The following is a 264269-nucleotide window of genomic DNA, read 5'->3' on the forward strand; positions in this document are numbered from 1 at the left end:
TCAAATGAGCAATTGAATCTCCAAATACCTTTCCCCATTCCATGACAAGAGGAGACTGCCCCTTGCCACCTTACAGGAGATTGGACACTGACTCTCTGAAGAAGCTGTCCCAGAGTTTTCCTGGGACATTTAGCAAGGTGAACCAGAGATAAATCTTAACTATCTTAATATCTGCAAACTGAGATCCAAGATGGCAGACTAGAGGGAGGATGCATTCCTTATCGCTCCTTAACTTGGGATTCAAGCACAGGAACTATTGTTTCTCTGCAAGGCAGTTGTCACTGCCAACAAAACCCCTGCTGTTTATCCCATTTATTTGCTGCAATCATCCACAATCTGCCAGCATACCTCCTGCCTTTTGAATAGAGATCACTCACTGACCACTGCGTATCATCCACCATTTGCCCATGTACCCCCCTCTTACCTGCCCATCGCCCATCTCCCAACATCCACGTGCCCATCGTCTGCCTTTAGCCTGCAGACTGCCTGCAAACTGCCAGTGGATCACCTGCTGCCCACTGTTGCCTGGAAGTCCATTGTCACAGTACCCACAGATTTGGTTACACGCTGCTGCACCATCTTGGGACAACAGCCAGGGCGGGCAGGTTTGCTGCCCAGTTGCTGCCATCTCACGACATGGCCACCTCAGCCTGGGGACTTAGGCCAGGGCCTGGAGATATATTGGGGTAACTGCAGGTCTGGTTGCACCTAAGGTCTTTCTACTTGGTGTGGTAGTGGCTGCCATCTGGCTGCCTCTTTGCAGGGTCCTTTGTGTGAGCACATCCCTGGTGGTCTCTCTGCAGATTGAAAGGGCATTGAGATCTTGGAACTGCAGTGAGACAGAGCCAGGTGCATCATATTGCAGTTGGGTTTGTGTGGGCCAGCCTGGGTCTGACAAACCTGTGGAAAGAAGGAGACTAGGGACATTTCCCTGGGGGAAGCAGAGGTTGAAAAAAACTGGAGAAAACTGGCTCTCTCCAGCTCAGTGAGTCCCTGAAGTGTACAGGGATAGAAGGTGCTAGCTACAATGGATGGGAAGACTGTAAGAGGGTATGAGGGCATCTTGCTATTGGCTCACCCACCCAACTGCTCTGGCCACCCACTGGACTATAGCTAACACCAAACTTCAGACAACCCCACCTATCAAGAAGCTGAGAAAATTTTTGAAAGCCAGTGGAAGCAATCATTCAATTTTGTATTGAGACATTTCTCCTTTTCTCTCTCTTTTATTGACCCTTTTCTCACAGTTCTACCATCTTTGAGTTCACATGTTTTTCATGCATCAATTTCTTGAGGAATGGGATATCTGAATAGCATATGACAGTTTTTGTTGTATATTCTTATATTTTACTTTTTAAAAGAAAATCTGTACATATTTTTTTCTCTCCTCTACCTGTCTCTCTGGATTCTCTATCTCACTACTTTCATACTAACAGCCAACTTCTATTAATTCCTCCCTCAATCTTACTCTAAATTTTTACCTTTATTTTCTCATATTACACTACTTCTGTTCCCTTGTTGTCCATCATTTGAAATGGTAAACCATTTTAGCAAACTTACTGTTTATATTGTAGACAATAATTGAACACTTAATTTCTGTATACTGTGACAAAACTGTAAATGCCTTAAGATGAGCCATTTGGTTTAAGGTGGCATTAAACTCCCTTAAAGATGAGGTATTGGAAGCCTTCAGGGACATTATAAGACTACAGGGTAGAATCAGTACTGCCTCGGAGCCATACCACTAGATGAGAAGACACACAAACAGCATGACAAAACAAGGGAACAAAGTACTTCAAACAAACCAAGATGTCCCAATAATAGAATCCATAGATAACACAGTAGAAGAAATTTCAGAGAAGGAGTTTAGAAAATGCACAGTTAGATTGATCTTCAAAATAAAGGATAGTATTAGAGAGAAAATACAAGAAGTGAAAGATCACTTCAATAAAGAGGCAGAGATTATAAAAAGGAATCAAGCAGAAATCCTCAAAATGAAAGAAACAATAACCAATTAAAAATTCAATGGAAAGTATCACCAACAGACTAGACCACATGGAAGACAGAACCTAGACAATGAAGACAAATAATATAATCTTGAAATAAAGTCAATCACACAGAGAAGATGTTAACAAACCATGAACAAAATTTTCCAAGAAATATGTTATCCCATATTTATGATTATTGGAATAGACAAAAGCATGGAGATACAAATCAAGGAATGCACAATATTTTCAATGACATAATATCAGAAACTTCCCAAATCTACAGAATGAAATGGAAATCAATACAAGAGGCTTACAGGACCCCAAATGTACAAAATTACATAAGACTCACACCAAGGCACATTATAATGAGAAAGACTAACACAGAGAATAAGGACAGAATTTTAAAGGCTACAAGAGGAAAAAAAAATCAAATTATATATATAGGGATAAACCAATCAGATCTCAGCTGAATTCTCAATCCAGACCCTCACACCAGGAGGTCCTGGAACGACATATATCAAGCTCTAAAAGAGAATGGATGCCAACTGGGAAATTTATATCCAGCAAATTAAGCTTCATATTTGAAAGATGAAATAAAACCTTCCATGATAAACAAAAGTTAAAAGAATTCACAACTAGAAATCTGCACTGCAGAACATTCTCAGCAAAATATTCCATGAGGAGGAAATTAAAAAAAGCAATGAAAACCAGCAAAGGGAGGAACTATACTAAAGGAAGGTCAATCAAAGGAGAAACTGAGTCAAGTTAAAACCAAAAATAAAACCAAAAGGACCAGGACTACAAATCATATCTCAGTAATAACCCTGAATATTAACAAGGCCATAAACCCATCAATCAAAAGACATAGACTGGCAGATTGGATTTTTTAAAAAGTCCCCAAAATATGCTGTCTTCAAGAGACTCACCTCCTAGGAAAAGACATCCAAAGAGTGAAGGTGAAAGTTTGGGGGAAAAGCATATCACTCACATGGACTATGTAAACAAGCAGGGGTTTCCATCCTCTTATTAGACAAAGTGGACTTCAAACCAAAGTTAGTCAGAAGGGATAAGGAAGGACATTTCATACTGCTTAAGGAAATCATACACCAACAAGATATAAGAATTGTAAATATATATGCCCCAAACAATGGAGCATCTATGTACATCAAACCAATCTTTCTCAATTTCAAGAATCAAATAGACCACAACACAATAATACTGGGTGACGTTACCACACCTCTCTCACCACTGGATAGATATTTCAAACAAAAACTAAACAAACAAACTATAGAATTAAACAATACATTCAATGATTTAGACTTAATGGACATATATAGAGTATATCATCCATCATTCAGTAAATACACATTCTTCTCAGCAGCACATGGATCCTTCTCTAAAACAGACCATAGGTTATGCCTATGCAACAAAGCAACTCTGCAAATACAAAAAAATAGAAATACTACCCTGCCTTCTATCAGATCATGACAAAATGAAACTAGAAATCAATGATAAAATAAAAAATTGAAGCTACTCCAACACCTGGAGACTAAATAGCATACTATTGAATGATGAATGGATAAAAAAGATATCAAGGAGGAAATTAAAAGAATACTTAGAGGTAAATGAGAATACCAATACAACACATCAAAATCTCTGGAACACTATGAAGGCAGTGCTGAGGAGGAAAGTTCATTGCATTGTGCTGATACAGTAAAAGAATAAAAAGTCAACAAATAAATAATGGAACATTATGTCTCAAAACCCTAGAAATAGAAGAACAAATCAACACAAAAGCAGTAGAAGACAGGAATAATTAAAATCAGAGCTGAAATGAATGAAATTGAAGCAAAAGAAACAATTCAAAAACTTGACAAAACAAAAAGTTGGTTCTTTGAAAACATAATTAAATCTGACAAAAGAGAAAGAGAGAGAAAACTCAAATTGCTAAAATTTGTGATGAAAAAGGAAATAACACGATGGATACTACTGAAATACAGAAGATAATTAGAAACTATTTTGAAAATTTTTACACAAAATAGAAAAACTTGAAGACATAGTCAAATTTCTAGAGACATACGATCCACCCAAACTGAATCAGGAAAACATACACAATTTAAACAGATCAATTTCAAGCAATGAAATAGAAATTTTCATCAAAAGTTTACCAACCAAGAAAAGCCCAGGACCAGATGGATTCTCAGCCAAGTTCTACAAGACCTTCAAAGAAGAATTAACACAAAACTCCTCAAATTATTTCATGAAATAAAAAAGGAGGGAACCTTTCAAACTCATTCTCTGAGGCTAGTATTACCCTTATACCAAAACCAGACAAAGACACATCAAGGAAAGAAAACTTTAGATTAATACCCCTGATGAACACAGTTGCAAAAATTCTCAATAAAATTCAGGCAAATCACATACAAAAACATACACGAAAGATAGTGGACCATGATCAAGTGGTGTTCATCCCTGGAATGCAAGACTGGTTCAACATATGGAAATAAATACACATAATACATCACATCAATAGACTAAAAAACAAGAATCATATGATTATCATCAATAGATGCAGAAAAATCATTTGACAAAATACAGCACCTACCTCTTCATGTTCAAAACACTAGAAAAAATAGGGATAGTAGGAATATACCTCAACATTGTAAAAGCTGTCTATGCTAAGCCCATGACCAACATCATCCTAAATGGAGAAAACTTGAAAGCATTCCCTCTAAAAACTGGAACAAGACAGGGATGCCTTCTTTCACCACTTCAATTCAACATTGTTCTCAAAACTCTAGCCAGAGCAATCAGACAGACGAAGGAAATTAAAGGGAAATGAATAGGAAAAGAGATCCTCGAATTATCACTATTTACTGACAACTTGATTGTATATTTAGAAGATCCAAAAAATTCCACCAGATAACTTCTAGAACTCATAAATGAATCAGTAAAGTAGCAGGATATAAAATCAACACCCATAAATCATATGCACCTCTATACATAAACAACAAATCCACTGCAAGAGAAATCAGGAAAACTACCCCATTCACAATAGCCTCAAAAAATAACATACTTGGGAATCAACCTAAAAAAAGAGGTGAAAGACCTCTATAATGAAGGCTGCAGAACACTAAAGACAGAAATTGAAGAACACCTTAGAAGATGGAAAAATCTCCCATGCTCTTGAACAGGCAGAATTGATATTGTCAAAATGGCCATACTACCAAAATATTATGCAGATTCAATATAATTCCTATTAAAATCCCAATGATATTCTTCATAGAAATAGAGAAAGCAATCATGAAATTCATTCAGAAAAATAAGAGACCCAGAATAGCCAAAGCAATCCTTAGTAAGAAGAGTTAAGCAGGAGGCAGCACACTACCAGAACTTAAACTACACTACAGAGCAATAATAACAAAAACAGCATGGTATTGGCACTAAAATAGACATGTGGACCAATGGTACAAAATGGAAAACACAGAGACAAACCCACATAAACACAGTTATCTTATACTAGACAAAGGTGCCAAAAATATACATTGGAGAAAAGATAGCCTATTCAACAAATGGTGCTGGAAAAAAATGGAAAGCCACATGTAACAAAATGAAATTAAACTTCTATCTCTTACCCTGCACAAAAAATCAACTCAAAGACTTAGGCACTAGAACAGAGACCCTGTGCCTAATAGAAGAAAAATGAGGTCAAATCTTCATCATGTTGGCTTAGGACCTGACTCCTTAATAAGAAACATCCTAAAGTACAAAACAGTAAAACCAAGAATCAATAAATGGATAGATTCAAACTAAAAGCTTCTCAGCAAAGGAAGCAATCAATAACATGAAAACAGAGGCCTACAGAATGGGAGAAAATCTTACCACATGCACCTCAGACCCTATCTCCAGGATATATAAAGAACCTCAAAAAACTTAACACCAAAAATCAAATAACCCAATCAACTAATGGGTTAAGGACGAACAGACACTTCACAGGAGAAATATAATCAGTCAACAAACATATGAAAAAATGTTCATCATCTCTTGCAATTAGAGGAATGCAAATCAAAACTACTGTAAGATTTCATTTCACTTCAGGCAGAAGGACAATTATCAAGAATACAAGCAATTATAAGTGTGGCAAAGATTTTGGGGAAAAGGTACACTCAAACATTGTTGGTGAAACTGCAGATTGGTGCAATCACTTTTGGAAGGCAGTAAAGCAATCCTCAGAAAACCTGTAGTGAAACCACTATTTGACCCAACTATCCCACTCCTTGGTTATACCCAAAGGACTTAAAATCAACATACTACAGTGATGCACCCACATCAATGATATAGAAGTTCAATTCACAATAGCTAAACTATGGAACCAACCTAGATGCCCTTCAGCAGATGAATGGATAAAGAAAATGTGATACATATACATAATGGAATATTACTCAGCCTAAAGAAGAATGAAATTATGGCATTTGCAGGTAAATGGATGGAACTAGAGAACATCATGCTGAGTGAAATAAGCCAATCCCAAAAAAACAAAGACCAATATTTCTCCAATAAGTGGATGCTAATCCATAATTGGGGGTGAGTTGGAAAGAATGAAGGAACGTTGGATTTGTGCAGGGGAGTGAGGGGCGGGTGGGGTGGTGGGGATGAGAAGGAAGGTAGAGTGAAACAGACGGTATTACCCTATATACATGTATGAAAACAAATTGTTAAAAATTTAAAAAGGTATAAAGACTTTAAAAAAGTTAAAAAAGAATAAAATCTGCAAACTGAACAATGAAACTTTCTTAATCTCTTTTCTTGCTCAACTCCCATACTGCTGGCAGCCAAGCACAAACACTTCACACAGGAGTTGGAGAACATCCCTCTGGGGAAACTGATCAACCTAAGAGAAATTAGTACCAGCAACTGAACGCTTTTGGCAGTGTAATGGTGAAGTCCTCACCTAATTACCCTGTAGTAAAGGTCCCATCCAAGCAAGAGCTTTCCATTAGCATTTCAGTGCTTCATTTTTAATTATTAACAGACACCAGGCACTTCACCAGTAACTTCAGAAAGTGCTGTGATATGAGCACCAAAGAAAATAGGAAAAGGGAATTTGTAGGAAATACAAACTACTGGGAGAAGAAGAAAATGTGCTATAAATAGTAAATATTCTCATTCATCCAAAGATATGTATTGACACTTAATATATGAGGCAGATAAATAATGGACAAGGCAGATAAAGTCCATGGCTTTATGAAGCTCATTGTCTCAAAGACATAAAGAAGCTGCTAGACTATGAAATAAAAATTTGAAACTCTATATGAAAACTATCTAAAGAACAAGACAGAGCTTCTTAAAAATTAAGCCTATTCCCCCAATTTGATGATTACACATTGTGTATATGTATTGAATTATCACACTATACCCTAAATATATATATATTAAATTTAAAAACTATTTTAAATATAAAAGCAAAAATTGTGATAACAGAGTTTTTACCCACTAGAAGTGTTAAGTGATAAAGCTGTGAAACTCTCAAGAGATAGAATGTGGAGGAAAAAAATATCTTAACTGGAGAATTAGGCAAGGCAAATCAATACAAAAATAATAGAGATTCCAGAAATGAAAGAGAAAGTAAAGAAATTGCTTTTAAATACACACACACACACACACACACACACACACACACACACAAAATCAATAAATCCCCAGAAACAAAAGAATTTCCAGGGATGACACTAATGAATGAGAAAATATATCCACTCCAAGACACTGTACCTTGAAATTTTAGAATGCTGTGAATATAAAAGAATATTTTAAAATCTTCTCAAAAGAAAAAACAGATCCTATGAAAAAGGACCAGGAGTCCAGGTGGTAGCAGACTTCTGTGCAGAAACAATGAAACATTAGAGTGAAGAAGAGAGACCTTCAACATTCCCAGGGAAGAGGATTCTAACCCGGAAGTTAACATGCAGCCAGACTTTGAATAGTGTATGGGAGCAAAATAAAGATACTAAAGATTCATAAGGATTAAAATTTTCTCTTCCTACCCATTTTCTGAGGTTGACACTGGAGGCTTGCTCCAGTAAACAAGGAAGAACAGTTAATAAGGAGGATTCAGGAAACAGAAGCTTTCAACAAATGAATGGGGCCATGCAGCAGGCTTTGACAGGGGCCAGTTCACATGGCCACAGGGCAGTGCGGGCTCCTGGGGCAACATCTCCTAAGAAGGAAGCAAGAAACTGGGTGATGGACAGATGTGTGTTAGAACAACCAGGGGAAATAACAGTCCAGTCGGAGATTTTGGGGTGAATTAGTAGTCACTAGTATTGGGGTGAATTATGCAGCTTGACTTATGACTACATTTGCATAATTAAAAGAAGTAAGCAGTGAATATTAATTTATTCCAATGGTTAAGGATAGTGCCAAGATGAGGGCTTCAGGAGGAGAGGCAGGTTTTGCATCCCTCTTTCCATAACAGGAATTAAATAGTTAACATTTCAAATGGGAAAAATCAAGAGAGAACAAAATAACCCTACTACTTTGAAAATGGTGATAAATAACAGGAAACCAAAAAACTAAAAACTCAAAATAGTTACAAACTTAGAATATGGTACTTCTGTAGACCAGGAAGCAGGAATTATGGAGAAAAGAAATTGCAGTTTTCAACAGAAGCATGTAGTAATGTTTGGAGTATTTGAGGAGCTCGATATGCGTCACCTATCTTTCCATCTTGGTTTCCAACAAACTGAGAGACAGGCAGGAAGATAGGCAGGTAGAAGAGAAACTGTAACTATTGTTACCAGTGGAGGCTACTTGGGGACACCAACAGCCTCATGAACTGATCCCAAGGCTGGGTCAGGGGAGGCCTGCTCATGGGACCACCCACACCACACCCCACACAGATACAAACTATTAGGAGGGGCCGGAGGAAGACGGCTCCAATGTGTCACTTGACACTCTCCAGCTGGGAAACACGGTCAGGGACACACTTATTTATTTCATGAACTGAACAAAACTATTTTATTTCAGTAATCAAAAACCAAAGACACAGCAGCATCCTCCTGCTGGCTTGTCCTACGTTTGAGGCTCAAGGCGTGTGACTTTTCTTTCCCAGTATTGCAAATTTTATGCTGAAATTCTGAACCAGAATTAGGTAAAGGGAGAGGGTAGCCTGTGAAAGAAGGCAACAGAAGCACAGCTGTTTTAAGCTTCCTGAAGGAAGTGTTCCTTGTTTGCCTTCCTGTGGGCTGCTGGGACTCTGCCCTCCTCTCCTGCAAGTCCTCTGACTACTATTATTTATCCCTATTTCCATGCTGATGTGGCTGTCAGAGACAAAGGGCACGCTGGAGGTCACTCAGGAAGTCCCTGACAGCCAAGGTTTAAGTCTCCAAGTCCCTTGATGAAATCAATAACCCATGCTCCGCCCTTCTCTGAGCCCTCACCCTAGCACTGCGCCCCATCTTGGCACTCAGGAGCAATGAAGCTGAGCGGGTGTTGCAAGGAGGAGCTTAAGTTTTGTGCTTCCTGGGCATTTAAGCCCAGAGAAATTCCTGTTCCTAATGTAAAAATAATGTATATTCATTGCTTCTTGTCTCCTAGATAGTTAAGAAAAAGAAAAAAGCAATAATTTGTGTATGTGGCTTTAAGTGCTGTTGAAAAACCGCTGTCAAGAGCAAAAGAGCCTGGACTTATGTCCCTCAGCCCCACAGATTCTTTTTTTTCTGCTTTTATGGTTCTTATTGAACTGGAAGGGAAAAGCCACTGGCCAAAAAGAAGGAACCAAACGCAAAAGAAAATAAAGTCAGCTCAGCTTTAGAGGCTGAGAAGAACATTTTTAGAGAACACCAGAATTTTATTTTGATATTTCCACTTGGGGTTTTTAAGTAAGTGAAACAGTTGCTCTCAGGAAGTAGAGAGTTATCCTAGATGTAGACCAGCTATTGGTAGAAATCCATAGGAACCATATAAGGATGTAATCTCAACAGGAAAAATGCATCTATTAATTAGGTAGGGAATAAAATCCTCAAATTCAGTGAGGAATAATATAAAGAACCCAGGGTTTGGAACCAACACTAACTCTTCCAATGAGAACTATTTGATATTGGGCAAGCTACTTAACCTCTCAGAGCCTCAGTTCCTTATCTGTAAAATGGGAATAATAAAAATAATTGAGATAAAGCTCATGACATTGAAAAGAGAAAAAGTGAAGACTCGTTTTTCTTAGTGAAAAATCCTTTAGTTCCCCCCTCTCCCCCGGCTTTGGTTGCTCTTTGTGGTAGTCATCGGGTTGACCATCAGATCTTTCCATTGTTCTCCCAAGCACAAGAGCAGTTGCACTTTCTTGCTCCCTTAAATGTAGATGTGACCACGTGATTTGTTTCAGCCATAAATGTGATGCCTTGCTTCCAAACTGAAGTTTTAAAAGCAAGCACAAGATTTGCTCTGTGCTTGTATAATTTTATCAAAATGGATTGTAGTACCATGTATAACTAAGAACCAATAAAAAAACCAGATTAGATAAAAATATAATACCCAACTATATGTTGCATATAAGAAATACACCTAAAATGTAAGATATACTTAGATGAAAGCAAAAAATTGTAGACCATGCTAGCTTTACTCAAATTGAAACTGAAATAGCTATAAATAATATTAAAATTTTAAATTTTAGGTTAAATACCTTCCATCAATAATGTTTCAGGAATCACAATGCTAAATATGTGAATTCTTCATTTCTAACACAGGTTCAAATATTTAACTATCTCAGTGTCTTACAAATGCCTGTACCTTTACATTGTGATACATATGATATCTCTTTATGAAATTAATACATTTCTCTTTAAATTAAGTATATACCTATAGATGTCATTTCATTACAGAAATAGAGCAGGACAAAGTGTTGAACAAATGCCAAGCACTGTGCTAGATGCTTAAAATGCAATGTACTCCTTCTTGACCTCAAGGAGCTCATAAGGGGGAGAGTCAGGGTGTGGTCAGAACTCTTAAAAAAAATATCCCCAGTTGATTCTCATGTCTAGCTAGCATCAAGGTTGACAACTCATGCTTTCATGCATGCTGAATCCTTTGCATGTGTCCTGCTTGTCTGCACATTTTGATAACAGAGAAGCTACATTATAACGAAAGACAGAAGGAAAGGTGATACATGTGGAGAGAATGAAGAAAGAGGCGGTTAAACTGACAAAGTAAAATCTGAGCACTTCATCTGGTTCCTAGATTGCCCACAACTTCCCAGTTCAGTCATCTCCTTTTTACCTTCCCTTCATCATAATTTACTAGTTTGCTTTTTCTTTTAGACCAACTGTCAAGTCAAAAACAGTAAAAAATTACTAACCATTACTATAACTCCAGAGCCATTTGTTTTTTTAAAGAAATCTTGAAGTCGTAAATAAAAAGCCAAAGCAACTACTTTCCAAGGGTGGTATTAAAAGGCACAGTGCCACCCTGGGATGCCATTTTAGATACAGTCAGGAGAATCGTCTCAGCTCTATTTTAAATCATGCCATCCTAGATTCCTGTGTGAAAATGATAAAAGTACTTAGTAAAATTATTAACTAGTATCCCTTTGGCAGTTGTATGTGTCAACCCTTTATTAGCTTAAGTGTGATCCCATGGTTTGTAAAACTATTGAGTTTTGAAAATTCCTCTCCAGAATTACCGGACGAGCCCTCCATTCTTAACTGATAATTGCCAGTAACTCTCATAAACTCTAAGTTCAATCAAATCATCCAGTTTATAGAAGGGTAAGTATAATGCTACTAATATTCATACTTATACAGTTATCTCTATTATTAAAAAAACTAAAGAGGTGGCTCTTTAATAATAAGTCATACAAGAGGCCCATCACTTGCTCCACTGAAATCTTTTAAGGAGGAGTTGGTCAATGCTACTGTTTTAGTCATCAATGGTGGTAGCAAATTTTCTCATGAAGTTTCCTTTTCTTCATGATCAGGTCATAGGTTCTATGAATCTGAGAGACCGACATCTGCTACTAAGTTGTTCTTTCTTGGCAGGTGAGTTGGACAGATGCCAAGTCATATGTTTCTCCATTACTACAGGGGTGACAGTTCCAACCCTCCCAACAGTTATGGCAGTTGATTGTCCAGTTCTTAATCAATTGCAAAATCTTCAGGCCAGTGTAGATCTCACCGAGATGCTTTGAAACTGTATGAATAATATTAGTCGCTCATCCAATATTTATTTCTCCCTTCTCTATTATTAAGAGAACTTTGATTTTTCTAGAAGGTGACTATCAGTAGCCAAGTGCAAATTCCAACCAACACAACCTGCAGCCTCATGAGGTCTTTACTGGGTGTCTCATTCCCCAAAATGAAGACTCAGGGTCATCTCAGGGCTGTGACAGGAGTGAACTGAATGACATTTATAAAGATCTTGTAAGAGAAGGTATGATGTAGTTAGAAGACAAAGAACTGTGAAAATAAATGAGAGTTGTTTTCTTTTAAGCAGAACCTGGTACAAGATACCTGCCTTTCCCCTATGTATCCAGAAACATCAGTTACCTTGGAGGATTAGGATTGTTAAATCAGGAGAGACAGAGGCAGTGTAACTTAAGTAAAACCTAATTGGTTACCCTCAGGTCCAATTTGTATCGAAAAGGCAGAATAAATGCATGATTATTTTTTTCTGAAACCAATGAGTTCGTTCCCTTTCAACCATCAACAGTTATCAATCTATTGAGTTATTTTTAGAAAATTATGAACTTATAATATTTGATGTGTTCCAAACAATTCTAATTATCTATAATGCTTGAATTGGCCCATCTTAAGTCAATGGGAGCCTATTTGGATGGTTTCCTGAGTCTTTTTGACACACTGCTAATAGTGGTTGATAGCTCTGGTGCTTTGCCTAAATACTTGACGTCTTTCTGTGAAATAATGACGTCTGAGATTTGTTTCAAGGTGATGGCACAGGGATAGGTATAAAATACAGTTGACCGTGAGTTGGTAATTTTGCGGGATCATTGTGACCCCATAAAAGTTCACTATATTTTCTTACATTGAATAAGTTTGAAATTTTCCAAAATAAAGATAAAAAAGGATTTTGAAATCCATAGTAAAATAATAATCTTGAATGCCTGGTCTCAAGTTCTAAGTTCCTAAGGCTTCCCTCGATATAGTAAGAATAAACGCACAGGTCTGAGGATAGAGCTATACTCTAAATCAGGGGTAGTGAGTTTGGGGATTTTAACGATGTTACCCCCAACCCCCAGCTGAGATCCTGAAGAACCTGCTCTGATGGGCTGGAGAGTAAGAGAAGGACCCAGGGCAAAGAGAGTGGGCAGTGCACAGAAAGCCTCAAAATATTCAGGTAGTGAGGATTACTTTCCAGGGCTGGGTAAAAGGGGTTTCCTTCAGCATCGAGTTTGTATCATGTTCTCCCACTCTTTGATCCAAATTTCTGCCTTTAATGCCCAACAAGACTGACCCAATTTCTGATGGTCAAGAGGATCTTGCTGTCCAGACAGGGCAGGAAAGAGCACTAATTTGGGAGTCCAGAGGCAAAATCTGAACCCTCTCAGTGGCTCAAAATGACACCATTCTTGGGTCTTAGTCTCATCACGCACGTAATAAAGACCCTTCAGTGTCCCAACTATCCAAACCTAAGCCTCCAGAAAACCTGGACCCGAATAGCCTGTACTATAGCTTTTGTGCTTTTTCAATGGGCATCTTTCCCACAATTACATATTACATCGCCTCCTAAAGACTGACATGACTCCTATCATTTTTTTGCTGATAATTGGAGAGGAGGTGCCCAGCATAGATGACCCCAAAGTTGACAGCACTTTCAGGCTTTGGGAATCAGGCGCGCGTCACCGACCACACGATCTCTCCTCTCTGCCCTTGCTCGCCAGCTAATCCTGACCCCCGTCCCCACTGCGGAGAAATCTCCTAAGAGACGACTGCGGGCGTCGCCTCTGCGCCCAGGAGGCGTGGAGCAGGGACTCCGGAGGCAGCTGAGCGCGCTGCGGCCCGGCTCCCGCCGCACGGCCGGGAGGGAGGGGCCGCAGGGGGCAGGCAGTGCCAGACGCCGAGCGCCCGGCTCGCCGCGGCTCAGTCTCGTCGCGAGGCCAGCCCCGGCTACCAGAGAGAGCCGTAGCCCGGGCCTCGGAGCGGCGAGGCGGAGGGCCAGAGGAGGCGGCGGACCGGTGCGGCGGGCCGCGCTCTGCCCCGGGCTTGTGAGAGTCCTCCGAACCGATCCCGGTAAGTGCGGGCGGCAGCGCCCTGCCAGCCTCCAGCCGCGGTGGCCGCGGTGGTGGTTGTCTCCGTATCCCCATTGCGCGCATCCCGCTGCTGCGCCGCAGGCTCACAGGTGGCTCCGCGGTGGATGTGGGCGCCCCAGGCCCGGCTAGGAGTTAGCCAACTCTGCGCTCCGGGGCGTAGTTTCCGAGCCCCCCGCTTTTCCCACCCTTCTGGTTCCAGTTGGGGACACTGGGCAGGGCCTGACTTGGGGGGAAATGGGCAGAGGGACGCTCCCATTTCCCAGCCACCCACAAACAATCCGGGGAGATGCGGGCCAAGAGCCACTCCAAATGCATCCCAGCTCACAGTTTGCAGGTGGAGCGTCTGACCTTTAGTTTTATTTTCCTATTGACCCACCAGGGAAAGTTTGGGACCACGCAAGGCAAAGTTGGGGCGCGGCTAGGGCTCACTTCGCCTGTGGATAGATCCCAGGGAGCTGAGCAGTGGGTTTGCAGGGAAAGCCCAGATAGGCTGGAGCTGATCGTGCGCCCCTGGAGTTGAGTCAGTCTCTGCTGGTAGCCCGGGCCGGGTATTGTGACAATCCCTGGAGCGCTGTGAGTCGCTTAATCGTTGGTGCTAAGCGTCGACATCCGCAGCTAGCCTGGAATCTGACGGGTTCGGGTTATCTCAGGAGGAGCCGCAAGTCAACCTGGATTGACTTGTACTTTTGCTCTGCTTTAAAAATCTGAGCTCCAGTTAATCCCGGTGTTTAAGTGGCGTGTGTTTAATTATCTTATTTTACACCTGAGATGATCTCAGGGAATGCCTCTAAAATTAAATCGTTGATGAGGGGTGGGGGTGTGTGTGCTGCTTTTTAAAATAAGAGGAATCTTCAGTAGATTATTGATTGTTTACGGCTATTTTACCCATCTCTAGTGGAATAGAGAATACAAACTCTGCATCGGAAATCTAGCCTATTACAGGGTCGGTGTTGAACTATCTGAGGCAGATTTTGTGGACAGAGGTATTGCTGCAACTTGCATATTGTTTATGAAACACCCATTTGGTGTCTCAAAATAGCCTACTTGTTATTTCACTGCGTTCAGATTTGTTTGATTAAGCTATTTTAAATACCACTAAAGGTTGCTTATAAAAAAAAAGCTTTATCTGTAAACCATATCTAGACGTTTAAAAGGAAACAGCTTGTTCATGTCACCAGAACATTACTTACATTTTTAAAGGGCTACTTTTCTGTATCTGATATAGGAGAGACTTTTCATGAAAAACAGGATTCTGTGATCATTATGTGTGCAAGAAAAAGAGCATTACCTCCTCCCAAACACAATTCTTTCCAGATGATAGATTAAATCAGGAAAATGTACCTATAATAAGGAATTATGTAATTGGACTAGAAGAAAACACAACGAATAATTGTCAGTTGTCAAGAACCTAGGTAGTACTGAAAGAAGTGGGATCTTTTTACTATTAGAAGATGTTATTTATTGCATGATTTGAGGTGAATAAACTGACTTCTGTCTATAAAATCTTTGTACTTATGGCTCCATTTTATACTTAGGTCTCCTAACATCGAATTTACCAAAATGCTTATTTGGGTTTATGCATACATGATTGTAAGTGCCTACTATGTGACACTTACTATTCTAAGTGCTACATATGTTTTACTCATCTTAAAGAAATTCCATGGGGCTGGGGATGTAGCTCAGTGTTAGAGCAGTGGCCTAGCATATAGGAGGTCCTGGCTTTCATCCCAAGCACTATCAAAAAAAAAAAAAAAAAAAAGAGAGAGAGAGAATAAATAAATACATAAATAAAAATAAAAACCATTACTGAGTGATGGGGCTATAATCATAATGAAGAAACAGAGGCACAGAGGCATTAGTAACTTAGTAACTTATCCATGATGATATACTGCTGGACAGGGTTTTATCCTATCTGCAAAGTTCTTTTTTTTATTATTTTTTTAAGACAAGGTTTTATGATATACTTATCTTTTTTATTTTTTATTTAAGCATAAATGATGAAAACTTCTTGTGAAACCTGAGACTCCCTGACTGTGGAAGTGCCCCACAAGTACCGTTAACCATAAAAGTAAAGTATGACAAACATCTGGGTGAATTTAAAGTTTTGAAGACCACCACATCCATCAGAAGACCCAGGATGGATCTGCAGCAAAGCACCACTGTCACTCTGCTTGAGAAATGGTGTTCTGATGAATCACCATCTGGCTACAGGAGACATTATAATGTCAGGAAAAAACTAAAGTTAATTCGAATCATTGGCCTCCTCATGGGCCTGGTGGCCATTAGCACTGTCCCATTTTCAATCAGTGCCTTTTCTGAGACAGACATACAGAGCACAGGGGAACCCAGTGTTGTCAGTGGCCCTAGGGTAGCACACGGTTACCCTCAAAGAACTCTCTTAGATTTAAATGACAAGATTCGGGATTACACTCCACAGCCACCTCTTTCTCAGGAAGACACATCTGAGAATAGCACAGAAGAGGCCCAAGGAGACTACCCGAGAGACATCTTCTCCCTTGAGGAGCGGAGAAGAGGCGCCATCATCCTCCACATCATAGGAATGATCTACATGTTTGTAGCCTTAGCCATTGTCTGTGATGAGTTCTTTGTTCCTTCTTTGACCGTCATCACCGAAAAACTGGGCATCTCCGATGATGTGGCCGGAGCCACTTTTATGGCTGCAGGAGGGTCTGCCCCAGAACTTTTCACGTCTCTCATAGGGGTATTCATTGCTCACAGCAATGTTGGCATAGGCACAATCGTAGGTTCAGCAGTGTTCAATATCCTCTTCGTTATTGGCATGTGTGCTCTGTTTTCTAGAGAAATCCTAAACCTGACATGGTGGCCACTCTTCCGGGATGTGTCCTTCTACATCGTTGACCTGATCATGCTGATTATATTTTTTCTGGATAATTTTATCATGTGGTGGGAAAGCTTGCTCCTCTTGACAGCTTATTTTGGCTATGTGGTTTTCATGAAATTCAACGTCCAAGTGGAAAGATGGGTGAAGCAAACGATAAATCGCAATAAAGTCGTCAAGGTGACAGCACCAGAGGTCCAAGCAAAGGTTGGTAATGGGGTTTACTTTTTGCTTTTCTTGACCATATTTCTGAATTATTATGTCTTGAGATCTGCAGCTTTATAAACGTGATGGTGTTTGCGATTGCAGTGGATCACAGATTGTATTGTGCACTTTTGTGATATCCACACTACCATGGCATAAGAAAAATTAACCTGGCATTCTTCTAACCGTCTACCAAGTTCTTAGGCTACTTGCTTCACAGCAAAAGCATTTGTACATTTAGGTTACATAAGCATCTGAGAGCCACCTCAGCATTTACTCGTCTTCTATTTTTAAGAAATGAGGCTTAATGATTTTGTGATTCATTTTTCATAAGAAAGTGTATATGTTCCTAACAAATTGTAGGACTTTTGATTTTTAAATGGGCATGGGACATTTATCAAGAAACATTTCTTTGAATATGTTTAGGGCAGAAAGTTTGCTTCATCAAAGTTGTACCTTCAAGTCAGCAGCCTGAGGCCCAGCAAGTATAGTCATTAGAGAGATCATAGTTAGTTTTCTTTCCTTTTTAAATTTCATTTTATTTTGCAGTGCTGGGGACTGAAACCAGGGCCTTGAAGATGCTAGGCAAGCACTCTACCATTGAGCCCATCCCCAACCTCATGGTTATTTTTCTTGATCCATAGATAATATTTCAGATCACTTGACCAGGAACTGATCAACATTCACCATTTAATGAGCAAATGGCCAGCCCTGCCACCTGTGTCTGTATTGCAATGGCCCTTTTGTACAAGAAATGTGACTCAACATGTTTTTATAGAATTCGAGGAAGTTTTAATGACCATAGTGACAATCCTACTGTTCAGCTGGGGGAAGCAGATTGGTAAAGTTCTTATAGAAATTGATCATCAAAAATGTAAAATTTTTAAAAATAATGAATAAGCAGAGTCAATACATTTTTATGTAGTGTCATAATGCAGCTTTGATTCATATCTGAACAAAGAATGTCATCTCTGAACGTGACTTTAAACTGAAAACCCAGATATATACATAGATTATTCATACTAGCATTTGGAAAAATTCCTCTTTATGTACAAAACAGATATTTGAGTAGGGGGTAAGAGATTTTTCCAAAAGGAAAATTTAAAAAATACTTCATTACTTTAGCTAAATTTACATAACAGTCACTTTTATTGACTATCATTTTTGTAGCAGTCATGAAATGGAAACAGTGCAGGAAAACAAACAAACAAACAAAAGAAAATGTAGAGAGAAATAATATAGAAGTAATATTTCTGTTTATTACTTGCAAAGGAGAAATGTTTTGTACTACCTTTTTTTCTACATCTTAAGTATTCAGCAAAATATTTGGCAAACATGCATTTCAGTTGTGACAATTGAGTACATATCCTTCAAGGCATAAGACAGGGTCATCCCTGGAGACTCTTCCCTTTCTCTGTCTTGGTAACCAAAGGAAGATCCCTCAAACCCTCTCCTAAAGCCCATTTAACTAGTTTTCATGAGTAGTCTGGTTTTTTCCAATCAGAGTACTTAACAACTATCAAAGAAATGTATGTATTTTAGAGGCAAGGACATGATTTGGTGTCTTATGAATATCTTGGGCATATCAACAGTAGAAAGTCTTTTGGAGAACTCTACTTTTTTGCTTTGTTACACTACTGTGAAACTTATATTGGCAACATTTATGAGGAAGAAATCTGCAGAGCAATACAATGGTGTATACAAGATTGCAGGATTTTGTATGCTGAAGTGGGGGTGGAGAGAGTTTCATGCATTTGGGAAATAACTTTTTAAATACAGGTTACAGGCTGTATTTAATCAATTCTAAGTCATTCTTTAAAGTAGTACTGGCAAGACCTTTAACTATTCAATTAGGTGACTAGTGTTATTTTTTTGATAATTTACTCAGCAATTCAGGCTGACATTCCTTAGCAGTTATGCAATCCATAATTTTGCACTGTGCTTAATACTGTTTGTTTTTTAATTTGGGATTCTGGATCTACCTAATGAAAAAAGAAAGCATGATATACTCATAACTATTTCTCCTGTTTATGTTTCTCCCACCGCCACCACCAGATATGTTCACTATCTTATTTCTCTTTCAGCACCAAGTAGTTGTATAATGTTGTATGGTGGAGAAGCCCTTCAACTCAGGGAGGAAAGGATTTTAAGCCTAGACATGTAATTAAGCCCAGTGGCCTTGGAGAAGTCATTTCAACTCTGTGAGCCTCAGTCTCCTAATTTGGAAAATGAAAATAATAAGACCTACTTTATAAGTTTGGGGAAACTATTAAATGAAGACCTTAGTGTTAAGTGTTTAGCAAAGTCTTTGGCAAATATGGATTGTTTTATAAATATTAGTTCCTTTCATGTTCTGTTCTTAAATGGAAATGAATAAGAATCAATTACATCAAATTTGAAGATTATAAAGTATACCTTAAAGATTGAATTTACTGCAACAAATCATTGAGTTAATAAGCCGACTATTATACCCCATAGAGACATGAAATACCTGTCATATTACAATATTCACAAGCGATGAATATATACAGTTTAAATATTATTGTAAACTTCAAAGAAATAACCAAATGATTTTTTTTTTTTTGTCCTGAAATTATTTTGTAGAATTTTGCTTGAAATAAGGAGGCCATTGACTGGGGTTTAATAATGTCTGTACTAACAGACTTTTGTTTTCTGGGTATTTTTATAAATGACTAGGGTCCTCTTCTTAAAATCCATTTTAGCTGGGTAGGAATAAACTTGAATCCTGCAGGATGCAAAGCAGTTGAATTTCAGGACAGCCAAGCATATTTTGCTGAGTGCTTGGCCTGACTGCTGGGATCCCGTTGATCTGCTACCGTGCAAGTCTGTCATTGGCCTAGAAAGCAGCTGTCCATGGTATTTAACCTTGTAGACTTGGCACTGTAATCTGACAGCAAGTCAGCCAGGTTCTAATAAAGGGAATGATCTAAATAAAGATGCTAAAGCTGGATAGTTGGAGAGCCAGACTCCTTGGTAATTTAGGTGTACCTTTATTCAGTGTGTATGCTTGAAAAGTTATAAACAGTTTTTGCATTTTTAATTGTTATTAATATTCTTGAGAAAATCAAAATTACAACTAAATATTCTTCATACAATGAAGTATTTAAAGTACTACATCATAAATAATGTTATAAATACGCTTGTTATAAATTCAACTCTCCCCCACCAAGCCTAGTAAAATTATTAGTAAAATTAATGTTCAAACTTCAGGGAATGCAAGATTGTCCTTATACAAATAAAAGGATGTGTTTTTTGATAAATGTGGAGACTAATTTTCTGTCCTCAAAAGAAAGAATATTTAGGCATTAAAATTCTTCACTGACTAGATGCCTGTGAATGTGATGTTTTTTTACATAGAGAGGCAGCATGGTGATACTTTTCTTATTTTGTTTTCCTCTACTAACCCATTAGTTAACTACATGTGTCTCAGAGGGTGAGTGAAGCATTTTGAGACCCAAAAGAGCCCTGGAGTTTTCAGGACATCAAATTCAAATTGCCTCTGGCCATTCCCCTTATTGCTCAGGTTTCCTGAGGCAAGAGAGGACCTAAACTTGGTTAGTCCTTCAGGCAATGGGAAGAAGCAGTCACCAATCCTTCCTGACCTACTGGTGTGTGTGTGTGTGTGTGTGTGTGTGTGTGTGTGTGTGTGTGTGTGTTGTGCCTGGATGGAACAAAATAATTTGTATTTTAAATTTAGCAGAGAATGGGATTGTTATGTTAAGCTCCTCTCTGGTTGTTGGGACACACCTACATTTACAATGTGAATTCGGCAGGTTTAATTTTTTTTCATTTTTTAAAAATTTCCACCTTTTTTGGATAAATTTCTCGTGAACAGAATATACCTGAACTTTGTTTAAAATGTCAGATTGTCTCACAATCATTTTCTTTTAACTGGGTTGTTTAGTTTGCTGATTGTGATTACTGTTATATTTGGATTCTTTTCTATCATGCTCTTTCATGCTTTCGGTTTGTTCTGATCTTTCTGTTTCTTTTTATAGTTTTTTTCTTGTCTTTTTCTAATTGAATTTTTCCCTAAATCTGTTTCTTCCTATAATAGTTTTGAATTTATACATTCTATTCCTTTTTAAGTATTTGTGTTAGAAATTTTAATATGTATATTTAACTTAGCACAGTACAAAATTAATGTCTTTACTCGTTAGCTAAGCAACCTGGGACTTTTAAAACATTTTAACTCAACCCACCTCTTCCCTCTTATGTAAGATTCGAGATCCAGGATTTATGTTTTACCTTGATGTTTTGTGACAGTTCTATTGAGGTAGAGCTTTGATTTTTTTTTTAATCTATAAATCAGTCATTGACACTATATTGTCAATATTTTTAAATTTTCCCATAGTTTTTCCAGTTTCCCTCCTCATTCCTTTTTTGCATATCAGATCTTTTCCTAAATTTTTTCCCTCTACTCCTGATGCATATTCTTTATAAATTCCTTAATTGAGATTCTATTAATAGTAAATGCTCCTGATTTTTATTTCACTTTTGGTCTTGAAAGATAGTTTTAGTGGGTAAGAAAATGATGTTCCCTTCCCATTTTGAACAAAACATGTCACTGTGTCTGAATTCCTTTTTCACTGTTGAAAAAGACTTTTGTCAGTGTGAACAGTGGTTCCTGGTAAGACATCTTTTCCCTTTGTCTACACTTAATGTCACTTTGTTTTCATTGTTCAGCATTTTCCTTCAGGGGTATCAGATGTGTCTGCCTCATTTCTGTGTCCCCTACTTGTGACTCACTGGGCTTCCTGACTCTGAGGCTTAGTGCCTCTACACTCTTGTTCTCGCTATGTTACCTTCTAGAATTTCCATTAGGTGTGCCTGGGACCATCTAGACCTGTCTTCCATTCCTTTTCACTGTTCACCCTTTTCCTATCTGTGATCTTCATTCTGGTCATTTCTTTTTCTCTTCTAATTTCCCATTTTTCTCTTCAGTTTTGTCTAATCTGCTAAAGTTCATCTATTGATTTTCATTATTGCATTTTTCATTTCTACAAATTCTTAGTGGCTCTTTTCCAAATTAGCCAAATTGATTTTCATTGTTTTTTACTCCTTCATTGTGCTCTTAATGCCTTTTTCATTCCTCTAAACATGTTAATTACACTTATTTTCTATTTCGTGGTTGATAATTTTAGTGTCGGTATCCTCACGAGTCTAGTTTTTTGTTTTATTGAATCTTGACTGTGTGCTGTTGCTTCCTTATATTTAGTGATTTATTTTAAAAATTAGTGATTTAATTTGGGACAAAAGTTCCTTGCAACTTTACTTGCAGGAATTTATTGACAGTTGGGTTTTAAGTGCATTCCTTCAGAGGTATTGCTCTTCTGCTAAGAACCTGGGATTACTGCTAACCTGGAACCATTCTAACATAAATGTTTGATTTTTTTTTTTCCTACCCAGGTAGTAGGTGAAGTCAGATCTCAAACCCACACAAATAAATTGTGTCTACAGTTCTCAAGGAAGAGTTCTCTCTCTCTCTCTCTCTCTCTCTCTCTCTCTCTCTCTCTCCGTACCACTTAAAACCAAGACCAAAATAGGCACATCCCACCAAATAGGCAAATTCTACCTTTGCTAGGTAGATTTTTCCTTCTTATTCACCCAAAAAGAGTATAGCCATTCAGGATTCTCAGCTTCCAGGGAGAGGATATCTTTGAACTACCTCCCGGCATCAGGTCTTACCCTTGTAGCATCTAATAGCCTACTCTCTAGGTCACTGGGAAATGGCAAATACGTGGGAGCCAATACAACACAACAGATGCCTCTGGATTTATGCTTACTGGGTGTTCTGGAATTAGGGAATTAGATCCCTAATTCCTCACTAACGTAATTGGGTATTTAAAATATATATTAAAACTATAATATCCAACATTTCAGGGAGTAATATATTGAAAAGGGCTTCTCTTGAATGTTTAATTCATCATGTTGCCAAATATAAGTGTTTCAGACCATGGATTTGTCAAAAGGTAATACATAAAACAAATGGCACTGACCTAAAATTTTGCTATATGGTCAAAATGTTTAACACAGTCTGGCCATGATAGTAACACTCCTCATCAACAAAAACTCTACCAACAGCAAAAATTTTAGTGAAATCAATTCTGAGGCAATTCTAAGAAGAAATTCTATGGGGCCACTTTAAATTTTAGACTTGCCTTTTAAGTAATACTTTTTTATCCAGATATTAAAACAATATATTCATTGCCCAAGATTATAAAAACACATCAAAACTTTAAAAAGAAAATATTAAATAGCTTATAATCTCTCCATTGCTCCATCCAAAAATAACTATGCACCATTCAAAGATAACTTTTGCATGTATTCTTCCAAATTTCTCATATATGTGTACACATACACAATGCATATATACATGTATGTATACCTATATATTTAAATAAATTGAAGTAGTATTGGATATACACAATTTTAAAGTTATATAGAATATTTACAATTTTAAAAGAGTTTTAAAAAATCTTAGACTGTTATGAGCATGTCTTTATGTCATTAAGAATTCTACAATGTTGCAGGTTACGGTGGTGCATGCCTGTAATCTCAGAGACTCAGGAGGCTAAGGCAGGAGGATCGCTAGTTCAAAGCCTGTTTCAGCAGCTTAGCAAGGCCCTAAGCAACTCAGTGAGCCCTGTCTCTAAATAAAATACAAAATAGCTCTGGGGATGTGGCTCAATGTTTAAGTGTCTCTGAGCTCAATCCCTGATACCAAAAAAAAAAAATTCTAAAATGTTATTTGCTGTTTAGTATTATATTATAATATAGAAAGCCATTTTTGTGTTGTAATTTATTGTAATATTTCACTAGTGCCATAAGAAGTGCTACAACAAATAGCCGTATACAAGATTTTCTGATTTTGTAGAAGCAGAAATTCTAGATCAAAGTTTATGAGCCCTTTTAAGTTTCTGCCACATTGCTACATACTTGGTAGTGTTGAGTATTATAATTTTCAATGTTTTCCAATTTGAAAGGTGAAATGTAGCATTTTAATTAGTTTCAATTTACATTTCTGATTAATTTGGGGGTTGAGCTTTGAAACATATGTTAATAACAAATTAAGTTTTTCTTTTATAGATTGCCTGTTTCCTATGTGTCTTTTGTGTCAATTTTAAAGTTCACTGTGATGACTCATACAAAGATCTCTTACAAATATATACTGAGAATCACCACCTTTAGTTCTCATCCTTCCCCATATTTCCCACCTAAATAAAGCAGTTTTTGTTTTTGTTTTAATGGGTGAATTATGCTAAAGAGAAGGCCTGTCACAGAGGAGTTGGGAAATGAGGTTCCCAGGAACTGGGATATGCTCCCTGGCTATATGACCTTGGGAAATTTTCTACCTCCCAGGATCCCAGTATGTTCATTTGGAAAAGGGAGCTTTGACCTAGATGACCTAATAGATTAAGAAGATCTAATATATTTGAGATGACCTAATATATTGAGATTTCAGTTTATTTCTATACTCAGAAGCTCTAATACTTAATCTGCAGAATATTCTAATTGGGCCAAAATAGCAATCTAATATATTTACTCTAACAGAAGACCAGAGACTAGCCTTAACCATATTACTTCTTTTTCTTAACTGGTTTGCAGGTAATATTTTCACTAAGATGATTTAATTGACCTGATCAAGCTATAATTTTAGCTTAAGCATGCTGTGTGAAATAGCCCTTTCAGACAGATGGGAAAACAATGTGCATGGGGGAATGTCATTTAAAGTTTACTGCAGAACCTTAGACCTCCTCAGCATTTGTGGCTTCTGGCAGTGAAAACCCTCCTTGGGGCTACATGTGTGTCCCTAACCTGCTGGTGATTGTGAACCTGCTGGTCTTCCGGAAGTCAAGAGCAGAGAGGGATCTGAAAACTAGGCAGAGCTCTACACCAGGTACTTACTATGTCCACACTCTGAAAACAGATATTATCTCTACCTGCAGATCAGGAACCAAATGATTGCCCAAGGCCAAGATTTAGTGGCATTTATCTATTTTTAATTTTTTTTTGTAGTTGTAGATAGGCATCATGCCTTTATTTATTTATTTTTACACAGTGCTAGAGATCGAACCCAGTGCCTCACACATTCGAGGCAAGCACTCTGCCACTGAGCTACAGCCCAGCCCCAATTTAGTGGTATTTAAACTGCACTTGAACTTGGATCTGTCTGACCCCAAAATGCATACTAGTTTCTTATGCATTAGTGCTTCTTACTGGGCAGTTTGGAGTAAAAAACAAAGCAAGCCTTCAAATTAGACTCACTTTTCACATCAAACTCTCTTTAGTCAGTGGATTTCAAATATTTTTAACCACGATCCACACTAAGAAATACAGCCAGGTACGGTGACTCATGCCTGTAATCCCAGCAGCTTTGGAGGATTGTTATCGAGACCCTAAGCAACTCAGTGAAACCGTCTCTAAATAATATACAAAAAAAAAAAAAAGACTGGGGATGTGACTCCATTAAGCCCCCCTGGATTTAATCCCCAGTGCCAAAAAAAAAAAAAAAAAAAAAAAAAAGAAGAAGAAAGAAAGGAATATGTTTTATACTATTGTAGAAGGGAGACCAATAGAATAGAGGAAGGGGATCAAGAAGGAGGAAGAAGGAGAGGGCATGGGAAGTTCTGAGGAACAAAATCTACCAAATTATACTATGCTCATGTTTGAATATACCACAATGAATCAGCTATATATATGCATATTTATAATATATATACATGTATATATAATATATACATGTATGTAATGATGTGTAATGTAATAAATTCTGTACATTATATATAATGTATAAATATATATAACATGTATATTGTAACATAAAATTATAATTCACTAATTGAAATAATAATAATAATAGAAGGAAGATCAGGAGAGTACAGTAAGTGAATTGGGGGAGGGAAAGGGACAGCACTATGGAATGTGATTGAGCAAATTATGTTATATGAATTTATGAATATTGTATAATGAATCCCATTATTATGTATAATTATAATGCACCAGTTGAAACAAAGAAGTGTATTTTACATCTCAATCCAAAGTATGCATAGACTTATATATGTACATATTTAATATACATGTAAAAATAAAATCTAAGGGCAAGGCACATATATTTCTTATAATTAAAAATATTGGTTTGAGCCTTCTAAACTAATTTCGTGACCTCGCAATGGATCATGACCCTAGTTTTTGGAAGTACCAAGTTTCTTTTTTTTTCCATACTTCCTCTCATCAGGACTGCCCTGCCCAAGCTGTGCTAGGAATATACTGCTCAAGGGTATCTGTCTGATCAAAGGGATGAGTAGGGGCAGAAATGCAGACATCATCCTACTGGATGAACTGTGTACTCTGGGGTGGGACTGTGGCTACCCAGAGGAAGGACCACCTTTTCTTATTCAATTAAGGTGCTCTTTGGGCTAGTGCTACCCTTGTTTCTTATCTTCAACTTCTTTTTGTAGTTTATAGTTTCTGAACAATGAAACCCAAGGGACCTTTAAGCATGTAAATTGATGCTAATTTTCATAATTGGGACTCTTTCAGTTATTTAGAGCTGGATCCACATGTCATTGTAGCTTCCTCCCCAAGCATACACACCATCCATATCCAGTTGGGTAACTCTGACCCTCTGACCAATGTAGATACCTGTGGAGTCCTAAGATGCTGACACACACCAATTTTGTATTGCTCTCTTGCTCTGAAATAGACTGATTGCAAGGTAAGGAAAGTGTAGATTGCAGCAAGAGCTTGCTGAGTCTCAACATATCCTTGGTTCCCAGTGAGCTTGTCATCAGGTGGAAAATAAACGTGGGTGAAGAGAAAGGTTTTGAAATCAAAGAGCAGCAGAACCTCAACAAGAAGGCTGAAGCTGCATTTCAATTAGGTTGGTTTCCTTTTTATGAAGTACCCAATTTGTAAACCAAATGATACAGACATGGTTCTTGTACTGGTAAAATTGGTGGTTTTGGAAAGAGTCTGGGCATGAGGCCATATTTAATGCTGTGTTCACAGCTTTAAAGGATGCACTCAGAATCACGCATTGGCAGTGACTGAGCCTGGAGAAATGGAGTTCCTTTTATCCCACAAACTGGCTGCATATCCTTGTACCAAGCATATAAACCAGTTTATCTCTAAGGTTCCCAGCAACTCTGATAACTCTGTACTCTGTGAATGGAAATAGTCATCCCTCTGTATCCATGGAGGATTGGTTCCATTGACCCACAAGGGTACCAAAATCTGAGGATGCTCAAGTCCCCTACATAAAATGTCCTAGTGTTGCTTATAACCTACATACCTCCTCCTATATATTTTAAATTTTCTCTAGGTTATCTATACCTAATACAGCATATGCTGTATTGTTAGCTGTATTGTTTAGAAAACAATAACAAGAAAAAAACTATATGTGTTCAGTACTGACACAATTTCTTTTGGAATATTTTCACTCCACTGTTGGTTGAATCCATGGGTACAGAAGGACAACTGTATACTTGTGTGTAATGATGGATTGACAAGTCATTACCTAGTCAAGCCCTGAATTTGCCCTGTTAGAAGGGCTTTTTCCACTAAGAATTCCAATGAAATAAAGTAAGTTCCTTTGGAACGGTAATAGGGCTTCTTTACCACCCTGTATGACCTTCTTGGAAAGGGTCAATGAGTTGGTGGTGTTCTGCAAGTAGCTTTCTCTTTTACTGCTTGATGGACACGGACTTGGACAAGCACACTGCAGGTAGAAGTAGGTTTGTCTTAGGCAAAACTTGTCATCTATTGTGCCAGCTCTCAAGTAGGCTCATTTGAACTCAGGTTCATTTTTCCCTGTACCTGATAGCAGTCAGGTTATATGTTGTGCCACTCTATTATTTTTAACCTGTGGAGAACACTGAGCATTGGTATATTCTAGAAAACTGTTACTGTGTTTTCTGAGAGGTAGTGTGTTGGTTAAGGTTTCCCACCATGGAATTGTGTGTTATTGAGGCCTGCGATAGAATAGACCTTCCTGGTTGTGTGATCTTGGGCATGTTACTTAACCCTCTTTGGGCTTATATTAGCTGATCCTTAAGAAAATATAGAATTTTCTTCATAGGGAGGCTATGAATTTTGAATAAGATTGAATAGAAAAAATGTTTACCAGCCCACCACCCCACACCACCACCGCCATCACCATCCAGCCAAAGATGTTCTACTCCTAGTCTCTTTTGCTCTGATTCCCTTCCCTCTCTGCTGGTCTGCTCTCTCTCCCCACAGTGTTTTCCTTACTTTGTAGGCACCCCCTCTCTGTCCCACCCTTGCAGCCATATGAATATGTATTTCCCTCAACTAACCCCTAATAGTCAAACCCTCAATGTTTGGACCTCAGTTTGCTCTCCCTTTACTCTTGCAGAGGATTAAGAGAAAAGCAGTTTTCCTATCTGTGAAACGGAACCTCTCTCAACCATGAAATTATCTCAAGCCCTCCTATTGCTGCCCTAAAGTTGTATTTCCTTTTTTCTCATATATGTCATCAGTACTTAATTATTCACATGTCCATCTCATCACAGCTATCCTTTGTGTTGGTTTGCTAGCATCTGTGTTTTCTTTCTCAGATTGAACCTCCCCTTGATTTGGTAATGCACTGGGTCCATGCAGTAGCCCGTACCGAGCTCAGGGTCATGAGTAGAAGGGCAAAGGGCATTTAATGCTTCAAGAAGTCGATCATGGGAGTGACATGATAAGTATCTGGAGAGGTCAGTCATAAAATGTGGTGGCTTCTGTATGAAAGTCAAATGAAAATAATGAATTTCTACTTTAAAAATCAGGAGCAATTAGAAATCCTTCAGTGCCCTCAGGTTGCAAGTGTGGGTGTGAGGGAAGATAAGGGCCTTCTATTCCAAAAGTCAGATTATTCCAGCTGTGGTCCTAAATAGTTTTCCTTGTCTTCTAGCATCACATAGTGTTTCTCTATTAGCTTTTTTATAATAGCTCTTTTGAGATTTAATTCATGTACCATAGCATTCACCTTAGGTATACAATACAAAGCAGTTTTTTTTTAGTATATTCAGAATTATGTAACCATCATCACTAATTGTAGAACATTTTAATCTCCCTCCAAAAAAACCTGAGACCCACTAGAAGTCCCCCCTGCTCCCTCCCTCTCCCCACTCCCCAGCAGCCACTAATCGATGTTGTCACTACAGATCTATTCTGCACATTTCATCTAAATGAAACCTCATAATATTTGACTTTTTGTGTATGGCTTCTTTCATTTATCATAAAGTTTTTAAGGTTCACCCCTTACATGGATAGTATCAAATAGTATCCCATTACATGGATAACACCTTTTTTTTGTCCATTTATCAACTGATGGGTATTTTGATTGTTTACCATTTTGTATCATTATAAATAATGGTGCAATGAGGATTTGTTTAAAAGTTCTTGTGTGGATGTATATTTTCTTTTTTTTTTTTTTTTTTTTTTTGTGGTGCTGGGGATTGAACCCAGGGCCTTATGCTTGCAAGGCAAGCACTCTACCTACTGAGCTATCTCCCCAGCCCTTTATTTTTGATATTCTTTGTTATCTACTTAGGAACAGAATTGCTGGGCCATATGCTAACTCTGTGTTTAACATTTAAAGAACTGCTAAACTATTTTTTCAAAGTTCCAGTACCATTTTGCATTCCTCCCAATGATATGTGAGAGTTCCAATTTCTCCATGTCTTTGCCAACATTTCTTATTATCTTTTTTTGACTGCTCTCATTTATAGGTATGAAGTAGCATCTCAGTGTGATTTTGATTGGCATTTCCCTGATGGATGGATGATGTAAAGCATCTTTTTATGAACATTTGTATATCTTTGGAGAAAAGTCTATTCAAATCCTTTGACTATTTTTAAATCAGGCTATTTGCTTTAGTGTTGAGTTTAAGAATTCTTTATATATTCTGGTTACCAGTCCTTTATCAGATATATGACTTACTGGTACTTTCTGCCATTGTATGCTGTTAGGAGGGGTGCTCCACCGAGGGAGCAGCTCCTAAACTGGGAACCTCTAGGGATCCAAACTATTTCATATTGTTCTTGAGACATATCTAGAGAGTGGTTTTGAACCCTTGGATCAACTCTGAAGCTGCCTCCTCCCTGGGAGAATTGGGAAAACGTTGGCCTTGAGAATAGCTTGAACTCCTTGAAGCTAAGGACTGGGGGAGGATCCCAGAGTCATTTGGGGTCCAGGACTGCCTGATTAAGGAGAACCCAGAAATGCAAATCTACTTGCACACTAGACCCAGGATGTTGATCATCTGGTTGCTGTATCATCCTTCTTTGCCCTCTTTGTTTTTCTCTGCCTCATCTAAGAGAATTTTTTACCATCAAATCCCCTTCCCTGCTTCTTGTCCAGAAGCCCTCTCAGTAAAGCAGTGGGGCCACAGTCCCTCACTTCTCAGTGTGAACTTTGCCTAATTTGCTGTCTGACATTGGTATTTAACTTTGTACATCTGGGCCAATCTGTTCACCTACCCACTCTCCTGAGACATGCAACCCCTCCCATTCCAGGCCCTAGGCGCATTTGATTGGTCTTGGACAAAGCTTTGTAAATATATGGAGCTATATACTGTAAATAATAACAATACCAATAATGATCTACTCCATCACTGTCTGGTATGAACTCTAATTCCACGAACCTGATTAGTGTGCACATTCTGAGGGTAAAGAGATGATTATGCTTTTAATGCACAATTGGTTCAAAGTTCTGGTGGTTTCCAAGGGGCCCAGGAAACATCCTCTTCATTGCTTCTGGCTTGCATCAGCTGCATAGTAACTGGTGGCCTGGTGGATGGAATTTTGTGGCCCTGACCAAGAGGCTGATTTATTTAAATGGCATTCAGATGAGCTAGACTGCTTTTTTTATGCTTACGATGAAGGGCCATTACGAATCTACTATTTTCTGCTGCCTTTTATTTTAAGTCCAATTAAGTGGATATCCACAAATAGCTCTGACCTTGAAAGTCTAAGTGAAGGTGAGATGTGAGAACAGGCTTAGGAAACATATGTTTTGATGTGCTAATGCTCTGCAAGTCACACATACTTAAGGAAAATAAATAGAACAAGACAAGATAGTGTTGTGCTGTAGGAGGAAGAATTTAGTGCTTTGGGAAGTAGCACCACATGCTCTACTGGTGGAGAATCATAAACTGGGCTAAAAATTTATCCAACTCTATCTCCACTTCACTAAGTGGTTCTGGGAGACTAGCACCAAATAAGGGCTATTGCCAGCAACCTTCAGTCACCTTGGACCAGCACCTCTGTGACATAACATGACCGAGCCATGCCCCTTTCCTCTCAGTGGCCCCAGTACATGCTTTGGGCTATTTATTTTTGGTAAAACAGCACCTAGAGTACATACCACCATTTCAGTTCAGTCTCTTAAAAATGAAGATCACAGAATGAACCTTCAGTAGTTGAACAGCTTGTTTAAAAATATTATCAGCATGAGGTCTCTTATTAAAATTCTTAAAGTCCTCTAGTTGGGTTATACAGATTTAAAGAGCTATTTTCTTCACCATTTCAAAAAAATAACATTAAATATTTGTGATGTGCTATGAGCTATTCTTCTCTCTTTTAACCTAATGAGTCCTGGGAAATAAATGCCTGTCTGAGAATTGCACTGACTCACTGAATGGTCAGGTTTTTAGTTTCTTTATTCCATATTTTAAAATATTGTTACATTCTTCCTATTTCATTAAAATCTAAAAACAGTTCATGAGTTCTTTATTCATTGATCTGTCCCCAATTTTCTACATCAAGAAATGGGAGTGGATACTTTCCCCTTGCTTCTCAGGGTAGTGTGTTAATTGATGAGGCAACAGGAGTGAATCTCCAGCTCAGCCATGTTAGACCTAAACTGCAGACACAAAGACAGTGGCAAGGGCTAAGGGAAGATACTGGGAAATAGGATCAGATTGACTTTAAGAACATTTTAGTGTAGGGTTCAAAGAGTCTTTATAGAAAGGGTTGCTCTGATGTGAATATCCTTTTAAAAAGCTTGGGTAATGATCTTGAGAAATTAATATATATGGGTATGATTTTAATCTCATGAACTTCCATTTATCCAGAAATTTCTCATTCAGAATCAAGATCCTAAGCAGAGAAACCCTTGAAGAGTCAGAAACTGTCAGAAGATCAATGTTTGAGGCACTTATACCACTTTTTTTTTTTTTTTGTATCAGAGATTGAACCCAGAGATGCTTAACCACTGAGTTAAATCTCCAGACCTTTATTTTTTAAAAATATTTTTTTATTTTGAGGCAGGGTCTTACTAAGTTCCTTAGGACCTTGTTAAGTTGCTGTGACCAGCTTTGAATTTGGAATCCTCCTGCCTCAGCCTCCTGAGCCGCTGGGATTACAGGCGTGTGCACCCAGCAGTTACATCACTTCATAAGCCTTGTTGTTAGCGTCTGTTTACTTTCATCATATCCAGAATTCAAACAAGTCAGTCTGCTTGGCTTTCCAGCCAATAAGAAATCATAAGCAGCAAATGCAGTCTGTATGGGGTGGGAATTGGAAGGGTATTGAGTCAAGTAGACTTCCACATGCACAGCGAGAGCCAAGCCTGTTACTGAACTCTTCAATGTCTTGAAACAGACTTTAAAAGGCCCCCTGTTCTGAGCAGTCCTATTAGACACACCCACACACATAAGTGCAGGACATGGATGGGCAGCAGGCATATTTGTGCAAAGAAAAAGATGCCCTCTTCTCTGGATGGGCAGATGCAGTGTCCACAGTGGCTCACGACTTGGAGTGTGCAACATGGGGTTTGCTCCATCCTTAACCATATACCGTCTCACATATGCCGCGGCCCTGCAGATCACATCAGTAGGATAGCCCATGGCAACAAGAACAGAAGAACTTTAACAACACACAGGAATATATCTGTCTGTGATCAGAAAGTAGAAAGTCAAATCACAGTACTTCATCTTCTTATGGTACCTGTGGGTAAAAGAGTGATATGTAGTTATTAAGAAACTTTGAGAAAATCTGAATCATGTTCAGTGTGGTCTGTGTTAGAGGTAGTTAGACTGTTGAGACTGGTCATGGAGTTAAGGGCAGCAGCAGAGTGACTCTTTTATTCAGACATAGGTGCCATCTTCCAGGGGACTGATGATGGTGGCCTGGCCAAGGTGGTACCAACAGAGGCAAAGAGAAGTGATCAGATTCTGGACATATCTTGAAAGTAGAGCTAACGGCATTGCCAACGGGTTAGATGTGTTAGGTACAGAGGGCAATAGAGACAGAAATTAGGATGACACCAAGTTTTTTGGCCTCATGTAACTAGACAAATGGAGTTTCCATTAAATGAGATAGAGAAGACTTCAGGACAGGCAGGTTTCCATGGAAGATAAGCTAGTTCAAATTAGGCCTTAAGTTGGAATCTCAATGGTTAAACGTTTAAATGGAGATACAGTTGAATGTAAGTCTGAAATTCAAACCAGAAATACAACTTCAGAAATTATGAGATATTTTATAAATCTAGAAACCACAGATAGTCCATCAAGTCATGGACCTGAATAAACTCACCCAGGAGTGAGTAAAGAGGTTAAAGAGTGAGTTGTGAGGCTCATAGCACTGTGACAGGGAAATGAGGAGCCGGCAAAGGAGCTGGCAAAGGACAGCAGTCGATACTGAGGAAAGAGAAACCCAAGCGAATGAATGAGGAAGCTGAAGGAGGAAAGTAGCTCACAGAAAGGGAGTGATTGTGTCAGGTAGTGACTAAGTAGGATGAGGACAGAAAACTGTACATTGAATTTAGCAGTTGAATGAGGAGGTCATTGGTAGCTTGGCAAAAGCAGTATTGATGAAGTAATGATGAAGTGATGGGGTGAAACCCTGGTGAGGTGGGTTCAAGAATAGGAGGCATTTATAAAGGGGAACAAACAAATCCTAGAAGCTGGAAGGAAATGGAGGGTCAAGAGATATTTTTTAAGTGGAAAAAATAATAACACATCTGTGTGGAAATGGGAATGACAGAGCAGAAGGAGATTCAACCATGCAGAGAAGAGTGAATTGCTGGCACAGAATTCTTGAGTAAGTGAGGAACATACTTGTGTGTATTGTCCCATGCACAAGTGCAGGGGCTGGGCCTGGTGAGCGCCGCACAGGAGGAGGGAAGCCTGGTAACCACAGAGCTGCAGGTCAGGATCCTATTGGTAGGATTCATGGAGGTTCTTGTTTCTATTTTCTCATTAAAACAGGAAGCAACAGATTCCCAAAATCCGATTGAAAAATGCTTTGATGAATAACAAAAATCATCTGTCAATCACACCAACATTCATCAAAATAAAGTTGCATGGTTCAGATTGAGTTGCAAAAAATCTGAACATTTTGGGAAGCCAAGAAGCAGAGTGATGCTAACTTACCTTATTAAAAAAGACCACTGGATATAACAAAGCATTTATATGCAGGTTGATAACCTAAAGGATGATTTCCTCACTCCCTCAGGAACCTCAGTTAGGCAATACATGGTTTATAGTAGAAACATAGAAGTTAGTGAAGTAGAAGGGTCATTAGGGCAGAAATTTCTTTTGTTCACACATGAATCCCTAATGCCTAAGAGTATATGCAGAGTAATAGCTGCTCAGTGAATAATTATTGAATGATTGATTGATGTCAAAACCAAGGGAAACCAGAGTATGCTTCACTTAAAAGGATATAGCAATTATTTTAAATGATCTGTTTCTACATTCTCAATTTTTCATCATTTAAGGAAAAGTGTCCATATGGCCACAGTGCTGCCATTTTCCTCCAAACACTTTGTTCTTGTGAAGTGACTAAAGAATATTGCTTATAGCTCTGCTTTTATGGGATAATTTCAGAGGCTTCAATCCATAAATTTACTTTGTAGTTGAAAAGCTGGCAGAATCGCTGTGCAGAATCTAAATCGGCTCTCTAATCTTATCGGGTCCAATCTCGTTATTAAATGGTGATGGAGATCATAATGTTTAATGGGTAAAATGCCGGCCACCATCTGTGGGTGAGTTGGACGACTATACCGAGAGACCAGATATGGTTGTGGAAATTCAAAACAAGGTCCTCCAGTATTTAAGTTTTGCCAACTTGCTACCTACCATATGGCAATCAGAAGCTAAATAGGAGCCCTAAGCTTTGTATACCTGGTCCAGGGGCTTGTTTGTCATTGTCTTTTGTTTGATCTTCTTTGTAAACAGCAGGATCACGGAGTAAGCTAATTGTTCTTTATTTCCCTTTGCTTGGCAAGGAATGTCCTCGCATCGATCGATCGATTGGCTGCACACTGCTATGCTATCTTCCCACACAGGGCTGTGCAAGCACTTTTGCACCCTCCCAGAACCTCAGGAGAGGTGCATTGCAGTGTGTGTGGGGAAGCTCCTGAGTCAAGGAGGACAGATGATTTTCCTTAGAAGAACTACAGGGTGTGTTTCAGCTCCAGCTTCCTGTTTAGCAGGAGTTATTGACAGACACCAGTGATAAGCTGGGAGTAAAAGAACTTCCTTGATTAAGGTGTTGGATTTAATGCTGTTTAAAAGGAATTATCTTTTATTAAAAAAACAAGCCAAACTTAGCAAGGTCCTCCTCCTGCTGGATCCTCTCACCTGCACAAGCTAACCCCATTCAACAGCCTGTGAGATATATACTTCCCCCGTAGGACCTCCTAGTTCCATGGGCAAACAGAAGGAAACCGTGAACCCTTGTTCCTTAATAGCAAGAGGAATTTATTTTTGACATTCTATTCTAAATCTTATGTGTGCTTTTAAATTAAAGACCTAATGGAAGCAAACAAGGAAAGGTCAAAATTTCATATGGAGTAGTCCCAATTGTAAAGTACAGTGTAATTTTCTGACCCCACAAACAGGTTATTTATGGGTGTATCTCTCTCCCTCTTCCAGAGGAGGGCTGAAGACCTACTTATGCAAACCAGCAAAGAAGAGTGATAGGATGGGAATCTAGGGTCCTTGGGCCTTTTTGTGTTGGTCTTCACCAGATTAATCCAGACAGTCACAAGTTATTTTTTTTCATGCTCTGTAAGCTTATTGCTTGATATTAAAATTATCCTAACAAATTCAGTGAAATCTCTTCAATCTCTCTGTTGGTATGTTCAGATCTCTGTCAAGATGTTAACTGGATTGCATGTGATTTTCAAAATCTAGGAAATTCCAGTGATACATTGTGGGTATTTCAGAAGTTTCTTTATTTAATTCTGGTCCTAATCTTTTCCTTAAGCTACCTTATAACTATTGATGCAATATTTCTATTTCATATCTTTTTTGCTAACAAAGGAAAATAATAACCTCCTAGCGTTTTAGATTAACATTATTTAAAGCAAAAAGGAGAGAGGAGAAGAGGAGGAAAAGGGAAAACACACAATAAAATTTTTTCTTTCTTTTTCAAGTAAGCATGAACCAGTGACATTTTTAAATTATTGCCAATTGTTTTATTCAGTCATGTGTTTTACTGCCATGTTTATTTTTACCCATAATTCTCAAATATCTCACACATTCAGTGTGCTCAATACATTATATACCCCTGCTCGGCTCTTGAGGTCCAGAGATAAGCAAGATGTGTCCTTCCCTCAAGGAATTTATAATCTGTCATCATCCAGCCAGTCAAATGTTTCAATTATGAGTTGGAAAATTGAATGAAATGACTCCATAATTTTGAAATAGATATTTCTGTTTTTAAGAAGCTGTAGTAGAAGCCTGAAGCATGGATTCCAAGCTCTAGTTTTATACATTACAGATACCACATGCACCCCTTACTTCCTATAGTCTTTGCTGAATTTGGGCATTTGCTAGAAGGACTACAGAAATGTAATCATTTCCTGAGTGAAGTGAACAGACTTGAGACTTCTTTCAAAGAGTCTACTCAGAAACATAACCAGATAAAGTGTGGGATTTTCTTCCAGAATAATCTGGAACCTTAGGATAATCTTTAGAGCCTTCCAAGGCTGAATTAGTTGTCATATAATGTGTTTGCCCAAGCAGACATCCTGCTGAGCTGTGTTGTGCCTGGACCTCTTACCTATAGAAACTGTGAGAAAATAAATGGATGTTGTTATAAGCTTTGAGATTTGTAGTGATTTGTTAGAGTTGCAATAAAAAACTCATGCATCAATGATACTATTGTATAAAAAACTATCTAAAATGTTAGAATGTCAATAGCTAAGCTTTGAGTATTTTTCAAGAATCATCATAGAATATTTAAGCCTGTGATTCACCTCTTTTTGGAGTCCCTTTGGAATTGTTTTATTTTCCTCTTTGTTTCTACAGTTTTTTTTTTAAACTCCTCTGCAGAAGGACACATCCATTTGTTTATGGATTCCTTCATCAAATATTTATTACATATCAACTATGTATGTGTCTGGCACTCAGTTGGGCATTTGGAGGTAAAACCAGACTAAGAAATGCTCACTGCACATCAAGAACTCACAGACATAAAAGCAGATCATTGTATACAGTTTGGATACTCAAGTCTGAAGGTTAAAGCTGGCCACAGAGCACTGGAGGCAGGTAGCAGGTAACTTGGTAACTTTGCCATGGTCTCAGCCCAGTGAAATCAAAAGCCTGTGCTGTGACTCACTGCAAAGAGGTTCTCTTAGAGATGGACTTGTATTAACGAAGCTCATTATGACTGCTATTTATTAATACAAATCCAGTTAGGACCCATTAAAACACAATAATAGCTACATCTCTAAAACTGAATGGAAAACTCAAATCAGCTTCTTGTATGCCTGTAGGCAAGTATGTAGGAAGCAAAATTATAATAATCAGGATGACAATCTATTAATTTACAATAAGAAATTAAACTGTCAAGTTGACTGATCTGACCAGCACATTGGGTCTGGATGACAAAATGGGGAGCCAGATTTGGGCATTGTGGTGGGTGTTAGAAGTGTGACTTTGCTAAAATAGCTTGACAGATTCTCACCCGCAGCAGGGATGACCTTACTAAGGAAAAAGGAGCCATTTGCTCAGCCAAGGTTTCCTCTACCCCTGAGCAGGCTTGGCCAAGTCTGCCTCTTACTATAGTTCCACACCCAGCCACTATTTCACCCTGTATTTTCATAACAGAGTACAATGGAGATAATTATACTTTTATTGAATCATTACAATCATTTTTTAGTTTTCCTTTAAGGTTACTCCTGAGTCACTTTGGTTTAAATTTGGAATATTCCTACACTTTTTACTTGCACATTACAGACAGGGTTTGTGCTCTCAGTGGACTAATCGATACAATATGATGAAGTACTGTAACAGAAGTATTTGGAGTGTCTATGGGAACTCAGGGCAAGAAGAAACTAACATTTATTGAATTTATATTGGGAACCAACCATTGGGACGAAGATTCTACATGTATTATCTCATGTAATCCTGTAATAACCCCATCACGTAAGAACCAGAGATTAAAGAACTTACTCAGGGTTACAAAGCAAGAAAAAGCCAGGACCAGGATTTAAACCCAGTCCATCTGAGCCTAGAGCTTATGTTCTTAACTGCTCTGCTCTGCTGCCTTCCCTGAGTCTTTTGGTCCTTATACCCACGCTGAAGGATGGAGATGTGTATCAGTCTAGACTCAGTTTCAGAAAATAGAAAACACTCTTATTTTTAAAGAGAGAAAGAGGTTTAATAAGGAACTGGAAACTTACACATTCATTGGGAGGGTTGGAGGAGCCGGCTGGGGCTACAGGAATGATTCTGAGACCATTCAGAAGACTGGCCTGCCTGAAGAGCTACTGCTTCCACCTTCCTTCATAGTCAGGAAGGTTAGGAATCAGGAAGCTACCACTGAAACAGTTACATTCTGGAACAAACCACCAGTACCTTGCTTCTCAGTGTTTATGATCCTAGTTACTAAATACCCTAGATTAACAAACTTTTAAGAATAAAATAAAACTCTTCTCCTTGATTGTCAGGAGAAAGAGCATAAACAGTACCCTACCCTGATTCCTTCTTCTAAAACTACTTTGAGAGTATAAAATGAATAAACCTACATAACATCTTATGCCCTAGTTGCAAGGGAAGCTGGAAAATGTCATTGTAGATTTCTCAACTTCAGAAGTTTAGAAAATCACGTATAGTAGTTACTTTTCATCACTATAATGAAATACCTGACACAAGACACTTAAAAAGAAAAAAAAATTTTTACCTCAGTTTGGGAGGTTCAAGGGCATGACACTTAAACCAGATAAGTTCCAGTGAAAGTCCATGCCAGATGGTGGATGGTGGGGCACACATTGGAACAAGCAAGTGATTACAACTTGAGCCAGGAACAGAAAGAGACTGGAGTCCTACAGTCTCTTACAAGGGCACAGTTGAAGTGAAATAAATTTCTACTACCTCCAAATAGCACCACTTCGAGGACCAAGACTTTAATCACAGTAGACCCTTGAGAATCACAAACCATATTCAAATTATATTCATCTATTCAATGAATAGATGCTGGACACCAGTTTGTGTCACTGAAGAGGAGGTCAAAGTTCAGAGGTTGAAATGCCCAAGGTTAGGACTGACTGGGCTCTCACTGAATCCTTCACCCTCCAAGTCCTGTGTTCATCATGATCCTTCCTGAGGCTAACTCAACCTATTAGAGAAGGACATTTACAGAGATGACTTCATGGAGAAACTGACTCTTAGAAAAGTGATCTGTGATCCTGGAAAGACAATGAGTGGGGCAAGCCCCATGTCTACAGGTAGATTCTTTGTCCCATTCTGCCACTGGGGATGTGCCCCCTTATTCTGAACCTGAGGATTTAGTTGGGTGGCTTGCCTTGGTGAAAGGTAAGTCATGAACTTGCTGACCTTCATAACAGTTTAAATTGTTAATGTTGAGGAAAAATTGGAAGCTGTAATTTGGTTCCTCGTTTGATAGTTTTTAAGAGGACATCTTAATAAGCATGCATATTCAAATACATGACTTAATGATTCATTTTCATACTTTTGATGCTAGAAGACTTCTTAGTTTTCTTGAAGAAGGTCTATGATGGATGTAGGTGGGGGAAGATGCTGGCAGATGCTGACCATTGGAGCCAGATGTGCTAATAGGTACCATCTCCTACCACTTCAAGTGACAGAGAGAAGTCTGGGAAAACAGATTTGCTCTACCATCCAGTACATCCAGATGACACAGGACGTACCTCTGATCCTTGACTTTATTTTTTCACAAATACAAACCTCTGGTGGGACACTAGTTTTGAAGGAACGACTTCCCTAAAGAGATGGCCAAGGAGGTAAACACTGTGATTGGTCAAAAAAGAGGAGAAACACTAAAGCAATAAATTACAAAAGGGTACTTGAAACGTGGAGGTTCAGATACTACTGTTCACCGTAATTAATTAAATTCATTCCATAAAAAGTAGAGGTGAACACAACATTAAAGAAAGATGAAATTTTTAAAATAAAGATTGGTTTTGTGCCATTGTGAATGATAAATGCTCAGTGTATGAAAATAGACAAATTATTTGGGGATGTTAATAGTTTAGAGTCATTCATTTTTTTCCTGCAGTTTTAGCTCTACTTATCCACATTTCTCTCCCAAATAAGAGCCATCTGTATTCTTAAAAGCTTTATTGATTGCCAATGCCACGAAAATTCAGGGTTTCCAAAGGGGAGGGACTCGGGGATGTGAGAAATTAGGTGAGCTGACCTTGTGCAGCACCAGTTGAGTTGAGGGGCATGGTTAGATAAGAAATCATTCAGAAACCCCTTCTTATCCTCTCTGCCCGAGTCAGGTGTGTCGCTAGTGGTCCGAGGACTTTGAAAGCTGTCTTCAGTGTCTTCATACAAAGACTTTTCTCTACCCAGCCAGAGTATGCAAAGAAAAGGGGAGAATGGAACAAAAAGCAAATCAAGCTCTAAATTCTACTCTCAGCACCTCAGGGATTAGGAACCTCCTTTGAAAACTGTACCTTAGGATTGCTGACACTTCTGTTTTTCTTGCAATTGCCATTTGTCCTCATTTGATCTGCTAACCCATATAGAGAATTTTGAGCATAATATAGTAGTTAGAAGTCTAGACAGTGGTGTCAAATTACCTTGACAGGTCTGACCACCTATTATCTGTATGACCTTGGGAAATCACTCAGTTTCTCTGTTCCTTAGTCTCTTCATCTGTAAAATGGGCATGGTAGTAGGACCTACTGTCTAGGGTTGTTGAGCTATTAATTGAATGGATTGCACACATTTACACAGTCCTCTATAAGCATATCTATTATTATTGATGTGAATATTTAATTTCTACTTTGCCATAACATACAACATATGAGGAAGGAATTTCTTAAGACTATTTATATATGAGGAAACTGAGGCTAAATAGGTTTAAGAAGTTGCCCAAGTGACAGAGCATATAAGAGACTGAGCCTGTGCTGACTCCTCAGGATTGCTTGACTGCACAGCCTGTGCCGAATAGCATCTTCATTTGCCATGGTGATCTCTTTGACAGATTTAACTTTTAAAGGGACAGTACCTTCTTTTTTTCCAGTCATATAGAATCCCTGCCTGTTCTTATTGGAATCAGTTTCTGGGACAGAATTGATCTCTCTGTCCCTTCATGAATCCCCATCATTGTCCCAAATTTTATTCCTCCTACAACTTACTCCATAACGGCACCTTTCCTAGGTATTTTATATCTGCCAAGAAAAACACCCTCCCCATTTTTCCCCATCTGGGATCAAGTGCCTGTTCTCTCTGCATCTAGTCTTTCCAGTTTCTGTTCTTGCTTCTTATTGCCCCCCTGTAAAAGCAGCTAGCACTGCTGCCACATAGGCAAATGCCTGTCAGGCACTCATCAAGTGAGCATTTTTAAGGTCAAATGCTGGCATTTGACAACTTTTGGACTACATGATAAGTGGTTACTGTGCTATTCTTTCTAATTTGGGGGAGGAAATAGATGTTTTGCAAAGAAGCAGCTGGTGCACAGAGAGGAGCAGGACCTCTTCTGTCTTTGGAGAAGATTAGGCGGAAACAATCCATGTGCTCAGAAATATCTAATTCAGCCTGAGCCTCACTCTGCCTCCCAGGTTGAAAAAGAGCTGTCTCCATCTCCCTTCTCACACCTGGTCCTCCAGCCATGTGTGGGCTGGGGACAGCTCTGAGGTCCTATCTGCAGTGTTTACGAGGGATGCAGAGTGGCATGTCCTGAGTGCCTGGCACCTTGCTCATCTGTAGGGTCTCCTGCTTGATGGGACCTGTAGGGCCATGGTTGCAGAGCTCCTGAACTCAGCTGCCAGCATTTGGGTCCCTTTTAAATCTCCCACCCCACCCAAGTTCTCCTGATTCTTTTTTCTCTCCTGAACAATGGTGAAGTTTCTTAAGAGAAAGTAAGTAGACCAGTGGTTCTCAACACAGGGTGTGCATGAAAATGACCTGGGAAGTTTTCATAAGATCCTCCAGGTCCCATCCCATGAACGTTTCTTCTTCAGTGGTTCCTGAGTGGACTCGTGCATCCATATTTTTAAAAAGTATCCCTGGCACTTCTACTTTGTAGCTGAGTTGAAACCAGCAGTTTACTAGTGAGGTATTTACCCAGCCCTTCACATTTTTTCCCTCAGTGTTTTCTTCTGTCAAATGGAGCTAATAATAGCACTGTACTCATAAGGTTGTTGCCAGTATTAGAGAGTCAAAATGGAAAAAGGGCTGTAGAAAATTGCCCAGCACAGAAACATTTGACCGTATTTGCCATAATAATTTTTATTGCTATACTTATTGCAGTCAATACTTGTGTGAAGTCCTAAAGGCCAAAGGTGAGTAAATCATGGTCCCTGCCTCAAGCTCTTAATCCCATGGAGATACAGACTCAGTCTGAAGTGGTAAACCCCATTGTGGAGGCAGGGACAGTGTGCTGTGGGGATAAACCAGGGAGTGGCTGCATCTGCATTGGAGAAAGAAGTACAGAGCTGGTCTTTATTTATTTATTTTTTAAATTTTCAGTTGTAGATGGACAAAATACCTTTATTTATTTATTTTTATGTAGTGCCAAGGATCGAACCCAGTGCCTCACATGTGCTAGGTGAGCGCTCTACCACAGAGCTACAACCCCAGTCCCAGGGCTCTTGAAAGTGAGTTTTCCAGACACAACAGGGTGGGTGGAGGGCATCCCTGGTAAAGGAAAGGTCTGTACAAACTTATCGAGACCTGAGAGCATCAGATGGCAGACAACTGGCTTGTAGTTTGGCACCCTCTGTTGCTAGGAAAATTGATGGTCCAGAGGCTGGAAACAAAGACTAAAGTCAAACCTTGAAGGATCCGTGTGCATGCCCAGAGGCAATTTGGATTTTATCCTCTCAGCAAAAACTGCTTTGGTTTTTAATAAATGAAGAAACATTCTCAAAATTGCATTTTAGAAAGATATAGGGTAACAAAAAGAGTAATTAAGAAAGGAAATGACTGGGCAGTTGGGATTTTATACCAGATCCTCCTGCCACAGTAGAGGTCAAAGAGGTTGACACCTTCAGCTAAGAAAGGGGCAGGCTAAAAATTGGCATTTGATTGCCTGCCAGGATGACTGTAGGCTTCCAGCCTGGACTGTTGGAGTCTTAGTGTGTAACTGAGGCAGGGCTATGGGAGAAGAAGAGCAGTGGGGGAGATAAAAAGAATAAGTGAAGGGATGGACAGTTGAGTTTGAGATCCCTAATGACTTTGCAGGTGAAAGATGTTTAGGTTAAGGTGTTCCTCAGGCAGATGGAGAGGACAGAGAGCTGGCTGTGCCCCTAGGTCTTCCAATTGACTCTTCCTGCTTCTGGACCTTAGTTAAATATTATTCTTCAACCAGCCTCATAAGCAAGGAATCAGTTGCTGCTGCATAACCTTGAACCCCACAGCACCCTCCTGAATTAAGTTACTAGAAAAATACAGGATGCTGGAAAAGTTTGAATTTTCAGTAAACACTGAGTAATTTTTTAGTATGTTTCAAATATTGCATGGGACAAACATACTAAAACATGGTTCATTGGTTTTCCATAATGCAAATTTAACCAAGCATCTTGAATTTTTATGTACTAAATCTGGCTACCCTAAACCTCATCTTTCTTGAGTAATGCCTAGAATCTCTTCTAATAAGAAGTAAGTGACCCCTTTTGCACTAGGGGACCAACTGAATTTGTTCACTGAGTGATGTGGCTCTGGCAATCTTTCATCCCACCAGCAATAAACTCATCTTTGTTGGCTTTTTTCTTCTCTTTCTCCTTCTCCTTCTCCTTTTCTCTTTTTAAATCTCTGGTGGTATTTATTTTATCCTTTGAACATACAGATATACCTTTAAAAATGGATCTGTGTTAGCTTTCCATTGCTTGACAAATACCTGAGAAAAATAAAGGAGAAAAGTTGTATTTGGGCTCATGGTTTCAGTCCATGGTAGCTTGTTGCCTTTGGGCCTGTGGCAGCATAGTACATCATGGGAGGGAGCACGTGGGCTTGAAAGTACTCGCCTCATGGCAGTTGAGAAGCAAAGAGAGACAAGATGCAGCCAGAGGCCTGGTATTCCCCTCAAAGACACGACCCCAGTGACTTAATTTCCTTCTACTAGACCCCACCTCTTAAAGTTTCCACTACTTCCCAACAGGCTGGTACCCTTCAACACATGAGCCTTTTTTGGGGTGGGGGGCGCTTCCAAACCATAACAGAACACCTAACCCAATGTAAAAATGCAACTAACAAAGATTTTGGATGATTTCTTAACATTCATGTAGGGAAACAGGTAAAAAGACACGTGTCCTGTTTGTCTCTTTTAATAGGAATTAGTGAATACCTGTGGCTTGTTGAAGAGTTGAGGGGTCTGGAGTGTGAACCTTTTCACTATTTATTTTACCATTTCTCACTTAAGCAACCTGAGCTGAGAGCAAGGAAGAGAGGTGACTTGGGTCAATGTCTGTAAAGCACACATTGATTTTGCTGATTCATGGGAATTTAGGGGCTTATTGATGGCATCTGGAAATAGCTCTAGAAGCCGGTTGTGCTGATCAGATATGTCTTATCCTGTACTTCAAGGTCTCTAGAGAGAGGAACATTGCATAATCTGGTGCAGCAACCTGCCTGAGATAGGAGGAGGATCTTGTTATTTCTAATTTCACACAAACCCATTTCCTCCTGGGCTGTCTCTGCTGAAAATGGAGAAGGGTTGCTTATCATCCCCTCCTGAGGCTGAACTAAACCTGGTGATTCACCTCTCGTTCTGCACCTAGAGATAATTTGTCCCCTCTGGTCAGGCCAGTGCTGTCAGGAAGCTGGAAGGAATTCTTGAACTATGTTGTAAAAATCAAGTTAAAAAATGAACAACAAAAAATAATTGAACCTAGTCTAGCTAGATGAAAGTTGCTGCCCATTATGACTGAATGTTTATTATCTGGTTCAATAACAAAGATGGTAATTTTGACACTACCTGGCCACATTCTGCAAAATCCTTCCCTCATCATCTGTGACTACACAGAAGTTCAATTAAACCTGCTCACCAAGGTACCACAACAATTTTCTTCATCATTTACCCACTATATCAATGGAAAACCAGTCTTAAAACTTCTTGTGTTATTCCCTGCTATAATTTCAAAGGAAAGAGGTTGTTTTATTATTTTATCAAGCATGAAGAGCCTGGTGGTAAAGAGGGAAACAGACCTGCTAGCTTGGAGGTACTACTGGGACTCAGATAACCATAACCATGGATCTGCTCTCCTGCACGGTATGTTTATATCTGCTTCATCTGAGCTGAGTCTGAGCCACTGTCTGTTGCAAATGGATTTAGGCATTTGTTTTTAGTAAATTATTCAGTAAATGAATTGGGAAGCCAACATGATATTCACTGTCCTGTATCTCTTCTGTGAATTTGCAGCTTTTGCAAAACCAGAAAAGAGAAAAACCTGTGTAGGAAAAGAGGTTGAGAGGTAGCAAGCATCAGCCCTGGGTGTGGGCTCAGGAGCAAGATGGCTTGCACTGAGCATCCTGCTGGGGCACCCCTCACTAGCTTTGTGATCCTAGGCAATTTATTAGTTTCTTTGTGCTTCAACTTCCTCATCTATAAAATGGAAATAAAAATGCCCACCTCATACAATTGAATGAAATGGTTTAACACAACAGCTTTAGTCAGCTTCTAGTGCACAGCCTTTGTGTGTGGTGTGTACGTGTGTGTGTCTGTGCCATGGCAAGTGATTCTAATAGTCTATGTGCTGTACTCACATTTGGTAAGTATACCTGAACTTATCAGATAATCAAAGTGAAAGTGACTTCTAAATAAGGCAAGAAGAAATCTCTTGAAAGGCAGAGTGGTATGTCAGATGGTAACATTGTTGAAATTAACTTCTATCAAATGTCCATTACATGCTAGATACTGTGCTAAGTACTTTATATGGCATTATTTAATCCTTCTGTATGTAGGGTGATTATACCTGCTTTATCAATGAGGAAAGTGAGACTTTTGGAGGTGAAATTTCTGTGTATCAACCTGTCTAATGTAAGGGGGCAAAGAAAGCAAATGCATATGTATATTATTAATTCATTTATAGAAATGTTTTATACACACACACATATCCATATATGCGTATAACGGGAGAGATGAGAAGTAAAGGTATAAAAAGTTCATGAAAATAATAAATAGTAAATTCGGAGTGGCAAGGGAAAGGGAGAGCAGGAAATGGGATGGACAGGGAGCCACAAAGGAGTTTCAACTTTATCAATAATATTTCTTTCAAATAAGTGTGATTATGGGAAAAGTTAAAATTTGAAGATCAGGCCATAGTTTCCAAGTTAATTATTATATTATTCTCTTTATCTTTTTGAATGTTTAAAATATTTCATAATTTTTCAACCAGTGTGGTGGCTCACGCCTGTAATCCCAGCATCTTGGGAGGTTGAGTCAGGAGATTCACAAGTTCAAAGCCAGCCTTAGCAACTTAGAGAGGCCCTAAGCAGCTTAGCAAGACCTTGTCTCAAAATAAAAAATAAAAAGGACTGGGAAGGTGGCTCAGTGGTTAAATGCTCCTGGGTTCAGTCCCTGGTACCAAAATAAAATAAAATATTTCATAATTTTAGAAAGAGGTCATTTCATAGTGGTTTGGAGAGCCCCAACATGTACTCACACACAATTGACACTCAACAAAAAGAACTGTTCCCCCTCCAAACACTAGTGTAAAGTAAATGTGTCGATTTCAGTGTTGGAATTACATTTGAAGAGAAGATCTAGCAGATTACAAGGGGGAAAAAAAAGAACTCAGAACACCTTTGGAAATGGTCTTGCTAGCAGTCAGGTAAACCAACAAGACAGACAAGTGTGGCTAAAAGTAAGCATCAGTAAGTACACTCGAGGAATCTTGTTTGTCAGAAACAGCACTCAGCTGGGCCTTCCAATGAATTTTACTTAGGCTCTTCAGCCTTAGCTTTTTAAATATGTGAGTTAATGAAGTGAGAAAAGCAATACTGGGTTTTAGAATAATGCCAGAATCAAGGAAAAATAATTCTCTGGATCAATAAATAAAAGTCAAAAGCTTCCATTGCATGCCCTTGGGTGTATTTTATATTTTTTCTCTTATTCTGGAAGAAGTATCAGTTTTATTGACACATTAGACTATTATGGTAATGAAAGTTTATTATTATTATTATTGAATTCTATTACAATGAGTCATATTGAACATACACATGCTATCTACAGTTTTTTCAGGCATCCCTAGAAGTGTAAGAGATATTGAATATTTTCCTATCAGATTTAGCAATTTCTTTTGTCCATCATGGCTACCAGAAAAGTCAGCAAAGCTGATTTCACTTTATTTAGATTTTGCACCTACTTTTAGAATTACTTCAGACTTAGATGAACAAAAGATAAATATTTACATTTCCCATGTATGGTCTCATGGGGAAGTTGACAGAGGCTCTGAGAACAAGGAAGCTATTTACCTCCTGAAGATGTTGTGTTATGCAGTGGAAAAAAGGATTGCACCTATACTAGTATGCATTCCTGCATTTAAAAATAAAAAGGAAATGCATAATAATGAATGGTGGAATTTTGAAGGGTGATTTTAAAAATTTTCTTCCATAGTCTTGTCTTTATTTCCAGCTTAATTTGCAAATAATATAGTTGATTTCTACAAGTTGGAAAAATATTATTTCTAAAACAGAATGAAAAGGCTATGACTTATGTCAGGAAATTGGGTTGCTATTTATTCTGACACTTTTCTAACTACTTAACCTCTTATTGCTGATTTTCACATTTATAAGATGGTCAGATTGGGAGAAATGAACTTTTTACTGTTTGCCTAATCTTTGGATTCTTATATGCAAAAATTAGGTAATAAAATGTGAAAACCCTTTAACAAAAAAGTGCTACATGAATCCATCCTTTCTCTAGGATACAGGAGAGGTATTGAAGTTGTAGGGTGAGATCCAGAGAGGTAAACAGGCAGAAGTCCCACTTTCCCCGGCTTCTTGTGCAGGTTTTTTAAGGGCTGTGGTTCTCAGACTTGAAGCCATCGGAATTGCCTGGAGAGCTTGTAAATGCATAGCTTGCTGGGTTCACCCCAGGATGATTTGGTCGGCCTTGGGAGTGGCATAAGACTGTAAAGTTAGTGGGTTTCCAGGCTGCTGATCTTGTTTCTCCTGGGATCATTACCAGTGTGTGCCACCGTGCCTGGCTCTGAGCTTCATTTTTGTAGTGGTATATTTTAAAGGAGGGCAGCAGTTAAATAATTCACCTAAAAAATAATTCAAAATACTTTTATGTTATGCAAACAAGAGCATATTATGGAATGCAGAATCCCTTTGTCTCTGTTTATTACAAAACTAGGTAGAAAGAAATTATGCTTCCCAGCTACTGCTTTGGCCTGCTCTGCCCCCATGGCATGTCTACTCTGTCCTTTGCTCTACCTCAATAGTAATTTGAGAGGTGACGCTAAAGGAAGACATTTCATTTCTTCAAAGTTAAACTTATAGTGCAATAAAATGATCATTGTTTTCAAAATGCAGAAAATCAGGCAAGCTTTATTTCAAATGGTTTCTCTCAAAAGTAGCTTATTAAAATGCTGTATGATTTATAAGTTATAATTTATAAATGAGTGTATGATCAAGTTTGCTATTAACAGAAATGATAAATTGATTGACCCTCTAATGTAGCCTCAGCAGTAATTATCCAGCCCAGCCATAACTACTTTCTTAGCCTAACCTTTTAATGCTGATGCAGGAATGGGAAGTTGAAGTTGATTTCTACTTTTTAAATTTTTATAGGCTGATGTTTCATAAAATAGTTGTTTAGCACAAAATTCCTCTCTTGCTCAAGAGAATTTTTTTTCATACTTTAGGTAAAAAATCGAGACACTTAAATTGTTTAAGTCTTTCATTGAAGATTCCTATGTTAGTGAACATAAGAGTACTCTGATTTTAATGGGAAATTCCCATTTCCCTTTGAGATTTTCATCTGTTGGTAAATAGTCTCTGTTGTTTCCCTCCAAACTCAACGAGGTGGTTCCATCAGCTGTCATGTATTCCTAAGGCAGTGCCACTTCCTGACCACTTGAGGTATATTTGTAGCCCCTAGAGGTCAACAGATTCCTGAGACATCCTGAGGACAGGTGCGTGTGGGGAGGTGGGAGATAAGCTCATTGATTCCCTTCAGAGGTCCATTTTTAGTTGGCCTTGTTCCTGAAGGAGACATATTTTTATGCTGACCAGGCAGTCTTTATGGAAGAAGGTCCAGGTTACAAATCTGAAGACCAGAATCTAGCCCCTCTTTTGCCACTTATTATATACACTTGAACTTCCTATACTTAAAAAAAATCTAGAGAGCAGATACAAGGGAGGTAGTGTGGAGAAAGGTAGTGATAAAACCAGCTCTATTCCATACGAGTGATGTGAAAATTCAATGGGGTCAGGATAGTGAATGCTTCTTGGGAAGGAATCTTGCTGTATACAAATATCATCTATTATTGAATAGAATAACAAAAATGTCTATATTTAGACTTTTATTCAGAGATAATATTTTTAATATGACTACCCCAAGAGCTAATAAAAACAAAGAAATGGGTTTTCTTTCCTGAAGTTTCTAGGCTAGGGGAATAGCTATCCATTGGTTTAAGACTCCAGGATAATTCTTGTACTATAGGGGGATCATTTCCCATCTTCACGCCTTTGGAAAGGATGGGCCACTAAGAACAGTCTGCTAATATGAAAGAGATGAGCTGCCAATACCTTGTCTTTCATTCTTAGTCTAATCCAGGGGAATTCATTATCATTTATTGAATCTTTTCCTGAGGACAATAACTGTCCATCTTTCCACAGCACATTTTGGCTAAATTCCCAAGATGGAGCTCTTTGTTTTGGGCAGTATTCATTCATGTAATGTGAAACCTTCTGCTCATCTGCTTTTAAATTAAGCAGCTACCTCATAGCTTCTATATACTTAATGACATTTTCATGGAAATTGCTTCTGAGATGGTGTTATGGTTTGGATATGAGGTATCCCCATCCCAAAAGCTCCTGTGTTAATGCTTAAATATTCAGAAGCAAAATGATTGGATTATGGGAGCTATATAACCTGATCAGTCCTTCCTAGTTTGGACTGATTGGGTGATAACTGTAGGCAGGTGGGACATAGCTAGAGGAGATGGATCTCTAGGGGCAGGGGTACCCTGGAAGGGTGCATCTTCCTTGTGGTCCCTTTACCCTTCTTTCTCTCTCCCTTGCTCCCCCTCCCTCTGCTTCCTAACTGCTATGAAGGGAACAGGTTCCCTTTGCCATACCCTTTCCCCCATGATGTACTGTCTCACCTTGGTCCCAAAGCAATGGAGTCAGAAGTCTGTAGACTGAGACCTTTGAATCCATGAGCCTCCAATAAACTTTTCTTCCTTTAAGTTGTCCTTATCCAGTGTTTTGGTCACAGCAATGCAAAACTGACTTAAAACAGATGAAATCTGGCTTTTTGATCTCTGAATTTCAAATATTGCTCTATCAATCTTATTCCCAATGGGAAGCTTTAAGAGAAACAGTGTAAATGTGAAAGATGTGCAGCTTAGAGCTCAGATAACTTTGTCAAATTTCATCCCATTATATACCATGCCAACTACAGTATTGTTAAAGGAAAACTTAATGATTTAATTTTCAATGCATCATTTTTAAAAATACAAATTGAGATACCTGAATTTTCAAATAGATGAAATTGTTGTTCTCCTTGCCTGGGGTGAGTGTAGGAAGGAGACAGGCCATTGACTTTTTACCCAAATGTATGCCCAATATGAGAAAGTAATCAATAATTTGATGTGAAGTCACAGAAGTGGCAAGGACAGACTCTGAAGGTCCTTTCAGTCAGGATCCAATCAGGAAGGCAGAAATCACACCTAGTATTTGAACAGAACACTTTTAACAGAAAGAATTGTTAACTGGGTAGAAAGATGTTAATTACCTAAAGTAAGAGAACTTTCAGGTATCAAGGAAGTAGAATTGTAGGGGAACAGCTGCCACTCCAGGGATTGGGGAAACAAAGGGAAGAGGCTAGAATTATTAAAACTTAGAAATTTAGAGAAGGGAGCTTTTCAGCTGGTGCTTGGAGCAGAGATTGAAGGAGTAATTAGGAGTGTTGCAAAAGCTGCATTTGATTCGGCTGCTGTGAAGAGAAGGCACTGCTATCCCTGGGGTGGAACTCAAAGGATCTGGAAACAGAAAATGCACAAGCAGTGAAAAGGAAAATGTCAATCCCTTCTTCGCACCCCTTCTTGTCTCCCTCCAAATTCCCCTTGTCACAGAACCAGAAGACCAGGTAACAAGGAAACAAGGTTTGCTGAGTCCTCTCCAGTTTCCCAGACTGGAATATAGACGGACAAACCTAGGACTGAGAGGCCTTGGAGTGGCGGGTGGCACAGAGGATTTCAGACTCTGTTAACATGGCAGCAGCAGACACCAACCTGTGAGTGCCTGTGAGTGCCTACAGCGTTCTAGGTGCCAGGGAAGGCCTACGGAATGTGGCAGCATCTTAATCAGCGTCCTCACATGACATTCTATCTTCACAATATTTATTTACCTTCAAATAAAGTCAGTGTAACTGTGATTCAGTAAAAGAGGACAGTAAAAACCCTCACAAGGCTGTCATAGGTCTGTGTGAACAGGCTTTTGGGGGGACCGGGGGGAGGGGTCTGTTTTATAATGGAAATTTTCAAACGTACACAAAGTAGAAAGACTAGTACAGAGAACCCTCATGTTCTGTAACCCAGATGGAACAATCATAAGCATTTGGTCATTCTTGTTTTCCTTGTGTCCCCACATCCCCTCCCTATTCTCCCAGCTTCTCATTGAACTACATAATTTCACTCAAAAACAATTTGGTGTGTTTAATTATGGCTTGAATTTCCACAAAGCAAACATGCTCATGAAAGCCCTCCTAGATCAGGAAATATAATACTGCAAACACCTGGAGCCCCCTTTATAGAACTCTCTTAAGTCCACTGTAACTCTCCCAGAGGAGTAACCTCTTCCACAGCTGTGAACTTTGGATATATAGACTCACAGAGTATGTGCTTTCTTCACTTTGGTTTCATTTGCTCAGCATCATTGATGAGATTTATCCATGCTACGTGTAGCCATGATTCACTTCTTTCCATTGTTCTATAGTAGTCTAGTGTATGGATGTACTACAATTTATCATTCATTCTACTGTTGTCAGTTTGATTGTTTTCAGGGTTTTTTGGTTATCACGAAATATGCTTCTCTAAAAATTCTTATACAGGTCTTTTGGTACACAATTGTATGAATTTCTTTTGGGTATATTTCAAGAAAAGAATTACTGTGTGTGTTCAACTTTAATAAATACTGCAAGGTAGTTTCCATTTGTTCCATATGTATGTCAACACTTACGGAAAATACATTGTATTTTTCATTTTAACCATTCTAATAGGCGTGTCATGATTTCTCATTGACATGTTATTTTGCATTTCCTTGATGAGTACATTTATCTGATGCTTAATTTACTATTTGGATATATTTTGTAAAGTGTTCAAGTCTTTTGCATGTTTTTAGTATGCTGTCTTCTCTGACTGATATGTAGAAGTTCTTCATAGATTATGAATATTATTCCTTTTTCAGACATAAACATTGCAGATAGCTTCTTGCATACTAACTCATCTTTTTATTCTTTTAATGGATCTTTGATAAGAAAAGTTAGTAATTTTAATATAATCCAATTTGTCAGACCTTTTCTTTGTAGTTAGTGCTTTTGGAGTCTTGCTGAAGAAAATTTTGCCTACCCCAGTGTCATAATGATATGTTCCAGAAGCATTTTTTTTCAACCTTTCACATGTAGGTCTGTAATCTACCTGCAGTTGAACTTTATGGCATGATATAGGGATCAAGATTCTTTTTTTTTTTCCCATATGGATATTGATCTACTACCTGTATTAAAAAGACTATCATTTCCTCAGCACATTATAATTTTACCTCATCACAAATCAAGTGATGGTATGAGTCTCTTTCTGGTTTCTCTATTTGTACATTTTTGTTTGAACACGAGGTTATGTTAGTTGTAGTAAGAATTGAGATATCTGACAGTGTACATTCTTTGTTTGTTTGTTTGTTTGTTTGTTTGTTGTTTTTTAGTACTGCGGATTGAACCCAGAGGTGCTTAACCACTTAGCCACATCCCCGGACCTTTTTTACATCTTATTTAGACACATGGTCTCGATAAGTTGCTTAGGACCTTGCTAAGTTGCTGAGGCTGGCTCTGAGCTCACAATCCTCCTGAGTCACTGGAATTACAGGCGTGTGCCACCAGGTCTGACAGTGTACATTCTTAAGCTTTGTTTATCTTCAGAATTTACTTGACCTTTTTCATTTTCATCGGAATTTTAAATTAGCTTATCAATTTTCAAATTACCTATTAGAATTTCTTTCAACCTGTAATTTAAGTAGAAATGACTTCTTTGCAATATAGAATCATTTTGTCCATAATTTTTTTTATTTTTATTTTTTACTTGTTTTTCCACATTTTTATTGGTGCTTTATAGTTGTACATAATGGTGGGATTTGTTGTTACATAGTACATGCACACAATATAACAATATAATTTGGTCAACATTTGCCCCTACATCGATGTAGACTTCTTTATTTTCATTGAATAATGTAATTTTCTTTACAGAGATCACATAAAGAAATTCACTTGTAAATTGAGTTTATTTCTACATATGTAATTTTTATACTGTTTTAAATGGAATAACTTTAAATTTTTTGCTAGTATGGAAATATAATTTATTTGCTAAATTTAGTTATTAATTCAAATGATTTATTTGAAAATAAGTTTGGTTTTTTTTTCTGTATATACAATCACATTGTCTACAAAGTTTAACATTTTATATCTGCCTGTCCTATCCTTTTATCTTTCATTTCTTTTTCTTGCTTAATTGCACTGTTTAAAATCAATACCACTTTTAGACCAGCATATCACATACTGATCACAGTAAATTCATTAAAGAACATGTGAACACTCTCACTTGGGATTTATTATTCTAAATGCATATTTTTTACACAAACACCATCCAACCTCCAGAAAAAGAGTTTTCCATATCCGTCACCCTCCATCTTTGAAACAAAAGGTGACGGCATCCAGATTCCAAGATAGTGTGTGAGTTGTGTTCATGTTGGTAGTGGGGACAAACACTGCTTTTCAGTGAAGGGAGATCAGAAGACAGAAGCACTTAAATAAAAGACGAATTAACTTGATACCTGTTCTCCTAGACATAGCATGAATGCATACATTTCTTTCATCATGTCTACAACAACTTCTGACAGCTTTATTTCTGCCTTTCCAACCCTTATATTTTGCATTTCTTTTTCTTGTTTTACTGGACTGGTTAAAACCAATTGTTTCCCAGTAGATCTGAGGTTGTATTTTCTTACTTGTCCTTGTGACCTTGCTTTTATTTCAGGATCAGCACATTATTCATACATTAGAAATATATTTGCAGTTTTTATGCATTCCAGCTAAGGAACATTTTACAGTACTAAACAATTTATATTACTCTTAAATTTGCATATGTTTATGTCCAGACCTCTCATCTATGAAACTTCATACTAATTCTTTTCATCCCCATCTAGAGGGACATTGCATGTTAGAATTGAAAATGATTCATTTTTATAGACATATTAAATTGATTAAAGTTTCAAAAATTAAATTTAAAATGTAAGTTTTACTTAAACAATTTTGCTTTAAAGTTTTAAGACTCATTAATTCATTTGTATCTTGATTTTAATTTTATCATAATTATGAATCTCTTAGGAGAAAAATCATTTTAAAATCATAAAAAGTTTGTTTTGATATTTCACATTTTCTTACAAGAATAAATCAAAACTTGCTGGGCACAGTGGTGCACATCTGTACTCCTAGCTACTCAGGAGACTGATACAGGAGAATCACAAGTTCAAGGCCAGACATGGCAACTTTGTGAAACCCTGTCACAAAATAAAAAATAAAAAGGGCTGGAATATAGCTCATAGTATAGTGCCGGTCTAGTATGCACAAGGCCCTGGGTTCAACCCCAGCAACCACCCTGTCTTAGTGCAAAATGAAAATTTATACACTCTGAATGTGCATTTTACTTTTTTAATCCTTTAAATCACTATTGTCATCAGTTACAAAAAATATGAAAAGTTTTTAACATGAGAAATTTGCTAAAAAAATCATTAAAAATAATTTATGGAATAAATATATAATCATTGAATGATTCATTTCTTCATTTTGTGATTTATTCAAACATGGCTGGCCCATCAATAAAACACCCAGATGTCTAACATAATAATTATATGTAATCATGTTTGATATTTGCCAATTTTTAGTCATATATAAATGATAGTTTTGTACTTTAGTTTATCATAATAAAGGTATATTTATCAATGTAGGAGAGGAGAACATATTTTGACAGTTTCTTACCTTGATTTATTATGTTAACATAGTTAGATATGTAGAACACAGACCTCCATTCGTCTTCCCCTGTCCTCACAAATGAGGCTGGGTGAGTCTGGCAAAGACTTTGGTGCAGTGTTCTTCCAAGGAGAAAAAGATACGGGGCATCCTTGTTCATCGTGTTCTTCAAATGTTCAGTTAGCTCAATGATGATTCCTTTTTTCTTTTTTTGCCTGCTGTCAATTCCTGGGAGAAGTGTATTAAAATCTCCCATTAGAGTTATAGATGGTCTATTCCACCACTTAGTTTTGCTAATTTTCGCTTTGTGTATGTATGAATATATTTGTATATATGTGTATATCAAATATATGTATGCATATATGTACAAATATATACATACATATATTTAATTGCCATACTATTGATGATAATGATTTAAAGGATTAAGTAAAATACAGGCAATTGAAGGTATAAGTTTTCATATATGTATATGAAAACACACAAACACACACACATGCATATATATACACACATATAAAATGATGACATGGCCTCTGGGTTTACAGTAACTCTTCTGGCTTTAAAGTATACTTTAATATTGCTAAACCAGTCTTCTTTTTTTAACTTTATTTTATTTTATTATTTTTTTTTACAGACTGCATTTTGATTTACTGTACACAAATGGGGTACATCTTTTCATTTCTGTGGTTGTGCACGATGTAGATTCATACCGTTCATGTAATCATATGTGTACATAGGGTAATGACGTCTGTTTCATTCCACCATCTTTCATTTCCCCACCCCCTCCTCACAGTCTTCTTTTTGTTAATGTTTGTCTCAGATTTTCTACCCTTTATTTTCAACTTTTTCATGCCATTATGTGCAAACATTTTTTTATAAGCTTCATGTAAGTTTGGCTTACAGTCTTTTTCTTTTATTGACGTATTTATTCCTCTTACATTTGATGTAGTTATGGATATCTGTGGGGTTTGAATCCATTATCTTATTTGTTTTCTAGATGTTTACTGAGTCTATGTTTTCTCTTTCCCTGTATTTTTTGTATTAATCGAGTATTATTTCATTTTTTTCTCTCCGTATTTATTATTCCTCTATTAAAACTGTAGAGACTATGCAGTGCATGCTTAACTTTCTAAAGTCTAATACAAAGGACTTTACCACTTTCCAAGTAACAGGTACTAAAAACCCTAGGAGATTTCAATTCATTTAATCCCCTCCACTTTTTAATCTACTAGTATCACCTATTTTAATTCTAATAGCATCTTTGCATGGCTCAAACTGTTCTGTCTGGTTTCTGCTGATTGTTTCTTCCTCAGAGCGCCTTGCCTATACCATCCTAATTCAAATAACCTCACCTCTACCCCTTTCCCTTCTATCCCCTTATTCTGTTTTGTTTTCTTCCATGGATTTGTCACCTGAAATGGGAGTATTTTGTTTGTTTGCTTGCTTGTCTGTTTCCAGCTTTCCTTTAGAATATAAGCTTCATAAGGGCAGCTGTTTTTCTACTTTGTTCACAAGGGCTTGGCTCAGAGTAGGCGCCTGATAAATATCCATTAAATCACAAGTGTAGGTCAGAAGTGCCCAACAGAGAACACAACCACTGACTCTCAGGAATGAGGAAATCAGGGACCCATATGGCATTGGAGAACTGCTGCAAATCACAAGTGGGAGGATTTTTCTGTCAAGAAGACTTGGGAGGGATACTGGGATGACTCCAGAAATAACTAAGTGGGCAGATTTCCTCTATTCATGCCTTTGCATTTGTTCTACGTTTCCTGAACACCTGCACGGATCTGGGCTCTGAGTGAGCTGCTGGATGCCATGCTAGACTTCCTGCTGCATTCTCTGTAAGGGTCCCTCACAGATCACACTGGAAACAACACCTGGCTAACATGTGTGGTGTGAGGAGGCTTTGAGTTGGATGACTGAAGAGAACACTGTAATAAAAGGAATGGAGATCATCCTGCTGGTGAAGCATTCTTGAGCTAAAGGAAATCAAGATCTTTGATCCTGATGTCCTTTGGTCATCAGTGTTGGACAGTCTCAAAATAATTTCAAGGAGCATTTACACAGAAAGATGCTAAGGACTGATCTAAGAAAATTCCAAATCCAGAACCCTGGATCTATAGTGTGTGTGCTGTTCTCTTCATTGCTAAACCAAAGGCCACCCTCCTTGGAAACTTGAACCAGAGTACCATCCAAAGAGTAACTCAGATTCCTCCTGTTTTCTTGGAGCCATATTAGCCTTTAAAGGAAAAAGCAAAACAGTAACAACAAAAATAACAACAAAAAACCTTCCAGTCGCATCTTAAGACTTCCAAATGTTCCATCCTTATGTGAAATCACTATTTTCTTCCCTTGCAGCAGTTGACTCAGATACCTCCCTCTGGTTTTTGTCCATTTTTGAAACAATAAAACAAAAAGGCCATAGGTTAGTTCCTAGGTTCCATTTACAGAATAGCAATTGAAAATTTGGGATTTTTTAATTTTGTTGTTTTGTTTTGTTTGTTTTGTTTTGTTTTACAGTGGGGCTGCAGACAGATGGGAGGGCAGCTGGCTCTGCAATAAAAAGTAACCCTGGCAGCCAGTGTCTGTTTCTTGGTCTGCCCTGAGAGAGCCAGGCTTGGGTTCTGCACATGGACTATGATTGGCAGAGTGACAAGAAAAGAACCAGCAGGGCTGTGAGGAAGATGTAGCCCTCAGTTTGTAATGTGTGCATCGTATCATACACTGAATATGACATCATATATCATATACTGAAGAAGAATCGAGAGACTCCAACCCCGATGGGAGTGTATGGATGGTTATGCTCTTTTTGTGTAATAGCCAGTATTTCTCAAGGTACCATGTCATTTCAATCTGTAACTCTAAGTTGAAACTTGGAGTTTTCTCTGAAAGCTAATCAAACTCTGTGGAAGTTAATCTTACATCCTTTGCTTTTTCAATGTCAGCAAATGGGACTTCACCACTTGAAATGTTTAGGCAGTGCACATAAATAACTGAGTGTCCATGGGCTGAGTGTAGCCAAGAAACTACCAATGCCTGTCCTCTTTTGGATATATCTAGAAGAGAATCTTTCATTTTTCACCTAGCAAGGAACTCCTTAATGTTTTATATAAGAAATGTGATAATAGGTATTATTTTTGAGTACCTGCAATGTGCCAACACTACCTCAGTGATTTTCTTTCACGTTTTCAAATGCTCACAATCCTGGTAGACACTGTTCTACCCATTTCACAGACCAGAGAGATAATATCTGCTCAAATAGTTCAAGAAACTGATTTACATGATGTGGGTTGCAAAATTCAGGTTCTTGTCCAGCTCGTTTAGGGACATGATGGACCTTTGAAAACTCTGTGTAGGCGACAATATCCATCATAGTTAAGTTATGCTTACTATTAATTTATGTTGCTTTCTCAATAAACAGTTGTTCAATTAGGGTTTCCATATCTCTGGTCAGCTGAGGATGCAATTTGTACAAAGGGATCACACCCCCATCAGAACCTTCTGTCTCCTCTTTATATGTCATCACCCAAGCAATGTCAAGGTTAATGATGATCAGTTTTCTTCTCTTCAGGCAAGAAATATAGGGTGCTAAGACAATCACTTCAGTTAAGAGATGAATTTTCAATCCCATAGTTCCTCATTTTGAATATGCTCAGCAACCAGGGATTTTAGTGTCCATTTAAATCAAAAGCAGTTTCATTTGAATAGATTGATAGCAAAAATCCACAACCTTTTTGTTATCACCATTATTACTATTGTTTGGTAACATTTTTATTATTGTTATAAATTATATTAGCAATAAAATTATATTTCTTATAAATACATTTGAATAGACTAGTAAATATAGTTGTGATATATGAACATTACAATAGATACATGAATTCTAATCATACAGGCAGTAATCACTTTGTATTTTACTAAAGTAATTTCTAGGCAAAGTGAGGACACAGTTTCAATATGCACAAGGTTCCACAACAGGATGGTATGCAAAGTGCAGAATGCCCATACTCACTGTTTATTTAGTGTCAGCTATGTAACTGGTACTGTATGTGGTATGTGTCTTAGCTCATGCTGCTATAAGAAACATACCACAGACTGGGTAGCTTACACAACAGAAATTTCTCATAGTTCTGGAGGCTGGGAGTCCAAGATCAAGCTGCCAGTGATTCAATTTATTTTTGACTCACAAATGACCATCTTGCTGTGTCTTTATTGCAGCCGAGAGAAAGAGAGAGAGAGAGAGAATATCTCTGGTATTTCTTTATATATTTGTATTAGGGCTCACCATTATGATTTCATTCAACCTTAATCACTTCCTTATAGTTCTGTTTCCAAATACAGTCAGATTGTAGAGTAGGCTTCAACATGTGAATTTGGGGAGTACACATTCAATCCATAAACACTGTGTACACAATCCTTAAAGGAAACACATTTTACAGATGGAGAAACTGAGGTTCAGAGAATATAAATCATAGTGGTAGCTCCCGGCAGAGATGGGATTCTAACTGAGACCCAATGCCAAAATTTATACCTCTTCCACCAGCTAGACCACTTCCTAAACTGTACTTTGTGGCTTGATATCAAGACACTATATAAATGAGGATAATAGTTAAACTTGATTTGTCAGTTTAAGTACTCTGCTGGTTTGTTTTGTGCTGGCTTGTTTTGAAAGATGTACTCAATACAAATCAATATCACTTAGTATCCAAACAAAGAGACTATAAATCAAAATGAACTGGAGAATGTGACAGTTTTAAGTAAGATCAAGTGCTTCGAAAACGAGTATCTTTTTTTTCCATTGCAGAGACAAAGATAAAAATAACCTAAGAACTATAAAATTTAAATACAGAAAAGGAGTATGAGTGATGGTTTAAAACACTATTAAATGAGGGGAGCCAGGTGCAGAGTTGCACACCTGTAATGCCAGCTGAGGCAGGAGGATTGCAAGTTCAAAGCCAGCCTCAGCAACTTGGCGAGGTCCTGAGCAACTTAGTGAGACCCTGTCCAAATAAAAAATAAAAAAGGTCTGGGGATGTGACCCAGTGGTTAAGTGCCCCTGGGTTCAATCATTGGTATTAAAAAAAAAAAAAAAAAAAACACTACCAAGTGTGAAATTAAATGTACTCATGGATATTGAGAAAAGATATGCATCAAACAATATTTTATAAAAATCTTTAAGTGTACTTAAAATTTAAAGCAAAATTAATATATATTTAGCCAATTCAAGCAATATAATAAAACCCAACATCAATACATGTGTATTTTAAAACAAAAAGTCTTAAAATAGACATTAAATTTTGCAACTTGCTTTTTTTTCTTTAATATGTAACTTGGATATACTTTCATATTGCCTCTTTGTAAATATACCTCATTTTGTGAAACAGTGGTCCAGCATTCCACAGTAAAGTCATAATATCATTTGTTCAACTGTTCCCCTATCGATGGATATTTAGGGTTTCTTCTCCAGTTGCCAAAATGTGGCATTGAACATCTCTGTACTTCCATATTTATATACATAAACAGATAAATTCTGCAGTTTATACAATTGCATTTATACAGCTATATATCCTACCATGTAATGATATAACTTATCTGTGAAATAAATGTAGTTACTGCATCAAAAGCATGCACCTGCTAATGTTGATGGAGATTGCTAAATTACCTTCAAGTAAACTTTCACATTTACTATTTTCCAAAAACTTGTTCTACACTGAATGTGACAAGATGTAGCCATAGTCCTCACTGCATGCTTTGCCTTCTTATTGGTGACACTAAGAGAGGCCTGAAGGAAGTGAGAAAGACAGCCATCTAGCTATTGTATGTGCTAGCAAAACCAGTAGCCCACCAAATTTACCTGGAGCTGGTGTGAGGTGAACTGGCATTGACTTATGTAATGGAAGTACTTTCCACTTCTCATTCTTCCAGTTCACCCAGCAAACATGCACTGAGTCTTATTGTGTGGAAGTGAAGTGGTAGGCACTAAGATTGTTCCAGATGTAAGGCAAAGATGACCACCTCAGACTCTTGTGCTTTACTTTTCTGTTTTGGTATGTCATTATTTTATTTTATTTTTTTAACTTACAGATAGTAAAATTTACTCCTTTTATTGTACTTCCTTGCTTTTTAAGTCCAAACCTCAACTGAAACAAATAAAATTAACTGGTATTGAATATGCCCTTTGTCTTGTCAGTGAGTCAAATCAGCTAGCCTAGAGTACTTTAGGACTCTGGCTATACAACCATCAAGAAGCTTTCCAATATCTGGAGTATCCTAAAGCAAGAGTCTCTTTAACTGAACTTATATCATAAGTTTATTTTCTAATTAAAATGTTGGTGACAGCTGTTAATTTTATAGAAGCAAGCAATATATGGTCTTTGAAAATCATACCTGCCTGTTCTGACTCTTTTTCCCCATGGCGGAGAACATCCTATAATCATTTCATGTGTGACAACTTAAGATTTTTTTTTTCATTATTACAAAGCATGAAGAATAAAAGAGTTTTAATGAAAGGTGTACTCTCCTGAGCTGAATTCACAGGACTGAACTGAAGCCCTGGAAAATGCTAATACTCAATATATTAAAAGGACAGCCAGCTCAGCCCCCTTAATGCCCATTTGCCTGAATTTATGAGATATCATTCTTTTTCAGTTTGGCATGTTTTGAAATTATCCAGCTGGGAATGAGTCAATTTTTTTTTCTGTCACTAATTCATTAAAAATGCCAGTCACACAAAGCAACTCAGGAGAGACCAGCTGCTTTTCTAAAAACCTTAGCTACCCAGAGAACAAGAGGGACAGCGCGCCTCAGACCTAGGCTGGGATTGAGGTGCTTAGGGCACCGCCTCTGCACCCACACAACTATCCTGCTCACAGTTCCCCACTTCCTCACCTGGTCAACAGCTGAACCACTCTCAGCCTCAGCTGGTTCACTTGAAAAAAGCATTGACCCCACCCAACCAGCTATCACATCCTCACAACTAAGCTACTTGTTTTAAGAGGTCCTACTGGAGGTAGGCCATGAATACTGGAAGCAGCCCTTTAGCCTCTGAGAAAACAGATGGGAAGGAACTGGATTTCTTATTTTTCTTATTTTTAATAGTAAATTACCATGTTTTGAAGTCAGTGTAAAATGGATAAGACCTTTGCGTAGAGGGATATAAGTAAATTATTATGGGGTGTTTTTCCAGATAAAGTCTTTTTTTCAATACTTACAATGAATTGTTTTTTAAAAATTATTTCTTCTAGAAAAGAGTTTGCAGCAAAATTAATTGAATACCTAAAAAAATAGTTGGAGAAAGAGTGAGAGATGTAGAATCCATCCATCCAAAGAATAGGTCCAAGTGCAAACCATTGTTCTAGAGCTTGGGCTCCTGCTGGGAACACAAGTAGCCAACATCCCTGCACTCTTGAGCTCTCCTGCCTGTGGAGGACACAGACAACACAATATAAGCAAGGAAGAAGACGTGACATGCTGCAGAGAAAGGACAGGAGAAGATGGGGGAACTGTAATTCAAACTCTAATGCACAGTGATCATATACATAATGTGATGTAAGTTATTTAAGGCCACTTTTCAAAACTTGAATGATATCAAATGCATTCTTGTTTTGTTTTGTGAAGAATGACAGAAAAATGTCACTTGTATGAAGATCTCCCTTATTCTTCAGTTCTGAGTTAAAATTGTCTAGTACTTATACCAACCTAGGCTGAGACCACAGCATGAAATCTCAGCAGGTTTTCATGGTAAGAAGAACCCAAAATTGATACAGAATTACTGTTTTTACTTCCTTTATAAATGAGGTGACACAATTTTTCTTTATCAATGACAGATTTATACTCCAAATTATTTAGGTGCTTGAATGAAATGGGAATAAACAATAAATCTGAGATTGACTTCACAGTGGCATCCAGCACTATGATGATCTGCCACATACTACCGAGCAATAAATAAAAAGCCATCATTCTGACATGAAGGAAAAATGAAAATGTATCCAGGAGCATGTATTATAACTTTAAAGTTAGCTTAGAAACTTTTGATATATCACATCGAATTTGCCTTGGGGTAAACAGATCAATTCTAGGGTGCAAAAATATTCTATAGAACATTTGGTAAACTGCAGATGAATTTAGCTGTGATAACCGTATGTGAAGAATGTCATCCTGTAATGATCTGAAGTGAGTCATCTGCATGGCAAATAGAGGATATTTCATGCCAAATGGTTGTATTAACCAACAAGAATTTGGTCATATTTCTAAGAGAGAAAAGAAGTTTGCTCAGGTCTCTGAGGACCAAGCATAACCTTCACCTCTGTCCTCCCTGCTGTGGCTTCTGATTACTCTTTGGAACCACAGTGCAATTTCATTTGCTATTATATTAAAACAAAACAAGGTGAATAAAACAATATACACAAGAATTAGCACAAACACTAAGACACAAAGGAATATTGTACCCTTGGCTATGGAACTAGATTTTGCCTTTTTCTTCTACCTTTTTGGTTGGATATAACATATTTTTGAATTTATATTCTCTTCCAGGCAACTAGGGTATTGTTTCTTTAGCAAAGAGACTGTCTGTCGAGAGGAAGTGAAATCCTATGCAGTGTTTAATGGGAAATGTTCCTCTGCTAAGTAAAGGTCTCACCAAGGGGTGGAGGACTCCAGCAGGAGGGGAGTTTGAGGTGCAGTGACACGGGAGGCTAAAACCTTGATCAGGGTACAAGGTCTTAACTCTACTTTTGTTCTGTGGGGAGAATGTGGCTGAATTTCCTTCAAGAAATTGGTGATCACAGTGTTTGTAGGTATTCCTTGTATAGTGGAATCAAGAATTTTTCCCCAGTGCCCATCTCAGTCTGAATGAAGGGCCAGGACATAGCAGAAGTTGGACTTTTCTTTCAAGGCTGATACAGGGTAATATAGGCAGTGACTGTGTATCCTGGGGATAAGAGAAATCTGCTCTAGAATATGCTACATTAAATGTCGATTTGTGGACCCACGCTACCCCCATTCAGCTCTGCATTTAGGATTGCAAAAGCATACACGTAATCTTTTTCTGTGAAACTCTCACCCTTGTAATGCTATAGTCACAGTAGCCTTCATATGTATTTTTTAAATTATTTTTTTTTAAATTTTTACAGACTGCATTTTGAGTCATTGTACACAAATGGAGTGTACATTTTTTTCATTTCTATGGTTGTACATGATGTAGTTTTAATGCTACACACTTCATTCATAACCATCTCAACATATTTTTGTTTTTCTTTTAAAACAACAATAATACATGTGCACATAAAATAAAATGCTATAAAGAAAATAATAAAATAAAATTCTGTGGTATGTATAAATGAAGACCTGGGAAGATAGGTTATTTTGTAGACAGTTTACCTCCAAATCTGAGGTTTTTTTTTTTTTTTAATCAAAACATTCAACGGAGATTGTACATATTTCAACCTAAGCCAAAATAGAGTAAAAGGTAAATGTTGAGTTAAATTCTCTTACCTAAACTATTTACTCATTCAGAAGGAGTCATGTTTGGATTGGCATTAGCTCTTTTAGCTCCTGAAAAAAACAACTGATTGAGTTATGTAATTACAATGTCCAATATGAAATGAACTACTTACCAGATGTATGATGAACAAGATATACACCATGGTTTCTCAAGCTGGGCCCATTTCTCTGTTATGGGAAGCACTATGCTGAGTACCATAGGATACTTGGCAACATCCCTGGTCTCAACCCAGCAGATACTAAGAACTTACCCACCCTCCAGGTGGGACAGTGTCTCCAAACCTTGCCTCCTAGTGTGGACCAGTTCTGCAACAGTTGTAAGGCTGGACCATCTCCTCCAACAGGGAATCTTGGGCAGGCTACAGGAAGAGGTAAGGTGTGGCTGGCTCTCCAAGCACATATAGGATTTTGGATTAAATTGTAATTTGCTTATTTTGCTTCCTTTTAATCGTATCTAATCCAACTGGTGTTTGAAATGAGCCCTATTGGTTTCAAAGATGCTTAAATTTCTAACTATGCCCACATGATCATTTTGTACATGAATTAGAAGTTGGAAAATTTTAAATTGTTTTTATCTCCCTTTTTAAACTAAAAATGAAGTGTTTCTGAACTTGATATTGTGTGTCTTTGGGAATTAAAAGCATCTGGAAATAATTGGATTGGGCACAAACTCAATGTTCTCCATTTATAAATACCACAGAGACATTTGGCATTGTTTTACTGAAAAGGAAATAATATGTCCAATATTTCATTCATAATGTTACCTACTGGCAGGACCTCCTCCTAACCTCTATCCTACCCCTTAAAAAAATCCCCAATGCATATCATGCTGTTTAAATATTTTATCCTATTCCAAACTCATCTTTGACAGATCAAAACTGTGCACCGTTGTCTTTAGCACATTTACTAAATCTTAAATTTAATCTTAACTGTGAAGACATCACCTTTGTCAAAGGAAGGGACTTGCTCAAATTTTGTCTTGTTTAAAAATCAGATGTTGCTATGTAGGAGTGTCATCCTCTTCCTTCTAGCACAGTCAACCATGCATTTAACCACATGTGTGATATTAATTATGATTCCATGCCCCCCAAACTTTGTGGCTCTGAATTATTCAAAAGAGGGTCTTCTAGGAAGACTCACTCTTAAATTCTTCTTCAATGAGTTCTCATTTTCTCCCAGGTATGAAAATTATTTCAAGCACTAATGTGACTACCTAGCAAATTAAATGATAAGATTGTGGCAGAAATTGTTTTTGGATACTAACCTTACTATGGCTCTACCACAGATTATATTATATCACAAATTAAATAGAATTATAAATTTCAGTTATTTAAATATCAAATGCATCCAAATAACCATGAATTTGTGAATCGAGAATACTCAGTATGGGAAAAATACATCAGAGACATACCTCATAGAGGACCCAGGGTCTAGCGGACTTTTGAAAAATGTTTATTAAATTAAGCACTTTATATTAATATCCATCCTGAAATACAACATAGAGAACACTTTCTAAACTATGAATTTTACCACAATGGTTTGTTCTCTGTTTGACTCTGACCCTGGACTTCTATTATTAATTATTAACAGAAATTCCCTTGAAGTTAGGTTTCAAGGAAAATTCCATGAATAGAAGAGTAAATGGCTTGTCTCTGCCTGATTCAACTCTACTGGGAGATAAGATAATAGCCTCAAAGTTTTCTTGGGGTCCCTTCTAGTATTGTAACAGATCTTAAAGTCATATTGCAAAAATTTTTCTTATTTCAGAGAGACTATGTAAAAATCACTATGAGATGATGAAAGATGCAATTTATGGCATTACACAGGGCTGGAGGGGTACATCTTGACTGAATTAAATGCAAGGTGAGAGAATGTTTGAAATTAAAATACCTTTATTAAATATTATTTAAAATAATATTATTTTTAAATGAGCTCCAGGTGTTCTGTGGCTTACTCTTTTGCAGAGGGGTATTTTATTTTTCTGGGTTGTTAGCCAGAATATGAAGTAGATTAAAACTCCTTTGCTTCTATGCAACAAAAATAGAGGAAGAAAGCAAGTGACGTGGCTGCTAGATAAAGCACTACCTAAAATAATTGCATAAGCTATTTGGAGATTTATTATGAATTAGATTGCAGGGATGTACATGATAAAAGTGGCATCTGTCATTTTTAAAACAATATAATTTATTTAAAAATGAATCCTTGTGCACTGCTCGGATTGACAGGTCTTTAAATTTTGATGATAATTTTATCACTTCCACCCCCAAGCCCCAGTATTTTATGTGCCGTTTGCTTTGGGATTTTCCTTGAATTAAAAATTGAACAATCTTATTGCAGTGCAGAAAGGATTTCATTACTTTCAGAGGTGACCTTCCAGATTCTATTAGGACAAGAAAATAGCCTTTAACAACGTCACTCAAAACCTGTCTTCGCATTCTGGCTTCACCTGATTCTAGCACCTCCAAATGCTCTAGAAACTCTTCCTTTGACATTTCTCTTTTCCTTGCCCTTCCCAGCCTGATTCAAGACTAGTATGGAGGTTGTTGGGGAGTCATCTTCCCTTTTGGTCAGTTTGTTTGTATGATTCTGATACTTAATTTCTGTTACCCAGGCTCTTCAAGATGAGAGCTGGTCCCTTGAAGTACCTTAAAGATAGGAATTGAACATCCCATTTCTTTCATTACTTCTCAGAAATCCTATTCACTTTCCTGTACCTAACGGACATCTGGTAATGTTATTCACCAGTTCTTTCTGATGAAGTACCCCATGATTCCTTTAAAGACTATCTTGATTATCTGCATTTTTTAGGTATTTCCCAAGAAATACAAACTAAATATTAACAACTAGTTGCAACTTCAAAAGATGTACTAGTGTTCAAAAGATGTAATAGTGCCAAAGAAAGCAGGTATTTTTATTCACATTACTGTATAACAAGTAATAGTTTTTTATTTTAAAATACCAAAATATATATTGTACCCAGCATTCACAGCTCAGCACAGTTAGCTCCTATAAGGAATTCTGTGTTTTATTGCTTCAAAAAACAACAAATAAATATAAGAAATTATATTTTTTATGTTTCGATAGCGTTCCTAGTCTCGTAATCTTTGTCAGGGAACATTCTTACACCTGCTTCAAGATTCCTTAATGCAGATTTTAAAAAATTTTCAGCTAAAAAATCCACTCACACCTGCCTCCTGCTGTATGTGGAACACTGTTCTCTGTAATTTCCATTTCAATTTAAGAAGGACTATAAAAGTAACAAGTACAAAAGATATAATAGCAGTTGATAGGCAGTTTCTGGAAGTCTTTCTCCTCTCAGGAAATATTATGTCACCAAGGGGGGTGTGAGGAATTTGGAAAAGTAACAGGAAAAAATAACCTTCTATTAGAAGATGGAAAATAAAAGGTAGACAAAGTGAGCCTATTTATCTGAAAAAGAGCCATGAATCTCACAAACTGGTGACTGTTTTTAGTTACATGGAGACTAATGACCAATGTTTTCTCTATAAGTATGCAGACATCAAGGTGTAACAAAAATAAAATAAGTTTTATATAACAAAGATGAAGTTCAGATGGGATGAAAATGTCCTCAAAATGAAAGCTGTTTGGTGTTGGAATGATTCATTCAGGAGGACAGTGGGATCACTGCATTAGGAAATGAGAGGAATGAGGAAGACATGAGAATCTCAAATGATGGGGATTCAATGACATTTTAAAGGGCCTCCTATTTTAATTTTTTTAAAGATTTCTTCCATTTATTTTTTAATTTCTTTATTAACTTCCTTCATTTTGTCAGATTTATCATAATTTCGTTATTAGAGAGTTTTTAAACTTCATGTGAAAAAGGGAGATAACATTTATGTTTGGTTACTCTATTGGAACATATAATTTGGCCCCTTTTTTCTGTGTTCTTCTTTTGTTGCTGGTGCTACAATGAAGTCAGACACTAGCTACACACACACACACACACACACACATACCACTCTACATACATGCAAATGGTTTCAGAACTACAGAGAGGAAATCAAGAACATGAGTGTCTATCTAAGGGTTTGCTATTAAGTTGAGTCACATATATATTGGATCCTCTTGGGCCACACTGATTCCTTGGGAATACTTTTGCTAGTTTCTTCATGTTGCTGTTTTTAACACACATGTTCAGTGTACAGGATCCCCATAACACAGACTTTGAGAAGAGGCTCCAGCCCCAAGGAGGCCTTGAGTATCCCAGGTGTCCAGCACACTTATTTTCTGCAGTTCCATAGTTTCATAACACGCAGGGCCAGTTAAGGATTCGCTCAGTGTTCGTAGTTCATGTATTCTCTGTGAAATTCCACCCTTGAATTTTCCCGCAAGGCTCTCTCAAGTCAGCAGTTCATCTTCATCCCGTCATGGAACAGTTTGTGTACCATCTTCCCCAGGTCCTTTCACAGTACTGATGCTCCAAAAGCCCCTGGGTTTGGTTTTGTGTGGCACACCCAGAGGTTTTTAATATAGAAAATAATATAGGTTTAACATAGCAAAGAAAGGTGGCTTGTATTTCTGAGAATTCAATTATGGAAACCGTATTATAAAGCTCCAAGAGGATCCAGAGGGACTTTAGGGTTGTCTCAGATAAAGACCAAGACCCTAAAGGCTAATGTCGCTTGCTTGAAGTCACATAGCAGCGTAAATATTTCATGAATGTATTGCTAACACGGTTTCTAGGTGGGATCAACTCAATTAAATGCATTTATGGAACCCAAAAAGAATATAATCCAAAAAGATAGATAACAACACAAGAAAAAAAAATCTTAGTCATTGAGGTGGTTATAAGCAGTTTGTTTAGGTTTGAATTTACTTCATCACTGAACTTGCTGATATTCTTCTGCATACTCAAGATTTGACCTTAATTTAAAAAGGAAACTTTCCATTAATTGCTAAACTCTACCACTTGGTTCCTTCTCTCTCTGCTCTTCTTCTCATCTTCTGGACCCTTTCTCTTCTGCCATCAATGAGCGTTTTACATGCAAACCTTCAAGCAACCCAGTTTCTGTCATTTCTCAGCCTCAGCTCTCACTTTGAAGAACCAAGATCTAGAAAGCAAGATGGCTAAAAGCAGAACTCTCCCCATCTTCAAACATTGCAATGAACTCAGAAAAAAAAAAATAAATAATGTGGAACAGTCTAGGTGAGACATGAACCAGAATAAGAGTGCTAAAGAAACTAGTACTGGGTAGCTAATTGTCTACAGGATTTTAGGCTCTCAGATACACTTACTGATCCGTTTTTGGAGACAAGAATGTGGCAGCAAGCCTCTGAAAAAATCGGGAGACTCTCCTACCCAAAACTCCATGCCAGGAACCAGGGAAAAGAATGTCTTGTTAACTATGAGCAGCAGACTAGCAAACGATGCCCCTGAAAACTCCTTCAAATCATAAAATCTTACTAGTTCATGTCCAGAAGGAAGATGCATTAGGAGCCTTCTCATTTTGGGTGTTTTATGAAGTGTAGGCGGAAGAGAACTGGGCAAGGCCCACTTTGTGAAGGACTTTATTGCTTTCTGCCAATATTCAGTTTAACAGTTTATTGCAGATGGATCCCTCTTTCTCATATAGCTTGAAATATGTCATGGGAAATGTGTCCCACTTTCTCAAACCAACTCTAAAATTTCAAAAGGCTAGATGCCAGTATAAATTCAGAGAGTCATGGGGGAAATAAGCTGACACCATACTCTAAAGTTCTTGAAGTTGAAGAAGGGTGAAAATGGGTCACCTTTTGATGAACTAATAGAAAGACATTCCTGCAGTGGGAACTGTTGATCCAAGCTTTGGAACATGCATGTGATCCTTCACCAGGTCTAGTCACTCCATGTCCTGGCTGGCAGCAAGGGTCACAGGGACCTTCCCAAGAAACACAGTGATGCTGTAGCCATATGAGGTCATCCGACTGTCATCCTTGTCTTCATGTATCCCAATCTAGTTAGATCTTAGCACACACATGCATTTTCGTCTTGTAGCTAAAGTTCTGAGTGGAGTTTTCATTTAGTTGAGTCACTGAAAAACTAATCTTTTGATGATTCTTTTATGGAAAAGTCTATACCAGTGTAACCATTTCCAGGGCCTTCAGAAGTTCTTCATCATAGAAAAAGAGGTGAAGCTGTCTAGGACAACTAAGAAAATAATTTAACAGTCAAGTAAAGGATTCAGAATCTCAAGCAATATATTGGTCCAGATCAGGTGGACATTATATAACCTTTATATTGAGCCATCTAATATCCAAATGCTTGATATAGACACTTATTCTTCTAGAATCCAAACAAAAAAATCACACAAGTAGGCTTTTTTTATTGTTAAAATGTTCTTAATGACCTCTGAGACAAATATTTTGGCAGCAGTTTTTTATTAATAAATGCATTTTGTTCTCTTTATTTAAAAATTACTAATCTATATATAGGGTATAGTACAATTTTTAGTCAATCAAAGAATTAAATTCACCTAGCCATTTCATTGAACTTCCATATAGAAACAAAATGGAGTATACAGGGATACTTATGCAACATGTTTTTATCCCATGGAAGCTTAGCATATATCTCTTTGTGATTAACATTCCCATTTTCTTTTCTGAAACTGGAAAACCAGTGAGGCAGCATGAAAAGTTTAAGGTTTCAGAGAAATGTACTGAGAAGCTCAAAGCCCTTTGGCCTGTTTTCCAGGGTGCTAGTCATTAGCTCTTGCCTTCTAATTCTGCCTCTGCATTTTATAAAATGATGTGAGTCACCTGGTGTTTCAGGCAGTACTCTCACTGTCTCTGGCAAAGGGCACTGTAGTAGTTCATCCATCATCCGGAGCTCAGATGTCAGAGTACAACAACTTCAAGCATCTGGAATAGCATAAACCAAGTTTGACGTGAGGAAGAAGGAACAAGGGTGGGGATAATAAAAGTGGAGCATTTTGGTATAATTTTTTTTTTTTTTGAGATAGGATCTTGCTATGTTGCTCAAACTGGGCTCAAACTCTCAATCCTCCAGCTTCAGACTTCTAAGTAGCTTGAATTAGATGCATACCACCACTTTGGGTTAAATAAGTGTTTTAAGGACTGCACAGCCTTTGAGCAAACAAAAGTAACAATAGCAACTAGCAAGAACTGGGGACCCCGAGGTCATAGTAGGACCACCATCTGTCTGGATAGACTGAAAGCATGAAGAACGTCCAAGGCAAAAGAAGGAAGGCAATAGAAGCAGAGGGTATGTGACCAACAGAGGGCTGTGAACAGAGGCCATGAAAATGAGGACCGTGGTAGATGCTGACAGCCTGTGAGAAAGCAAGCACCAGGAAGGGGAGGTAGGTCCAGCTATTATAGAAATGAGCAATCTCTCAAGACAAGGTCAAAGGCAGAAATCAGACATCAGCCCTTAGATAACACTGCTGAGGTGGGGAGGGTTATATTTAATCTAAAAATAAATAAAATCACCCCTGGGACTTACTGAAGGCCTTTAGGCATGTAGTTAGTGAGTATAAGCCCCAGGAGGCCAAAGATCTTGTTCTATCACTGGGACCTACACATTTGCCTGCATGTAGTAGGCCCACAAGAACTGTCCTGGATGAAATGATAATTAAGCCATCATCGTTATCAGATGGTGGAGCCTTGGCTGTAGAATGACGTGTCCTATTGTGGGTAGGCATGCTGTACGTCTATCCTGCATTACGCGTTGAAAAAGGGATAGGAGACAAGTTGAAGGACAGGAAACCTAAGGGTGATATAAAATGGGCAAGCCTGGAAAACCCAGCCTGATAAGTATATTATTAATTTTCATATGTTCTGTAATAATTTGGCTAAAAATATTCTCTATTTGAAACACATCTGATTCTATAAGTTTGTCATACATTCTGTTGACATTGTAAATCTACTGTTTAGCTAAATGGGGTACCTCTTTTGTCTAATTCTCAATGAAAAGAGAGAATACATTTCCTTCTCCTTCCACCAATGACCTGCAACTCAAAACAACTTGAAAAGACAAATTTTAAAGAATGAATTAAAAGAGTAATTGATTCTTAGGAGTTGAATAATGCATAGATATTTTCTGCGAGGCAGTTCGACTGGTTTTAACTTTTGTAACTAGCCAGTATACAGTGCAGCTCTGTAAGCATTGTTAGTTGCTCTTTCCTTTCAGAGAATTCATTTATAAATTCTTTCCTACTCTCTGAGAAGTATATAATCGTGTGCCTTAGTCACATTTGCCCACTTCCCTGTGGTCTATGACTGGATTCAAACACAATGAGGGCAGATTGTACCAATGGGAACTGGTCATGTAGATTCCTGAAAAATAAATAAACCCTTTAACTTTTAGAAAAAAGATGCTTAGCACAGCTATCAGAGGAGTTGTGATGTTGAATGCAGAGGACAAGCTAATGCACAGAGGGGCGCAGTGTACTTCTTAGCACTTCCATCATCTTTGGGTACCTTCAGGGAAAGATTGTTGAAGACCTGAATCCTGTGAGAGGGATCTCAGCTTCTCTCCAGGTAGGTCATTACGGCTCTTACCTGGAAGAGACAGGAGTACTCTCTTTGATCATCTTCCTGCCTGTCGCTGTATCAACTGAGATTATTCAGAGAGCAAACTACAAGAGCAATTTGATATGTCCTTAAAATACTATATAACATAACCAAACTCATTATCCATTAAAATGCATTTCATAGATGTCTGAAATTCAGTTCAAAGCTAGATGTGGGAGGAAATGCTTTGAGAACAATATAGTCTGGGATCATGTATCTCGAAGTGATCATATTCTGATGATGGCGACGATGATGTTGTGGTGGTCATGGTACTTGGCAGAGGCATCTTGGAAGCAGAGTTTTCACACCTCTTCTCACATAAATTCTTGGACCACTTGGTACCCTTTGACCTCCATCTCCCCATTTCCTCCCTCTCCATCTCTCCATTTCCTCCCTCCCCACCTCACTCATAGCAATTTGTCTGTTTTCTGTCTCTGTACACTGTAGCAGATAGGTGGGATGAACAAATTTAAAGAGCTAATGTACAACATGGAAACCATAGTTAATAATAGTGCATTATATTTGGCTAAATGGATAGATTATTGATGTTCTTGCCATGGGGGAAAATGAGTAACTATGTGAGAGGATGGATATGTTGCTTTGTTTCACTATAGATACATTTCATTAGATATCATGCCTCATGAATTCTTGTCATAAACCTTAAACATATACAATAAAATTTGCTTTTTAAAAATCCTTGGAGCAATAATGAGAACAGTTTCTCTTCCATTCATACAGTAAAAGGGAAAGAGATGAATGGTGGAAGTTGCCCGAAGGACTGAGTATAAAAATCACAAGCAAGGTTTAGAGTTACTGAGAAGTTGATAAGACCAAAGAGAAGAAAAGAGAAGAAGTTGATATTTTTAAACTCAAGATAACACCAGAGGAAAAGGGCACTTTTCAACCTTTGACTCAGAAGTCAGTTTTGTTACAGGTGTCCTGTGGCACAGCCTCGGTGGCTGTGTGTGTGTTGCACAGCACATGTGAGAGGAAGCAAGTGTTAGGGTCACTCTTGGGGTCCTAATCCTGAGTCTACTCTTATCCTTAGTTGTGCTAATGTGCACAACTTTCACAGGATGATCATATGGCATTAGCACACTTTACACACACACACACACACACACACACACACACACACACACACAGAGTTCCAGATATTCTATTGAGAGAAAAAAAGAAGGAAGTATTGTGTTGCCACAGAAAGACTTTCACCAGTGAAAACTTGGAAAATGTGAAAACAGAGTTGCTTAATCTTCAAAAGTTCTATTTAATGTATTCAGAAGTTCTTTTTTCCCTGGAGATTCTCAGGAGCTGAGGTGTTATGAAACTTCCTTTAATAGCTGGCTACATTCAGGTTTTATGAGCGTACTCGGACCATTCACAACATCTGCCAACAGTTAAGAGATACCCTTAACTTCATTTCCAAAGTGTGCAATTTACTTGGCATTTGTAATTTCTCTTGAAGATTTGCAGTTCTTTCCAGAAAAAAAAATGTTACCATCTTAGAAATGAGACCAGTCTTAATGCATTCAGGAAGACTATATCCAATCTTCAAGGGGGAAAAAAAACCCTCAATCCTGGCAATTAAGTAAGGACTTCATTTCATGACAACATTTACGAGGACTGGAGTCCAGGTAATAGTTACTGAATTGGTAGGATTATACAGTAAGGCTAATAAAAACCCTTAGAAACACATTTTCAACATATAAGCATGAAGGAAAGTTGCAGATCTTTTATCAGATGCTTTTCTACTTATCAAAATGATTTTTGCTCAATGCAAGCAGTCATCAATGTTAATATTGGATGAGAACATCATTTCTTGATAGGAAATGATGGCAATTTTAGGTCTCAAAAGTGCATAGTGTTCATAAGAGTGCTTGGAAATGTGTTTAAAATTATAAATTATTTCTGCATTCAAAGCCTCATTTTAGAGAAGGTGAGTAAAGTGTGTCCATTATTAGAAAATGTCCTAAAACCTTGTCATCATTATATATAACCCCACTACAGTTAAATCCAGTGGAAGTCTTTCTGTTGGTGCCACATCTCCATCTCCCTAGAATGAGAACTTCCTGTCTCTCTCCTGATTTTCTGTAGAGTGGGTGCCTCATTCCTCTGTCCTTCCTTCCCCAAATATTTATAAGGCCTCTATCAACAGTCTAGGCACTAAACACTAGGATTATAGCTGTAAACAAAACAAATGAACACAAAATAAAAAGTCTCATATAATGTTGGCTAGTGATTAAAAGTATGAAGAAAAATAAGAGGAAAAGGGGACAGAGAGAGATGAGGTTTCTGTTTTAGACTGGGTTTTGAAAAAGTTTCCCTAGAGGTGACATTTGAGTACAGACCTAAATTAAGTGAAGGAGTGAATCATGCAGATATCTAGGGCAGTGATTCTTAACCGGGGGTTACTTTGCCTCTCAAGGGACATATGGCATCTGGAGACATTTTTAACTGTCATAACTGGGGGTGGGGGTGCTACTGGCATCTGGTGGTAGAGGCCAGGGATGCTGCTAAACATCTTAAGTATGCTGGATGAGCCCCTGCAACAAAGAATTATCCATCCCCAAATATCAATAGCATTGAAGGTAAGAAACTCGGGTCTAGGGACAGAGTGTTTCAGCTAAAAAGACAGAAAATACAGGACAGGCCCGAGGTGGAAGCTTGCGTGGCGTGTTCGAGGAGGACCTAAGAGGCTTATGTGGCGGGAACATAGTGACAAGGAGAACACATCAGGAAACGGATTTGAAAGATAGCTCAGGCCTAGGTCATGCCGGGTAACAGTCAGGACCTCTGCCTCTCTGCTCAGCTCAGCTTCCCACTTGAGTGAAGCTCCTACTCCACATCTCTAGTTGATTTGCCAGTGAATGTCCTAGGAAGCTGGCTCCAGGTTTTTGTGGGAGACAAGGTTTCACTTGCTGGTTTATATAAAGAGTGAATTCATACCCATCTTGCCCAAGGATGAGGATCTGAGTTGGCTCTGCAAAGATTAGGAAGATCATTTCACTGACGCTCTGGAATAGAGTTTTGCAATAGTCTTTTAACTATTTGAATTTAAATTAGCAAAATGAAATAGAATTTTAAAATTCTGTTCTTCAGATATAGTAACCACATTTTATTCCTAACAGCCATGAATCCTAGCCTTCAGAATTGAACATCACTGCCCTCCTTCTCTGGGACTGTGTTCTGTATTGTCCTTATTCTGACCTTTCTCAGACTTTTCATGCTGAGACATCTAGTGGCCTCTTGGCAGGGCAGACACCTGAGCGTCACCCGTGGGCATAATAAAGTTTCCTCTACTGTCTCCAGACCTTTTGGGATGGTGTGCTGGTGACTTCCAAGCTTGTGCTTGCTTAGCTAGCCTGCTGCCCGTAATTTTTTTTTTTAAAGAATGATTCACAAGGGATCCTATAGTCCTTCCAGGTTGAGAACTTGAGCTTAGGGCTCCTATTCCGAGTCTCGTTTACATCATTTCTCCTCACTGTGTTATTTTCCACTTGCCCACACTGCAGCTTCTATTTTGCTTTTCTGCCCACACAACAGAGATCTTTCTCCAAGCTATGCGTATTACTCAGTGCCTCTGTTTTCTAACTTTAAAAATAAATTTAAAGAACAAAGCATCTTCAGAATCACAGCTATAGATTTCATATTTGTACTTACTACGCTGTATGTATGTATGTGCTGTGATTCTTTAGTTAGATGTGATCGTCTATAAATGAAATTCCTAGCATTATCCTTGTACCATGCAGGCAACAGTTCTGATTTGAAAGGACAACAAAGAATTGGCCTCTTCCATCAGTTGCATTTACCCTCACACATTCTCTACCCTACTGGGAGTGGCTGCCTTCAAAAGGTCTTTAAATGTTCATGACCTTGGCACTCAAATTGTATGGTCTTGGGTTTACTCATACCCTTTAATATTGAGGACCCCAAAAAACTTTTGTTCCTCGGGGAAAAGCTTTCCATGTTTAACATATTCAAATTAAAACTGGGAAACTTTTAAAGTTCAAGAAAATCCAAGCACGGAGAGCATTAGGCATCAGAGCAATTGTGGCATCACATACCATGTGGCCTTTGGAAAATTCCACTGTGTGCTTGTGAAAGACTAAGAGCAAAACAGGCAAATACCGTTGTCCATTGGTATATGAAGGATGTTGAGTTCCAGGACCCCCAAGGATACCAAAATCCTCAGATGTTCAAATCTTTTATATACAGTGGTGTATGTAGTATTTGCATATACCTATGTACATTCTCCCATGTACTTTAAATCTCTATATTACTAAAATAGCTAATACAATGTAAATTCTATGTAAATATTTTGTAGACTGCATTGTTTGGGGAAGAATGACAAGAAAGAACTCTGTACATGTTCAGTACAGATGCAATTTTTTCCTGAATACTTTGGATCCTCATTTGGTTGAATCTTTAGATATAGACTATGGATATGGAAGGCCATAGTGTCTTAGTATTATGAAAATAGCTTTGACTTCACACACCTCTTACATGAAAGTGTAGTGACCCCCAAGGATCCCCAGACCCTACTTTGAGAAGTACCCAGGAGAGTTGGGTGTTTTCCACTACTTCTGGGTTAACCTTCCCTTGGCCTGAGATGGTCAATAAATGTCCATAGAGAGTAAAAGATGGAAATTAGCATGTGTTGAGCACATATGTGGTGCCTGTTCCATCATGCCCCTTCTTCCAGTCACTCCCCAGTCCCACTCCATTTACAGGATCATCTCTCACCTGTGTTTGTACAGCAGTCTCCTATCTTACCTCCAGTCCTTTCTCCACACTGTGGCCAGAGGACTCTTTCTAAAACCCCAAAATGAACACATCTGATGCCGACCTTCCCTTTGCTCTTTGGATGAAGTTAATGACCAGGCTCTCCTGACCCCTTCAAGTATTTTTCTTCTTTCTACTGCCCCCACCCTCTACCCCAAACTCATATCCAATTTTGAGTTTGCTGAGCCCTGAACATTTCTGTTCTTTCTCACATTTGAGCCTTTCATTCCCGCTAACTGGATGGAGCCTCCTAACCAGTCCTGAGCAACACCTGGCTCACCAGATTTCTGTTTAGAGGCTATTTTTTTTTTTTTTTATTACCACTACTACGCCAGTGGTGGTATCATTTGTCCCCAAGATACCTGGACCCCTCTCTGTTGTGGCGTTTGTTATGCTTCAGGGTACTCGTGTTTTCCTTGGTTTCACCTCCTTATCTGAAAGCATTCAATGGGAAGGAACTTGTTTGGCTTCATTTGCATCCATATTCTGGCATGAACACATGGCCACGGCTGTTGAACCATGAATGAATAAGCGGGTGAGTCAATTTCTTAACCACTTCCTTTTTGCTCCATTATAAATGCTATGTATGTGTTATTTCATTTAATCCTCTTAACTAAAGTAGATACCATTTCCCAAATTTAAAGGAGTGTGAGCCTTTTACTTCCATTGCCTAAACATTCCAGCAACCAGGAAATACTGAAGCTGGGATTCAAATCTCTTTTCTACCACCAGATGCTAAAAAAAAAGAAAAGAAAAGAAAAGAAAATTCACCAAAATGAGGGACAACTGAAAGAATAATGTTTAAGGTAAATTTTCAAGGGAGGATGCAGGGAAAGAATCATTCCAACAAAGCAGCTGGGTCCTCTTTTAAATTCTGAGTGACATTGCAGCAATACTCCCAACCAGCACTCAGAGTAAAGCCACTGAAAATACCTGTTAAGGGAAACTGAGCTGTTTCATCATAAAAGTACTTGCCCAGCTGGCAGTCTTGAAAATGTCTGGGCTCCAGGAGCTTTATAGCTTTGCTTAAAAAAAAAAAAGTTTGATGGAGATACACATACACACACACCACCCACATACTTCAAGAGCTCCAGGGACATGAAGGTTACACAGACTATTTCAGACCTAGGGGAAAATTCTCATAATAGTTTCTTGTTATACTGATAAAACCCCTCCCTGTGAGTTGTATCCTTCCAGTTTAGCTTGTTGGTTCATGTCTGTTTTCCAGAAAGATTTCAGTGAAGTTCAGAAAAATAGAAAAACAGTTTCAAATATGATTTTATTACCTTTATTTTTAAAAGAAGCATGTTCATAGTAGAAAAAACAGATAAGCAAACAGAAAAAAAATGGAAATAAGTTTGTATATTCCACCACTGTTGGCATTTTGGTATATATTCTCTCTCATTCTCTTTCTCTCATGAATGAGTTTATACAATTTTAAAATTTTACCAATATAGCGTCATAAAAAATAAGTGTTGTGAAAACAGCCCATTTCATTTAATTGCAAATATCTTTCCATGCAAATCTACTCATATATCTCTCAAAGTTAAACTTTAATGCATGTGTGAAGCACTGGGGACCTTGTTAGAGATGTAGAATGTCAGACCCTCTTCCAGACAACTGCATTAGAAATTGTATTTTAACAAGTTCCAGGTATAGGTAATGATCTTGACCCAAGGGCCATATTTAGTTTGGAAAGGTTGACATCTTTTATGATAAACACATGGTATCCTTGTGTTGATGCAGTTAAATGGGGAAACATTGGAGTTATTTCCAATTTCTATGTCAAGATGAGACACATTCCTTGCACACACCTATAACATTTCTTTAAAATCAAAAATCTTTAAGTAGTTTGCTAGATTATACATATTTTAAGGGAAATAATTTATTTGTAAAGAATCCAAGCAGTTATTAACTTCACTTCATAATATATAAGACTGTAAATGTAGCTGTGGCACTTCCTGTCCTACATCTATTTCTTCCTCTCTCTGCAGTCACCCATGAAAGAGTTTTCTTTGATATATTTGTTAATAATGATCAGTGTTGTTTTTACTCAAAATGCTTTCCCCTCTGTCTTCATTTCATCCATTTATCCACCCTGCAACATGCACTTTTAATCTTTCTTCCAGAAGGTCACCCTTCACAGTCCAATTTACAGTGAGCTCACTAGCTAAATATTCACCATTATTCTCTGAGCCAACCATCTCAAAACACACTTATGTACTTTCTCTTGATGCCATTAGATACATCACTTGGGCCCTCTCACCTCCTTGACCTGATTATAAGTGTTTGAGGGAGGGATGGATCTTTGGTGCTTCGTTCAGGTCCTCTGCAACACCACTCACTCTGCACGGGAGTCAGGCACAGCAGAAGAGTGCACAGTATGGAATGAAAAGCTCTTCTGTGTTTGAGGCCCAGCTTTGTCATTTACTATGTGTATGATCACAGAATAAGTCATATCACCTCTCAGAGCCCTGGTTTTATCATCTATAAACAGGAACAATATCAGCACAGCTTACTTAACAAAACACTTAACAAGCTTGTTGTGCAAATGAAGATTATAATCCATTATATCACTTCCCGGAGTCTATATAATTCACTAAAGTATCTCATATTGGAGCTGCTCTTAATTCTGTTGCATGCAAGTATCTCTCTGTCTGTTTCTCTGTCTCTCTCTTTGTCCTCTCTTACATACATATGACAGTATGTCTCAGAGTCAGGGTTCTTCATCCAACAGCAACATCTAGCAGGAACTAAGCAACATACATTTTTTTGTTTTCATTGCATTTATTTACATTCTTTTAAATTTATTATTTAGATTTTCATTAAGAAATAAAATATTTATGTTGTACAACATTTTGTTTTCGAATATGTATATTTTGTGGAATGATTAAATCAATGCACTTATTTACTTTCTATTAATGGCAAGCAATATTGGTTTTGGACTTATGATGGTGATATGAAGTTCACTTTTTAAATAAACTTACTTAAGTAGAAAGAAGCAGGACAGCAAAAAGCTTGGTAAACAGTAGAGCATAAATTATAAAATTATGGCAAATATCATACTGACGTTATTAAAACAACTGAAGTTAGAAAAATATTTGCCTATGGAAAGCCAACTGTAAAATGATATGCAGATATCAGTTGTCATTTTAGCTACTATTATGTGAACTACTGCAAGACCAGATCTGTTAGTTGTTCTCCAGCAGAGCCCTAGATATAATAGATTCTCAATAAAAATTACCCGAGTGTGATTAAAGATAGACCAAAAAGTCAAGAGTTCTGAGATTTGACAAGTGACTATCCATTATTTCACCTTGCAGAAATATCCAAAGTACATAGAGAAGATAGTTTGGTTTTGATGAAGAAGTTAGGCATGTAGTGAATGAAGCTCTTTATCAAAATAACTGGGGTGGCTCAACATATACTGGTTTCGATTGGGAGAAAGTGGTGAATAGATGAGTTTGGCAACAGGATGGTTCTTTTCATTACCAAAAACAACAATTATTTGAGGAGCACCAATTGTACAGAGGATTCTTTGCTGGGAAATATTTGACTAAAACTTACATTCATGGGAAAAACAAAAGGTTTACTGTGCTCCAAGTCAACACAATTACCACTGCTGTATTAGAACTCAAAGATGTTCACACAGAGTTTCTATTTAACCCTATGAAATCTCCCAAAGAAGGGGCATGTTCTATTACCTCCTCATGAAAAAATGAGGTCAGATTAAGTGATTAGTCTAAGATCACATGGATATTTATGCCAGAATGACCAACAAGAGATTCTTTTTCTATTTGACTTCCCCACAGCACAGGCTTCTGGAACTTTACCTCTTCCTATCAGGGAGTGTTAGAAGATTTGACTGCAGGGTTTTAGACATGGGATGTGTAAAAGTGGGATTAGATTAAATTGGGAGAATAAATTAAACTAAGTGGGATTACGATCATGCCTAATGTTGTTTGTTTGAAGGTAGTGGAAAGAAATGAGACTTTGCTTTAAAACTTGACTCAACTTCTAACACAAGTAGACCAAACTGTGAACAACTTGTTTTCATGAGACCTAAAGGAGCCTTCTTGAATTCCTCTTTTCTTCATGAACAAACCAAAGCAGAAAAAGGTGAGGGGTAAAATTTTCAGGCTCAGAGTTGAACCTGCTCAATTCTAAATCTGACTTCTACCATTGTCTACAGGATACTGGACAAGTTACTTAACCCCTCTAGATTTTTAGTTCTACTATTAAATGAGAATAGTAATACCCCATATGATTGTAATGAGGATTTGAAATAGTCAAACAAAGGATGTGTTTGGAACAGTGCTTGCCTATGATATATAAAGTGTTCATTCTCAAGATAAAAACTTTTTCTGAAGGGAAAACATGAACAAAGTTTTAGACATTTCAGGCTCCTGTAGAACTTACAGTCCTACCTGTGGAACAAAATTATTCTCCTTCCTTCAAATGATAGCAGTGTCCTTTATTTTTTTATTTTTAATTTTTGGTTCTTTTTAGTTATAAGTAGTGCCCTTTATATATCTTGTTTTTTTCATTAATAGCTACTATATTTTTTTAAAAAGAAGAGGTCTAAGTACAACCTTTTCCATCATGTCTCAGAGCCTCTGCCCATAGGAGACACTCTATCCTCTTAAGCACAATTTCCACTCTATTGCTCAGTGGCCTCCTCAAATAAAATGGAACTCAATGTCATCTTCTCACTACCAGATTCCCTCTTGGCCTCCCATTGTTTCCTTCTCCCATGATGACCCAACCGTATCTCTAGACTCTTCCCTCTCCCTATCATGGGCTTCTCCCTGCTACAATGCTTGTTTTATGGGGTTCCCCAGAAGCAGATACTGAGACAAGGTTTTGAGCCCAAGTGGTTTGCTCGGTAGGCCCAGAAAACACCAGCAGGAGAGCTGCGAAGTAAGCAAGGAGGAGAAAGCAGACAAATAAAGGTGAGATTCAAATCTACCACCACTGGGGATGATGAGAGCATATTCCTTGGGAGGAAACTCTAGGAAGCAGCATAAAGTACCTATTCACAGACCAAGGGAAGATATCCATGTCCTAATCCTTAGAGTCTGTGAACATGTTGCCTTGTAGACTTTGCCAATAGTATTAAATCAAGGATCTTGAGATGGGAAGATTATCTTGGGCTATCCAAGAACCCAATGTACTCTCAAGGGTCCTTAAAGGGAAAAGACAACAGGTCAGTCAGAGACATTACAAGGTACTGCATGTTTCCCTTTGATGATGGAGGAATGGCCAAGGAACAGAGGCAGCATCTAGATTCTGGAAAGGCAGAGGAAATAGATTCTCCCCAGAGTCTTCAAATGCAGGAGAGCACTATCAATGCCTTGACTTAAGCCCAGTAATACCCATTTCAAACTCATGCCCTCCAGAACTGTTAGACAATAAATTTGTTTCTTTTGCCCTCTGATTGATGGTCATTTCTTATAGCAGTGACAGGAAACTAATACAACACATATCAGAGTTCTTGTACTCAAAGGGCCAGGGAGCCAGCATGTTTATGTATTGACTCCTACCAGTCATTGGCTGAGAGCTGCTGGGCATGGGAGTGCCAATTCCTTTGCACTCAGCTGTTAGAAGCCAGCCAGAGCACGTTGAAGATCCAGGACCCTAGGGAAATGAACTGGGCTCCAACAGAATCTGCTGCAATGTGCCCTTCATCTGCTGCTGCTTTTTAAAATCTGTCTTCATAATCGCCTCACTTGCAGATCATCCTCTCCAGTCAACCACGGGCACTTACCAGGTTAATCTTCTCCAAACAGGGAGGGTCTTAAGTAGGTTGCTCCCTTTCTCAAAATTCCAATGCTCCTCCAGTTCTACAAAAGGTGTCCAGTCACTCAAGTGAGGGCTGAATCCCCTGACAAGCTGAATCTTGGTCTTTGAATATTTGACTTTGTGCATGCAAAAGGGACAGCGGATGTGCTGCAGTATCTATTTGTGTACGAAGTTCCAAGCTTGGCATATGAACCTTTGGAGCCTTGAAATGTTGGTCCCTTAGGTCTGCATTCCTTAGAATAGCAGTAACACCATGAGGAAGTGAGAAAATTGATTTGAAAATGAAGAAGGTTAATTAAAGGAAACATTTAAGACATGTGGTTGTCAATTGACACTAGAGAACAGAGCCTGAGAAATTCTGAGTTCTGCACATTTACAGAATGTCACATGTATATTTAGGAGATCTAATAGCTGAAATATCATCAGCATAGCAAAGCAAGGGTGTTCCCAGAGCAAGGGCCTTCACTTCCCACTCTACCCATCCTAATAGGAAGTACTTAACATTTCAGAGTCATCAAGTGGAAGATTTTTCAGCTTAAAGGACCCCTTCAAATTTGTCCACAGTCTTCACACTGATTTTCCCAAACTATGCTAACTTTGTGCTTGCTATTGGTCTGAACCATAAAAAAATAGAGAAATAAAAAAGAGAATCTGCATATTTTTTAATGTGTCAAAAATCAAAACAAATATGCTTAAGATTAAAACAGAAAGTGTGATGCTAGAGGGTTTTTTGTTTGTTCTGTCTGTTTTAATCCTTGTTTTGGAGTAAAGTGGGGCCTTAAAGGCAGAGCATAAGATAAGAAGAAAATGGATGTTTACCAACACTGCGTAAGGTGTTCAGTTATGCAGTAATGCAGTAATATACATAGACCCTCTGAAAAGCTCCTCTGCTTTACAAATTATGAGACTGAATTTCAAAGACGTAATTTGTCTGATGTCATAAAACTAAGTAGTCATCTGAGCCTCCATTTGTTGCAGGAGTTTGCATTCTCTTAACTATATCTTGTTTAAGATATGCCTTTTATAATAGTTTTCAAAGCATTCTTCTAATGCTCTTTTTATTTCATCTGGGGGGCAAATATCAATGGCCACATTTTGCAGATATAATTACAAAGGCTCAGAACTGTTTTGCCAAAGAGATACAATCAGTAAGCAGTGAGACAAGTCCAGGTCCTGGGGCTTAGATCTCATGACCTTTCCTGTCCACAGTAATGTCCAAACTAGAAGGGGCTGAGTCACCGGTGGCCAGCAACCAGTCAGTGGAAAGTAGTTCATTTGAAAAAATCATTCTGATCAGAAAAAAGTGAATAAAGATTCACTAGGTTGATTATTAAAGGAGCCTTCTTGCAAACAATTTGGAAAATATAGAAAGGGAGAAAATAAGAATCACCTGTACTATCCCACCCAATAATAATCACAAGTATTAATTTGATGCATTTCCTTCCAGTACTTGTAATAGAGATTTATATGCATATTGTATTTTTAGAAAAATAGGATCATGCTGTATGTAGTTTGATGTGTTGGTTTTCTAATAACATGAGGGGATGAGTGTTTTTGCAGGCCATTAAATCATCTTAAACTGCCTCACATCCCATAAGATTGCAGGGATGCAACCACAATTTATTGAGACATTCACTTAGTATTGAATATAGTCATTCCTGCTTGTGAGCTATTGTACGTGATGCTGCAATTCCGGTATCTGAACATAAGATTTGCATTTCCAACAGCAGCAGTTGAGAGGGCCAATTTCTCCATTCTAAACGATGTCATTTTAAAACCTTTGCAAGACTGAAAGGTGAAAACAAATTCTTTAAATTCACGTTTTATAATTGCAGTTTAACTGAATTCATTTCCCACATTTGCTTTCCCAGGTGTTCTGGTCCCCACATAATCCCAGACTTGTTTATGTGTTGCCAAAATCCTCAGAGACCCAGCAGTGGGTACCAAGAATATCAAATCTTACAATAATTCCCAGAACTCCCAAGCCAAACTACTGCCAGCACCAGAGCATAAGCATCTCTGGGCAGGAACCAGGTCATTCATTGTTCTCGTCACCATTCCTGGCTGTGAACCAGACACCTGGTAGGTCATCAGTACATTTGTTGAAAACATTACAATAGACCATATGTCCTGATTTTGGCCTTCTAACTTACTCTGTGACTTCCAACAAATTAGATCATCTCTCTGTGATTCCAGTCTTCAATTATAAATGAGTAGAAACTTAGAGAGCAAAGTGCTAAAAATAAAAAAAAGAGGGGGTACAACTTCCATACAGAAGGTCTTTTTTTAAAATTTATTTTTATTGTAAACAAATGGGATACATGTTGTTTCTCTGCACATGGAGTAAAGGCATACCATTTGTGTAATCATACATTTACATAGGGGAATGGTGTTTGATTCATTCTGTGCAGAAGGTCTTTATGTGTGTAAGTCACGCAGGCAGGATTTTTCCTTCCCCAATACAGAGAGGAGAACTCCATGTTTCTTGAAGATTGAGCTTTGTCCCTTCCCACTTTTCTTGCTGATGCCCTGTTCCTGGAGCAGATTCCCTTTTGTTTCTTTTTTGTTTCTTTTTTTTTTTTTTTTTTTTTTCTGGCACAGTTCATGTCCCATAGAAAGTTCTTATAAGGAATAAAGGAAGGAACAAAGTTGTTAATGACAAAAGGATAGGTAATTGATCAGAGAAGAGGGTGCTCTTACAGAACTCATTTTAGGGGTTATTTTCCTGGGTTACCCTTTCATTTTTGTAAACACGGTTATATTATTTGCATTTTCATCTTTTAAGTACTTGCTGGAATAAACTTGAATTACTTTAAATAAAATAAATTCAATAACTAGCCAGGGAATTTAATTTAAAAATGTATTTTAAAAAATCATTTTGTTCATTTTTGTTTTGCTTGTCTGTTATTGGCCATGGTCTTGATACATATTTATAGAGATTTAGAAATACAGAGTTTTCACTTTTAGAGGAAGCACACCATGTAGGAATGATTATATTACAAATTTATTTTTTCCTGATGAACTTGTAACCATATAAAAACAAATTGTAAAGTTACTTCAGTTTTCAAAACTAACTTATCTAGATTTGTACTTATAAAGCTAGTAGAAAATATAAAGTATAAATTGTGTCATCTCAGAATCTCTTTCTCTGACATAATGAGCATGTATATTTTAACCTACAATGTATGTGTACTTTTTAAAGTTTCATTAACTGGTATAATTATACAGTATTTCTAAATAGAAAAATGATAATTTTAGCTAAGCCAGTGTAAGGAGATTAAAATGTTTGCTTATATAACACAACTTTTTGCATAGTCCTGGTTTATACAATTTAAAATGACAGAACTTTTTGCTTTCCTCAAATCCCAAGTGAGTTCTCTAGTCAAAGCAAATAAGTGCCACAGAAAAAGGTACTTGTTAAATAATTGCAGAAGTAGCAATATTTTATCTCTCTGAAGATGTTAAAGAGAAAGTTTATTTAATATAATTTAAAACATATCAAAAATAAAAGAACACTGTAACAAGGACCAGTAAGCCCAAGATGCAGTGTAAGAAATAAAATATGTTTCAATTAAAGTTGTTCTCTTATACCTGTCCTTGTCACATTTCAGGTCAGAAGTAACTTCCTTCTTGACTTGCAGAAAGCAGGAATGCATTGCTTTGCAGATTTGGTAGATAGGTATGAATCCTTAAAGGATATGTAGTAAAGTTTCTGCACTATTCCTAAATTTCACAAAAATTTTATCTCAATCAATGTGGTCTTCTGTGATTTGCTTTTGCTGCTTTTCTCCTCCTCCTCCCCTTTCTTCTTCTTCTTCTCCTTCTATGTAGGGCAACAGTGTGACATTTCAATATGTATATACTTTTTAAATTCAACATCATATCTGTGAAGTATATCTGTATTGAAATACTTAGCTCCTAAGCCAAAAATTCAATGCTGTAGGCATCACAATACCTGACCATACTGCAGAGCTATAGTAATAAAAGCTGCATGGTACTGGCACAAAAACAGACACATAGACCAGTGGTACAGAACAGATGACACAGAGACAAACACACACAGAGACAGCCAACTGATACTTGACAAAGGTGCCAAAAACACACTGGAGAAAAGACAGATTTTTTTTTAACAAATGGTAATTCATATGTAGAAGAATGAGATTAGATCTTTAGCTCTCACCAAGAGTCAATTCAAACTGGATCAAAGATCTAGGAATTATACCAGAAACTTTGCAACTCCTAGAAGAAAACATAGGGTCAACACTTCAACACATAGGCACAGTCAATGACTTCCTCAGTAGAACTCCTAAAGCTCAGGAAATAATGCCAAGAGTTAATAAATGGGATGACTTCAAACTAAAAAGTTTCTGTACAGCAAAGAAAACAGGAATGTTAAGAGGGAACCTACAGAATGGGAGAAAATCTTTGCTAGCTACTCTTCTGACAGAGGTTTAATATCCAAAATATATAAAGAGCTTAAAAAAAAACACCCCAATTAATAAATAGGCAAAAGAATTAAACAGACCCTTCTCAAAAGAAGAAATACAAAAGGGCAACAAATATATGAAATAAATATTTAACATCATTAGCATGTAGGGAAATCCAAATTAAAACTACACTGAGGTTTCATCTCACTTAGTCAGAATGGCAGGCAGGCTTCAAGAATACAAATAATAATAACTGCTGAAGAGGATATGGAGAAAATGGAACACTTTTACACTGTTTAAGGGATCATAAATTAGTACAATCACCATGAAAATCAATATATAGTTTCCTCAGAAAACTAGGAATGGAACTATCATATGACCAAGCTATACCACTCCTTAGTATTTATACTAAAGAACTAAAGTTAACATACTATAGCAGTATGAACACACCCATGTTTATAGCAAAACAGTTCACAATAGCCAAATTATGGCACCAGACTTGGTGTCTATCAGTGGATGAATGAATAAAGAAAATGTGGTATATATACAGTCATAAAGAAAAGTGAGATTATGGCATTTGCAGGAAAATGGATGGTACTTGAGAACATTAAGTGAAATATGCTAAACTCAGAAAGTCAAGAGTTATATGTTGTCTGGAAGTGAGAAAGGAAAAAGGAAAAGAGAGGTGAGGGGTCTTATGAAAATCAAAGGGAGATCAGTAGAGTAGAAGAAAGGGACCAGGGGAGGGAAGAGAGGAGGGAAAGGAGAAACACTAGAGAATGATATTAACCAAATTATGTTGTTGTATTATGTGCACATAGAGATATGTGGCAACGTGTCTCACCATTATGTACAAACTATAATGCACCAAGAAAAATATGGGGGAAAGAGGTAGAGGGGTGGGAAAAAAGAGAAATACTTAGTTCTATGTTAAGTGATTTATGGGATTAATTATATGAGTAGACTGCAATTAATCTATGCATTCTATTTTTGGTGAACAATTAAATTGTTTCTAGGGGTTTTTTTTCCCTAGTAACAGTGCTGCTATGAATGACCTGTACGTGTCTCCTACTGTCATATGTATTAATTTGTCTGAGATGAATCCTTTCTCTAGAATGCTTGGGATATAGGTTTTGTTCAACTTTAAGTTTACTAGGCATTGCCAAATTACATTTCAGGTTTAGTTGTGCCAATTATGACTTCCTTTTAAGTTTTTTCATGATCACTGTTTTCTTCAGTCCTTTTTTTAAAGTTGTTGGTTTTAGTCTCTGACTCATTGTAATGGCTTTCCTCAAATATCTGGTGAAAGGCCAGGCATTCATACTTAAGGGTAGAGCCCCAAAAAGCCTTTTGAAGTCCTATGTGAGTGACGGGGCAGGGATAAATGTTGGCTGTGGGCTGCACAAAGTTTCTTACAGTGGCACTTTTGACTCGGGGACTGGATAATTCATTGTTGTGGGGGCTGTTTAGGAACCTACCTGGCCTCTGCCCACTGGATTCTGGTAGCACCTCTCCCCCCCTTGAATCATAGCAATCAAAAATATCCACAAGGGTCTTCTGGGACCACCCGACCCCTACTTCCACTTGAGAACCACTGCTCTAGGATAAGTCTGTGACTGGCTGACCATTTATTTGCCCCAATTGTAAGACTCCGGAAGCCTTCTTTTCAGATAAGTTCTTCCATCTCCTTTCCTTGGTGGAGGGAGAACAGGGATGTCAACCTGATGAAGGACCCGAGGTGGCTGTTCAGCCAGGTCTTGCGTTTGTACTCCGCACTCCATACTTGCCCTTGACTGTGTTTGGCATGCTGATTCCAAAGCCTCAGAGGTTATTTTTCCTCATTTGCCCAGTCTCCTGTCTCCATAGAAGAGTCTCCTGTGCCTGAATGGGGCAGGAAATATGGATAAGAAATTTTTTACGTGTATAACCAACATTGACATGTCCTTTTATAGTGTATCTTTATGCATATCTGAATTCTTGATGATAAATTCCTGATAGTGCAATTTAAAATGTATTTCTCCCCTGGTGCATACTGTGTGGGTTCTTCTAATCACAGCCCTTGTTCTTTCCTTTGATGGAGCACTGACTTTTACAGCCTTTAGCTTGTTTCCCTGTAGCCTTCTCTTTATCATAGAATAAAATTAAAATAAATTGTAAGTCCTTATAGAACAAGTATTAGAGAAAATGCATATCACCCCACAAACACAAATCTATTCTCTAAAGAGAAGAAATCAAAGTAGAAGGAAAATTCTCTACTGGTGAGGGGAACACATACTCATGTAAATGTAATATGTAAAAATGTGATGTAGCCCTTCCCTCATATATAACACCTCTTTTTGATATATTTAAATTGAGTGAAAGGGATTATAATCAATTGCTCAAATAACTTTCTGTAGAAATACCTTAAATTTCTCCATTGAAATTTCATTATATATTATTTTTCTTGTGAAGATAGGCCATTATTTTCCTAATGCTTTAAAAACTTCTTTAGAATGAATATTGCAATGATTCACATATATTTTTTAGACAATTCTGGTTAACCCTGTTTTAATTGGCACCTCTGTTATAATTTAGTCAGTTCATTTTGTCTTAGTGGCAAGAAGTTGAAAATTTTAATTTGAAGAGGAGTTAGTATGTATTCATCTTTTAAGAAAGTTTGTATTAACCATTTTTTCTTCTTTCAATCTACCTATTTTTATATATTTATCTTAAAGGAGAAAACAACAAAAGTATAATTTAATTCTAGTTAAAGCCACAAGAGGGAAAAAAAAGGAACAAAAGAAGGAAGGAAGAAGAGAGGGTGAGAAAGAAGAAGGGAGGTTAGTCTAAAAAAACAGGAGTGCATTGGAAATCACCTTTCTAAAAACTGAGTCCCTCCTCTCCCTTCTGTGCGTGGGAAGCATCTTAAAAACAGAACTGACCTTTCAGAAGGAACAAAAATGATGACTTTGGTGCTTATCCGTCTTGTCAATGTCCTATTCTTATTTTCGTCCTCTAAATGTACTTGACTAGTGAAAACACTGTGTTTTTAAACCTCTTCATTTTGTAGATATAGAAAGGGTAAGAGTTTAGATATATAAAGGCAATGTTTTCACTTATTGATTTCTAGTCCTTGGTTTCAGTCAGGGACATCAACAACTGGAAAACAACTAATTACATTCAGTACCAAAATTAGTGAGTAAAAAAATGAATGAAGGAATTAGCAGCCAGGGAGTGCCCACTATGGACTAGGTCTTTCATCAAAGGGTTTCATTCACACAAAGATCTACAGATTGGTAAATACCTGCTTGCTTCCATGGAAAGATCAACACCTGCATGAATGTTACCTCATTTTATTCTTACAAATGCCCTGTGAGTTGATGGTGTCCCCTGCCCGCATTTCCACAGGCAGAAACACAAACTGTTAAGAGCTTCTGTAATTAAACTACTTGTAACAAAGGTCAAATGACTAGTAGGTATGTCTTTAACAGATCTGGGAATCAGTGCAGAGAACTTGAAAAATGAGAGGATTTGCTCATTGTAAATGTGTAATTGTGGATAAACATTCATTCATTCAACAAGCTTTTATTGAGCACTGTGTACTAGGTATCTTGCTAGATTCAATGTGTTAGGTGATGCCCACCCACCATGAGGAGAGCCTATCTGCATTACTTAATCCACTAATCCAAATGCTAATCTCTTGCAGAAACACCCTCACAGACACCCAGAAATAATATTTAACCAAATATCTGATTGATACATAAAATTAACCAGCTCAAAAAGAACTTTCTAGACACTTGAGCTGCTGTTTCCAAAGACAGGAGGGGTGGATACTCCACAGGAGGAAGCATCAGACCCAGCATAGAGGAAGCGGATACGGCCAGAAATGGAAGCCATTGCTTATGGTGATTACGTTAGCTGTGCCACTCTGACAAGCCCTTCCCCCATCGGGTCACCTGACCTGCGGCATTTACTCCCTGAAAACCAGAATGAACATGATGCTCTACTCTGTGGTAGAATGAATATTCTGAGCATTAGTCAGATATGTTGAAGAAAGTACCCAGTAATCCTTTCATCTAAAATTCCTTCACTAGCTTTCCTTACTCCTGAGGATATCAAATCAATCATCAGAGCTGTTTCAAGCACACTGAAATTAAATAGAGAAAACTAAGTTGGCAAAATCATAGACTAAATCTCTGATTTCGTTGCTCTTCTTTCCTCTTTCGGGAGTCACTACTGCACTTCATTCTATGGAGAAGGGCATTGGCTAAGAAGCCAGGGAAGCTATGGCATTTGTGACTTAAGCCACTTAAGTAGGCTTCCCTTACCTCACCTGTAATGATCCATCATTGGCAGTAATGATTTTTTTTAAAGCAGATTGTTTTGAGTGTGACAAAGTGATCTAAGGAACCAGGAAAATAACTGATATCCATGTAGTGTTTATATGTCAGGTCTTTTTCTCATTTCAATAAGGTATCTTTCATTATAAATTTCAAGCTTTGATAAATGTACATTAATTTGTTTCATAGGATTTAAGGTCTCAAATTGATACAATATTTGTGCTGAATATACATATATATTTATTAAAATTCAGTGGTAGCAGCAACAATTTGAGCTTAATATTATGAGATTATGTATGGATTCAACTAACAGACCAAATGAATTTAAGTTCTGGAAGCTCAGGGCATGATTTGAGTGGATATACAAAATTAGAAATATTCCTCTGGCTTCGAGAAAGACATGCTTGTTGGGAACAGATAAGAAACCCAGAATCATTGAAACGATAAAAATTTCTACAGATGTATCCCTAGTGTAATTATTAAATGAAAGATATTCTCCAAGAACACATTCTGATATGTATCCTTAAGATGAAGATAAAAAACAAAACTCATTTTAAGGAAATTTGGTGCAATTCTTTTAGAAAAGGAAAAATTTCTACACTTCATTTACTACTTGAAATCATTTTAAGAACTGCTTTCAATTTAGATGAACAAAAATGTAATGTCTATCAAAGGGTGCCACACATTCTATCAGCAACATTTTCATGTATTCTCTCATTTTACTTTTGCCACAATATTGTGAGGCAGATGTCATTCTACCATTTTGCCATCAAAGAAACTGAGGTTCCAGAGAAGTTTTGTGATATATCTAAAACCATGCAGTCATTAATCCATGAAACCAGGATTACCAAGCCCTGATTTGCCCTACTCTATATCCAGAGCTCTTTTCACAGAGTATTAGTAGCATACCCTAAACTAATTTTTTTTTATTTTGCACATTCAATAGCACCTTTCTTCATCAAGATTTCTACAGCTGAACAAATTGATTTGCAAGTTATTTTTAGAAATCATTTCACCCATCACTGAGAGTAGTCTTCACAGAGCTTTTCAAAACCATACAAAAATATTGCCTGGAAGCTTAATGAAAGGAAGAAAGGAAAGAGAGAAATTCTTTGGAAACTATAGAGTGTTTATCCATAAACAGTTGAAGACACACAGGGGCCAGAAGGATGATTTCCCACTGGCTTGTCTTGGTTGAATTAATAACATTTAAGTAACATAAGCTCTTTGGTTACTGCCTGGGTCCTCTGGAGGAATCAGGGTGCTGACTGGAACATTTGACACCCAAGTTACAGGGTCCAAAATCAATCCTATAGTTTGGGATGCTATTCAAGACAGCTGGAAGTATTACTTGGTGGGAACCTAAGTCAGACTCAGTGAGAGAAGAAAAGTTCCAAGTCAGAGAGCAAGTATGAAAGTCAGGTGCAAGAGGTAAGGTAAAACCCCAAGCAGGAAAGCAAATTATGAGATCCAAAAGTTAGAAGCTCAGAAGAAGTTGAGAAGCATGGGCTGGAACAATTGTTTCAGAATGGAGAATCTGAACTGTTTAAGGAAGTCAAAAGACCTGTCGGTGACACCTACTGCCTGAGATGTAAGACCACCCAAGTGAACTAAAGGAACTTATTTTTCTATCTGTTCCTTAATCGATGCCACTTTCAAGTCTACCACATGAATTCTTAGTTTCATAATAGCTTATAAAACTTACATAACATCAGGACTATGCACATTAGCATAAATAACATACTGTTTTACACATTCTATGCCCAAAACACAATGAATTTGCTAACCACCCATCCAGGGACCAGGATAGAACTCTGGAATGCTGCCATCTTGTATTATTCTGCAATGGGTCAATCAGTTTCCAGGGTTCTTTTATACCTACTCTCCTCATAATTGGACTTTTACAGAAAGACCCATATTCCAGACATCAACAATCCTAGAAGAAATTCACCACCCTGAAATCCCCAAAATGTTTGAAGGTCACCTTCACCTGTCAAATAAATTAGGATGTCATATTTCTTGTTATGTGATGCAGCTATGCTCAGTTGTGGTGTGGGTTCACAAAGTACTATTGCTCCAGCTATGTACACTAACTGCTTCAGAAAAACACATCTCTCCTTGGCCATCATGGAAACTGTTTTTGATTATTTTGACCAAACTATTCTGCACAGGAGTTTGCTCTAAAAATGTTGCCCTGGTGCTAGAAGGAGAACCTCTTTGGGGAGGAGAGAGGATTCCTCCAGTGCAGTCTTCTGCTTTCTGTTGTGGGAAGGGCTCTCTGTCTCTTTTAACACAAACCACATAGTGCAAGGAAGAATCTGTGTCTCTCTCCTGAAGATGGAAATTTGAAGGAATTGATACCCAAAACAGGGAGAGATGATTGGAGCTGATTGAAAAGATTGCCCATCTGTTCCTGCTACCTGCATTTCCAGAGAATCCTATGCCTATTGCTTCAATTCAGAGAGTTCCCGCTTTCTTTCCAAAAGGTTCCCTTTTCCATGTCTAAGAGAACATTTCTCTTGCTTATAACCTTAAGGTTCTCATGGCTGCTCCCCAGGAGAGGAGATGGTAAGGAGCCAGAGACAGGAAGAAAAACTGCCAAAAAGGATGTTCCCCTATAGCATGGAGCCCCTGTGCCCAGGACTGGTGGCTCCAAACCTGGTGTCTTGGGCATCAGATCATGAAAGCTTTTTAACTCTCTCTCTCCCCTGCCCCCAGTTTTTTAAAAAATACCCACTCTAAACACAGTAAAGCTTCCTGGCTGTATAAAATGTCGGTTCTGTTTGTACTCCGCTAGATTTTCACCTCTCATTGGAGTGGTCCTGACTAAACCTGAAGCTTTGATTGAAGTCTCAGTTCAAAGAAGGAAGAAAATGAACTTAACTTTGTTTAATTAGTGAAGTTTGTTTGACCATATCTGTCATGAAAAAATAAACTGACATTTCTTGGTGATTAGAGAGAGAGAGAGAATAGTTTTCAGGCAGGACGTTGCTAAGTATGGAACGCAGGTCACTGGACTAGAGTGGCTGCCTGTGGTCAGAACAAGTGCCCATCACTTTCTTCAGACCCTGCCACTTCTAAAAGGACCATGAGTTCCTCTTCACCCTTCGAAATGCAGCTCACGTTCATGCCATCTATGCCAAGGCTACGACTCCTTGCCCTTGGCTCCAGCAGCTCTGCCAATGGAGCCCTATATTTCCGGTTGCCGCTTTTGTAATTGCTTGGGTTCACACATCTCTCCCACCAGACGGCCACCTCCTAGCCTGTGAGGGCTTTGCCTTCACTGTTTTACTGCAGTACTTATGCATGCATTGTGAGCACTCGGTAGTTACTGTCCTTTAAAAGGACTTTACAGTAAACCTTGCTCTCTCCTCTTTGGCAAAAGCCCTATACTAGAATTTTACATCAGCATAATGCTAGGAATGAAGTTTGGAGATGAATTTTCGTTATGGGTTCAGAGCTTTACTGCAATCTGAATGTGCACTTTTTTTTTTTTCTTTTTTTACTATAAACCTTTTTTCTTTTTTTTTTCTTAAACAGGTACTTCCAGTTTTTGCTTTTGTTTTCAATCTATCTCACTCCAAGACAGTACAGCCAATTAATGTGTAAAGTAAAAAGAATGTAAAGTGGATGTAAACCGTGCCTTTTCCCCCAGGGCCTTCTTCAAAACTCTTCCCCATCTTCCATCACTTGCTCAGAATAAGTACAAATTAGTTTTGACAATTACATATTTTCAGATCAGCTATAAATGCATGTTCGATCCCAAGTTAAAGATGCCATGATATTTCTTGTGGTGCATCCATGTGTTTAGAGGTGCTAAAGCTCATAATGTGCATCTCCTGCTCCCTGAATTGCTGTGTCACGCTATATAATGCAGTAGTTACACTTTGCCATGGAAACAGGCCTTCCTTTGGGGTTTTGTGCATTCCATGGCCACAGAGATTGAGTCTGTTCCACTTCTGCAGTTTGCTATGGAAGTCCCCCCCACACACACAAACACAAAATACCATTTTAGTTAAAATTTATAGGAGGGAAACATCTCTAAGGGAGATATTTTATTGCAGGAAACTGATATCTTTATTCCTGCTATTATTCATTAGCAACTTATTTCAGGTAAAATTTCTCCTAATTGGGTTTACAGAATGATACAGGTTTTGCACTCAGTTATCTCCATTCTGTATGCAATTATCTACTATCAGTACCAAAAAGATCAATTAAATATAATTTCAGGTGTGCTGCCTTAGACATTGAGAATCTGAGTCCTGGCCCAGTGAGCACTTCTGGATATTCATCACTGCAAGAAAGCATTGTTATAATTAGAATCTCACCCATGTTTGGTAAATGTTCACATAGAGCTCATCCATGATGCAGGATAATGAGTTTCAGAGGCCCCTATCTAAGTCCCAGTTCCAATTAACCTGTGACAGAGAGAACTGCATGAGAAATGTCAACAGCAAAATCAAGCTGGTGGATTTGGGCATAAGAAATGATGATAAATCACTCTGATGGAACCCATCAGTCAGCACCTATTTCCTTTCCATAAAGGAGTTGTTTTTGCAAACTCATATTTGTCACTCCTCTCTCAAGTATTCTGCAAATATAACATACTGTTTTCCAGATGAAGGTTGACTGAATGAGTCTCTAGAGAATAAAAAGTAAATCATCTCCCTACTCATTAATTTACAGAGCCTCAATATGTGTCTGAAATGCTCATGTTAACTGAGAACAAAGAAAACAGCCAACCCTGCTAATATTAGTGGGTTCTTTTATTGTCCATTGCTTGTTTGCTTTATTCATTTATTTGTTTGTTTATTTATTTATTTATTTAATGATTGTGCTACTTAGAAAGTATCTTGCCTCTAAAACTTTTTAGCTGAGCAATAAAAATCAGGGAAAACAAGATATGGAGATACCACAATTCCAGAGAGACCCAGCTTTACAGGAACACAGGTAGTTTGCTTTGTTCACTGCCCACTCTCAAACCTCAACTGGGTAAGCTAGGGGATGCAGCAGTGAACAAAATAGACAATAATCCCAGCTCCTGCAGAGATTATATTCTGGAAGAGGGAGTCAGACAAGAAGCAAAATAAACTAAGTGAATTAGAATGATGTCAGAAGATGAGAAGGGTTATGGAGAAGCATGAAGCAGAGAAGAAAAGGAAGAAGTGTATAAAACAGAGAGGTTATAATTTTAAATACAGTGATCAGGAAAAGCCATCATGGTGGGAGAGCTTTGTTATTCTCATTTTATAAATAAGGCAACTAAAGTAAATAGGGGCAAGGTAAAAAATATTTGAGCAAAAATTAGAAGACCGGGGCGGGGCGGGGGAGAGCTCTGAGATCTTTGTAAATACTTGGGGTAAGAAGCTTCTAGAGAGGAAGATCAAAGTCAAGACCTTGAGATATAGCTGGAAAGCTGTGAGCAATGCAGGTGGGAGAAAGAGGGGACTGGAGGGTTGGAGGACTGCAAAGGCTTCAGTTTCTGCTCTGAGGTAGGGGCCGCTTGGAAGGTTTTCAGCAGAGGAGGGCCATGTTCTGACATTTTGTACAGGACCACTCTGGCTTCCAGTTGAGAGTCTGTATCTGTTCATTATCAGGAGGTCCTTTAGATATCTTCTCAACCTTCTATAGTAGAGCCTCTAACTTCTAGAAATGAGGACAAGGAAGAGATCCTACAGTGCTTATTAGATAGAAATCAAGTGTCACGCAAGATCACTGGAGAGAAGTCAAAAGGTAGGTGCTTGATTCCCTGCCCAGGTTGCTTAAAAGGCATGGAACCCTGCAAATAGAGGTCTATGCACACTCCAATTTGGAAATCCTCCTGCTGGTGAGGTAGCTGCCAAATGGGATGCAAAGCTTCTTACTGGATATAGATGTAGAAGAGGGTACTGCGAGCTATGTAAATTACAGCCTTGGGTGGTGTGGCAGAAAGAACACAGAATCTGATGTCAGAATAACAAAGGAAAGCAACAGCCATGATCGGTGCCCATTACTGAGTACCTACTGTGTCCTAGGCTTGCTACTGACATCATCTCAGAAGACTTCCTGGAAGAGGTACTGTCAGAACTAGTGGTAGGTTTAAGGATCATTTTCCAGGGTGACAAGGTGGAGAAAAACATTTCCAGGCAGAGGGAGCTGCAAGATATGGTTGAGAGGCTGCAGGCAGCTTGGAACAGCTGGAATATCAAGTACAGGTTGGGGCAGGGAAATAGCTAAGTATGTGACTCTGCAAGATGATGAGATCATTCCGGCAGCCTGGCAGCCATTCCAAGGGGCTGACATTCTAGTCTGTAGGTTTTAGGACCAGAGTTTCACCCAGGGAGAAGAGAGCCATTTAGAAAGCCTTCTGGGGCCACAATGGAGAATTATGGAAGAACTCCAAGACTAGAGGCAAAAGACCTCTACAGGCTATTATGAAATCTCATGATTTTTGGTCCAGGAGCAAACATGGGGATAGAGGGAAGGAAGGAGGTGAAGCAATGTTCAGGAAGTGGAGCCACCAGGATATGGTGACCTATAGCACTTGGGTAGTGAGAATGAAGATATTCAGGATTCCAGGACTCAGGTCAGATCATAGAATCAGTGACCAAGATGGGAAATGTGGGAGGAAGAACAGACCTAGGTAGGAGAGTAGAAAGGATACATCACATTTCATGCACTTTGGAATATTTTGTTTGGGGACACCTGAGAAGAAAATAGGGGGAAATAACCAGGTTGAAACAGGAAGCGCTTTGGCAAGATTTGTGGTTGTTTTAGCAACTTCTTCCTCTTGTTTCAATTCTTAACTCAAGATTTTATTTCTCCTTTAATATGACAAATCATTTAGGTTATATTTTTAAATGACAAGGAAATTGAATTACTTCTAATACTGGCATCTAGATTTATTAGCATCTCAACTGAAAGAACAGACCCCAATTATCCAAATATAATAGTACCTGATCTTCATTAATTCATAGTGTTTTATCTTAAACATTTCAAGAGAAGAGTGAGAGTTATTATTTGTGTAGCTCTGAGAATGTGCACATAAATAGCACCTGTCACAATGGACACACTGTGCTTTAGAAAAGATTAAATGTCCTGGATAAAGAACAGAGTTCCACTCAGGGAGCAGTTTACTGTCTGAAACCATGAAAAACACCAAGTACTATAACCTCAGGGAACAGGACAAGATGTCCTGCATTGAACAAAACCTAATGATTTTAGTAGACCTTAAGAGGGGGGGTATTCTGGCTAGGAAAGAGAAAGTGCTATTTTATGCCTGGTACATGCTGTTCTCATGAATTGTTGGAAATAAAGAAATGTATACTCTACACTGCTGGCCTTCAATCCATTTACATTCCTTTTCTACTCAAAAATTTAAAACTCTGCTAAAAATGAGGGACACTGTACAGTTGGACAAACAGAGCTAGAAAATAATTTTTATTTTCTTCTAACATTACAGGAATCTAACCATGGTCCTTAACCACTATATGCCACAGTTTCCCACATTTTTCTCACATTTAATAGAGAAAAATAAAAACAAGTTCCTCTCTACTTCATTTGGAAATAAAAAGAATTAATAGATGCATCATCAAAGGTTCTAGGAAGAATTAGGTTAGTTATACAATATTTTATAGAAGCTAACCATCGATTATTTGCTCACCATGAGTTTTTTTTTTTTTTGAGTGTAATCTCTCGTTTTTTTGATTATACATATTGCAGGATCACATGGGTCATGCAGTCATACATGTACATGAGGTAATAATGTCCTTTTCACTCCACTATCGTTCCCTCCCCCGTACCCCTTCCTCTCCCTTCCCTCCTCTCTACCTAATATAAAGTAATTCTATTCTTCCCTACCCCCCTCCTTATTGTGAATTAGCATCTGCATATCAGAGAAAAACATTCAACCTTGGGTTTTTTGGATTTAGCTTATTTTACTTAGGATGATATTCTCTAACTCCATCCATTTACCAGCAAATGCCAGAATTTCATTCTTCTCACCATGTGCTCTTTACATCTATTAATTCATATTATCTTCACTTTTAAAGATGAAGACCCTAAAACCCTATGAGTTCAATGATTTGCCCAGTTACAATACAAGGGGTCATTCCTACTTTGGTCTAATTCTAAAGCCCTCGCCCTTAAAACTCTACAACTGAACCATTTAAATTAAAGTCTATCAGATTTAGATCAACCACGATAAACTGCTCTTATTCTCACCATGACATAACCCACCTCAGATAGATCATGTTGTTCCCCTGCATAATACCTCTCATTGGCTTTCCTCAGGAGCAAGCAGATCAGGTGATGGAAAGAATGAGGGCTTATGATAGCAGAAACCACGGACCAGACAGCCTAGACATTCTGTGAGGAGGAGGATGGACCATTAGAATCAATGGTGTTTGAATCCCAGATGTCCTAGGGCCAGGGCTGCCATGACAAACCGCCACACATATGTGGCTTAAGATAACAGAAATGTTTTCTCTCACAGTCCTGGAGGCTAGAAGACTGAAGTCGAGGTGTCAGCAAGACCATGCTCCCTCTGGAGGATGTAGGGGAAACTCCATCCCTGCCTCTTCCTAGTGTCTAATGGTCGCTTGCAATCCTTGGTGTCCCTTGGCTCCAAGCTACATTTCTCCATCTGCCTCCATCATCACATGACTTTCTTTTCTGTGTGTATCCTGTATGTCTAAGCCTCCCTCCCTCTCTCTCTCTCTCTCTTTCCTTGTAAGGACTTGATTCATTAAATTTAGTGCCCACCCAGGTTCAGTGTGACCTCATCTTTATTTGAATAAATCTGCAAAAAAAAAAAAAAAAAAAAAAAATCTGCAAAATACTAAATAAGTAAATCTGGAAACCCTGTACTGAATAAGGTCACATTCACAAGTACCAGGAGTTAGGACTTCAATATACCTTTTGTGGGGGACACAACTGAACCCACTTCACCAGGTTTGTCCCATGACTCTGCACACCTTTGAACCTTGGACTTCTCATTAATACAACAGGAATGCTAATATCCCATTTCCAGGGTTACTGTGAACAGTAATTGAGTTAACGCATGCAAAGTGTTTATCCCTGGCCCTGTCTCAGAGACCACTCAGTACATGGCAGCTTTGACTTATTGTCAGACTTTTTCTTTTAAAATATTCATCTGTAAGCTAACCTCTATTCTAAATGCATCATTGCCATTTAAAGAAATTATGCATCAAATCTCTTGTGAAACAAAGCAAATATGTGTCCCTAATTTAGGTTTTTATTCTGATTTCTGTGTGCTGAGTCTCCTTATAGTAGGATACAAACATAGACTATCATAAAATGAACCAAAATCCAAACTCAGAAGTTAAGTTTACCCAAAGATGCTAATCTGTGTATGATGTAAATTTGGATTAAACTCAGAGAAACACATCCATTATCCCTCAGGGTCACCACCATTTTTTTTTTTTTTTTTTTTTTTGTACCACGGATTGAACCCAGGGTGCTTAACCATAAAACTACTGAGTCACATCCCCAGTCCTTTTTATTTTTCATTTTGAGACAAGTTCTCACAAAGTTGCTTGGGGTCTTGCTAAATTGCTGAGGCTGGCTTTGAACTTGTGATCCTCCTGCCTTTGCCTTCCAGGGTCATGACCATTTCAAGGGGAGGTACCACCGCACTCAGATGGCAGGTGCATCCAAGCGCAGCCCTGACAATCTCTCCTGATTCCAGCTGTCCAGCTGCTTATCAACTGGAAAGAGGAGCGATAGGAAGGAAAATCTTTCCTGTTTGCAAATTCAGATTCTCTCCCTGGTGCTCTGCCACCACCAGGCTTGTTATCAGCAGTTTTAGCAAGATGTTGTTGGTCTCAGCAGACTGGGAATCCAGCTAACCACAGATCAACCATAGTACAGGAACACTTAATCAGTTCCATTAGGTGATGGGTAGGCAGTCTCCCGTACAGAGAGTGGTAGAAGTGCTTAATGAGAGAGGAAACTAGGGCCTCCTTGGAGAAGCAACATAGCACAGGAAAGATGTTTCTCGTACTCAAAAGCTGATGTTGACCTCTGCTTCCTGACAGCCTGACTGCCTGTGGGATGTGGATTTAGGACTTTACTGCTGTTCTGATCCATACCGTGTCTCCAAGAGTCTATTTTCTTGCCAATCCAGGAAGTACCTTCTGTTATTACCTTTTGTGATTGACAGTATGGGGGCAGGGAGAGGTTGTCCTGGTGGGAGAAGGAGATAGATATGTGGTTGTGCATTGTGCTTTCCCCCATCCTCTGTATAAAGAGTTCCTTCAACTAGGGTTTGTTTGAAACAATCAGAGACTCCTTCTCTAAAACTTTGTTGGAACTGGACCTCCAGCACAAAGATCAACTTCAGAGACAGTTCAGAACTCTGGTTTCTCTTGTGGCACTCACTAGCTGTGTGGCCTTGGAGCCCCTTTTCCTCATATATGAAATGAAGTAATGATATCTCCTTTGCAGGGTTGTCATGAGGGTTAAATGAGATGGTACAGGTACAGTTCCAGTTTTCCTTTTCTCATTCCAGGGAATGAATGGCCAATATATTGAATACTTGACCATTTATATACTTTACAGATGATAAATACAGAATATATTTTGTCATGAACCTTTTTTTTTTCAAAATTATGATGACCAGTGTTTTACTTAGCATATACAATGTTCTGTTGCTGAATTAATTTTACAGGTTTGGTGTCAGCTATTAGTGATCCAAAACCAGAAAGCTATGGAAAACACACATTCTCTCTCTCTCTCTCTCTCTCTCTCTGTCACACACACACACACACATACACCATGCAATGAACAAGACCAATGAGCAAATTAATTGTGATAATACAACATATTCAGAAAGCAGACACTAAATTAAATTGAGAGACTACAGGGGACCAGTGCATTTTGAGAATAGCTATTTCTTAAAGAGAAGCAGAAAGAAGACTATTCCAGGCAGAAGTAAGAACATACCCCAAGCTGGGAGGCACGGAGTTCCACTGGGGATGGTAGTACTGTGTGTGCTCTCTGCAGTACTCTCTCTGGAGAATCCTATCCTATAACCCTTGTCTCCAAAACATGTAGCTACTCCACCCTTGAAATGCAGCTAGTTCAACTTGAGATGTGCTTTAATAAAATGCACTCTGGTTTTCAAAAAGTGGATACAAAAAAGTAAATAAAAATTATCACTAAGTTGTCTATTACACAGATGAAATTATAATGTGCATATATTGAGTCTAGTAAAATATATGGTGAAAACTAGTTTTACCAGTTTCTTACTAATTTTTTAATGTGACTACTCAAAAATTCACAGTGGCATGTGTAGCTCACATTCTATTTCTGTTGGACAGAACAGATCTAGAAATCAAAATGTCTTGGCCTGGGGTGGCAGAGGACACAGAGTTTGAACAGTCCTATGGAGAATGAGTAGGACTCAGGTGAAAGAGGGAGAGGAAGGATTGCCAGGAGAGAGGATGATGAGTGTAAGCCCAAGGCAGAATATGTACAGTGTACTTAGGAAATCAAAAGTAGGCTGTCAGGATAGAATAGGTAGAAAACTCTCAGTGGTGTTTTGACAAAATAGCATATTTCAGGAATCTACACTCAGATATGTATGGTATATGCTTTATGCGATCAGTAGACAGGAATGTCCATCACAGGTAGTTAAAATAAGATTACAGAAAGAGGCCCCCTAACTTTTCATTTCTGTTGATTTTGTAGTCATGGACTGCCTTAGACAAAAGAAAACTGCGATCTCATGATTAAAGTTTTGATAAAATGAAGTCTGATGATTCTTGCTGCACCATTTATTTGGACTTCCTTAACCCAATGGTTTCTTGGAACTTTAAATATATATGTTTGCCAGAAAGATTGGATGAAGGAACAGGTGGCAGACACCCCATGAAATGAACATCAACCCCTGCAGCAAGAATTATTGAACCAAATTGATCTAACATGATATTTTTTTTATTCTTGTTTTTAAAGTACTTAGAAGAAAGATATCCCTACACATGTTTTACAATTAATTCTGACTTCCTTAACCATCCAAAGAAGGATAAAGCAAGACTCTACCTGGATACTGTGTTGGGTACTAATAGGTAGTAATTAATATGGAGCCATCCGTGGTATTTAGGGATTCACAAGCACTGATCTGTAGGGGTAAGTTTTATTTGAAACAAATACACAAAAATACACTGTTATAAATATAAATTGTGTGTGTGTGTGTGTGAGAGAGAGTGATGAGTAATTTAACTTGTGTTAGATAAGGAGAAATGACAAGAAAGGTTAAGTCTAAGTGTTGGAGTTTCTCACAACAGAGAAAGGCAATAAATTTTATATGGAAGGAGCTGTAAAAAAGGTTCAAAAAAACTAGCTCTTATAGCAGAATCTCTCTCTGTGGTCTCTGGTGTTCTAGTCACACCTTACTGAGCCAGAATTACTAGATGTCTGAGCTCAGAGAGACTGGAGTTGCAAGCCTGGCCTTACCCTTTATTAGTGTGTTACTCTGAGGAAATTACAAAACCTCTGTAAGCCTCAGCTTCCTTATCTTTTTAAAAAATGTCTTTTTAGTTGTTGAAGGACCTTTTATTCATTTATTTATATGAGGTGCTGAGAATTGAACCCAGTACCTCCCCCATGCGAGGCAAGTGCTCTACCAGTGAGCCCTAACCCCAGTCCAGCTTCCTTATCTTTAAAATGGGACAGTAACACCACCTGCCCACCAGAGTGTCATGAGGACTTCCTGAGATCATCTGTGAAGCCCTCTGCCTAGAGCTAGGGTGTGTACCCCTCCCTGTGGAGCTGGCTGGGCTGGGGGTCCTATTGTAAGTTTTTCTTCAACAAGAGAAAAGAGAGGCTCAGGATCTCGCAGTGGCCTTTCCCAGGGCTTCCACAGCCTCCCTTTCCTACTTCACAGGACAACATGAGCATTCAGAGGCCAAAGCTCTTCAGTCTTTCTCTCACTTCCTGTCCCCACTGTCCCTCTTCTGAGGAGGACTTGGACCCCCTGTGCTTCCTCACTTTCTCTTTCTTGCCCTCACTCTTACATTTTTTAGAACTTTCCCATTCTCAGATCTCTGAAGGGAGAGCACTTTAAATTCTTCCACAGGGGATTTCTGTGTTTTCATTGGGGCCCCATATCAAAACTGGCCTTTAATGATCATCAAGAGAAGGAATAGAGTATGAGGATGAATGTAAGTGCGCAGAGACATGGGGTTAAATCACTAGGAAGCTCCTCCCCTATCCTCTGGGTGCCTACTTATATGAATGAGTCACTCCTACTAAAAATAGTGACATCCTTAAGAAGACATGGTAGAGCAATAATTACTCCGACAGCAGTTTCCTCTACCTGCCCGCCTGGGCAGGAACTGGGATACTAAAGACAGAGGCGCAGAGATGGTCCAGAGGGGAGAACAATCAGAAGGATGCTTTGTAGCAGAGGAAAACTTTCAGATCTATACCTTTCATCTGTTTGCTTTTTATTCCTTTTTCATCTGGAAGAATTGCAGGTTGCTGAGTAGCCAGCCTATTTGCATTTAAAAGGGGCCCAGTTTCCTCACAATTTCCTGCCTGTTCACCTTAAAAATGAGGATACTGTCCTGTAATTTCAAGCTTTGATGGTCACAGGGGTGGGATCTGAGCTTCTGCCTCACTGTTCTCCTGATGGCATTCATGAGAAGCAAGCTCTGCAGCATATTTGAAAGCCCTGACCCATGTGGACTCTGCTTCCACTTGAACCATTCTTTGTGTTGGTGCCTCTTCAGGAAATCAGCTTTCTCAGGTGCTTACTCTTCCTTACAGCTCTGCCAGTTAACACAGACCCACCTGGTTTGAGAACAAAAAAAAGCAGGCAGGTCATCAACCTCGAATATACATCTGCTATGCTAGTGCTCAGGCCAGATGCTCAGGCAGTTAATATAAGCATGATATAAAATGTCCTGTAGTTTTTTTAAATATTAGTATAGAGAAGCACTTCAGTTTAGCCTGGATTCAGTTCCTGACCCTTTTCACCTTAGGAATGTTGGGGACCCAGTGGAAAACAGGCAGCACACTCAAAAGAATAACTGAAGAGAATTAATGAAGTCATATTGCACAATGGAACCTATTCCTCCTATCTAACTGTAGCATTGTAGCCTTTGACCAACCTCTCCACTCATTCCTCTGCACATGCCATCTTCTTAAAAGGACCCAGTCATATTATATTAGGACCTCCCTACTCCTTATTTTAACTAGTTATATCTGCAATAATTCTATTTTCAAATAAGATCATATTCTGAGTTCTGGGGGTTAGGATTCAGCATATCTTTTTTGGAGCTGACATAATTTGCTCCCTAATAGTAGGGTTTAAGGAAACCAACAAGGTCCAAGATGTACTTGGGTCCCTCTGTTGTTTGAAGGTATATAGGACAGAGGCTTATTGGAACCCTGTGTTACCTGTGGCATATAGAGCAGGATCAATGGATAGAAGTTGTGGTCTCAGGGAGAGAAACACAGCCACTGGAGACCCACCAAGGAGGGAGCCAAGAAAAGCAATGCTCTTATGATTTTTTTTTTTGCAGTGCTGGGGATTGAACCCAGGGCCTTGTGCTTGCGAGGCAGGCACTCTACCAACTGAGCTATATCCCCAGCCCCAAAAGCAATGCTCTTATCTCTCTCCTCTACACCTCAGATCTCTGCTCATGTCTCCGATTGAGTCCAACAGAAAACCCAAGGACAGGAGCTCATTGACACACAGCTGAAGACTGGCCTCCTGGAGTATAGAGCAGGATAAAGGAGTAATACTGGATATGGACAGGAAAACAGAATAAGTAGCACAGCCTGTTAGCTTCACTAAACCTCAGTTTCCCTGGCTATAAATTGGAGACAACTGTGCCTGTCTCATAATGTTGTTAGCTTGGTGACTCACGCATAGTAAAGATAAATGTTAATTATTGTTTTGAGTTTTAGTCCTCTTCAAATGACCTAGTTTCCCTGCCATTATTTTATGCACCTGTTTCATGTGAGAGATGCAGATGTCAGTTTTGTAAATGGACCCAAGAATGTGCTCTGTCCATCTTTGTTCTCATCTACGTTTTCTTGTTTTGTTTTATTTTGTTTTGTTTTTGGAGGGTACTAGGGGTTGAACCCAGGAGCACTCAACCACTGAGCCTCATCCCCAGCCCTATTTTATATTTTATTTAGAAACAGGGTCTTATTGAGTTGCTTAGTGCCTTACTGTTGCTGAGGCTGGCTTTGAACTCATGACCCTCCTGCCTCAGCCTCCCCAGTCACTGGTATTACAGGTGTGCGCCACCTTGCCCAGCCATTCTCTACTTTTTGACTAACCAACTCAAGTGAATGTTCTTCAACCTCTAGGACGGTGGGAAATTTGGACAGAGACTGTGCAGTTTCCTCATAGGACAGGAGTAACCCAGTGCCTGATGTACATTGTTTTGGGAGGGACTTCAGAAGCTCACAGTCTAGCAGGACACAAATAACTCTCAAAACAAGTAGGTCAATGAAGTTCTTAGGATTGAGTAAGAAAACTGATAGTTCTGCAGGGGGACATCCAAGAGGGTTCTGAGGAAAGGGCCTTCAAACATGGGATTTGGGCACATGGAGATTGGGGACAAGGAGAATCCATAACCGAAGCAATGACAACAAGGTGGGACTGTACAGAGAACGCATGAGTAGATCTGGTGGTATAAGTGAGATTATGAAGACAAGGCATGAGCCAGCAAACAGGCTTATAGGAAAAGGGACACATCAAACAATAATGGTAAAGGATCAGGAAGGCCTGGCTGAGTTTTCACCTCAAGTTCAATACTCAATATATGATAGCTACTAATCTGTAGATCAAAGCAGTACATCTTTCGTGTTCTACATGTAAATCAACTCCATGTTTCTTCTCATGATTGCCCCCATTTAAATATTTGTGGTTGTTTAAAGTTTCTTCTGAGATTGAGTTAAAATTATAACCTGGATTTGAGAGGAGGCGACTCTTAGAATCCAGAACTGGGCAGTTATTTAGCCACTGCAAAGGCAGGAAACCTGAAGCCACCAGTCAACCAACTGTCAACATGCCAAACACAGGTACTCAGGACAGAGGGAGAGTCGCCCTGGTAGAAGGAAGCCTGGGGAGCAAAAAGCCTCCCGCAGATTGGTGTGACCAGATCCTGAGGCGGGGAGAGGATGGATGGCAGGAAGGGATTCAGCTCCTGGTAAGTAAGAGACCAAGGGAATGTGGACACACAGAAGGTGGGGAGGGGATCAACAGAGAAACTGAGTCTTGTCAACTGTCATGGTTGCAAAAGACATAGGAAGAGAAGAGGATGTAGGCACAGGGAAGCCACGGCTGTGCATCAGATTTCAAAAGAGGCAAAGGATCTGGGGGGAAATGTAGACAGACTAGAACAAGGAACAGGAATGGTGTGAATCTGGTCTGCGGGCTCCAAAGGTGGGGAATGAAAAATATGATAATTCTAAACAGAAAATATAAAAATCTGGGAAAAAGACTGAGGAAACTCAGTACACTAGGAGGAGAGGTAGGAAAGGGATTTCAAAAAGGTATCTGGAATCAAGAACTAATAAGAAAGATGCATGAAAAAGAGGGACTTGGGATTGAAGGGGAGACTTTAAAATAAAGATCATTAGACTAGCCAAACATAAAAGATAATGCTAGAACTCTGAAAGTCAAAATAATTACAGATTTGATTGCCACAAATAATAGGGAATAAAAATCAGACTGGCATAAATTCAACAGAATTAACCACATATGGCAATCCAAAAGTCCCACGTCTGAGTTTCTAGTATTTCTATTTTCATTTTTTAATACTGGTTGTAGTCTTGGCAACCACAAAGACTTTGTATTCTGTTCATTGTGGTATCTTACACAGCAATTTGACTTAAATGAAAGCTCTCTCTATGGAAATGATCCATTCCCTCGTTTCAGAGAGAAACACAATCTAGTTCACAGCATTTGAAGCTGACAGTCTGAGGTCTTGTACAAACAATTCTGAAAGGGTCCACTTGTGGTAATTACTGACTAAGTTTCAGGAACCCAACCAGGAGAAAGTGATTCAGGCTCTGCAGGGGCGGTTAGAACTTGTAGTCACCTGTGATCGTTTTCCACAATCAAGTATGGCACCTTCGGACTGAGATGTTAAACGTGGTTTTCAAGCCACTGTGCCCTCCTGCCATGCCGGTGGCAGACCTCACCTGTCAGCCTCAGCAGCCTCTCCCACTGAGCCCAGCCAGATAGGAACTCAGATTTGCTCTCAGGACAGCACTTCAGGTGACCTCCACCCACCAACTTAATTGGCAGGGGATCTGAAATCCATTTGCCACCAACCTTCAGAGAATCTTCCATGTGCTTTCTTAGAGAAACTTCATGTGACTGGAATCCATAATACTGGGCAACTCTAAAAATCTGTCATGAAGAGAATCCTTCACTTAGAAGTGAAGGATTACTAAGACATATTTATCCAGACTCATCTTCAAGTAAGAATTATAAATGGGTGAATTTCCAGAAAACTGAAACCTGTTCACTTCAAGTGCCATTTGTGATGGAAGTCTAAGAGTACCCATTACATACTTCCCTGCTTGGGAAATAGAGTACATTAGGCATAATTTAACCTTCTCTTGATTTAGCCCTTCATTTTTCAACATACTTGAAAATATTTTGTACACTTGTAGAGATACCTCAGAAGACATCTTCCTTGCTTCCGATTAGCTTCTCCATCTTTAGATGTCTGTAGAATACCAATGGATTCAGCTTCTGGTGGTCTCATCACCTTTTACTTTTCTGTCTGGAGCTCCTTAAGCATGATGAAAGGTTACCAAAGACCCCAGGTAACTAAAAACATTAAATTATCATCTCATTTTTTACATCAAAGTGACAAGTTAAAGGGTTTGGTGTAGAATATACTCGTTCTACAGTGTTAGGTATTCTTTTATATACTTCTGAATTTCAGGCTGTGTCACAAATGTGAAAGTTCCTATACTTGTAAGTTCAAGATTAATGGAATAGTTGAACCTTGCTTGAAAATTGTTTTCTTCTATTTTATATACATTACTTATTTTGTCTAAAACAAAGTCACAGGTTGTAATAGGTGACAGCCCATAAACAGTGACTACCCACAGGAGAGTGACGTTTCTAAACATGGGCCCTAGAATATGAGGGCACCACCACTTATCTGCAAGTTACAGAGATGGTCCCTAAAACCCCTCTCATTGTCTGTAGAGTGAACCCTCTTCCTCACAGTACAGTGGTTAATGCAGACAAGTCCTGGCTGAGAAAAGCAGCTGGACAGTAGAATCCTGGAACTTAGATGACAAGTCAGGTTTGGACAGTGGGGACACATCCAAAAGGTCCTCATAAGTAAATTAGAAAGGACATCTACCTTCCAGGAACTCACAAAGAATAAGCAGGCAGTACAAAGTTCTCAGACCTGCCAGGCAGATATTGTTAGAAAAACAATTAATACCATGTTTTGCCATGCCTTATTCCTTTACCTGGGATGAAAACCATAACCTCGAAGTTCCTCACTGGGACAAATAAGCAGAAAAGTGGTGCCATTAACCAAGCAAGGAGAAGGGGCAAATTCTTTAGGTGGTCAGCCGTTGTGGTCTCACACAGGAGAAAGGGTCATGGTTTAAGAAACCTCATCTTCCTGAGAGCACACAGGTGCTGAAGGACAAGGCGGCCAGGTCAAAGGTCCAGGATACACTAAAGTCAACAACCCAGGCAAGACAGAGGTTAAACTCATGCACATGGAGAGAGCAGAATGAACTTATCCCCAAAACATGTGAAATAGCTAGACATCAAAGACTACATTCTGTATGGTTCTATTACGTGAACATCTAGAAAAGGCTAAACTATAATAACCAAAAGCAGACCCATGGTGGCTTGGGATCAGGGATCAGGGAGGCACATGACTACAGAGGGGCATGAGGAAGCTTTTTGAAGTAATGGAAATGTTCTATATTGTGAGGGTAGTGGCTACGTGGCCTTGTGATTTGCCAAAGCTCATTGAACATCGATGGATTGTTTTGCATACAAATTATGTCTTAGTAGAGTTGTTGGTAAAAATCAGGCATGTCATCTGCCATGGAAGTGGAATCCCTCACAAAACACCTTGACACTGAGCCTGCATCTCTGAGGACCAGCAGGGGATCCCAGCATGGATGCAATGCCAACTGTTGGCCTGGGAAATTTGCTCCACAGATAATCCTGGGCACATAGGCCCCAAGTATATAATGATGACAGAAGAATAAGAAAGTTAAAGTTGGGACTCAGAATAAAAGTCTAAACTCAATTCCAAGATTCTAATATTCTATTGTCTTACATCAAGCTTGTCAGGAAGGAGATCAGCTTTTCAGATGGGAACAAAGCTTTCAGAATGAAGATCATTAATCAGTGTTGCTAAGTCATGTGAATATGAGTACACACAGGCAGGGACCTTTATCCTCAGTGAGTACTAGCTTGTTGACATATTCATTTAGTTCACTTTTTGAACATTTCATATATGTCAAGCATCAAAGATACACATATAAATGAGTCCCCATTTTAAAGGGATTATTAGCAAGTAGAAGAAAGAACTACTCGACTGTAATCAAAGATGGCGTGTGAACAAATGTCCTAAGAGTACATCAATGTGCTGCTGTGCTCAGGAGTGTGAACTCACTTCTTGCTAGGCTGTTGAGATTTCAATGATGACTCTTGTTTGCTCTGGTCTCTGTTATCTGAGGCTGGATCCTGAGAATAAAAGGCCTCTATCCTCAAGGGAAGCAAGTTTACAACTGAGTCGCAAGTGTCCAAGATCTGGGGTAGGGAGTGAGGCAGCCTGAAGGGGCAAAAGTTTATGATTAGCCAGATTTGGCATCACAAATCAAAATACTGGGGGTGAACCAGAGCCAGATGAGGTGCACTGTAGGATGGCTTGCCTTTTACCTGGCAGATATGGGTCAGGACATAAAAGGTGGAGCAAGGCTGAAAAAAGGTTGGTCATGTTGTTTTGGTCACATCATCATGGTACATGACATGTAGTAGGAGCTCAATAAACATTAGTAAAATGAAAGGATAAATGTTCATTAAATCTGGAAGAATAAACTATAGAGGAAACACTGAAATCAAAGACACTAGTTTTGAATAGGCATGAAAATCTGAACCAGGGTGGTAGTTTTAGGTTCCAGTTGCTACCACAACAAACTACCACAAATTTTGTGGCTTAAAACAACACATATTTACTATGTTAAAGTTCCAGAGGTCAGAAGTCTAAAATCAAGGTGTTGGCAAGGCTGTTTCTTCCGGAAACTTCCGAAGGAATCCTTTTCTTTGCTTTCTCCAGCTGAGGTGAATTTCTTTGTTTGTGGCCCCTTCGTTTTTATCTTTGAAGTGCTTCACTCTGGTTCCAAGGTCACCCCTCCTCTTGTCTCTTACTCCATTTCTTCCCTCTTCCAAGGGCCCTTGGGTTACATTGGGCCCAACCAGATAATCCAGCATACTATTCCCCATCATGAAAGCCTTAATCATATCTACAAAGTTCCTTTTGCAATATAAAGTAACATATTTACAGGTTCCTGGGATTAGAGCAGGACATGGAAATCTTTGGGGGGCTACCATGGTAATAAAAAGTCTAAATCTCTTCCTTCACCCAACAAATAGCCATGGTCTAGAGGAAGTACCCTAACTCCAAAACAAAGGAAAGAGGGAGTATAGTAATCAACAACCTCTAATTCCATACAGATTAAATGTAAAGAACTATCAGTTAGGTTTAACTTTGGAGAAAGCAGGAGAAAATGTAGTGAGTTTAATCCTAGGGAACACAATAGTGTAGGTATCTCCTGTAATCAAGCAGTTTACTGGAGTAAGTGTTTGCTAACACCTTCTCACAGAGGACTGCCCACATGGAAGGAAGGAAGGAACCCTGGCTGTCTTTGAAAGAAATCACTGTGTCCAGGAATGAAAACTGAGTTGTAAGAATGCAGCTGAGGCCTGTGGATCGCATCCTGAAAACCTATAAGAACTAGGAGGGTGTAGGTAGGGCTGTCACCAGTTTGAGGACCCAGTAATTTTTTGGACCCCTAACCCAATGCTCATCTGAGTTAGAACCCTTGGTCTCCTCAGCTGCAAAATAAAATAAAATGTCAGGGTTCCTGACAGCTCTGTGCTTTTGTTTTGCTTTTTGACCTATTTTACAAAATAGTGGAAGTTTGCTTACTTGCCCTCATAAAGTAACACTCAAGGGAGAAAATGATGAAAAGGAAGAGAGAAGCCTGCAGACTGGGGGTGGAGGAAGATATCCTAAGAGCAGACTGTTCCTCAGTGCCTGTGTCAGCTCTTCCCAGGAGCCTTGATGGCCGCACTGTGCACTGGTGTAAAACTTGTGACCTCTGAGTTAGACTGCCTGCTCTACATCCTCACTCTGCTCACCAGGGACCTTCACAAGCTACCCAATTTCTCTCTGTTACACTTTTTGTCTATACAATAGGAATGATAACATGACCTTCACCATTAGGTTGTTGCAAGACTTAAACTAGGCTCATATGTGTAAGGTCCTTAAAACAGTGATTAGTACCCAGTAAGTACTTCTGGAAGTATTTGCATCATTATAATTAGGTGCTATTATTGCTGACATGGATCTTAGATGGGGCAATATAGCTTTACAAAGAGTATTTATTTTATATCGTATTTTAAAACATAGGAGGTAATCAGGGCTTCAGATCTGTGCTACCTAATGCCATTAGGTCCCCATCTGAGATTGTTTCTGAAGAGGTACTAATTTTTCAGTTTTCAAATTTTAGAAGGTAGCACATCATTTATCTATGAGACATGTAGACAGCCTATCAATGCAAATTGACCATTTAACTATGACATTTCTTCAAATGTAAACTACAGTGATAGTTCTCCACTTCAGAATCATTTCAACCCTGCCAATAAAACTGCCTTCAGTCAGGCAGAGAGGAGCATGCCTGTAGTCCTGGCAGCTTGGAAAGCTGAGGCAAGAGGATTGTGAGTTCAAAGCCAGCTTCAGTAACTTAGCAAGGCCCTAAACAACTTAGTGAGACCCTGTCTTTAAATAAAAAATATAAATGGTAGGAAATGTGGCTCAGTGGCTAAGCACTCCCTGGTTAAAAAAAAAAAAAAAAAAAAAACTGACTTCAGAGAAGGTTCTTGGATGCTGGCACATAACATGCATACACATAAACATACACTGGCACACATACAAAATAGAAGCTGATTTGCAAAAATACCTGAGAACTAATTTTAAGTTTGATTGTGAATATTGATTGTCACTTGATTATGTATTTTTTATGTGTGAGTGTGTGCATGCCATGTTTTATTTTTTTTCTGCAGATGGCCTGGCTGTCTGTGAAAAAGTGGTCCACCCAAGGACATTGCTGACTGTTTTTAATGAGGCCAAGGTCATAGCTTCAGTTCCCATTTGGTCACTTAGCTTTGCTCATAGCCACAGGCTAGGCTGCTCCCTAATTATTACATCCAAGCTGTCTCTGTGAACTGGGAGGGTGGCGGGTAAGGCAGATTACCAGGGCTGGTACACAACTGCAGGTCAGGCATATGGTCAACCAGAGGTCTAGAGAAATGGTAGATGTAGCCACTTACTGGCTTGTGCCTCTTCAACAAGGAAATGACTACTTGCATTTCCTTATGCCAGGTTCCTGCAGAAATCCATTTGGGGCTTTGTTTCTTGTTTCCAATAGACTAGACCATGTCAAAATCTGTTCTCTTTATTGCCAGTATGGAGTCCTGGAACCCAAATAGTATTATTACTATTATTATTTTTATTTCTGAAGGTATTTTATCTTTTATTTCTTACATTTTTCAGTTCTTGAGTCGATCAAATAATCTACTAATAAAAGCTAATACTTATGGAATATTTACCAGGTGCCAAAACACTCAATGTGAACTACCTCCTTTAATCTTCAGATCATCCTATATTCCTTTTTCCCCTGTGAGGACCAAGGTTTAAAGCAGTTATGATGCCAAATGTTCCCAGCAGTCAGGGTTCCACTCTGCATCCTGCTTCCAGATCCATATTCCTTAGCCCCCTGGTCTACGAGACTTGCCTTTGAACCCAACACATTGGACAGAGTAGCTAGCAACTGGGTGATGACTACAGATTTATCTTTCTTTGAATTCATGCCTAATTTAGGGGAATGTTCCTATATTGTATCAGTCTTGTTGGAGCAAGATCTAAGATGACCTCCTTGCATACTATGCTAATTAGACAAGTTTTTTCAGTGCCAGTAGCTAAATCTTATTCCTATGTGCTCTCTACATTCTCTGTTGAATCGCATGCCACTGGGAACAAGTGGACAATTGCCTGGACCCAAGAAACATTTGATGGTACAGAGATGCTTGGACATATGATCCTTGGTCACCAAATGAAACTTGTGCTTGGGGAAGTATTTGATCCAGTTGTATGCTCTCCAAATGTCCATGTGTACTAGACCATATTTTTGGGAGGGATTTTCAAAAGCTGAAAGAAAACCCACATTGAAGTCCCAACATAGTATTCTCACCAGCCCCTCTCCCCACGCCTTATCACAAGCATATGGTTCTAGCAGCTTAAAAATCAGTGTGGTATGTATCAGGGCTTTCTTTTTAAAACTGCACCAATATTTCCCATCTTTCTGTCAATTTTGAAATATCCGCCATATTTTTGCCCACAATTCAAACTGCACATCAACATATATGATCTGGGAAATAAAACAAATGAAAGAAAAGTTTACTATTTCTCAATGTTTATCATAAAAGTAAATACAAATAAAATTGTCCCATTTCAAGAAACAAAGTTTCTTACACCTTGATTATTAAAGTTTATTTTGTTTTAGCTCCAAATCTCTGAATGCTTGCACTATTTATAAGCTGGCTTATATACAACACGGATTCCTTTCCAGTTTTTAAATTGGTCTGACTGATCCTTGAACTTTTATTAAACAACTCCACATTTCTCATCACCCACATCTTCTGAAGAATTACTGGGTTTTTGTTTTTAATGAACCATGGTAGAAATCACTAAGATCTCTTATTTTAGAATAAATATGTTTAGCCTCAGACAATTTGAGTGAAATTAACTTTATTAAATAACTTTGAGTCATTTCCTTCCTATTCTAGGGTTCCCAATCTGCCAACACACATGGGTGATACACAGTCTGTGAAACTGAATACAGGTTGGCCCATTTATAGATTATTTTACTAACATAAAACCCAATAACCAGCCCTAACCACTTAATCTTAAAAATACCCTCTTTATTAGATGTCCCTTTTTGCAGTGAATCAGTGTCTACCTCAGTTCCTCTCTGCCAGATAGAATTAAATAATGCTTTCCCTATTCCTACCAATTCCTGTTTAAAGATTGTCTCCTATGACGGGTTTATTTCTACAGGTGAATTCTGCTTCCTTCCTTCTCCTTAAGTGACCTAGTTTAGTTTCCTGTTTTGTAGCATTCTGTGATGTCGGTCCAGGTTCTAGTTATAGTCCATCTCATCCTTTCCGTTTTTGAAATTTTCTCCTTTCGTGGCATCTAACTTATTGGGGTACATGGATTGTTTTAGATTTTGTTTTGTTTTGCTTCAATTTCTTTATCTAATCTCCTGTCACTTCTCTGAATTCATTCATCGTTTATTCCCCTTTTAGATTAATCCGGAAATTTTCTTCTTTTGTATTGATACATGTTCATGTTGTTCTACTTTTAAAGGGGACTTTAGCCCCCTTTCTTGATCCCCCCATGACATTCATGAGCCGGTCATGTTGTTCTGGGCAGTGTTTGCTGCTCCACCTTGTCTCAGAAACACCTGTCACATGAAAACATAGCCGTGAACAGCAACAACTTTCTCTTCCTTCCTTGTACTCCTTGCTGCTCCAATTTTAGAGACTTATAATCTTGTCTGCTTTGGCTAAATTTTCCAATAAAGGCAATTTAGGAAACTCTGATACAGACCATCTGTAAGTTCCGAGATCAAAAAGGTGACTTTGAAGAGTTTTGACAGTTAAATTTTCCTATGAAAATCTTTACTAAATGATTAGTTTCCCTGGGGGAGATTAAGATGTCCAGGTCTTATTCCTTATCAAGAGAGAGTTCACAACAAAGGCGAAAAACAGAAATAAAAGTAAGTTTCCAATCAAGACAGGGTATGAACATTGTGGTAATGGAGGAATCTTCATGGTAAGAAGGAAAAGGAAATTAATTCTATCTTGTGTTTGATGAAAAAGGAAGAACTCTGGTGGGAAACATTTGCCTGGAAAGATTTGTTTCAGCTGTATTTTTAAGGCTGTAAAAGCCACAGAAACTTATTTTCACTCTAAACATGCCAAAGAAATAAGATTGTGGAGGTAGCAAATCGGGAAATGGTGTGTTTGTATTTTATCACTATCTGATTAAGTACACTCTGGAAAGAGAAAAGCTTGTTATTATCTATCAACATCTTTCTGATGGACAACGTGTCTGCCGATCTTATCCCACCCATTTTGAGTCCTGCTCACAGATCTGTCCTTCACAGACATGACCTTTCTTTGAAAGGCAAACCTGACCTGAAATCACTGACGTCCAGAGCTTTAGAGGAATTTCTTTCTGAAGGAAAGAAAGTGTGTCAGCCCTAAAGTGACAGCCCCCTGCTTGGTGCTGAGAAGGATACATGTTTTTATGATAATCTGTGGCAAGGGCAATTTCAGGGGAGAGAAATGATCTGTTGGAAGAAAGCACAATTTCTCTTCAAATTTTCTATAAGGGGAGTCTGAGAACAAGGAAGAAACTCAAATGGTTTATGTTTCTCTTTGTGAGGAAGAGAACGGATAGGAAAATTTATAGGCACTAGAATATTTCTGTTTGACTACTAGTTACGAAATGGCCAGAATTCTTTGCATTTTGGTTGAAGTCCAGGTCCTGGTCATCTGTATGCCTAAAGTTAAGTTACTTCACAGCAAGTATGACATCACTGTATATAATTTCTGGAATGATTTGATATATACACACATCAATATACATTAGATCATCACTTTTCATCTTCCTAAAACTCGTAGGAGGGATTTTCATAATGGTATCACTGGACAAGCTGTCATCAGTGAGGCTGAAGGTGCTCCCAAGATCACACAGGTAGAAAGATGCAGAGAGAAGATTCTGGTGAAATCATCTGGCCCAGGTGCCCTTTGCATTTCAAATTCACTTCTCTAAAGATCATTTTCTGCCTCTAAAAAGAGAAGACTGGATAAGGATACTTCTTTCAAATGTTTCTTAGAATCCTGCGAAGTTTATATTTGAGTTCTCAAATACTCCCTATTTTTATCTTACAGCCTAAGTTCACAAACCAAAATATGCAAAATCATAGCCCTGAATAACTCGTTATAATAATATGGCAGACTCTATGATAAGCAAAGAAATTTTAAGTGAAAAAAAAATGTCAATTTTCAATCAACTACCAGTATACGATAATCCTAAAATGGTGGGAATTCCAGATATCTTGATATTTACAAATGAATGTAAATAGAAATTGTGTTTATATAAATTAAAAGTAATCTCTGTGAGTTGGGTATATTGTAATGGTCAAGCATTTTTTTATGTCTTGGTAGCTTGCCCCTTAGGTCTGTATCTTTGCAGGATGTAGCTTGAATTCTCAAATTCTTCTCATCAATGGGGATGAGGAGCATCTGAAGAAGCTTTAAGAAACAACATGTAATAGAATAAGGTATTTTTTCTCACATTTCAGAACTGTATATTTCTTATTCTGTTTGTTCAGTGTCATGCTTCAGAGTTTGTTCTGAAAATTCCAATCTCTGGTTAGTAACTTGAAAAAGACCCTATTTAGGTAGATGTACTTTTAGGCTTAAGACATGACAGAATGAGAATTTATTAATATCATGCATGTGGAAAATCTCCAGTGCAAACAAGTAGCATTAATGATGACAAATATTCCATAGGAAGGTTACTATTTTTGGATATTTATAAGTATTCACTAAGTAAAACATTGAAATATGGCACTGCTTTTAGAAAACATAAACATAACCTTTTTATGTTGTAAGCAAATTACTTACATGAAAATATACATAAGCTGAGGTCAAGTGAGGAAAACAATTAGGACTGCCATTTAAAATTAAGCGAGTTAACATTGGAGATAGAGAGTATGCTGGTTTAGAGCACATACTTCATGCCTGGACTGCCTGGGTTCAAATCTCAACTCTTGCACTTGTTACTTGCTTTGGGAAAGTGATTTAACCCTACCCTGCCTCAGTTTCCCCCATCTGCAACATGGCAGTGAAAACAGAGCTTGTCTTACAGTCTCGTTATAAGGATTCAATGAGAGGGTCTGTATAAACACATAGACCTTGCCTGGTGCTAGGAAGCAGAAAATATTCCCTTAAAAACTTACAAGCATGTCAGTTTAGACCTGATATCCTATTCCTCAGAAGCTTGTTGTCTTCTGACATTCACTTTAATCTGGCTGTCCTAAAACCCTATTTATCAATTTCCAGAAGAGAATAGAAATCATCAATTTTAAGCACCGCCACCACCAGTGGTACCAAAACTTTCATTGATGTTTCTGCCACTGTACCTTATCCTCACTTCATCTTTGGGTAAAAAATGCCATTACTCACTAAGCTCTGAGTTCACAACAACAGTGCAGAAGTCACTAATTTGCCCTCAATTGTGAGATGTGTTGTAAGTAGTTGACTGTTCACAATGACTTACCTACCCAAGTTCCTCAATTTACTTTGACAACTTAGGGTAGTTTTAAGGTTCTCTCAGTAACTTCAGTCACATTCAATTGAGTTCCAACATGCTTCCCACAGCAGGAAGGAAGCAAAGATGTAAAATTCTGGCAAAACCTACACCCTGTGAATTAAGCATATAAGCAGGTTCATGGATGAACAAGTGTCACCCATGTTAGTGTCATTCTTTTATGTTGCAAAAAAAAAAGTGAAGTTGAGAGCTGCTGTCCTAAGCAAAATATTAATAGTGAAGTACTGCAAAGACTTTGCCGACTAGAACAGCATACACTGTTGTTCAATTCTTTTTGACCAACATGTTACAGAGAAGAGGCTCAAATATGACAAGTAGAACTCTTCTGAAAAGTAGAAGAGTGTTTGGGGCAGTTGTTCTGGACCCAATGTCTGTGGCAACAAACACCTCTCCCCCATCCTCCGTTGCACATCTGGAATAGACTCACTTCCTGAACCACCAGTAGTAAACCCTCCACATACAGAGAAATACACCCCAAAGTCTCTATGCTTAATTTGCTACTGTTGTAGGGACGTTACCACCTATTATTCAAATTTAAGGATGATGACAAAATGTGCAGTAGCAGGGCTCTGTCAACAAATAAGCTAGAGATACTTCATCTAGACAAGATTCATAAAAATATGACAATGGCTGGCATAAATAATTGGTGCTTAGATCTATGCAGACACTTCAGGGGAAAGAGGGTGAAGTGATATTTTTATGCTACAGAGTCCATTGAAGTTAGAAAAGTGGCAGGTATAAGTAAAGCAAATATTTAGAATTTTTAAACAGTTAGCATTTATATGAAAAATTCTTTATCTGAATAGGGTCATGACTGCTTATGTTTGATATGCAGAGAGCATGCAAAATCAGGAACTACTAAATCAAATTTACTGATGTTTTATAAGTGGGCAGATGATTGATGAATTTATTCAGTTCTGTAAAAAGATAAACACCATCTCTGGAAGCAGGATCTTGCAATCACAAACCATGAGAAGTCATAGCATGACAACCCCATGAAAGCCATCCTCAGAGCCCAAGCAAGCAATCAAACCAACTCTGTTTGTGGAAGTGGACCTCTAAGAAATAACTGCTGGTTAAGTGGCCTCTGTGTTATTGAACTTGGCTCCCTGAGAAATATAGCACTAGCTTGGGAAACTGGCCCTGTGGTTTCAGTACCCTTCTACCTGGTGTCAGCCTTGTCTCAGGCCATGGATGCTGAGTTCCAGCTGAGCTTTGTCACCAACCCTCTCTACTCAGGTTGATGACTGGACACATCTTTGAGATCACCCTGTTCCCTCAACTACTGCATCTACCAAGGTCTGCTGGAGGATTCCCCTCTGTGGTCTCAGATCCACATGTGTGCACCCAATAGACAGGATGTGACAGTGTGTGTACAGTAGGCCTAAAGCTGGAACACCTTCTAGTCTCTGTCCCCACCTGGAGAGGTCCAGGCACATAAACCAGTTCTCTCCACCCTGTTGTTTCCACTTCCCTAAAGCCAAGCTCATCTGCTTACATCTTGACCTCAAAATTGAACACTCTTATTTATATACACTGCCTTCTTTTCCAACCCCTGTTTCTCCATCTAGGGCAGACCCTACACTATATAGGAGGGAGCTATGCCCTTACTAGGCCTCCTAAGGTTGGTTCTGATTTTATTTGAATAAAAATGGAGAAAATTGGCAAAGTTGATAGGATTTGTTAATGGATTGGATGTGGAAGAAAGAGTAAGAAGAATTAAGTAAGACTCCTAATTCTTTTTACTTGAATAAAAGTTAAATGTAGAATTGTGGTGCCACCCTCTTTTAGAAGGTAAGTAAAAGATAAACAGGTTTGTGTTTCAGGAATTGAAATCAGAAACTCCCATAAACGTGTATTGTTTTTATAGGCTCAACACATATATGCTACTTTAATTGTTAAAAAATATTTTACAAACCTAAAGTAAACAAAAAAAAAAAAAGAAAAGAAAAAAAAGAAGGGTTTTGTAACATACATTTGTGATTGTACCAATTCCACCAGTACAGGGAGAGAGACCCCTATGTTTAATATCCACGAAAGTAAACTTCAGTCTCAATATGTTTGCTGTGCCCACTAGAAGGCAAATGGAGATGGCAGTTGTATTTCCAAGTTTAAAGGGGACAATGTCAGGAATAGAGGGGTCTGTGGAAAGAATTTAGGGAAACCAGATTGTTGGAGAACAAAAGAGGGCAGAGTCCCCACAATTGGGGAAAAGTCAGTAAGATATAGGGACACTAAAGGAAAATCCCAGAAGTAAGACAGGTACTGAGAAGTCACATGAAATACAAGGACAGGGAAGTGACCACCATCTTTGTATCAGAATGGTGCTTTGGTGACCTGGACCAGAGCAGGTTCTATCTGATCAGATCAGACCAGTTGACTACCCCTGTTCCAATCTACACAGCAACCAAAGCCATCTTTTAAAACTTATATCAGATCCTCTCAGTCACTTGCTTTAATGCCTTCATTAGCTTACCATTTGAACTTAGAATAAATTACAAACTTCCAGGACTGGAACAAGTTTGAAATGAGTAAGGCACTCAAGCATGAAATTTAAGGAAACATTCAAAATCTCAGTGATCAAGATAAATAATATTTTAAAACACAAATTGACAAATTTTAAAACATGAATTGGCAAATATAGCTCATGGACCAGTCATTTTTTTTTATAAATAAAGTTTTATTGAAACCAGGGCCAGAAATGAAGTTAAGGTGAGTGAGGGTCATTCAAGTACCGGGTGGGAGCCTGTCTTTATTTAAAATCTTGATATTTGGTCAAGGGTTTTTTTTTTTTCATAGATTTTCTTTTTTTGAAATATATCATTTTTGAACTATGACATTACAACATTTAAAAAAATATTGCATTATATCACTTACCCATATTACCAAGCTTTTCGGTGCCCATTTAAATTTTGTGCAGGAGGCAAGGGAAGTGTTTCCCTCACGCTCGTGCTGGCCCTGCCAACCCTGTGTCAAGGCCTATAATTTCAAGTTAACATGTGTTGCTTTAATTGTTAAAAAACACAAACAGTAATCCAAGTTTTTAAAAAAATGTTTCAGCAACTTAAAATAAACCCAGAAAATGGGAAATTGCTTTGCCCAGCAATACAGAGAGAAAAGCACCCGACTTTAACATCAAAACAGGTGAAGATTCACCTTATTTTCCCAATGGATCTGATCTTACTTATGCAGCAAGTACTCAGCGAGGCACATGGATTAATAACAGCAGGAGAGCCATTTTTAGACAGAACCGATGATGCTTTCATGGAAAGGTTCCAGGCAGATTAAAGTTGTATAAGACATGATGCTTTTTGACTGCTTAAATATGTTAGGATGGTAATTTTGTTACTTCTTCAACAGAGGGAAAAGGTTTTTCATATTAACCAGGTTATCAACTGAAAGAACTAGGCAGCCTTATTTTCTATATTCATCTAATAAACTCAGGTTATTATGCTAAAGTATGAAAGATCTTGGAAACCCATTAACTAACATATTTTTAAGAAGGCATATGGTTTGAGGTTTGATTTACAGAATAAATATTTGTAGGTTTTCCAAGTTAACAAGAAATGTTTTCTTTCTCTTCTCCCTCTTCCCCCACCACTTTGCCTTATGCTTTTAATGTTTGTTGACTTCTTTTGTGGGTAACACTGTGGATAAATGGATTGAGCAAGACCTATAAACTGTTGACTTTCCTCTTAGTGAAGCTCTTATGTAAGATAAGATATGTCTATCTCAATTTCTCTGAGAGTTGAGAATTGCTAATACAAAATACTGTCGTCGTTACAAATGGGAACTGATTAACCGGATATTGCCAATACAATCCAGATGTCCAAATAAGATTATTGGCAAGAAAGACACATGAGTGTGTCCCATGTACATACTACATACCCCCAAAGTATTTGCCTCACTGCTCAGTTGTAATTTCTATCATCTGGCTGGATGGTTGGTATGAAGAGGGTAGCCTGGCCTGTTCGCATAACAGCTGGACAGAGTTGTAAGGGACCATCTGGATGTACACAAGGCCCCTTGAGACCTAGGCTAACCACTAGCACATGTCACTTCCACTGCATTCTGTTGGCTCAAGCCAGTCACAAGATAAGCCCAGATCAAAGAATCAAAGAGGAGGAAAAGGCAGGCACAGTGGCATAGGCCTATAATCCCAGTTACTCCAGAGGCTGAGTCAGAAGGATCATGAGTTTGAGACCAGCCTGAGCAGCATAGCCAGCCCCTGTCTCAAAACAAACAAACAAAACAAAATACATAAATATGGTATTAAAGGGAAACAAACTCCACCTTCTTTGGGGTAGGGGGCTTACAAAGTCACTGCTGCAAAGGGATGCTGATCTAGAGAAGAGAATGATTGCAGCCAATTTGCAAACTATCAGCAGTAAGCAAATAGGACAACCAACAGAACTGCCTATAATAAAGTGGCACTTTTGCCAAGGGTAGAACTGGGAGGGGAGGAAATGGAGCATTGTGGGAGAGAATCCTGCGGTTGGTAAAAACACTTTCAAATGCAGAAAGGTGATTCCCCAAGTGGGGAAAGAGAAGCAGATCACATGTCTGTCTGGGATGATGACCACTGACTTGCCCAGTTCTCCATGGTTTTATGAAACTGAAAGTCTTGGCTAAGGCTTCTGGGAGACTCAGGATCCATTCAGAGGTAGAAACTCCAACCTGGCTACCTGCCATCTCTAAGTTTTGACCACTGATTGCTCCAATTGTAGATGCTCACCATTTTAGATCCTCATATATATGTTTATTGTTTGAAGGGATTCAGGATCTTACACGTCATTTTATTTAACTTGATAATTAAAGAACCCTGTGAGATAGCTGTCATCCACATTTCACATGTGTACCTCCTGGGGTTAGAGCCCTCTAGTAACCAGCTGGAGGCCATGGATCTAGTAATTGGTAGAACCAGGACTCTATGAGATGCCCATCTATATTGTGCGATTTCATCCCACAGCACGTTAGCCTTTTGAATTTTACCATGTGGGGTTTTTTTTGTTTGTTTTTTATTTTGATAACAAGAATTGAACCTAGGGGTTCTTAACCAATGAACCCTATCTCCAGCCCTTTTTAAAAAATATTTTTATTTAGAGACAGGGTCTCACTAAGTTGCTTAGGGTCTCACTAAGTTGCTTAGGGCCTCACTAAGTTGCTGAGGCTGACTTTGAACTTGCAATCCTCCTGCCTCAGCCTCCTGAGCTGCCGGGACTACAGGCATACACCACCTCATGGGGCTCCATGTTTGTTTTTAATACCTAAAGTTATAAACACAAATGCAAAACTAAAACTCATTGGGAAATTATTATTCCATTTCCAAAAATTAAACAAAATCGAGCCTCTCATATTTCCTACTGTGTTTAAATACCTATTTGTAGATATCCAATTTGAGAGGGAAGGCAGGTAAAAGAAAAGTTATTAGTCATCTGTGCAAGGATAGGTATTCATGGACAATGAAGACAAATTTGCTTTACTAAAATGTGATTTACCACAAAACTTCTTAAAGTGTTTTTGTGTGTGTTGGATAAAAGGGGGCCTCTTTTGGAGAAAAGAAACTTTTCTCATTTGAGTGTTCTCCAGGTCTGAGAGTCTATATCCTCCCAGGAGTTAACAGTTTCCTAATCCCTCCTGTCCCACATAGATAGCCCTAAAGCTGCAAGGAGAGACAGCACCAGCTTCCTGGTCACAGTCCTAGATGTGAAGGCCAGCTTTCCAGGGACCTCATCTGTGGCCTCAGGCTATTTCCTATGCCTTTCTGAGCCTCTCTTTCTCCAGCAGTAAAATGGGATTAATAAGACTCACAGAGCTATAAATATTAAATGAGATAATGCATTAAAATCAAATTGTTCAAATATTAAGTGCTATTGATTTGTCTCCCACTGTAGGTTTTTCACCAGAAACTAGCACAAAATAAAGCACAATAAGCAAGCTACCCCACAGTCCAAGCTGACTCACTCATTTGTTATCCTTTGCATTTATGTTTTCCACATCTATCCTCTTGCACTGTATAAACAACCACAAAGCTTGCTGGGAAATGGCATTCAGCTAACCCCAGCCCCTGTCTGCCGGGTAACTCTGACCTTAAGGCACCCAGTGGTGCCGTTGCTTTGCGTTTTTTCCTCCAGCTGTAAAACAGAGGCTAGAGACGGATCACTCTCTCAAAGCCATGAGGGAGACAGACAAGGCAGAACCCTGAGCCTGGTGCCTGGTATTTTATTTCCCTCATTTTATATCCTTTGGTATTTAAGAGAAAGTGTACCCATTTCCAAAATGTCCAGGTTGATGAAACAGAGGCTTTTAACCTTTTCTCACTTGTTTCTTCTGGGGTTTTCTGCTTCCCCCTGTGTTTTTTCTCAAGGTGAGTGCAATCACAGATGTCAGCTGCCCTGCAAAGCCCACAGAGGAGCAGCATTTAGAACAAACCCTATGGGGCAAGCAGGGAGCCCAATGCGCCAAGCAGACCTTAGGCACTCTGCCTAGTCTTTGCCCACTGAATAGAGTCGGACCATCTGCAGTGACATTCGAGTCCTTTCCTGAAGAGTGTGAACTAATTGAGAACTTGTCAGCGTGTGTAAAATGCTCTGTGCTGCCTTCTGCTCTTGCTTGACTCTGCCAGAACCCATTTCAGCGGTGCTGGGCTATCAATCAGGTGGATGGGATAGGTCCTTTTGGAATTCCTCCTTTCTGTCAGTGAGCAGTTGACAATGTGTGCCCTTTGGAATAGTATCTTACCCATTTCCAAAAGGGTGAGCATTTTGAAAGCACTAAATTAGTGATTCTTAGCCTTTGTAGGATCATGGACACTTTTTAGAATCTGACAAACTTTGGATACTCTTCTGCCCTCTGAATATTCAGTACACATAACACTTGGCACAAAGTTTCAGAAATTTCACAAACTCCTTCCCCCTAGTAATTCAGACTATAGGCCCCAGAATAAGAGTAGCATTTGTATTTATAAATGTATGGTCAGTATTGTCCATCAACAGCAGTTAGCAAATGAATCCTTTTGTCTAGAGCAACTTTTTTTTTTAATAAACTAAATAATTTGTTGATCTGTTCTCAAGGGTTCATGGCAAAGTAGGGAAGGAAGGATGTATTAGCAAATAGTGCAAATACTTTGTTTTACATATCCATAATAACTAGACTTGGGGCAAAAGCTAAAAACAAAATAGACCTTGTTGTTTAAAAAAAGAAAGCAACTACCTTCTAGGACATGTCACCAATTAGTGTACTTACATACCTTAGAAGATATCCTTCATATCCTTAGAAGATGAACATGTAAAATGTTTAGAGGTAAAGGTATCATGATATCTGTAGTTTACTTTAAAACTATTCAGAACAGATAGATTGATGATAGATAGATAAAACAAGCACAGAAAATGTTAGCAATGATTGATTCTAAGTGATGAAAATATGACCGTTCTTAATTTTTCCTGTTTGAAATTTTTCATCAATTCACTTGAGGATTGAACACCTACACATCATTTTTAGAGAAGTGTCAACATGAGCACAGTCTTTCACTTTGGGACTGGATTTTCTTTAATCAATGGACAAGCATCATTTTCCCATAGGTCAAATATATTTTTCATTGTAAATCAGAATCACGTCCAAAACCATCCATCCACTGTTAACATGATTTAGTAAACAGTAAATATTCAATGCTGATAGCATGCAACATTCTATGATTATTGTCAGCATTTATGATGTTCTCTAAGCAGTAAGCTAGGATCAATGATTCCTGCTACAAAACAAAGTTCCAGGACTATCTTAAGAAGTTCTCAATGGCCAAGTCTTCAGAGTCTGCAGTAATTGGTGGGGAGGGGAGAGCTTTCCTTCAGGATATTTCTCATGTCATTTTCCCCTAATTCTGATACAGATTTTTAATTCCGACAACTGAAAATAGCACTGAATAAATATTCAAGAAGATGGTGCTGACTGTAATGTTGGTACCTCCTGGCTCCATTGGACAGTGATGCAGTTAGGATTTCCAGAGCACTTCTTTTCCATTTCTATTACTGTGAGACTACATCTGTTTTCAATTGCACACAATTTCCGTTATGCTATTGACAGATAACAGATAAGATTTGCCCTGGGAGACTACAGCTACTGTCTGGAACCAGAATTTTCATTTAAAGCCTGAATTTCCAACATTGTCAGCCCATTACTACTTCATCAGCAAAAAAAAAAAAAAAAAAAAAAAAAAAAATGGATGCTATCCTTAATGACAGATCTCAATTTCATCTCTGCTTTTCTGTTTTACACTTTATAAGATTAAGTAATTCTTGACTTCATAAGATTAGAAGGACTCATGACATTGAAAATAATAGTTTATTTTTAAAATCATATACTTTTTGTCCAAGGCAAAGCTAATGACTGAACTCCAGGTTTCCTTAAATAGCTCTATGAAGATTAAAAGGCTTCCATTTTCTCAATAAATGATGTGATCCAAGGAAGGTAAATTTAGAGTGTGTTCATGTTTACTTGGGGAATGCAACAAGAGTGATGCCTTAGACCAGGGAAGTATGAGCATTATGAACACCTGGTTTCAAGTTAGACTGCGTACATTTCAATCCCAGCACTTCCCATACTACCTGATTGATTTGGAGTAAGTTAGGTCACCACCCCGAATCTTTAAAATGGGCATAATAGCAATTGAATATCATAAAAGGCAAAAAAGTGGACCATGACCCCAAATCATACTTTATGATAGATAGACCAGTTACCCTGATATGATCATTACACTTTATATGTACATTGAAACATAATACTCTACCCCATAAATATATGCAATTACTATGTGACAATTAAAAATATAAAAAGCAAAATTGATCTGGAAGAATAAAAAACCCAGAATAGCTAAAGCAATCCTTGGCAGAAAGAGTGAAGCAGGGGGTATCGCAATACCAGATCTTCAACTCTACTACAAAGCAATAATAACAAATACGGCATGGTATTGGCACCGAAATAGAAAGGTGGATCAATGGTACAGAATAGAGGACATGGACACAAACCCAAATAAATACAATTTTCTCATACTAGACAAAGGGGCCAAAAATATGCAATGGAGAAAAGATAGCCTCTTCAACAAATGGTGCTGGGAGAATTGGAAATCCATATGCAACAGAATGAAACTAAACCCATATCTCTCACCATGCACAAAACTAAACTCAAAATGGATTAAGGACCTCGGAATCAGACCAGAGACCCTGCAGATTATAGAAGATAAAGTAGGTCCAGAGCTTCAACATGTCGGCTTAGGACCAGACTTCCTCAACAGGACTCCCATAGCACAAGAAATAAAAGCAAGAATCAATAACTGGGATAGATTCAAACTAAAAAGCTTTCTCTCAGCAAAGGAAACTATCAGCAATGCGAAGAAAGAGCCTACAGAGTGGGAGAAAATCTTTGCTAATCATACGTCAGATAGAGCGCTAATTTCCAGAATCTATAAAGAACTCAAAAAACTCTACACCAAGAATGCAAATAATCCAATCGACAAATGGGCTAAGGAAATGAATAGACACTTCACAGAAGAAGATCTACAAGCAATCAACAAACTTATGGAAAAATGTTCAACATCTCTAGTAATAAGAGAAATGCAAATCAAAGCCACCCTAAGATTCCATCTCACCCCAATTAGAATGGCGATTATCAAGAATACAAGCAACAACAGGTGTTGGCGAGGATGTGGGGCGAAAGGTACACTCATACATTGCTGGTGGGGCTGCAAATTAGAGCAGCCACTCTGGAAAGCAGTGTGGAGACTCCTTAGAAAACTTGGAATGGAACCACCATTTGACCCAGCTATCCCACTCCTTGGGACTTAAAATCAGCATACTACAGAGATACAGCCACATCAATGTTCATAGCTGCTCAATTCACAATAGCCAAATTGTGGAACCAATCTAGATGTCCTTCAATTGATGAATGGATAAAGAAACTGTGGTATATATATACAATGGAATATTACTCAGCCATAAAGAATGATAAAATTATGGCATTTGCAGGCAAATAGATGAAATTAGAGAATACCATGCTAAGTGAGATAAACCAATCTCAAAAAACCAAAGGACAAATGATATCGCTAATAAGTGGATGATGACACATAATGGGGGGTGGGAGGGGTTAGTGTTAGGGTTAAAGTTAGGGTTAGGGAGGGGGGCAAGAATGGAGGAAGGAATGACTGTATAGAGGGAAAAGAGGGGTGGGAGGGGTAGGGGGAAGGGGAAAAATAACAGAATGAATCAAACAACATTACCCTATGTAAATTTATGATTACACAAAGGGTATGCCTTTACGCCATGTACAAACAGAGAAACAACATGTATCCCATTTGTGTACAATAAAAAAAATATTTAAAAATGAAAAAAAATAAAATAAAAAGCAGCTGGGCACAGTGTTCCATACCTGTAATCCCAACAACTTGGGAGACTGAGGCAGGAGGATCACAAGTTCGAGACCAGCCTCAGTAACCTAGCAAGGCCCTAATCAACTCAGTAAGACCCCGTCTCAAAATTTAAAATTAAATAAAAAGAGGTTGGGATATGACTCAGTGGTAAAACACCCGTGGGTTACATCTCCAGTACCAGCACCAAAAATAGAAATAAAAAAATAAAATAAAAATACATTTTTAAAAAAGAAAAGAAATGCATTTCTCAATAATCCACAGATTAAAGAAGATACTAAAATAGAAAAAATTCAAGTGCCCTTGAATAAGTAAGTGATTAAAGAAACTGATACATCCATACCTTATACAAAAATTAGTTCAAAATGGATCATAGTTTTACATGTATAACACAAAACTAAAACTTTGAGAAAAAAATAGGCAAATTCTTCAGGACCTAGGACTAGGCACAGAGTTCTAAGGTTTTCTACCAAAAGCTGACCCATAAAGAAAATATTGATTCACTGGACCTCATCAAAATTAAAAGCTTTTGCTAAGTGAGAGACCATAGTTAGAGGATAAAAGACAAATTAATGGCAGGGAGTAAGTATTTCCAAACCACGTATCTGACAAAAGAATTATTTCTTGAATGTACAGGAAACTTGTAAAACATAACTTGTTTTTTCCATTTTTTACAAGATGCATTATACCTAATGGTGGGATCTGTTGTTACATATTCATACATGCACACAACATAACTATATAATTTGGCAAATATCATTGCAAAACACAACATTTTAGTAAAAGGGCAAATAATATACATGAACATTTCACAGAAGAGAATCTACAAATGACAAATAAGCACATGCAAAGTTCAATATCATAGACCATTAGAGAAATGTACATTAATACCACAATGAGATGTCATTGCACCTAGCAGAATAACTAAAATAAAAAACAGTCATAATACCAAATGCTGGCAAGAATACCAAAAAAATTTGCTGGTGGGAATGTAAAATGGCACAGCTGCTCTGGAAAAGAGGTAACAATTTCTTTTAAAACTAAAAATGGTCTTATCATATGAACCAGCAATTGCACTTTGGGGCATATATCCAAGATAACTTGTATTTTTGCAGAAACCTATACATGAATGCTCAAAGCAGCTTTATCAACAATAGCCCCAAACGGGAAACTATCCAAATGCCCTTGAATGAGTGGGCAATTAAACAAACTGTGATACAACCATACCCTGGGATGCTACTAGACAATGCTGCCTATATGATTTAGGGTAAGCTAATTAACCACTCCAGATCTTTAAAATGCCAATAATACCAATTGAATATCCATAAAAGGCAAAGAATGGACCATGATCTAGAACGCTACTGAATGATTAAAAAGGAACAAAATGTTGATACATGCAACAACTTGGATGGATCTCAAAGAAATTACACTGAATGGAAAAGGCCAATTTCCTTTTGGAAGGGGACAGGTGTGGACATAAAGGGATAGCCAAGGGCATCTTGTGGTGATGTACTGTGAGGACCTGGACTACAGTGTGGTTAAATGAAGCGACACATGTGACTCAATGGCATAGCACTGCACACACAAATATAAACGAGTGCATAGATAGCTGGTGAATGAGCTCCAGAAATTGTACCAATGCCAACTTCCTAGTCTTATATTGTACTATAGTTATGCAAGATATTGCCATTGAGGAAACCGTGCAAAGGTGCCTAGGATCTCATGGTACATTTTTTTCAACTCCCTGTGAATCTATAATTACTAGCCCTAACCCTAATTACTTCCAAATCCAAGGGTTTCTTTTCTATGCTTTCTAATAACACCTGCCACTTGGGATTACAAATGAGCATTCAGCATAGTATCTCAGGTATAGTTAGTGCTCAATAAAGATCAGGCAGGATCTTATGTATTAACTGCAGCTGTTGCTACTTAATTGGAAGAACATGTCTTAGAAGATTTAAACTAGAATATAAGCTCCATGACTGCAAGGATTTGGGCTGCTCTGCTCCCTGTTGTAACCCTACACCTAGAAGAGTGTAGCACATTGAGGTACTCAGGAAGCATGGGATGAAGAGTGAGAGAGTGATTTTGAAGACATCATGAGGCAGGATATTTGGCAAATAGAGCAAAAGGAGTGATGTGGTACTATCCAGGATGGAACACACAGGAAGTGACAATTTGCCTGGACCGCCTATGAGAGCAAAGTTTTGGGGTAAAGGCAGCTGAGAAGATGTTGAGGATAAGTTTGAACTTTAACAAGACCCTCCATAGCCTTAATTGCATCTGCTTTAGGGTGACAGTTGAGAAGATAACTGTCTTCAGGTCAAACCCCATTGGTGGGATCCCTAGTCCCTAATACTGAACTACTTTTCCAAGATGCCCAGGTGTACCATGGTCAAATGCCCAGTGGAATTGTTCCTTATTGCACTGTTTTCCACTTCACTACCTGGCGGCCTTGCTCCATTCAACCCTTTCACCAACTGAAAGAGATGACCCTGAGTGAACTCACCTCTCCCTACTAGTATTACAGACCCAACTGGGCCACCAAAAGGAAAACAGGCTCTCTCAGATTAAAATGACTCATGCTATAACATCTGGGCCCACCATCCCAGGAACTAACCAGAGAATGTTTTAATGATACCGCTCTATACTAGTCAAATCGTTTTTGCTGACCATGACCTAAACCCCAACACTGGATCCAAGCACTTCAAGTCTTTTTGCCTCATTTTTAATTTTCTGCCTTTTTGAGCATTCTCCTTCCTTGCAGCCTCTAATCCCACTATTTGTAACTAGCAGCAGAAAGACCACTGTCTGCTGAGTATCTGGTGTGCCTGCACAATGACAGTCAAAATACAAAGTATGAAGATGTGTTATATGTGACACCCCCGCTCAAGAAGTCTACAGTTCAAACAAAGGGACGAAATGACAAACACATGCAAGAAGAAACATTGTGAAATTCTGATCTAACTCAAATAGGAGTTCAAAGAAAGGAGGTTTGATGTTACATTTCTACACATAGGAGGAAATAGAGCCCAGTCAGAATGCACATCCCAGTTACCTGGGAAGAACATGATTCGGAAGCAGTGGTTCATTAGCAGTATCAGAAGTCAAGAGGAAAGGGACAGAGATCAGTGTTGGACTGAGTAGAAGCCATTTCCCTCCAGCCTTATTATAGATGAGCATATGGGCTCATTAAAAAAATATAAGATCTGATTTAGTTTATTTATAATTAAACATGCATTTGTTGAGCATCTAGCACCACTAAGCTAGGTGCTGTGGAATCATATAAAATGAAATAGGCATGGTCTGTGCCCTCAGAAGGTGCTCAGTGGTGGAAAAGAGACGAGATAAATAATACAGAAGAATGAACTAGGGAGGAAATGGGGCCGGGTGGGGGTGGCACAGGGAGTGAGCACAATGTGGAAGCAGCCAAGCAGCGCTTGAAATGAAAGTGGCAGTGTCCCACTTTTGTAACTTACTTCTGTGATGTGGATGATTTTAGCTTCTTCTTGGCCTTGCTTGGGAACAGAAGAGCAGTTTAAGGAATGGGACCGATTTCAGTATCAGTACATTTCCAACACAAAATGCTTTATTCCTGACATTTGTGTCTTTTGTTGTTTCCTCCAGTTTACCTACATATTTCATTTGTACTATTAAATATTTAAATTGGCCTCAATAATATTTGTTTGCTTCCTGGAAATTCTGAAGCTAAATTCAACAAATCTAACATCTAAACTTTTCCATATGTGTGTTAATTGTGTCACGATTTTATAGGAATCAGGTGCCAATAACAGTGCCAATAAAATTTCTAGGATCAGAAAATAAAATGTACAGAACCAACATGTTGTATTAACGAGGATACATCTTTAATCTAGAAGACTATAAGTGTGAAAAGCTGTATACTGTATATCAAAATCACTGCATTACATGACATTCAACTTGTAATCTTTTGTTCTCTTTGGAATTCAGGATGTCTCTCTTTTTTTTTTAACTCTTTAATTCCATGAAATTTTTTTTTAAATATTGGCAGAAAGCTTTGTTATTAATAATAGTACCAAAACTTAAATCATACCTTCCATAGTATCAGTTTAAATATGTACTTGAAATATCTAGTTCCTTTTGCTCATTAAATTTTGCTGTATTTTGAGTTTATAATTGTATAGACACAACCATGTCCTTCATATTTTTAATAGTTTTTACTAGTTTATCTCTAAATAATAATACATACTAAATCCAGGATCAATAGATTAATTATGAAATATGATCACAGAAGTGATGGTCAGACCATAGTTAATCCACTAAAGTATATCTTTAAACATAACACTTCATTTTCAGTAATCTAACTACTACCAACCTTTTCTGTCTAGGTAATTTCATGATAATAATGTATTCTGAAGTGTGAGGTCCACAAGAACAGAGATTTTTGTCAGTTTTTGTCACAACTAAATAGCTAGAACCTAGAAGAGTGCCTAGTATATATTAAAGGTACAATAAATATTATCAAATAAATATTGTTAAATGAATGGGTTTCCTTTGTTCAAAACTTGCTATTCAGAGTCTCCTGTTGATGCTCCAAACACTGATGGTGATTTCTCTTTCTTTTTTAGTTTGTTATTTCCTTGAAACATGAAACAGCACTCTTCCTTCAAATATTAGAAATTAATTGAAGACCTGGCACATCTGTGCTTCTAAATAAACTACATCCAGAACAGTGTCTCATGGCCGCAGTGATAAATGAGGCCACCAGAGGGCCCCTATCTTCCCACCTACTGTTATCAACACCTTAATGCAAATCAACTTTGAAATTAATTTGCATTGCGTTTGAACCTATACCATTGTGAAGGTCATAAAAAGTCCCCTCCATGACCTTCAGGAGAGAAGTAATGAAAAATCATGACAATTGTGGGAGAATCTAAATAATAATGCCATAAGAGAAAAAAGACCACAGAATGGTTTCTATACTTTATTCCTAGGTATTAACTCACAAGTTCAAGAACAACAACAACAAAATGCATATCCAATGAACACAAATAAAATTCATCATTCTGAATGCACAACAATTGCTTGGCAACTATTTTCTGACCTCCATTGGAAGTCAAAACTCATAAATAGTTCTTAATATTTTTACTGTATTTGGAGTTATATTCCCTGCAAACTTCTCCCCACAGGTCACTGCAAGGAAAATTCCACCTTCTTGTTTCCCCAACACTTAAGAAAGCTCTGGAGCCTAGATGTCTGAATTCATATCCCAGTTCGGCCATTCACTGGCTATGTGGCTTTGGATAAATTGTCCAATCTCCATCAGCCTCAGGATCCCCATTTATTAAAGGGAACAGAGGTGGTTATAATACTTATTACTGCCTGGATTCAATGAGATGTATTACATATAAAACATTTGGCATATATTTAGCTTTCTATAAAATTACCTATTATTACTAAAATTGCTGATTTGCTGTAAAATTATTCTTCAGTTTGTCCAGTTCCAACATTTGTTGGGCTTTTCTAAAAATCACATGCTCTTAGACATTCTTTCCTTCAAAGAAGTAAGGTAAGAAAGACTTAATATATGCATTAGTTATAAATGCATTTGAGGTTCATAACTAGTCAGATGAAATCTGTGTAACTAATGCCAGACACCACTAACAGATTGTGTTTGATTGGCATATCAAAATTGTTCATTAGTAATTGTGAGAATTGCTCAAACAATATAATAAAGTATATTAGCAACATCTGGATTTTTCAGGGGAAGGCAAGAGATAGCAGTGGTAGATGGGTTATTAACTCCTAAATTAAATGAATTAACACTGGTGCTTAGTATCCTGAGTACAGAAATAGCCTGAAGCCCTCCCTGCCTCTCTCCCTCTCTCTCTCTCTCTCTCTCTCTCTCTCTCTCTCTCTCTCTCTCTCTCTCTCTCTTCTCTTTCTCTCCATTTATAAAATGGGAATTACTGTCTTCTATGCACCTACTTAATAAGAAAGATTAAATAGTTCTTTAAGAAGCGGACTTAAATAATCACCATGACTATTAATTTAACCAGTGGAACAGGCAGCTCGGGAACTTTGACTACTCACACAGAAACAGAGTTCCTGTTCTATCTGGGTGGCCTCACTCACCCAAGGCCACCTGGTTGGTTGCATTTTAAGTAGCCACAGTCATGAACCATAGAAGGCACCTAGCAGAATCTTGTCCTCAAGGATCTTACAACTTCTAGTATTCAGAAGAAGACTATGTGGAAAAACTGGGTACAGGATATACCCAATATAGCTATGAGACGCATTTAAAGAACTATTTAAAAGTTTGTGCTATTTCCCCAGTGGAGTACACAAGAGGATTATTTGGGATGCAAGAAGAAATTTACTAGGACTCTTTCTATTTATTTTTGTCTTTCAAAAGAGAGGAAAGAAATTAGTCCATGTTTAATTAATGGTTAACAGTAGCAGATAGAGAGATGATGGTAAAAATTCACATTATGCCTGTTATTTGTCCAGAATGTTTCTGGTAATGGTACATGACCATTGTAATTTGGAGACACTGGTTACCTACAATCTTATAGGTTTAATTTGTCAGCAATGAGGCAGGTCTGCATCCTGACATTACCCTGGCATCCTTGCCTTACTAAGGATTCCCAACTTCCCAACATTCCCATGTTACAGGGGCTCCCTAAGATGAAATGCCTCTTCTTACCTGTATCTGCCCTCTCACAGGGTTAACTTTTTTGAAAGGACCTTATTTAACTCTTCAGCCAAATCGTGACTTTCAACAGGCACCTGGTGCTCCCAGGTGCTTACACTGGGTGTACTCACAGATTATCCCTGTACACTTAGCTTTCCAGAATACAGAAGCCTCTAATCCCAAATACACCCAGGAAAGGAAAACATTCCAGGAAACATGAGCTCATGACTGACCTGCAGTCTTTCTGCTCCAGATACTCCTCTTTTTTAAACACCCTACCAAGTCAAAGTATTCAGTTCAAATCCCAGAATTTCAGAGTTGTGGGGCTCCTTTCAGTTCAGGTCTGGGTTCTACCTTCTCAGAATCTTCCACGTCCAGGGAGCCTCCTGATCAAAGCCAGGCCCCCTAAAATACAGGAGATACAAGATGCCAACCTAGCTTTGCCAACCTTGTGTCCTTCAAATGGGGTGATTCATGGGACATGGTCAGGAGCCAAGTCAAGAAAATAGAATCTGTTGTGTCATCTCCTTCTGCCACAGCTGCCAAACTAGGACCCGCCCAATTGACCATCTTCTAGTGTCCTACACAAATCACCTCTCACCATCCTCATCAATAAACTTGTCCTGCTTCCCAGAGAGGCCACCCTCTTCCCAAACCCAGTTCATGACCTGAATCTACTTTTGTGATGGAACTGTTTTCCCTTGAGGCTCCTAATATTAATAAAGATGATAATAGAGTTAGTATGTACTGCTTATTGTGTACCAAACTTTGGCCTAAGCACTCATATGAATTAACTTATTAGCCCTCACAGCAGCCCTCTAAGGTAAATACTCTTATTATCAACATTTTACAGACAAGGGAACAAATGCATACAGAGATTAATTAACTTGCTCAAGGTCACACAACTAAGAAGCCACAAAAACAAGAAAATGAATCAGTCGTCTGGCCCTAAATTTCATGTAGCACCACTTCCCATTTTACTTTTTTTTTTTTTTTTTTCTTACACAGATCTTTAAAAAGCAAAATACTGTTCCTTAGCTGTTTCTAGGCAATTTCTCTTCCACTCTCATTCTGGAGATGTCTGGTCTCAAAGTTTCTTTCTCCTATCCCAAATGTTTCATGACAATGGGGATTATTCAAACAAATGAACAAAGGGCTTTGCTTCTGAATGTGAGCTTTCCTGACCCACTTCTTACTTAGGTCATTTCTACCCTTTCTCTCCATTCTGATGTATCTCTTTAAGCACGACTGTGAATTGTGTATTTCTGCTTCCTGGGCTGCCAGTTTCAGCACTTCTTTAATCTTTGAGATTCTTACTTTCCTGAAGGACTGGGATTGTGGAATAATTTCCCAACAACCAGCAGTAAAGTAATTTGAATTTGTATCTTAGTATTTCTGTCTTCGAGAACTTATTTAATCTCTTCTCTAATGTTTTAGGGAATACGCTGAGTCATCATAAAAGGAGGAGCAGGAGATGAGTTTCCATCTGATGGAGAGGTGGCCAAGTTCCTTTCCTTTTAGATTTCCAACTTAAGGCTTTTACCCCTTTTATCTCTCTTTTCAGTACGTTTTGAGGTATACATACTCCTTTTTACCCAGGAGTGTCTTTGTTTACTACAGATAATGTATTGAAAGAAGAAGAAAACATCATTTTATGCTTCATGTCATTTTTTAAAATGAATATCATTTAATTCATCCCTCATACATCATGTTAAGCAAAATAAGTTGAACACAGACAAGTATTTCATGCTTTGTCGCATATGTGGAAACTTCAAAATAAAAATTAAAAAATTAATTTTTAAAAAAATATGATCTGAAAGTAGAAGAGAGACAGGTTGGGGAGTGGGGAGAGAAGAGGATGAGAGTGGGTAGCAGAGAGAGTGGACAAGATCTTTGCACAATATATGCATGTGTGGAAATGTTACAGTGAAGCCCATTAATCTATACAATTTACTTGTGTTCATTATAATAATTTAAAAATCCCTCATCTAATCTTTCTAGATTCTAAGATATTAAAATTCATGTAAATTAAATATTGGATTGGTATTTGAATCACTGGCATATTTATTCTGGATCACATTTATGACAAAGTAATGCTTTTAAATTTATCTCCTTAGGCTTCATAGTGCCTGTGAGTCTTTGGCATAATCAACTTAGCACATGTCATAGGACTTGGTATAGAAAGTTATGGTGATAGTAGTTGTTGCTGGATTTTTCTGACAATTAAAAATTTTTTTTCCTCTGTGTCTGATGCCAAATCATTGGCCAGGAAAACTACCCCTTATTTTATAATTTCTTTTTCCCACTTGATTGTGTGATTTGCAGGTGGCAATTACATGGCAGAATGAACCATGGCTACTATTCTCTAACTGAGTGGTCTTAGGAAGCTAGGCTGTGCAATATCTGCCTAATTTTGATGTGTAGGGAGTGGAAGTGGGGGCCTCTATCTGGGGTAAAGCACCGTTCACAGTAACATCAAAACTACACTTCATATTCTGCAAAATCATCCTCAACCAGTGGCTTTCCAGAGTGGAAGATAGAAAATTTAATGACTGGAGAATGATTTACAACATTTAAAATGCTTCCAAATACATAAGATGCTTTACTATTTGAGGAAAAATACTTCCACATAGGTTAGATGTTTCCTTCTACTTTCAAAACAATTCTTGAATAAGTGCACAATTCCGGTATAGAACAACAGCGGTTATGAACAGCCTCATTCTATTGCTCAATTTAGGGGCAGTGGCCACAGGACCAGCTTGTAATTAGGAAGAAAACTGGTTTCAAATGAATAAAGATATACATTACAGAATACTTTCTTGTAAGTAAAAGATGCATTATGTACATCTTGCCCTGGTAGAAGTTCAGCTGTCATGAATGGATAGGGGTCTTGCCTTGGCATACCAATGTCCCAGCCTGGGTTCCTTCAAGATGTGTTTAATGGTGCTTGGGATATAGCTTAGTTTATAGAGTGCTTGCCTGTCAAGCTCAAGGTCCTGGGTTCAATCCCCAGCACTGGAAAAAAAAAAAAAGATGTGTTTAATGAATTCTCTAAAATAATCCTCAAGAAATGCTGTGTACACCACAGACTGGTTTAACAAATTTTCCTACAGCTGACATAACCTTTGAACCAACCACTAGGATTTGGGTTTTCAAATTAGTTCAGCCCAAATTGATAGTATTGGTGTATGAAATACACTGAGTAATAATGGATGGTATTAAAGTTGGATGGCATAATAATTGATGGTACTAAAATTACAGGGATTAAAAACAAAGCCCAATGTAAGAATGGAAAGATTAATCTTTAAAGTCTCATTAGTCTCTGCTTGAAGGAGTCGTCTTCTGTAATATCCATAGAACAAATTTGCCAAGAAGTAATTAATGGGACATCAAGTTAAAAAGTTTTTGCACAGTAAAGGAAAAAAATTAGTACTGTGAAGAGGGGACTTGCAGAATGGAAGAAAATATTTGCTATCTATTCTTCTGACAGAGTGTTAATATCTAGAATAAAGAGCTCAAAAAACTTTACAACAAAAAATCAAATAACCCAATTACAAATGGGCAAAGGAATTAAACAGACCCTTCTTGGAAGAAGAAATACAAATGGCCAAAAAATATATGAGAAAATGTTCAACATCACTAGCAATTAGGGAAATGAAAATCAAAACTACACTGAGATTTCATCTCACACCAGAATGGCAGCCATCAAGATTTTAAACACTAATAGCCAGGTGTGGTGGTGCATGGCTGTAATCCCAGCAACTCAGGAGGCTGAGGCAGGAGGATCACGAGTTCAAAGCCAGCTCAGCGATATATCAAGGCCCTAAGCAACTCAGTGAGACCCTGTCTCTAAACAAAATATTAAAAAAGACTGGGGATGTGACCCAGTGATTGAGCATCCCTGGGTTTAATCCCGGGTATCAAAAATATATATACAAATAATAATAAATTCTGGAGAGGATGTGGAGAAATAGAAACACTTTTATGCTCTTGGTGAGACTCTAAATTAGTACAATCACTATGGAAATCAGTATGGAGGTTCCTCAAAAGACTAGGCATGGAACCACCATAGGACCCAGCTTTACCACTCCTTAGTATTTATTCTGAAGAATTAGTCATATTATCACAGTGATTCATGCATACCCATGTTTATAGCAACACAATTCATAGTAGCCAAACTGTGGAACCAGCCTAGGTGTCCATCAGTGGATGAATGAATAAAGAAAATGTGGTATATTCACATAATGGAGTTTTATTAAGTCATAAAGAAAAAGGAAATTATGTCTTTGCAGGAAAATGGATAGAACTAGAGACTGTCATGTTAAGAGAAGTTCAAGTGTTGTGTTTTCTCTCATATGTGGAGGCTAGAGAAGAAAAACGAAAAGAAAGGTGAGGGTGGATCTCCCAAAAACCAAAGGGAGATCAGCAGAGGAAAGAGACCAAGGAGTAGGAAAGGGGGGGAGGGGGAAAGTACGAGGGAGTTGTATTGGTCAAATTGTGTTGTATTTTGTGCATGTAAGAATATGTAACAACAAATCCCACTATTATGTACAACTACAATGTACCAATAAAAATGTGAAAAACTTTTTTTAAAAGAATGAAAATTAGGGACTGAGGTTATGACTCAGTGGTAGAGTGCTCACCCAGCCATGTGTGAGGCCCTGGGTTCAGTCCTCAGCACCGCATTAAAAAATAATAATAATAAAGGTATTGTGTCCATCTACTACTAAAAATATTTTTTTAAATGAAAATTAAAAAAGAATAAATTAGCCAGATGGTCAATGACCCTGAAAATAAATTCATGACATCAAGGTCAACCAAAAACCTATTGGCCATACACATTAAGATCATTTCTTTGTCCCCGTCATTCATTATTTCCAATGTGACTAAAACCCCTTTAAAACTGAATTCCCATCAGCTGCAGCAGATGAGTCTGCTTCAAGGTGCAATTAAAGCAAGCCTACATCAGGTGAACATCAGGAACTATCAATAGATGTGGGTGAACCCCTGAAAGTGGGCAATTATCACCATGCCCCCTTTTGTAACAGGGCTACATAAAAGGAAAGTGCAGAGGAATTTTAAATGGCCTCAGCTGTCATTTGTATATCTACCTAAATTTACATCTTGCTGCCTGATGCATATTCATATCTGCAAATCACATTTGAAAGAAAACTAAAGATGTCAACTTCTGTTGACATTAAACAGTGGAAATTTTTATGTAGGCTTTCAGACCTTTCTCTGAAATCCACTTTTTTTTCCTTCACAGAATCTATGTACAGGGTATTTCCTTCCATTTATTGTGTTTCATGACCCTCCAAGCTTGTGAGAGAAAAAGGAAGTCAGTGAGGCAGATATTTTTTCTCTCTTTCAGACCAAAAGACAGGTTTGGATATTTTTTTTTTCTCCCTCAAATAATTTCATAAAGTATATTTTTTAAAATCCAAACGCTCAGCTGGTGTTATTTTTGCTCTTCTGAAGCCCACCCTTTTCTGTTTTTTTCCTGTTCCTTCTTGTTCTTGGGTATCCCTGGGATATCAATTCTAACTCATAATTATTTGTCTGCCATTTAACCACAAGGTATAAATTTGCTAACTGAAAAGGTGTGCTCTGACAGTTAATCTCGATGTATGTCCAAAGGCTGAGCTCACTGCACTGGAAAATTTCCCCAGAGGATTATTCTGTAGAATAGGGGCCATTTGTTGAGCTGTCTGAGGTGTAAGAAGAGAAATTGAAAGGACCTGCCAGAGAGAAGCAGGCTCATGTGGTCCCTTTCAGAGCTGAGAGAAAACAAAGGATAATTTCCAGTCCACTCCAGTCACCAAGTATGTTCCTCAGAACCAGGATTTCAGGGTGTTGCTTTGTTAGAGTTTTTAAAGATGTAACCTAGAAAGACCTCCAAATCAGGGCGTCTTCTGGCAAACTTAGTCATTCCCATAGGCCATATTCAGAGATTATCATCAACACAGAACCTTTTGTCTGTAACTAAGACACACAAGTTCTTCAAGGATCTATAAAAGTATTTGGAACCAGAAGGAAAAAAAATATATTGGAGTGTTCCAAAGTTCAAAAACATATCCATAAAGATCAAGATTATTAAATATTTAATTGAATGTCTACAAAATATCTAATATTAACCTCATTATCAAATGTACTTTTCTTGAAAATTACCTGTGAAAACAAATCAGGCATTCAATTTTCTCACTTTCCAAAATTTTGAACATGCTGATCATAAATAAATTACACATGGCCAATAATTTGAAATTCAAAATTTTAAGAACCCTCTTTGTTTTTTACTCAGGAATGTATATTTCATGTGGGATATGGAAGCACTTTAATATTCTTTTTTTGATGCGTGTGGCCGAAAAAAAAGAAGACCATAGCCCGTGAAGTTCTGCAACAGCTCTGCACCTATCACCTTTTCTCCATGTGTATAATTTTTCCTGCAGGTGCATATCCGCTCAGATTCTAATTGAGGTGACCAGAAGGCAAGGTTGAGTGAGGGAGGTTCTGCCTTGCTGTTGCTGTAAGCACCCATAGTTGAGGCAAAGTGACAGGGCAGGTCACTTAGACCTAAGGCACCTGTGCATCACTGGAGAAATCACAGGATGGTGCCTAGTTCTGCCTAAGACCAGGAGTTTGCATTGAGATGGAGAAACAAAGCCATGAGCTGGGTCATATGGGAATTCCAAAGTCTCCTTGCCTAAACTGTGTTCTTTCCAATAGATGACCAAACCTTCTTGTGCCCTCATTTTCTAGCCAACCCTTCCCAACTAGACAGAGTTCCATTTTAGAATAGAAAATTGGAAGTAGAGAAGCCACAAGAAAAAGTGGATTATCTGACTTCTGTGTATAGTTGATCCTGGTCATTAATTCAGCAGTCTAACTTCTTCAGGGCTTATTTTATTAACCGTATATAGGATAATGAATACTGACTCGCTCCAAACATGGAAAGTGATCCTTCTTTGTAATCCCACCTCCTCTAACAATAACCACTAACACTAATTTTTGCAGATTTTTTTCCTTTACATATTAATACTAAATAGTACCAAAGTACTATTAATTTATCTTATGAAGTGATATAATAATGAATAATGTTTTTAAAATAAATTTCCTTTTAACAGTATTTCCTAGATATTACCCATTTCAATACATGCAGATTCACCTCATTCACTTTGATGATCCCGTGGTATTCCACTGCATGTCTGGGCTATAATTTATTTAACTGGCCTCTAATACTGGCCATTTAGGTTGGCCGTTCAACTTTGACCTCTTGAGAGAATGGATTATGTGCCTGAATATGCAACTATATATCGTCTAGAAATATCAACTCCTTGCCCCCTGTTTTGTCTTATTGCAAGAGTAGAAAGAACCAAATCTTTCTCTATATTGACACCTATTATTAAATGTAAACCCTATGTGTAATTTGTCTTTTATTTATTTATTTATTTATTTATTTATTTATCTATCTTTTGTTTTTGCCTTTCTCTCTTATATGCAGTCATCTACAGCCAGGGACAAGGATGAACCAACTCTACCGGTAGGGACCAGTGGCCCTGTTTGCCTGTTCCCATGCCTGTGGAGAGTGTGGGGCTGGGTTGGGAGGAAATCGGACTGTGTGGTCAGCAAATCATCCTCTCCCTTGGAATACGTATATGGTTTAATCCATGGGGCAAGTGTATACTCTGTCCTACGATGAATAACAACTGAATTATGACATTTGCTGACAATTATTTTGGGTCCTAGGTTTCAAAAGTTTGAATTTTCTCTGCCATTGGGCATGAACTTTTTCATGAAAAAGTTGAAAGAGTGAGAAATTTCAAAACTACATTCCAAGGGATGTTGAGCTGATATTTGGTCGGGGACAGCGTGGAATATAATGCTCGATAACTGTTTTCTTTGTGTATCGCATGCACTTACTTTTTAGTTGAAAATTTCTTTTGGTTCCACCAAAAGAAATGCTGCATGAAACATATATATTCAGCATATACATAATGCCTGAAAGAATGTTTTAAGTTATTCCTTAGGTAAAATTCTATTCTATTGAAGATGCCTACAGCAAAGTTCTTCCAGTTTCCCAGAATAAGGACCACAGTAACAATGGTTATGAGAGATAATTAGCAAGAGACACATTTTCCGGTCCCTGTTCAATTAGTGTCTCACACTTAGTATTGTGCAACATGGCAAGGAGAGGACTTCTGAGTCCTTGTGTTGAGATATTAATGGTTACATATCAACTTTATTCAAGTCTCCTCACCTTAATACATATTACTATATATGTTAAGATAGTATCTTAATATATATTAATACTATGAGCCTTCATCATCTGAACCCTCTATAACTTAATAGTTAATACAATGCATTTAAAAGTGTTACAGACTTTTAAGGCTAAAAAGACTAGTAATGAAGATACTTATATCCCTGTCCTTCCTCACTTAATGCTCAAAGACATAAGACATTCATTGAGAGCCCAGAGGATTCTAGATCAAGTACTAGGCGACAGACACAAACCTCAGTCTCTTCCTTTGAGGAGCTCATGATCTCTTTCACCATTGAGACACCTCTGATTCTTCTCTGAACACTGTTGAGTTGGAAGTATGATTTTAATAAAATCACAATGATAATAAATTCAATGTCTCCATGTATCTCACTTGGAGATTTTACTTATATTTCAAGCTCACTACATGTTTCATATTTGCCACCAAATATTTGAACTATGATCATTAATAAGTACTTAACAAAATAAGGGACATGTTGGCAACAGTTTAGAAATACTGCCCAAGTTAACCAGATCTCATTAGTAGAAGTCTTAATGGTCTAATGTGTGTCTTGAAACTCTAAAGAAGAGTTGGTTTAGCATTTTCTAAATCTAGTTAATTATGGGATCTCTTATGGAACTTTTCTTGGAAAACGCTCTGTGGGTTCAAAGCACAATCAAATACTTTGGAAAACCCTGTAAAATATTAGAAGACTACATTGAAAATAGTATTTTATTTTTATTTGACCTCAGAAAAATTTAATGTTAAGCTTTAGGACCAAAATTTCAATAAAAAGTTAGTTCATTTATATTATAGTACCTTAAATCTTCCCCCTTAAATCTATTTGTCTATAAAGCTTAGCTGCCTCTGAGCATCTTCCCCTGTGATAAGCAGCACAAAATCAATCAAGGAGAAGAAAGCAGTTTCTCTTTGAGATAAAAATCTGTCAAAATATAGTGAGTAGTGTGGTGGGTTTTACTTTTAGTCTATTTGCTTCTGGAGATAAAAGAAAAAGAGTTTGTTGGTAAACTTGTCTCTAGAAGCTCATTCATCCTCTCACATCTCAGATCCTTTTATTTGGGTAAAGGATCACAACTAATATGAGTTTTTGCAAAGAACCACCTTCCTCCCGGAAGCCAGGAGGCTTTTCCAGGGATCCCCAGGGTAGAAGGCTCTCTCTCTTCAGCTCTCACTAACTCAAAGCACAGTGCTTTCTGTATTAGAGCTGCAGTCCCCAGGATGGAGACAAGGTCTCCCAGGAGATATGCAAGCTGATCCTTTGAGGAGCAAGAATAAAGACATTGGCACCTTCTTCATATGCTTTCTATATTATTCTTCTTAGTTTAAAAAAAAGTCGTATATGCTCATATTTTAGTGTGTATGTCTATATAGATAAGGATCTTAATGTGAACATTGATATCAATATAGACTTATTATATAATTATAGTTTGTTAATATTGATATTTATATACACTCAAAAATTTTACCAATGGGATGCACCAATCCAAAAATTTTAGGGACCACCCACTTCTTTAATACCATCTCTGAGAAAAACAGACCTGAGATCCATGCCTCTGTCTCTCACTTTTTATCTGTGTGACTTGGACATTCATTGCACTTCTCTAAGACTGTTTCCTCATCTACTTAGAACCAAGACTAATAGGATCTACTTCATGGGGTTAACTTTGAGAATGAGATAAGCAAATGATGTGTTGCATGTAGCACGTTGCCTTGCATTGACTAAGCTCTAAAACAACTATAAGCAATTAAATCATTTGGTAGGAGAGGTTGTGAGAAAGCTATCCCCCAGGAGGTTAGAAATGTACTCTGAAAACCTTTGGTTGAATGGTGTATGTTCATGTGATAGAAATGAATGTCCACCAGGCCTGATGAGGGTCTTATCTTAATGCACTGGCCATTTACTTCCGAGAACTAACAGTATCTTTGGTTTCTCTGCTCAGGCTAAGCCGCGCCTACAGCGAGGCGGAAGTTCTGCTTCCCTCCACAACAGTCTCATGAGGAATAGCATCTTTCAGCTCATGATACACACCCTTGACCCACTCGCCGAAGGTAAACATCAAGCTTTGGTGTGGGAGCTTGTGATGGGGAAAGGGGATATCAAAGAATTTTCTTCACAAAACATGTTAATGCCTGTCAAACTCCTCTTGGGTAGCATCTGCCAGAGGAAGCCCTGCCCTGTGATGTGCTTTGTGTACCACAGCTCAGTTTGGGGTGGGTGGCTTTGTACCAGGAGTAAGTAGGTTGTGAGTTCCATGTGCCATTTCTGTCTTTTGATACCTCCAGTATAAATACAGCTTACTATGAGGCAGAGGACAGGAAGGTTTCCCTCCCACCCAGCTAGAATAGCAGTTTTCTTTTATCATCCTAAGTTTCAAAACAGAATTGTTCATGCAGAGAAGTTGTACACCTTAAAAAAGAGAGAGAAAAAGAACTCCAGGATTTAGGAGGGCCTTGAGAAATTTGGGAAATGATGTTCATGGCAGAACATTGATATTGCGCTGATTTTTTTTTTTTTTTTTTTTTTTTTTTTTTGGTAGTTGGAGGTGGGGCGGAGTGTGGGGGGAGAGTGAGCATCTAAACATCCAAAGATCTGTACGGTAACTACTCAGGAGCTGTCATTGGGGAACCTCCCAGGGTAATTATAAAGATATTCCCAAAAGTCCAGTATTGTGTTTTTGTGGTTTTACTTGGCACGATGAAGCCAAATGCATCAGGTTTCTTCAGTTGCATCTCAATATCATATAAAATTAATTTTTCCAGTGGATAAATATCTGATAGGTCAAATAAATATCAGAGTTTTGCCAGTAGCAAGAGCTTTCGATATAACCAAGTCAGTTCTGCTTTACCACGAACCTTACAATGAAGGCTAATGTTACACAGGCACTAAGAGGGGTCCTGGGAAGAATATGACCTGAGAAACAGGTATGTGTACTGAACACAAGGGCTTTGGTTGCTAGTCCTACCACATTCATCATAGGTCTCATCCAGTATCAAGCTTTGCTAAGGAATTTAAAGGGCACAGGCAACCAAGAGACTCACATGATGTTAAGAAAACTCTGGAACCCCAAGAGCAACTCCCTGGCCCTACCTTCCCTCACTAGACACACACCTCTCCCCCAGCAGAATAGGAGAGGCCACAAGGTCACCTCCCTCTGCAGAGCATGGAGAATTTCTGTTATGAAGCATCTCCCTGTTATATCCCAAAGAGGTGTCCCCCAGCATGCCCTGCTTCATAGATTCCACTACAGTTTGCAAGTGATAATCCTTTGTCAGGGGCATCATTACTCTATTAACCCAGAGGTCCACCTAACAAAGGGTTTGGACCTGTTCACCAGTCGCCTTCTTTCCTTGGGTACAACCACGGAGCAAGGAGTAAAGGAATCGCAGGCCAACTGCCACAAAGCCGTCATTGTGTGATTTTGGGCAAGTGAAGGTCTCTCTAGAACCTGGTTTCTTCATCTGCAACACTATTTCTCATGGTTGGGCACTTTATCGTTGATAAAGTATTTTCATACTTGTAAACTTGTGCTTCGCAATCACACTTCCTAGCTAACATTAGTCTCCTTTCATAAAACATTGGAACCCCTGCCCAGGCTCAAGCTTCTCTCCTGTGCTCCCTGTGTCTGCACTTTCTTCCAATCACCCTCCCTGCTTCCCACAGAGGCTACCTAGCTGGTCTTCACTTCTTCCATTGCCTCTGTCTACACACAGTTTCCACATAGCAGCCCAAGCATCTTAAAGTCAATTGGGTTATGTCACTCCCACTTATAATCTTCAGAGTTACCAGGGCTCTAAGAAAAATTATGAAACCCTTACCATGGTCTACATGATCTTCCTTTTGTTCCAAACTCACTTGGGCTCACTTTGTTTTAACCACAAGGGTTGCCATCTGCAGACAGTCACCTTTTGGCCTCAGGATCTTTGCCGTAGTCTGTTCCCCCGACCAGAGCACTTTTCCCTCCATCCACCCCCTCCCATTTCTTCCAGCTCTACTCCTTCCATTCTTCCTGACCATCCAGTATAAATCAAGGCCCCAACCCTCTTCTCTCAGTGCACTCTTTAGTTTTACCTTATCACACACCTAGGAATTGACCTAGGAATTGTGTGGTTATGTGTTTGTTGCCTGACTGCCAGGATACAGTAAGTTTGCGGAGAGCAGGAGGCTCTATGTTGTTCACTAGTTGTCACCAGGTCCTAGCCAAGTACCTTGTGCATATAGTAGCTGCTAAGGCTCCAAACCTGGTCGAAGTCATGATATTGAACTGACACGTGATTCTGAAGCTCCTAAAGCTATACAGGTTTTAAAATGTAGGTGAATTGTTTCCCGGTTATTTTGAGCCATTATCTGTCTTTTCTACCCCATTTTCCTTGAGAATTGAATAAGAGAAGAGAGGAAACATTTCATCTACCCCAACTCAATCAAGAGCAAGTGACTGTTTATTTTTGGCAAGGCAGTGTTATGTAGTAATTAAAAGGAAAGATCCAGATCCACACTCTGGATTCAGAGTGCATGACCTTCAATAAGTTACTTCACCTCTCTCTACCTCAGCTTCCTCCTCTATAAAATCAGGATGATACATACCAAATCTGCACTGTAGGGTTATTGTAAGGATTATAAGAGTGAATATGTACACAGTATTTAACACACTGCCTAGCACACCAAAGTACCCTAAACAGTTTGGAATTATTCTGCTTCACTATTTAGAAAAGTAATATTGTTTTAATTTTATAATATTCAAAAATTATAGTGAAAAAAAAATGCCTTCCTCCTTCATCAACCCCTAACCCTCAATTTTCTCTAGTTTCTCAATTGTCTCTTGAAGAAACCACTGTTATCAATTGTTATCTTGGGACTCTTTAAAGAGATATGCTATCATATAACTGTCTGTGTGTGTGTGTGTGTGTGTGTGTCCTTGTCCACAGGTCCCCGCCATCTATATTTCTCTTTTTGTTTGGAAGAATTCAGTTTTCGATAGGGCTTGTTTGTATTTTTCCTGTGTAGAGGGGAGGTTGTGTTTTGTTTCTGTGAGATAAGAGGAAGTAAATCTGGGTTGTCTGAGTAGGGCCCTCAGTTATTTTCCAAAACACCTGGTCCTTGTGGAGCTATGCTGCAATTAAGCTATTTGTTCCTGCCATGGTGAGATGTGCCTCCTGAATCCGGCGCCTGCTTTCAAGGTGAACCCTCTCCCTGAAAGACATGGAGGGCTCCAGTAGTGTGAATCTGAGGGATGCTGGGAGCCCTAATCAGTTCTGGACCTGAGTGATTAGAAAATATGGAAAGCACTTCAATGCTTTAAAATTGCTCCATAGCACACGGCCAAGAAAACAGATTGCTCTGGTACTTTTCCCCCAAAATTCACAATCATTTACCCTTCCAAGAACAGCCAAAAAACCTTAACCCACAGCTCTCAGAAATAGTCATCTCTCTTTTAGTTTGCATCAGATCACTTGAATTCACATGTCCTTGTGCCAAAATGCCACCTTTGAACAATGTTGAGCTTACAGGTTACAGCACCAAGTTAACTCCAGGAACATTGCAGTACCTTCCCTACTGTGCTAAAGGACAGTCCATTGATGTTCCTGACATTCACCCGAGTAATGCATTGGCACCACTGGAATCAGTGAGCGTTCACAAAGAGACATATTCAATTTCATTTGAAAACATCATCCAGGATAGATGACCTAGGAAAACACATTTCCCTTTGTCTCATTTCTGCCACTCAGGTGTTTTTTCTTCTAAAATTCAGTGATTGAGCCCTTACTAAAAGCTTTCATTAGTGGTTGGTTCAGCCTCAGAGTCTAAGTCTCAAGATCCAGCGGTGTTTGTGTTTCATTCATTTATTGAAATGTCACAAATCACCCCAACACTCAGTGGCTTAACACCGCTACCACATTGTTATCACTCATGATTTTGTGCATCAGGAGTTTGAACTGGGATCAGGTGGGTGATTTTCCTATTCTATGTGGTATTGATGAAGGTCATTTGTTGGTGTCCAGCTGGTGGATAGGTAGGTTAGAAGGTCCAAGAGAGCCTCACTCACATGCCTGTCACCTTTGAAAATATAAGTGGAAGGTTGGGCTTAGCTGGGCACCTCTGATTCCCATTATGTCTCAAGGCCTTTCCACATAGCTGGACTTCTTACTTGGTAGCTAAGGGTTCCAAGAGCAAATCTTCCTGGAGGCCCAGGAAGAGCTACAAGGTTTGCATGACCCAGATCGGGAAGTTCCAAGATATCACCTACATTCCATCAGTCAAGCAGTCCCTAAAGCCAGCCCAGACCCAAGGGAGAAGCTGCAGCTCTATCTCTCAATAGGAGGAATACAAAGACTTTGAAACCACTTTAATCCAACCCAGACGGTTTCAGGGACACACATCGCAGATCGTTTGTATGTGTGTTGTTGTTTGGCATGCCCTGGGCATCCACACTGTGTGGAAGGAACGTGCCAGTCTGCCAAACAAAGCTGAGTGGTGCCTTTTCAAAGACATAAAATTCTGAAAAGGACCTTTTCATGAAAAGAAGGAATCTGCTTACAGTTCTTAAGAATGACTGGAATAAAGATGTTGTTTTCCTTCATAATTAAGCCCTGGGGAACTAGAACTATCAGTCTTTGAGATTATACCATGACTGTCTGAATTGATCTTTCTAAAAAATTCACTGACTTGTACTGATTTTAACATTTTCTCTGGACAAGCCATCATACTTACCTAGGTGTATATCTTTATGAACCTAAAACAAAGATGCTGGATGTAGCACTTTGGGGGTCAAGCATCCTTTCCTGTCAATTTATCTAATTAAAAAATGCCAACGTTTGCAGGGTGCCTACTGCAGGCCAAGCACTCTGCTGGGTACTGCATGTTAACCACCTCATGACTTAATGAAGACAAAAGACAGATTTATGTGGGGACCAGATAGATAGTGTGGATTTAGAGTTTGGTCCTGCTCAGCATGTGCTCTGGAATCAGACAACCCAGGGTTCACGTTGGGCCTCCAGCTCTTGCCCTGAGATTTTAAGATGTTCAGCTTCATGGGCCTCAATTGCCCACTTTGTAAAATTGGATGCTTACAGCATTACTATTATAAGCATGATTGCTGTTACTCAAGCTTTTATGCCCTGGCTTCTTCATTTGTAAAGGGTAAGACAGTTCCACTATCATAAGTTTAGGGTGAGAATTCAATGCATTAATACCCCAAAAGCACATAGAGAACCCCATGACTATTGGCAATTATTTTTGAGTTAAAATTATATTCCATGTCATGTAACAGAATCCAAATGGCTTAACTTAGTAGTTTTTTAGGGTTTAATTATTTTTCTTCAACCAGAACCCAATAGTAAGCAGTCCAAGACAGAGAACCAGTCACCTTCCGCTTTTTTCATTCCTCCATCCACAGTTTGTGTCCCTTATCTTCATCCTTGTAGGTTATACTCGTCTCCATGCTACCTACCATCATATCTATATTCTGGCAGGACGAAGAGAGAGGGGAAGACAGGAAAGTTCTCTCTCTCTCTTTTTTTTTTTTTTTTCATGTAGCCAAGTTTTATTTGAATCTTATAGAGAAGGAAATTAAAAGGTGCACATCCAAAGTGCTCTTATAACTCCATTAAAAGAAAGCTATAGCAAAGTTACATATTTTAAGTTACAGACAGGTTAAAAATACAAAATTATTTTTCTGAACTTCAGGAAAAGAACATTATATTTTTCATCTCCTACAAGTTAAAATATATTTTAATGTAATTTATTGGAAGTTCTCTTTTTTAATCAGAAAATCATCAGGATTAGTCCTGGAAGTAGACTTCTACTTACATCACATGAGACAGAATAGCACTCTGTGACCACCCCAGCTTCCAAAGGAGCCAAAAGCAGGAACACCGCCTCCACACACAGAATCAGGTTGTGCTTGGTTAGAGAGAAGGGAGGGTGGACTTTAGAAAAGCAGCACTGGTGTCTATCACCGTGAAATTACCACGGGGAAATTTCACTCCTGTTTCTCTTGTTGCTGTTGCTACCATTCCTACTTATGAAGACTTGTGCTTTTTTTTGGGGGGGGGGGGGGTAAGAGAAGAAAATCTGCTGAGAATAAAGATGTTCAGGATTGACCTTTCGTAACAAAGGCAGGCATAATGGGAAATGGCAGAAATTCCCTCTTTCCAGCCTGAAAGCCCTGCTGGTGCTGTTTCACTAGTCATGGTTCAGGGAAGTGAACACTGCAGAATGCTGGGTCTTGGGGTGCTCCTGCAAACCCCTGCAGCCCAGGTCCAGCTCCCTAGACTGGGAACTGGTAGGTTGGGAGGCAGGTGACTATCTGTCTCCCAAAGACCTCAGAGAAAGGGGTACCACAGTCTTTCTGGTGATCTGTCACCTTAAGAAAAATAGAAATATTTGCCTAGTGAGCCTGTCCTGGAGCTCAAGGATTATTTACCAACAGGGCTGAGACAGTTTAGGACAGCAGCAGGTCCCCATGTAATTCCTCACAGGGAATTCCCTTGGGGCTGTTTTCCTGACAAAACCTTCAAATATGGCAATAAGATGTCTTAAAATGACACTGGCCTCATATTACAATGACTACCTTATTTGCTGCTAAAAAAAAAAAAAAAAAAAAAAAAAGCAGGCAAATTTCCCCATGGTAATTTCACATCATCAGAGCTAATTGCTGTGCTTCCCAGCCAGCACATGGTCACCTTCCCTCAGAGCAGTTGGGGAGCCAGCCTCTCAGGACAGCTTTCTTCCCTCTCTAAAGTGACTGTGACATCCCAATGCCATCTTTCCCCTGGCTCTCAGTCTGGTTCAGGCAATGGGAAGAAAGCAGGTGGCCTCAATGACCTCGATTCTACAATGTCTTGATTGGAAAAGCCTCACAAATGAGGAGCAAATACCTATTTTATTTACCACCTTCCCTGGTCCCTAGACCATGGATTTTCATTTTTATTTATTTTTTTTAACAGCACAGTCCTTTTGTTCAAAGGAGCTCCCACAGGGAAGAGTGAGTACTTTCTTTAAATGGTTAGAACTGTGAGGAGTTTACTCATCCCAGGTCCTTTATCTGTGTGCCTAATTCAAAAGCCTTCCTTTAGACCAGGGATCACAAACTCAAAGAAAGATTCCACTCACAAATGTGACCACAAAGTACCTAGGAGGACTTTGGTGCAAAAATAATTACCATCGTCATCCTTCCTGAAGAACATAAAAAGAGCTAAATAAATGTTAATATATTGCAAAGATATCCATAGTTCTCAAATTAAACTCTAAATGCAAAGCAATCCTAATTGAACTTCCAAAAAATATTTCTTGGAACTTCATAATTTGATTTGTAAATTTATGTAGAATAAGAGTAAAGACATTTTTGATAAAGAGTAAAAAAGGAAGGTGTACCCACAGAGAGCAAGGCAGCATCAATCAGCAGCTTTGAGATATTCTGATTGAAGCATTAGAGAGGAAGAAGAGGCTAGACCAGAGGCGGCCAGGGTCCTCCCTGAAGTGGTTTGAGGGGCCCGGGGATGTGTGGACTGCTCTTGTTGAAGCCCCATGGTGGGCAGGGGAGGAGCTTCCCAGAGTACCAGAATCACCCATCTGAAGGACAAGGCCTCATTCTTGAAGCAGTGAAAGCACACATTTACAGGTGTGACCTGCATTATGACAGGAGCCTGGTGGGCATCCAGCTCAAGCATGGTGGCTGGCACAGAATAAGCACTTAAAGCAGGTGAGCTCGGCTTGCCAGATCCTGAGGAAATCCACACAAATTCTGTGTGGACCCTGAGGAAGGGCTCTCAAGGAAGTGTTCCTGGAGACAGTGAGTCTTGAGACTGGGTTCTCCAAGGGGAGCAGGTGGGCAGCAGAGGAGCTGGCTGGCTCAGGAGGACCCAAACCTGTGCATTGATGCCCATCCCCCAAACCAGGGCTCCTTTGCCATGAGCTGGCATGTGCCTGTTTGCCCACTGCTCACTCAAATGGTCCCTTCTGTCAAGAGGTGCTGGGGATTGTGTGTCTGTCTGTCTGTCTGTGCCCGTGTGTGTGTGTGTGTGTGTGTGTGTGTGTGTGTGTATGTCTGTGCTCATGTGTGTGTGTATCTGTTCCATGTAGGAAGCTAGGGGCTAAGAAATGGTGAAAAAGAAAACAGGGAGTGGATCTGTGAGTACCTCTCAGCACCATGCACCTCATAGTCACCTATGTGATTCTCTCATTGATGACTGTGGGAATTCATAGGCATGATTTACCTCTGAGAAAACTGAGGTTCCAAGAGGCAGCATGACCGACTCACCAGTCCCCAGCTCTAGAGTTCGACTTCAGAACTGGAATGCACCCCACCCACACAAGTCTTTGATCGACAGCCACACGTGCCTGTCTGCTGTACACGGAGTCATATGTCTCTCTATTCTGTAAAGTCATTCCAGTTCTGTAACATATACATTTAATGTCAACATAGAGTTGACACTAAGATTAAACTTTCACTTGCCTGCTGGGTTTTTTTATTTTTCTCTCACCAAACACTAGAGCTTGTTATTTCTCCCAGTTTCTGTTTTATTAAAAAAAAAAATGCTTCAAAATGAGCTTCATAAATTTTCATTTGATCCCAGAGAAACCATTTCATGCCTGTTTCATTCAAAATGTGGAGAAGTTGTCCCTGAAAAGCAGTATTGTAACCTTTCTTTCTGTCTCAAGTTGTACATCAGTTTAAATTAGCAAGAAAGATGTTTGCATTCAGACTCAGCTCAGTAAGTGAATAGGAAACAGGGGAGAAAATCTTCATGGGAGGAGGAAAAAATCCAATCTACTGGCCACAGTTTAATCAGGTGACATTAGTAGAAATCCCTGGATAGAGGAAGACGGGCATTAATGCCTCTTGTGGAGCAAACACAGAACAGGTTACAAAGTTCCTCTCTTTAGGGAATAGTAGCACATTATTCCCATATATGAATGCCAAAGATGGTTGAAATGGAATCTTTTTGTGTTGTACACATTATAAATAAATATCATTTGGGATATAGGCAATGTGAATGGTTTTATTGAAATAAATGCTTTTGAGTATGGAAATGAAAAAGACAATGAAGCACCCATCAAATTATGGTAGTGGGTTTGTTCTCTGAGACTTAAGTTCAAAAGGTACCTCCTTCAGAAGGAAGGACTCAGTCCCCAGCAATGAAAGGCAACTGTCACTGACACCTTTCACTCTATGGGTGACCAAATAATTGGGGTAATCCTGCAGTGGAAAAGTACTTTCATGTTACCCAAAACTATCCATTCAAAATGTAGACTGATGCATGAATATCATCTGTGATACGGGATATTCATGGTGTTTTCTTTCATGAATATGAAAGTCATTTAAATGAAAGAGACTTCTGATCATCTAATATTTACAGAACCTCACTTAATGGAATGTGGGTTGAATGACTTACATTCAGCAGGTCACACAGCTCTTCCTAGTTGGCTTTCCCATCTGGGGTTTGGAGTGAGCAGTGCATCATCTCCGGATGCAGAACATACCGTACACACAAATGTTCAAGTGTCTGTCAGGGGACCATTTCTCTCTTGACCTCACATGATCAGGTTCACCAAATCAGGGCTCTTCACTTCAGCCATGAAAAAGAACTCCCCCCACCAAACACACACACACGCACAACACTATCTATAAAGGTAGATTTGGGCTCATTTTACACATGTGCACACACACATTTAAAATTTGACATTTGAAAATAGTCAAACAGCATTGTTGTTTACTGAAAGCTGTTGCTTATAGAGGTCTACACCAGATTGCTTAGTGCATGTGTGCATAAGCATATATTCACATATTCACCTATTTATTCACAAAACACTTTCCTATTGCAGGCTTTCATGAGTGGTAACCCCACTGGGAACAGTTCTCTTTATAAACCTCCACTGTAGACAATTTTCTTGGGGAACATCAGCCAGAGCTTGTTCCAGACTAGTTAACTTCCAGGAAACCAGTTTAAATGCTGTCGTTGAATTTGACCTTCAGAAATGTAGTTGTAGTACCTATGCAGCTACTTCTCTGTCACTTTCCAGAGTGGCAGCACTTACGCCCAAATAACTAGTAGTGAATGTAGGTTTGCTTTAACTTTTAGACCTTTAGTCCACAACAATTATCATTGGTCAAATTCCATAGTGAATCTGTCATCGTATCAGAAAACTATTTATGATGAAATTCTCCTCTGTCACTTCTGAAATAAATAAATAAAACTATCCAGTTCTTTATCTTTTTCTATGCATAGCATTTCCATGAATGTTGCAATGGGTCATACAAATTTTCCAATCTGGAAAAAGTTAAAAGTCCTCTTCTTAACCTCAGGACTACAAACCATCTGGTCAATGCTAGTGAGGTTTTGAAGTAAAGAGCTGATTTTAGCTCAAAGGTGACATCCTATGGTGTGGCTGCCTAGATAAGCTCTTTTTCTCTGTGTGGTGCGTGTATGGTGGCCTCTTCCATACAGTCCTGGAGGAGCAGTGTAGACAGTTGAGCAGAGCAGACACCGTGGAACCAGCCACCAGGGTTGGATTCCCACTCTGCCACTTACTAGCTGTCTGACATTGGGCAAGTTACGTAACTTTTATGTCATTCAGCTTCCTCTTTTATACAGTAGGGAAGGACATGGTACCTATCTCTTAGGGTTATGCAGAGTATTCAGTGGAGTCTATGCACAGAGCACAAAGAAGTCTATATGGATCAGGTCTATATAGATATCTGACAAAAAATTATTTCCAGGTGTTAATTTTATTGTAACTATTATATTTTTAGATAGCTCTTTGTGGTTTGGTAATAAATCATTGAAATCCATTTTCCGTATTTTTCCCTTAAAAAGCAGCCTCCTTACCATGTGCCAGTTCTTCAGGTCCTGGTATACCTATCTATGACATGAGAACTGATTTCCTACTGATCAGTTTCTGTGGGAACAAACATTATCCCAAAGCTATATAATTAGATTCTGTGTTCACGGAGTTCTTCTGTCTTTTGTGCCATGAGAAGGAAATCCCTGGACATGATACTTCACTCGTTTTCTTCCATAAAGTCTGGATTTCACCTGGGGTCCATGCTTTCAACATGTTCATCAGACAAAACAAAATATTTTTCTCTTTTTTACATACTAATAAAAATCTGAAAAAGCAATTACTGTATTAATTCTTTAATCCTGCCAAAACACATAGGCTACCATTTGAGGGAGCAAGAAGGTAATTGTACACCCTAACTGCTACATTATCAGATCTCTGTCTCACTAGCAGGCATTCTGCTATTTAATCTCAGGTGCATAATTGACGATTTGCGAAAAATCTTCTACCCCTTCTTTTCCTCCTGGATTTTAAACTCATTTATACAGTCCCACTTATCCATATAGTATTTAAATAAGAATAATGATAAATGAATTTACACTTAAAACATACAAAATTTGGAGGACCGTGCGAACATTCTTTCTCCTTTAAACTCAGTCCTTTAAGTTCTTCATAATTTTGAGCTATCACTTCTATTGTGGTCAGGATCCAAGTATTCAGTAAAATAGCATCCAGGACAGTACTGTGGTGTTGAATGCATAATTATAAGGATAGTTTTTACTCTTAATTATTTCCACATCAGTGCCCTTAATTTCCTTTCTGTCTTCCCTTCTCTTTTCCTTCAATTTCATTCTGTTCTCAAATTCTCTTGCCTTCACATATTTCTCACTTATACTTTGCTTTTCCCTCGGATGACTAGCATTCTATTTTTTTTTTTTTCATTTCATTGGTTCTTCCTCTCCTCCCCTAGGACACTTTCCTTATTTGCTTTCCTAATATTGTTTGATGCTTCATGCACCAGAGAGTAGCTGTACTGACCCAATGGCTGAATATAATTTAGCTCTGAATCTCACTGCCTGGCAGAAACCCCTGAGTCCCGCCAGGCTGGGAGATGGGATCCAGGAGTACATCCAAGTTGCTCTCTTGCCAACAAGCAGCACCCATTCTGTGCACCAGTGTTTCCCATCTCATCATCAAGATAGTGCTGCCATTTTTGTCTTTCATGTGCTGAGGACTCTCCTGAAGGTTCTTTTGCATAGTGTAATTCCTCCTAGTTTACAAAAGCAATGAAGGGGACACTAAGAATGGAGACCACAGACATTTTCCCCTTCCCAGGCTTCCTCCACACAGAGATGCCAAAGCACAATGCCTGCAGAACACCAAAATGCCCAGAGGTACCAAAGGCAACCAGCTGAAGAAGGGGAAGAGAGCACTCTGGGTGGGGATTTAATTCAATTCGATGACATTTGTTGAACTCCTACAGAGTGCCAAGATCTCTACCAGGTGATAAAATTAACAGAATGAATATAATGATCCCCTGCCCTAGAAGGTAGAAACACATAGATTAAGGTACATCTGATGAGCACAGCAACATATACCCAGCACAGGTAGGAGAGTGACTTACACTAGGAATGGAGGACATTCAGGAGTGCTGTCTAGACAAGGGAACTTCAAAATGCAGTTCTAGAAGATTTTTAGTAAGCTGGGAGAAGTCATAAAATTCCCACAAAAAAAGATAGTATGTGCAGGATTCAGAGGTGTTGATTTTCATTTTGTGTTTAAAAAATAAAAGATGAGAAATGCTAAGAATAGAAAGATGGTAAGAAAAAAATCAGAAATGAAGGTTCAAATAAGACAGTATCTAGGTAAGGCCCACAATAAGGCAGGGGAAGTGAGGGCAGAGCAGAGAAGACAGAATTGAGGACTTCGGAGTGGAATAATTAGGACTTTGTTTAGATCATGCATGTGGCTTACAGAAGCATCGGTTTCACCTAAGCTGACCTGTCCCCAACCATGGATCTGGTCATATGAAATACACCCCAGCTCATTTCTATGAAAACAGGAGTGAGCCTATCTGTACATAATACCTTTTAAGCAATATATATATATATGTAAACTAGGGGAAGAGAATGAAGTGTTTTGCCAATTTTTAAGACTGGGTAATAATTGTTTGTAACCCTTACCTCAGATTTGATAGGATTTGGTCATAAAATGCCTTTTGTTTGATTTTGCAAACATAATCCTTCAATTTACAGAGATGCAAAAATGTGCTCAAGATGTTAGAAGACATCATTAGTAAAAATGTCAGCTTCCTATCCCACTAAAAATTATTAAGAACATATTTTAGAAATGAGCTATTAGAAGAGCTCAGACAGATTTTCCAAAATAAGAAATAAATTCCAAATGTTACATGGATAGTTTCAGATATTCTATGTTCTTTGCTATTCAAACCATATTTTTTCACTGTCTTTAACCAAATTATTTTCTCTCTTGAAACTGAAAAAGAAAAGACTAAAGAAAAGGTTGAATATTCAGCTAGTACTCTGAATTGATACACATGAAGGCAATAGTAATGAAAACAATAACTAAAATTTATTAAGTACTTACTATATTCCCTACAGTCTGTTGGGCATTTTACTTAGATTAATTATTTTTCACATCAATCCTATAAAATAAGGATTTATTTTATAACAAAATAACAAAGTTATAACCATTCAATAGATAAAGGCACTAAAGTTTAGAATAGTTAAATAATTTGCCCCAGAATCCAAGGGCAGTAAATGAAAGAGTCAGGTTCTAATTCAGATTCACTGGAGTCCCGGGCCCATTCTCTTAATCACTGGACAATACCACTTTCCTGATCAGTTCAAGTCCCTTCTGGATTTTCCTTTTGAAAACTAAACTTAGAGATCTTTATGTTATCTCTTTCCCTGAGTTGTACATCCTTTTGATAAAACCAACAGTCTTTCTATACTGGAAGACATTATATGAAAATAGGATGTTCAGAGACTTCCTTGGCACGACATAGTTAGCCATTCTTTTTGTCATTCTTCTCCTTTTAATTTTTTTTTTCCTTGTGAAAAAATGGTACAAATGTGTGAAAATAAGTCTTAATCCTAGACAGTCACTTGATGTGACTCATGTTAGTCTGGACAACTCACTTTGCTTGATCCCAGGGAATGAATGATAGGGCCATATATATGAGCACTTTGGGAGTTCCAGGAATTGCAGAAAGACCCTTACAACAACATCATAAGGGAAGTCCAAGAGTTAGACCCACTTTACAGATGTGGCTCCTAAGGCTTTGAAAGGCTCAATATTTCCTACAAAGTCACCCAGCTGACTAGAAGTCAAATCTGGATTAGATCAAACCTGTTGACTTCAAAACTTAGGCTATGTTACGAGTTCTCCTTTTTCTGCATGGTGGTGACAGGGTCTTCTGATACCAAATTCACTCTGATTTTTGTGAAGATCAGAAGAATTCTATCCATGTAAAATTCCTGATGAATATGAGGTCAGAAAATTGATACCTACCACACATTTAGTGAATATTATGTGTCAATTATGTATTGAGTACCTGTGATCCTCACCACAGTCCAACAACACAACAATGATTGTTCCCATCTACATTAAATGTTTAAAATGAGTCTCAAAAAGATGAGGTAACCTTCCCAAGGTCTCTGGGTTAGTAAGTGGCAGATAACAGGGCTCCAAACCCTACACATGGCTGCCATGCTACATCATCACTTGTTTTTCTCTTTGAATTTGGGAAAAAGAAAGAAAGAAAAAGAAAACATATTCCAACAAAGAGTCAGTGTTTAAAATTATCTGAAGATTATTACTGAGGTTTTAAATTCCACAATTTAACTCAACCATTGGAGTTGATTCTCTTGCCTTGGTTGCTCATTGTTTTTCTTAAAAACTCTTTCCAGAAACCTGCTTCTTCTATCCTGTACTCTCCCCCTCCCTATCCACCTCAAAAGGGAAGCAGAACAGTACATCCAGGTCCCATTTTTCTTGCTTGATCATCAAGACATGTAAAATATGGTGAGGTACAGCCTGAGTCAGCGCCTCACCAGACAGAAATCAGTAACCACTGATATTGCTAAGCAACACCACAGAGGAGCTGGCTGCAAATTAGGTGACAAATTTATAAGAAGTCAGACTATCTGGGGACTCACTTGGACATTTTATTATGAGCCATCTGGATGATCCTCAGTAATGACCACACATTATTGTTCACTGTTCAAAAATGATAATTCTCACATAATTATATTGACACCTCCCTTTATGACCCAAACCTACCTTTCAGAACTTTCCCCTGGACTTTCCAAAATCCAGATATTTCTCTGCAAGATAATTTGGCATATTTACACTTAATAAGCAACTTCTATTCCCTCCAAATTAAAATTTAAAGCAAAACAAAACAGAATCACTCTCTTGGCTTGCCTAATGGGGGAGTTGGTTGGCTGGGCAGGGCTATTTATAATGGAGGGGATTTGTCACGGGCTCATCACAGTTCAGTCTTCCTGACATGAGCACCACCATGCCTTCCTAGAGGAATTTGAGGTATTGATACTCAATCTAATCCAGAGGCGAGCACATTGTGGTACCCTTACCAGGTGAGGGATATAAGCTTAACAGGGACAAAGAAATAAAGCAGAGTTCTTGACCCTCTGAAACAAGGTGCCTGGAAAGAATCCCTTCTAGTTCTAACAGTCTGGTCTCATTCATTCATTCAAATATTTTTTGTAAGAAAATTGAACTATGCAACCTGATTTTAACTAAGGGCTATGGATTGATATAACCATGTTATTATCTTTTTAATTTGGAAGTAGTTGGAAGCATTTTAAAAATCAGGAGATTTCACATAAAAATCCAGATTTCTGGCTTTCATTAAACAATCAAAAAGACCTGTCATTACACACCTGACTGCATTCCCCCATGGAGAGGAAAACTGGAGCTCAGTGGCTGCTCTACTTTTTAGGCATGAGCTAATTTTTCACAGTCCCCAATACTCCCTGTTGTTTTCCCCAACCTGCTTTGCGCATCTATGTATCTGGACCCTATAGTTCATTGGTGCCTTATCAGGATGCCTACTATACTTCAGTCACTAGGTCAGAGGCTAGGGATCTTTCTGACTCATCTTCTGGCCACCAATGTGGCATCAGCATTTCTTAAGAGATTGGGGCCTTAGAATGGTATCAACATATGGAAATAAACAAGGAAGTACATGTGAAGGTGGGAAGAGTTTAATGACAGCAATCACAAAGCCACTGTATCTGGGTTTGCAAGAAACTTGAGAAGGGAAGAGCGAGGATTTTATGAAGGGGCTGGAATCAGAGGGCATGAAAGCAAGCTAATAATGCTGTAAGACATAGCTGTGCATGTGTGTGTGTGTGTGTGTGTGTGTGTGTGTGTGTGTTCATAGATCCTACTTGAAACTCACTCAACAGCTGATGCAGGATGACTGTTTAAGTTCATTCTGTACTGCTATAACAGAATACCTAGACTGGGTCATTTACAAAGAGCAGAAATGTATTTCTCACAGTCCTAGAAGCTGCAAAGGCCAAGATGAAGCACGAGCAAATTTGGAGTCTATTGAGGGCCCGCTCTCTGCTTCCAAGATGGCATTTTTAACATGAGTCCTCTGGAGGAGAATATTGCATCATAGTCACAGGGCAGAAGATCATGAAAGAGAACCCACTCCACAGCTCTTCCTTTTTTTTTTTCTAATTTGAGTCACTATTTTTATTCTTTATTGTCACATTTTCCAAGTTTTGGTGCCCAAACTTGGCAAACATCAAGGAGATTCGTACACACATACATATACATATATATACACCCACACATTAAGTTTAGAGCCCCAGTTTCCTCATTAAACCTTGTGCTCAGGCTCCTGTTAAAAAGAGATAAAATGGTAAGAAGATAAAAATCAGGGAAAACATGAAAAGGTCCCAGTTAACAACTCTGCTTTTACAATCCTGGCACTGATCAATTCATGAGGGTTCTGTACCTCCCAAAAGCTACAACACCATTGCATTGGAAATTAAGTCTCCAATTCATGAATTTGGGAGGATGCATTCAAATCATAGTAATTACCCACAAGTTCAGCTCTTCATTTTCCTTTGCAAAGTTCTTGCCTTCCTTCCAAAAGCCTGAGAGGTTTGAATCTCATGGAACAAAAAGAAGTGCTCATTAGCATAGGCTGGGAAGATTCTGATGTGAGAAGAACTCCATAGGGCAAAATCTTCTCTGTTAACACCTCGCGTATGACATATATGTGCCACATATTGAGTGCAGCTGTCCCCAGGCAGCCATGTACACAGTTAAGAGCCTCTTAAGGAAGTTCAGCACTCGAACATCGATCCCCCGCAGAATGTTAAGCAGAGCTTCTGCAATGAGTCAGTACTTTGAAAGCTTTTTTGAGTGAGGTTTAGAATTTGAAGGTTAAAATATTCCTTTCCTTCCAACTTGTGTAAGAATAAGGATTCTTGGTGGTTTCCTCATTTAACCTCCATCTCTTAAGGTGTTTCTTTTTTTTTAAGTTAAAAAAAAATCACTTATGTTGGCAAGAACCCTTGATACAAAAGACTAATGTCCAGAAGAAGCCTTTTAAGGGAAAGCCACCATTAATTCTGAGAGTCCATACAATCTTTTTGAGGAAAAAATCAGACTATTAGAAGACAGCTACTTTAAAAAGAAGTAGTAAAGACATCTATGAGCTTGGAATTTATGTAAAGAAATTTGCATGTGAGGAGACAAGAGGAAAACTTGAGTGGTGCCATTTTAACCCAGATAGTCTATAAGAAACTTAAAAACCATAAGATCATAAACAAATGTAAGTGCTATATTTGAGGAAGTGGGCTGGGAAGTTATAAATAACCCCCATACTATTCATTTGCAAAACTTCAAAACAAATGCTTTTGCTTTGTAATTTTAAAAAGTTCACAAATTTGTAAAAAAGACAAAACAACTTCACCCTCAGGCTAAAATGTTAGTATGGCAAAACATAGTTGTAGAAGTTAGCCAAGGCAGTCTTTACAGACGGAAAGTCTTTGAGTCTTGCTGTGTGAGTAGGTTTTGCTGACTAGCACCATTCAAAGTACAAACAGACATTCACCTATGGAGATAGTGCATGTGAGCAGGTTTTAACTAACTTGCACTGAGTTAGATGTTCCTGATGGACCTTTGGCAGATAATGAAGAGGGGTCCAATTATTAAAGGTGCTGGCACCACCGCAGGGCAAAGTGCTTCATAGACTAGTCTCATTTAGGTATTTATTGCTCTTTTCCTCATTTTACAAAAGAGACAGGCTCCAAGAGAACACCCAGATCCTAAGTCATAGAACCCTTGAGTTAGCTGTCTGCTCTCTCACTACGACTCACTCTTAAGTCTTATAATAATGCCCTGGTACCTCAGATGAAAGGCCACATCAGTGCCAGCCTTCTTGACTTTGGCAATTCCAGGGAAGATCAACAGACCGAAGCCTCCTGAGCTGCACTGTCATTTGGAAACTGTGCATGTGTGCACTTTATTTAAGAAATGTGAGCAAAGCACTGTTCTGTGTTCTGCTGGGATAGCTCTAAGGAGGAGTAGAGTCTCTTCCTCCAACATAGGGACAACCTGTAGGAGAGACAGGCTCCCATGCAAATATTAGAAGGGAAAGTAGGAACGCTGATGATCAGAAGAGTGGAGGATCCACATCTGCTACCCTGGGGATGGTCCATGTTTAACTCTTCTTAGATCTGAAAGTAGCAAGCAGGATTCATGAAGAGATCTTTTTAAAATACTGGCCTCTACATGGTGGGATATCTTTCCTTGGTGAGCCTCAAATTCCTATTTTAAACCTCTATAAGTAGTGTTGGATTTGTTTTGAAGAGCATGTATAAAATATCCAGCCCTCTGAATGCCCTGCTCCATGTCCCCTGGATTCTCCTTCACTCTTCCTGTGGTGCATGTAATAATGACAGCTGCCATGTTGATTGCTAGTGTGTGTCCTCATCTCATTTAGCCTCCACAGCCACCTTAGGGTGGAAACAGTCGTCATCCCTCTTTATTGCTGAGGACTCCAAGGTTCAGAGAGGTGAAGCCACTTGCTCAAAACCACACATCTATTATGCAGCAGATCTTGGATCCTGACCTACACTTCTGACTTCAAAGCCCATGTTCTAACTTCCATGCACTACTGAAAAAATCCTCCATGAATCTGGTGCGATCTAGTAGTTGTACACACAGTGTGAAGGGGCTTTACCAAGAAACTACTGTCTGTGTTGAGAAAGCCTTAATTTTTAGGTCTTTGCACACAGGTCAGACCAAGACCAAAAAGAAAACTAACACTTTGAAAAAAAAATAATAAGCAATCATTATTTTTTCCCATCAGCTAACACTTGAATAATAAATACTTGCTCTCATTGATTTCTTTATTTTTCATTCAAAATAAAATGAATTCAGCATAGATCTTTCCATTGACTTTCCATTTTATATATTGACTTTCAAGGTCTCAGATGTAAGAAGTCCTTTTTCTACTACTCCCAACTTCTGGGATTTGTGGGGAAAAGAGTCGAGAATGCCAGAGGCCTCAAAAGTGAAGCTGAGAACTGCAATGTTGGAAGGAGAGCTCTGTCCAGGGACTTCTCAAGAAAGTGGGGAGTTAGGAGTCAGAAATGCTAATTCTTATTCACACATTCTTTAAGACTGATGACAAAACCTTGACTTTGATTTTGGTGATTGTAAAGTATGGCCAAGAAGTCACAGGTGACTTAAATCCTGGTAGTTAGATTGTGGCAAGATTGGAAGAAAGTGGACTGAGGCATTAGTAAAGGTTCAGTACCCCAGAGATGCAAGAGCTTGGATGCCTGTGTCCCCAAAGGGCCTGAAAGCAAGTACATGATCCGATTATAGGCTCATCTCACACACCAGCCCCTGGGTTCCGGGATGTTTTTCTCAGGCCATGTGGCCTTCCTAGAGAAACGTTATAGAGAAGAGCTACCGGGTGGGATCAGAATGATAGGACAGGTGAGACACGTGACTCTTCCAATCCTGGCTGCCTCTTTCTCCGTTGATACAGTGAACGTTGCTAGATGGGATCAGGCAATACCCTCTTGAACCTCCTCCCTTCTATCCTAAAGAAATTCAGCTGGGATCAGGCCCATTTTGAATCCTAATCCAAATAAGTTGAAGGTGCCTTGGCATTTCATTATGGGGAGCGTGCTGATTGGAAGCCACGTTCCTGCACAGGTGAGTGTGTCCAGCTCCTCTTAGCCTGACTAGTCCTGGCCACAGGCTGTCAGTAGTAGCCAAGGTCACTCTCCATGAGGCATCCTGGGCTGTAGGGCAACAACCAGGTGTGTGAGGAGCTCTGGCGTATGCGTGCATGTTGTGTTTGTCCTGGTCGCATGTCACACTCCTTAGCCTGCATCTCCCGAGGCCTGATTCAGGAAATAGGGCTGCCCGCCTGTTCTGCATGAGGCTGCTGTTCCCCATCTCACCACCCAGTGTAAAAGACTATTTTCCAACAGGCTGATCTCCTCCTCCAATCTCTTTTGCCTTTTCTTTTGTAAGCTGCAAACACGGGACGAATACTGCTCCCTCCACTCCTGCTTTGAGTTGCCCCCTCCCCTGTTGTTCTGCAGCTTTTCACTACTCTTATTCCACCATTGTTAGCCTCATTTGTGGTAGGTTGTGCTCAGTTCTCATCCCTCTAAGCTAAGGAAGCAGCTAAGAATCAATCTAGGTGCCACCACAGTGGCAAGAATGTATGTGTTTTGTCAGACATGAACAGTTTCAATTCTGACCATGTAAATTAAAGTAATAATTAAGTAATATGATTGTGTTTATTGATGTATACCTGGTTCCACAAGAGATGAAATTGAGACCAGTATCATCTGCCACAAATCGATGTGGACAGTTTGGAACTAATACATGAAAGCAGGTGTGTGCATACAGAGAGTTTTGCATCAAAAATAGGGATCCATAAAAATGCAATGGAATTTCTTCACCGTGTAGAATATTTTACAGCCAACTTTGCAAACGCAGAATCACCCATGTTCTGTTTCCTGAGCAAACAATAGTGAATACCAGCTGCTTATTTCACTGTTTTACCTGGGAGAAGGAAGAAAGGCTACAAAAAATTGGCTGATATAATTTGACAACTTACTGGAAGACTGCACACACACACAACCACATCTATTACGTGTGAAGCCACTATGAATATGTTTAATATTTATGATGGTATTTAGATTATTTGAGAATTCCAAACTTGTGCAATGTTGAATATATAATAGACTATTGTCCCTAAAATATCAGAAAAAAGATATATCCCTCTGAAGGCAATTCCCAGAAGTCATAAAATATTTTCTTATCTATATGAAATTCAATTTCTTATTGAAGCACCTGCATCTTTTTTAAGGTATCTAACAAAAGTCAGAATAGGCAGATTTTCACAGAACATAAAAATGAGGTGATTTTTCTCCCCAAGACACAATGCGGTACTGGTATATTAAGATAGCTTTAGATAAAATTTTAGGCATCTGGAAAAGGAATATATAGAGAATGTATAATATAAATATCCAAGAATATTTTTTATTGTATTTTAAGCTAGATCCTTTCTCTTGTACACTAACCCATCGATTAGAAGTTGATTCATATGTGGATCTCCAGCAGCTGCCCAAGTTAATGGACCATGGAGGCATTTTGCAGAATCACTGGACTATCTCTTGAGTCTAATTAATTTCTTGTAGTTTATTGGGAGAGTGTTGTGATGACCAAGAAAAATATTTTTAACCTGCTCACAATGTTGCTTAGAACAATCTGGGATTTTCAGACAAGCAAGAATAAAAGTTTCTATTTTAAAACCGAAGTAAGAAAAAGGAAGTGGTGCATCCCCTCCTCTCCTCTCCCCTCCCCCCACCCACCACACCCCCAGCTGACTGGGAACAGCCTGTGTGCCAGTGGTTCCCCTTACAAGCTAATCCAGTGGCGCCCTGCATTCGGAGGAGAGACCGTGGGTCCGCCCACCCCTCGTGTTCACACCACAGTAGGCCAGCAGGTGCTGACACCTTGATCTGGGAGTTGTAGCCTCTTTGTCACCTGCCTGTGCCAGGCAGTGTTCCCTTGGAATATGCCTCACTCTTGCTCCCAGAAGCACTCAGCACCGTAAGCAGCTCTTCCCAGCATGCTGCGCACACAGCACTTGTGTTTTCTTTCTGAAGTATAAGAAGTGAGAGGAAAGTTTAAAACCTGGTTTTTCATTTAGGATTCTCCCAGGTAGCTTCCTTATTCTCTAGAAAGTACTTCTGTTGAAGAAAAACTGTGACATGAACTTCTGGGGCTGCTGTTCCAGGGCAAGAAACTCCAGTGTCCACAAGCTCCCATGGACCTGGTCATTGTCCTTGTCTGATCCTTTTCTCCTGGAGTGTCACCTCTATAACAACCATAGAGCGAGGCTGGGCCTGGGGTGAAGTATCTGTGCCAAGTATTCTGTTTCATTGGATGTTAACATATTCTGTAATGCAGGGCACATCCTACCCTCTGTAGAATAATATATTTTAAGTGATTTCTGGAAATGGGCTGTGAAAGCTGTCTGCCACATGGCCCATGTTTGCACATCTCCATATAGTTACGATTGCAGAATCTGACAGTATAACTCTGAATCTGATTAATTAAGAATGTGTAAAAACAAAGTTCTTGCATTATAGCTCGTTCCTTATCTTTGTGTCTTTTACTGTGATATTGTAGAACTTGGATCATATGGAAAACTAAAATATTATGACACAATGACTGAAGAAGGTAAGAATGATTTTAGAATTGTATGCATTGGCTTTTCCTTTCTTTTTTCTTTTCTTTTCATTTATCGTGTCTGTTGCTTGCCCATTTTTTAAAATCTTTCTTTTTTTTCCTTTTTGCATGACTTCAGTGACATTGTGTGATTTATGATTTGTTCTGCACTTTTGTCTAGTTTTTGCCATTGTATTTATTTGGAGTGGAGACGTGCAATACCATGGGTAATCATGTTATTCCATTCAAACAATCCAAACCATCCAGTTGTGTAACACACTTAGAGAAATGGTGTCAGCAATGTAAACACAAGTAGGCACTCACACACTCACAGCAACTGTTCAGAAACACTCACCTTATATGCCCTTGATTTCAGAGGGGGTTATGTTCTGACAGGTTTCAGATTTATGCAAAGGAATGAGCGATCCAAAGTAACTCAATGCCCCAAACCTGCTTGAGACTGAATTCTGGTGCAGAGGGCTGTGGGCTTGTATCCTCAGACCTTACAGTCCCTGTTGACTCAGACAAGATCATTAATCTCGGAGACCAGGGACACCGTTCCAGTCAGTGGAATTGTCTCTACCGGGGACCCAACGCTGAGATTGGGCTTAACATTTGAGCCATTTTCACTGAGTAGAGATTTATTCTTAAGTGTATTAGTAATGGAGTCCAGGCAATAACCTAAAGGACAGCATTGTTCCAAGCAGAATTATTTTTCTGAATTAAGTTCACCATGGAACAACAATTTGAAACTTTTGAATTCTTGTAAAAGAATTTGTTTTCTGGCCTTCTCCCCTGTCCCACACATACCTCCACCTTTTGAATAGTAGTATTCATAAGTAATGAAAACATTTGAGGTTTTTACATGACTTTTACACTAATACTAACAAGAAATCAAAAGGCATCTGGTAGGGGAACCAGCTAATTTTATCCTGCAACATGAGAGAGACGTTCCCAAATGTGTTGCATATCTTGCTTTCAGTTTCCAGTATTTCTTAAGTTGCCCTAGCTTGCCAAAGATCCCCTAGTTGCTTTGCATGTAAGAAGTGGACCATCCGACAGCCCTGGGTAAGAGAAAGCCCCTTCTCAGCCCCACCCGACTCTGGCTTCTGCACAACACCTGTGCCCTTCTCCATTGCTATCCCTGTGCTTTAAATTAATAACTGCAATGTTTTTCAAAGCAGCAGACTACTATTAGGATTTCAAACTGGGCCCTCTCAGCCTCATGTGGGTAATGCAGACCCTCAGCTAGTGAGAAGTCCAAGGGCAGACTGCTACCTGCAGGAATAAGCAGCCTACCATCAGGGGATATAAAGGCACTCCTTATCTTAAAGGGAGGCTCCTAGGCCAGTTATTATTTTATTCCTAGGTTGGGGAGGATGGTTTGCTAACTTCTTTTTTTTTAATGTCAAATAAATACTTGTGGAACCCCAATCCATGTCAAGAAACAACATTGCAAGCACCCCAGAAGCCCCATGTTCATGTGTAATCTTCTAACTTCTACCTGGCCCATCACAGGTCTTCACTGCCTCCCTTTACACCACCCTGCTCAAGGCCCCCCACTCTCAACTCCCATTGCCAATATGCCTTGTCTCCTGGTCACCTCAGTGTCCCCTTCTTCCTTACTGTGTTCCTTTCCTTCCTCTTTTCACATCCTTCTGAGCAAATGTCGCTGTGCAAGTTCTCCCTTCCTCTTTCCTGCCTGCACCAGATAGTTCAAGATCACGTGAAGAGGCAAATATGGCACTTCCAACCTGAGGATAGCACGTGATAACGACTGCGCTTCTGAAGCAGGAAAGCAAATCAGACTAGTACCTGGAATGTGAACCAAGGTCCTTAGCAGAACTGTGAGGTTGTGTTTGGGGCCTCACAGGTTGGCTTTAATATTTACTATCCTTCTTGACTTTCCTGTCCCCTCATGCATATCCCACTGTGACCCATGTTAGGCAAACATTCATCCCCATTATGGTCACAGCTTATATAGTTAAGGCAGAATTTTAGAATGTTCTTCTATGAATATGAGCTTCATATGATGTCACCAGGTATTTTGCAACAACCAAAAAAAAAAAAAAAAAGGATTAATTTCATAGTTAAATAAGCAGGAAAGCTTCTAAGTCAATTTAAATAGATTTCTTTCCCATGTGACTTCTTGGAGCCTTCAATGTGCTGCTATACACAGCAGCTTATAGCAAATCCTAAGGCAGGATGGAGTGAGCAGGATTTCCCAGACTTCTTTGATCAGAGAACCTTTTCTAACAAGGAGCTTCTCATGGGAGCAGGGGCAGTGCTGGCTAAGGTTAATCCTTCTCCTGAAATAGGAACTTCTGAAAGATTAAACAGTCTTCCTAACACATAGCAATTCTTCTCAGGTACCAGTGAAAAGAATATTTTAGAAAAGGGTTCAACTACCTTGAATCACATCCTTGGGCAGCTGCCTATCTAAAAGCCAGGTTTGGCTTAACACTAATTCTGGGATTCCTTCAAAAAAACTCAAAGCCATGCAGGAACAGTGGGCACGCCTGTGATACCCGCAACTCAGGAGGCTGAGGCAGGAAGGTCCCACATTAGAGGTTAGCTTGGGCAACTTAGCAAGACCCTGTGTCAAGCTAAAATAAAAGTGTATAGTTCCGCAATAGAGTGTTTGCCTAGCGTGTGTGAGGAGACCCTGGGTTCAATCCCTAATACTAAAAAAAAAAAAAAAAGACTAAACTTGGTAAACTCAGGCCTGGCATGGCAATATTCAGGCATGACTTCTTCCTATTCTTAAGGGCCCTTCTCACTGAAAACCAGTAATAATAACTGTGATTGATGTTACTTGCATGCTGCGCAATTTAAGGAAGTATAATAAAGAGGAAGACATTGGGGGCAATAACTCTAGGTTTGCTAGCCTTTGGGAAATACTGCCCTCCAGCCAGGCATTTTCACAATTTTAGAACTGTGACTAACCCGTGAGCAGGGCTTTATTAAGATTGCTTATGTGACTAGTCACTATTTATAACTGTTTACAGGAATTCTCTGGACATTGTATGAGGTCAGCTACTTGCTGTGGATCCTTTTTTTTAACTCCCTAAGTGAATCAGTGGAAAGATGTATTATATATGATACCCCATATCCAAAGAAGAATTGAGCAATAACTTCCAAAAATACAGAGTTGTCCTGCACATATTTTGTTCATTATTTTTAAGCACCTACTGTGTGCAAGTTATTCTACTAGGTGCTTTAGGGAAATAATACTAAAAGGTGGGAGATAAACTCCCATGGAGCTTAAGACCAGGGAGAAAAATAGCACACAGCTATGTACTGTAGGTGTTCAGAGACATTGATAGCTGGCAGGAGGAGAGGTGGCTTCAATGGGGAAGGGAGGGAGATTTTGTGGAGAAGGTGAACTAGGCCTTAGTAAAAAAGGGTAAATTGGTGAAGAGGGTTGGCAAGGGCTGACCTGCCAGGCAAGAGAGGGATGAAACGATGGGGATGCACCTGTGCTTACTGGGTGCCTCCCACCCACCAGATTCGGACTAGGGCTTTACGTATCACATATCATCTAGTCCTTATCATGATCACACAGGCAGATTTCATCAACAATAAGAAAACCAAGGCTCCAAGAGGTATCTTGTTAGATGAAGAAACTAAAACTAGAGTAGCAAAGTAATTTGCTCTGGGATCCAGAGGTTGTAGGTAAGGACACAAGACCTGAATATGGGAGTACATCACCCCAAAGCCCTGCTCTCTTGGCAGTCCTACAGATTACTGCATAAGGTTCATGTGAGGAACAGGAGCAGAACAAATGGCTCCCGTGTAGCTAGTGGGGGAGAAAGGCCCAGTGTAGACCATGGACCAAGAATGAAAACACCACAGAGTGGACAATGAGCTGTGTAATAAAACACTTACCCTACTCAACACTTTACCATAAAAAAAATTATTTTAATGAAACAATATGCCTACTCTCAGACACTGGGCAAAATTACTGCATTTGCAAAGTTTGTCCCTGCCCTCCAAGCCCTTTCTTCCCCTCCCTTGTCATTCAGGTGAACTACCTGAACTGGAGCAGCTCTCTGGGCTGCACCCATCCTCCTCTCCCAACCCAAGCCAGTCAGACTCTGGTCCACTCATTCAGTCACTCACTAGTGCGATCATTCGTAGACACCCAGGATGGGCCAGCTGCTAGACTGGGGGCAAGGCGTCTGGAGTTACAACAGTCCTCCTAAGGAACTCCTGAGTTGGAAGGACACACAGGCAGAGATAAGGAATCTGATGCAGACCTAGGTGCTGGGGATCCAGGTGGAAGGTACCTCACTCAGGCTTGGGAAGGGAGACCAGGAGAATGTGTAAAGCCCACAGCCCTGCACCCAGCAGAGTTTGGTGCCCTTGCCTTCCTCCTGCTTTGTGAATTGACACATTGTCCAACCAGCCACCTGCGCTAGTGCGTTCACTTCATAATAACAAACTTCTGGACTGTGTGAGACATTTCACTAGCCCTGATAGATTAGTGAGCCTCCCAGGGACTATATTTGCTTCTGTAACAAGACATTCCTGGAAACACAAATGAATGAATGACCCTCACTATGGTCTTTTAGTGATCTCAGATCCCCCTACAGAAAGTCATCCCTTTATTCCCTTAATGAGAGACTCTCTTTTTTTTTTTTTTTTTTTTGCGGTCCTGGGATCGAACCCAGGACCTTGTGCTTGCAAGGTGAGCACTCTACCAACTGAGCTATCTCCCTAGCCCCTCTGTGTTTTCTTAGAAGAGTAATTCTAAATCTTTTCTTCAAGTTAATAATCCATATCTTATTTCTCATCTGCAGATACTCAAATTTCATATTCTCACTCTGGAATATTTTCAATAAATTGAAATTGGCATCTTTTCCTAATACTACTGTAAATAAAAATGTGGAAACTTAGTTCAAAGTCAAACAAGTTTGCATGATGGAACAGATGAATGTACCAGACAAGAGGTCTTTCCACCAGTGGCAGTATACAGAACTCATAATTTTTGCTCTTTGGAAATAAACATTGCATACAGATAAAGAAGTAGGTAACCAGACATCCTGGTGTTAGTGACATCTTTCAAAGAAGTGTTGTACAGAGAGAGCCACCTGCACTGTACTGTCCTAAAGTCATTGCCACTGAACAGAAGTCATTTCCAGAAGAAAAAAAAAAAGTTTTCACCACTATTTTTAAAAAAATCATTCATTGATCATTTGTATAAGAAAAAAGAGTAGAAAGAGTTGTGATGTGAAGAGCAAAGATTATGACGTTTTCCTTAAGTGACAGTAAGCCTATCATCAAACTGAGACTCATAGGATCCTAAATTAGGCATGTGGCCGAGTTTTGAAAAATCCCAATTATTTTGCAGAAACAAAAGTACCTTAAGGTCACATAGTCCAGTCAGTCATTTGACATCTTAGCTACAGTGACATGGTCCAGTCCTTTTTCAAAGAGAAAGGATCTTTGGAGTACCATCCAGCACTATTTTCCAGTGCCCCCAATTGGCCCTCTAAAAGTGTACTTCCAAACAAGTCCTTGCTGTGATTTTCTGCCTTCACGGTACACTTTACTCCTTGATTGAATGGATAAGACCATGTTGTATACGCTGATATTTCAGGCAGGGTTGTTTCAGCTATATGTAACAGTAAGTCTAGATTAACAGTGGCAGATAGAACTTTATTCAGAGAGAAGTTTATTTTCCTCTCAAGTGTAAGAAGTTCAGAGCCAGACAGGACATGGAATATCTGGCAGCTCTATCAAACTCAAGCTCTTTCCACCATCCTTCTGCTCTACAACTTTAGTATACGACTTTCCACCTCAAAGGCACCTAATGTCCAAGATGGCTGCTGTTGGAGTGCCAGCCAGCACATCTATATTTCAGGAAGGAAAAAGAATCAAAGTGATTTTCCCCAGTTGTTTTATTTGTTTGTTTGTTTGTTTGTTTGTTTTTTGTCTTCTTTTCAAGGAGCCTTCCCTGAAGACCCCTCTCAGTAAAATTTCCCCAAAACTCAGTCACATGGATAAACTTAGTTTCAAGAGAGCTTGGAAATGTAATTTGTTAAACTCAGTGAGTTGCTATCCCTAACAATTTAGGTATTATGGCATTCAGAAATAAAAATAGTAGACACTGCATAGGCAACTTGCAGTCTCTCCCTGACAGGGAAATCTCACTTCCATACATCTGCATATTGATGGGAAAGACTGAGAATAGAGCAAGCTGTGCGAGAGATGCTGAGAGCTCAGGGTAAGTTTGGGATGTCCCTGAGACATCCAAATAGAGATGCTGAAAAGTGGTAGAGATGGGAGATTGAAGCTGGGGAGAGAGGTCAGGCAGAGCTGTAGATGTAAACTTGAAAGTCATAAAATATAGATGTTCTTTAAAACCACAGACCTGGATGACAATGCCTAGCTAACCAATAGGGAGGAGATGACCAAGGATTAATCCCTGGAGGCTCCAAATTTGAGGACCTGGGAAAAAGAGGGAACTAGGGGGAGAAACAAGATGGAATGGTGCCCCAGAAACCATGTGAAAAACACATTCCCGGGGGGGGGGGAGGTGAAAAGATGAGAGCATCAATGAATTGACCAATGAGATCAAAGAATTATTATAGTAGAAAGGTTAAAAAGAGTGATGGGCAGAAAATGAGATGCTTCAAATCAAGGTTATGAAAGTGGTGCAGTTATTGCTAGTGACAAGACCTAGGGACTAAACACAGGAGAGGGTTGGATGCATGAGCTGGAGAAAGGAAGAGCTGGACATGGGGAGGGTGAAGAGGTGAGGAGCCAGGTGTTGCAGGGCTCAGCTGTGTAAATTACCACCATTGGTGACAGGAGTAATGGTGGAGAGGAAAATGGTGATCTAGGTTCTAAGATCTCCCAGAAATAGGGGAGGGAAGTAGAGCTCATAAGTTATTGGCTCGTGCTCCCAAGGAGGAAGAAAACCATCTAAAAGCAGTGAGGAAAGGGTGGCATGGGACAGGCATTCTGAGCATGAGCACCTACCCTCATCAAGGGCTGCAAGGAGAAAGGAGCCTTCATCCCACAGCTGAGTTTCAGATGTTACAAGAAGACAAAGGGGGCATTGGGGTTGTAGCTGTGGTGGAGCACTTGCCTAGCACTTGTGAGGCACTGGGTTGGATCCTCAGCACCACATAAAAATCAGTAAAAAACAAGAAGGCAAAGGGAATATTCAGAGAAGGGGTCAAGGATATAGGAGGTTTCCTGATGTCAGGGAGGGGGCATTAAGTCAGATGTGTTCAGCACTATCTAGATCTGAGGGTCCAGGTGCTGACAGGTGTCCCGGAAGGAGGGAGTGTGCACCCAACAGCATCTTACAAGTTCTCACCCCAGCAGTAGGGTCTGTCTTACCAGGAAAGGGGTGGAAACGCCCCCCTAAAGTCTTCCTGGGGGTGGTGTCATGGTTATGGAAGTAAGTTTACCTTCCTCAGTTCAGGAAGATAAAGTTCAGCCTGGTGTAGGAAAACCTTTCTCACTGGTGTGTCCAAAGACAGAACGGCCTGGCTCTAAAAGGCCTCTGGAGAAGCCAGGACCACCAACGCAGGATGCTCAGATCATGGACAGGATGGCCCCTCCAGTCCCATGTCCACAATTCTGTCCTGGTATCTTTTATTCAGTGTGATGGCAGGCACTGGCTTGCAGTCTACTGAAACCTCCTAAAAACTTGATTTGGCACTTGGTTGAGGCAACACCAGGACTGTGGTAGTTCCTAGGTCACAACATCTAAAATAAAAAGATTGTGTATTGTTTGATTCAGTTCATAGCCAAATTTTCCTTTAATGTGGTTAAACATAGCAAACAGTGCATTAGATGGTTCCTATAGAGGAAACCTTTAAAGAATGGGAAAAGCTGGGCATGATTGTGCACACCTGTAAGCCCAGAGGCTCTGGAGGCTGAGGCAGGAGGATTGCAGGTTTGAAGCCAGGCTCAGCAACTTAGCAAGGATCTCAACAACTTAGTGAGGCTCTAAGCAACTTAATGAGACTGTGTCTCAAAGGAAAAAGAACCAGGAATGTGGGTTAGTGGTTAAGCACCCTTGAGTTCAATTCCTGATACCAAAGAAAAAGGGGAAAAAAAGAAAGAAAAGAATGGAAAAAAATTATATTTAGTTACAAATCCAAACTTCTATCACAATAGAAGTTTTAAATCACAAATTAACTTTATTCTTTTTTATTATAAAAACATTACGGACATAAAGAAATAAAAAGGAAATACAACTTAAGGAAAGACAATGAAAGTGAGTCTCCTTTCTACCCCAGATTCTGCTCGTTTCTTAGAGCTAACTTCTTTCATCAGTGTTTTAACATATTCTCTTTTTTAATTCCACCTGGGTATTGTTTATTAATTGTTTCTTGAGATTTTTTTCCACATACACACATTTAGGCCTTCTTTTTGACAGCTGCATAGTATCCTGTTCGTTGCATGGCTGTTCCATGGTGGGTTCAATCAGTCCTCTGTTGATGAACACATAGGGTAATTTAATTTTGTTTATTTATCTAGTTATTACCACAATGCTAAACAAGCATCCTCATGGCCCTGATAATAAACTTTACTGAGTAGAAAATACACATAAAAAATTCCTAGAAATAGAAATGCCTGTTCAAAGAGCATACACATTTCAAGTTTTGAAAGATATTGCCAAATTGCCCTCCAAAATGATTGCACCAATTTATATTCCTGCTAACGGTGCCCGAGAGAGCCTCAAACAGCAAGCTTAAATAAATCCTTTGAAGAAAGATGCATACTGACTTCATTACAAAGCTGGTATTCCTTTGTAATGTAACTACCTTCTAATTTACTTGTTTTAGAAACCTGAATATTTACCAAAGTTGAGCTGAAGCCAGGGTACAGTTACAGCTGAAGTATTCGTCCTCTCTGAATTGAGTGGCCAGGCTCTTCCTCCTATACAGAATATTCAGCTCCTGCTGCAGCACGTGCCCCTCTCACTTCCAGTCCACTGAGACTCACTGCAACCTAACCTTCTACTGTACAGTTACCAAAACAGGAAGTCCCTGTTGTGCATGGACACCATTTCCAGTATGTGTTATGTTTCATTCATTCCAAGTTTATGGTTTAACTCATTCAGTCCAAACTTTCATGGCCAAGTGATTTTTTTCTGGGCACTTGAACAGTTGCTTTCTGTAAGGTTGGGCTTTATCCCCCAAAAAATAGATGTATTGAGCTCACCAGTTGTTAATCACATGATGTCTTCAGAGATGTATTCTTTCAAGTACATTCCTGGGGCTGGATCTTAGGAAGACAGCAGCCTAGTCGATGTGCATAATCAACTAACCAACTAGTAACCAGCATTAGGTCTACTGCAAGGACCAAACCAGCTGTGTGGGTAAAACCCCAGTCTTCCTGAAAACCAGGACCAAGGAAGTCTTCTGATGTGAATACATCCGGCTTTGCAAACTTCATTGCATCTTATTTTCATGATCTAGACTGTCAGCAGTAAAAGCAGAAAGATTGGACTTGGCAAGTACAGGCAGATTTTGCCACATTGCATATGTAGAAGGTGTTAAATGGCAGCAGAAGGCAAATTGTGGATGCTTCTTTTTGTCTGTTTCTGACATCCCTAGGGCTGAAAATGCTAAGTTGCCTTCATCAGTCAAACTTGAATACTGTTATTACAAATGAATAATTCACACACACACACACACACACACACACAGCTTTCTCTTTAAAAAAATTTTTTTTAAAGTGAGAGTGTGTTATACCAGGGGGTTGATGTGTTCGATTAAGCATGGTAAGTCTCTCATGGTTAAATCTGAAATGAATTGAATCATCTCATTTTTAATCATGGGCCTCTAAGCCTTGAGTTAAGGACTCTAAGTATGTGCTGACATTTCCATTGCAAACCCACATTTCAAAGGTAATTTGTAGGTACCAGATTACAATGTAAAGTTGAGGATTAAAAAAAAAAAAACAGAAACTAGGAATTTAAGACCAATTCACAGACACATGAAATCCAGGTGACAACAAATGATATATGTACACAAAATAGTGGCTACCACTGCATAAATTTTTAGCCAAATCTAAAATTTTTCACTACACTTAAATAATTAGGTAATGTGTGAAGAAGAATCACAAGAAGAATCAGAAGAAATAATTGTTTCCCTAGGTTCTGCTTTTTTTACACATAGGTCACAGTAATTATTCAATGCATATTTAATTAGCATCTACTATTTCCTAGGGGCTGTGAACAAATCAAAACTCTCCCCAGATGAATAGATTAATGTCACCACTCATTTACAAAGAGACCTACCCGTGATCAAGTCTTGACAAACTGAGTTGGAAGAGACCTTTTCCAACTATGAAGTCAAAGTTGGGTTAAATGTTGGCAGGTCTTCAAATATGAGGTCTGCCTTATTAGTAAAGTGATTGTTTACCTTAGATATCTGCAGGGTTTAAGGGACAGAAACAGAAGGAAGATGTTTAAAGCTTATATCTGGCAGACCCTTCCTGGCTCAGAATTCCAAAACTGAGAATCAGACAAACCTCTTTGAAACTTTGTGTGAGCCATTTATGTCTCTGTAATATGAAATAGAAAAGTTCAGAAAATTAAGTTCCTAAAGCAATAAAACTTAGGTGACCTAAAGGATAAAGAACATCAGCTCTCAATCTGTGTCAGTCAGCCAAGTTGGCCCTTTTCCTGAAAACACAGTACTCTGCAATCCTGCTGTGAGTTTTTTGGTTGTAAAATTCCAGTTTTTCCTGAACTTTATCAGATATCATTTCTTAAAGAAAGAATATCCAAACAGAAAGACATTAACTCAGACTTAGGAATTTTAACCAAAACATTAACCAAGCAGAGAGGCTGATGAGTTTCCTGGGATGTGCCTCTGAGCTCTCCTCCTTTCTCTATCCACCACCCGAAAGGGAAACTCAGAATAGTTTCCTACAGCCAACAGTTGAAGCACCTCCCCCCTACCCACCCACTCACATCTTCTTTATTTTTTGCACAAAGGTTGCTATTCTTATAAACAGAGAACCATCCTGGACAGTAAGTACTAGGGGGACATATACAGCAACCTTGTGCTCCAGGGCCGTGCATGTTAGCAGGGGAGAGGGTCAGTAAAGTATCTATGAGGCTCTGTGACCACTGCCATGATAGTCAGATATCAGGATGCTGCAATAGAAGGAAGGGGCTCAAGGAAATTTTCCTGAAGAATAAGTTGCCTAAAGCAGAATCTCGAAAGGGAGTAAGACAAGCAAGTGAGTAGGAAGCACTCTAAGCCACAGGAAGGGTAAGCTGAGGGGGATGCAGGAGATGAAGCTGAAAACCAGGAGACTAATTAAGATGCTGAAGCCAACATTCAGGTTGGAAGACTTGGAACAAAAGAGTTCAAAGGTAGAGTAAAAAGAATTTGGCAACTAATTGGATATTGGCAACAGGGAAATCTCTAGGATGGCTGGGAAAAATTGGGAGTAGAAAACACAAGCAAAATTCAGATTCCTAGGAAGAAGAACAATGTGTGAAATTTGGGCATGTTTATTGTCTGTCAGAGGAACTTCCAAGAGAAAGTGTTCAAAGTCTGCAGGAGAAGAGGGTCTGGACACTCAGGTAATGGTCAACTGGGTCCTCTGGAGAGCAAGTGAGGAGTGAGGAAGAGAAAAGTCAGGGAGGGAGCCCTGAGAAATACCAACATTTAAAGGGAACTCTTAGGAATTCTTGAAATAGAAGAGGAGAGGTGAGGAATACCAGATACCACTGAGAAATTAAGTCACATGGAGGCAAAAAGTGGCAGAAGGCAGATCCCTTGGAGTAATGCTGGCAGGTGCCAGAGGCAGAGTTAGTATTATAAAAATGGAGACAAAGAAGTAGAGGCACCAGTGGAGATGGCTCTTTTGAGAGGCACAGTTGCAAAGGGCAGGTAAGAAAGGGAAATGCCAGCAGGAAATCTGAAATCAAGAGAAAAGCTCCAAAATTGAGAGACGTGATTATGATCATGTTGCACGGGGGAAAGGGAAGACTGCAGATTGAAGATGACAGATTCCACAAAATTTATGGGGAGACCAGAAATTGAAAACATAAAGAAAAGATAAAATATCAGTCTTTTGAATACCAGCCTTTTCTAAACATTGGAAATATTTCAAAATATTTGCAAAATCAAGCTTGTATTTCCCAATTACAAGGTGACCCTCCTAGGGAGTATGATAGAACCAATTCATATTTAGACAGATCCATTTGTACGTGGCCACAAATGTCCTTCTTAATGAACACCATTAAGGAAAGACTTAATAAGGAGATCCAGTTGCTCCTTTCATTATGCAATCGGTTTAGCCACCAATTGAGATATAATTAATTAATTACAGAAACTACTCTTATGATTGTGTCTAAATAAAATGACAATCAAATTATGTTAATCATCTCTATTATGTGGTTCATTCACAAAGCATTTGTTAAAGACACTTTACTTTATCACAATAGTAGCTTCATTTTCATTCATATCATGGCTGTATAATAAATGGTTTACATGTTGTTTCACAAAAATTAGAAAAAATAATTTGGAAACTATATTTCAAAAACAGATTTAGGGCTAAATTAAAATTCTATGTTCTTAGTTTTTTTGTTTGTTTGTTTAAATTATTATCATTGCTGTTTCTTTTTTAAGAATAGAAATCAAGCCAGCCCCTATTAGATAACATAAACTGTTGCACAAAGACAGTTTGTGGAATGGGAAGAGGCTCCGTGCTCCCCAGCTGCTAGGTGGTAAGAGAAGCTTTCAGTTTTGTTCTCTGAGCATCCAGACCCCTCCCAAAAAGGCCTCTGCCATCAGAAAACAAATCTGAAGTCCTTGTTACTATTCTTTTTTTCACTCCAGGCTATGAACTCCACAAGGGCAGCAAGCAGCTGAATCTACCTTGTTCACCGAATTATGTACCCAGTACATAGCACAAGTTTGCTTAATATTTGCAGTGTGGAAGATTGTTTGTGACTTGTACTGGCTTGAAAGGAAGCTCAGTTTCCCAAGAGAGCTGATTATAAGAAGTTTCACTGCAATCTGGGAGTGTGTGATAAGCCAGACATTATTCTAAGATATGTGTTGAGGGATACCAAGATGGTGGGGAAAAGGTCCCTTCCCCAGAGAAGAGTGCCCTCTGGTGGGCAAAGTAATCATGTGAGCTGCAAGCCGATTTGTGTGTGAAGTGCCCTGAGAATGATGAATTCCCCACATTCTCTGATGGAAAGGAGGGGTGTGGGTATCCATAGAGAAACCTTCAGGTTTTTCTGACAAAAAAAGCGACCTGGTAAAGGAAGAGGAGCCAAGGCCCAGCTTTCTCTCCCCTGCTCTTTAAAGTGCTCACTGAACCTCCTCCTCTATCACATGAGCTCCTTTCTGCACCCATTATGTTGGCCCTGAACTTGTGCCAAAGAGGGACAACTGATGTGCCCCTCTGCCTTCACCACTGAAGTATAAGTAACCAGTACACCCCATTTTCTTCTATTTACTTCTAGAAAATTTCTACAGTCTTAGGACCCTTAGCTCAATGAGAAAGTAGCACTGGACAGGTACTAGAAGAAGGTGAGCAGTGAGCCCCATGGATTCCTGGGTGAGGAGCATTCCAGGCAGAGGAAACCAGCCAAATGCCATGATTCAGGGACAGGATGATGCACAGTGTTTTCACAAGGAGCAAGGAGACCAACATGGTTGGAGCAGAGTCAGCAAGGCAAGGGAGTAGGGATGAGGTCAAGGCAATCAGGGAAAGCCTCACTGGATAGAATCTCGCAGGTCTTGACTTTCACATTGACCTGAAGAGCCATTCCAGGATTATGCACAGAGAAGAGAGTACATGATCCACACTACTTACCCCTAAGCGTTCTGGGGTGAGTAGCGTCCTTGAGCTTGAGGGGAGAAGAGGTAAGGGTAGAGGGGTACCCTCAGACCAAACAAATTGCCCCCAAGAGACTTGTTGCTGGTGGAGCCCAGGGGTAACCTGCTAAGGAAAAACAAGTGGGCAGACTCTGAAATATTTTGAAAATAGAGACACCATAGTTGTTGATTGATAGCATGTGGAAGGTAGAAGAAAGAGGAGTCCAGGATGACCCCACAGTGCCACATCACTTCCATCGCCTTGTCACAGTGACAATGGCCTGTCTGCTGATCTGAGTCTGAAGAAAAGGTAAATTCAGGTGCACTTCTGCCTTTGAAGCTACCTGCGAAGCCACAAACTTCAGAGAAAGACAAGACAGGCAGACTGAAAACACAAAAATAGATCTTAAAAGACTTATTTTCAAACTTTCCCTTCTGTTTTGTTTTTTGCTTTTTTCTCCCAAACCACAGGCTGCACACGGAGGGGTGTGTGGTAGCTCCCTTTGCATCTATCTCTTTTGTCCCTTTTCTTTTTCTTTTCTTTTCTTTTTTTTTTTTTTTCTTTTCTGTGTTGCTGATGCTCCAGAATGTTTCATAGCAGCCTGGAGTTAATCAGATCACCAAACCAAAGGGTTCTTTTTGCCTATTACAGGCTTGGTGGAAAAGATGTGAAGGAATGTATAAAGGGCTGTTTTAATTAATTAACAACAGAACAGAGGTCAAATTATTTCCTTTGAGTGAACAGACCCTCCGAAGGATTTTTTGCACTGCAGCATGGGTTTCTGTTTCATCTCAGAGTGATTTGGTCAAAGATTTTGATTGCCAGTTTTTCTAAATTCATTCTTATTCACATTGGGCTTTATGCTTTGATCTTTTCCTTGCATGCTTCCTTACCACCCCCTCAACACACACTCCTCTGAGGACACTCAGCTGGTACTCTTGCAAATTTCAGACCAAGCTAATCTATATTAAAATTATACACTAGGTTTTGACGTAGGTGCCTCACGATTTGAGCAGAGTTTGCTATTTCTGCGATTTCTAAGTATACAAATATCTGTAGCTATATAAAAATTCAACACCTTAAGGATTTACACCACAACAGAGCATATTTTTTAAGGTAGCCTTAAAACATGTTAAAAATCGCTCATTCGTTCACCTTGAAAAGTACTAAAAAAAAAAAAACCTTGATTCCTTATCACCAAGCACAAAAAGTTGCACAAATGTTCCTTAGATCAGTTCTTCTGTGCCATCCTTTACAGCAACCTGGCATCTGTGCCTAAAATTTGGAGCTGATTTTTGAAGAATTCTGTGAAATCTGAGCACCAATCCTACAAAGTCTTAGTATGTTACTAGGTCTGGATGTGGCTGATTCTCCAGTCCTGTATGCATGTACTAAAAGAAGAGAAAATAACAATAGTCCTCCTAAAGCAGTTTGGGGCCTTACCACCAGTGCCCTTGAGTTTTTTGTTGATTTGTTTCTCTTTTCCTTCTTATTGACAGTTTTCCAGTGCTACACACTGTGATGTGCCCTTTCCACACTTTTTTTTTTTCGTTTGTAGACTTATGTTTAACTCATGAGCCAATACCCTTGGAAACCCCAGTTCAGAAATGAGAAAAATGATGATCAGAATTATGCAGGAACATGCCAAAAATCACCCAGCAGAACTTGGGCTTGGACTCAGACCTACCTGCCTCTGAATATCTTCCATTTAACCACAATACTGTGCTGTCCCCACCACACACATCCTGCTTGCTCTCCCCAGCTTGTGACTTGGAGCAGAACAGGTCCTCCAAGTGCCATGTCTCCCTACCCCAAGACAAGAGGGTCATTTTGAAAACCACAGGTTCTGTGCTGGTTTCTACCCCAGAGACTTCATCCTCATTCTTGTCCTGTGAGCCTCATACTTGGCATTTCTCAGAAGCTACCCTAGAGTGTCCACGGGTTGTCCACAGGGCTGGAATGAGCATACCATCTTCCAGGAGCATGTGTGTGTGCTGAATTCTGAAGGTCAGCCCTCGATTGCTGCCTTTCTAGAAACTAATCTCCAAGAGGAAATCCTTTCAGGCTGTAGAGCAGTATCATCGGCACTTAGAATGTAGAATGGTTGTCAGTTCAGGATAGTAGGGAAAAACAATGGTCAGGAAAAGAAGCTGAAAGGAAGAAGTTGAAATCTAGGGAAAATATAGTTCTCCAACCAGCCTCAGCTGCTTTGCTTTTTGCACATAGGAATCCCAAGAGAAAGCAAACAAGGTGAATCCCTTCTACTTTTCAACAACAGAGGAAATCTGAGATGCTGCTACAGTGGAAAAAAAAATACTAACACAGTCCAAAAACCCTATCTGATCTGAAAAATGCTTGAGAAGCTACAGAATCTCAGTTTTAGAATCTTTTCCTATTATGTTCACATAGTTCTCCTTTGGAGAATTTAGGAAAACCCACCCTATGTGTTAGTAACACTGTACTGAAGGAAACTTCTAGCAGAGTAAGTAAGCTGTATCCTCACAATTTCAGTTTCCCTTTTTTAAACATTTCTCTCTGGCACACACCTAAGCTCTGAAAAGATTCTTGTAACCACAAACAATAGGCAATTCACTAGTTTCTAGCAGATATGTTCTCTGCCCTCATTCTTGACTTTAGGACTTTGTTTGGATTGGGTTATTATCTCAGGTTTTATTTCCACAGGCTTGTTCCCTCTTCTGAATTCTTTCCTACTATATTATTATTATTTTATATATAATTTTAAAATAGCAAATGTTGATCATCTTTATTTCATAGAGCTGCAGAATGATCTAAGTTCAAAGAACAACCCTGACACCAAAGAGTGCGTTTGTGAGAAACATCATCTCCAACGACATTTCAGAATCTCCTTTTTACTTTCTAGTCTGAAAATCATGTGCTCTGGGGACTTGTTGGAATTGTCTTCCATGGGGAGTAACCCTTCTTTAGGCATAAGGTTGCAGGGTTACTGAAGACCACTCTTATGATCTGTTTGGGCCTCAGAAAAGTCTAGATCTGGCAGCCAGACAAGTGCCTCGCCTCTGCACCGCTTGGGCAACTTCCACGCATCTCAACCCATGTCCCCACTCCTTCCTGTTTTTCTTCTTTTTCTCTTTTTTCTTTCTTCCTTGCTCTCTTACCACCTCTGTTTCCTAGCCTTGTTTCCTTTCCCTTTTTCTTCCTACAGTTTACCCAGGAGATTAAATAGAAACAACCAAATTCAAACTAGCTTCCAGGTTGTTGCCCTCAGGCTGACCTTCAGCAATCCTCAAAGATGGATGCCATACCCACCTCCCCATCCTTCCTTCTCCTCCCTTCTGCAGCCCACACGGCAGACTGACCTGCATTTTCTGTGTACGGTATTTCCCTCGATGCTGCCTTTGAGAACACACCCTGGGCTGCACATTCTTTGCCTAGAGGTTGCCTTGGTGTAGTAAGGTGTCTAGCTTCATGGCTAATGGAACCATGAGCAGAAAGACCCTACCTTTGCCACCTTCACCCGTGGAGCTTACAGGTTCTGTTACTCCCAACCAGTTATACACGTCACCACTGCAACCACATACCATGATTTCCATTCATGGGAGGGAAAGGTAGTGGATACCAACCTGCCATGTTCCATCCTAGGAGGACAGTCTCTCCAGGAGGAACATTTTGGTTTGGTTTGGTTTGGTTTGGTTTGGTTCTAACTAGAAAAATGGAATGGGAAGCCCTGTTAACATGCTGCTAGGGAACACAGCCAACTAAAACTGCCTCATGGGAAAATTACAGGAGTCATGGCATTTTGAAGAACTCATCAAATCTGAATGATCGGTTGTTTTAAAATGAGAATCATTTGCACCTTGGGTGTTCCCAAGGAAGAAAATCAAAGATAAAAGACAGAGAAATGTGCTTTCTCCCCAAGCTACATTTTTGCATGCTAATTTTCTGTGCTTGTTGCATGCCTTTACCCTTTGTGTCAATAATGAAGAAGATGTGTTCCACTTGTGGCACAGCTGTTTAAAATGATTGTTTGGGGAGGGTATTTTTTCTAGCGCCTTTCCTAAAGAATCTCAGCACCAGCATTACTTGCCATGCTTGGGTGATCAATCTTTGCTTTAAATCCCCAAATGGAACCAGTTGCCTCCTTAGTGCTTTAACTGCAGCAGACTTGGCTGATCTGGAAAGCTCAGGGATGCCTGTTCTAACTCATTTAAAAACTACAATGTTAATTGTGATAAAAACTTGAAAGTCAACATCAAATCAAAGGACTCCCAGGCTTGGCATTGCTTCCCAACCCATTGTCAAAAGCTGACGTGGGATGAGCATTTAATTCCAGAGAAATGTCTGTGCCTCCAGAGCAGCTCTGTTTCTTTACACCTGTTTTGGAACTCCGCAGTAAGGAAAGTTTTAGTGATGCTTGATGCTTTGGATTATTTGTAAGCAATGAGAAGGGAGGGAAGAGGTCCAAGTCACACCTTTCATCCAAGCTCCTGCAGCTTGAGGTCCTCAGAGAACCAGGCTGAAGATCCCACACAGGTAAGAAATTATGGGTCCTGCAGGTCACAGGGCATTAGGTTGGACAGGATGGTGTGGTCACTGCAACAGGACAGCAGAACTGAAGAAGGCATGTGCTTTTCCAGGAGTCCCCCTTTACCACCAGACTCTTTATCTTCCTCTCACTTTGTCTCCTTCCCACCACTCTCTCTTGCTTCAGGGAGGTTCAGAGAAAAGGCCTCAATTCTCCACAAGATCGCCAAGAAGAAATGCCAAGTGGATGAGAACGAGAGGCAGAATGGGGCTGCCAATCACGTGGGTGAGTGCAAGGAGACCCCATCTCATTCCCTTCCTGGGGGCAGGGAGAGGAGCGGAGAGGCAGGGCGGAGCGTGGGCACCACTCACTCAGTGCCCACATAGACACCTGAGGTCGGCCCTGTCCTGGACATGGACCCCTCTTCCCCACATGGATCCATGGCAGGAAAGGACACAGTGTGTCACCAATAACTCTAGAAGTTGAAGGAGAGTAAATTGATTCTAGCCAACTCCCAGTCAGGCACTACCCTTCAGGAGTAGAAAATGGGTTCACTTCATGGTTTCCATGTAAAGGAGACACACACACAAGCGTCATCTAATAACCAAAGGTGAGGATCCCCCTCTGAAATGTCAACCAGATTTTATACTTAGGACATTGCTTGCAGCACTTCCGTTAAATTACCCCTTGGTCACTCCCTGTGTGACAGAGCACCTTTGGATCGAGACCACCTCTTCTTTCTCAAGAATTCAGTAGTACCAGCCCAGGTCTCTTTTGGCTGACTTTTCCAGAGCTCCTGTGTGACCAGATTGTGACATTCAGGCATCTTATTTTAACTTGGAACATGATGTTCCTCCTCTCCTGTCTGTAACTGTAATACAGTTCTCTAATTCTAAATTCAAACTAAATTTAACCTAATCTGGATCTATGCTATAAACGAAGCTATTGCCCAAGTAACTAAAATTATCTACAGACAAAATTCAAGTGTTGTACTCAAAATACATGACACTCTGTAGAAGAGCCTTTCCCTCTCCTTTTATTCTGACTTGTAGCTCAGGGAAATTTTGGGACAAGAAACAGTCAATATTCGACTGGGTATGAAAAGAAAAACTGAACAAAAATCGGCTAAAATGTTAACAATGGAGATATCTTGAAGTCAGGACTAAGAACTGTATATTTTGTCTGCTTCTTTATGCTTCTGTGAACTTGGACACTTTTTTTTAGAATAAGTGTATTTTTCCTTTGTATTATAAAAATGTAAAACCATGCTACAAAAATCCATTGCCCAGGATAAGTTATGCTTGTAATATTCAAGTTCAATTATACAATCTATTTTTTCTTCTCCCCTTGATTTCTCTTTTGTGGAATGATGTTCCTTGGAGTAAAAGACTTAGATGTCTGGACTCCGGCTTGTCCTCCTCCTATTGAATGGTGGCCCTTAGGTGTGGGTTGAATCTTCTATGAGGAGGTGGGACACAGAACTCCAAGGAGCCTTGAAATGTCAATTGGGTCTGTGAATGACTTTGTAACTAAAAAATAGTGTGTGTCTAAAATCCAAGCTTTCAAAGTTAAGTCCAAGATTTATTTTTATCTTTTCCTTGGTGACAAATCCTCCGCCTTAAGTGTGAAAGTACTTCCTAAGCTAAGATGTGCATCCTCGAGTTAGGTGTTAGGCCTGGTGGGTGGTTTCATGTCTATCCCTGGATGCTTTTATTCCCCTTTGGTGTCCAGAATCCTGTGTCGCTAGGAGCAAGTTTGGCCATGGCAGGCAGACCCTGAGGGTTATCACTTCAGCCAGTACACTCCCCCAAACAGGGTTTTAATACTCCCCAAAGTACTTAGTAATCAAACTTACGTAGATAAACAGGCACAACCACACACCACAAGACATCACCTCCAAATCACTGTCACTGTTAAAAACATGGACAGATAAAATAAAATTGAGTTTCTATGGCTTTCCATATTTAAATCTACTTATACCTCTGTATGCCACAACTAAAGGCACTTCCTATGATTTTCAGTGTTGGGCAGCTTCAAACACAACAATTTTTATGTACCTTTCAAATTATTTTCTTCTCTATAAATATCAGAAACTTTTAGTTCTTCTGAAGTTACCAGAAAAAAAAATTTTTTTTGATACCCCATGAGCAGTGTGATCCTGCTTGTATCTGACACTAGTGAGCCTTTGGAAGGTTCCAGCAACCCAAACAGTGCACCACACAGCCTCATTCTCTCCTGAAGCCCAGGGCCTGACCCCACACAGCGTGTGGTTCCAATAGGAACCTTTTTATTTCCTTCCCACTAAAGTCCCAGTTGACCCCGGCGGTGCTTGACCACTGATCACCTGGAGGTGCTTCTCTTAGTCCTAGAAAAAAAATCTAATAAAAGGCAGACACTGTAACGGGGCTCACATTCTTTTTTTTAATTTATTTTTATTGTAAACAAACAGGATACATCTTGTTTCTCTGTTTGTACATGAAGTAGAGGCATACCATTTGTGTAATCATACATTTATATAGGGTAATCGTTTTTGATTCATTCTGTTATTTCCCCCCCACACCCCTCCCACCCCTCTTTTCCCTGGGGTTCACATTCTTTGTCTCTGCTTTCTTGTTCTGCACCAGGCACTATGCCAAGTGCTTTATATGCATTTTCTTATTCAATCTTTACAGAAATGCCCTGTAGTCATGGTGTTGTGGGTGGAAGTAGCAGTAGTAGTAGTAATAATTGTAATACTATTAGCATCACCTCAATTTCAGTTGAGGAAACCAAATCTCAGCGAGGTTAAGTCACTTGCTAAGGGGTCACACAGCAGCATAAGCTGTAGAGTGAGGTGATGAACACAGGCCTGTCTGGTTCCCAGTGTCACAGAGCCCAGTGTTCAACCATAACCCTCAAGTCACTTCTCAACTCTTGGAGGAAAACTTGTCTTTGTACTTGCTGACCCAGGGCTCCACTGTAGCCAACCACTCCCTCACTCAGGACTTGGGCCTCTCTGGCTTGCCTGGCTCGCCTTTGCCTGGCCTGCAGTGGGCAGCTCGGGTGAGAGATGTGCTCAGTAGCATTCTCCAGGCATGGTGAGAAGGGCCAGCTTGCCAAGCCTGTCTTCCCAGTGAACACCAAGGCACTGGCCGCGTTTCTGCTCACAGAGCCTGAGAGAAGTAGCTGAAGGCACTAGGCCTTGGAGATCCAGCAGGTAAGGTTGCCGAAACCCCGAGGAAGGAGGAGACTTGCCTAAGACAACACCTCATAGTGGCAGAGGAGCCAGGTGTCCAGTGCAATGTGCAAGATCCCACTGTGAGAAAACACTGAGGGATGTGCTCCAGAGGGTGAACAACAGCGTGTGGTTGGGTGTGGCTTTGGTTATTAAATGTCTGCACTTGTGTTTTGAATGGCTAGCTTGCCTCTGTTAGAGAGGGACATGCCATGGGCCCTGAGGACCACAGTGTGGCTCAGTGGGGCAGCACTTGCCTAGCATGTGCAAGGGCCTGGGTTCCATCCCCAGCCCCACAGAAAAAGGAAAGGAGAGGTAGCTTTCCCGGGGTTGAAGGGCACACAAGCTGACATCGTGCCAGTGCAAACCAAAGCCCAGTCAAGGAACAGGGAGGGCAGTATGCTAGAAGGCACGGGGAAGGGCGATGGTAAGGCCCTTGCCAGTTGGCCAATGCCAGCCCCAGACCCCAGACCCACTGTCTTCTCTCCAGCCCAGCATTGTGGGAAGTTCTTTTTCAATGTCGCACTTTACCGCCATTGATTCCATTGTTTTCTTTATGCGTGTGTTTAAATTGTGTCACAGAAAAAATCGAACTTCCAAATAGCACAAGCACAGAAGTTGAAATGACACCATCCAGCGATGGTTCGGAACCTGTACAAAACGGAAATCTCTCCCACAGCATTGAAGCTGCAGAAGCCCAGGTAAGGCCTCTTTCCATTGCTCTTCTGGGTTGCTGCTCTTACCGATGTCAGGGCCTAGCAGCACAAGCCCTGCATCCTCCCTGGAGGCCCCAGCTCCTAGTTGGGTGGACACCAAGTAGGGTCTTATTCATCCTGGTGTGTGTTTCCCACCCCAGGGACCCACATGTGTCAAGCCCTACATGTATGGAATGAACACATACATTTCTAAGCCACTGTATCTCAAGGTGAAGTTGGAAGACATATGTATCAGAATCTCCTGGAGATGAAAATGCAGATCTTAATGTTTGATACAAAGTTTGACAGCTACTGCCATGTAATCCTTTCTCTGTGCCTTTAAGGTCAGAGTTAAACATCAGAGAAACCATAGTCATCCTGCTTCCTGAAGTGAATCCTCTTTGGGTTTCCCTATCCCTATATGGGAAATGAATACTCTCTGACCCAACCCAGTGTTCACTGGCACAACCAATTGAGATGTTCCTCCCACAGGAGTAATACCTGATGTTTATCAAACACTCACCATAGGCCACAGTTTTGGCACGGGCACTTTATGTATCTTATTCCCTTTCCACTTCACAGCTTAAGGTGTGGACATTAGTGTTTCCGTTTTACTAGTTGATGAAGCTGCCACTCGGGGAGATGAAGTAGTTAGTTGGGGTTACCTAGCTTGCAGGCAGTGAGCTGAGATTTGATCTCAGGAGCATCTAAATGCAGCACCTGGACCATTCCCATCATGCAACACGGCCTCTGAACCACAGTTGCTCAAAATAGGCAGAATCATAGTGATACTTGTTAGATTTCTGGAGTTGCCCAGGAAAGTCAATGCTGCTATCCCAGAATTGCACTTTGAGTAGCATTAGCCTAACATTCGAAACCCACTCTCTCCTTTTCTTTTTTTATGCACATGTATTTTTATATTTTGTGGGGGGACAGGGTGGTAAATACCTAAGAGTCAAATGCCTGGGTCATTGGGTAGGGGTATGTTTAGTTTAGTTTTGTTTTTATTTTGATTCATTGCACACAAATGGGATACAACTATTGTTTCTCTGGTTGTACACAAAGTAGAATCACACCATTTGTGTAATCATACATGTACATAGGGTAATGATGTTTGTCTCATTCTATTATTTTTCCTTCCCTCTGCCCCCTCCCCACCCCTCACTTTCCTCTATACAATCCATCCTTCCTCTATTTTTGCCTCCCTCCCTCCTCACGTTATGTATCATCATCCATTTATCAGAGAAATCATTTGGCCTTTGGTTTTTGGGGTTCGACTTATTTCACTTAGCATAATGTTCTCCAACTCCATCTATTTGCCTGCAAATGCCATAATTTTATTCTTCTTTATAGATGAATAATATTCCATTGTGTATATATACCACAGTTTCTTTATACATTCATCTATTGAAGGGCATCTAGGTTAATTCCATAATATAGCTATTGTGAATTGAGCAGCTATGAACATTGATGTGGCTGCATCACTGTAATATGCTGATTTTAAATCCTTTGGGTATAGGCCAAGGAGTGGGATACCTGGGTCAAATGGTGGTTCCATTCCAAGTTTTCTAAGGAATCTCCACACTGTTTTCCAGAGTGGCTTCACCAATTTGCAACCCCACCAGCAATGTATGAGCATACCTTTTTCCCCACATCCTCACCAACACCTATTGTTGCTTGTATTCTTGAAAATTGCCATTCTAATTGGGGTGAGATGGAATCTTAGGGTAGTTTTGATTTGCATTTCTCTTATTACTAGAGATGTTGAACATTTTTTCATATATCTGTTGATTGCTTGTAGATCTTCTTCTGTGAATTATCTGTTCATTTCCTTAGCCCATTTATTGACCGGGTTATTTGTATTCTTTGTGTAAACTTTTTTGAGTTCTTTATAGATTCTGGAAATTAGTGCTCTATCTGAAGTGTGAGTGGCAAAGATTTTCTCCCACTCTGTAGGCTCTCTCTTCCCATTGCTGATAGTTTCCTTTGCTGAGAGAAAACTTTTTAGTTTGAATCTATCCCAGTTATTGATTCTTGCTTTTATTTCTTGTGCTATGGGAGTCCTGTTAAGGATGTCTGTTCCTAAGGTCGACATGATGAAGATTTGGACCTACTTTTTCTTCTCTTAGGTGTAGGGTCTGTAGTCTAATTCCTTGATCCATTTTGAGTTGAGTTTTGTGCAGGGCGAGAGATAGGGGGTTTAGTTTCATTTTGCTGCATATGGATTTCCAGTTGACAGAATTTTCCCAATGAGCTGAAAAGTTGCTCACAAATAGAAACCAGATCACAGCCAAAATATTCCAGCACTCTCTTCTCCTTTATACCAGGAAGTGCTCTGCTGTAGAAGGAGTCCATACTGTTTCAGAAGAAAACATGTTGATTATTGTCTGCTGTGCTTATTTCCTGATAGGATTTGTGAGGAAAATTTCTTCATTTAAAGGAAAGGACAAAGAGGCTGCTGCTCTTTCTGCCCTTGTCTCCCCTGCCTTCCAGGCGCCTGGCCCTCCTGCCCAGAGCCCTGTAGTCCCTCCGCATTAGCCCAAGAGTGAGCTGGCAGGGCAGCTTATGTCCACATGGATAAGCAGCATGTGGCAGCAGGAGGCAGGCCCCAAGGACATCTGGCTGCCCTTGGGGCTGGCACAGTCACAGGTGTGCGGAGGGCAGCCTCATCACCATGCCTGTCCATCTGGCTGCAGAGGGACATCTGTGCCCCTGCTAGGGAGGCCCTTGCTGCAGGGGAGGGAGAGAATCTCAGCTGACAGGGAGGACACTGAGCAGAGTTGGGCTCCCAGGTCCCAGCGCAGGGACTCAGGGCAGGTCTGTGCAACACGCTGGTACTCTCAGACCTCAAGAGCAAACAGACCTTCAAAGAGCCATCCCACCATGGCTGACTGCAGGATGGCCTGGTGGTGAATTCCAGTTCTGCCAGGGGGGAACTTACAAACCTCACTGAGCTTTTGTTTCCTCACTGAGGTAATTATAAGGACTAAATGAGATAATATAAGAAAGCACTTAGCACAGAGATAGAGGCTAAACCGTATCTTATGTGTTCATACTTGACGTTTAAACACCATTCAAGGTGCCCCTTTCCTGAAGAAATTTGTTGTAGGTATTGAAAAGGTTTTGTGTATATGTCTGATGTTTGATATTCAGGATATAAATAAATCAACCAAAAGCATTTGTGATCGATAACTATTTATGGCCTGGTGAGATCATGGAGGTCTGTAAAAAGTGCTCTGGGAGCTGACAGGGAAGAAATTGATCCTAGCTCAGGAAGGTATAAAAACTCCCATCACCTGATCAGAAAATTTTGTTTGTTCATTTGCATCAGACAACGTACTAGGCACTGGGATGTCCATGTGTCCCGGCAGAATCAGGACTGTAAATATAAACCAGTATGATTACAGATGCCACATGGACCACGGAGAAAACAAAGTGGGGGGGGGGCTGTCCCTGGAGGGTGGGGGAGGCCCCATAGAGGAGGGGGCATCCAAACTGACACTGTACCTCCGGAAGGAGCCAGCCAGAAGGGCAGCACCCAGAAAGGCAGAAATGGATGTGGCTAGCTTGAGGAACAGAAAAACTTGTGTGACTGGAGAGGAGGGAAGGAAGGAAGGAAGGTGGTGGAGAGCAATGACGTCAGAGAACAGGTGGGCCCAGCTAGTGAGCTTTGGAGACCAGAATAGGGGAGCTGTGAAGGACTCGAACAGTGCAGTGGCAGCATCAGATGTTTTATAGGAAGTTCACTCTTTTAGAAGGGACAAGAAGGAGTCAGAATAGAAAACAAAGGGGTACCGGCAGGCAAGGTAAGAACCTGCTGGTCCCGAGATTGGCTCGCTGGCGCATGGGTCAGATCTGGCCTGTAGCCTGTCTTTGTATGACCCATGAGTGGTTTTTACATTTTTAAAACATCTTTTTAAGAAGGAAGCAACAGCAGCATATGTAACAGAGACCATATGGAACTCAAAGCCTGAAATATTTACTGTCTGGCCCTTTATAGAAAAAAAAAAGCTGTCCATTCCTAATATAGACCATCTGCAGTCTTTAAAGAAAGAGGAAAATAAGATGAAGAAATGGGAAAACTCTTCATGTTCTGATTTGGAATTATCTTCAATACATGTTGTTAAGTGAAAAGGGCAACATGCCAAATTGTATTCTAGACCATAGGATAGTAGAGTATACTATGTTTGCATACTGAAAAAGGAGGGAAATAGTGTATAAGCATTTGCTTGGGGTGCTATTGTAAAAACTAATCATGCAATTACCTCCCGAGCAGGGACCTGTGCAACAGGGAACTTAGGTGAGAGGCTCCTCAATACACACCCTCTGTGGCTTTGAATTTTGAACCAAATAACTGTGGTGCCTATTCCAAAAAAGTAACAACAATTTAAAAAATGGGTTAAATTAAAACAGAATCAGTGTTTTTAATCACTGAAGCAGAGACTCTGGAGACAGACCATTTGAGTTTAAATCCTAGTTCTTCTCTTGACCAGCTGTATGACCTTGCACAACTTACCTAACCTCTCTGTTGTCCATTTTTCCTCTGTGAAATAGACATAGCAGCATCTATCATAGCAATCTTGTGAGGGTCAATTGCTCCTAGAACAGTTTGGTACACAGTAAGCTCGGTATTGGTGTTTGCTATTATTAGGAGTACTTAGGAAAATCTTTTTTAAATGGCTATTAAGTAGCCCAGCGGACAAGGCTTTAGACCAAGTGTTGGTGGTGGAATGAGTAGCAGGGCACATTTGAGAGCTATTTCTGAGCCAGAATTGAGAAGAGTTGGTAATAAATTGGTCACAGTAGTCAACAAGAAAAGAAGGCTGTAGACGGTGCAGAGGTTTCAAGGCAGGGAAAACTGTGCGATGGGATGAATTAGGGCCAGGATTCCAGAGTCAGAAAAAAGATGTGCAGCAGGAACATTCAGGCCACCTGAAGCATAGCCCCTGCAGAAGTGATTCAGTGCCTATGTGTTCTGTTAGTTTTATTTATTTCCAAGTTGTATTTTTATCGAGCTACATGATGAATGAGGTGTGTATCCCAACTCTATTAATAGAAATTATGAGCCCCGTGCACCACAAGCTATCGCTGGTATTCTCCTGAGAGTTTACCCTGTCTCATTAATTAAACTGCTGTTTTAAAACCCTATTTACAAGTGAACTAATTTCACATTGACACCTCGTCTCTGAATGGTTTTTCCAGTACAGACTTTACCCAGGCAATGAAGAGCGTTTTAAGAATATTCTCAGATAGAGGACACAAACCCCTGTGCAGAAGGGAGGTTGCTTCATTTATATATTCTGTGGAACTAAGAAATACTTTGACTTTTTAAATGGTTCAGTGCTAATTATCCTCTCCCAAACTGCAGGCATAATGTGTTGACTCCGGCACAGAGAAATTACCAACCTTCCCAAATGTTTTCAAAGTTGAGAACTTAACCAGGTTTGAAAGACACTTCAAAGAAATGTGCTCTCCCACCAGAACCCAGCATTTTCCTACTTTTTAATTTTGCCTATCTAGACAACAGACAGGTGATGGCACTTGGCCCACATATGCCACGGGGCAATCTCCCTGGCTGCATCAGGATCCCCACTGCTGTGACACATCAAAGCCCTTCAGATACTGTTCACAATGAGGCATGGGAGGGAAGTGCCTTGTAAAGTTCTTAGTTTCTGAATTCTGAAGAGCTAACTTTTAAAAATTGTGTCCTACATTCTCATGCATCATGAGAAAGCTTTTTATGTGTTGCTGCTTTTATTTCATTTCACCTCTAAACTTTCTCTCTGTCCTTAAAGAAATCAAAATTGTCCCTGCTGGTTAAGAGTTGCCCAAGATGCACTGGTGGGCAAACAGATTTATATAAATCTGGATAGATGGGTGACTGAATGGCAGGCAGGTGGATAAAGAAAGTGTAAAATGTAAGCTTTTTTTCATATTTTCTTACTTTACATTTCAAATATCGCTTACAGTGTTAAGCCCTTTTTCCTTCTGTTGGGACTCATCTCTGATTTATTTCTCCCTAGTGTTGTCTTTCCCTAAACACAGTAGTTTTTAAGTTCCACTTTCTTGAAGCTTCATGATGCTGATAAAAATGTTCAAGCATAGCTGGTGTGGTGGCACACATGTAATCTCAATGACTTGGGAGGCTGAAGCAGGAGGATTATAAGTTCAGCCAGCCTCAGCAACATAGTGTGATCCAGTCTCAAAATAAAAAGGGCTGTGAATGTGGCTCAGTGGTAAAGTGCCCCTGGATTCAATCTTCAGTACTAAAAACAAAAAATGTTCAAGCATTGTGTAACTAAGTAGAAGATGAGAAGAGAAAAGATAATGGAAGAGACTGGGACTTTTAATTTCTCTTAAAAAAAAGAAACAAAGAATCAAATGTATAAAAATATTTCCCTACTATTAAATTTAGGTTTCTGAGAGTTTGAAAAAATGCATCCTTATCAAGATCTGTAGTTTATAGTCTACAGTAATCTGTTGATTGTTGTTGTTATTTAAAGTTAAAGCTATGATCTTGGGGCTTCTTTGGAAGACTTTGTAATAAACATTGGTCAAAGAATGTCAGGTCTGATAGAGATTTCCAAGATCATCCAATTAGGTAATACCTAGAATCTATATTTTGTCTTTCCTCCTAAAAGATTACCCTTACTTAGCAAACATTTACGTCCTTACAAGTAGTCGATGTTCAGCACAGGATTTTGGAACTATTATTCAATGAAAAAGTAGTTTTTCTAAGTCATGATGGTGTTTAAGTTTACAAATAACCAAGGGCTGCCTTTCCCCCTATCAGTGAGATTATGCAATTTCTTGGAACATCATTGCAGCATAATAAGAGGATTCTGGCACCCAGAAGATGGAAGCATTGGTGGAAAGAGGGCTGTGTGTCTCTGAGCCTGACACAGCCACACAATGACACTGCCAGGGCAGTGCTGGGGGAGAGAACCACTGCCTGACTATGAAGAAGATAAGGATGTCAAGAGGTTCTCCAGTAAGGCCCAAGCCGTCCCAGACCCACAACAGCCCTGGAAAAGAAACCCATCAGTGTAGGACAAAACTCAACACAAATTATGAAACAAGCAAAAATTAAGCAGTTTTACTGACTAGGCCATAGTATATAGATTCCATTTCTAGGGCAGATAACATTATCTCCTGTCCATTTATACTTATATATTTTTTTTGAGGAACAGCTGAGGTCCAGTACTTGTATCTGATGACCTGGACTCTAGTTACCAGCTGCTCAAGATGCATGCAAAGACCTTTTAACTTGTTTAAAAGTGATGAGAGCTGGGTGTGGTGGCACACACCTATAATCCCAGTGATTTGGGAGGCTGAGACAGGAGGGTTGCAAGTTCAAAGCCAACCTCAGTAACTTAGTGAGACCCTAAGCAATTTAGCGAGGCCCTGTCTTAAAATAAAAAATAAAAAGGGCTAGGGATGTGGTTCAGTGGTTAAGAACCTTGGGTTAAATTTCCAGTACAAAAAAAAAAAAGGCAATGACGAGACTCTTTAATTTCTGCCTATATTTTAATATTGACAAAGAATTATATACTGTTCACTGAGAATCTTGCTGTTAATAATACCATTTGTCATTGTGCTTTCTGAAGAGTCGGAAGAATGTCTATTCATCATTCTCATAAGATACATTAAGGGCTGACTACTTATTAAAAAGGAAAAAAAAAATTCATTACCATCCTGAAAAAAACACTAACATTAATGCCCCTATTCCTTAGAGCAATTCTAATCTGATTGATAATAAGATGATGAAAATGATTTGGGGATTTTTTTTTATAATTATCCAGTTAGCTTTGATGTTAACAAATCTTTTATGAATTGTATCAGCAAGATTTACAATGCCCATGAAAACTACACAAAAACCAATTTACAAGAGCAATTTAGGAAGAAACCCATCTTATCCACAGGTTGCACCCCAGATTCATTTAGGCCAAATTCAAAGCAAAGGAAAGTAATTGCCTTCTGCCAGACCCTCCCAGCGCCATTTTGCATTATTATGAAATACTTTCTTGGCTTCTTGGAGAGCTTAGGCTCAGGCAGCTTCATCACTCACAGAAAAATATTTTGAAGGCTTGGTTTTAGTTCAAAGCCTAGTACAAGAAGATTAAGCTGTTTTCAGGTTGCCGTTGCTCAGTGAGACCTCATTTTGTGTTTAATGTGCTAAATTCTTGACACTAGAATTTTTCTATCTATATGTAAAACAAACCATATGATGGTATTATAAGGGGAGTGAGTTATTTCCTACCATCAGACAGGCAAAAATTTGTCACTTAAAAAAAAAAAATCTGTTCTCTACTTAAATGTTAGCTCTGTTGATTCAGGGTATCCACACAGAAGGCAAGGCAAATGTCTCAGATGGAGCTCCCTTCCAAAAAGAGATGCTTTTTGATTTATCGCTTTTTGATTTACTGTGTGGATTAGAGATAAGGATAGGAACATAGAAGAGGAGAATGCAGAGAATGAGGGACATTGCTAGAAAACACGAATGTAAAGACATTGAGAAACTAAGAACAAAAATAGATTTTTCCACAACTCAAAGCATGGCTTAAAATTCATTAAAAATGAACTATGTGAAGTGAACACAATTATTTATTTCAAAGTCAAAAACTACTCAAACATGAGATATTTTTTAAAAGATCAATGCCCATATGGTCATTGTATTAGTCTATTCAGACTGCCATAACAAAATACCATGGAGCCATATTTAATGTTTAATGACTTAAACAACAGAAACTTGTTTTCTCGCAGTTCCAGGGGTTATAAGTTCAAGATCAAGTTCTGGCAGACTTGGTCTCTGGTCATGGCCCGCTTCCTGCTGCAGATATAACCATCTTCCCACTGTCTTTACATAACTGAGAGGAGGTGAGGAGATAAAGCAGCAGCAGCAGCAAGAGAGAGAGAGAGAGAGAGAGAGAGAGAGAGAGAGAGAACAAGCACTCCATTTCTTATAAGGAAACTAATCCTGTGGGTTCAGGACTACATTTAACCTTAATTACTTCCTAAGACATCCCATCTCTAGATACGGCCATGCTGGGTGGGGGAGCTTCAACATAACTCTGTCTTTTGTTAGTAAGGACTCAAATCTTGGAGTCAAGTAATTGAAGTTTTCCAAATATGGCTCCCTGGTTTCCCATCATCAATCAAAGAGTTTTTCTTCTTCAAGACTCTCCTGTTTCCATTGTCTTTCCACAGAGGAAAGGCAATTGGAGCTTTATCCTAGACTTGTGATCCTCAGGAGAACCATCCCAGAACTCTGAGTTTGCTTTGAAAGCGATTCATAGCACACCTGGTCTGGCAAGTTCAAGAACAAATTCTGTCCCAAAAGTTTATTTTCTACATGTCACTTAAGAGATTTTAAATTCGGGTCTTCAAACTATTTGACCAGAATGATCCACCACCCAGTAGTATGTTGATGAGTCAGTATTTTCAGTAATACAATTTCAAGCATAATGTTCCATTTCTGAAGTCAGTTGACATAATGACGGCCATTGTTACATTCACCCCACTAATTGACCAATACATTTAGGGGGAAATGGAGATAAGAACAACTTACAGTCCCTGAGTCAGCCAGCATTTTCAGATGGGAGTATTCAGGCATTTTCTTTTTTCCAAAGCATGCTGTGTTTGAAGCTTACAAAATGGAGGGAAGTCTATGGAATGGTTCCTGGGAAGCAACTTTTACTTGCCAAATAGTTGTTGATTTCAGAGCCTTTCAACTGTTGTAAGGTGTGACTGAGCATTTTTGGTAATTTTACCTTTGAGAATCCCAACTCTACTATTGTTTTTAGCTCTACACAAAACACAGACTCAAGGTATCACAATATTATGAGTCTTACCATCTGCTTAGAAGCTTTGTTTCTGATAGAAAGTCTACTGAAAGCCTACCTAACTAGAATAAAATAGTATTTTCTCCTTAGGGCTGTGGAATTTTCCCTTTCATCTTATTTACAAAGGCCTTCGATTTATTTCTGTTACCTAAGAGAAAAAGAAATTAGATTGTGGATATCAGCACAGTCAAAAATGCTCAATAAATATTGGATGAGTGGACATATAGAGGAAGAAAATCATTGTGGTTTCCATGTTTATGTCAAATAATTGAATTATAGAATTTTATTGCTGGAAATGTCATTACAGTTTACCTAGTCAGACTTCTTTCTCATAGATGTCTTTAAAGACGTTGTTTTCCTGAATATTTATCCTTAAAAATAAAAATAACCAAATTTGTTTGAGTTTTCACTATATGCTAAGGCCTATTCTAAGTGTTTTCTGCACATTAACTCTTTTAATTTTATAACAACAGTGTTATAGAAGAACACTCTGGAACAGGATTCATGTTTAAGACAATCTTGTATCTAACTTCCTATCTAATAGGAAATATATGAAAAGTGGGTTATCTTTGCTGATCCCTTCTCCAACTGTCCCTTGAGCCATTGTCAAGAATTCTTCTCTCCCTAGGAGCCCCCTTCCCACCCTCCGAAAGGGCACATGAGCCTTTTGACCAGTTCCCACAGAAACCTAATTGGAGAAATGAAACGTGCACCCTTTGACAGAGGATTTTTAATGTTTCAATAATGAATAGAGGAGGAAGGGAAAAGAAGAAGCAGATACCCAATGTTTAAAGATGATGCTGTTTTATTGGGCACATTCCTCCCCGGAGGCTTTATTGACCTTCGAGCACTGAATTCTGGAGTCTGAAAATAACCACCCATCTCCTATTTCAGCTCCTGCTCAAATTATCCCCAGGAAAGTTTATTATTGTAGAGACCTTAATCCATCTTCTACAATGTTCACAAGATATCCATTTTAGAAGTAACCAATACAGGATTATCCACAGTTATAGGAATCCAGGGTCACACTGAACAATGAAATGCACATAAAATCTCAAGTCCTCATTCCAGCCATTAGTGTGCTTGGTTGCCAACTCTTCCTGTAGCCACCTGGACTAAAGGTCGGGCACTTGGGCACAAATGCAAAAGAGTAAGTCTTTCTTCTTAACCTATATTTGAGAGCCCAATATTCACTGTGTCTTATCAGCACCTGCATTACATTTTTAAATGTGCACCTTAGAGATATCACTCAAGGAGCTAAAGGAAGGAAGAGGGCATCCCCACAGCTCCTCCTATCACATCCCCAAATCTGCTATTTATGTCATCTCTATACTGCTGTGGATGCTACATGATGCTGAGGAAATGGAACTAATGCACGGTCCATGTGTTTTTTACCATTTTTTTTTTTTTTTAAGAAATGTGAGCCCCCCAAAACCACCAAAAATTGGTTTCAGGCTCAAAAAAAAAAAAAAAAAAAAAAAAAAAGTCAATTAATTGCTTAGTGTTTACTCTAGCTAGCTTTAAAAAAAAAAAAATAGATCGAGTTTACTGCAAAATAAAGCTGGGAAGCCTGGTATAACTGGGCATAAAGCACATGCATACTTATTTTTTAGGGCTGAGGAAGGGATCCAGTGTAGAATGGGGGAAGAACTGGGATTTGGGGACCACACAGGTCTAGCCTGACACTGTGACCTTCCTTCAAGAGGTCCTCCCTCCCAGGGTGTTCACTCATCAAATGGGACGGGCTGTCTCAATGAGCCAGGGTCCTTCCTGTCCAGGGGGTTCAGAGAAGTCAAGAACTTCACTTCTGATCCAAATCAAACCCCAGATGAGCTGGGCTAAAGGCAGGTCCAGGTGATCCTCTGAGGCTGTGTCCTGTGAACCAGGGATGGGATATGATCACCCATCATAAAACTGAACTGGAACATGGACTATTTTCAGACACTTCCTGGATTTCATTTTAATTTTCTGATAGAAAGATTGCATTAAAGCGGGCTAGCCCTCACACTGGAATGCTACATAGACAAAAGTTAAGAAATTGAGTTGCTTCCAACAAGTAGTTTCTGGCTTTAGAGGCAAACTCTGAACCGATGAATCCAGTTCAGCCCCTCCACTGGAGACCTGAGGCATATTCTGGGGCAAGCCATCCACACCAGAGCATGGGATGCACATGTAAAGAAGGTGAATAGATGCTCACGACACCAGGCCACCCAGGAACGCTGCTGCTGCCCCTGCCATTCATGAGACAAATACAAGTAAAACAAATTTATTGCTCCAGAGTCCTCCCAGAAGATGCTGACTGACACCAGGAACTATTCTGTCATCTGGAGGTGTTCTGACGCCACACCTCTAGATTTCAACCTCCAGTATTGACAAAATGTTTATTAGATCACTAAATGGTTTTATTATTTTATTTAGCTCTGCCCAACCTTGTTTCACAACAATTCAAGCCTGTATGCAAAGCAAAACAACTGATGAAAAAGAAGAAAGTGAATAGTTTTGAGAAAATACAGCAAAGGATGAAGACAAAAGGAAAACGGGGAGACTGCAGTAAGGGGGGCACGGATTCCAGGACTGTGACTGTGGAAGGAGTTGCACATTTTGTTCTGAACTCCCCAGTGGACAAAGCAAAGAAAGAATAGGCTCAGTTGCCTTATTCACAGTATGTCTAAGGTTTTTTTTAATGCTTCTCAGATGAAGCATGACTTTTCCTGGTGCTGAGACAGGAGAGATTTTTCCGTCGAATCCTCATAAAAAGAATACAGGACAAGTTAGGATAAGGTTCCACTGTGAGCAACCAAAACCTCCAAATGACAGGGCTTCAATAAGTAATTTACTCTGTCTCTGCGAAGTCAGTTTTCAGGGCTATGGTACTTTATTTTTATTTTTTGTACCAGGAATTGAACCCCCAAGGACTCTTAATCACTGAATCACATTCCCAGCCCTTTTTATTCTTAATTTTGAAACAGAGTCTCACTAAGTAGCTTAGGGCCTCACTAAGTTACTGAGGCTGGCTTTGAACTTGGGATCCTCCTGCTTTAGCCTCCTGGGTCACTAGGATTACAGGCATGCACCACTGTGCCCAGTTCTACCGCATCTCTTGATGGGTGTCAGGAACTCAGGTTCTTGTTTATTGTCCCTCCACCTCATGGTCCAAGACAGTTGCTCATTCACTGACCAAAATATTCACATTCCAGCTAGCAGGAAGGAAGGACACACCTGACCCTTTAAGGGGAGTTGTGGAGGATATCTCTGATTACATCCCATTGGCCAGAACTCAATCACATGTTCACAACTTGACCTGGGAAGGCTGACAAAGTCTGTCTTCCAGGCCTTGGTGAGCTTTCTGCTTACCAAGCAGAAGGGCAGTAGGTTTGTTTGCTCATGCTGCCATAACAGAATACCACAGACTAGATAGCTTCAACAACACAAATTCATTTTATCACAATCAGGAGTCTGGAAGTCCAAGGTCAAGGTGCTGGCAGGACTGACTTCCTCTGAAGCTCCTTGGCTTGCAGATGCCGGTCTTCTTTCTATGTCCTCCTCATGTGGCCTTTCCTTGTATATTACAAGGTGTCTCTGTGTCCTATCTCTTCTTAGAAAGACATCAGTCAGATTGGACTAGAGCCCATGCTAACAGCCTCATTTAAATTTAGCTACCTCTTTAAGATCTTATCTCCAAATACAGTTCTGAGGTACTAGGGGTTAGGGTTTCACATATGAATTTGAGGGGGGACACAATTCAATCCATAGCAGACAGAAATAGATATTGGAGAATAATCCAAATATTGTCTCATATCCTGCCAGCAACCCTGTAGTTATCAGTAATAAATTCTTTGGGGTTATCTATTTTTTCTCCCCCTTTTAAATGAAAGACTCCTTGAAAGCAAGACTCCTAAAATTGGCACACTGCTTTGCACCCAAATGTACTCAATGAAGGCTGGCAGGTGACGGCAGTAACTACCCAAGAAACCACAGTCTGAGCAGAAACAGGACTCCTGATTCTCTGCCACCTCCTCTTCCCATCATGCTATAAGATCTGACAACCAGCATGGGAATAGAGGGTCATGTGTTTTCATCTCAGATTTCCATATCAGAGGTTACAAGGCCCTATAGCAGTCATCACTGGCTCTGGTTTTGCATAATTCTAGGACTTCTGCAGAGATTCCAGCAGATGTCCAACCGTTTTAATCTCTTATATCAAAAGTCACTTGAATTCCTTCTGGATCACAGTGGTAGCCCTCTCCAGTTTGCTTTGTTTTTGGTGGACACTCTGCCAAAGTTATAGGAGATAATACTAGGTGGTCACAAGGTCAAAGTCCACAGGCCAGAACTCTGAGAAAAGCTGGAAAATCACTACTCAAACCTCAGTGGATTTCTCCCTAGGGATGAGACCAAGACTGTACTGGCATCCCAGCCTGGGCAAAGCAAAACAAGCCCCAAACTTAGTGTTTTTTCTTCTGCTTCTCTAACAAGCTTTCAAGCTGTCGCCCATGGATCCAGAGTGAGGTTTCACTTGGAAAAAAGATGAAGAGATTATCTCCTAAAGGGTGCTCACAGCCTTGCTCCAGGGACACCTCCCCAGTCCACCCTGGGATTCTAGGCTCCTGCACCTCCCTGAAGCAGGACTTGGTCCTCAAAAGGCTGTGAAGTCCTTCACAGAAAGCTGTTTGCATGGCCTGAGGCACAGTCTCTTCTAGTTCATTTCTGCCTAGCTACAGCCACCTCAAATGCAGTTTTTGGAAATCATACAATATAGCTAATTGTTTGCATTGGACAGTAGTGTGTTTAGAGCTTATGCATCTAAACAGACAATTATTTTCTGCTATTTGCTAGTGGCACTGCCTGCCTGGTGACTTTGGCAGATGGAGAAAGAAGCTAATCCGTAGGTTATAAGCAGAAGGGTTATTGATGAAATGTCACCATCTGTTGGTGTCATTAAAATGATATGAGTCATAAAGAGTTTTTTGTTGTTGTTGTTTTTTCTCAAAAAAAGGTTAGCCTGGAGTTTAAAGAGAAGTTGCTAGATTGTGGATGAGAGTGGGGACAGAGTGGGGAGAGGAAGGACACCCAGGAAGGGTAAGAGCTTGAAGAACTCATCAGATCAGCTTGATGGGTCTTTCGGGAAGTCGATCCTCTGCTGGAATAGAACAAACTACCTTGGATGAGACAGGCCACTTACTAGGAACAATGCACATCTTAGTTCTCTCATGCCCATTTCTGGGGCATCTACCAGGGAGAAGGGGAAAGTCATTCATTTGGGTTAAACCAGAAAGATCATATCTGCAAGAGAATAGTTAAAACTCGATGGTCTAAACCTTCATTGGTCCTGTGACACACAGATTATTCTTGTAGCCAGTTGATACCTTGAATGAATTCACCTGCTACATCTCCAAAAAGATGGAAATAGCATGGACTAGAGATAAGAACCAGCACACCCAAACTTCCATCAGGGATGGGATCCCTCAGAATGGAGTAAAGACAGTAGTGAATGGACCAGCAGTGAATTGCATTAACAAAAGGATAGAGAGGGTGTGAAATGTGCAGTTAATGAGGACCCAGGTGACCAACATGCATACTGTTCCAATTCGACTTGCTTACCTAATCCCCATAACACTGTCACATTTGCAGTTTGCAGAATCTCTAACCCACAGCCAAGGTCACACGCCAAAGCAGAAGAACCGTTTTTCAACAGGGCTTCAGATCCCTTTATTCTTGTTATTTTTATTTATTTTAACTTCCAGAGGGAGATGAAGAGGAGGTACTTGTGTAAATCACTATGAAGCCTTTAGGACTCCTAGCATTTGCCAAATAAATAAATGTAACCTAGCTTGCCACAAGCCCGGCCTCACACCCAGCCCTGACCTCTAGTTGAGTCCTAAGCCATCTGGCCTGAGCCTGTCCCACCTGCCACCCCCTTAGGGCCACAAATGCTAGAGGGTCATTACTACTGCTTAGAAATTGTGTGACGCTGGAAGTGAGGTCACAGAGAGCAGGAGCTCTCTGAAGCCTGTGCAGGCTGTTTCTCTGGTCTCAAAAGGAAGCCTCGGTGGAAAAGTTCCTGTTGATATTTTTAGATCTGATGCTTGGTCCTGCTGCTGCACTTTCATTTTTAAACAAGCGGGGAAGGGAGTGATGGATGGTGTCTGCAGTGCTGTTTTGGAGGCTCCGAGGGCCCATCTGACAGGCTAATGGTCATCCTGCCGGGCTGGATCTGCCTTTCATCTCTTCCAGCTCTGGGACTGCAGAAGCTGCTGACTGCAGTGACTGGCGAGTCAGACACTGGCTGTGCTCCCAAATTACAGTGGGACCTTTACAGCCTGGCTCTGAAACCCAGTGCGGGCCCCGTATCTTGCTCAACTTCCACCCTCTATTTCTCTGGGGAAGGAGACATGCATCTGCACAGTAAGCCTTTGACTGCAAGTGAAATCATTTACAATTCAACAGGTGATTAAGCAGGTTGAAAACACACAAGAATCACTGAGTTTAAGCAATCCTGGGCCAGCAGGAGGGAGTTGAACCCCCTCAGTGTTATTACTGATTTTTTTCTGCAGTGATTTTCATGTGCCTGCTGAAAATTAGTACTCTTAAAAAAAAAAAAAAAAAAGGAATTTTAATTTTTACCAGTGTTTTTCCTTCCAAGGATTCTGAATCCCCTGGCATAGCCCTCAAGGAGAGAAGAGATAAGGGGTCATTGGTCTGTTGCTCTGCAAATAATTTCTCATAAAAAGTTCCTGAACTGAAGCTGTAGCCCACGATAAATAATTATTTGACTAAAGTGAGAAGCTGAGGAGCATTCAAGGAGAAAAAAGAAAGTTCTTAAATGCTCCTGCTGGATGATTTACTGTTTGTTCCTATGGCTCAGATTGGCACAAGGAGTTCTCTTATAAAACCAAAAAGCACATTTGTGAAGCAGTTGGGGCAGCTCAGGAACAGTCCTAATGAGGCTTGGAGCTCACTCCCTCCCTTTGGTTTTGCTTCTGTGGCCTGTCCACTGCCCTTGTTGTGCTTCTGTCTCCTTCTACAGCAGACCACGGAGACATCTGAGGAGGAGGAGGACCAGCCCCTGAGCCTGGCCTGGCCTTCCAACACCCGCAAACAGGTCACCTTCCTGATCGTCTTCCCCATCGTGTTTCCACTCTGGATCACCTTACCTGATGTTCGCAAACCTGTGAGTAAAGTGTTTTTGAAACAGGTTCCTGGTCAAAAGGAAGAGGAGAAGTGATGCAGATACATGTGAATTCTTATAAATGCCTGACATTTCTCTGGATAGGCACACAATTGTGATTGTTCAGATTACCAGACCTACATAACCAACCACCCTTAAACTTAGTGGTGTGCAACAAATACCATGTTATACTGCTCATGGACCCGGTGGATCAGGAATTGGAGTAGGACACACTGGGGAATGGTCAATTCTGTGCCACAATGTCTGGGCCTCAGCTGGGAAGGTTTGAGTGGCTGGGGTAACTCACAGCTAGGGGTTACAGTCACCTGGAGGCAAATTAGCTGATGTTTCTGACACCCGAGCTGGATGATTAAAAGACTGGGTTCAGCCGGGGTTGTTTATTGGCATGCCTCAATGTGGCCTCTTCATGTGACTCGGGCTTCCTCACAGCATAGAGGCCTCAAGATAGTCAAATATCTTACATAAGAGGTCAGCACTCCAAGAGTGAGCGTTCCAGCAGCAAAAGGCAGAAGCTTTGTGGTCTTTGATGTCCTAGTCTCAGAAGTTATATAGTAGCTATACTCTATTGGCCAAAGCAGTCATCCTGTGGTGATTAAAGGGGTGGAGAAAAAAAAGTTTACCTAGAATACATCAGTCACATATAGCATAGGACACTCTTGATGAGAAGACTGTCAAAGAACTTGCAACCATATTTTAAAATCACCATAGTTATTGCCTCTGAGAAGGGCAACTATAGGTCCGAACAGGAGGGTGATTCACTTTTCCTAGAATTTTATTTTGGCTATATAACTACATACATGGACTATTCACTTAACTCAAAACACAGTTTAAAGAAATGCATTCGTGTAGTGAAATTGCCTTCATGTGTGATCCTCTCCTTCCTTTATTATTATCATTACTACAGTCAATATTATCCAGGTATTGGGTGTTGTGAGCACAATACTATCCTACAGTCAGCAAAGTACAGTCTGAGTTCCTGGCCAATTAATGGTCCTCAACTGTTAGTTCTTGTCCTAGAGGTGAAAGAACTAATGAGAGGGAAAGGAGAAACAGCTCTACTCTCTGTCATGGCACTTCACACATACCCACTCAACAAAAGCATATGCCTACCATGCCGCAGATTCTGTACTAGGTATTTTCAATAAGTTATATTATGGAGTCTCAGGAAACAACTAGGGTGGAGAGACACACACGACATAATTGACTTATCCCTGGCCACTTGCCAGAGGGTGAGAACTGAGCTTCAGACCCAGGTCTGTGTGAACATGACTTCTCATATGTCATGGCATCAAAACTTGGGAATCAGGGGGAAAAAATCATTTCTAAACTCATTTGAAATAGAATACTGTGGTGACATACAGCATAATTTAGCATAAATCTTCAAGAGCCCCTTGATGATCCTACTTTCCTCATTTAAAGAGACAGGGAGGGAGAAAAATCCCATCCCATTATCCTGTAAATAATCCAGCCTGGTGAAGAGCCATGTCTTATGCAGTATACACCAGGAAAGGACCCCCTTGTGGAAGGACTCCCCAAACACAAGAGGTTTTTTTGGTATGTAGCAGTTGTGGCTAAATTAAGGCAACATTTAGGTTTCCTTTGCAAAACACAACTGCAGAACATCTGCCCAGTGCAAAGACCTGGCTTCCTGAAAACACAGTCAAATAGTTGGATGTGTTTGGGGTTTTTTTGTTTTGTTTTTTTGATTTTTGGTTTTGAGGGAGTTTTTTGTTTATTTGTTTTTGTTTTGCCCTTGGTTTGTATCACACTGATATTTTTTAAATCAATCTCTCTCTCTCTCTCTCTCTCTCTCTCTCTCTCTCTCCCCCCCCCCCCATTTCTATGCTGTTCAGCCCACAGCTTTTATTTGCCCCAGGGAGGGAAATCAGGGAGTCAGATGTGGTTTTCTAAATCCCCACAGAAGGCCCAGTGTGCCATGGTCCACAGGACAGGGAGCTGACTGGCTAAGAGAGTGTCAGCACACAACCACAGAGGCAACCAGGGAGTTGTGCAGGAACAGGAAGAAGATGACAATGACCCCAGGCCCTGGGCTCTCGGGGTTGGGCAGGACTCCAAGAGCAAGGGTTGGCAAAGCGTTCATCCTGTCATGAGCTAAAAGGTCAAGGAAGCCTGTTAGAGAACATGAAAAACTCCCAAACAGCACTTCCTAGAAAACAAACCAGAATCAACCAAAACAGCAGTAGCCTGAATCACGATAACTGCTCTAGAGGATGCTGTAATACCAAGGAGAACAATACAGGAAGATGGGGTACTATGTGGTGCACTCCTCTGCACCACAGACTCATCTTTCACTGGGCAGCCCATGCTTGAGGGCCAGCCCCTGGTCACCTGGGCTCAGGTGGCCAATGGACTTTTCCTCATTGTTCCCCAAGTGCTAGTCATGAGATCAACTGGAATTTTTCTGTCTTTTTCTGAGTATACTATGTGTTATTCCAAGGAGAAATGAGATTTCCATGAGGAATATTTGGTTGTTTTAAAACTTACGCAGCAAATATTTGTTGGAATACCTATTATATTCTAAGCACTGGGCTTGGTCCTTTGAGAGATGTAAAAACACAGAATTCACAATTTATATCTTTAAGGAGCTCTAAGTTCAGTATAGGAAGCAAGGCATGCTTACATACAACTAACTATAAGGCAAGATTGCTTCACTGTGGTAGTAAAAGGAGCTGGACTTGAACCCGGATCTCCTGACTGCTACCTTCTGTGGTGGGTTTACTCATGTGTGCAGCCTTGGAAAAGGCATTTCTCAGCTCTGGACCACTTTTCCCTCTCCTGTGAATAAAAGGTTAGAAAATCTTGAGATTCCCTGCCAGCATAACTTTCTGTGATTAAAGGCAGCATAAATAAAGAAATAGCCATTGATACAATATTGCAAATTGAAGGTGACCATATGTCCCAATTTTCCCAAGATAGTCCCATTTTATTCTCAAAATATTCTGGTTTAGAAGTAGATTATATGGGCATTCTCTACATACTTGATATGCCAAGTGAAAGAAACCATGCCAGTTGATACAAAGACCATTAAGATGCCTCTTGAGCCAAGCACAGGGACCCATACCTATAATCCCAGCTGCTTGGGAGGCTGAAACAGGATGATTGGGAGTCCAAAGCCTGCCTCAGCAAAAGTGAGACACTAAGCAACTCAGTGAGACCTTGTCTCTAAAATACAAAATAGGGCTGGGGATGCAGCTCAGTGGTCAAGTGCCCCTGAGTTCAATACCTGATACCCAAAAGAAAAAAAAGAAAAGATGCCTCTTGATTATACTAGCGCAGAAGAGTCTTGTTAGATTTGATCTTCTCTCAGTTTCCTTCAGGTATAACACACTACTCCAACCTTAAAAGCACAAGCATTTTTAACCCATAATTCTGTGAATTGGCAGTTTGGTTTGGGCTCAGCTAGACAGTTCTGCTGCTGCTACCAGCTGGTTAGCATGAGGGTACCTGAGCAGGAAGTACATCCCTGCTCCACATGACCTCTAATCCTTGAGCAGGCTAGCCTGGACTTAATCACAGGATGGTAAAGTGCCAAGAGCAGCAAGGATGAAAACTGCAAAACCCTCTTGAGATCTAGTTTGGAATTTACACACAGTCATTTGCACCACATTTTACTGATCAAAGCAAGTCATAAAGCCAGGCCAGACTCTTAAGAGTGATGAGATGTACCTTTCCTCCTGATAAAAAGAGAAGCCAAGTACTGTGGCTATTTTTACAGTCCTACCATAGACCTCATGTGCTTCCACAAAGAGCTCCTGAGAAAATGTCCATGGGCAGGAAGGAGAGGAGAAAATTAGGAAGAGATATTTGGCAATCCTTAGGGCCTGGCAGCTCTGCCTCTTCAGTGGTTTTTTAAATTTAATTGGAGACAAACATCCCAAACCTTAACAATAATTACAAGGAAAACATGATAGTATGCTTCTAGTTTCAGTGTAAATAGTACTCCCACTTGTCTTTATTTCCACTTCATTTACATGCAAATTACATGACAGTGTTTATTGGATCACACACAGTTTCAGCTCACATAATTAATATGAGCTTCACATTTATAGTTTTCTTAATTTAGTGACTTTGTTTAAAAAGTAAAACAACTAAAATATAAACCTTAATGATGAATGTGTTTTTGGTGAAAATTGAAAATATAAAGCAAAATAAAGACTCCCAAATTTCTCTTCTCTCATGGCCCAGCATGGGTGTTCTTACAAAACAGGAATGCATCTAATGATTTATGAAAACAGACTACATTAAAGCTAAAAAGGAATCTGAGAACACAGCTAGATATTTGCAATGTTTATCATTTATTCAGTTGCCAAGTATTTATTGAATGCCTACTATGAGCCAGCCGCAGCTATAACAAGAATGAAATGATTGAGACCCAGAGAGGTTTAGTCAACTTGTTCAGATACACTCAACTAAGTAACAGACAAAGCCAAGACTCTAGACCAGGTCTCCACAGTCACTTATACTTACTTCCCCAGGTGTCAGTTTCCTCATCCCTTAAAAACTAAAATGAAGGTAATATATCTAATAACAGCTATAATTATTATGTGCTGGTCACTTTTCTAGACATTTTATGTGTGTAAAATCTTCAGAACAACCAGATTTTTATATTTCTTCCATTTTAAAAATGAAGAAACAAAAGCTTAAAAGGATTAAGTATTTGGTCTAAGGACACATCTGTGAGAAGAGATTCCTGAACCAGTCATATTAATCCAGAGACCACACTTTTAATCTTAATAGGATTTTTGTGGGGAACTCTGTTAAATATGTATACATCAAACTGGGTGTGGTGGATTACAGGTCTTTAATCCCAGCTACTCAGGAAGCTAAGACAGGAGAATCACTAGTTCAAGGTCAGGCTGGGCAACATACCAAGACCCCCATTCCTCCATCCTAACCCCCACAAAGAAAAACCATATACTTTGGAACCTTACACAGAAGATGCTGAGTGAATACTTGTTGATTTAAATAGGTAAGAATATGGCCAATTTATGCAACCAGCTAATATCCAGCAACTTTTTTTTCAAACCAAGCTAATATCACTCTGATGTACTAAAAGCTTCTAATGAGAACATTCACTATCATTTGTGTAAGTAAACCATTACATTGGAAACAGAATGGACAGCACATGGACACAATTTGCTTATTTGCTAATTAGTAGAAAGCCTATCCCAACAGATGTCAGGATGAGACTAACCATACATTGACGTGTTAGACTTTGGCTTGAAAGGATATTTTCTCCCTTCCAATGAGACTGGTAACTAAACAATTTCACAGGTGCTACAAGGAAGTGATGTCTAGAATGAAATCAGAGTCCAAAGAAGGGGAATGGTCCAGAAAAAAAAATGACAGAGGAAGGAATGGCTAGGTTGTGAGATTGTGCATGGCAAGGTAGTTTGACAGGGAAACACTTAGCCAAACTGCTGATGCATGAAGGATTGAAACTTCTGAAGCAGGAACAGTATGGGAGGTTGGGAAGGCAGATGGCCATACAGCTGGAATGCTAGTCTGTTTCCCTGATGCTTTTTTTATTTTCCAACATTCAGAGCAGAGCCTAGCATTATGAGAATCATCATCATTATGTCTATGACTGGGTGTATTTTGAGCATGACTGGTTTTTCTTTAGGAAGGAGTCAGTGTAACATACATGATAAGAGCACATGCTGTGTAGTCAGGCAGACCAGGTTTGAATTTTATCACTAGTTGGAGATCTAGGTACAGAGTAAGTAAGTACCCATCCTTTACCTACCCTTAGTTTATGATTAAGACCTTGAAAATTCATACATTTGATTTTTAACCTTTTTTTAACGATGCCTTATATAAATTAGATACTTTTTGATGTCCATTAATTACTAATTGTCTTCTTGATTAAGAATACAAGCTTCAAATATTGAATGAGAAACGTTCTAACAGATTGATTTCAATTTAGTTCCATTAAGTTCTTAGACTGATAGCTTGCTTTCTACCTTTCGGCTAGGATTATTCTGTAGTTCAGTGATGACATTTTTCAGATGAGAAATAAGTTTAAGTGATTTGATCCTGACTTTGAAGTCACTTCAATGAGCAGAAGTGCAAAGGTAAAAAATTAAATATGAAAATGAACACCAATTACACATTTAGTAAATGAGCTAAATGGAAAGTGAGCAATCTATGAAATGAAGACTCTCCTAGGACATGCGGTACAAATGCCACAACTTAAAGTAGGGAGAAGCTCTCCATTTCCCTCATGCAATGCTCAGAATCAAGCACTGGTTAATGCTTAAATCATGTGTGGCCCCATGTGACAAGAAGGGCCCTTCTCTTCTCCATAACAGAGCAGGACCCCAGGTCAAAAACTTTGCAATACATAGAACCCTGAGACAGTGACTCATGACCAGAAGGAAAAGCTGGGAGGTTCAATCAGCTACATGCCTTGCCTGGGAAAACTTGATCTCTTACCTTGAGTTCAGGAAATTTGCTCTCCAGAATCCAGCTATACTTCCAGCTTTAAAGAAATTTGCCTTCAGAAGTGAAGGTTTCAGTCTCCACCTTGAGAAAACTTTTTTTTTGTTTTTTGGTTTTTTTTTTTCCTCATTACCCATAGAAATGTTTCCAGGGACCTAAGTCTTTGCCCAAAATATTTTCCTTCTAAGAAATGGAAGGAGCATGGGGAAGCACTTAAAGGGAAGGTTTTGGCTACTCACTGTGGCCTGATGTCCTTCCCTAACATAATCAAGTCCTCTTGGTCTTCCAGACCCTCCAGCTAATGAATGGTCCAAAAAAGCAGCAGTCATGTAAAGAGAAAAACAATTATTATAAAGTTTAAGAACTATGTGAATGATAATAACATCTTCTGAAAACTTGAAATTAGTAAAGAGAACATAAACCTAGTTTGGAGCAATGAGACTATTGGAGGGAGGGACAGGAAATGAAAATGACTAGGGGGAGGGACAAGGGAAGGAAACCAGGAAGTACCAGGGATTGAAATGGACCAAATTGTATTCCATGCCTGTATGATTATATCAAAATGAACCCCACTATTATATATAACTATACTGCACTAATAAAAACACTTTTTAAAAAATCTGTGGCAGAAAATGTTCTTTGATACTGCCCCAGGCCAGCCCTTCAGACAATCGAGTTGCTTTTATCCAGGTCAACTCCAGGATTTGTTTCTCTGGACAAAATTGGATAACATTATCAAAGTGAAAAAAAAATGGGGGGGGGGGATTTTTTTTCTCAATATGGAAAGTTTTGAAATAAAAAGTATTTGATAATAATAGGTGAGAGACAGCATCCTGCTGTCTGAGCATATTTTGAGAGATTCCAAATATTCCACAAAGGGCACCTAAAATGGTTCAGTGCAAGCCTGGATTTCTGCGTAGTGAGGCCAGGTATGAAACCCTCCTTTTTGGGTGTCTAATTTTTTTTTTTTTTTTGTAGTGCTGGGGATCGAACCCAGAGTCTTATGCATGTGAAGCAAGCACTCTATCAAACCCTATACTCTATACCCAGTCCTTGGGTATCTAATCTTTTTATTGATGATCCTAGGAAACTTTTGAAGTGCTCACAATGGAAACCTTGAGATTGTACTAAGTTCAATACAAGAAGCAAAACTGAACATAATATAGCTTGGGGGGAGAAAAAAAAAAAAAACACTCCCAACAACAATGTCTGACCTGCCCCTGCCCACCAGTGGGCATCAGCCCAGTTGGGCATCTCCACCTCTGTCCTCTCCAGTCGACACGTGGGGTACCATGTCTGGGAGACTGGTCATAACCAGAAATCTGTGGTGTGGTGGCCCCTGTGTGGCTTTTCTGATAATAGATGGGACTGTAAGATGAACAAGTCTAATTTTAAACATACTAATCCTTCCCACTACTTGCTTAATGTAATTAACTGCATAGGTTTTCTGGTACATGGATTATTAGGATACAATGTTTGCAAGCAGTAGAAACTATTCTGATGAACTTGGGAGCACACTAAAAAGAGGGAAGGAGATGAGGGAGAATATGACATAGTTAACAGACAGAAGGAGAGGCCTTAGAAAAGGCAGGCGTAGAGAGCATTTAAGCATCTAGCTACAGGAACTAACACACATCCTCTTCAAAAGAGTTCCAACCCAAGAACCAGCACTGCAATCATTCTGCTCCCACCAGTTTCACATTTCCAAGAGAGAATTTTACACAGCTTGATAAGGGAGAGGTCGGGCCTTTTGATTGCCAATCTTACCAAGATGCAGGAAATGCAGGAAGAGTGTTTGCACAGGTGGTTATAGCTTTAGACTGTCAGGTCCATCACAGTTGGTAGCCCTGACTCTTGCCTCCTCTGGTTGTCTTTCAGTCATCGAGGAAGTTTTTTCCCATCACATTCTTTGGCTCCATCACCTGGATCGCAGTATTCTCTTATTTGATGGTCTGGTGGGCACATCAGGTAAGACCTGGACAGTGTTACCCATCTGCTTTATATCCTCTCTAGTTTTGGTTGCCAAGTGGTTAATCAATGTGTTTGCTTTCTGAAACTGTCACAACAATATTGAGTGTGACACAGACAAGTTGAACATTGCAGGACTGAACTTTCCCTAGTCTCTGGGCTTTTCACGGTGACCTGGAATCAAAGTGGAATAGCCACTGGACAGCCACATGGAGGAAGGCAAGCTTGACTGCTTCCTGCCTGAGCCCAGGCCAACCCAGGGTGAAAGGAAGGTCTCACTGTACCTGACTCATGGTATTTATCCTGCATAAGCCACTCAGCATGGCCCTCACCAGCCTTTCACAGCTAACTCTCAGGAAAGGACCTACAGACTAAATGACTTCTTTTGACTTCAGTTAATGAAAATAACATTTTTCCATTCTATCACTTTAAGCCCAGTCTAATCATAATGCTTATCACGAAATATGGCTGTAGTTGAAAAACATGAATGAAAGATTGAAATACAAGGTCTCACAGTCTCAAAGATCACAGTGGTGACCATTATTATACAGTGTGCCGTAGGATGGGAAATTCATATGCCTTTACTTTATAATCTTTACATTAGCCCCATACACAGGTTCAAATCCTATGAAGGAGGTACTAAATTACTATATACACTGTATAGGTAAAGGACTTAAACTTAAAACTGTTAGTAAAATTGGCCGAGAACACATAGGTAGTAAATAGCAGAACTAAGATTCTAACTCAGGACACTGCAGCTCCAGAATTTATCCTTTTAATCTTTACTACATACTACATAAATTCCAAATTACCCACTTGTGTCCTTTAAAATAGTCTTAGAATTATTATAATTGTTAATATAAAATAAAACAGCATTTTGAAATCAGAAAATATGTGCCAAGAACTTATGTGGATAGAATCTTTAATAAGTGGCACTAGAAAAATCAGATTTCCTTTTACCAAAATTAATTAACTTATATCCTTACCTCATACCATATGCAAGTAGATCATGGTTCTAAGTGTAAAAGAAAAAACTATCAAATGTTTAGAAGAAACCATAGAAAATCTACATGACCTGATTTGATCAGGGTACTATGCCATCCCTGTGCCCTTCATCTTTCCTCTGGCTCTTCAAAAGTCAGCATCAGTGACAGGAACCCCAAACATGCCTATGAAGAATAGTTCTTTGGTGAAATTATTTCTAGAGCCACCCAGATTCATCAGAGGTTTAGTGTATCATTATACACTTATTCGTTAAGGAAACATCATTATTCATGTGACTTCCCATACTGTGAATGGACCCTAGTAAACCAGCTTTTGTCCATGCTGAAAGAACCCTGACAGCTAGTCTCATTCTTTGAAGAGTAATGTCATGTCTGAGTTATACTAGCTGATATTTATTGGTCATCTACTTTATGCCTGACACCATACTGTTTGCTTTATAAGCATCATCACATATAATCATCACAATCACTCTGAGTGGATGTTATTGTCATCATGTTACAGATGGGAAAAACTGGGAACCAGAGAACGTGGCTACTGTGCACTGGAATTACAGTTTAGAATATGCACCCAGGACTCTTTCTGTCCCAAACCAGTGCTCTTAATCACATCCTCATACTCCTCATCAATTTCTGGCCTTTCCTGTCTACAGTGGCATTCAAACTCCAAATACAAATGGTTTTTGAAGTTGTCCCTGCTTTAGAATTCCCCCAAGAAGTTAATTATTAAGATGCTAAATAAATTAGACCTTTCTTAGTATGTCAATCATTTAGTCAGCAACTTTACAGTCTTTGACATTTCACTCTGATTGTAAAAAAAAAAAAAAAAAGACATCAAGGAGAACATTTTGCTCTTGTGCAAAATTTTTATTTTTAACTTTTTCTAGAACACTAGGAAAACATGCTAGGGAAATCATCTACCTATGCAGATTGATCTGTTCATTCAGTAAATAGGTCTTCAGAGCCTACTGTTTATCAAGCTGTGCTCTACAAATTAGGGACACATAGCATTCAAGGACCCTATTGGCAAGGACCTTACTTTCTAAGGGGGAGCAGTGAATCTGTGTGCCTAAGCATAGGGTAAACTAAGTCAGCTCACCAGTCTCTGGAGCAGGCATGACCATCAAAATAAAGTTCCCAACTATGCTTTTAAGCTAGTAGGAACCATGATGTTACTTATAAATGAAAAAAGATTTACAATTCCCTAAAGACCTTTATCCTTACAATTTCTTTATCCTTCAACTATTTCAAAAAACTCTGGATGTCTGGAGACCAAATGGAAAACAGCATGTTGATTTTCAGAGCTCTAACTCATCAACTCCAAAAAATACTTTCAATATTTTTATAAGTCCCAACAAGACAAGTTGCTCAAAAGAATGGAAGAGCTTCCCTCTGAAGCTAGAACAACCCTCCCAACAAAAATATCAGTCTTAAAAGACAAAGACCATAAGAAAATGCAATCGCTGCAAACCCCATTTCACTTTTTGATAATGATGTACTATTTACAAAAGGTTTTTCCGCAGCATTTAGTTCCCACAACCACCTTTTTAAGGCAGATAATGCCAATCCCACTTTATGGATAAGAAAGCAAGGACCAAAGATGCTGTACACGAAGCAGTAGTGGGTCAAATGGTTAACAGACACCAAACCAGACCTCTGATTCCCTCGCTGTTGCCTCTACATAGCAGCTTTGCCAATTTCCATTTTCAAATTACCAAACCTGAACACACGCCAAATCAATTTTCCTGTGGAAATGGTGGAGCCTAAAAGTGTTTGAGTGGTACAGACAATAGGAGATATTAAGGAAAAACATGGAACACTGAGTGTCAGTCCTTAATCTTTGATGGTAAATTGAAGGGCATGTCTATCCCAGGAGTTGGCACTGCTTGCCCCTGGGTTCAAAGGCCAGTTGGTTTGTATAACTCAAATCTTTCAGCTTCCCTGGCTTGGTTTTAGGAAACACCATATGGTGGCTGCACTCAAGCCCTCTATGGCTTTTTTTAAATTTGAGATTATCTGCTTAATCTTTGCATAAACATTGCTGATCTCTTGGGTCTCAATGTCATAAAAATATAAACTCCTCTATGGCAATGATTGTGGCTCATTCATCTTTATCATCTCAACCCTCAGCATAGCACAGAGAAGGAACTCATTAAAAGGGGTTGCGGGGAAATTTTGTGGTGAGGATGGTTTTGTGATTTGCAACACTTATGTTTGACCCTGTCGTGACGTGTAGGTTGGAGAGACCATTGGCATTAGTGAAGAGATTATGGGTCTGACCATCCTGGCTGCTGGGACCTCCATCCCTGATCTTATCACCAGTGTCATAGTGGCTCGGAAGGGGCTAGGAGACATGGCTGTGTCCAGCTCTGTTGGAAGTAACATTTTTGACATCACCGTAGGGTAAGTGAAAGCCACATAAAAGTACCCACCAGCTCCATCATTGATTTTGTCTTCCGAGACTCTGAAGATATGACCAGGATCTCTAAGCCCAAACTCAGCAGTACTAACAGAAAACAAAGACTGAGAGTACCATTCTATTATTCAGAGAACTTAATGAAGAATAAGGCATTCCTAGACAGGCAGAAATACATACCTGCATCTATAATGGATGCTTTAGAAAATACTTTAGGAGAATTCTATTTATTTAGCTGCACTCACCACATATTATGAATATTCAGTATTCAGACAGGACTGAGATGCTCTGATAGTTCCACAGTGTTTTTGTTCCATATTCTAGTTAATATCCCTGATCAGCCCCAGGCAAGATTTAAGACAGATTGAGATGAACATTCTGTCTCCTTGGAAAATGCTAGCAGCCTTGGCGTTTTCATTGGTGTATCTGTGCCTGTGATGATATTCTAGGATTTTTGAAAATAGGAAAATGAGATTTTTTTTTCTTACAATTAAGCAAACTGGAGTTCTAGGTATGAATAATCACTATAGTCAGCCAAATTGAGAGGACTGATGTTATCTCTCCCATCGCATTAACTTGTCAAAAGTAAAAGTGGACTGACTCATGAACCTGAACGGCAATCCCCCAAGAAAGACAGTCACAGGATTTTATCTTTATAGTCCCAGAAGAGCAGGGCTCTTGATCCTTGAGTTTGGAAACCCAATGAAATGCATGTATGTTCTCTTTAAGCATCTTGAATATTGTTGTCTTATAACTTTTCATTACCAAATACATATTTATCAATTTTTATACAATGTCTACCATGTACACTGTACATACATTTTTATCCATTTAAGTCAAACAATGATCATAGGGGGTATATATTAGCATCCCCATTTCTCAGATATGGATATTGAATGGCACAGAGTTCACACAACTGGTAAGTGAAATAGCTGGGATTTGGAGTGGGGTGGGGGAATCAATACCATCAACCACACTATCTGTGCATAAAACCTGGCTCTGGGTTTCCATTGTCTGAAGCTCCAATGAGTCCCAATGTGCCCCCTCCTGCTAAACTTCCCTCTTATGCTGGCCCCTCACAGTGAAGCCCACCCCGCTTGTTTACCTGGAAAGCTCTGACTTACCTTTCAGTATCAGTACTCACCAGTATCAGCTCAAATCCTGTTTCTCCAGTTACCCTGGGCCTGAGCTGGGGCTCTTGCTCCTGTAGACCCTCTGCACATTGTACTCTTGCCATGGTCCTGTCACTTGGAAGCCTGTGAACTCCCCAAGTGCAAGCACCCATCAAATCTAGTACATGCCAACTGCATGGCAGTGGCTTGATGAGGCGAGCACTCTACCAACTGAACTATCTCCCCAGCTCAAGTAGTGGCTTGATGAATGCTTGTGGAATGGACAGACGGATGGACAGATGGATGGATGCCTTCAAAGCTACATGCCTTAAAGGAAATTGTCCTGATAAAAACAGTACTTCTTAGCTCTGTCGATTACACATTTAGAATAGCTTCTTGGTCAGTGCTTGTTTAAAAAAAAAAGAGAGAGAGAGCAAAAGTTCTCAGTAGTGTTAAAAAAAAAAATCCTATAAGAAAACTTATTTTTCAGAAACATGACAAAGATGTCTAACTGAATACATAACTATTCCAGTAAATTGCAAGACACTCCTTGTTCATTGGTCTAAAATTACATATAGATCATAAAAAATGAGAGTCTAAAAAAAATTACACCTAACCTACTAAAACAATTCATTTGTTTAAGTTCTTTCAAATATTTCAGTTTGTTTTCTTAGTGAATATTCTGTTTTATCTTCTTGCAGGGCTCTTATTTTTTCCATCTTTAGCCATATGTGCCTAGCAAAAAGAGGCATCTATAACAAAATTAGTAAATCATGTGACCCATTTTCTAAGTGTTTTTATGTAAACCTACAAATAGTCCATCCTGTTGATTTTCAGCTTAACCATTATCCTTTAAAAGAACCTTCTTATCTTTTTTCAGATTTTTTGTTATGCAGAAACATCTTTATGCAGAAAAACGTTCTCTTTTAATTATTTTGTTAGGATAAATTCCTTTAAGCCATATAATGGATTAAATATTTTGAACATTGTAGTCACTATTGACATGTTTTATATATTTCTTTTCCAAAAACTTCTTTCCCAAGAGTTTATACCAGTGCACGTCATTGCCAATATAGTAAGTGATATCATTACCAAAATATTGAGTATAAAAGTTTCTGCATAGTATTGCCTGCATTTTCTTCTTGCTCCTAAGATTAATACACAAAAAATTTAGAAAGTACATATAAAGACCAATGAAAATTCACCACCCTTTTAAAATGTGTATATTTTATGCAATTGAAATTTCATTGCTATTTTTATGTAAATCTTTCATTCTAAATTTAAAATTACATACCAGATCCTGAGTTTGATCCATAGCATTGTAATAAAGCCTAAATTTAAAATTATATCATTAATATATCCTGTATCACTATAAATTGTGATTTTAAATAGCTATATAACATTATATTGACTTATATTGACTTACTCACTATTTGACTAATTTCCTATTAGAAATTATAAGACATCCCCAGTTTTTTAGTATTCAAATAACACTGAAATGATCATTTTTATGAATAAAGTTGTATCTGCATTTCAAATTATTATGAAAAATGTCATTTTCCTCCAAAGGGTGTTTACAAACTATTTATTGTGCTGTCGACTCAACTTTACCAGAATTGGATGAGTGTCTGTGTGTGTGTTTACATGTGCATGTATTTGTCTAGTATGTTAGTCAGTTTTGTCACTGTGACAAATACCTGAGATAATCAACTTAAAAGGAAAAAAGGTTTATTCTGGCCAACAGTTTTAGAGGCTTTAGTCCAGGGTCTCTATTGCTTGAGGCTGTAGCTGCATGATTATGGTGTTTATTGACCAGGAAGTAAAAAGAAAGAGGGAAATGCTGGGGTCCTCATATCCCCTTAATGGCACACCCCTGATGGTCTCATTCCCTTCACTAGGCCCTGCTTCCTGAGGTTCCACTACCTCCCAATAGCATCACAGGCTAGGGACCAAGCTTTCCACACATGCACTTTTGGGGTATAATTCAAGAATCAAACTATAACATCTGGTTTAATATGAGTAAAATGGTTTGGGGCCTTTCTCTTCAAAAGGCATGGGAAATGAGGAAGAAGAACTCATCAGGACGAGTTCACCAACATTTAGGCCCTCCCCTTCCAGTTTCTGACTTTCCACTGCTGAACCCAGGGTACCAGGACTGCCCGCTCCTGCCAAGAACTAGAATTTCACCTCGTTCCAGGCTGCCCCTGGGGAACCCCAACCCAATCTGGTTCACTGAAGTGCGCACTTCCCAGTCACAGAAAAGTGCCTGTACTAATCACCACCAGGCATCATTCACTTCAGTGTTACCCAGGTTAAGTGCCCAGGTGGGGGCCTGCTTGTGCCAAGCCCTGGCGATTCAAAGATACAGTGCTTGGGCTCTGCTCTTGCACATACTCTCCAGCAGAGGAGACAGATGCATACAGTCACTACCTTTTTCACCCTCGTTATTTTTCTCACCAACTATTTGCTTTTTCTTTGGAGAATTTCATGTTTCAAAAGGGTATCTCCCCTTCCAGACCCCGGAGACCAGGTCAAAATTCAGCTTCCTTTGACCATACAGAAGCTGCAGCCAGCTGATCAGTATCTTCCCAGCCAACATTCCATCATTAGACTCAATGGGTAGAACCAGCTGCTTTTCACCCAGCTGCCTACAGACACCCATGCCACTTGAGCCTGATATTTTCAGCCACAGAGTCCTGCCCACAGAGTCCTACCATGGTCAACATCCATAGTACTCCTGGCAATTAGCTTTCCTGGTGTGTTTTAGAATCACCACTCTGGATGGGAAACAAAAGGTGTTATCAGATTAAAATTCAAATGTAAAAGGTAGAAAACAGGTTTAGAAATACATAATAAAGTGTTTTAAACTTTACAAATGTAAGATACCGTGTTCTTCAGATTTTTCAGAAAGACCATTTTTTTAAATCAAAAGATTGCCAACATCTTTTCCAGAATAAACTTCAGACTTCTATACTGTATCATGGCCCCCACTGTCATCATGATTTTTTGTTTGCTTTTTGTTTTGGGTTGTTGCTGTTTCTGTTTTTGTTTCTGGTACCAGGGATTGAACCCAGGGCTACTTAGACATTGAGCCACATCTCCAGCCCTTTTTATTTTTTATTTTGAGACAGTATCTTGCTAAGTTGCTTAGGGCCTCACTAAGTTGCTGAGGCTGGCTTTGAACTCGGAATCCTCCTGCCTCGGCCTCCCAAGTCACTAGGATTATCGGCATGCACCACTATGCCCAGCATCATGTAATCTGACTTGCTTTTAAATTGTTAAGTCATTGCTATTCTCTGTCTCCATTTTTTAAAATATTGTTTTCCATTTTTCCCCACTCATTTCTATGCCTTCTGTCCTCCCAGGCTCCCACTGCCCTGGCTCCTGTACTCCGTCATTCACAGATTCCAGCCCGTGGTTGTCAGCAGCAATGGCCTCTTCTGCGCCATTGTCCTCCTCTTCATCATGCTGCTCTTCGTCATTCTCTCCATTGCCCTCTGCAAATGGCGGATGAACAAAGTGCTGGGCTTCATCATGTTCGGCCTCTACTTCGTGTTCCTGGTGATCAGCGTCCTCCTAGAAGACAGGATTCTTATGTGCCCCGTCTCCATCTAGCGGAAAAGCCATATCTTGAACCAACAGTGTGGATGGTCCCTTCCTGCTCTGGGCTCTAGGCTCCTTGGCCTCTTGAGAAGAGGCAGCTGGTACACAGCCCCGGCCAAGTGTCCCTCCTTGGTGGATTGGAGGAGGGATGGATTCACCCGGGACCCTTCATTTCACAGGCTCTTCAGCCTTGCCTACTGAAATGAGTCCACGTAAGAGACAAAAAGAAACGTGAACACGGGGCTTCCCTCCATTCACCACTGACAGGTACTCCTCGCTGGTCGGAGGTACATTCATTGTAAGGAAGCAAACAAGGACAGAGGCTATATATACACCTATAAAGTATACATATTATAAATATACATACACGAGCACACAAATCCTGCCTGTTCCTGTATTATTCCTCTCTTTCCATACCTATAGATTAATACATAACTGTACACAAACACAAAGAAAGAAAAATTATATATATATATGTAAAGTCATATATATATATATTTATATATGTAAGTACAAATGCATCTTTTCAGGGATAGCTCTAGTATATTTATAGTACCTTTTTGAAGAGGGGCATCAACCTTCAACCTTCAGTCTGGACTTTACCTCTTAAGTGCAAGAGGTGATCTAATGGAATCCATAGACAAAGGTGGTATTGCTGTCACCTTCAGCCTACATTGGAATTACTGGGATTCTGCCTAATAAGGTGGGTGGTTTAAGAAAATTATAGGGAGGAGGGCTTAGTAGAGAGTCTAAAGGAGCCCTGAGTTGAGCCCTCCAAACCGTTTGCACTAACTAATCATACAGGGAAGACTGTCTGCCTACTCATACCAAGGCACACTTAAGACAGACAGAGGTAAAACCAAGATTGGGTGAATATTGGTTTAGGGACAGGAGGGAGGTGACTAGGGTTGGGTTGGGTTTTTTTTTGTTGTTGTTTCCTTATATTGCCCCAGCATGCAAGTAGAAAATATGACTGCAGACCAAATTAGTGCTTTTTCTAGGACAGCAAAACTATATAAACTGAACTTATATTGTTCCAATGCATGTCCCATTATCATTGAAAGAAGGAGGGCAGTTTTAGCTGTGATTACCATTTAGACATATTTTGATGCTAAGGGCTCACATATAAGTCAAACACCTGCCAGGAGAGCCTCCATGTGTGATAAGAAACACCATCCAGTCGAGGTGCTTAGCGGCACTTGCCACCTAATGGGAATGTAAGGGCATCATGGCTCCTTAAATCATTGTCCAATGTGATCATAAAGGGCTTCAGTGTCTAAGAATCCTTATTCCCAAAAGATCTAAATCAACTCTGATCAACACTGCTTGGATGGAGGCAGCTTAGAGATGTTCGCAAAGGCATTTGCACACTTGGTGCACCCCAGGTAGTTTTCTGGGTCCTATTTCAAGGATTTGGTTAAAGCCTGTGCAATGTCTATATCTCTCCTCCCATAAGCACCCCAGCTGGAACTTTTTCTGGTTTTTAAAGTACACTGAAGGCTATATCTCACAGCTTCTTTGTGCTGGCTTCAAGTCAGTCACCTCAAGTTTTTATTTCTCGATTTTGCTCAACTTTACATGGAACTTTTTCATTCTGTTCATTCAGTGCCCCCAAGTTCTGTTTGCCACCTTGTATGATTTCTCAGGTCTATTTCAGTAGAAAATAAGACTCATGGGGGAAGGGGGGATAAACTAAATTGGTGAAAAAATATGTAGAACTTTTCATTTACCCAAGTCATGATTTCTTAAAGTCATTTGCAAAAGCAAATAGAGGATGGTCCATTATTCTGTGCCCAGCCTTCATCTAAGTCAGCACACATCACACATGGGGCTCCTTGCCTCATGCGTCCATGTCTTCAGTCTGTGGTGTGCCTGAGGCTTGCTGTGATTGTGTTGTGAGCACACACCTCTTAACATAGGAAGACAGGATGTGGAACACACCGCTGTACATAAATGTCAAGTGACCTGACAGCCGAGGTCAAGGTCAGTCCTCCCTCCCCCAAAACCTCAGCTCACTCCGCAGAGCAACAGCAGGCAGCACCCATCATCACGGCTTTGCCCCCACAAGCAAAAAGTACTAAAAAGTGAAGGCCCCCTGAGAAAACAAGAAATCAAGACAACTGCTCCCCAAGAGGCTAGTTTTCAAGTCTTTTCAGCTTTGCAAAGTGGAGTTTTCAAATGTGTGGAGGAAACCTGCATCTTGTTCGTCAAGGGCAGGACTTGGTACTTAGACTGAAAGAGAATGAGGAAGTAAACTTTTCTTGTGTGTTACTAGAAGGGAACACAGGTGGCTGTTGTATGAATTCTGTATTATTGGCCAGTTCGTTGTTTGAAAGGTTTAAATAGGTGACCTTGACAAAACTGCAGGTAGACTATGCAAAATAAGAAAGATCACGGGAGGTTGGAGCAGCCCTGCTCTTATTCCAGCACTTTCTGCTGCTCCCCTGCCTCCTCACCTCTTCCCATTCATTCCTAGCTCACAGTGAAGACTCATCCAAACAACCAGGAAACACTTCACAGAGAGTGTTGTGATTCATTGGTTTGTTTGTGTTTGTTTTGTTTTTGTCTTTTGGGTACCAGGGGATTGAACTCGGGGGCACTTGACCACTGAACCACCTCCCCAGCACTGTTTTGTATTTTATTTAGAGACAGGGTCTCACTGAGTTGCTTAGCACTTCACCTTTGCTGAGGCTAACTTTGAACTTGCCATCCTCCTGCCTTGGCCTCCCAAGACGCTGGGATTACAGGTGTGCACCACCGTGCCCAACTTGTTGTGGTTTTTTTTAATGAAAAATTTCTTTTGAGAAGACAACATTTCCAAGCCCAGTTCTCACCTCAATGGCTTGTGCTGGGCACGACTATGACGGTAGTCATAGTCGTGCACACAGGCACTTTCCACTGCTTGCCCTGGCTTTCCCTTCATTGCTGTATCTGTGAATAAGTGGTTATGTGTTGGCCTAAAATCGTTCACATAATTAGAAGAAAACTTTCCACATCATGATTTCCACAGTAGGTCATCTCTAGCCCCTTTTCTGTATGTGTGCATGTGTGTGTGAGAGAGAGAGAGAAATGGAGGGAGGGAGGGAGAGAGGGAGGGAGACCCAATCACATTTAGAACTCAAAAGCAAGGAGCATCAAGTTTGCCAAAGTCAAAGTCAAATAAAGTCCAGTCCCAAGCACAGGGAGCATTTCTTCCTGATCTCACAAGATGGTTCTGTTCTATGCACATATACATATAAACATTCACATAAGCACCTGTATTTCCTGACCCCCAGAATATAGATTTTTCAGCCTTAACAAACTGCCCAGTCTTATCCTTCCACCCTTGTTTTTTTCCAGTACTGGGCATCTAACCCAGAGCCTCTCATGCAGACACTCTACCATTTGAGCTATAACCCAGCTCCAGCTATATCCTTAATGCTGATATAGAGGCAAAGAATATTCAACAGGAAGCACAGAAGAAAATTGTAGACTGCAAGTACTCTCTTTGCTTCTCTGGAGCAGAGTATAAAATAATATCAAAAGTTCAAGCCAAAAAAAAAAAAAGTTCAAGCCAATATTTTACTACCCTATTTTAAATAAATGAGTTGCACCCAAATGGTTCCATTTACTCAGAGCAAACCAAGTAGGTCTTGCTATCACCTCCCCTATAGCCCTAGGCAGCCAAGAACAGTCCAGCAACTTGCATCAAACTAAGAATTATAAAACAGACACTTCTAAATTGCATCTGAGTATGCACACAACATAACCAGCCGCCTTCTGGACCTAACCAGTTCCTAGGGAACTGAAACACAAGATTAAACAGTGTCACTCAGGACCTAAACTGAGTCAGGCGATGACAGATGGGGAAGACAGAACACATGCAAGGACCATCAGGTAGGATTGTTTATTATCTCAGAAGATGCAGCAGAATATCTTAAATTCTTGCTCAGAAGATCAGAAAAAGACAGGTTGTTTAATATTCAGAAAAAATGCTTTGTGAGGCACCACCTGACAGGGGCCATTGTAATTTCTTTTATAAGGGAGACATAAATCAGGTGATTTGGAGCCACTTCAGCAAAACACAGCTGCCTCACTGATTAGACATTTGATAATGCTAATACACACCCATTCCTGGGTGGAGAGAGAGTTGGCAAACTCCCCACCCATTGCTCTCATCTTTTCAATGCCTCTAAAACAGTGATTTTTCTATAATGGGAAACACACCGCCCCAGACCACCTTAACAGAAAGCTGACCAAGGAAAAGACAACCTGTGGAGCTGCTGGCCAGTTAGCACTGAAGAAGATAGGACTTGAGTTAAAGCTCTGTTGAAACTTCTGCATTGAAGGGTCTGTCATGGGTCTGATGGCCTGTCTGAATACAAGCATTTCAGAAAATTCCAGTGTGCTTTCTTACACACACACACACACACACACACACACATGATTACATGGGTACTAGGCTTCCTTGACGGCAAACAGATTGTTACTCTGATAAATAAGTGGTCACATGATAGGTGACAGCGCTATTCCAATAAAAATAAAGGAAAGCTGTTCTCAGAGTGATTCCTGAGAAAGTGTACTGTAGAAGCTAATCCAGGTCTTACATAACCACATGGCTTTTTAAAAGTTACATCCTCACATCCTCAACCCCTAAACAGCATCATCTTCAATCAGCAGTAAGGCTTTGGCACTGAGACAGTTATCATATACATCTCTATATATAATACATAGTTTATAAACTATGAAGGAGAAATTCATCTACTTTTACTAGAATTCCTAAGAAAGAGTCACATTGAAACACATCCTTATGTAATTTAAAATGGCAACTATATCAGGTTTTTTTAAACAATTCCAAGAGCCCTTATATAGTCCTAGACTTTTTAATCCCTTTTCAAGATGCCTTGGGAAAAGAACGGTAACTGTGTCCCTGCTCCACTGTCATTTAAGTGTAGCTCCCTGCCTCTGTATCTTTGTGTTTCTTTTTTAATCTCGCAGCTTCATATTCTTTGAAATATATAGCAAACAGAAAAAGCAATAAAGGAAATACAGCCAGCTTAACTCCATTACTTCTTACTATACCATTGCAATATTTCTTTCACCTCCGTGGAAGCTTTGGAAGTGCACAGGCTGCAACGCCTAATCGACAGGAGATTGGAGACCTACAGAAGCCATAGGTGTGCTCCTGTTGGCTATAAACAGAAGTAATGTGTTTTCCCCCTTTCCCCAAACAACGTGAGCACTGCCATTTTAGTTTCCCTCCTCACACAGGGATAATCAGCCTTGCTCCCTACCCCCTGGATTCCCCGAGGTCTCTAATCTGGTTAGTGAGTTTTCTTCAGAAAGAGTGAGAGAGAGCCACAAAGAAGAAAAAAATTCCTAACTCAGCCATGTTTAGAAAGACCAAGGTGGTCCTGCAATCTGATAGGATAGGCACTAAGTTCAAACTAGTGTACAAATGGTGAAGGAACACCATATTATCTAAGCCAATGTTCTTTCATTAAATGCTCGACAGACTGGAAAACCTAAAAGAGTTTATTTTTAAACAGATAAATAACTAAGTCTAAAGGAGTGCCATGGAGTCTGCATGCATAGGCTTGCACCAAAGATTTAATGCCATTTAAGAGAGTTTGTCTAGTCTATTGCCCTAATCCAAAGGACATCACCACCCCCCTACACACACCCCAATGGGAACCCGGCAGAGATGTTCCTGATGTAACCAAGTTTAATGTTAATAACCCTCAGGGTCAGAAAAGTCACCTTCCAAGTTAACCCTGGCCCCTTCAGTTGTCAACTTCATCTACTTTTCTTTCTGGTAGAAAATTGCACCTGGGGATTCTGCATTCTATACCCCAAAATGTTTGGAAGTCACCACTAGTTGACCCTTTACCTCTTTTCATCAAAAGTCTCCTTAGATTTATATTTCAGAGTCTTAAAAATGCTCTTAACATTCACACTTCATCTTGACTAAGACTTTTTAAATGTTTTATATTGCACTTATATTGTGGTACCTTCTGACTAATCATGACATGAGTGTAAGTCTGAACAGTGCTGATTTACAGCCTGGACCTCAATGCCTTGCTCCCTTGTTATGCACACTCTGTTGCTCTTCCTTTTTTAAAGTCACCTTTCGTTGCTAATTCACATTCATCTTGTGATCCCTGTGGCCCCATATCTCTCTTCTGAGACATTTGCATGAGACCAGTGGCATTTTTCTGCTAGCCCAAGACATTTGCACAGGCATCTGCCTACTGTAAGGGTCTCCACTTGGCCTTGTTGAGGTCTCCATCTGCTCATTTCTAACCCCACTTTCAATTTTGAAGTCCAGGTTGGGCCCAGTGTTTATGTCCCTGCACAGTTCACACCACAGCCTCCCAGTGTGCTTGTACTTGGCAAACTGAGCATTTTCTCCTCCTCCTCCTCCTCCTCATTGATAGGAAGATTCGAAAATGCCAGACCTCTGCCCCCAAACATTTTTTCATGTAATTGACTACTTCTTAGGGGCGATCCATTCTAATTGCTACTAAAATATGGACAGAATCCCCCACCACAGGAGAAGAGGGCAGTAGAAATACCTTTAGAGCACCAGTAGGTCTTGCTTACTGCAAGTGCAGAGGCAAGCCTGAGCTCAGACTGAGCATGCAGCTTACAAACTCTGCTTTCAAGCCCACCATCCAGCACTCACAAAGAACTCAGAGTAGGAGAGACGCCACTCAAGATCATTCCAAAACTCTGGGTGTGTACTTAGCTGCTTTGATTTTTCAAGAGGAATTAAAATTCGCATTTTAAATAGTAAGTCAGAGAAAGAGTTGAATCTCCTCTTCTCCACCTGTATGGCAGTGAGCTTACTTCCTCGTGTGGCAGACTGGATAGGAAACACAAGGTTGCTGTTTGGTGTCCCGGCCTACTAAAACAGTCTCCAGTTCACTGTAAGAATGGGACTATATTCCTGCAGTCTTATATTTTGGGTTGCATATTTCTTCATCATGGATTTATAAGTAACTAAGGTCTTGGGGATTAATGGTTCTCTCAAACTCTCAGCTAACCAAAAATGAATACTAATTTTTAAAATGATGTTACACACAAAAAGAAAAAAGTGAAATAAGTCTAAATCCCTGAATAAAATCATTTCAAGGATGAAATTGCATGCATGAGTAAGAGTAGGTAATCCTTTGCCGTTTAATTAAGCAAATCTCCAATTCTTCTCATCAGGATAAAACTGAAGGACAATGGATGCCTTTTGGGTTTTTTAATTTTTTTAATATTGCACTTTATGGTACTTCATAAGAGACAATTGTCTTAATTAAAGCCATAAAATACCAATAATACATATATTCAGGGCTTCTGAATATAGGCAATCAATAAGCAGTCCATGAGTCATTCCTGTTTTGTATTGTTTGTTGTAAATTGGAGTTTACCTGTTCTATTTTTTATTACCTACAATTATTGTTCTAGACAATCCTACTACTAAAGTTTAGATATGTACTTTAATATAACTGTTAGAAAATCAAAGATTTCTAATTATTTATTTCACAAAAGCATTCTTCATTTCCAAACTAGCTTATTACACAGTTTCTTTAAATAACAAGTTCTAAGGCTACATTGAAAATACTTCCTTTTTAAAAAATTATAGATTAACTGTTTTTCAGGAATCCATTTGCTATGTAAAGCAAGGTTCATCTATTTAGAGAGTGAAATTGATAATTAGCAAACATACCTGGGAAATTTAGGATGTGTTTGAATTTTTATATAACATAGGACGGGTCTAAGAGGTTCCCTTATAAAAATGGCATAGAGATATACAACTTGTCAATAATTTCATATGCCTAAATTAGGAAAACTTCCTTGAGAGAACATGTAAAATAGCAGACTTCATAAGGCACTGGGTGGTTCCCTGCAACTTCCTGCTAAAATACACAATTTCAGACCTAATATGGTAGACTATATGCATACATGTATACACAAATGTCCCACAACTAAAAATAATTTTTTACTTCATCATAACTTTTTATGTATTTTGAATGAAAGCTAAAATAATGGTCAAAAGGCACTTAACAGCCTGGAAATATCCACCACAATTGGGTACCTAAATTAACCATATAGAGTAAACACGTGTGTTAAATTGGACAACCCCATCAACTGATGCTTCCACATCTAACTTGCCCTAAAGAAAGGGTGTGTGGATGCAGAGCCAGCAATATTCCTCTGTTAGAGGCTGTTTTGTGACCTGAAGAGTCTCTTTAAAGGGCAGAGACTGTTGATCCCTAAGATGGCATTTTGCCTCATTGAACCCTGCACAGAGTCCGTCATCGAGCCCTGCATCTAGCCTTGACATTTCTTCTGCTTGAATCTCAAAATAACTCCACAAGCAATAGGTTCTATCTTCAAACTGCAGACTAGAAAAGCCATGTATTGAAAGCAAGAGTAGCAAAAGCTACCCTTCTGATTTAATGACGTCGCTGTTAGCACTAAAGAAAAAAATAGATTATGCTGTTGTTACTTGCATATTTTTAAGACAGAAAATGTTATCGACATTGCTTCCAACATAGATATTTGCCCTAAAACTTGTAAACTGTCTTTTGGACAAATCACATTAAAAATATCAAAATGCATTCAAAGTTTTCTCTTCTAGATCTTTTGAGATATACAATGCACTGTGGTCAACTATATTCACCCTATATTCAATGGAACACCAGACTTATTACTCTAGTTTGATCATCACAACAGTATAGTGCACTGTACTGTACACTGCATTATAGTGTATACAACTATTTGTGTCAATCAAAAGAATTTTTAAAATATTTTCATGAATATTTGGAAAAGATTTAAAAACATACCGAATGCCATTTTTGTAAAGGATCTTTTTAGAGATAGACATGGTCTTATCTTCCTTTGTTTGCCTCCATTAAAAAAAAAATCTTAACTTCCAATATTTACCCCTACAAGAATCCAGTGGATGCACTTCTAAATGATTTTGTCATTTTGTGTGTGTTGTATTTATCATGAGCAATTTTCACTGGATGACAAGATATATGGCGATATTATGTCAGTTTATTCTCTGTGAATATGTCTATACATAACTGAAAGCTATATTTATTTGTACATAGGCTGTTTGGAGGAATGTGTTTCTGTCACACAGACTGCACTCTGACAAAAGACATTCCTTCCTGTTCCACTGTCCACATCTTTGTGCTTCTACTACTGATAATCAACTTATAGAATATGACTTTATGTAACTAAGTCTTCTCAGTGTGAAAACAATAGTAATAAAATTATTGACTCAAAATAAGAGAGTTGTTTTTTGGAATAGTCCTTACTTGCAGTTAATCAGGACCCTCCAGTTCTCAAGAAATAAACATGCAGTGGTATAAGTTTTAGTTCAAAGGTTCAAGGGCACAGGAGGCACACAGACATTACTATTCATTATACTACCATTTACAGAGTGCCTCCAAATGTCGTTTGAGCTATTAATTGTCTGCAGGAACTTTATGAAAGGTCTACTCCAAGGCAATTGGATTCTAATTAATTAAATATATGGAAGCGTAAATTTAAAAGATTAGTGTTGCCCTAGCCTTTAAGGTCAATTTAGAAGTCTTATTATAAATCTAATATTTTGATATAAAAATAAGAATTCATGTTCACTTTTTTCTTTGATTATGCTCAATCAACTGATTAAGTTTTAAAGATTAAATTTAAATTTTAAAGTTGAGTTAATTAAATTCCCTGAGGCACTTTTTAAATTGTACATATTTAACACCTGATTCTCTCAGACACTCCAAAAGTCTGATAGACTTACAAACCTAAAAAGTAAAATCTTCTGATGCACATAAGCAACTCCTAGTAACCTAACAACACAAATTTAAAATGTAATAAACTAGGTTATCATAAGCATTTTTAAACCCTTTGAAAACAATATAAGTCTACTGTTTCTTTAAAATTAATGAATCTCACCAGACTGTGGAGGCTGAGACAGAATTGAGAGTTCAAAGCCAACCTCAGCAAAAGCAAGGCGCTAAGCACCTCAATAAGACTGTCTCCAATAAAACACAAAATAGGGCTGGGGATGAGGCTCAGTGGTCGAGTGCCCCTGAGTTCAATTCCCAGTAGCAAAAAAAAAAAAAAAAAAAAATCAATGAGTCTCATATAAATTGAACATTTCAAATTGTAGTCAAATTAATATGCCATATTTCTTTCAAACACCTTAAAATAAAAACAGATAGGATATCCCAGTGATTATAAACCATGCTGAAGTATGAATACTATGAATTTGATTTACTTCATTTGGATTACTTCATTACTACATTTTATATAACATCTTCCCAGGTTTTGGAAAGTCACCCAACCAAGGAGCAGATTCCCCATTTTGGGCCAGGTAACATGACTACAACTGAGTCACATTTCATTTTTTATTATTTAGATAATCGACCTCAGGACGTGACATGTGGGCCGGGATAATTCCACTGGAACCAAAGGTGATCAGGTAGCACTCTGCTGAGTCCTTTCTGTTGAGTGACCTTGGCAGGAGAGTGAGAAAGGGTCCTTGCCAAACCTGTGTTTTGGTTTAATTTTGCAATCCAATAGGCATCATCACCATTACCATTAATGTTTTTTCCACTGAAATCCCTTTCAAAAAAAATTTTTTTTGAGACGGGGTTGGGCAGGGAGTGGAGGGGGGGTCTTCCCTTGTTGCCAAGGTTAGTCTTGAGCTCTCAATCCTCCTGTCTCAGTCTCTCAAGTATCTGAGTTATCTGAGTTTACAGGTGTGCTACTGGGTTACCCTTTCAAATTTTTGGCTTCTAGTTTGGGCAGGTAGATTCTGCAGCCCTACCTGGGTTACAGCTTCTTTATATATATATATATATATATACACCACTTGATTGTATTCAATTAATTCATTATTGCCTGATTGGACTCTTCATCCTGTTCATAATTCTCTTTGTTCTGACCACATTTTCAAACATGTCATTGACAACTACATGTCTGAACTAATGTTAGGTGCTTTGTATACAGCATTTTATTTAAATTTTCTTAACAACTGAGTTGGTGCCATTATTATTACTGTCTTACAGACAGAAATTTAAGATCCAAAGAAATTAAGTTACATGCCCAAGGTCACACACTAAGTGTCAGAACTAGAGCCTGAGTTCTTCTGATACTCAAATTTGAGCTAGTAATCATTATTTTTTACTTTACCCCATTATATACATAATTACCACTCATGTCCCAGAATTCACAATTGCAAACGCACTGGCAGCTGGACAGAGTAGGCACACCAAAGTCAACCCAGTACCTTGCCTCTTTTCTTGACTTCCTAAACTTACATTTCTCGATAAAAAGTGTGAAGGGAGCTTGGTACCTCCCTCACAAGGATTTTTTAACCTTGGCACAACTGACATTTGGGGGCTAGAAAATTAATTATTGGTGGATGCTGCCCTGCGCATTGTGGGATGTTGTATTACTGGTTTTTACCCATTCAGTACCAGTTTCACAAAGAAAATATGACTCCAGACACTGCCCAATGTCCTCTGGGAATAGTGTGGGGATGGGCAAAATTTCCCTTAGTTGAGAATTACTGTTCTGTCAGATAGAACTTGGCCCACTACCTCCGGATGACTGTACTTCAATCAGTGCCTGCCTTGAAGCTCCTGCTATAATCTTGTCAAATAGTCTGTAGTAGAGAAATATCTCTCTCCCTCTCTCCCCAACCACCCCCCGACACACTCACACACTATTCCCACACCTCCACCAAAATGCAATAAGTGAAGAGGTAAAAATTCAAACAGGAAAAGGGCATTTGGCATCATTTCTTCAAGTGATCTTTTGTGTGAACAGTAGATTTGACTAAAGCTTAAACTTGGGTACACTCCCTCACTCCATTCCACACAGAGAGAAATGTTACCACCCTAATCTGGGTTAAGAAGTCAGCCTCTGATGAGTCTCTGGGTTTCTCCCTAGACAAAACCTTGACATTCTCTGAAGGAATTTCTGCAAGCCACAATCATGGAAATAGCACATTCCCAAAACCACATTCTGAGGTGACCTCTGTAATGAATGTTATTTGGAGTAGTTCTGAGAGCTGAGATCCTTTAGGAAGAAGATTTAAGGTCTCTTTTGTTTATTAAAAACTTGAAATCTACACTCCTCTCATCTCTTTGCCTCCCAAAATTAATCCCACTTCTCAGAAAGGATTTATGTATCACTTCATATTTAGAGAAAAGTTATAAGTTCATTTTGACTCTGCATTCAACCCAATGATGTTTAAAAATTCTAGGATTTGACTCTGATGGTACTATCCATCTATATTTAAGAACCTAAACATTTAATCAGAATTACATTAATACTGATTTCATCAATGCTGATTTCAGGGTAATATATTCATGAAGTAAATGAAAATCCTTAATTGACTCTCTATAGAATGCAGTTAAACCATTTCTCACTGTTTTCCTTTTTTATCTTATTGAAATTTTCATGAGGAGAGATGGTTTTCTATGTAAATTTTAAAACAGAGACTAATTCTTTTTTGGATCCATATCAACATTTTTACTCATCATAGTTCAGCTATTGGGAATCTTCTCCATTATTTCTATCAGGACCAGCTTTCATTTGTACAATTTTACAGATCTAAATTTCTGTAAGCTGGGCATGGTGATGTGCCTGTCATCCCAATTATTCAGGAGACTAAGGCAGGGATGGCTTGAGTCCACAAGTTCAAGACCAGCCTGAGCAACACAGGGAAATATGTCTCCAAAACAAACCCACTACTTCAGTGCGATTAATTGAACATAACTTTCCTATGTTCGCATATAAGTATACCACAGTGAAACTCCACATCATGTACAACCAAAAGAATGGAATTAGATTAATTAGAATAAAATATGTTCCACATATGTATGTCAGAATGTACTCTACTGTTTCAAGTATGTCTAAAAAGAACAAATAAAAAATTCAAAACTGGAAAAAGAAAAGAAAAATTCATCACTCCCTGGGATAGCAATGATCTTATCCTCTCATATACTCATGCAGAACATAGCAGGGGACTTGGGATCTAAAAGTCTACCCAAGTCAGTATGATCATGCCAAGAGGAATAACCTTTCAGTCTATGAGTCAATCTCACCCAGCTCATTAAATATTCTGGGGTGCACCAAAAACCACAAAATTTCCACATCTTTTGGAGGTTTTAATGATCTGTATATACTAACAACATACTAAAATCCAAAACTACTGATCTTGTCTTTAGGGCCAGCTTGAGCACTAGCCACATTCTATATATTTCTATGGAGAAGGACCTATCTCATTGCAAATCTGAAGTTGGCAAACACTGGGTAATTCCACTCTAATGCTCCCTCCACCATGGCAGACATCAACAATCAACCACAGCACCACTTCTCACTATACTTTTTCCTCATAAGGCATTACAAACAACCACTACCAATCAGTCACGGTGGCATACAAGGGAAACCCTCTGTCACTTTCTAGCATGACTTATAAATGCAGACTAAATAGGCAATTTCACATTCCTGAGGTCATACCACTAATTCATAGAAATGGATATTTGTAAATAGATTTTGCTATAATAGCCAAAGTGAATCAGATGTTTTGCATGTTTCCAAGGGTGTTTTGTACAGTCAACATGATACACATGGGTCTCAGAGTCAAAGATTTACTGCTTACCAAAGTAGCTAAATTACTGTGATAAGAAGATTTCTCATTTAAAAGGTTTAAAAGTTAGAGCATTAGTCAGGTTATAGCTAGACTGAATATAGTAGGTTCTAGTTAATGAAAATTGGGTAGATTTTTTAAAGGTTTTTGCTGCTGGGATTTCATAATGGAACTTCCAGTAAATAAAAATTACTTCAGGAATCAAAAATATATAGTATGGCGATCCAAGATGGCAGACTAGAGAGGGACTGCATCCCCAGTCGCTCCAGAACCCAGGAGTTAAGAAGGGGAGGCATTGAGAGACTCGGACCAAAATAGAGCCACAGGTGAGTCTGCACACTGGGTAAAGCTCGCCCGGGTGGCAGGCCCAGATAAAGGTGGCTTATCGGAGCCGGGCAGGGCAGCTAGAGTCTTCCACAGGCAGCCCTGCGCACTCCGGCGCTGGGCCCCTCCCACACAGCCAGCTTCTCCAGGTTCTCGGAGCAGGCCCCCTAGTGAGAGCCTTTCTGACCAGAACAAGCTCCAAGTCCCGGAGCCAGCGCGGCATACTCGGCCCGCAAGCGGCTTCAGGGACCAGGACAGGGCAGCCAGCAACCTCCCCAAGCAGCCTGGACCTCTGCGGTGGGAGGTGCCATTCAAGGCTAGCTTCTCGGAACAGACCGCCCAGTGAGAGCTTTTCTACATAGAACCAGCCACAAGTCCCCGAGCCAACGGAGAGCTTGGATCCGCAAGCAGCCTCTGGGATCAGGGCAGGACAGCCAGAGACTTCTCCAGGCGACTCTGCCCACTCCGGCCGCAGGCTCTTCCCACGGGGCGATCCAAGATGGCGGACTAGAGGTTGACTGCATCTCCAGTCACTCCAGAACCCAGGAGTTAAGAAGGGGAGGCATTGAGAGACTTGGACAAAAATAGAGTCACGGGGTGAGTCTCCCCCACTGGCCGAAACTTGGCCTGGGTGGCAGGCACAGATAGGGGTGGCTTATCATAGCAGGGTAGGGCAGCTAGAGTCTTCCCAAGGTAGCCTTCCACAACGGCGGTGGGCTCCCCCCACATGGCCAGTTGCACGGTGCAGGCCCGCAGTGAGAGCCTTTCCGCACAGAACCAGCTCCAAGCCCTGGAACCAGTAGGGGCTAGGGGCAGCTTTCTTCGGAAGCACTGCATTATCAAGTACCTCCAAGACTTCAGGCTACTGAAGGCTGGGAGTTGATACACTGGAAATCTACCGGGACACTATAAGCCAATAGAGGAAATCTGCAATATCTTAGATTCCCACTGACATCTGACCATTATGAGAAAACAAGGAAAGAAAATGTCCCAAACAAACCTAGATACTACATCAATAAAAGCCAATGTCAGCACAGCAGAAGAAATGTCTGAAAGGGAGTTCAGAATGTACGTAATTAAAACAATCAGAGAAACAAATGAGGAAATGAAAGAGCAAATGCAGGCATTGAAGGAGGAGATGAAAGAGCAAATGCAGGCATTAAATGATCGCACCAATCAACAGTTAAAAGACCAAATACGGGAAGCAAGAGACCATTTCAATAAAGAGTTAGAGATACTGAAAAAAAACAAACTGAAATACTTGAAATGAAGGAAACAATAAACCAAGTTAAAAACTCCATAGAAAGCATAACCAATAGGGTAGAACACCTGGAAGACAGAACCTCAGATATTGAAGACAAAATATTTACTCTTGAAAACAAAGTTGGCCAAACAGAGAAGATGGTAAGAAATCATGAACAGAATCTACAAGAATTATGGGATATCATGAAAAGGCCAAATTTGAGAATTATTGGGATTGAGGAAGGCTTAGAGAAACAAACCAAAGGAATGAACAATCCATTCAATGAAATAATATCAGAAAATTTCCCAAATCTGAAGAATGAAATGGAAAACCAAGTACAAGAGGCTTATAGAACTCCAAATATACAAAATTACAACAGACCCACACCAAGGCCCATTATTATGAAGATACCTAACATACAAAATAAAGACAGAATTTTAAAGGCCGCGAGAGAAAAGAATCAAATTACATTCAGAGGGAAACCAATAAGAATATCAGCAGATTTTTCAATCCAGACCCTAAAAGCTAGAAGGGCCTGGAACAACATTTACCAAGCCCTGAAAGACAATGGATGCAAACCAAGAATCTTATACCCAGCAAAACTTACCTTCAAATTTGACGATGAAATAAGATCCTTCCATGATAAACAAAAGCTAAAGGAATTTACAAAAAGAAAGCCAGCATTACAGAACATTCTCAGCAAAATATTCCATGAGGAAGAGATGAAAAACAACGATGCAAATCAGCAACAGGAGGCGCTAGCCTAAAGGAATAACCAAATAAAGGAGAAACCAAATCATGTCAAAAAACAAATATGAGTCAAATGAATGGGAATACAAATCATATCACAATAATAACCCTGAATGTTAATGACCTGAACTCATCAATCAAAAGACATAGACTGGCAGATTGGATTAAAAAGAAAAATCCAACAATATGCTGCCTGCAAGAGACTCATCTCATAGAAAGAGATACCATAGACTAAAGGTGAAAGGATAGGGAAAAACATACCATGCACACGGACACAGCAAAAAAGCTGGAGTTTCCATTCTCATTTCAGATAATGTGGACTTCAAGCCAAAACTAGTCAGAAGGGATAAAGAAGGACATTACATGCTGCTTAAGGGAAGCATAAATCAGCAAGACATAACAATCATAAATATCTATGCCCTGAACATTGGCTCATCCACGTACATCAAACAAATCCTTCTCAATTCCAGAAATCAAATAGACCACAACACAATAATACTAGGCGATTTTAACATACCTCTCTCACCACTGGATAGATCGTCCAAACAAAAATTGAATAAAGAAACCATAGATCAATAACACAATCAACAATTTAGACTTAACAGACATATATAGAATATACCATCCAACAAAGAACAAATACACTTTCTTCTCAGCAGCACATGGATCCTTCTCTAAAATAGACCATATTTTATGCCACAAAGCTACTGTTAGCAAATACAAGAACATAGAGATACTACCTTGTACTCTATCAGATCATAATGGATTGAAATTAGAAATAAATGACAGAATAAAAAACAGAAATTTCTTTAATACCTGGAGATTAAATAATACACTATTATATGATGAATGGATAACAGAAGACATCAGGAGGGAAATAAAAAAATTCTTAGAAGTAAACGAGAACAAAGACACATCATATCAAAATCTCTGGGACACTATGAAAGCAGTACTTAGAGGAAGATTTATTTCATGGGGCGCATTCAAAAAAAGAAGTAGAAATCAACAAATAAATGACTTAACACTACAGCTCAAAGTCCTAGAAAAAGAAGAGCAGACCAATACCAAAAGTAGTAGAAGACAGGAAATAGTTAAAATCAGAGCCGAAATCAACGAAATTGAAACAAAAGAAACAATTGGAAAAATTAACAAAATAAATAGTTGGTTCTTTGAAAAAATAAACAAAATTGATAAACCCTTAGCCACACTAACAAAGAGAAAGAGGGAGAAAACTCAAATTACTAAAATTCGGAATGAACAAGGAAACATCACAACAGACACGACTGAAATACAAAACATAATTAGAAGCTATTTTGAAAATCTATACTCCAACAAAACAGAAAACCTCGAAGACATCAACAAATTTCTAGAGACATATGAATTACCTAAACTGAACGGGGAGGACATACACAACTTAAATAAACCAATTTCAAGCAATGAAATAGAAGAGGTCAGCAAAAGCCTACCAACAAAGAAAAGTCTGGGACCAGATGGGTTCTCAGCTGAGTTCTACAAAACCTTTAAAGAAGAGCTCATTCCAATACTCCTCAAAGTATTCCATGAAATAGAAGAGGAGGGAACCCTCCCAAACTCGTTCTATGAAGCCAATATTACCCTGATACCTAAACCAGACAGAGACACATCGAGGAAAGAAAATTTCAGACCAATATCCTTAATGAACATTGACGCAAAAATTCTCAACAAAATTTTAGCAAATCGCATACAAATATACATTAAAAAGATAGTGCACCACGATCAAGTGGGTTTTATCCCAGGGATGCAAGGTTGGTTCAACATCCGGAAATCAATAAATGTCATTCACCATATCAACAGACTTAAAGATAAGAATCACATGATTATTTCAATAGATGCAGAAAAAGCATTCGATAAAATACAGCACCCCTTCATGCTCAAAACACTAGAAAAAATTGAGGTAGTGGGAACATTCCTTAACATTATAAAGGCAATCTACACTAAGCCCATGGCCAATATCATTCTAAATGGTGAAAAACTGAAAGCGTTCCCCCTAAAAACTGGAACAAGGCAGGGATGCCCTCTTTCACCACTTCTATTCAACATCGTCCTTGAGACTCTAGCCAGAGCAATTAGACAAACCAAAGAAATCAAAGGGATACGAATTAGAAAAGAAGAACTCAAACTATCCCTGTTCACTGATGACATGATTATATATTTAGAGGAACCTGGAAATTCCACCAGAAAAGTTTTAGAATTCATAAGTGAATTCAGTAAAGTAGCAGGTTACAAGATAATGCTCATAAATCCAATGCATTTTGTACATAAGTGATGAATCCTCAGAAAGAGAAGTTAGGAAAACTACCCCATTCACAATAGCATTGAAAAAAATAAAATATTTGGGAATCAATCTCACAAAAGAGGTGAAAGATCTCTACAATGAGAACTACAGAACACTAAAGAAAGAAATTAAAGAAAACCTTAGAAGGTGGAAAGATCTCCCATGTTCCTGGATAGGCAGAATTAATATTGTCAAAATGGCCATACTACCTAAAGTGCTATACAGATTCAATGCAATTCCAATTAAAATCCCAATGATGTACCTTGCAGAAATAGAGCAAGTAATTATGAAATTCATCTGGAAGAATAAAAAACCTAGAATAGCTAAAGCAATCCTAAGTAGCAAGAACGAAGCAGGGGGTATTGCAATACCAGATCTTCAACTCTACTACAAAGCAATAGTAACAAAAACGGCATGGTATTGGTACCAAAATAGACAGGTAGATCAATGGTACAGAATAGAGGACATGGACACAAACCCAAATAAATACAATTTTCTCATACTAGACAAAGGGGCCAAAAGTATGCAATGGAGAAAAGATAGCCTCTTCAACAAATGGTGCTGGGAAAACTGGAAATACATATGCAACAGAATGAAATTAAACCCCTATCTCTCACCCTACACAAAACTCAACTCAAAATGGATCAAGGACCTCGGAATCAGACCAGAGACCCTGCATCTTATAGAAGAAAAAGTAGGTCCAAATCTTCAACTTGTTGGCTTAGGATCAGACTTCCTTAACAGGACTCCCATAGCACAAGAAATAAAAGCAAGAATCAACAACTGGGATAGATTCAAACTAAAAAGCTTTCTCTCAGCAAAGGAAACTATCAGCAATGTGAAGAGAGAGCCTACAGAGTGGGAGAATATCTTTGCCAACCATACTTCAGATAGAGCGCTAATTTCCAGAATCTATAAAGAACTCAAAAAACTCTACACAAAGAATACAAATAATCCAATCAACAAATGGGCTAAGGAAATGAACAGACACTTCACAGAAGAAGATGTACAAGCAATCAACAGATATATGAAAAAATGTTCAACATCCCTAGTAATAAGGGAAATGCAAATCAAAACTACCCTAAGATTTCATCTCACCCCAATTAGAATGGCGATTATCAAGAACACAAGCAACAACAGGTGTTGGCAAGGATGTGGTGAAAAGGAACACTCATACATTGCTGGTGGGGTTGCAAATTAGTGCAGCCACTCTGGAAAGCAGTGTGGAGATTCCTCAGAAAGCTTGGAATGGAACCACCATTTGACCCAGCTATCCCACTCCTTGGCCTATACCCAAAGGACTTAAAATCAGCATACTACAGAGATACAGCCACATCAATGTTCATTGCTGCTCCATTCACCATAGCCAGATTGTGGAACCAACCTAGATGCCCATCAGTTGATGAATGGATAAAGAAACTGTGGCATATATATACAATGGAATATTACTCCGCAATGAAGAATGATAAAATTATGGCATTTGCAGGCAAATGGATGAAATTGGAGAATATCATGCTAAGTGAGATAAGCCAATCTCAAAAAACTAAAGGACGAATGATCTTGCTGATAAGTGGATAAGGACATATATTGGGGGGTGGGAGGGGTTAGCATTAGGTTTAGGGTTAGGTTTAGGGTTAGGGATAAGGAGTGTGGTAAGAATGAAGGAAAGCAGGACTGTATAGAGGGAAAAGAGGGGTGGGAGGGGTGGGGGGGAAGGGAAAAAAAATAATGAATCAAACATCATTGCCCTATGTAAACATATGATTACACAAATGGTATGCCTTGACACCACGTACAAATAGAGAAACAACATGTATCCCATTTGTATACAATAATAATAAAAAAATATATATAGTTATGCCCAAGTTTAATCACAAAGCCATTGGAATGTTTGTATATAGCTCTGTCAACTGACAACAGCTAATGACCTATGTCATTAAAACAAAAATCAGGCCAGGGAAGGATGTAAACATTCTGACTGTCCTGTTTCTTTCTAAGAGCTCACTTAAATGTGTTCCAACCCCAGTAGCAGTTCCACTGGACTTGGGGAAACAGAAAAAGAAGAAATGTTTTCCACAAAGAAAATATCGCTATTCATTCACATTGGCCTACTAAAGTGCAGTCCTTAGAACAGCTGGCAGGTGGAGCAAAGTCCCTGACTGTTCACAGCATCCTCAGATCCCCCCATTCTCCATCCCTAGGCTCTGGCCTCGAATTTCATTTTAGTGCCTTATCACTCCAGCTCAACAATTACCAGCCAAAAAGCTGTATCTGAGGGCAAATCAGAAACATCTAGAAGTTTTTTTCAAACTGCATATATACCATCCAGCCCTATCCACGCCCAGTCCCCTGCCACCAACCCCTCCATACTGCTCTCCCAGTTATGGGCCATGGATAGCACTTCTATAGCCTGTAGAAGTGCACCAATAAAAACCCATGGGCGAAATAAAAAGAAAACCTTGAAGACGTTATGCTAATTGAAAAAAGTCAGTCACAAAAAGACAAATTCTGCATGATTTCACTTACATGTGGTGCGCAGAATAGGATAAACACTTAGAAACAAAGCAGATTAGTATTTGTCAGGAGCTGATGAGGGGCGGCGGGGAGATGTTTAATGGAGTCAGAGTTTTGTAAAATGAAAATATTCTAGAAACCTGTTGCCCAAAAATATGCACGTAATCAACACTGCATTTATGCTTACACGTGGTTAAGATGGCAATAAAAACAAAATTGTCCCAAACCAAAAAAAAGAGAAGTAATAGTGTTCCTGCAGGAGGATCCCAAGCCAAGAGGACTCCTAGGGCCACTTCAGAGTGACCTCCAGAGGTCCAGAGAGAACCAGCCTCTGTGAGCCCTAGGAGCAGGGATTACCAGGAGTCAGGACAGGTGCTGCCTGCTTGGGAGAAAGAAGATAAATTGAAATTGTATGCATGAGCTAGCGAGAGCCAGCTCATACAGGAAAGAAAGCACTAGACCAAAAGAAATCTTCCTCAGAAAAGTCGTCACTTTTACAAGCATGCAGACCAAGCCAAAGGACGTTTATCATACAAGGTAAAATGTTCTCCTTCTGAGACAACATGAAATCCAAAGGCACAGGGCTGTGAGACAAGGAGTTAAGTGGGACCCTTTCCTGCGTCTTCGCAGGGAGGTATGAAGTGATTGTTGAGCCACCAAAATAGAGCCACCTTGGAACTGTGTCTGACAACCATCTTCCCTCTGTGCCACACCCTCCGCCCTTTTCTTTACCCCCTTTCCCGGTAGAAGGGGAACAGGGAGGATATAAACTTCCTATCAGCTGCTTTGACATCTGTCGTCATCGTTTGGCAAGAACTAATTTAACAACAAGAGGCTGACTCAGATTCTCTCTGGGAAGAGGCATTTGGGGATAAGAAAGCAAGAGAGGATTTGTGTGAGCAAAGCCCCAGATGCAGGCAGCAGGCACGGCTTCCCAGTGTCCTCTTGCAGACACTCAGGCTGTGGGGACAGGGTAGCACCCCAAACCATATCCAAAGAGCAGGTGGGCCTCCAGCCAACACCAGGCCACCAACTGGGGCAGCAGGATATTTTGAAAATATCTCTTCTCGATATTAATGCCAAAAAGAAGGGCAAGGTGAGACGAAGGACAGAGGGAACAGAGATTCAGGATTGACTATTCACATTTAAAATGCAACCAGGACGTTCTCGACGCTGCTGCCCTCTGCAGGCAAAATAATAGATTGTGATGTTCCCCCTTCACAGAGGGCTATCTCACTTCCTTACTAGGTGGCCTGGAAGTCCCAAGAACAGAAGCAAGGACCAAGAGGCCCAGGGATCCAGTTGCAGCCATAGGGTCACCAGACAGGCAGAGATCAAACTGTTTTAAGTCAAACCTGATTGCCTGTAGGACCCCAGGATTCCCACAAAATAAATAAAGCGAGCATAAATCCCCCCAGCAGGAAATATATTTCAAAAATGTATGCAAATGACTTGGGGCTGTCATCTGACTCTGGTGCATTATCTGGTATTCAATGGACAAGGCCAATTAAATGTCCCACCAGGAAAATAGTTCTTTACTCAAAATTCTTCAAACCCCCTGTGAAAGGCACGTAGAAGGCCTTGTTTTTGTTGGGCAAAAGACCCCACCAACTCACTTTTCCTCAAATTTAGGAACTTTTGGACTTCTACATATGTCCAGCAACCTCCACAGAACCCAGCTGCAGAAATACTAGATCAAAAGTGTAATTTCACCAGTTCTGGAAGTCACTTGGTAATAATGTGACAGTAAATACAAAAGCAAAAATGGGCACTGAAGTCACATATGCAGTTGAATTTGAGATGGTCATCTGTGATCCAAAAGAGGTCTGATCCAAAAGAGGTCTTTTTTATTTTGAGAATTAAATCACAATTGTTGCAATGTTATAAAGAATCCTCATACCCTCAAAAATGTGCCTTAGGCCTTCTTAGTGTAACCCAGGAATACAAATAACTTAATCTTTGCCACCCCAGGTGTTCCTACTTCCTGAACTTAAGTGCAGCTGCAGACTACCACCTGGGAGTTCAAATGCAAAAGCAAGTTTCATGCAATACAAGAAATTCTGGGGGTGGAGCCCAGCAATTTTCATTAAGTCCATTAGGTGCTTCTGATGCCCATTAAAATTTAAGAACCATCCATCTATATAACATAATCATCATCTAGGTGTCTCATGTAAGTAACAAATGTTACTGATTGGGACACACCTATTCATTTCAGGCAATGACTATAAGTTTAGAGGAGTGAATATATAAGGCAGTGTGTGCAGAAGAATCAGCCCATCTCTTCCCTGCCTGGGCAGGTATCACAGTCTTAGAACCTCAAAGACATCACAATTCCCTTGGGTACCACTGAGGAAAAGGTGATTCTCTCTGCTCCTGGTCAGGCCTTCAAGCTCAGACTGATTTTCCAGTCAGGCAGGTGACCTAGGGGTTGAGACAAATAGGTTGTTTCACAGAAGGAGCAGGAGAGAGGAGGTTAACACCCCCTGAGCACTTAGACCAGTCACTCTCTCATTTACCTCACCACTACCCTGTCATGCAGGTAGAATTACTCTATTAACAAATGCAGAAACTGAGCCCTTAGGGAGGTCAAATGACTTGCCCAAAGTCATCTAGCTACTTAATAGGAGAAATGAGCTGTGGACTAGGCCCACAAGACTTGTAAGACCATGTACTTCTAAATGCTACCAAGCCATTGTCAGTATAGAACTTTCTGTGATGATAGAAATATCCCTTCTCCATTGCCACTAGCCACATAGGGCTACAAAGCATGTTTTAGTCAGTTTTTTCACTGCTGTGACTGAAAGACCCAACCAGAACAACTGTAGAGGAGGGAAAGTTTGAGGGCTCATAGTTTCAAAGGTCTCAGCCCACTGAAGTTCAGCACCATTCCTCAGGACTCCTGGGGAAGAGTGTAGAGGAAGGAGGTGCCTCACATGATGATCAGGAAGCAGAGAGAGAGTTTCCACTTGCCAGACACAAATAGGTGCCCAAACTATGCCCCAACGCCCACCTCCTCCAGACACAACCCACCAGCCTTCAGTTACCACTCAGTTAATCCCTATCAGGGGATTAATGCACCGATTGGGTTTAGAATCTCAAAACCCAGTCATTTCTCCTCTGAACATTCTTGCATGGTCTCCCACATGAGCTTCTGGATGACACCTCACATCCAAAACATAACAGAGCATTTGAAATGTTGCAGATGGTGCAACAGAGGAAATAAATCTTTCATTTATTTTTAATTAATTTGAATAACCACATGGGGTTAGTGGTTATTCCATTGCACAGTGGAGGATTGTACAGTGTTGTATAAAAATGCCATAGGAGTGGAAATCTTTATCCAAAATAATCCTCAGGGGGAAAATGAACAAACATTTGAGCAGTTTGTCATATCATTCATTAAACTTTTCTTAATGGAAATGCTGACAGAATTCTTATCAACACTGTCTGAGTTAAAGACATACAATTAATCCACGGCCTCAGTTATTCAGATTTAAAGAAGCCTGCCTTCCTGCAGTGGGAAGCCAGCAGAAGCCAGGGATGGCGGTTGCCAGGTGCCTGTGCCACCAGCTAATGGACTGAGAACAGTGGAGCTAATGGAACCATTCCCACAGGTCATCTTGTAGTCACTGGACAGACTTTAAAGTCACCCTGCCTTATTCATTCTAATCACTGTTCTTCTTAATATTAAAAGAACATAATCGCCAAGTGCAGTGGTGCATGCCTGTAATCCCAACAGCTCAGGAGTTGAGGTAGGAGGATCACAAGTTCAAAGCCACCTCAGCAACTTAGTGAGACCCTAAACAACTTAGCAAGACCCCATCTCAAAATTAAAAATAAAAAATTGGATGTTGCTCAGTGGTTAGCACCCCTGTGTTAAATCCCCAGGACCAAAAAAAAAAAAAAAAAAAAAAAGACACCCTATACACCATTGAGTTTTACCAGTAGCAATGAACATGGCAGGGATAATAGTAATCTAACATTACTTAGCCTTCTGCAGGTGGAGAAGAAAGATAACAGGGTATATCATCAGGTTAGTGTAACTGGCATCTGTCATTTGGCCATTCAGTGCCCGTTTAGATGGGAACCCCAACCCAAGGTCATGTTTAATAAGTCCCAGAACAAAAGAAGAAGGACTCCCAACTAAAGGACCAATTAAATCAGACTTTGTCTTAATAGCAAACAGGATCCATCATGCAATCCTACTCCAAACTTTATTATTTGCCTTCTGAATTGCCTAAGGTTCAGGGCCCTTTTCAACAGAAAATCACAGCTGAGGTGGAGTAAAACCTCATCAGTGTATTCTGCAAAACCAGGGTCTCAATTAAAATCTTGAGCCAGAAGGAAGTTGGTGAAGTAAATAATGAAAATGAGGAGCAGAGGGTCCCAGACAACCCCAAAGCCACCAAGAGAGCTGGGAGGAGTTCTGAAAGTTGGCTATGAGAGCCAGGGCAATGCAGAGCAACATGAAACAAAGAACAGCACAGGGAAGGAGAAACGTAAAAGGAGGCACAAAACAGGGTTTTCTCTCCAGCACAACACGCGTGATGAATCCAGTCTGTGTTCTGCATGATGGCTTTACATGCACTGAACTATCCTTGAAGACAGAACCTTCATATGTTTGGTTCATATCAGTCAAGGAGTCCACACCCCTCTGGGCACACATTAGATCCCGAAAATATAATCAGTTTGTGGTCACTGTGCTATACAGTGTCTTTTCCATGGCACTGTTTCTCAAACTTTCATATGCATGTAAATCCCCTGCGTGACTTGTCAAAATGTGTTAGATTTTTAAAATGTTGTTCAGTAGGTCTGGAGTGAGGACTGAGATTCTGCATTTCTCACAAGTTCCCAGGAAAGTCAACATGCTGATCCTCGGATCATTTCAAACAATGCAGCCTTTATTTTTCTCTATTGGTTTTCCTTTGTTGGCTCAGCTGATTGAGAATCACACCAGGACAATCCCAGAACTTCAGTTTGATCTCCATTAGTAGAATCATTCTGTATACAGCTGCAAGCTGAACCCACGGTTCTGGTTATCTTGTGTTTTGCACACACACACACGATCACACACACATCGAGGGAAATACAATGGGAAGAGGAAGAGATCACCATACCTATCATATGCCCAGCTCATTCTAGCTGGGCTGCCAAGGGATAGCCCAGTCATCAACAGCCCCAATTCTGTTCTTTCTGCCTCCCCAACATCTTCTGAGCCCTACTCTTTAGACATCAATTTTAGAATTGATTTCAGGTGAAGTCTCTTGAAGCAGGACTGCAAACAAGTCTCCTCCCTCCCGCTGACTGGCTGCCCACAGAGTTGTCTTGAGAACTCTGAACCAGGTTTTGCTCTGCTGGAACAACTGTCATAATGGATTAATGAGTTCTAGTGGCGGGTTGGGGGAAGTGGCAGCATAGCCAGCATGGGACAGACGCTAAGCAGATGTGAACATCTTGCTGTGAGGACTATCTTGCTGTCTTGCCTCCTCTCAGACCCCAGCTTAGGGGCACCCCCATGGCACAGCTCAGAGCACACTCAAAATGAAGTTCTACTGCCTGAGGCAACTGTCCGGCTGACTTTGACCCAAAGAATCAGACCCAGACTCCAGGTCAGTGCACCCCTGCCAGAAAAGGGCACTAAGAAGGTTCTTAGGGAGAGTCTTTCTTCCCCACTGGTCTGGCTGCCTCATGGAGAATGTGCACCCAAAGGACTCTCTGGCTTAGCTGAGCTCTGCACACACTACATTTCTTGAGAAATCTAAGAATTTTAAAGAATTGAAAAGCCTGGGTGTAGTTGCATCTCTGCCACTTCAGAGTAGACCCTTTACTTCAGTTTCTTTTTCTTTAACATGGAAGAGTTTAATGAGGCGGCCTCAAATTCTCTTCATGCATGTGTACTGTAGAGCTCTGCAAACCTAGAGAAAAGTCGACCATAGCACTATGTGCCCATCCACAAGTCACGGCTGCAGTCACTCCCCTGGGTGACAGATTGGGCGCTTTGAAAGAAAGTCATTTTGGTCCTTGGTGAATGAGTTACTGCTATAACCTCCCCAGTTTCCTGGTAAATTTAGTTTGTGTCAAAATATTCAGGTGACCAAGAACTGGCTCTTTCAACCTGATAAGATGAAGCCCCCACCCCAAGGTTTGTTTCTGAACCTAAAATATCCTTCTCAAAGATTAAGGCACTGATCCTCAGAGTGTGCTCCTGACCTACCTGTGTAAAAATTACCTGGGAGAATTAGCAACATGGGGGTAGAGGGTACGATAAAAGAATATCTTTTTCTTTCTTTCTTTCTTTTTTTTCCTTTTGTTTTTTTTCTTTTTTTCTTTTTCTTTTTTCTTTTTCTTTTTTTTTTTTTTGTACCAGGGATTGAACTCAAGGGTGCTTAACCACTGAGCAACATCACCAGTCCTTTTTTTTCCCCCCAGTCCTTTTTTATATTTTATTTAAAGACAAGGCCTTGCCAAGTTGCTAAGTGCCTCACTAATCTGCAGAGGCTAGCTTTGAACTTTCAATCCTCCTGCCTCAGCTTCCTGAAGGAATATCATTTTCAACATGAATTCTATCCATCCCCCCATCTTAAGGCACATGGAAGTTGAAGCACTCACCTAAAGTTTTCTCCTTCTGCTCAGCGATTCACCTGGTAGAAGAGAGGTGCATAAGTGGCATGCTTGTTCTCAAACAGCAAGCACCTGAGTGGAGCATGCATGCAAGATCATAGAGCCCTATCTTCAAAGTCCACTAAAGGAGACATTGTAGACATTAAGAGTCAAAAACAACAGCATCATCACCACTAGAAATATGAAGGAAACTTCCCAAATACCACTGTAAAGAAAAACAGAGCCCACAGTGTACAGAGAAGGAATAACCAATCACTGAATTCCAGTTTTGAGTATGGTGCAGCCTCCAGCAACTCACTGCATCAAAACCAACAATGACATTTGTGGAGAAGACTGTTTTGATATTTGTAAATGATAACTGCATATGAAAGGGCCAGTTACACACTCTTAAATCTACATTCTTTCCAGGTTTTTAATTGAATAATTAAATCAATCATTCACATGTATTTCCCATTTTACTACATTGTTCCTGATGTAAGATGATAGCATTGCAAATAAAAATTTAGAGCAAATGCCGAACTACATAGATATTCTTTTCATTTATGAAGTGTAGTTTATCCGTATTACACATTAATAAAGAAACATTTAATTGCAAATACCTTTAACAGTGAAGAATTCTGAACAATAAGATTACTTCCTCATTCTAGTAAGTCAACACTTCAAAGGTCTTCAGTTTTGCTATCTAACAATAATAACCTTTATTTATTTATTTTTATATGGAGCTGAGGAACAAACCCAGTGCCTCACACAAGCGAGGCAAGAGCTCTTCCACTGAGCTACAGCCCTGGCCCCCATTGCAGCATTATTTTTAACAACAAAACTTGCTGGACAACCTACATGTCCAGCAAGGAATGTGGTTGAAAAATCATGGTACATTAATTCAGTTGATAACTGTTGTAGATGTTAGAAAGAATGAACTCTTTCTTGTGCTGCAATAGAAAAAGCTCTTGACTATATGTTAAAGTGGAAGAACCAAGTGTAGCATTGTGTATATGCACCAAAAAAAAAAAAAATATTATGTCAAGTTTGTACACAAAGAGTACACAAGACAGTCTTGCTATGTTGCCCTGTATGACCTGGAATTCCTGACTCAACTGATCCTCCCAAATCAGTCTCCCAAGTAGCTGGGACTACAGGTGCAAAACACCACACCTGCTACAAGAAATTCCTAACAGTGTTTCCATATGGAGAGAAAGACTAGGTTAGAATGCATTTTCCTACCCCAGTGTTGCCGCCCGCAGCAACAATCCCGCGGTAATTTATCGGAGGTTGACTGGAACTGAATTACTTCTATTATCTTTATCTAGGCTACTTTCTTTCTTATTTGCTTGTTTGTTTATTTATAGAGGAAGAGAGGCTTTGAGAGGAAGAAAGACTTTGCTGGAAGAGAGACTTTGCTTACTTTTAGTTTTAGAGGAAGAAAGACTTTGCTTAATTTTGGAGGTGCTACTCTTTCAGAGAGGCTACACTTATCAAAGGTCTGCTGCTTCTTAAAGCTCAGCTGCTTCCTCTTAGAGGTGCATCCTGCATCCTGCATCCTAAAGTGCGTGCTAGAGGTGCGTGCTATCAGAGGTGCTTTCTATCAGAGGTGCTTCTTAGTAGTGCGTCCTGTGACCTGCAACCTGCGATCTAGAGGTGTGTTCTTAGTTCCCCGTCCTGCGATCTGCGACCTTCATTCCGCAATCCGGAGGTGCGTGCTTAGTCCTGCATTCTGCCATCTCCTCCCAGGCAGAGAATGTCTTATATACCCTAAGGCAGCCAATCAGCTTAGGATTAAGTAGCACGGTTGGAGCATGTGCCACGGTACCAATCAAAAAAGAATGAGGAATATCTGTTAACCACTAGCACAGAGGAGACGTTAACTAATCAGGCAAAAGTAGATCAAGCCGTGTTAACACTAATTATGCACCACCTCTTGGCCCAACACCAGCCGCCATCCTAGGGCTACTGCACCCCAGGACTAAGAATAACCCTTTCTCTTCCTTATTTTCCCTATTCAAGTTGTTCTCATATACATATGCTATTTTTATAATTAAAAAGTAAAATTCTATATTTACTACTCAACAACTGGGGTAGAGAGCAAAGGTGGAATCAGTTCTCAGACCTCCCGTCTTCATGTCCCTTGCAATGACTCTGTAGTTCTTTCCATCAGCAATGGAGTCCATTTTACCATACCTCACATCTGGGCAGACCCCATGATTTTCTTTGGCCAATAGATTGTGGCAGAAGCGATGCAGTGCCAGATCCAAGCCTAGGTATCAAAAGCCCTCTCCACCCTTCCTCTGGAAATCCTACCAAACCACCCAGGTTTGGTAGGTTTGGTGAAACAGCCCAGGCAATCCTACAGGAGGACAAGAGAGGTCACATAGCCAGTTGTGCTTTCCCTTCCAATGACCCTCCGAGAGTCAGACAGTCCCTAAAATTGTGAGCTAAACAAGTTATAGTCATTTTAAACCACTAAGGTGGGTAGGGATGACATAGCAGAATCTACTTGACATTCTAACCATGTTATCTTAGGAATAATCTCTATCTTTTGAAAGATTTGGATAACTACGCAAATACATGAGGTTTTTGCAAAAGTTGAATGAGATAACACATGTAAAAAGTGCTTAAATAGTGGTTCCTCTCCCCTTTTCCATGCCCAGTGACAGAATAGAAATCTTGAAGGATGGATGCCCTCTCCAAAGCTACAGAGAGGCATTGCTTTGCACTTGTCTAGGGCTAGAAGAGCCAGAGTTGTGGGTATGTGATTAGAACATTGAGCAAGGCCTTTCCAGCCAGACCCTACTGTGGCCTGGTGAGAGGACATGCAAATCTATACCCTGAGGCCATCTCCTGATGGACCCAGAGATGAACAGAACACACTGGGACCTCTCTGAGCAGGGCCACCCTACAAGACAGCTCATGGCAAGGAAGGGACCAGAAGGTCCCTAACAGAAATCCTTGCCTCAGCCAAAACAGATATAGCAGCCTCCATAGCCCCTCACCCGTTAGGTACCTGTGGTTCAGAGATACCAGAGGGTCTCTCATTCCTGTTAGTAGCAAAATGGTCATCAGGGATCATCTATGGTCATAAAATCATTTTACGCCCCCGGGGCTGCCAACTTCATGGGATTTCATGCAGTGGCCACAGGAGAGCCAGCCTCCAGCTTCTCAGATTACTCCTTGTAATAAATCTGAGTCATCCTGCTCTCATGGACAGTTCAAAAAGAGTCTCCCTTTGAGGGGTCCTGGAGTACAGCTCCATGGGGTCCTGGAACACTACAGCCAGATAAGCAAGAAAAAGGAAAGGAAGCTTGCCTGGGCCTACACAGTCTTCCACCAGAATAAGGCCTGAGAGAAAGCTGAGAGAGGCAGAGATGTTGGCCCTCCTGCAGCAAGAGACTTTGAACACTAATCATTGACTCACTGAGGGTGCCCAAGGAGTCCTGAAACTGAGAGGACACCAGTTAGTGCTCGTTCATGCATCAGAGAGACGCGTGGAGAGTGCCAGTCAATGCTGGGCACCCATCTGTTCTTCAGGTTCTCTCCCAGGAACTCCATTCTAGGAGGTAGGTCAGGTGGAAACATAGAGGGAGAACTGTGGGAAGGACTTGCTAGGCAAGTGGAAGAGGATGCAGAAGGGCACAGAGACAGAGGTCCTGGAATGACTCTAAGTAATATTGAGTGACAAGGCTTATCAACATGCGGGCAATGGCACCAGTAGTAGGCAATAGGGTGTGAAGAAGATGGGAAAGTCAGTCTGTTCTAAAATACTTGAACTTCATCTTGTAGGTGATATGATTTCACTTTCAATCAGACAAGGGGACTCTGGCATAGAGCCTACCCCATAGTAAATTCTCAGTCATTGTTGGATGGATAAATTCAAGAGGAAATGAATTTTGGGTCCTAGTAAGTCTTCAATTTCTATAGCCTATTAAATCTGGGAGATTCTTATCAATTTTTAATTATATTAATAAATGTAGCTATTATTCATTGAGTGCTTGTTATAAGTATTATCTCACTATCTTTCATGCTGGATGACTATGGGAACTACCTACGGAGGCTTTCAAATATTGATGCAGGCTGCTGAGCCCAGAAATTTCAATTTAATTGCTCTGGGTGCTTCCTGGCACTGGGACTTTTGAAACTCCTCCAGAGATTCTAATGTACATTCAAGTCTGAGACCCACAGCCCAATCTCATTTAATCTTCACAGCATCCCCAAGAAATGACCCCATCATGATCTCTGCTGTGCAAATGAGAACAAGGAACCTTAAAAGGATAAAATAAGGTACCCAAGATCGCTCCATTTAGCAAATTCAGTCTACAAAGCTGGCATGGATTTGCCAGAGATGAAGGATAATAACCAGTGACCTCAATGCTCATCTTTCATCTCTTTTTCAGAAGCTCTGAATGCTCACAAGACTTCTGTTTAGATGAATCTTGGAACATTAAGCGATTTGTTTATCTGTGAAAGGGAGAGATCGACAAAATGTTCATGAGTCAAGGCAGAGTTGATCTACTGTCAGGTTTGCTTAAAGCATTATAGTTCAGCTGGTTTGCACAGAGGAAGAGGGACTGGGCTGTTCTGTCTTCCCAGAGTTAGAGGTGCAAAACCGCCATGTTCCTGGACCAGGGAAACTGAGCGCAAAATAAATATGAAGTGGAAGATGGGGGTGATTCTGCTGAGGAAGGTAGGAGAGAGAAAGCTGACAAGCTCCCCTCCTTCTCCTGACAATACAAGCAGCTGGCTGTTCTTTTACTAATTCTTTGATTTCTCCAAAAGAACAGAGGACAGCATTCGTAAAGACACTTCTGTTAGCTGCTGCAGTGGTGGCTTCAAACATGGGGGCACAGAGTCGGGAAGATAAATTTTTATGATTTTTCTTCTCTCCAACGTGGTGGACATAATGCAGGAAGGAAAGGAAATGCATTACTAAATGAAGCCACAGCTGGGTCTTTACAGGTGTGCATGCGTCATCACCACCCTGCATGCAGCCTTCAAGGGGACAGCTGGGTGGAGGCGGGGAAGCTCCTTTCCCAGGTCAGCATTGCCTAAGACCTAACCCTACCCAGTAATTCTTCTTACAGGTTAATCCAGTATTCATTAGTCCTCTTTTGGTTTTAAGTAACAGAACCCCGGTTGATCTAGAGTCTCCAAGCATTTATTAAGATAGTGTAGGAGTATGTACTTCACAAGACACAAAAGGTCACCATGGAACAGGACTTCAGGAAAGAATTGGAAAGTTGTCAAGATTTTCCCAGCTTGGTAGCCTCTATTTCAGATCATGGATCCTGTTTCCTCCCCCTCTACAGATCTCACCATGCCTTTCCTCCCCTGCTGCAAGCCATGGACTGAGAAGATGGCTACTACACAGCAGGCGACTCCAGGCACTGGTCACTTCCCTCAGTCCCAGGTTCCTGGGACAGGATGCTGATGGGCCCAACATGAGTCAGGATAATTCCTGATCCAATCAGCTAGGGACATGGAGATGGACATGGTGAAATGGCTGCTGAGCTTGAGAGTTGCTGTGTGTGAGGGGAACAGATAAGAGACAGGAATCATTTTAAGCTTCAAGAGGCACTCCAAATAGTGCCCAGAGCAGGTTTTCAAGATATCACCTGACCTTCACGTCTTCTGTGTTTCTCCTTTCCTCTGTCCCCATTCCATGTGCACAGATGAGGAAGGGTCCCATCCGTTATCACTCCTGAAGTCACTCCCCTGACAGTCCTGGATGAGCAATGAACTTCTCAACTTGGCAGCCAGAGAAGACTCATGTGACTGTATTGGAACTGGTGTAATCAGGCATAGTTGAAACTTTTAAACTTGATCATGACTGACCCTACCCCACAGTGAGCCCTGAGAATCACCCGAGATGCCACTGCAGCCTTTCTAAGAGGCCTCAAAGAGAAGGAATCCAGAGAAGGGCAACCTAGATATTGGTGAGGCATGTCCTGAAGAGATGGCAGAATTCTGGTCATTACTCATTACCAGCCCTAGCTCAATGGCACATGATTGAGAAAAACAGCAGAGGAAGCTTTCCGCCAGCCCTTCCAGAGTGGGATAAGACTAGGAATGCTCTCCTGGATAGAAAGCAGAGAAACTGTCTCAATCTGCAGATCTCAAGGAAACAGCATGGACATCATCATCCTGCAAACAGGTGGGAAGTCTTCTTTTTTTGACTTTTTCATTTTAATAGCTCCTTTAGGTAGTTTTGAAGTTAGAATGCACTTTGGGTGATGGAGTACCTCTGAAAGGAACATATTGGGAGACTCCAGGGTTCCCTAAATTCTAACTTGAAAATGTGAACCCAACCAGTAGGTATTCCTGGGAACCCAAATATCTGCTCTTTTCTTAAAACACAATTTCTGCTATATATTTGGGGAAATGGGGGTGATTGCTTATGTAATGATAGGTCATGGTCAGTTCTCCTCCCATAAAGGTGGGACAATGAGACAGAGCAGAATGATGGTTCTGAAAGGAGATGTATCAGAATCCACTGCGAGGCTGTTAAAACTCAGGTTGGATTGCAGGGTCTTATTTCTGGAGACTCTGGTTCATCTTCAGCAAATGTGGGCGGTGGGATGGGGGTGGGGAGCAACAATTTGAATTCTATCAAGTTTTCAGATAATGTTGATGCTGCTGGTCCAGGGACCACACTTTGAGAGCCTATGAAGCAGCAGACAATGAGAGTTATCTTTTTTGAAGCCTGAAATGTTAGCAGTTTTCAGGTAGCAAGATTAAAGCAACTGTGTAGCAAGACATTCTATCCTCTGTCATTTGATATTTCCATCCCTCAGATATATGTAGTCCTTTGGATTTCCATTCCTTTAACTTGATTCCAGTGGCCAATTGAACCTCATTCACCTTGATTAAAAAAAAAAAAAAACAGTGGGCCTATAAATCTAAAAGAAAAGACAAATGACCTAATAGAAAACCATGTAAGAGATACACACAGCCCTCCAAAGGAGAGGAAGCAGAAAGGACCAGCCAACTTCTACAAAGAGGTTCAATCTCATTGGTGAGCAGGAAGAAACAGATGAAGCCCACAATGGAGTGGAACCTCTAAACTCGCCTTCCTTCACCCACAAAGATGACACCTGACTATAAGCTCATCTTAAGGAGTGGGTGTTAGGCCAGATGTTAGGGGCAGTTTTGGTTCGTCGATAACTCCCAGAAAAACTCTCCGCAGACACAGGTCCCACACGAGGAACTTTTATTTTATGCGGACAAATCGTGTCCGCTCGGGGAAAAGGGGAAAGGAAAAGAAGATGGCCAGGGTTTCTCCTCAGTTATCAGAATGTCATGGGCTGGGAGGAACCAATCGCGGAGGAGAATTATTACAGACTGACTGATGGACCAATGACATATTAGAACGTAATGTGGGAGGCAGGAAGGTTACCCCAACGTAAGCCGGAAATTCCTGTAACGGGAGAGGCGGGCATAGCGCAGATTGACAGGTGGGTTGGGAGGCTGGGTTCCTGTAACGGGAGAGGAAGGTAGCTTTATACCTTACAGTGGGCATCTGTCCTCTGTACCCTCACCCATCCCTGGAAAACTCTAGAGACAATAAAAAGATTATTGATTGCAGGGGTTAAAGATGAGAGAGGAATGAATAGACAGAGCACAGAGGATTAAAAATACTACAGTAAAACTACGATGTTAAAATGGTGATTACATAGTGTCATACATGTATCAGAACACGTAGAATGTACAACAGCAAGAGTGAACACTAAAGCAAATGGTAGCTTGTGGGTTACAGTGATGTCTCACTGCTGGTTCATCCACTGTAACAAGCATACAACTCTGGTGGGAGAACATAGGGGAACCTCAACAATGGGGATCCTCTGCAGGCATATGGATGCATCTGGAATGTCTGCACCTTCGGTTCAATCTTGCTGTGAACCTGAAACTTCTCTAAAAAATGAAGTCCTTTTAAAATAAAAAAGGTGGTAATTAGTTTGCCAATTCCTGCTCCAGAGTCACTGGAGGAACTTGAAAAATTCTAATTGCCCTGACAATTAAATCAGAATCTCTGAGGATAGGGACAAAGCATCGGCATTGCTATTTTCTTTTCAAATCTCCTCAGACATCTAAGATGCAGCTAGGATGGATAATATTTGGACTAGGGTAGAATAAAAATGCAAGTTGACCGTACTCAGCCTTATTCTGCTCAGTCATCCACTTAAATTTCACAGCTTGATGGGATGAATACAAATCTCTCCATTTCGCAGATGTGAACACTGAGAAACATAGAGGCTTCAGTAGTCCAAGGAAAGTCCACGGACCTGACATAGGTCTTAGAGAATGCAGGTTAGGAACTGCAGGGCAGGACAGCATAGGACAGCAGGCACAGTGGCCAGTGCTAATATTTGGTAGGATATGACCTGATGGTAAAGAGACTCTGAGGACATGCAGATGATTTCACCCTGAGAGGGCAGGCAGCCTCCACGTGAGCCCCCACGAGGCAACCATGTGGCAACTGAGAACAGGGAGTGAGGAAGTTGAGCTATTTTTAACTACAGCTGTAATGAAGAATTTAGGTTGGCAGAAACTATGACCAGAGTTTGGTCAGATGGCAGAGCTGATGCCTGTCCCAAGGAGAACAATTTGGGAAAGTTGAAAGAACAGCAAGAGCTGATGGACTTCGGTGTTCTGGGTCATTCACAGAAAGAAAATCTTGGCCCCTCTCATGACTTTCAAACACGTCCACTGAAAAGGGCTAGAAACCCAGAGTCCAGTAGCAGCAAGTGTTCCCATACCCAGATTACACAGTTTCTCACTAAAATTAAAGACACAGAACAAACAAATGTGGAGTCATGGCTGAGTCTAGATCTGGGCAAGAAATGATAAGCCTGGAACACATTGTCTTACTAAATTTCAAGAAGGTTATTGAAAAGTATTAGGATCATATCAGAAGGATCCCAGAACCAACAACTTGAAAATGTTTCAAAGATATCACCTCTTACTGGCTGCATGTGAGCTCCAAAATTCATTTGTTGAGGTCCTAACTCCTAGTACTTTAGAAGGTCATTGCAGATGTAATTAGTTAAGATAAGGTCATACCAGAGTAGGGTTGACCCCTAATCCAATATGACTAGTGTCCTTATGAGAGGGGGAAATTTGGCACAGATATCAAGATGAAGATAGAGATCAAGTGATGCTTCTATACCCCAAGGGACGACAGAGATTGCCAGCAACCCTCCAATACAGGGTCTTTACAGAATCAAAGGTAACCAGCCCTGTTGACACCCCAGTCTTAGACTTCTGAGCCCCAGAACTTTAAAAATACATTTCTGCTATTGAAGCCAACCAGCTGTGGTACTTGTTACAGCAGCCCTAGGAAACATACAGTACCCAAGATTTCTTTCCCTGGGCATCCACATTTTTATGAGCCCCTCCCTTTGAGGGGGGGCAGGACTTGTGAATGTAATAGATGTCACTCCTGAGCTGTAATGCTATATGCCAGAAAGGATTTTACAGATACAATTAAGGTCCCTAATCAGTAAACTGATCACTTTTGGATAAAAAGGGTGATTGTCCTGGATGGACCTGACTGAATCAGATGAGCCCTTGAGAGGGCTGTTCCTTTCCTAAAAGATAATCAGAGCATGAGAGAACAAGGGACTGTGGGAAAGGCCATAGATCAAAACGTGATCTCCAGGAAGTGAGAACAGTCCTCAATGACTGTCTTTGAGAAAACAGGACCCTCAGTCCCACAACCATGAGGAACTGAGTGCATTCCTCATCTGTCAGCCGTGAACACCCCACCTCACGAAATTACCAAATTAGTAAGTCACCTAGGGGGACCCTAGTTAACAAGGGACAGAACTCTAGAGTTTTGACTCTAGAGAAGGAGTGGGGAGGTCT

The 264269-nt window shown here is 39.6% G+C and overlaps 1 protein-coding gene across 4 annotated transcripts; it reads left to right on the forward strand.

Moving 5' to 3' along the window:
* Positions 1-13925: 13925 nt before the first annotated feature.
* Slc24a2 (solute carrier family 24 member 2) lies at positions 13926-229670 on the forward strand. Of its 4 annotated transcripts, none has more exons than XM_047524979.1 (11): positions 13926-14221; positions 16231-17308; positions 145852-145890; positions 148570-148678; positions 171147-171197; positions 189697-189795; positions 193307-193425; positions 210292-210432; positions 218791-218880; positions 222118-222284; positions 226775-229670. In XM_047524979.1, the coding sequence occupies exons 2-11, from the start codon at positions 16379-16381 to the stop codon at positions 227022-227024; spliced, it is 1995 nt and encodes a 664-aa protein (XP_047380935.1). In that variant the 5' UTR covers positions 13926-14221; positions 16231-16378; the 3' UTR covers positions 227025-229670. The 4 variants fall into 4 exon arrangements, with proteins under 4 accessions (XP_047380935.1, XP_047380934.1, XP_047380937.1 ...); XM_047524978.1 differs by having other exon boundaries at positions 13927-14221; positions 210289-210432; XM_047524981.1 differs by lacking the exon at positions 171147-171197 and having other exon boundaries at positions 13928-14221; positions 210289-210432.
* Positions 229671-264269: the final 34599 nt, after the last annotated feature.

This window comes from Sciurus carolinensis, chromosome 14 (genome assembly GCF_902686445.1).
Source record: "Sciurus carolinensis chromosome 14, mSciCar1.2, whole genome shotgun sequence".
Lineage (NCBI taxonomy): Eukaryota > Metazoa > Chordata > Mammalia > Rodentia > Sciuridae > Sciurus > Sciurus carolinensis.

Bases quoted from the DNA above. Each gene is read 5' to 3' on its own strand.
- Slc24a2 (XM_047524978.1), top strand. From the start codon at position 16,379: ATGGATCTGCAGCAAAGCACCACTGTCACTCTGCTTGAGAAATGGTGT. The intron at 210,433-218,790 runs GTGAGTAAAGTG...GTTGTCTTTCAG, and splicing joins TACCTGATGTTCGCAAACCT to TCATCGAGGAAGTTTTTTCC. The intron at 218,881-222,117 runs GTAAGACCTGGA...CGTGACGTGTAG, and splicing joins TGGTCTGGTGGGCACATCAG to GTTGGAGAGACCATTGGCAT.